Source organism: Rhinatrema bivittatum, chromosome 4 (genome assembly GCF_901001135.1).
Source record: "Rhinatrema bivittatum chromosome 4, aRhiBiv1.1, whole genome shotgun sequence".
NCBI classification, from domain to species: Eukaryota; Metazoa; Chordata; class Amphibia; order Gymnophiona; family Rhinatrematidae; genus Rhinatrema; species Rhinatrema bivittatum.
In genome coordinates this window covers 190403146-190633380 of record NC_042618.1, presented here as the reverse complement: position 1 = coordinate 190633380, position 230235 = coordinate 190403146, and the positions used below count along the sequence as shown (strand labels likewise).

The following is a 230235-nucleotide window of genomic DNA, read 5'->3' as shown; positions in this document are numbered from 1 at the left end:
TGTAAATAAGTTATAATGTATAACCCTTTCTAATTTACCACGCCTCTGCAGTCCTTCTGCGGTAAATACCTCCTCCTGTAATCTCCTCCACTATAATTATGGTTACGCTCCTCTACTTTCTCAGCTGCTATCCCTTCCTCCTCTATCTATACCCCTCACTCCCGCCCCCTTTTTTCTCGCCTGCTCCCTCCCCCTCGCCCTGTTTTTTGTAACTTTCCTCCTTTCGCAAGTTTATTGTAAACCGGCGTGATGTGCCCGCACGAACACCGGTATATTAAAAGCTGTTAAATAAATAAATAAATAAATAAATAATATGTCTAGTTACTTCCAAGTTTAACTGTGATATGAGAGTACATTTTTAAAGTCTATCCCTGTGAGAGGTGTCCCTCAGTGTTGGGTCTTGAGACGATAAGTGTCCCAAAGTGGCTGGGATGTTCCAGTTGTGGATTAGGTCTCCTCTCCACAGTACCTGAGATCCAAGGGTACTCCCAATCATCGCAACCTGGTCGTGTCCTGTATCCCCTGAGTGGAAAGTCCTCTCCCTTAAACTCCTCTTCAAAAAATAGATGAATGTAGGCTTTCCTTGAAGAAAGGCCTCTCACTGGAAAACAGTTCTTTTAAAGAGGTGACATAAAATTGTTCAGAATAGTTAAATAACAAGCAGATTGTGATAAATTGCAGGAGGACTTTGTGAGACTGGAAGATTGGGTGTCCAAATGGCAGATGAAGTTTAATTTGGACAAGTGCAAAATGATGCATATAGAGAAAAATAACCCATGCTGTAGTTACACTGTAAGAAGCAGCATGAGCATGAGCCCATAGTGCTGCGGCGTAGTTGATGCTGCTTTAAGGGAGAGTCCACTAGGCCTACGATGACAGCTGGAGAATGCGCTTCGAAGCAGGCCAGGCTGGAGCTTCACCTGTACTAGCTGCCTCCCCCACAAGTTGAGCCCTTGAGTTCTGGCAGCCAGTAGGACTTAGTTCTGAGGTCGATCTATGACAGAGTCCAGAAACAGGCCTAGAGTCAGGGCAGGCAGCAGACCAGGTGTAATCAGGATTCAAGGCAAGGTCAGATCCAGGCAGCTAACAAGTGATGGTTGAGTCCAAAGCTGAGGTCAGAACCAGAGAGGGAGGCCAAGACAGATAAGATACAAAGTAATATGATGGACAAGGCAAGACAAGACTATAAGAGCAAGGACAAGGCAGAGAGACAGGGCAGAAGCAAGAACTGGATGAGACTGGTCAAGGCAAGACTGGATGAGACTGGATAAGGTAAGGCTAGCCGAGGCAAGGTGGAAGAAGGCTGGATGAGGATGGATAAGACAAGGCTGGACAAGGTAAGTGTGGGAAATTATTTTAAGCAGCTAGCTAGCTTACGTGAAGAATATTGTACCGCGATAGAAAGTATTGAAGCAGAGAATCACTGATATTATTAGTGCAATTATTTGATATAAGGCCTATAAGTTCTGAGAATAAATATGCCATTTTTCTTAGCCAGCTTGTAAAATAAGTCATGAGATCAAATATATTAAAAGAGCAGTTATTCAGGAGGCTAACTGTGCAGCTATCAGAGGAAAACAGGACAATAGAAACTTGGCCACACCTAAGTGCTAGCTGATGTGATAAGAACAGACAGTTGGGGCCTCAAGAACATATATGGGAGTAATCCAGAGAAAAACCTGAAACTAGGATAAAGGTCAGCAAAATCAACATAAAACACCCACTTCAAGCAGAGAAAGGACAGCTCAAAAGTAAAGCTTTTGGACATTACCAGTGGTTAATGAAGTGCCTGATGTTATGGAGTCTCAATTTAGTGGACCCTTGGACTGACCTGCAAGAGACTGGGAAAGGTATTCAAAGTCTCTGGTACACCGCAGGCCAGGAGGCAGATGTTCAGGCAGGACATGGAGGTGCTCTTCACCCTGGAAGCTGGTGCTCCCCCGGGAGGAGCCCGTAAGAGCCCAGCCGCTGGGACTTAGGTGAGGCTTCACCCTTGGAAGCCGAAGCCCCCCCGGGAGGAGCCCGGAGGAGCCCGGCCGCTGGGACTTAGGCGGGTTGATGATCTTGAGACTGGAGCGGGCAGGCTGATGAGCAGGACTGGGAACTGGAACCAGACTAGAACAGCAGACAGGAACTGTAGCAAGACTCGGGTACTGGAACTGGGCAGGAACTGTAGCAGGCAAGCAGGAACCAAGCAGGTACTGTAGCTGGCAAGCAGGAACCAAGCAGGTACTGTAGCAGGCAAGCAGGAATGGAGCGAGTTCCAAAGGCCGCTCACTCCGGGGCACAGAGCAACAGGGAACCGGTTGGTAAGCCCGTTGCAAGGCCAAGACTGAGTGTCTGCGGCTGGCTTATCAAGGCCGCGGCGTCTGACGTCAGGAACTGGGCGGAGTCACCACTGGCTGGAAACGACCTAGAAAAGCGCCCAAGTGGCGCGTGCGCGTGCCTAGAGGCAGGGTGTCCATGGGAGGCTTCCCGGCAGCGCGGCCCTCGCAGGGACGCAGCCGAACAGGCCGCGAACTAGGCCAACAGAAGTGGGAACAGGTCCAGGAACACGGAAGTAAGGGTCTGGTCGTGGCGCTCGCAGCCAGAACCGTAACAGTACTTCCCCTCTTACACCCCCTCTTAGCAGGTCCAGGTTTACTTGGGTGATCCAGATGGAACTGCCGTAATAAGTCCTTGTCGAGGATGTTACGGGCAGGTTCCCACGAATTATCCTCAGGTCCGCAACCCTCCCAGGCAAGCAAGTACTCCCAGCGTCGTTGATGGAACCGTACATCCAAGATCTCACATACTTGATACGTAATATCATCCGGTAATGAAGGATCCGATGGTTCAGGAGCCCGGGAGTGGTATCTAGACAAAACAAGAGGCTTCAGCAATGACACGTGGAACACGTCATGTATGCGCATGGAGAAGGGTAGGTGTAGTAGGTACGAGACTGCTCCCACTCGTTCGGCGACTCGGAAAGGCCCACAGAATCTCGGGGCTAGTCTTCGAGACAGCATTCATAGCTGTAGGTTTTTAGTACTAAGCCAGATGCGGTCTCCTGGAAGGAAGATAGGCGCTGGCTGACGATGCCTATCCGCCCATTTCTTGGCGGACTGGGCGGCTTTATGGAGCTTTCCCTGGATAGAAGTCCATAAGGAAAGAAGCTGGCAGGCTGAAAGTTGCACTGCCGGGAGTGCACTAGGTTCAGGCGAAGGCAAGGGCGGTCGAAGTTGCTTCCCATAGACAACGAGGAAAGGTGAACTTCCAGTAGCGGCGTGCGTATGATTATTATACGAGAACTCCGCCCACGGGAGTAACTTGGCCCAATTATCTTGTCGTTCATTCACAAACGAACGGAGAAAGGTCTTTAATGTTCGGTTAGTCCGTTCCGTTTGCCCATTACTCTGGGGATGGAACGCAGATGAAAGACTAAGTTGCACACTGAAGCGTTTGCAAAGTGCTTTCCAATATCGAGCAGGAAACTGTGGTCCTCGATCTGAGACTATATCCTGTGGAAGACCGTGAAGTCTAAAGATATGTTGAGCGAAGAGATTGGCTAAGTCAGGTGCAGAAGGCAACTTTGGCAAGGAGACAAAGTGCGCCATCTTGGAGAATCATCTACGGTCACCCAAATGACCGAATTACCTCCTGAGACGGGAAGGTCCACGACAAAGTCGGTGGAAATGTGTGTCCAAAGCTCCACCGGGATGGGTAATGGTTGTAACAAGCCCCTGGGCCTCCCGATGAGCAGCTTCTGTATGGAGCAGGTAGGGCAAGAGCCCACAAAGGTTTGGACGTCCTGTCTCACTGTTGGCCACCAGTAGAATAGGTTCAACAGGTCTAAGGTCCCTTTACAGCCAGAATGACCCCCAGTGAGGGAGTCATGGGCCCAAGTGAGGACTGCTTTCCAGGAGCGACATGGAACAACGGTCTTTCCTTGGGAGGACACCAAGTTTGCTGTGAGGCTCACTTTCATGGGATCCAAGATGTACTGGGGAGTGTCAGAAGTTTCTTCAACCTCAGAGGAGCGCGAGAGCGCATCGGCTCGAACGTTCTTAGAGCCGGGTCGGTAGCGTAGGGTAAAGTTAAACCGATCAAAAAACAGCGACCACCGGGCTTGCCTTGGGTTCAGGCGCTGGGCTTGCTTCAAGAATGCTAAGTTTTTGTGGTCGGTGTAAATCGTAACTGAATGGTTGGCCCCCTCCAACCACTGTCTCCATTCCTCCAGGGCAAGTTTCACGGCTAGCAACTCTTTATCGCCACTACAGTAGTTGCTTTCTGCCGGCAAGAATTTCTTCGAGAAATATGAACAGGGTAGCAATTGTCCAGAATCGGAATACAGGCTCAGCACGGCCCCCACGGCCACATTGGAGGCATCGACTTCCACCACAAAGGGCCGGCTAGGGTCAGGATGATGAAGGCAGGTGTTCAACAAGAACGCTTCCTTGAGGACCTCGAAGGCTTGGCAAGCGGAAACAGGCTAATCCACCGCGTTGGCTCCCTTTCAGGTGATGGCAGTCAATGGGGCCACAATACGGGAGTAGTTAGGAATAAAGTGACGGTAGAAATTGGAAAAGCCGAGGAAGCATTGCAACGCTTTGAGACCCCTCGGCTGAAGCCAATTCTTAATTGCCGCCACTTTCTCAGGATCCATTTGGAAGCCTGTTGCAGAGATTATGTAGCCCAGGAACGGCAGGGACGTCTTCTCGAAACTACATTTTTCAAGTTTCGCGTACAGACTATGCTCCCTAAGTATTTGGAGCATTTGACGGACATGCTGACAGTGTGAAGGCAGGTCCTGGGAGTAGACTAGCACATCGTCGAGATAGACAATTACACAGGTGTTCAAAAGGTCCCGTAACACCTCATTCATAAGGTGCTGGAACTCCGCCAGAGCATTATATAAGCCGAAAGGCATCACAAGATATTCGTAATGCCCGTCTCTGGTATTAAAAGCGGTTTTCCACTCATCTCCAGGACGAATTCTGACTAAGTTGTAAGCACCTCGTAGGTCCAACTTTGTAAAAATCTTCACTCCCTGGAGCCTATCGAGGAGCTCCGGGATTAGAGGGAGCGGGTAACGATCCCGCTTGGTAATAGAATTTAGCCCTTGATAGTCTATACACGGTCTCAGCGAGCCGTCCTTCTTGCTGACAAAGAAGAAGCCTGCCCCTGCAGGCGACTTGGACGGGTTTATCTGAAATATACTCAGACATGGCCCGGGTTTTAGGTAATGACAAGGGGTATACCCTTCCTCGGGGAGGCATAGTTCCAGATAGCAGGTCTATAGCGCAGTCATACAGGCAATGCTGCGGAAGGATCTCCGCCTTGGTCTTGGAAAAAACAACTGTGACGTCCTGATAAGGTGCAGGAGGACCTAGGGCAGAGTGCATCAACTGAAGTCCGGGAGCCTTAGGCACTTTCATACAGTTGGCTAGACAGAAAGGGCTCCACTTGACAAAACAAATTAATTTGGAGACACTACTGAGTGAAGTCAGCCAGCACCAATATGCATGGCGGAGCAGGCAGGGTCAGGAGGGAGGACTGCTCTCTCCTGCCCCCTCCACTCATTACAGAGCCATAGCTAGATCATTTGGTACCTATGACCAGGTGAAAACGTGTGCTCTCACCTTGAACACAATGAACTGGGAGACTGTTAAAGGTAGGGGGCTTTAATCTTTATTTTTATTTTCCCGCAGCAATTTCTTCCTTCTCTTTGGGTTTCCAGCTCAACTGGAACCAGTACAGAGATCCTGGCACCATGAGCCATTTGAAAACTGAACTGGAAAACCTGAGAAGCCAGATGTTGCATGTTATGCAACACTAGAGAAATTTATTTATGAAATGCATTTTTATGTCTAAGAAATAGAAACAGAAATGTATTTCCTCCTACATTGTGCAAAATAAAGAATTGTGAATCGTAAATTCCCAAAGTTGGCATATTCCATTCACTAAACTGAAAACAAAATGATTTTTCTACCTTTGCTGGCTGAAAATTTTATTTTCTAATCATGTTGGTCCTAGTTGAAAACAAAATATTAAATAATAGGTACACCTGTTTGTCTATTTTAAATTAATTGAAGATTAGCTACTATATATTTTTGTGGGACCTCTCCTCACAGGGTCATGGTATTTTTACCAGACTCTTACTTGTGGTCTTTGGTCCATTTTACTTTATATTTTTTTGGATATTTTTATCATTTATATCACCACACTTTCACCATTAAAAACTGTTATCAAACTTTTGCTGAATTTTTATCAAGAAACTGATGAAACCTTCAAACCACAGTCCAATATGAAAATTGTCACTTTAACTTAGTTTCAGAAAACGCTGTATTCTGCAAGAGTACTTATCTGCATCACCCAACGCGATCGCGTTTCGGACCCCCTCTCTTGAGGTCCTGCTTCAGGGGATAAACATTTCCATCTTTTTTCTGTGACAAAAAATCGGTAAGAAGAGTTCAATAGCTACATTCAATCCTTCTGCTGTTGTAGCCGCGATCCCAACGTAGACCGCCGTTGTTTGAAACATGGCTCGCACTGGACAACATTTAAAGAGCTGAATACGGAAGTACCTCCCTCGCATTAATTCCTGATAGGTCAATGCACTAATGCCAATCAAGTCAAACCTCACCACAGGCTCTCTTCAACATAGTTTTCTATTACGTCGTCTCATACCTATTTTTTCATATCCATTTTTTCTAACAACACACAGTTTATTTTAAAGGCACACACTTCTCCAAATTATCCTAATTGTCAACCAAGTGTCAACCAAGTCGCCGGCATATCTCAAAGTAGTTTGATCCGACAATTTCATCACATGTATTTTATTCAAAACCCGTAGATCGCAGCTCATAGCGTAGTTTTCAACCAGGTCGGAGCACTCAACTCCTAGTTGAAAACCAGAACAAGCCAGGCTACTATGGAGCCCTACACAGAAACTTCATGCAGAATATTTCACCTGTCTGTTGAACAGACAGACCCTTACCAAATACAGAATAAAGAGACCATAAAGTATAAATAGAAATGTGCAGACAAAAACTGAACTGGAAACCACAGTACAACTATGGAAAAACAGAAACATCCACTCCACATAAAACATCAAATAATAAAATTAAGAAATATAAAACATCAATCATAATAATAAAACCATATTAATAAAAGAATAAGTATTTCAAAACAACTGCCAAATAGAACATTCAATAATTAAAAACTCATCTAAAAATATTCCAAATGGCAATAAAATATTTCAAATCATTAGATACCATCAAATAACACCCATAATTAAAATTAATTAATGAAGATATTAAAAAATCCCCCACTTTCCATACCTGGTAACTTTTCTTTTTCAGATGCCCTGAGATTGTCATGGATTTGCAGGTGGGTGGAGGTTGTTGCACATAAACTTTCTCCTCTCACATGCTTAATCATACACACACACACACACTCTCTCTCACATGCTCAGTCATATACACACACACACCCATGCTCTGTTTCACATGCTGAATCATATATACAAATCACAAGCTTTCTCATATTCTCAATCGTACGCACGCATGTCCTGACTCTCCTGCTCAGTCAGTCATACACACACACATGCACAGTCTCTCATGCTCAATCATGCACACACACAGTCAGTCTCATGTTTTTTCACTTGTTGTTTCCCCCTCTGGAAGAACAAGGGGAAGCAACAGCAGCCCGGACAGTCACTAGACTCTTCCTTTTGTTTCTAGTCTCTGAGCTCTGCTGTTCCTGCTCATGACTAGGGGGAGGGGGAGGCCGATGTTGCTTTCTGCCCCGTGGGTAACACTCCTTCTAACTGCCAGGGAGAAGGTGGGGAGGCTGGGGACGATTCTTTCAGTTATGCAGGCCGCGCTCCTCCTGACTGCTGATGCAGGAACGGGGGTTGGGAGGCCAGTGCTGCTTCTTGTGGCTCCATGGCCACATTTCTTTTGACTCCCGGAGCTGGGGAGAGAGAGCTGTGGAAGGCTGATGCTGTTTCTTTCAGCCTTGCGCTCCTCTTCACTGCTGGGGTGAGCTGAGAGTGCTGCTTGTTTTGGCACCGCCAAAGAGACTTTTCTGACTGCTGGGGTGGGGGGTTGGGTGGGAAGTAGGCCGATGTTTCTTTTTTCAGCCCAAACGAGCTGGCTCTTTATCTGACAGTGGACAGAGGGAAAAGCAACAAAGCGGCAGCATTGGCAATTATTTTTCTCCCTGTTAGGGACACACACACTTATTTTCAAGGACAGCTGTGATGGTAGGCAGGACACCAGAAGCAGGCACAGCAGTTTTTCCCAAAAAATTGTATCAGGTGGAGGGGAGGCAGCTCTTCAGCCACATTGTGAGAGAGATGGCGCCCTCTGGTAGACAGCGCCTATGACTGAGACCATATCGGCCATAGGCTAGCTATGGCTCTGACTCACTAGAAACCATTGGATGGGGTAGATAGAGGGTGACCCTCTCAGGAGTGATGATCGGGACCTGAGGAATTCCTTTAGATATCTTGTTTGGGAGCCACCGCAGTGGGGCTGTGCCTTCACTTGATAGCAGGCTTCCTTCTATCTCATGGGGGACTTGGGGTGAGGGTGGGATTCAGCCTAGGGAGCCCTCACTTTTCCTTGGGAGGGTTTTTTTTTTCCCCGATGGGTGAGGGTACAGGGTGTCCAGCCTCCAGTGAGCCTTTCATTATCAGTGGGGTAACCCCAGTGCATTATTGGCAACCATACTATATCAACGTTAGCTGCTGCAAAACACCAGGTTTTAATGTCCTTTCTGCTGGCAGGCCAATGCAGAAAGGTACGTTCAGCCAAACGCACCTCTCTGCCTGCACTTCAATACACATTTTCTGCGCCCAAGTCTTAACTGCTGATGCAGCAAGGATTTTTGCGCACAGAAAATGTGCATTGCAAAATGGAAGTTCTGCTTCGCGCTCTTGCATGGAAATCCCATGCAAATGAGGACATTCAATGGTACTCCCTAATGCAGAAAGGGGCGCTGCCCAAATGTGGTCTTTTCCTTTTTTTTTTTAGTTTAATATGTTTTATTGAAGAACCAATAAAAGTATAAAGTAACAAATAAAAAAATGGAACCACGATATACATGAAGCATAATATATAGAACAGTCAGGGTGATCCAGTACCGAGCGGTAGGAAGAGCTGCGTTAGTGCCTACGGCACCCGCGGTTACCGCCCGCACAGTGCAGCTCACCTACCGCTCGATCCTGAAGCCTAATTATATGTAAATGTAAGCCGCGTCCGAAAAGCCTTAGGCCCGCGCAACCCAGGATACTGGATAGAGCGCCTATACAGGATCCTGGGTGCGCGGGCCTAAGGCTTCACGCCACGCTGGTATCTGTCATTTCAAATGTCATTTGAAATGACAGATACCAGGAAGCAACGGCGGCGACAGCGCAGAAACAACGGCGAAACGACTTGTCAGTGTCCCCCCTCCTCTCGGAGCAGGGCGCGAAAAGCCGCCTTGCTCCGGGAGGAGGAGGGACACTGACAGCGGCGAAGACAGCGGCGAAGCAACGGCGAAGCAACGGCGAAGACAGCGGCGAAACGACTTTTCAGTGTCCCCCCTCCTCTCGGAGCAGGGCGGAAAAGTCGCCTTGCTCCGGGAGGAGGGGGGACACTGACAGCGGCGAAGCAACGGCGAAGACAGCGGCGAAACGACTTTTCAGTGTCCCCCCTCCTCTCGGAGCAGGGCGGAAAAGCCGCCTTGCTCCGGGAGGAGGGGGGACACTAGCAACGGTGAAGCTTTCCCCCAGCCCGGACGCCGGCAAAAAACTTACTTTTTTGCAGCCAGCCATGAGCAGGAACACGATCTGGCCTGCCTTAGCTCCTCCCGACAAGATGGCCGCCTGCACGGGGAAAGCGTGCAATTGGCCGCTCAAGACGTGATGTCGTGACGTCACGTCTTCAGCGGCCAGAAGGAGGTCCAGCTCAAACAATGTTTGAGCTGGACCTCCTTCTTCCTCATCAGCTTTCCCAGTGGCAGGCTTCTAGTATGACCCCCTTATGGTTTAATCCCCAAAATCTGCATTGCTAAACAACTTCTAAATTGGAAAATTTGACAATATTGTAAAATGGGATTTTTGCATCAAATAGTCAAACAAGGGACTATGATTCTCTTTGAAGACCTTATGCAACACCACTCACTTCCTCCATCCCAGAGGTTCAGGTGGCTTCAATTAAGCAATGTTTTATGCGCTAGTGGTTCTAATTCTTACCTCTTCCACAGAACTAGATGTCCTCACCTATTACAAAGTACTGACTTTGCAAGGTGATTTAGCCTCTGCTTTCTACAAACTCTTCAGGCAGATCAAATTCTGGAGAAATGTTGGAAATCTGATTTACAATTGGCTCCTTCAGACTCCCTTTGGAAAGTTACTGGTTGTCCATGGTCAGAGTGTATTTGTCATCAGCCATTACACAATCTATGGGGCAGATTTTAAAAAAGTACACCCGCGCGTACTTTTGTTCGCACGACCGGCGCAAACAAAAGTACACCGGATTTTAATAGATACGTGCATAGCCGTGCATATCTTTCAAAATCCGGGGTCGGCGCGTGCAAGGCTGCGCAAAATTGGCAGCCTGTGCGCGCCACGCCGAGCCGCGCAGCCTGCCTCGGAGGGAACTTTCCTTCCGCCTCCCCCCACCTTCCCCTTCCTAACCCACCCCCCGGCTCTAACTAATTCCCCCCTCCTACCTTTATTCACGTCTTCAGCGGCCAATTGCACGCTTTCCCCGTGCAGGCGGCCATCTTGTCGGGAGGAGCTAAGGCAGGCCAGATCGTGTTCCTGCTCATGGCTGGCTGCAAAAAAGTAAGTTTTTTGCCGGCATCCGGGCTGGGGGAAAGCTTCACCGTTGCTAGTGTCCCCCCTCCTCCCGGAGCAAGGCGGCTTTTCCGCCCTGCTCCGAGAGGAGGGGGGACACTGAAAAGTCGTTTCGCCGCTGTCTTCGCCGTTGCTTGGCCGCTGTCAGTGTCCCTCCTCCTCCCGGAGCAAGGCGGCTTTTCGCGCCCTGCTCCGAGAGGAGTGGGGACACTGAAAAGTCGTTTCGCTGTTGTTTCTGCGCTGTCGCCGCCGTTGCTTCCTGGTATCTGTCATTTCAAATGACATTTGAAATGACAGATACCAGCGTGGCGTGAAGCCTTAGGCCCGCGCACCCAGGATCCTGTATAGGCGCTCTATCCAGTATCCTGGGTTGCGCGGGACTAAGGCTTTTCGGACGCGGCTTACATTTACATATAATTAGGCTTCAGGATCGAGCGGTAGGTGAGCTGCACTGTGCGGGCGGTAACCGCGGGTGCCGTAGGCACTAACGCAGCTCTTCCTACCGCTCGGTACTGGATAGGCCTGTTTGACTGGTGGACATTCGTAAAGCATATGGGAAAGTGTTAGTGTTGCCCTTTCATGCTGTCAAGACTAGCATTTACGCGACTCTAAGAGACCTGCCTTGTATAACTTCATTGGAGTCCAAACTGCTTGATGGGATACAAAATATATAGGGGCAGATTTTCAAAGGGGTACGCGTGTAAGATACGTGCGTACCCCCTGAAAACCTGCCCCAGGCTCCCCCTGCACGCACCGAGCCTATGTTGCATAGGCTACCGGCATGCGCAAAACCCTGGGATGCGCGTAAGTCCTGGGGCTTTCCTGGGGGGACGTGTCGGGGGGCATGTCGTGGCCAGCGCGTCATCGGGGGAGTTCCGGGGTTGGAGCCGCAGCCTCCAGACCAGCCCACAGACCGGAACATGGCGTGCCGGCAGCCGGCCCGGCGCATGCAAGTTACGCCTGCCTTGGGCAGGCGTAATTTTTGGAATAAAGGTAGGAGGGGGGAATTAGTTAGAGCCGGGGGGTGGGTTAGGAAGGGGAAGGTGGGGGGAGGCGGAAGGAAAGTTCCCTCCGAGGCAGGCTGCGCGGCTCGGCGCGGCGCGCACAGGCTGCCAATTTTGCGCAGCCTTGCACGCGCCGACCCCGGATTTTGAAAGATATGCACGGCTATGCACGTATCTATTAAAATCCGGTGTACTTTTGTTTGCGCCGGTCGTGCGAACAAAAGTACGCGCGGGTGTACTTTTTTAAAATCTGCCCCATAGATTGTGTAATGGCTGATGACAAATACACTCTGACCATGGACAACCAGTAACTTTCCAAAGGGAGTCTGAAGGAGCCAATTGTAAATCAGATTTCCAACATTTCTCCAGAATTTGATCTGCCTGAAGAGTTTGTAGAAAGCAGAGGCTAAATCACCTTGCAAAGTCAGTACTTTGTAATAGGTGAGGACATCTAGTTCTGTGGAAGAGGTAAGAATTAGAACCACTAGCGCATAAAACATTGCTTAATTGAAGCCACCTGAACCTCTGGGATGGAGGAAGTGAGTGGTGTTGCATAAGGTCTTCAAAGAGAATCATAGTCCCTTGTTTGACTATTTGATGCAAAAATCCCATTTTACAATATTGTCAAATTTTCCAATTTAGAAGTTGTTTAGCAATGCAGATTTTGGGGATTAAACCATAAGGGGGTCATACTAGAAGCCTGCCACTGGGAAAGCTGATGAGGAAGAAGGAGGTCCAGCTCAAACATTGTTTGAGAAGTGGAGAAGATTATCTGGGTTGAATAAAAGGACTTTGGGGAGTTTTATCCCCTGGGAAGCAATCAAGTGAAAGGGATAAACCAGAGCCTGCTCTAAATCAAGCCAGTGGGGATAGTCATTTGAAATAAGTAGTCTTTGAGCCAGAATTACCCTTGCTGTATTATATATGCCTGGTGATAACTGAAAAAGTCTGGAAAGTGAATTTTTCTGCACTCCTTCAGGGCCTTAAGATTTTTGAGTGCAATTTTTTCAGGTTTGTTCCGCTAGAGGAAAGGGATCAGAATTTTGTCTGTTTTATATAGGGATAGGGGAAATAGGGCTGGTATCATACTGAAAATGTAATTAATGCAAGGAGTGAGGACCATCTTAATTGTATCCAAACCTGATTTTTCTTAGTGCTGGAAACTTAACTCCTGGTCAGAGATGGAGTTAAATTTCCAGCACTACTGCACTGGCACGTAAAACCTTCAAAAATGAAAAAAAAAATATAGAAATTGGGCTTACCATCTCCACTTAGCCAGATAAGTATAACTTTTTCCAGATAAGTGGTGGCAGCAGTGGCTAACAGGAATACATTGGCCTGTCAGGGACACTCTCCCCCCCCCCCCCCTCCTTTCCTGAGTTAAAATGTGCATTCGTCCTGTGCTGAATACACATTTTATACTCAATGTGCTTTATTAAACTTCTGATGCATTTGCAGAGCATTAGCTTACTGCATCAGGAGTTAAAAAAAAAAGTTTAATCTGAATGTAAAAAATGTATGCTGAAATCCAGCGCACGGTGTTTTAACACGCAGATTACTGCAGCTGCCTGTGGGTGTTTAACAGTGTTTTGCAGCAGAAAATACGGTAAAATAGACTATTAATTGCTGAGTTAAAACAGCTTAGTACATAAACCTCAAAGTCTGATTTTTATCAAATTTTTTTTGGGGGGAGAGGCAGATTTATTGGTTTAGATATCTAATGTTTAAGCTGGCCTTTCCTCTGGTTATTTATTAACATAGTGTAAATGGGATGCTGTTAAAACTGCAGCATCTAAGCGACATCTTTCACTATTCCATTATGGATCGTCTCCTGCTGTTTTCTGTTTTATTGGCGAGCTTCTCTGCTTTTGCAACATCTGATTTTTTGATCAGAAAATCCAGGAATGTCAGGGTAAGTAATCTTTGAAATGCTTCTTCAGAATGTGTGCAAGCAGGCCAACATCTGTCTCCATAGGACATTTCGCAAATAATAACCACAGCTAACCCTTCTCAGCCAGCCAGGTGGACTCAGCAATAGCGGGTTTGATTTTGTGTCAGATCCTCTGGTCTCTGGGCCAGCCTTGGCTGTGGATGCTCTGGAAGCAGTTTCACACAGTCCCTGGCAGGGAGAAGGAGTCAGTCATCACACAATGACAACAAAACGGGTCCATATTAGCCAGGTTTCAGAAGAAGCTACAGTGTGGCCTTCAACTGAGAACTGTTGCTGAAAATGCTAGGATGGGTTTGGAGGTATATAGAATAGGGGAAAAAAATAATGGATGGTTGTGAATAAAAGCTCATGGTGCTGTAGCTCAATAGAGGCTGGTTCTAATTGAGATGGAAGCCCAAAGAAGCAGGAGAAAACTGCTGGGTCCAACAGTAACATAAGAAATGCCATCCTAGGTCAGCAAAAGTTCCATCAAGCCCAGCATTCGGTATTCAGCAGTGGACAATCCAGGTCACATGCAGCCAGCAACAGGTGCGTCGTTGGCACCAGGCACACAGAACCTGTGCCCCGAGTCCAAACATTAGTGCCTTCTCAGCCATGGCTCCAGCTAAGGAGGAAACTGCTGAGTCAGCAAGGCCGTGCAGCCCAAGGAGACTGCAACTGTGTCAATAGGACCTGCATGGGAAAAGGTGGAGGCTGCAGTTGTATCAGATGAGCCTGCACAGCCTAAGGAGGAGACTGCTGCATCAGCAGGCTGCATGGCTGAAGAAAGAAGGCTGCTGCTACTTGCTCCTTGTACGTTCTGGAAAGAGAGAGAGAGACAGACAGCATGTGTATGTCTGTGAAAAAGAGCATTATGGGTGTGTGTGAGAGCGAGAGAGACAGTGTGTGAGAGAGAGACACCCCCCAACATGTGTGTATGTGTGAGACAGAGAGCATGGATTTGTATATAAGTATGTGTGAGAGACAAAGCATGTATGTGTGTGTGAAACAGCATGTGTGTTTGAGAGAGAGATTGTATGGGAGAGAGACAGAAAGCATATGTGTATGTGTGTGAGAAGAGACAGCATGGTGTGTGCATGCTTGTGTGAGAGTATGGGCCAGATTTTTTAACATGCAGGCATAGATTTGTTCGCGCAACCCGGCGCGAACAAATCTATGCCCGATTATATAACTTGCTCACGCAGCTGCGCGCATGTTATAAAATCCAGGGTCGGCGCGGGCAAGGGGGTGCACAATTGTGCAACTTGCACGTGCCGAGCAGCCTTCCTCCGTTCCCTCTGAGGCCGCTCCGAGCCTATGCAAGATAGGCTCAGCGTGCGTAGGGGGAGGCAGGGATAGGTTTTCAGGGGTTGTGTGCGTATCTTACGCTCTTGACTACCTCCATGATCAGACCTCTGCCTTGCCTGACTACGCTCTTGACTACCTCCATGATCAGACCTCAGCCTTGCTTGCCACTGCCTTCGGATTTCTGCCAGCCCTGACTCAAGCCTGCCCTTGGAAGCCTCTTCATCTTACTCCCTGGACATGGTTTCTTCAGGCTTCGGCCTGCTTTTGCTCGAGCGCCCTCTGTCTGCCTCCGTTCCATTGGCGCCCAAGTTTCCAGCACATTATCCAGTCCAAAGTAAGACTGTACCCAGTGAGAGATGTACTGCAGGTGAGAAATGGTACAGTCTTACTTTGGACTGGGTAATGTCCCGGAAACTCGGGTGCCAATGGAACGGAGGCAGACAGAGGGCGCTCGAGCAAAAACAGGCCGAAGCCTGAAGAAAACATGTCCAGGGAGTAAGCTGAAGAGGCGTCGAAGGGCAGGTTTGAGTCAGGGCTGGCGGCAATCTGAAGGCAGTGGCAAGCAAGGCAGAGGTCTGATCACGGAGATAGTCAAAAGTGTAGTCAGGCAAAGCAGAGGTCTGGGTCTGGAGATAGGCAATAACGAAATCGGACGAAACAGAGACCCACCTAAGTCCTGCCGGCCCTGGCTCAACCTGTGGGGAGTGAGGGCTGGTATAGGAGAAGTTCTAGCGGCCTCTGATTATCAGCCCACTCCGCCTGCCGATGGTGGGGACCCATAGGTCCTTACCTACGGGTTGCGTCAACCCCACCTTGGCCCAAGGGTCCACCTATGATGCAACAGTTGGTTTCCTATTTTTTGTCATTTATTGGAGTGCTAGATGTTTTCTGTTTTTAATTTGATCACCCCAATATTTTATTTTACATTGGCCATCCTTTTTTCAAAATAAGATAATTGGAAACTGTTTCTGATAATGTATGACTGCCCACTGTCTTTTTACCTTTTCATAAGATGACAGACTTAGACTCCATTTTGCAAAATTGCAAATGAACTCTATGCATATTCCAAAAGTTCAGTATTGCCAATATTCAGGGTCATTTATCAAATAGTGTTGTGGCATGCATTAAGCATCTTTAATGCATGCGATAGCACCATAACGTATGGTGTGATGCAAATCAGAAAAAGAGGAGAAGTTAGGGGTAGAAGCTGTATTGCATGGCTTTAATGCAGGTTTTAGCTACACTGTTTAGTTTTGAAGCTCTTGGAGGGGAGGGAGGGAGAGAGTGCCTAGCCATAATGGCCTCACACAAGATAGGTATTTATAGCTCTATAGGAGGCCCACCTAGTAACTCGAGGTGAGGTTTAGGTATTAGTGTAGGGGGTTAGGGGCCACTTTGACATTCAAAATGAGACGTTCGAACAGAACAGTGTTCTCTTGTGAAGATTTGATGACCTTCGGAGTGAGGAAACTCACCCAAAGATGAGATTTGTGCAGTGTTCTCTCAACCTAGCTTGATGGACACTCTACCTGGGCAGTGGGTAACATCAAGCTAGCTCTCTCTCTCTCTCTCTCTCTCATAAGAAACATAGTCCCCCCAGCGGTTGTATGTAGGAAATACCACAATTCTGGCACTTATCTCAAAGTGCAAAAAAGTTATCGCAATTTGCGGTAACTTAGCGCTTCGCAAAGGTATTAGCGCAAATTCGATAAACTGCCTATTACCGGGTAGAGTGCCGTTCGCTTCTCCTGGTGGTTGCAGCGCGGGTTGAGCTGTGAGGAAGGCCGCTTTCCTTTGTGTTCGTTCTCACAGCCAGCCGGGACAGAGGGCAGATAACCTGATGCCCAGCAAAATAAAGCAGCAGAGGCAGCGGGCTCGATTGTCCTTCGCTCCTTGCTCTCTGTAGAAGGGGTAAATATGTGATGGCCGAATAATGGAGCTCCCTGTCCATTCATTGAGCTCTTCTCTTGGATACTGTAACTATTCTTGCAGGGATGCCTCCTCCTCACTGCATCCCTCTCTTGATCAATTATTTTAACCCTGGTTTTTTTTTTTATTATTTTTCAAGACGTGTAATAGGAATGATTTAAAACTCCTTTTTATGTTTTTCCCCTAACTATTAATCATGTCAGATGTATGGTAAACTTTGGATAGAGCTCTCTTTCTGTGACTGATGCTGCCAAGGTTTACAGTCATTTCCTACCAAATTCTGTAGTTTTCTGGTAATTTTATGACCTGTTGGGTTTGCCATTATTTTATCCAACTAATCATCTGTACATTTAAACAAAAAACTTATTTTTTTTTGTGCATTATTTCTACCTTTGAGGTATTTGAATGTCTATAATTTCCCCTTCTCTGTGGCCCCTTAGATTCAGCTAAGTGTTGTTAAAATGAGACTTAGAAAGTAGGAGCCACTGTTTGCTTCATATGTAATATGTTGGGGTTTTTTTAATATATATAAACTGTTTAGTGAGTTATGTGTTATTCAGAGATGATGAGCTGAGATTCTTGAGTGTTCCAAATAGGTCTGGTTTTCAGGTTATCCTTATGAATGAGCTGGAGAGGAGGAGGAGGAGCTGGGGAGGAGGAGTAGACTAGTGGTTAGAGCAAAAGGCTACAAACCAGGAGAAAGATAGAGAAATACCTACAGTACCTGAATATAAACCAATGTGATATTTCAGATCAAATGTTGGTATATAAAAAAAATAAATAAATAAAAATAAAATTACCATAAAACATGCCCCTCTTTCTATCACATGCAATATTTAGTGCATTTTGATAAATCCAGGCCATTGTTTGATAATATTGAACAGAAGCTGTCTAACACTGGTACCACAGTGACCACTGCAATGAATATGAAATATAGACTTCACTGACCAAAGTGGAAGGGTGAACTAAACCAATAAAACTAATTGACTTAGACTGATTAAAAGCCATAAAAGAAACTGGGTTACTCTTCCCAGAAGTACTGCTGGCAGCCATGCTAAATATTAGAGATATAGCAGTTAGAAATATAAATCTGCACCCATTTGAAGAAATTAGTAGAGTTAGTATGCAGGGATAAAAAATGTGCTAGGGGTGACCCTGATGGTTTTCCTAACTCAGCCACCTGTGGGTTAGGAAAACCCGTGCCAGGGGTTTAGGAAACTGATGCTTGTCAGTTGAGTGTCCGTTTCCTGCACCAGACTGTGAAGTTTTGTTTTTTTTTAAACTTGTTTCATTTAATTAGTTTCTTTAAGCCTTTAAAACAAGTACAGAAAAGCATTTTTTTCTGCTTTTCTGTATTGTTTTAAATGCGCTCAACTATTAACACCTGCTCCAGGCAGGCGTTAAAAGCTGATCGCTAAATGTGCGTCCGAGACGCACATTTTTTTTTTCCATCGGAGTGAATGCCTAATAGCCTCATTCACATGCATTTGTATGTGATGAGCGCTATTACATTCACTCCGCATTGGACATGCGTTGAATAGGCGCTAATCCCCTTATTGCATTAGGGGATTGATTAACGCCTATTCAACCCACGTCCAACTGTGGGTTATACAGTCCGCTCAGCTTGGCTGAGCACAATATATTGCATCGGCCTCTATTTTTGTATCTGAGGCAAAGGACAGTAAAGTGACTTACCCAAGGTCATAAGAAGCAGGCATATTTTAGTGCAGGATCTTCTACTGCTGAAACCTTCTCTACAAACTTCAGTGTTTTGGGAGTAACTTAAAAGATGTCCTATTTTCATTGCTCTCTCCATCCTGCTTTAAGACAGGGGTACAAACTTTTAGGAGAATTGGATTTTGCAGCGCTTAAATGTAACACAACGGTCTTTTTGTTGAGCACCGTTTACAATTACATATTACCTGATTTTTTGGTATCTATCTATATATATATATATATACATACATACTATACATTAAAGAAAAAAATAGCAGATCAAACCATGTGATCATATATAGATATATCAAGAGCAGCAAAAGAACACTAATGTCAATATACTTATACACCGGTGAATATAATAATATTAAAATACCATATTTATTCCAATAATAAAACACAATACAACTTTCTTTGAATGTCTCATCAGCAAATAAAATTACAATTTTTCATTTTTACAGACATTTATCAACTTACAATGAAAGAATCTATAACACATTAAAAAATGGTAACATGTTTATCACTGTCACACTCTGTACATTTAATGACTGTTTTACAGTCTCTAGAGAGGTGATTTATGAAAGAGTAACATCTGAAGCAAATTCCATACATTTTTTTAAGCAAGTTTTTATGTTTTTCTATCTAGAGGTTTCTGTCAAAAGCCATGATTCTTCTTTAGAGGGTGACACTTCTTCTGTAAAGAACATTGGTGCCGATGCAAAAAAAAAAAAAAAAAGCGTTGAAAGTGGGTGCTGAGTCTTCAGTGCCCGCTTTCCTAATGCACCCCAGGCACCTCTCCTGGGTGTGCCATGCATTATTTTAATTAGGGGTCATGCTGTCAAGGAGGTGCTAGTCAATTGTGCGCACCTAGCACCTCCTTGATAATTGGCACCCTTGAGTGGTTGGCTGTCCGCGGTTGTCCGCTGCTTTAGAAAACAGATGCTGAATTTATCGGCGTCCATTTTCTTAATTGGCACACAGCCATGGGTTCAGAAAACGGATGCTGGCTAACTGAGTGTGCATTTCCCAAACCTGACTCCTGGCACTTAAAAAAAATTTTTTTTAAATCTTTTGTTCCTCCAACTTAATATCACCAGGATGTACAGGAAAGCAGTATTTACTGCTTTTCTGTACAACGTTTTGGGGTGCTCGGAAATTAACACCTGCTCTGGGTAGGCGTTAATTTCTGAGTGCAAAAATGTGCTTATTGGATGCACATTTTTTTTTTGTTGGTGTATTCAGTGTGAATAACAGCTTCATTCACATGCACTTGCATGTGATGATTGCTATTAGTTTCCTGGTTCGAACGCGCATTGTGGAGGTGCTAATCCCCTTACAGCATGAGAGGATTAGGAAGCGCCTATACAACCCGCGTCCAACTGCGGGTTAAACAATGTGCTCAGCTGAGCGAACTATATTGCATCGGCCCCATTGTCTGGGTGTTCTAGCTTCCTGCTTTACCAAAACAGCACTAGAAAAGATTTGATTCTGGTAAACTTGAACACTGATTTGTGATGTAAACAGGTTTTATTGATTGTTCAGGAAACCTTGAACCAATGTTCTTCAGACGCATATCCACCTACACAGTTTTTAGCTGTATTTGTTGACATTGCTGTGCTTTATCATTTTTTATTTGCAGGAATAAGTTAAAATAAGTTAAAGGTTTAGCAATAGGGTCAGCTATAACACTGGACACTGCAAATCTTTATATTGAAATAATGGTAACTAAGATCATTTCAACAACATGTCTGGGCTTGTACATTGATAAATGTAAGAGAAAACACATCAGTTTAGTGAAAATCAGACATTCATCTAACGAGCAAGTCCTCTAAGGGTAAGGCACTTCCTGAATATAGTGGGTATTGCAAATCATCAGCCCTGGAAAAAACACTGTGCGAGCGAGATGTACTAAAAGAAATTATGTATCAAAAACAACTGACAAACATCACACAGTAATAAGAGAACTCACCACTCACCTGAGTTTTCGGTTTAGATATGTATGTGTGTGTGTGTGCGTGCAATTTTATTGACATATAGGGCCTCATTTTCAAATATCGCATTAGGGGGCGTTACCAATGCAAATGAGGCTTCTTTCGTGCAGTGGGGAAACATCTCGTGCGACGATGTTTCCGCCATTCGCGAAAACATTAGCACCGCACGCGATGTTTTTCCAGTGTGTGATGATTCTTTGAGAGAGAGAGAGAGAGAGAGAGAGAGAGAGAGAGAGAGAGAGAGAGAGAGAGAGAGAGAGAGAGAGAGAGAGAGAGAGAGAGAGAGAGAGAGAGAGAGAGAGAGAGCGCCTTACTATAGTGCCTATGCCCTAGACAGGTATTTGAATTCCTATGGGAGGGCCACCTATTAACTCGGGGTGGGGATTAGGCATGAGTGTCGGGGGTTGGGGGCCACTTTCGCATTCCACATGAGACTTACGGACAGAACAGTGGTCTCTAGTGCAGATTTGTTGGCCGTCGGAGTGAGGACGCTCACTCCAAGAAGTGGTTTGGGCAACGTTCTCTCCACCTACCTTGATGGACACTCTACCTGGGCAACAACAAGCTAGGTGGAGAGAATGTTGCCCAAATCTCTTCTTGGAGTGAGTTTCCTCACTCCGACGGCCAGCAAATCTGCACTAGAGACCACTGTTCTGTCCGTACGTCTCATGTGGAATGCGAAAGTGGCCCCCAACCCCCGACACTCATGCCTAATCCCCACCCCGAGTTAATAGGTGGCCCTCCCATAGGAATTCAAATACCTGTCTAGGGCATAGGCACTATAGTAAGGCGCTCTCTCTCTCTCTCTCTCTCTCTCTCTCTCTCTCTCTCTCTCTCTCTCTCTCTCTCTCTCTCTCTCTCTCTCTCTCTCTCTCTCTCTCTCTCTCTCTCTCTCTCTCTCTCTCTCTCTCTCTCTCTCGGACCGCGATAACCCTTTAGCGGCCCCGTAACGCTAATCTCTGGGTTGTAGATAGCAGCCGTGCTAACACTGCGGCTGTTTCGCTGCACACGATAGCTTTGCAAATGCTCCGCCCCCTGACGAATTTATCGCGTGCGGTAAACTCCTTTGAAAATGAGGCCCATAATCACAATTAATAAAATAATAGAACACCTTTATCTCCTCACCAACAATTATTTGTATGCATCTATGGTTATGACAATAAAGTGCTGGGTCCTCCCTAATACAATATCAGAATATCGAGACAACTATACACATAACAACATTGCATATCTCGACAATTTAGTTACAATGTAAACAACTCAAAATGTTATACATAAGCATCAAGTAGTTCTAATGCGATGTAATCAACCAAAGGTTTCACAAGGAGAGGAGATAAAGGTATTCTATTATTTTATTAATTGTGATTATATGTCAATAAATTGTACTTTTCAGTTGATTCTATTTTCATTCATAGCAGTGCTTTTTTCCCCACTCATTTTACGGTCTTTTTGTTGAGCACCGTTTACAATTACATATTACCTGATTTTTTGGTATCTATCTATCTATATATACATACATACTATACATTAAAGAAAAAAAAAAGCAGATCAAACCATGTGATCATATATAGCTATATCAAGAGCAGCAAAAGAACACTAATGTCAATATACTTATACACCGGTGAATATAATAATATTAAAATACCATCTTTATTCCAATAATAAAACACAATACAGCTTTCTTTGAATGTCTCATCAGCAAATAAAATTACAATTTTTCATTTTTACAGACATTTATCAACTTACAATGAAAGAATCTATAACACATTAAAAAATGAACTTCTAATAACATTTCAGTAATTGTGATATAAAAATTATAATTTCATGTCCATGGTGGTAACAATTGATAGAATTTTTATGATACAGATACAGCTTGAGAATAAGCTCAATATTGGAGCACCACTGTCTCAGGAGATTTTAAATTGTTTGTTTTGTATTTTATTAATGCAGCTGCTACATTTTCACATGGTCTAGGTAACATGCCCATCTCTCCATCCTTTCTTCTCCCTAGAGAGAGTGACAAGGTGCTGTTTACTTTCAGCCTCAAAATAAATTGTGATGATGGGAGTACAAAAAAATGGGTTTGGCTAGGATGCACCAGCATGAGAAATCTTAACTTTCTTAGGTGTGGAACCAGGTACAGTTATTACCCTAGGACTGAAAGTAATTAGTGTCTGAGCAAATCAGGAGCAAGGTAATTCACCAACCAATCAGGAAAGAAAAAGTAGAGCTGGCTTGAAGAGAGAGAGAAAGGAGCTAGAAGCTGCAGGTAGAGAGGTGAGGCAATCTGCAGAAGTGTGAGTTGGTTAGGAGGTCACTAATCTAGTGATGTCTTTCCTCCTCAGTGCAGCCTTGCTGCAAGCTAAACTCTTAAACTTCGAAAATTCCCCTGGTATTGCTGACTGCTTTTGTTCCCAAGCCAGGATTAGGATTATAAATTTATGTATGGAAAAGTGAATGGACATCAAGCCTGCCAATAAGCTCATTCAGCAATTTGTCCCTTATAGCATGTTTGGATCCTAAGTAACTGATTCACTAAGGGGTAGATTTTCAAAACTTACGTGCATGCGTCCATGTGCATGCGCTACCCGGTGCGCACACATGGAGGCGTGATTTTACAACATGCGCGTGCATTTTATAAAATGCCAGGTCAGCGTGTGCAGGGTGGAGTAGAGATAAACAATTATATGCAGCAACGTATCGGGGCCTTCCCCAGTTCCCTCCAAGTCCGCTCCAATTAAGGAGCAGACTGGGAGAGAACTTCCCAACCCCCTACCCTAACCTCCCTTCCCTTTCCCCTATCCTGCCCTCCTCCTTTCCCTATCCTAACTAGCCCACTTTTTATATTTCACCTTTTGCTCCTGAGCAGGAGCAAGTTGTGCGGGCCGGCACAGCAGCAAATGCCCCCTGTGCCGGGCACCTCTATCCCCACCCCCGAACCATCCCTTTTTTAAGCCCCTAGACTTACACGTCTCGGGGGTTTACATGTGTGGCCGGGCCATTTGAAAATTGGCCTGGCTCATGTAATGCCCGGCCAGGTGCGTAAACCCCAGGCTTTGAAAATCAACCCCATGAGTTTTTCCCATAGAGAGAAAGGAGTTGATTTTAAAAGCAGCACATGGCTGTCCGGTGCACGCATGTTATAAAATCTGATGGCTGTGCATGTGTGGGCGGTGCACGCAATGGGGGGAATTTTTGGTAAATGTGCATGGCAACGCAATTGGGCTTCCTCCAGTTCCCTCCCAGTCTGTTCCAACTAAGGAGCGGATTGGGAGGGTACTTCTTTACCCCCCCCTACCTAACCTTTCCCGCACCCCTAAACCTAACCTAACTAACCCCAAATTCTTTATTTCAATACTTATGGCTGCCCCCCACACACAGATCCTGCCCCCCGGTCATCCCCTTTGGAGACGCCTGGCACTTGTGCGCATACTGGGGTTACGCATGTGGCCAGGCCCACATAAACCCTGGTATTTGTGCACGTAGGCCTTTGAAAGTTGACTTGAAAATGGGAGAACAGCCTTAATGAATCTAGCCCTAAGAAACTGTGATTGTTACTATAAAGCAGAAATTGTAAACTCCATGTTGGATTCGTGGACCCTTGAGCCGGCTGTGATGGATGCTGCTGCACCATGAGGCGGCACAGGAGAGAGGACTCGAAGAATCTTCACCATTGGAAGTCCGAGGTCCCCCCAGGAGGAGCCCGTGAGGACCCAGGCCTCTTGGAATTAGGTGCGGTCCTCTGCGACTGAGGATCCAAAGAGGAGTCCTGGAGAGAGACGAGTGAAGAAGCCGGGGCCAGGAGGTCAACAGGAACGTCACCCCTGGAAGCACGCGGTCCCCTCGGGAGGAGCCCGCGGTCCCCCCGGGAGGAGCCCATGAGGACCCGAGCCGCTGGGACTTAGGCGAGACCTCCTGAAAGGTGCAGAACGAAGTACCTATGGATGATGAGAAGTCAGAAGTCAGTGGACGAAGCCGAAGTCAAAGCCAAAGGACGGAAGCTGAAGTCAGTAGTCAGTGGACGAAGCCAAAGTCGAAAGTCAAAACCAGAAGTCAGGAACCAGGAACAGCAACTAGTAACTCAGAGCAGACCTCTTTGCAAGGCCCGGAGAAGCTCTAGTTGCAGGGTTATATACCCTGATAGTGTCTGATGTCATCCCAGGATAGGGCTGTGTTTCCTGCACTGGCCCCTTTAAGAGACAGCCCCTGCACGCGTACGCACCTAGGAGACAGGGCCAGCCGTGGAGCATCGACGGCGGCTCCCTCAAGGAGGGAGCGCCACGGCAGGAGTCAGCCAGGCCCGAGTGTCGCAGCGGCCCAGACCATCCCCAAGGTAGGTGGAGGGACCAGGGCACGGCCCAGGACCGTAACAGTACCCCCTCTCCTACGCCCCCTTCCCAGAGGCTTGGGCTTTGCAGGATGGTCCAAATGGAAGTGGCGAAGAAGGGTCTTGTCCAGGATGTGCAAGACCGGCTCCCAGGAATTCTCCTCGGGACCGTAACCCTCCCAGGAGAGGAGGTACTCCCATCTGCGATGGTGGAACTGTACATCCAGTACATCCTTCACCTGATAGATGACATCTTGATCAGCAGTAGTGTTGGTGGGTTCAGGGGGCTTATCGTGGAAAGTGGATATGACCACAGGCTTGAGGAGAGACACGTGGAAGACATTGTGGATCCTCAGGGTGGACGGTAGTCGTAACCGGTAGGACTCTGCACCCACTCGCTCCACCACAGCAAACGGACCAATATACCTGGGGGCCAGGCCCATGGAGGGAGTCCTCAATCGGATGTTTCTGGTGCTCAACCACACCTTATCCCCCTGGAGGAAGGCAGGCGCCGGTCGCCATAGCCTGTTGGCATACTTCTTTGCCTTAGCCGCCATCAGTCGGAGCTTCTCTTGGGTGGAACTCCAGAGGTCACGCAACTGTCGTGCCGTATGTTGCACTGCAGGGGATGGTACCATCAGAGGCAAGGGCAAGAGAGGTCTAAGAGTTTACCCATAGACCACCTGGAAGGGAAACAAGTTAGTAGCTGAATGCTAATGGCGGTTGTATGAAAACTCTGCCCATGGTAATAAAGCTACCCAGTCATCCTGGAGATCCCCCACAAAGGCACGGAGGAAGGCTTTTGACGTCCAATTAGTTCGCTCGGCTTGGCCATTGCCTTGGGGGTGAAAAGCCGTCGTAAGGTCTAGTTGGACCCCGAATTTCCTGCAGAGAGCTCTCCAATACTTTGCTGTGAACTGGGGGCCTCGGTCCAAGGCAATGTGCTAAGGGAGCCCATGCAAGCGGAAGATATGTTGAGTGAATAGATCTGCAAGTTCTGGTGCTATAGGTAACTTAGAGAGGGGCACGAAATGAGCCATCTTGGAGAATCTATCGACCATGACCGAGATCACGGTCTTCCCGTCTGAGGTAGGTAGATCCACAATGAAGTCTGTGGCAGATGGATCCAGGGCTCAGTTGGGATGGGTAGCGGCTGGAGAAGTCCCCAGAGGTTGCCAGACAAAGTTTTCTGTCTGGCACAGGTAGGGCAGGAACTAACACAGAGACGGACTCCCTCTTGACTTGAGGCCACCAGTAGAAATCGGTCAGTAAGTCCAAGGTCCGGGTAACTCACGGATGGCCTGCGGTAAGTGAGTCGTGGGCCCACGACAACTCCTTCTTATGCAGGCGAGTGGGTATCACCGTCTTGCCTACAGGAACCACCTCGGAAGCCGACCTTGGCCAGGTCGAGGATATATTGAGGCAGATTAGGGGTATCCTCCGTCTCTGCCATGCGAAAGAGAGCATCCGCCCGAATGTTCTTGGAAGCTGGCCTATAGCGGAGGAGGAAGTTGAAGTGGCTAAAAAAGAGGGACCACCAAGCTTGTTGGGGGTTGAGGCGTTGGGCTAGACACAAGGATTCTAGATTCTTGTGATCCGTATAAATGATCACGGGATGTTGGGCACCCTCCAGCCATTGGCACCATTCCTCAAAGTCCAGTTTGATGGCCACGAGTTCCTTGTCCCCTATGCCGTAATTCCTTTCTGTGGGCGAGAATTTCCGGGAAAAGTAATAACATGGCAAGGACTTGCCGTTGCTGGATACTTGGCTCAGGATGGCCCCGACCACAAGGTCGGAGGTGTCACCTTCCACAACAAATTGACGCTGGGGGTCCGGATGGTGGAGACAGGTGTCTTGAAGGAAGGCAGACTTCAGTTCCTGGAAGGCTTTTAGTGCTGCCAAGGACCAATTCTTAGCAACGGCCCCCTTCTTGGTGAGGGCTGTTAGCGGGGCCACCATCCGGGAGTAATGGGGTATGAACTGGCAGTAAAAATTGGCAAAGCCAAGGAAATGCTGAAGCGCCTTCACCTCCACTGATTGGGGCCAATCTTGGATGGCCGTTACTTTCCTAGAGTCCATGTGGAAACCCGTGGAGGATACAATATACCCAAGAAAGGGTAGGAAAATTTGCTCGAATTGACACTTCTCCATCTTGGCAAAGAGTCGGTTGTCCCGGAGCTTCTGCAGTACACTGCGAACTTGTCTGCGGTGCGAGGCCAGTTCCTTCGAGTATATCAATACATCATCAAGATATACTATGGCTGAGGTGTGCAGCATATCCCTCAGCACCTCGTTCATTAGGTTATGAAAAACCACAGGGGTATTGCAGAGACCAAAGGGCATGACCAGGTATTCGTAATGCCCGTCCCTCATGTTGAACGCGGTCTTCCACTCGTCGCCTGGTCATATCCATACCAGGTTGTACGCCCCCCGGAGGTCCAACTTAGTGAAGACCTTGGCTCCTTGTAGTCGGTCTAGTAGCTCCAGAATCAGTGGTAATGGGTATCTGTCGCGTCATGTAATTTTATTCAGACCACGATAGTCTATACAGGGTCAGAGGGACCCGTCCTTCTTCGCAACAAAGAAGAATCCGGCTCCGGCTGGTGAGGTGGAGGGCTGAATGAAACCTCTGTCCAAATTCTCCCGGATAAGAACAAATGAACATAAGAACATAAGAAAATGCCATACTGGGTCAGACCAAGGGTCCATCAAGCCCAGCATCCTGTTTCCAACAGTGGCCAATCCAGGCCATAAGAACCTGGCAAGTACCCAAAAACTAAGTCTATTCCATGTTACCATTGCTAATGGCAGTGGCTAATCTCTAAGTGAACTTAATAGCAGGTAATGGACTTCTCCTCCAAGAACTTATCCAATCCTTTTTTAAACACAGCTATACTAACTACACTAACCACATCCTCTGGCAACAAATTCCAGAGTTTAATTGTGCGTTGAGTGAAAAAGAATTTTCTCCGATTAGTTTTAAATGTGCCCCATGCTAACTTCATGGAGTGCCCCCTAGTCTTTCTATTATCCGAAAGAGTAAATAACCGATTCACATCTACCCATTCTAGACCGCTCATAATTTTAAACATCTCTATCATATCCCCCCTCAGCCATCTCTTCTCCAAGACTTGGCCGGATTTCCGAGAGTGACAAGGGGAAAACCCGCCCTCTAGGTGGCGTGGTACCCGCGATAAGATTGATGGCACAATCAAAGGGCCGGTGTTCCGGGAGGAGTTTGGCCTTTTCTTTCGATAAGACATCCACATAATCTTGATATTGCGGTGGCAGTGCCAAAGGCGTGGTCAGTACTGGTACCGAAGGTCGGGGAATAGCTGCCAGGCAGGAGTCAAAACAGGAAGGGCTCCAGGATGCAATCTGGAGGGTATCCCAGCGGATAGCCGGGGAGTGTTTCTGGAGCCAGGGTAAGCCCAAGATAACCGGGTGCATGGACCTCTTCAAGATGAGGAATGAGATCTCTTCTACGTGCAGAAGACCCATGCGTAGAATTATGGGCTTGGTACAGGTAGAGATGGTCACCGGGAGGGGAGTCCCGTGAATGGAGGACACTCGGATGGGGGGCTCTTGGAGTTGGACCCCGATTTGTAGTTGCTGGCGAGATCCAAGAGGATGAAATTCCCTCCTGCTCCAGAGTCAACCAGAGCCAGCGCATCAAAGGTACCTCCGGGAAGAACAATGGTAACCAGGACGGTGCATGGGGATGCAGAAGTGGTATTACCTAGGGTCAGCTCCCAGACGATCCCTAGGTTCTGGCGTTTCCCAGCCGCTCGCCACATTGAGCTAGGAAAAGCCCCTTGTTGCCACAGTTAGAGGCATAGGCCCTGGATACGGCGACATTTCCTCTTCTCCGGAGAGATTGGGCCTCATCCCAATTGCATGGGTTCTACCCCCTGGGTTCTGGTAGCGGCCGCAGAGGACGGCACTGGTCGGGAAAAGGTAGGGCCCGAATTATTAGGCCTACGACCGGACTTCCCTTCATGAAACCGGCATTGGATATGGCGGTCGACCTGCCCTGCCAGGTCAATCAAACTATCCAGGTCATCTGGAAGGTCTTTTGTGGCTAGTTCATCCTGGAGGTGTGGAGATATCCCCTCCAAGAATATTCCGTGAAGGCTGTCATCTCTCCAGTCTAGTTCAACCACCAATGTGTGGAATTCAACTGCAAACTCGGTAAGGGGCCGGGTAACTTGGCGCAGCTGGAGCACCTCTGAGGCAGCTGTGGATCGGCGAGCAGGTTCGTTGAAGAGTTATCGGAAGGCAGAGACGAAGCTTTCCAGGTTCCCAAGGATGGGATCCTTACGCTCCCATACTGAGGAGGCCCAGGCCAGAGGCCTCTCCCTTGAGTATCTCGAAGGTACCAACAGCTGAGTGGGTGCGGCCGGTACGGGATCAGCCGTGGAAAGCGGCGCTGGAGTTGTGAGTGCAGGGGCCGCGTCGATCCGGTTGGCTAGTCTCTCAATAGTAGCCATCAAGGCAGATCTGCTGCTGCTGCTGCTGTTGCTGCTGGGCAATCCCTGGTATGGCCTTCAGGCCTGCCACGTCCGCCTGGTCCATGGCCTTGCAAATTGTTGGATTCGTGGACCCTTGACCCGGCTGCGACGGATGATGCTGCACCGTGGGAAGGCCCACAGTGGACGTCGAAGCCAGGAGGCGGCACAGGAGAGAGGACTCGAAGAATCTTCACCACTGGAAGCCTGAGGTCCCCCCAGGAGAAGCCCGTGAGGACCCAGGTCTCTTGGACTTAGGTGCGGTCCTCTGCGACCGAGGATCCGAAGAGGAGTCCTGGAGAGAGACGAGTGAAGAAGCTGGAGCCAGGAGGCAAAAGGAACTTCACCCCTGGAAGCCCACGGTCCCCCCCGGGAGGAGCCCATGAGGACCCGAGCCGCTGGGACTTAGGCGAGACCTCCTGGAAGGTGGGGAACAGAGTACCTGTGGATGATGAGAAGTGAGAAGTCAGTGGATGAAGCTGAAGTCAAATCCAGGAGTCAGAAGTCGAAGTCAAAGCCAAAGGACGGAAGCTGAAGTCAGTAGTCAGTGGATGAAGCCGAAGTCGAAAGCCAAAACCAGAAGTCAGGAACCAGGAACAGAAACTAGTAACTCAGCAGAGCGAACCTTGTTGCAAGGCCCGGAGAAGCTCTAGTTGCAGGGTTATATACCCCTAAGGCCTGGGTTTTGGGAAGGGGATATTACCCTGCAAGGGTGTGGGCTCCCTCAGAGTCACCATAAGAACATAAGAACATGCCATACTGGGTCAGACTAAGGGTCCATCAAGCCCAGCATCCTGTTTCCAACAGTGGCCAATCCAGGCCATAAGAACCTGGCAAGTACCCAAAAACTAAGTCTATTCCATGTTACCGTTGCTAGTAATAGCGGTGGTTATTATCTAAGTCAACTTAATTAATATCAGGTAATGGACTTCTTCTCCAAGAACTTATCCAATCCTTTTTTAAACACAGCTATACTAACTGCACTAACCACATCTTCTGGCAACAAATTCCAGAGTTTAATTGTGCGTTGAGTGAAAAAGAACTTTCTCCGATTAGTTTTAAATGTGCCACATGCTAACTTCATGGAGTGCCCCCTTGTCTTTCTATTTTCCGAAAGAGTAAAAAAATCGATTCACATCTACCTGTTCTAGACCTCTCATGATTTTAAACACTTCTTATCATATCCCCCCTCAGCTGTCTCTTCTCCAAGCTGAAAAGTCCTAACCTCTTTAGCCTTTCCTTATAGGGGAGCTGTTCCATTCCCTTCATCATCTTGGTCGCCCTGTTCTGTACCTTCTCCATCGCAATTATATCTTTTTTGAGATGCAGCGACCAGAATTGTACACAGTATTCAAGGTGTGGTCTCACTATGGAGCGATACAGAGGCATTATGACATTTTCCGTTTTATTCACCATTCCCTTTCTAATAATTCCCAACATTCTGTTTGCTTTTTTGACTGCCGCAGCACACTGAACCGACGATTTCAATGTGTTCTCCACTATGACACCTAGATCTCTTTCTTGGGTAGAGAAGGCGGCAGCTGTGGCTGTCTCCCAAGGTTTCAGTGGAAAGGGGAGGAGCTGGGCAGAGATACTCCACAGGTGTCTTAGAAAGCCTGAGTAAAGAGAAAAGACAACTGAAGGATTTAATATTAGAGTTACAGAGTGAAGAAAGGAACTATTAGGAGGGCCTTCAGGACCAGAAAGGAATTGTGCCTGATTGGAGTCTTTGAGCAGAGTTGGGGAACTGCATTCCATCTACAGAAGAGGGAATGAATTGCCTTGCAACCATCCTAAAAGGTGTAACAAATCGGATTTAAACTGTTGTGAATGCTAAGGTAGTTGGGCCTAGTCTAAGGCTGAAGAAATATTTGTACATTGATTTGACTTTGAACTCTTTGAAAAGGATTAAGAGGGAAACTACTGATTCTTTCTGGACGTGTGATTGCTTCAACTTATGGACTGATTGAACAGTTTATTTAAATCAACTGCCTTTTGTGGAGAGGTTTGTGTGAATTTCCTCTGCTCAGTTTGGCCCTGCAGTTTATCTGCCCCCAGCCCACGACTCAGCTGAGACTGATTTCTTCACTTTGGGTGAATAACCTCAGATTCCCCGAAGCTGAGAAGGTGACCTCAGATGGACAGATGGTTACACTTGAATGTAAATATGATCATTTACATGTTCACAGAAAATTGATAAAAAGAGAAAAGGAGTGAAGTTTGCATTTAGGGCTTTACACTCAGTAGCTCGCAGATAAATTTAAAGTACTAGTATACCTGTGCATCCTGATTGAAGGAACAGAGGCTTTTGAAAATAATTAATTGCCCCCTATTGGTGAAGCACCCAGGGTAAAGCATACAGAATGAACCTCTTCCACTTTAGGGTAAAGCACCTGACTACATGCTGTTTAGTGGAGCCGTGGCATGCCTTTGGCCAATATGGCTTTAACCATAGACTCTACTAGCTCTGTATCTCTGACCAGCTGCATGCTGTTATCTATGGTGGGCTCATGGTGCAGGTGGAAGGATGCTCAGTTTGCTGTCTCCTGCACTCCTGTCCCCCTCTTTAGGCAGTGCTGCTGTACACCCAAGGAACAGGAGCCTGTCTGCCATTGCCGTTCTGTGCTGTGCCAGCAGCGCCATTAGCAGAGTTGAAGCTGGTTGGGTGGGACAAGGGCAGCTGGCACTTCCTGATGATGATCTCACAATGCATGAGATCAGCACCAGGAAGTACCTGCTCCCCAGCTGTGACTGCTAATGCAAGGGTGTGAAACTGGTGTCTCGCAAGCCTCATGCGGCTCTTTGATTTGTAAATTGTGGCATTTTGCTCAGGAAACTTCTTGTCAGTTGCAACAAGCTTACAGATTGATACAGTAAGGCCGCGTTACAAAGAGTGCGGCAGTGCCTGACGCATCCTCGTTTGCCCCACGCACTGTTCTGATCACATACCGCTCGATACTCTATTTAAATTGCTTGCAAATGCAAGCCGCGTCTGTGAAGCATTAGGCGAAGCGTTAGGCCCGCGCAACCCACTTTACTGTATAGGCGCTTAATACAGCGCCTATACAGTATCCTGGGTGCGCTGGTACCTGTCATTTCAAATGTCATTTCAAATGACATTTGAAATGACAGGCACCAGGAAGTGGATCCCAACTTTAACCCATTAAAACCTAAAAACCGAACATCCCCTCCTCCCGAAGCGGCTCGACATGTGGCAACTTACCTTTTGTTGCTTTTCAGCCCCTTCCCTTCTCTGCCGCCCTCCGGAGAGGGCAGCCGGCGGCGAAAGCGGCTCGCAGCGGCCCCCCCCGCGCAGGTCCCGGTTCTCCTGGCTCGGCAACAGCTAGGGCTCCATCGGCCCGTCGATTTGGGCGCTCCAGCCTAACCTCTGCACAGCTCCCAGACTTTGCCAAAAGATGGCACCCAACTTGCCTCCCCTCCCCTTACAGCGTCCATAAAATTTATGTAGCACGAGTCTGGAAACCCACCTTACTAGCCCTCCCCCCCTACACAGCACCTAGACACAGCACCTAGAAATCTGCCCAGTGTACCCCAATCTAACAATTCTCACTGTCCCCATTATCCAAAGTACGCCGAACACTACCATCACCTGCGATTCAACCTCCATCATCCAAACGTACTTCAGACCCGCAGTTCATTTCCTCCCCTACACATACCCTCCAAACGCACATAGACGGGCGTGCTTTCATTGGCCGGAGCGCCCGTCAATTTGGGCACACCGGCCAATGAAAGCGCATTGATGGGCGCGCGTGACGTCACGGCATGCGTCACGCGAGGCTGTCTATGCGCTTTCATTACAAACCCCCTCCTCCCACAAGAAAAACTAAGGGAGCTTGGCAGGAGGATGTGGGTGTTTGGTGGGGGGCAGCAAAGTAGCACAAGAGATAGGGCTGGATAGAGGAAGAGACTGGTGAATGAGAGAGAGTGGGAGAGAGATGGGTCGAGGGATTGAGAAAGAAAACGAAATTGATAGAGCCAGGCTGGGAGAGAAAGACACTGATAGGGCCAGAGAGAAAGAGAAAGACTAGTGGGGATGAGGAGACCAAGAAAGTTGGTCCTTTCTTTGGGAGTAGGGGAGGAAGGCTAAGGGAAGACTTTCCTCTACCTCCCCCTCCTCCCTAAAAAAAGGTGAGACTGTTACAATACATTCTGGTTTTATGGGTCTTGGTGAAAGTTTGGCCAGCCCTTATGCAGCATGGGTCCCCAGTCTGCAGTGTGGTCGGGGAATTGCCACATAAATTAGTGGAGGTATATGACTGGAAACAGGAAGGGGCAGATGCTAGGGAAGGGGAGAGACAGGGGAAAGTCACTGTTGAAGAGTAGAGGCAATAAGGCAGTTGATAGAGATGAGGAGAAGCAAGGGATAGATGCAAAGGGGGGAGAAGAATTGGCCATATGTTGGGGAAGAGGGTAGTGAGGGCAGAGCCAGGGAAAGAGGCAGGGAACAGATGGGGAAGAAGGAAAGATTGTTGGAGGCTGGATGGAGTTGCATCTGAGAAGGGGAAAATTTCTGCTGGAGTCCAGTAAGTAGGGAGGCAGAGAAGTGGGAGTAGAGTCCTGGGTCCTGCCTCTGGAGGGACAGGAGAAGGGAAAGCGTGCTGAGGGTTCAGCCTGAGGAAGGTGTTGTAGGAATGTGGAAAATGTTGGACTCCATCCAGGGGAAGGTGGGGAGGGAAGGAGAAAAGTGCTGGGGTCTGTCCAGGGGAGGGAAGAAGGGATGAGGAGAACATTGGACATCAATCCTAGGAAAGAGGAGGATGCTGTGGTTTGCCCTGGGATGGAGGAGGGAGCGGGAAGAATGTTGAGGTCTTCCCTGTGACTTGCTCACCCTCACCTCCACCCCCCACCAAAAAAGTAAATTCACAGCAATTTCAGAGTGACCAGAACTAAAAGTTCCAACCTCTGCTTCTTGGGCTTTCTATTTCTAATTTGGGGTTCTTTCTTTCTTTCTTTCTTTGTTTATTTGATTTATATTCTTTGTGTGCAAAAAGAGGTGAAGGATTTTGCTGGTGTTTAGTTTCTGTGCAGGGCAATGTATAGGTGTTCTAGGGCCCCTTACTATATTTGCATTGCTGCCTTTTTCAGAAGGGTTGTTGCTGAATGAGTCGTGGATGCTAGTGTCAGAGCCGTAGCCAGCCCGTGGCTGATGTGGCCTCGGCCATATGCGCCATCTACCAGAAGCGCCATTGCATGAGAAGCAAAAGCTTCTTCTCCCCCCATGCATCAGCAATAAGGTGCACAGCGGCCTGCGGGGCTGCAAAAAAAAACTTTGACGTCCTCCTCCCTTTTCCTGCCCCAGCAGTGAAGGAAAGTGCAGCCTGTGGGGCTGCAAAAAGCACTGGCCTTGGGCTCCTCCTCCCTCCTCCTGCACCTGCATAAGGGCCCCCGAGGAGCGGGTACCCAGGTTAGCGACGAAAGACCCCGAAGGGCAGAGAGAGCTTCCAGCGGCAGCAAGGAAGCGGCAGAGCAGCTTAGACCGGAGGCCTTCCAATCCAGTCACGATCCTTGCTAACTCAGTTTGTTAGCAAACGAAGGGCAGGCTAAATACTCGGCTGGCTTGACGTCACTCGGAGGGGAGGCCCCCGAGGTTCCCGCCGTGACGTGGATAAAGACGTGGGTGGTGTGCGCGCACGCAAGCGCACCCTAGGAGGCTCTCAGAAGAAACATGGCGAACACCGTCGCTGTTGCTGTTCCAGGGACGCCGGAGAGAGCGGTATGAAGACGCGGCAGCAGCCATCTTCCCAAGGCTTGAGGAGAAAGAAGAAAAGTGAGGCACAGAGGTCAAAGCCGTCTGAGACTGACGGACGCAACAGGTTTTAATGTTATGATTGTTTTATATTTCTTGATTTTATTGTTTAATGTTTTATGAGGAATTGTAATGTTTCAGTTTTTCCATTGTTGCACTACATACAGTGTCTGTCTTGCTGCAGTTTTCTTTCCAGTTTTCTATTTATGCTTCATGGTCTCTTTTTATTCTGTATTTGGTGAAGATCTGTCTGCGTTCTGCAGGTGACTGAGGTGAAGAATTCTACTAGTGTGTAGGAATCTATAGCAATTTGGCTTGTTCCGTTTCCTAATAGCAGGTGTATTGGTGTTTTAGGGCCTGGTGTAATATTTGCAATATTGCCATTTTCATAGGAAGGCAACACTGTTACTGTTTTGAAGGCTGACAATTAGCGCTGTTTTGGTATAGGAGGTTTACTATATTGTAATTCAATTTACTTGTGGCTATCTAAGGGTCAAGCCCACACCCAAAATGTATTACAATAGGCCTAATACCATATGAATTCCAAGTGTCTTTTTTTTTTTAAAGCATTTTTTTTGGCTGGTACCTAAGTAGTTTTTGTAACTATATACATTGTTTGTTTGTTTTTGAAAGTGACTGTTTTCCTCAGAAGACTGTATTTTGATGTCCTTTTTCATGTAAGCTCTGTTATTAATGCATCATTTTTAATTATATGTGGGAAGGGCTGGGAAGAGGGAACAAGGCTGTAAGGATCACCTAGGGCAGCGGTTCTCAACCTGTGGGTCGCGACCCCAGCGGGGGTCGAACGCCCAAAACACAGGGGTCGCCTAAAGCAGGGGTCCCCAATCACCGGTCCGCGGACCGGGACCGGGCCGTGGGAGTTTTTTGCCGGTCCGCGGCGCCGCCAAGCACCGGCAGGTGTGTCGCGCGCTCCCGGTCTCTCCCGCTGCCGTTGCCGCCGGGCTGTCAGCACGTTCAAGCCCAGCGGGAACGGCAGCGGCGCTAGAAGAAGCTCTGCACCCGCGGCTGGGCCTTTTCTTCTTCCTGCGCCTGCCCCCCCCTCCCGTGACCCGGAACAGGAAGTGAATCGCGGTGCGCGGGAAGGAGAGAGAGCTGCGCCGCGCGAAAAAGTAGCAGCAGTGGCTGCAGCATCGGTCCCCGAGCAATAGAAGCAGCCGGTAATGGAGAAAGGAGACAGCAGCATGAGCCTCCCGCGGCCGATGGGATTCTTCTTTCTTGGCCTGCGGGGGCTGGAGGAGGAGGCTGCTGGAGCTCCCATTTGTGCTCAGGGGAGAAGAGGAAGTGAGTGAGAGAAAGAGAGAGAAGCAGCCAGCCAGCCTGTGTGTGATTGACTGGTCAGAGAGCTGATGTGTGTGTGTGTATGTGAGAGACAATGAAAGTGATTGCTCAGGGAGATGACTGATGTGTATGTGAGAGTGTGAGACATTAGTCAGGGAGGTGACTGATGTGTGTGTGTGTGAGAGAGAAAAAGCATGGAAGTGAGAAGTCTGGGTATGTGAGAAAGCATGAGCGTAAGAAGCCTGGTGTTGTGGGAGTGAGAAACCTGGGTGAGTGTGCGTGCATGAGAGAGAGAGACTGCTTGGTAAGGTGATGGTGTGTGTGAGAGAAAAAGACTGGTGTGTGTGTGTGAATATGAGAGAATGTGATTCAGGGAATGAGAAGCCTGTGCACGTGGAGAGTGAGCATGGAAATGAGAGAGACTGGTGTGTGTGTAACAGAGAGAAAGTGATTATGGGAATGAGAAGCCTGTGCATGTGGAGAGAACAAGCATGGGAGTGAGAGACTGGTGAGTGAGTGAGTGAGTGTGTGTGTGAGAGAGAGAGAGACAGAGAAAGTGATTATGAGAATGAGAAGCCCATATATGTAAGTAGAACACGGGAGTGGGAAGCCTGTGTGTGTGTGTGTGTATGGCATGAGAAAAACTGTTCAGGAAGGTGACTGGTGTGTGTGTGTGTGTGAGAAAGTGATTATGAGAGTGAGAAGCCCGTATATGTAAGTAGAACACGGGAGTGGGAAGCGTGTGTGTGTGTGTATGGCATGAGAGAAACTGTTCAGGAAGGTGACTGGTGTGTGTGTGCCAAAGACTGTTTGGGAGATGATTGGTGTGTGAGAGACAGAAACTGGTCATGGGGGCATGACTGGTTTGGTGTGTGTGTGTGAGAGACATGGGCACTAAGGAAGAGGACCATAAGTATAGAGCTTAGCTTCTACTGCTGCTTCTGGTGAGTGCCACGGCCTGCAGGGAAGGGGAGTAGGAGAGCTGCTGGAGGGGGTAAGTAAAGGTGGCTTTTTAAGTTTATTTTTCTTGACTGCCATTTTAATTGTGTGATGTCTGCTTTTTGAAATATTTTATTGGTGTTTGGAGAATGTTTAATAGTTTTTATGAGTTTTTAATTGTTGGATGTTCATAGCTGTTTTGAAACATTTATTATGCTTATTAGTATAGTTTTACAATTATTTCTGTGTGGGGATCTATAGCTGCTTGCTAGTTCTGTTTTCCTAATAAGAGGTGTATTGGTTTTTAGGACCTGATTTAATATTTGTAGTGTTGCCTTTTCATAGATAGGGTTGCTCCTGTTTGAGTGTATTCCATAATACAGGTGTAACTGTGTGCGGATTAGTTTATGTGCATTACTACAGATCCTGGGAGTATGTTAGGTCGGTTCTGTGTCTGTTACCGAGATGAGATATTTTGCTAGCATGTAAGCGTTTGTATCGGTCTTATTTGTTGTGTTTTCTCAGAGGACATGCATTGGTGGTAAACTGCTGTCTTTTCATAAGTAGGGCTATTGAGCCTGGAAATAGAAGGAGTTTGAGTTGCTGTTACTGAGATGTCACTAGAACCAGAATATCTTTTTTGTAGGGTGAGTTGTATGGGGAATGTCATAATTCTGCTTTACATCCATTATTGTGGGTCAGGGGGGTTCCTGTGGATACAAACTGTACTTTTACATCTAGCCCCGTGACGATCATGGGTCAGTGTGCCATGCATGTGAGAACCTATGGTGAGTTGAGTTACATTCACATTATAAATGTCATAATTAAATGATAAGTGTGCACTAAAATCCAACCCCATCCATAACCCCACCCCCATATGACCAAAGCCCCGCCCTCACCCCACCCTCACGGGGCGAGGGCGGGGCGAGGGGTCACCGCAACATGAGGAACTGTATTGCGGGGTCACGGCATTAGAAAGGTTGAGAACCACTGACCTAGGGCACCACATACCCACATATCCCCCACCATTCACCCATCTCCCACTTCCCCGGTGCAAAGATGCTGGGGAAACATGGGAACAAAACTACTCAAAATTCACACAAAAAGGCAAGCTGTAAAATTTCAATGAATTTCAAAAAGACAGCACACAGGCCTTATATACAAAGGTTATAAATACAATTCCTCAAACCTTACACCTCAAAAGCCAGAACACGCTGTGGGGAAACACTGCCATCATAGGAATAGTGTTAAACAGTCCAATACTTTTAAAATATATTTTGTTGCAAATAAAACTAGATTATTTTGAGTAGTTTTGTTCCCATGTTTCCCCAGCATCTTTGCACCGGGGAAGTGGGAGATGCACAGCGTGTTCAGGTGTAAGGTTTGAGGTATTGTGTTTATAATCTTTGTATATAAGGCCCGTGTGCTGTCTTGTTGAAATTCGGGGAAACATGGGAGACAGGTGGTATAGGGTTCCTGAGAGTGTGGCTGGGTTGCCAGATTCCTGGAAATATTATCACTGACATTATCTGCCACTCCTAGGAATGTGGATGTTTGAGGGTTGAGGGAGCTGACCAGATGGGGACACATTTTGCTGGTGCTGCCTTACAATTTTGTTCCATGCCTGGCCTCAGGCCCTACCTAATTGTAGAATTGCACGGTTCACAGGTGTGACTGGGAAATTTATTTATGCTTATTACTTTCAAGGTGTGTGTGCATATATATGTAAATTATATTGCGTGTGTAATTGGGTACCCATGGGCCAGTATGGAGAAAAAGTATATAAGCATTTTTAAGTAAATAAACTACCAGATTGTTCATGCTTACTATGAAGAAGTCATATGTCCTGCCACCATTGATGCAAGACAGAACTGAACTGACTAACTTGAGATAAACCTTTTTTTTTTGTCAATCCACTCAAACTTCTAGTCCATATTGTTCATTTTTTATATCTGTGTATTCCCGCAATACGCCCCTGATTGTCTGAGAAAACTTTGACTGCTTTCCCCCTTACTAGCAGGAGGAAGCGTTGCAGAGCCAGCCTGATGGTTCTTGTTTGTAACTCATTGAATATTTCCTCTCCTGACCCTTGGGCTAACTGACCCCTGGTAAAGTGCACCGCACCCCTTTAGGATGGCATCCGTGGTGACCACTGCCCAGTCGGAGAGCTCTAGGATCATCCATATCTGGAGGTTTGAAGGTTGAGCTCAACAGTTCAGGCTGCTCCTTGATGTAGCCCAAAGCTACATTCTTCTCTGTACTATGTCATTTTATTTTGCTGTTATTGTTTTATATGTGTTTTCTTTTATTTTTAAACCATTTCATACATTTCTTTGGTAACACATGCACAAACTATTATGCCAGTAATGTTTCCAGAAACTGGGACTACCTTCAAGAACCTTTGAGATCACTTAGATCACATCTCCAGGTGACACCTATCTGTTACCAAAAGCTCAGATGGTTCATTTTGGGGTAATTTGTGTGTTGGCCCAATAAAAAGTATTGAAATTGGTAGACAATTCAATATTTGATGAAAAACTATTTTTTTAGATTTAGTTGACTCTTGATAAAATGTAGTTACTTTTATTTTGCTTTGGATTTATTTCTGTTACTAGATTCTAGCATTTTTGAAACAGGATTTCTCTTTTCAGCTCTGGACCCAGTCACAGAGAGGATATATAGTATGTACATTCATTATCTGCTACTTTTGTTTGCTCAAATGTTTTACAAAATCTGTCCTTGTAATGTTTTTGAAACAGTTAAAGGTTGATTGATTAAAACAATCAAATCCAGGTCATTCTATGTCAATAAAGATTAGGCCTATCAATCTTTAGTACAATATAGTAGCCAAAATAAATACAACTTAAATAAGAACATAAGAAATTGCCATGCTAGGTCAGACCAAGTGTTGTAACCGTCCCTTCCCGACGGCTTCACTCCGCCTACCTTTCTTTCTTTGCACTTCCTCTCACTATGGAAGGATGCCTGGCTGCCGCAGCGTCTGCCTGCAGTCCTCTCCGGCATCCCCGGACTGGCTTTGGTGCTGCCTCCCTCCATGCTCCTCTGGTACCTTAGGGCGCGCGCGCCGTGCAGCCATCACTCTTATTTCCTACTTGGCGCGAACCTCAGGGATGTCCCCCTGTGATGTCGTCACGCTGCCCGGATATTTAAAGCCTACGATGCTTGCTAGCCTTTGAGTTAGCAAGGGGAATCTTATAGATGGGATTCGCCCTTCGTACCCAGCTACTCTGCCTCCAATTTCCATTGGACTCTTAACGCTAACGGGGTATCCGCTCCTCGGGGGCCTCACTTGCTTTTCAGGTCGCTCCTCGAGGGCCCATGTTCCCTGACTCGCTGCCTGCTCCTACCTTCTCTTCTGCCTGGAAGGATTCGCTGTCTTCAACACCATTGAGTACTACCATTTTCACCTCAGAGCTGTTCCCTGAAACCAGGTACTCGCTCTTCGAGGGCCTGCCTCTGTTCCAGCCCTAGTGCCATCTCCTACGTGGAACCGCTGTGTGAGTACATTACCTTCAAGTCTCTCAGCTCTCAGGGATCAGATACTCGCTCCTCGAGGGCCTGCTCTCCCTATCCTGGGGTTCTCCATACTGGGGCTTTGTGCATATTCCACTGTACTCATTATTCTCAGTTCTTTCCACTACAGCACTGCTACCGGAGGAGTCGCTGTTCCAGCGCCTGAGGGACACTAGCCCAGCCGGGCTACTTCTACCTCCACCTCTGGTGGCTTCATCACATTGTCTAATAAAAGATCAATCTCTGTGTTTGTGTGTCCTATGCTGAGCCTGATCTGTGGCCCGTTATGGGACTTCCTCCCATGGGCGTGGTCAGCTGCCACAGTGTCCAAGGGTCCACCCAAACCTCACTAATTATAACACCAAGGGTCCATCAAGCCCAGCATCCTGCTTCCAACAGAGGCCAAACCAGGCCACAAGAACCTGGCAATTACCCAAACACCAAGCAGATCCCATGCTACTGATGCAATTAATAGCTGTGACTATTCCCTAAGTAAACTTGATTAACCCTTTGAACCCGTTGTACCTGAATTCCAGGACGGCCTAATATCAATATCACCCGTTATCCCGGTAAACCGGTATAATATACAAAACTGCATGAATAACCAATACTAATATTAAAAATAGCACATTGACAAAAATTATTGGTTTTCCCGAGGAGCTTAGGGTTGACGAGTTTATCGCCATAAGAACCTAGAGTTCAAAGGGTTAATAGCAGTTAATGGATTTCTCCTCCAAGAACTTATCCAAACCTTTTTTGAACCCAGCTACACTAACCACATCATCTGGCAACAAATTCCAGAGCTTAATTGTGCGTTGAGTGAAAAATAAGTTTCTCAGATTAGTCTTAAATGTGCTACTTGCTAATTTCATGGAATGCCCCCTACTCCTTCTATTATCCGAAAGTGTAAATAACCGATTCACATCTACTCATTCAAGACCTCTCATGATCTTAAAGACCTCTATCATATCCCCCTTCAGCCGTCTCTTCTCCAAGCTGAACAACCCTAACCTATTTAGCCTTTCCTCATAGGGGAGCTGTTCCATCCCCTTTAATATTTTGGTTGCCCTTCTCTGTGCCTTCTCCATCGCAACCATATCTTTTTTTGAGATGCCCAGAATTGTACACAGTATTCAAGGTGCGGTCTCACCATGGTGCGATACAGAGGCATTATGACATTTTTCATTTTATTAACCATTCCCTTCCTAATAATTCCTAACAATCTTCCAGTCTTGCAAGGTCCTTCTGTAATGTATCACAATCTGCTTGTGATTTAACTACTCCGAATAATTTTGTATCGTCCGCAAATTTGATAATCTCACTCGTATTCCTTTCCAGATCATTTACATATATATATATATATATATATATATATTGAAAAGCACCAGTCCAAGTACAGATCCCTGAGGCACTCCACTGTTTACCCTTTTCCACTGAGAAAATTGACCATTTAATCCTACTCTCTGTTTCCTGTCTTTTAACCAGTTTGTAATCCATGAAAGGATATCGCCTCCTATCCCATGATTTTTTAGTTTTCTTAGAAGCCTCTCAGGAAAGGTGCAGAATGCATAGCTATAAAAAATGAACAATATGAAATGTTTTGGGATGCGAGGGTCAGGATTCCCAGAGGAGTGGCAGATATAGTGCTAGAAATATTTCAGGAAAAATCCCGCAATAAAGAAAGATACTTCCAACCCATTTAGTATTAGCTCTATTGTAAAAGTGTATTAGGTATGAGCGTGTAGGGATGTGAATCGTTTTTTGACAATTTAAAATATCGTCCGATATTTTTTAAATCGTCAAAAATCGTTAAAGAGTGCGATGCAATAGAAATTTCCCCGATTTATCGTGAAAAATCGTTACTCGGGTTTGTGTCCACTAACGGGAGTTATTTGGGGGGAGGGCGGGAAAACCGGCACACCAAAACAACCCCTAAACCCACCCCGACCCTTTAAAATGAATCCCTTACCTTCCCCCACCCTCCCAAACCCCCCCAAAACGTTTTAAAATCACCTGGTGGTCCAGTGGAAGCCCCGGGACCGATCGCCCGCTCTCGGGCCGTCAGCTGCCACTAATAAAAATGGCACCGATGGCCCGATAAAAAAAACAAAATAACCCACCCTGACCCTTTAAACCTGACCCCTTAGCCTCCCCCACCCTCCCAAAGCCCCCAAAACGTTCTAAAATCACCTGGTGGTCCAGTGGAAGCCCCGGGACCGATTGCCCGCTCTCGGGCCGTTGGCTGCCACTAATAAAAATGGCACCGATGGCCCGATAAAAAAAAACACCCCACTCCGACCCTTTAAACCTGACCCCTTAGCCTCCCCCACCCTCCCAAACCCCCCCAAAACATTTTAAAATCACCTGGTGGTCCAGTGGAAGCCCCGGGACCGATTGCCCACTCTCGGGCCGTCGGCTGCCACTAATAAAAATGGCGCCGATGGCCCTTTGCCCTTACCATGTGACAGGGTATCCGTGCCATTGGCCGGCCCCTGTCACATGGTAGGAGCACTGGCGGCCCTTTCTGGGGTATATTATCTCTAAGCAGGGTTTTCAAATGGACCCCTCCAAGTTGAAATGCATCAAAGAATGGCCCCAGCCTAATGGATTATGCGCGCTTCAACGCTTTCTTGGATTTGCGAATTATTATCATAGTTTTATTCAGAATTTCTCTAAATTAGCGGCACCTCTCACGGCTCTGACTCGTAAGGGAGCAAACATCAAGGCTTGGCCCATAGAGACTGAAGAAGCTTTTCAGGCACTTAAGAACTCTTTTCCAATCAAGATGGCCGCCGAACTGTGAGGGTGTGCAGATCGCAGCTCCTGACCCGGTGAATTTTTTCCTTGCCAACTCTTAGAAAAAACTTTTTTTCCTGAAACCGCAGCTTTTGTGGAAATCTATTTCGAATATGCCTCACACTAAGAGGAAGGCTCGGGTAAGAGAAATTACCTCTACCCCTGACTCTATGAGACAGATGAGGATCGAAGCTGCTTTCGCGCAAACACCAACTTTAGACCCGGATGTAGCGGTCGCTGGGGCTGGGTTGGAGCAGCAGCCTAGCCCCCAGACCTTTGAAACATCTCTAAGCCCGGGATATCCAGCGATTCCGGACCCACCAAGGAGAACAACCGACATAGAGGACGGTACCCCGAGAGGAGATGGGAACCTCTCCTCGGAGAGCCCGAAGGAAGCGGGCTCCAGGGACCGCGAGAAGGAGGCCCAACAACAGGGCCTAGAAGAGCATAAGTCGAGTGGCGAAGGACTTTCGGAGGTAGGAGTTGCTATGAGCAACTTTTCTCTTCTCAATACAACTTCAGTCCTAGCTCCCTCGTTGGAGGAAATAAAAAACATCTTAATTGTAATGCAAAAATCTATAAATACATTAACACTAACTGTGAGAGAAGCTATGAATAAAACTATCAAAGTGGAAGAAAAGGTGACTTTGGCTGAAAAAAAAGTAGCAACATTGGAAGACAAAGTGAAAGGAATAGAGAAAATACAAGGAAATCTTATAAGATCAGAGAAAATGATTCAGAATAAATTGGAGTTTCAGGAAAATATGTCTAAAAGAGCAAATTTGCGTTTTCTAAACTTTCCTAAAACTAAATTACAGTCACCTTTGGATTTGCTGAGGAGTTATTTCGTGAATATTCTAAAGTTCCCGGTGGAAAATATTCCAGTAATAGCAACAGTTTACTATCAAGTGCTACGTGCTCATGAGAGTGAAAAATCTAAGCAGAGAGAAAATCAAGAACCGCAAGGGGAAGATACTTTGGATATCACCAATTTATTGGAAAAGTCTTTTGAAATGGATATTGCTCTATGAGCAACATTAATAGTTCAGTTTTCCCTCAAGGATAGAGAGAGACAATGTGTTAAAACAGTAGTTTAGATCTCAAAATGTGAAATTTTTTGGTCAGCCAATACGCATTTTTCCTGACATAGCAAGGTCGACACAAACTAAGCGGAAAACATTTTTAGAATTGAGGAAGGAAGTGGTGGAGAGAGGAGAACGTTTTTTATTGCGTTTTCCTTGTCAATGCCTAATAACTCGTGGAGATGTAAAGTATATTTTTACAGATCCGGAGCAATTATGTATACATCTTGATTCCCTTGTGCAATCCTAGAGAGAATCCCAAAGTAGCTGGAATTAAGTATATATGGTTGGCGAAACTCACAGATAATCTGCATATAATACTTGTTTTGTAATTTTCCTATTATTATCTGCTATAGTCACCCTTGATCTCTCCATATTTCTTAAATTAATAATGGATCAATGTACATATATCCAGGCGACAAATGTAAAAATTACTTATGTATTATTCATTCTAGAGTGAATTGATAAAGAATGTTGATTCTTTTCTTTATTGTAACCTGGGTGGAATATGTTGTGATCCTGCCCGCAAGGAGCGTGGGCAGGCTCTTACCTTCTCACAGCCACAGCCAGTCGGGCTGCTGACGCTGCTTGCTTTCTCCCTGAATCAGCTGGGGCTGCCCCGCAGCTGTTCCCATGCGGTCGGCTCCTCTGTTCCTGCCTTCTCCCGACGTGCTGCTGCGATCCCGGGCCCTTCAGTCAGCAGGCCGTCTCTGCTGGTGCCTGCTACAGCCCGGGTCCTTGCCTGGCTGGGAAGCTGTCCCTACCAGTGCCTGCAGCCTGCTACAGCTCTCTGTTCTCTCTGCCGGTGCCTGCAGCCAGCCTTACCTCTCTCTGCTTCTTCCTGCTTCTGTCCATGTGGCTGGGAGCTGCTCCAGTGACCTGCCTTCACCCAGCTCCAGCCCAGGGCTGCTCCACTGCTTCCCTGGCCTTCCACGTGGCTGAGGACGCCACCAGCTTCCAGCTCTTCTCTCCAGCTCCCTAGGGCGTGGGCGCGCGTCTCTCTGCTCCTCTTCAAGGGCCAGCCAGGTGTGGCCCCCTGCTGACCCCTCCCTGGGCGTTGTCCACCTCAGCCCTACTAAAGGGCTCAGCTTTCAGTCTGTCTTTGCCTTCGCAAGGAGTTGGTCACTCCTGAGATCCTTCGCTCCAGGAAGTCGTCCGTGTTCCAGCACTTCTGCAAGGTCCCGTGTTTCATGTTCTCTGTCGGAGCTCCTTGTCCAGTTGTTCCAGTCCTGATGTTCCTCTCCTGATGTTTCCAGCCCAGATGATGCAAACCTTGTTCCTGTATTCGCCTGAAAGCTAAGTACCTTGTTCTTGAATCTCCTGTAAGCTAGCACCTTGTTCCTGCATTGGTTAATGTCCTGGTACCTCGCGGCCAGCCATGTTGTGGTCCGTGACCAGCCCTCGGGGCGGGCTGAGTAGGGCGCTTCATGATGCAAGCCTTGTACCTCGTTTCTGAATCTCTGAGAAGTATTTACCTTGTTCCTGAATCTCCTGAAAGCTAGCACTTCGTTCCTGTATCTTCAAAATGTCCTGGTGCCTCGCGGCAAGCCATGTCGTGGTCCGTGACCAGCCCCATGGGCGGGGCTGAGTAGGGCGCTTCGTGATGCAAGCCATGCACCTCGTTTCTAAGTCCGTGAGAAAGCCTTACCTTGTTCCTGAATCTCCTGAAGCCTGGTATCCAGCGGCAACCCCTGTCGTGGTCCGGGACCAGCCCCACGGGCGGGCTGTGTAGGGCGCTTCATGTTGCCAGTCTCGTACCTCGCCCTTGAGTCTCCTGTATGCATCATACCTCGTTCCTGACTCCACGTCTCTTCCTCCAGTACCATGTTCCTGAGTCTACATCTGCACTTCCAGTACCGTGTTCCTGAGTCTACGTCAGCATGTCCAGTACCCTGTCTCTGAGTCTACGTTTGCACCTTCAGTACCTTGTTCCTGAGTCTACGTCAGCACGTCCAGTACCTTGTCTCTGAGTCTACGTCTGCACGTCCAGTACCACGTTCCTGAGTCTCGTCTGAATCTATGTTCCAGTCATCACTGTCCTGGCCTCCATCCGGCCTGCCGCTTCGTGCCGTACCCTGCGGCAGGTCCGAAAGGGCTGGGAACGGTCGGAGGACTGTTCACAAGACCAACATTGCGTTGTTGGGTCTCCCGAAGCGTGCAGGTCCGGAGGAGGGCCTGTCTCCGGTCATCACTCCAGCCTAGCTCCCGTCCAGCCCATGCTCGGGCATGCCACGTCTCCCGCGGCACCTCTTCAGAGTTCCTCTGGGGTCGAGCCGCGGCCCAAGGGCACACACATCTCCCAGGAGTGGGATCGCTCTCCTAGCGCTCCACAACAGAATATGTGTAACATTGAAATATTTCTTTGTTATGAAACTGAAAATCAATAAAGATTAAATTATAAAAAAAAAAAAAGAACTCTTTTCCACAACAACCATGTCTCCGACATCCCGATCCCAGACTTCCATTTATTGTTGAAGTGGATGCATCGGCAGAGGGAGTTGGAGCAGTCCTAAGTCAGACCAATACTTCGGGAACATCTCATCCTTGCTGGTACTTCTCCAAGAAGTTTTCTCCGGCAGAATGCAATTACTCCATCGAGGATAAGGAGCTTCTCGCCATTAAGTTGGCATTGGAGGAGTGGCGGCAGTGGTTGGAAGGAGCGCAACACCGCATAACCATCTTCACCGACCATAAAAATTTGACATATCTTCAACAAGCTCAACGTTTGAACCCCCGTCAGGCTTGTTGGGCTCTTTTTTATTTACACGTTTTAATTTTGAACTACGCTACCGACCAGCCAATAAGAACATTAAGGCTGATGCCTTATCCTGATCATTCTCCATGGATGATACTGAGGAGCCGGTACAGCATATCATTGACCCGCATTATTCTCTCTGCTACATTCACAGTTCCACTGGGTAAAACAGTGGTGCCTAAAAGACTCTGTAATAAAGTATTGGCTTGGGGTCACGATTCTCAGTTAGCTGGTCATTCCAGACAAGTACGAACTCAAACACTCCTCCAATAGTACTATTGGTGGCCCGAGATGCGTAAGGATATATGAGCTTATGTAGACTCATGCCCAACTTGTGCGCAACATAAGGTTCCTACAGGGAAAACTTGGGGCCTTTTACAACCATTACCAATTCCCACTAAACCATGGACACATATCTCCACAGACTTTATAGTAGAACTTCCACCATCTGAAGGCAACACTGTGATATGGGTAGTGGTAGAGCGCTTTTCAAAAATGGCTCATTTCATCCCACTCCCCTCCCTCCCGTCTGCTCCATGGCTGGCTCAATTATTCATGCTTCACATTTTCCGCCTTCACGGACTACCTCAGCATATCACTCTGACCATGGTCCCCAGTTCACGGCTCGATACTGGCTCAACCTCTGCAAGAAATTCCGTATTTCTCTGGACTTCACCATGGCATTCCATCCTCAGGCTAATGGTCAGGCGGAACGTACAAATCGTACGTTGAAACAGTTTCTACGGCTTTACGTCAACTCACGAAAGGATGATTGGGCGTCACTTATTTCCTGGGCTGAATTCTCCCACAATTCGCATGCTGGCACCTCTACGGGGGCATCCCCTTTTCAGATTGTCTTTGGTCATCAGCCCAGGCCACCCTTGCCAGTACCATTACCTGTTCCATCACCGGCAGCTCAGCTAACAGCTACACAACTGAAACAGCTTTGGGTCCATACTCAACAGATGTTACGTAAAGCTGCTCACTCCGCAAAGAGATTTGCTGACCAACATCGACGACGGGCTCCCCAGTTCCATCCAGGGGAAAAGGTGTGGTTCAGCACCCGGCACCTCCAATTGAGATTTCCTTCTATGAGATTGGCTCCTCGCTACATTGGACCATTCTCGGTGCTGCAACAATTAGGTCCTGTGACCTACCAACTTCGATTACCTGCCACATTGAGAATTCACAACTCATTCCATGTGTCCCTTCTGAAGCCGTTGGTTCTCAAGTGGTCTACGCGAAAACCTCCCGAAGTGGTACACCATAGAGCAGTGGACGAAACGATATATCAAGTACGGGATGTTCTGGATGTCTGGAGATGGGGCACCACTTGGGAATACCTCCTAGCTTGGGAGGGATTTGGACCTGAGGAGAATTCATGGGAGCCGGCGAAGAATATATTGGACAAGTCTCTTCTCAAGGACTTTCACTCCAAACACCCTGGTAAACCCAAGCCTTCTAGGGGGAGGCCTAAAGGAGGGGGTACTGTTAGCACCGCCGGGTGTCATGGCTGCCGGCCGCGGCCGGCCGCAATCAGGTCCGGGCCGGCGGTCGCACAAAATATAATTACCCGCGGCGTCGGGCATCGTCGAGGGCTCCTGCGGGTGCAGGCAGCCCTCTTCCTCTTCCTCCAGCAGCCGCTGCCGCGGCCAGGATTGGCAGCGTGGTCCTGCGACGATTCGGCTCCTCCCCCTCTGCTTCTCTAGGAGCTGCACGTGCGGCTGATGAGTACTCTTAAAGGAGCCATGACAGGAAATAGTCATAGCTCCTCCTGAGACTCCTCCCCTGGCTTCCTGTACTTAAGGCAAGGTCTGAGCCTCAGACCTTGCCTTGGTATTAAGGTTCCTGGCTGACTGTGCTCCTGAGCTCCCTGTTCATGGTTCTTCATCCCGCTCTGCTTCCCTGCTCCGTGGATTGATTCTTGGCTTCTGACTTCTGGACCGGCGTTTCCCTGGCGTGATCCTGGACTGGCTTCGGACCCTTCTCCTGCTTGGATCTTGGACTGGACTTTGACCCCTCTTGTGTACCGAACCCTCGGACCGGCTTGGACTATTCTGCGACTCTGTCTTCAGACTACTATGACCTGCTGGAGGCACCAGCTGTCTGGAACCCATGACCTGCAGGAGGCGCCTGCATCTAGACCTCTCGTCAGTCTTCAAAGGAGTCTCCTAAAGTCCCAGCAGCTGGATCCCTATGGGCTTCTCCTGGGGGGACCTCGAGCTTCCAGGGTGAAGTCTTCATGCAACAACCACAGCCTACAGCCTTGCCCTTCGACGGTAGAGACCTAAGGGGATCACTTCCCTTTCAGGTGGTGCTTACTCTACCTCAGAACAGGGGTTCACCTTCAGGTTCATAACAGAATAATTTTGTGTCATCTGCAAATTTGATCATTTCACTCATTCCCCTTTTTAGGTTATTTATAAATATATAGATCCCTACGCAGAAAGTACATGCTAGCAGAATACGTCACCTCAGTCACACATGCAGAACATAGACAGATCCTCACCAAATACAGAATAGGAGGTCAAACTATAAATAGAAAATGCAAACAAAAACTGAACTGGAAACTGCAACAAAGCCAGACAAGCAATACAACAATAGAAAAAGAAAAACATCACCATTCCTTATGAAACATAGAACAATAAAAACACAAAATATGAGATCACGTGATGCAGTGAAGGGAGCGGATGTAATCTCCCCTTCTCGGATCCCTATTCCGACATCTAACCTCATCCATGGCCACAAACCCCCCCATTTTCAATCCCTGTGGCGCCCTCCGGATTGTTGGATCTCCCTGCTCCCTGAGGTATTTACCATGTCCTCTCGTGCAACAAAGAAAGATAAAGAAAAAAAGAAAGAGGCCTCGGCCTCTAGACACATCACTGGATGATGATGCAGGCGCTGCAGAACCGACCTCCCCCACCGCCTGGGCCGACATGAAAGTGGTCGTTGTGGAAGCTTTAGAGCCTGAATTTAAGAAAATTTGACCCAGCTAACTGAGCTTACTGCCTCCATTGCGGGCTACGAGCGACATTTTGCCAACATAGAACAATGGGTGTCGGACGTCCAAGATGGCCTCCACTCCTCACAGTCCGAGATTGCTGCATTAAAAAGCACCTTTGCCTAACACGCAGAATGCCTGGAAGATCTGGAGAACTGCTCACGATGATCAAACCTTCGATTCATGGGCCTACCTGAATCTTTGGATGACAAGGATCTCCCTAGAGTCCTGGAGTTGTGGCTCACACAGGAACTCAGCCTATCACACGCTCATGGCCCCATGCAAGTCAAGTGCGCCCATCGGTTAGGCCCCCAAATGAGCCCAGCAGGAGAAGCCACGAGTTTTGAGCGCAAAAATCCTTAACTTTGCGCATAAGACTGAAATTTTACAGGTGCTGCGCACTGGGAAGTCGCTCACTTACAATAATAAGAAAATCCTTGCTTTTTGAGAGTTCTCTGCCACCTTCTTGGCACAGCGACGTACCCTTTCCCCTTTTTGCGCCAAATTGCATGCGTTGGGAATGCGAGCAGTGGTGGTCTATCCTGCCCGAAACCGCGTGATAGCATCTGGAGGCCTGTGCTGGTTTACAGACGTGGCAGAGATCCAGCAATATATCAATACCTTGGATGGGTCCTCTGTGGCTTCTCTCGAGACTCCCGGGGACCGAGGCAAGTGATAGCGGGCGGATCTGACGGTTTTTATCTACCAGGGAATACATCCTACATCCTGCGACTATGATACCTATATTTTTGAACTGTTGGCAATTTCAAGATATCCTTTGCTTTATTGACTTTACCAATAGACATTGTTTTGCCATTGGGGAGCTGCCATTCATTTTCCTACTGGGGCCCTAGTGCCTTAACTTTGACTCGAGGTTTAGCTCCCCTTGAATTCGTGGATGGACATTTTTGCAGCTATGGGCATGCTTAGCCATGTTTTAGTAGGCCAATACTTTATCCCCTCTAATATTTACTGCTCTTCCCCATGGATGGGGTTGGACTGATGAAGTGGGAACTGTTTGCAAAATAGTGATCTCACCTTAAATGGGGTTTTCAGGAGGGGGTGTGATGGGTTAAGGGAGGGCTGGAATATGTATGGTTGTTTGTTTGTGTGTTGTGTGTTCTCTCTACATTTGTAGTCATGCTGTAATACGCCGTACAATTTGGTTCGGGGGGGGGGGGCGGAGTCTATGTTGGGAGGGCTCCACCCCTGTATTGTATCTGCGAATCCCCTTAGCCTATACCTTCAGATCTTTATTGATGGCTAGTCAAGGGACTTGCCTATTTTCCTGGAACATCTGTGGAATTAATTCTCCTATTAAAAGATCCAAAATTCTCCATACTTAAAAAAAAAAATCTGTAGACCTGGCTTTTTTGCAAGAAAATCCAAACAACAAACAGGATAACTGAGCATAAATCTAGTATTTTGAATCTTCGCGAAATGCCCCTTTAGTCCCTCATTGGATCGAAAAGTCACATAAAATTTCTGATCTCCGCTTTTGTGTGATTGATGTGATTACCCCTCCTTACTGTGGAAGGAACTTTTCTGAGATTCTCACCAGTAGAGAGCAAAGATGGATTTTTAACCTGCACAGTTTAACACCCTTTGGGTTAAATAGGGAAATTGAATGGCGTTATTTCATCTGATTCCTTCTTAGAATCGTTTGAAAGTTCGGGTCATTTCATTTAATTTATATGTCGGTCCTGTATGTAATGTTTTATTATACACCATCCCCTGATCTTGTTATATCGCTGAGAATTTTTTTGCTTTTAGTTTTTGTATACATGTATAAGTTTTCTTTTTCTTTTTCTTTCTATATGTAAGCAATTATGAACTTTGCATGGTTCTTTACTGTTATAATTGTTTTCAGTTTTACTTTACATCTGTTTTTCTCTTTTGAAAATACCTTGTCAGTTTTCTGTCACTTCCGGTTCATAGTACTTTTCTCTGATTGGTTACTGAACTTTTCGCGTCAAATTTACTGACGTTAAATGGGCCACCATTTTCACACTCGCGTTGCACTCCCAATGATGCCATAATTTGAACTGTACAAAGGTATGTCTGTATAATTTATTAAAATTTCTGTTTGTTATCATGTTGACCCTTTTAATTTTGTACGGGCTAAATAAGAGAAAAATACTTTAATTTACTCGGTCCGGTCTCTTACTGCCTTGTTTATTATCTATTTGCCTTGTCTGTCTAAATACCTCGGTAAACATTTTATTCCTTTTTGTGCCCTACCTCATTTTATTTAATTTTACATATAATTTTTACCATTTATTTTCTTTATTTTTCTTTTCCTTGAGCTTAATTATTTATGTATTATTTCTGCACCCCGCATGACTTTCTCTGATCTTTTCTGTTTCTATTTCAGTTTAATTTGACGTCTACTTTAACACAATATCATCTTTCTAGTTTTTGGTTATGTTTGGTCTATAGCTTCTTTGGTTAATCATTGAATTTTTATGCCCAATATCTTTGGGCATAAAGATACATGGCTACAATTTATATGCTGATGTTGCAACACTTTGAATTGCTCATAGTTTTGTTGAAAATTGTAAAATTGTCTTTTTGAATTTGACGTTGCTGCTTCCATCTTGTTTGTTGTCCACCATGTCTCTAACATAATTTGTTTTAGTTTCTAGAACAACTAAAATTCTGTCTGTCCCTCCTGATGCAGCCTCGCGGCGAAACACAGGTCCGTGTTGGGGGACCCGCTTTGCACCTTTAAATGCTGTAATATACACTATGGAGTTGCCGTCTAAAATGAAAACATTATATCACTGAATTTTGTGTGGACATTGAATTCTTTCATGCACATTTCCTGTGGTCTGCTGAGATTTATTACAAGAAACCCATCTTAATGATATAGAAAACGCAAAGTTGCGTCAAAACTGGGTGGGATCAGTACATTATGCGTCGGCCACAGGTGTTTGCGTCTTGATCCGCAAACACCTGCCTATCACAGTCAAAACTGAAATTAAAGTGTTATGATAACATGTGTTTTGTGGATCCTTGGGTGCTGTGGGGATGACCACGCCCACGGGGAGGAGCCCCGTGAGGAGCCACACCACTAGGCTAGACTCGTACACACAAAACACAGGAAGGCTCTTTATTATACAGCTTGATCTCCACCAGAAGTGGCAGTAGTGAGGCAGTCTGTGGTTGTAGTCTCAGGGACCTCAGAAGAGGGAGCCCTTCTCTCCTTTGATGATGTCAGGAGGGTCCGCAGCAGGTCTCCCAGTGAGGAGATACTGTGGATGAGATAGACTGAGAGTTAGAGAATTCACTAGGTGTTAGCTGTTGGTATGCGATTCCACCAGGTATGTTGTAGATGGTACAGGCACCGAGGCTGGGAGAGCAGGCCCTCAAGGAGCGAGTACCTATTCCCTGTAAGGCACCTGAAATAAAGCAGAGAACCCTGAGGAGCGGGTACCCAGGTTAGCGATTACCCTGAAGGGCAGAGAGAGCTTCCTGCGGCAGCATGGAAGCAGCAGTGTAGCGTAGACAGGAACGGATTCGAGTCCTTGCTAACTGGGGGAGCTAGCAAATGAGTGAAGGTAATATACCCGGATGGCATGATGTCAGCATGAGGGAACGCCCTCGAGGTTCGCACCAAGGGTGGTATAAAGATGTGGGTTGCGCGCACACACGCACCCTAGTAGGTACCTGGGAGGAGCAATGGTGGGAGGCTGCACCAGAGCCATTCTGGGGACGCCAGAGAGGTCGGCTCATCGATGCTGCAGTAGCCATCTTTCCCAGGTAAGTGGGAGGAGCCATGAATAAGGTGAGGCAAGTGGGGCGAAGCCGTCGAAGACCAATGGATGCAACATAAAGATCCCCAGAGCCACTATATCATTCTAGTTGTGGATTTCAACAACTCCACTCTGGTCCTTTATGCCCCGAATGTTTACAGTTCGACCTTTTTTAAGGACATCTATCAGATTCTTCTCCCTTATATAGACCAGGAGATTGTTGTAGGAGAGGACTTTAATGCAGTTCATGATCCCCCAGTTGGATGTCTCACTTTAACCAGCGGGATGGTGCATATAGTAAAGGGATCTCATTTCTGGAACATACTTTACATTTGGTAGATGCCTGGAGAACACTGCACCCCTAGATAGAGATTTTACTCACTTATCCAGGGCCCACGCCATGTACTCTAGGTGGTATGTAGTCACCTTTTTTCTAAAGTCATAGACATGGCGATAGATGATATTATTCTCTCCGACCATGTTCCAGTATGGATTGAATTATTGCAATCCTTTTCAGCCTCTTCCTTCTTTGTCTGGCGTTTTCCTAGCAGATGATTTACTTTTTCAGGACTATCTCCGTGAAAAGTGAGCAGATTACTCCAATCTGAACTCTCAGCATAGAGATGACCCAATATTGTTCTGGTATACTGCAAAGTCTGTGCTTCGAAGAGACATCATCTCCTATTTGGCCTATCGGAGGAATATGCTTGACAAACATTTACTTTCTCTTAGTACTCAACTCCAAGGAGCTCAACATGCCCTTATTCATTCCAATACAAGTGCTAATCAGGAATCCTATCTCTCAGTGCAAGTAGCAATTAACTCACTACTTCATCAAAGAGCCAAAAAAAGTCTCCTATATTACCAGTTTAAACTATATCACTTTGGTAACAAATTGGGGAGACTACTGGCTAATTTGATAAAATCTTCCCGAGAGCCTTGATATATACCTGTGATCCAATCCCCCAATGGTTGGATTGTCAACGATACCACCTCAATTTTAAAATGCTTTCAAAAATATTATTCAGATCTTTACACCTCTGAGGGTTGGGATCAGGAGCATTGTGATCGGTTCTGTGAAAAATTTAACCTTCCCTGTCTTACTTCAGAACAATGTGGGAGATTGAATAAGCCGATTACCGAGGATGAAGTAAAGGTGGCCATTCGTCAGCCAAACGGCTCAAGGCCCCAGGCCCGAATGGGTATAATGCAGTGTTTTATAAATGCCTAATAGACACATTTGGGGCAATCCTCCCGAAGGTATTTAACACCCTGGTCTAAGTGGTACTTCCCTCGAGCATGGGAACGTCACTCACATAACTCTCATTCCCAAATCTGGTAAAGATCCTCTCCTCCCTGCCTCTTACCGTCCAATCTCCTTATTGAATTTTGATTAAAAATTATTGGGAAAAATACTGGCGGAACGCTTAGCTGATATCTTGCCCACCCTTATCAAATCGGGCCAGGTAGGTTTTGTGAGGAAAGGCTACGCCCTTACTAATATTAGGCTGGTGTTAACGGCTATGGAGTTCTGCAACTGAATGGAAACCCTTTATTTAGTTGTCAGCTTTGATGCCAAAAAAGCATTCAACAGAGTTGAATAGGGTTATTTATTTCACCTTTTTACAATCTATGGAAATAGGGGTTTTTTTTTACAAAGCAATCCAACTGCTCTATTGTTGCAGTGGGTTAGAGATTCCACTCGATATCTTGGTGTCTGTATATCTACTGACCTTCAAAGCAGGAGGATAGGCTATCTAAGAAATCCGTGTAGGCAACAAAGTAGGTTTAGATGCCAAAAGATGTCAGATTAGAATTATTTTTATTGGAGACGTATTCTTAAAAAGAGCCCGACTCAGGCCGAGTTTCGCCCCCACACTGGGGCTGCCTCAGGGGCTAAAATACATAAATAACAAATATAACTCAACAAACAGGACATACAAAAAATTGAAATCATAATACATATATAATGGTAACGTATAAAATAAACAGGCGCTATTACAAACAAAATAATGACAAAAATCAAGAGAATTTTAAAGGCAGCGGAGGAGAGAATAAAATAAATTTAAGTACATGACTTTACCTGTATAAGATAAATCTTATGTATATGAGTTGAAGCTCATATCAATGGTTCCTTGATATTCTGTAAAGGTGTGCAAAAAATCAAACAACATCAAATGGGTGTATGTTGTACTCCAAAAAATAGAAAACGCAGCAGAAAACTAACAAATGTAATCAGCATTGCATATATATAAATATGCACACCTTTACAAAACCCCTCTTTTTGGGTTTGGCGCAATCATTTACACCATATGATGCAGATGGACAATTTGGCTTCCCGTGATACACCCCAACACCGACGAGGCTTTTTGTTGACCTGGGACCCTATCTTCAAGCACTGCCACACTGTTCCAGAAGTTTGGTTCTCATCGACTGACCTATAAGACTCTGTGAATGATCCTTTGGATTCGCAGCCTTAGCACACCCCATACATGCGAACTTTGTGGGGGGCGAAATAAATGTATGTTTTGCTATTCTCTGTGACCTGGGGATGCATAAGGAGCCCTGCACCCCAGGTCCGGTTCCTTTTTTCTGTGTAATTCAATAAAACATTTTGTACTAAAACACAAAATACAAATTATAATACTAAAATCTTACTAATAAAAAGAATATTTCAAAACAGCTGATGAATAGAGCATCCAGCAATCAAAAATTGAAAAAGTTTAAAAAATTTTAGAGGACTCGTGAACTGCAGTGGTGGAATCGGTTTTCCTATTGAGGAATAGGCCTGTATTGCAGGCACTACTAGAGTCGCCCGTTTGCGGGGCCTCTGGAATTTTTCCACCGACTCCTGTGGAGGTGAGTACACCGGTGCTAGAGAACTCTGACCGGAACATTGGCCATGACTCAGGGACAAACCTTAGAACTCAGGTCGGTAAAACAGTTATTATAAAACTGCCTATAATTATCTTGGACACACTTTGGAATCTTATTGTAAGATTGGAGTCATCTATTTCTTCTCTGACTGAAGCGGTGGTGGAAACAAATAATGTTTTGAAATTAAATACCAAAACCTTAAAGAACCAGGAAGAAAAAATTGTTAATTTGGACACTTGTGTTAACTTAATAGAAAAGATTCAACAACATCAAATGCAGAATGAGGGGGAAGACACACACACACACACACACACACACACACACTTTCTCTGTACCTCTCTCACATTCACACTTCCTCTATGTCTCTCTCACACACAGACATACTTCTTTCATCTCTCACACGCTAACACACAAACCACACGCTTCCTCTCTCTCTCTCACTCTCGCATGCAGACAAAAACTGAACTGGAAACCACAAGCCAGATTCTGTATGCAGTGCAACAATGGAAAAGCAGAAAATCACTATTCCTCAAAACAATAGAGTGGGAGATTTTTAAAATCCTTATTAGTTTTAATTATTGGGTGGTGTTTGATGTGTCTACTGTTTTGAAATATTTTATTGATGTTTAGGACATTTTAAAATTATATGTTGGGGTGGGGGGGGGGGGGGGGGGAGGTGTCAAAGAAGTATCCGCCCCAGGTGCCAAATACTCTAGATAGACCTCCTGTGTACCAGACTTAGTATTCAACAGAGCAGGAAGAGGAATGAGACTCTTCTCCTCCAGCTCTGCTTTGGGAACCGTTTCGGGGTGGAGGGTTGGGGATTTTTGGCCACAGTATTTCAAAGGTACGGGATGGGAGGGGCTATCAGTACCAATTAGCTGCTACAATGTTTTAAGATATTGGGTGGTGGGAAGTGGGAGGTATCAACTGCTCCAATTTTTTTAATTATTGAGGATAAGTGAGTGCTATTTTTTAAAATACTCAGTAAACTGCTGAGTGGAAAAGTTACCTTTAGCAGAGTATATTCAGTGGAATACTTATCTGGTTAAGTTCCACTGAACATTTGGCTAAAGTTATCCAGATAACTTTATCTGGATAACTTCTCCACATATTGACTTATTGAATATTAATTTCATAGTGCAGGGGTGGCCAACTCCATACCTTGAGTACCACCAACAGACTTGGTTTTCAGGATATCCACAATGAATATGCATGAGATAGATTTGCATGCACTGCTTCCATTGTATGCAAATCTATCTCATGCATATTCATTGTGACTACCCTGAAAACCAGGCTTGTTTGTGGCACTGGAAGACCAGAGTTGCATGCCCATGTCTTACAGGGTCATTCATCAAAATGCGTTATGGCGGTAACACATGCATTAATGCCAGCGATAATAATGCTAGCGCATAGCGTGAATGCAAAATTTGGGAAAATGCAGGATTATGCAGGAGTTTGGGTGGGATTTATGAAAATGAGAGGCAATATTGCATGGTTTTAACGCCAGAAATAACTACACCTCTTTTCCAGGTGTTAAGCTTTGTGATATGACCGAAATGGCCGTAATGCAATTCATGATAAATGTTTTGAATTGCATTTCAGCCGAGAGAGAGAAAGCCTCTGGGGAGGCCCTCACAGTGTTCAACTATTTATATGCTTATAGGAGGGCCATCTAATAGCTCGAGGTGAGGTGTTGGTGGTTTAGGGTTTAGAGGCCAGTTTTTCATGCAATGTGAGATTTGACATCATGAGGAAAGTCTCCCAAAGATGACATTTTGTACTATGTTATCTCGCCCTAGCTTGATGGCACCCTGTTAATAGAGTCCATCGCAGATGGAGTACACAGATGTACCCACAGCATGTTTCAAAGCAATTGGTGCATTCGGTAGGCAAAATGTACTAATGGATCTTGACCCAATGTGGACAGGTTGACAATTGCACCCTATATATGTTGCATTCCTGTCAGGGGCTAAGGGGCTGTTCATTAGGTTTGGTAGGAATAAATTGTGATATTTTCTAGAGCAGAGCTGGGCAGTGTGGGGAGGGCTCGAAGCACTGAGTAAAGTTGTTAGGGGGAGCTTGATTGAAAATCACACAAAACCGAAAACCCAAGTCCTCAAAGGGAATGTCAATCAAATGTTAATTTAATCCTCTAATGTCCAAAATTCCTGAATCATGTACATATAGTGCTATTTATGGATACAGAAAGAATATCTAGCAGTGTTCTGTGAAGACCAATCCCTGGGCTTGATTTTTTGCACGTCTGAATTTTGTCAAACAGAAGCCTTTAGCACTAATGTTTTTGTTCACCAGATAGCTTGTGACAGCAGGCACACCCCAGGCCCCTGCCCCCCAGTCTCTGTCCTTGGATTCCATAAATAATTCTGACAAATTTGACACTTATGTTTTGTTTTTCTTTACAGAAACGAAGCACCAGCAATACGGTAAGCATTTCCCATTTGTAGTGCCCTTGTTTAGATGTAAATTGTTCCTCACATATCATTGAGTCCCAGGGATGGATATCATTCCTTAACCACTAAGGATGAAGTTGGCCAGCTTTGCAGGTAAAGCCAAGACCCAAATGCCTCAAGGAAATTCTGGCACACAAAATCCCTCCCCCTTCCCAAAAAACCCCCAAAATTTAGCTCAGCCCCAAATAATCTTGTATTTCAAATTTTTCAATCAGAACTGCTAGACCTAGGTGCCTCTATATATTAATAATAATAATTATTCTTCTTCTAGTAATCATATTAGTAATAAATGATAGAGTACCTGGGCAGCTCATGTATCAACACCTTCTTTCTTGTAACATTTTTCTCCATCTCTCCAGTCTGTATACCATGAATAGCTGTTGTGCACCATAGGCAATGTTGTCTACTCTAGAGAACCTGCAGACCCCAGCTCAGTTGTATCAACTTTTTAAAATAAGGTTTGTAAGTTTGTTCGAGTAGCCTGCAGTAATTTCACCAATTTGACAAATTAGTTCAGTTAGTTAATTTGACAAAGTTCCGGGTTTGACAAAGTTCAGTAAACTTTGTTTTGGATTAGTCTGATGCAAATTCCCCCAAATTGGTGACTCAGTAGTAGATTCAATGATCCTTGGAGCTCTGTTCCAGGCATATTTCATGCAAATTCTTATGAATCAGTGGAGGCTACTTTGAATCCCTTTCCAATTTTCCCATATTTGATGGGGAACATTTGACAAATTCCATCAATTTCTAATCAAGCTGAAATTAATTAAAATTCAAATTTTTCATGCAATTCTCCTCACTAAAACATACTATCATGATAATTTAGAAACGAGCATAGGACTTTGTCGGTTTTAACGCAAGTAAGTAAGCGGATTTTAAAACATGCTCGTAAGAGAGACATTCCCAGTTTTTCCAATTAGTCCACCAGTTTGCCCAGTCAATATCGAGGTCTTCTTCATCCTGCATGTCTCCCAGTTGATCCAGACCCCTCACCTTGTCCCATAAGCCCTAAAATGCAAGATCTATAGACTTGTTCCTCATCAGGAGCAGCAGTAAAGTTATACGGCTAACAAGCTGATGCACGATGTGGCCTCTGGTTTTAAAATACAGAGTAATGCATGCAAATATTGGCCCCCGCCCTGGAACACCCATGTCCTCTTATTTGTGGCACGCACACGGATACATATGTGTGTATATTGCGGCTTTTTAAAATCTGTGTTGCTTGCATGTAGCCCACATACGCACGTATGCATGCATTTTCGTGTGAGCAACGCTTTGAAAATCGACCTCTATATTCTAATTTTTGATTAAAACTGAAACACCACGATACACCTGATTGAAAAATCCAATATCCCAACTGAAAAAAATCCAACAATAGGCCTACCTGATGTTGTTCTGATGATGTCATCTGTCTGCTGAAAGCAGCAGCCAGATGACATTATTGGAGCTAGCCAATGGAAGCACAAGCCCCGTAAAAGAGTGGGCAGTGAAAGCAGCAGCCTTGCAGGGAGCCCACGCCCTGCCAGCCCAAGTAAAGGATCAGGAAAGGGAGGAGGGAATAAACAGAGAAGGGGACTGCCTGCTACCAGTCTTCCAGCTACACACATACAGCCTGCCATTCCCTCCAGCCACACACTCATAGCCCCAACCACAAACAGTGCAATGGGGAGGGGAAGGGAGAGTCACATATATACACCATGCCACATCCTCCAGCCACACACACATACACCCTCCCACCCTCTCCAGCCATACACACACTCACCACCCTGCCACTCTTTCCAGCCATTCACACACACACACACACACACACACATACCCTCCCACCCTCTCCAACCACACACACACTCACCACCCTGCCATTCTTTCCAGCCATTCACACACACACACACACACACACCCTCCCACCCTCTCCAACCACACACACACATGCATACACCCCCTGTCCCCCTCCAGTCACATACATACACAAACATCCTGCCATCTCTTCCAGCTACAGACACACACACACTCTGTCACCCCCTCCAACCATATAAACACACAAATTATGGGCAGGGTTGGGGAGAGAAGAGTCTCATATACATATCCTCCTACCACCTTCAATCATACACACACACACATAACTTATCACCCTCTCCACACACACACACACCATTACATACACCCACCCTGCTACCTCTTCAGTCACACACACCCCCGATCATCCCTCCAGCCACACACACACCCTACCACCCCCTCCAGTGCTACCTACACATATACACACGCTGCCAACCCCTCCAGCCATGCACACACACCCACCCTGCCACTCCCTCCAACCACATATACAGCCTGCCACCCTCTCCAGCCACACACACCCACCCTGCCAACCCCTGCAGTAACACACACACACACACACATATACACATGCATCCTACCATCCCCTCCAATGACATATATACAAACACATTGCCACTCCCTACTAATCCTCACCCTTACCTTCATTCCCCTTCAGCCACATGCACATACACTACTACCCTCACACTAGTCACACACACCACACCGCACCATGCAGCATGTAAAACTGATTTACACTTTATTAAACAGAATCCACCTAAAAAAACACCAAAAATTTCAATTTGCAACGTGAAACAGATAAACACCTATTTTTGGCCTCCCAACAAAATTCCCTAATTGCATGAAAAATAACCCCCTAAATTTACATTGTATAAACCTCTAGAATCAGAAGCCTTGTATATGAGCTACATTTTGTCACTCAGGGCCTGATTTACTAAGGTTTCCTCATCCCCAGACACAGAAAAAAAGCTTTAATAAATCACGCACTTAAAGAGCAATTTTCAGATATATGTAGCTGCCAACTAAAGAGTTAGTTGGCTGGATCCATCAGGATGATGTCCACTGCAGAGTGGCTAAACTTAGGCATTCTTGGCAGTATTGTTAGGCTGAGGGAGGGAAGAATATATACATATGTACTGGATAAAGATAGAAAATTTGTAAATACACCTGCATTCTTCATTGCATAAATCATCCACTGATGATTTATGCAATTTTTAGTGAATTTATTTTGCAGCTGTTATGGTTTTGAGGTGTTGGAGTGGATTCTTGGGTACTGCGGTGATGGCCACTCCCACGGGGAGGAGCCCCGTGAGGAACTGCAGTTCTAGGCTAGACTCTATACACGCAAACACAAAGAAGTAGGATTTTATTATACAGCTTGATGGCACTGCCCGGGGAGCGGGCAGCAGTGAAGATAACCCAGTGAAGCAGTCAGGGATCCTCAGCAGAGGAGACAGTCTCTCACTTGAACAGATGGTAAGCAGCGCGGCATAGCGGGAACAGATCCCGGATGTAGAGTGGAGCGCTGAAGCTGAAGACAGACTGAAGGTTAGTACTCACTGAAGCTGAAGCTGTAAATGAAGGTCCAGTCAGGCAGAAGTTGATCCATGGCAGGCACCAGATTAGGGATAGCAGGCCCTCAAGGAGCGAGTACCCAGTTTCCCAGGATAGGTACCTGAAATAGAGCAAAAGGGCCCCCGAGGAGCGGGTACCCAGGTTAGAGAAAATACTCTGAAGGGCAGAGAGAGCTTCCTGTGGCAGCTGGAGGCGGCAGAGCAGCTTAGACTGGAGGCAGTCCAAACCTTGCTAACTCAGTTTGTTAGCAAATGAAGGGCAGGCTAAATACTAGGATGTGATGACGTCACTCGGAGGGGACGTAGGTGGCATGCGCGAGCGCACCCTAGGAGGCCCTCAGGAAATTATGGCGAACACCGTCGCTGTTGCCGATCCAGGGACGCCAGAAAGAGCGACATGATGACGCGGCAGCAGCCATCTTCCCAAGGCTTGTGGAGCGAGAAGGAAGAAAGGTGAGGCACAGAGGTCGCTGCTCGACGTCTTCACTCCGCCCTCTTTACCTCTGTGGTGACTCCCTCCAAGGTTGAAGGACGGCTGGCTGCCGCAGCGTCTTCCTGCCAAATTCCTCCGATGTCCCCGGACCGGCTCGACGCTGCAATTCCGCCATGTTGCCTGAAGCCTAGTGTGTGCACGCTCTGATTGAAGTGCCAGCAAGGACGCGAACCTCAGGGGCGTCCCCCTGAGATGACGTAATCCGCTTCCGATATTTAAAGGTCTCTGATATCGCTAACAAACTGAGGGGCAGATTTTAAATACTTGCGCGAGCACGTACTTTTGTTCGCGCAGCAGGCGCGAACAAAAGTACGCTGGATTTTATAAGATACGCGCGTAGCCGCGCGTATCTTATAAAATCCGGGGTCGGCGTGTGCAAGGCTGCGCAATATCGGCAGCCTGCACGCGCCAAGTCGCGCAGCCTGCCTCCGTTCCCTCCGAGGCTGCTCCGATTTCGGAGCGGCCTCGGAGGGAACTTTCCTTCGCCCTTCCCCTACCTAACCCACCCCCCCAGCCCTATCTAAAACCCCCCCCCATAACTTTGCGTGCGTCGACCGGCAGCCCCGCTCCATCCTCCGGTCCCGGGGGCTGGTCCGGAGGCCTCGACCACGCCCCCGGGCCAGCGCCACGCCCCCGGGCCCGCCCCCAAAACATCGCGTCGTTTCGGGAATGCCCCCGGACACGCCCCCTTCCTCCCCTTTTCGAAAGCCCCGGGACTTACGCGCATCCTGGGGCTTTACGCGCACCGGCAGCCTATGCAAAATAGGCGCGCGATGGCCCTGCGCGCGTAAATCCGGAAGGATTTACGCACACGGGCCTTTTAAAATCCACCCGAGTTAGCAAGGATTCGTCCAAGCTACTCTGCCTCCTCGGACTTACCAGAGATACCCGCTCCTCGGGGGCCTCGCTCTCTCTTTGCCTTTCAGGTTACTGTCAGGAACTGGTACTCGCTCCTTGAGGGCCCTCGTTCCTGACTCTTTGCTGATTCTCTTCTGCCTGGAAATTATCGCTGCCTACATCATTGTGAGTTGCCATTGCTCTCTCAGAGCTTTCCCTGGAACCAGGTACTCGCTCCTCGAGGGCCTACCCTTTCTAGCTGCTGAGCTTCTCCGAGACCATTATTGTGAATGTTGTCATCTAGTTCTGTTCATGAACTCTGCATACCCTGCCTACTCACTGTCTACAGTTTCTCAACAGCTCAGCCATCCTGAGATCGCTGTTCCAGTATCTGAGGGACTTCAGCCCTGCCGGGCACTTCAGTGCACCACTGCCACCTCTGGTGGTTTCAAAAACCTGTTTAATAAAAGAACTAGTGTGTGTCTGTCTCCATACTCTAAGCCTAGCCAGTGGTCCCTCTCGGGATCTTCCCCCGGGGGCGTGGTCATCTGCCACCGGCCCAAGGATCCACCCACAACTAACACCAGAATTATTACAGAAATAACTCCCCTATCTGATTGCTCCTCCCATCAGCATAGCGGATTATTACACCGTCTGAGACCGGACGCAACAGCAGCTAGATGAATCAATGAAAATTGCTCCGTAATGATTTGCTCAAAAATGTTGTTATAAGCTCTGATAGGGAAGGGACTGTACACTACTATATGAGTCATCTTGAAGCATTGTGTTTGCTGATGATGCTGTTGACTAAGTATAGCTATTACAGCAATATACATGAATTTACTTTGGACATCTCAATTCTCTTTAATTTGATTTTCTCTGTCATCACAAAATATGGACTATCAACTTGTTTAGTTTGGGGAGACATTGCTTGATTGTCAGGATAGGTGCGTGCAGGGCTTTTAAAATTCTCTTGTATGCATTTTAAACTGTGAAAATGAAACTAGCTGATAGAGGAGTCATCTGCAATATGAAACACTACTTCCTGCTGGCCGAGGAGGTTGGAGGACTGGGGATAGGTCCAGAGATTGGGAAGGGTAAATGCATGGATGGGAATAGGAGTGTTTGTCGAGGGTGGGGGAAATGCATTAGGTGGGGATGGGGGAATTGCATGAGAGCTTCAGGGGGTGTGGTGGGGATGAGTGCATTGGGCGTGATTGGGGGTTGAGTGAGTGCCTCAGGGAAGGAAGCAGGGTGAGTGAAATAGGGAATACAGTGTAGGGGAAGTCCATGTGAATATGGATGGCCATCAAGGATGGGGAGTGGCTTCAAAAGTGATTGGGGAGTGAATCCATTGGAGGTCAGGGATAAAGCTTGTCAATAGAGGGTCAAAGAGTACATGGAGAAATTGAAGGTATATAAGTGAATGGTGAGTATATTTGGAGGGATCAGCAAATGAGCAAGTGCCTCAGGTGGATGAGGGTGTATTAGTGTATTAGGGGTCAGAAGGCTGAATATTGGTATCCATCCTAGCACCTATATTTTGAGGTGCCTCCTAGATCTGTACCAAATTTGTTCAGTCCTGCTCAGATGTATGGTGAATCATCAGGGCTAATTATAACTTCACCCACCATATGCATATTGTAGAATGTAAGTAAGATGATTAGCTAAGCTTCCATCAGGCAGAAGCCAGAATGTATTTCTCTGCTTGCTTATTCTTCAGGTTGTTAATGGAATAGAAATCTACAGTCTGAAAATTGACAGCAAAGTCACTTCCCGATTTGCCCACACTGTTATAAACAGTCGAGCTGTCAATCGAGCTGATGTCTCCCAGGAAGCCTTCTTTGATGTGGATCTTCCAAAGACAGCATTCATCACCAATTTCACAATGTGAGTAGTTAACAGCTGAATTAAAGAAGTTATAAAATTAGAGAATACTCTCGGATATACAAATTATGTACTCTTGTCTTATACTCTGTAAGATTATAGCACACTTTCATATTACCAAAATTAGAAGTTCAATACAGAACTAAAGGAGCCTACTTTCCAGTATGTGCACACCTGTGCTTGCTTCTGCTCATGCCCACATCTATCCATAAAGAGGTACCTTTGTCCAACTCCTCTTGGCACCCTTGATATCTCCTGAAAATTTGATATGGATCAGATGCAAAACCTAAAGGTTATCTGGAGACATAATTGCTTGTGCATATTCATGGAATTTGTGGAGACTTCCCCCAAAATACATCTGTCATGATCCTCATAGATCCCCTGAAAATTTGGTTTGAATCGGATGCAAAACTAAATAATGATTAGGTGGCGTAATTACATGCAGGTCTTCATGGAATACATGAACCAAAAAACATCCATGTCAGGATCCTCATGTTCCCTCTATGTCCTAAAAATTTTGTATGAAGTGGATAGAAAACCAAAAGCTATTAGTTGTCATAATTGCAAGAAAATAATTAGATTGTGTAATTACAAGCATATATTGTGGAATATGTGGACTCCACCACAAAAATATCTATTGTCATGATCCTCATGCACCCTATGACATGTGGTAACAATTTAGTGTGGATCAGATGTAGAATGGATGCAAAATTGAAAAGTATTAAGGAGTAACAGTTGTACATGTGTATTTTTGGAATAAATATATCTAGAAAAAACACCTGTATCCAACTCCTCTTGGCCCCGACATACTCTGCAAATTTGGTATCAATAGGACATCGAATAGGAAAGTTATTAAAGGAGGTTAGACACACACACAAGGTGATTGCATACACTTCCATCCCTTTGGAAAGTTGACATATCCCCATAAAAATAGTGTAAAAATATATAAAAAAATATTCATTTCCTCAGCATTTGCTGTATGGGTAAAGGTCCCTAATCCCAGTTAGTGAATTTCTAGTTGACATCTCATATATTTCACTGTTGTAACACTTTGGGAAGAATCCTGGGTCTTTATGGTGATTTTGGCCCAGTATAAACTAGCTGTCAGATTATCATTCCAATTTATCCTTTAAATCAGACATACAGGGCATAAATGTAGAAATAAAGATGATACCTTTTTATTTGACTAACTGAATACATTTGTGACTAGCTTTCAAGACAAATGCTTCCTTCATCAGGTCAGTGCAGAATGAGCCAATGATGATGTTACCTGAATATACAAGTACATTGCACTTTGGATTATAATGATGCACTAGTGGTGTTTATTTTTAAAGCTGTAAAATAAAATGATGGAGAGGAGGGTTCATGTGGGTGTGGTACAGTGAGAAAGCTGAAAGAAAGGAATGATAACATTTACAGCTATAGGAAAGCTATGCCTCCTTTTGGGTTTGTTTCAAAGTGTTCCATCATTTTAATTTCTAATGCCTTACATTCTTGGGTGGTTTTGAAGCTTCCTTTTAATACCTAGAGCATAAGGGTCACTGATACAGTGGCCTGATCTGAAAAAATGTTTCCCGCACAAGTGCCACCTTGATCTTCTGTGATGTCTTGTCATGTGTCTGTAAAGGTTTATTCATGTCTTTAATTTCTGATTCAGTTCACTTATTTAGCATCCCTCTTCAGGTTTCTGCATCAGATAATGGAGGTAATTTTCAAAAGGTTTTACACTTGTAAATGGACTTTTGCTAACTGATATGATATATGCTATTTTTATGCGCGTAGCGCCTTTGGATATTACCTCCAAAATGTACTACATTAATAGAAGAGCGTGAGTGTCTTCTCTTTATTTTCCATGTCAGTAATTGTAGGATGCTACATCAGTGAAACATTATCCAGTACAGAGCTAAAAATTGATATGCTTTGCTTAGTACAATTTCTTTGTTCTGTGTCTTTAGGACAATTGATGGTGTTACCTATCCTGGCACTATAAAGGAAAAAGAAGTTGCCAAACAGCAGTATCAAAAGGCAGTTTCTCGTGGTCAGACTGCAGGGCTAGTCAAGTAAGACTACTTAATTGTTATGATGTTGTGGTAAACTTGAGTTAGCACCCTGAAGGTTTCTGATGACACACATACTCCTCAATGTGCTTTTTGCAATAGCAAACCCTTTGAAGAATGTACTATCCCAGTGTGCAATACACTGAATAACTGGTATCATGCAAAACATAATATTCACTTTAAACTCATTTTAAGTTTTATGATAATTCTCAAGAGATCTTCATATGTGGAAAACCCACTGACAACATTTAGTCAGTGAAAAGACACTGTTTTAATCATAGTCCTATCTTTTATATTTATTATTTTTTTTATATACCAATATTTGATCTCAATTGAGATATCATACCAGTTTACATTCAGGTACTGTAGGTATTTCCCTATCCCCAGAGGGCTTACAATCTAAGGCCTGGATTTATCAAAATGTGGTAAGTACTGCATGTGATAGCAAAAGGGGTGTGTTTTATGCTAATGTAGCATTTATCACAATGTGCACTTATTACCTGTGTGAAGAGCTAAGTTAGTGCAAATTGTGATACCATTTCAGATTCTGTGATAAGTGCCAGACCTGTTGCATTCAACCACTGGGGGACTGGTTTTTAATGATCCCAGACACATGGGGAGAGAGAGAGAGAGAGAGAGAGAGAGAGAGAGAGAGAGAGAGAGAGAGAGAGAGAGAGAGAGAGAGCACACCTGGCCATAATAGCATGTCCCATAGGCAGGTATTTGTATCCCTATGATAGGCCCACCTAGTAACTCGAGGTGGGGATTAGGTAAGAGTGTAGGGGGTTAGGGGCCACTTTGACATTCTATGTGACACCTACGAACAGAACAGTGGTCTCTTGTGAAGATTTGCTGGCCTTCGGAGAGAGGAAACTCACTCCAAGATGAGATTTGGGCAAGGTTCTCTCAACCTAGCTTGATGTCCATCTCTGTGCCCTACCCTCTCACATATGTTATAACATGTATTATAGTATTGTTTTTAACTATGTATGTCTCATTGTAAACCGCCTTGATGGCCAGATCCTGCCCATAATGTGGTATATAAAAACTTTTTAAATAAAATAAATAAATATGCACAATCTCTTGCTCTGTCCTGGTAGTCCCTGATTGGGCTGGAGGAAATGCTGATTGGCTGATTCTTCTGGCCAGAACAAATCAGAGGCAGGGGATTAAGAGTAGCCGCAGCAGAAAGCTGAGAGTTTTCTTCCACCGCATGCTTCAATCTTCATCTCAGTACCCGCCTGTTCTCAATCTATACTAAAGAAAGAGGCAGGAAGGCTGGGTGATGAGGTGAATTTTAGGACATGGAGATCTTGGCTTTGGGAAGGCTTAGCCTCCCCCAAGCCTCTTATCCTAGGGGTCCATGTTTGGGACATTGATTGAGGGGAAAATGTTGTGAACATATACCCATCCCAGAAATATTCTTTAATGGTAATGATACTGAACAACTAAAGCAAATCTCTATGACAATGGAATATGTAATAGATCAAAACTGACAACTAAAGAGTAATAGATTACCAGGACCAGATTGCATTCACCTCACAGTTCTCAAAACTCTCAAACATGAAACTGCAAACCTTTTATTAGTAATCTATAAGCTATCATTGTCTTTTTGTTTTTAAAGACATTCAGAGTCTTCGACCAATGATTAAAAATAACCCGTAGCAGCTGAAAATACAGGCATAAAATGCTTGCAGACCGCGGGTGTTATGATGGTCCTAAATATATTTACATGAAAATTTAACACACTGAAAGTTTAAGACTATTATACAACGTGTTCAATTGCAGATTTCAATTACCCCAATATTGACTGGGTAAATGTATCATCGGGACATGCTAGAGAGATAAAGTTCATGGATGGAATAAATGACAGCTTTATGGAGCAATTGGTTCAGGAACCGACAAGAGAGGGAGCAATTTTAGATCTTGAATACTGTGTACAATTCTGGTTGCCGCATGTCAAAAAAGATATAGTTGCAATGGAGAAGGTATAGAGAAGGGCATCCAAAATAATAAAGGGGATGGAACAGCTCCCCTATGAGGAAAGACTAAAGAGGTTAGGACTTTTCAGCTTGAAGAAGAGACGGCTGAGGGGGGATATGATAGAGGTGTTTAAAATTATGAGAGATCTAGAACTGGTTAATGTGAATCAGTTATTTACTCTTTCAGATAATAGAAAGGCTAGGGGGCACTCCCTTACCATGTGGCATACTTAAATCTAAACGTGATTTCTACGCTGCAAAAAATACATAAATTTCAATTTAATCCGAAGATGCTTTTTTCATATGTTTCAGAACTGACTAATACTCAGAGACAGTTTAATCGGCCTGGTAATGACAATAATAAAGCAAATGAGTTTGCCAACCATTTTAGTGAGAATTCAAAAGCTAATTAGCAAATTAGCTAATCCAAACCCTCAGTTAATTTCACTACCTACTAATTTGTATTCAAAATGGTCTGTCTTTGACACAGTTTTAGCATCTGAAAGGAGGAATAGCCTAGTGGTTAGAGCAGTGAGCTATGACCCAGGAGACCAGCATTTGAGTCCTGCTGTCACTCCTTGTGACCTTGGGCAAGTCACTTTACCCTCCATTGCCTCAGGTACAAACTTAGACCGTAAGCCCTCTGGGGATAGGGAAATACCTACAGTACCTGAATGTAAACTGATGCGATATCTCAGATCGAATGTCGGTATATAAAAATAATAAATAAATAAAAAAGATCCGATACTTATAAAATTGCTCTAATCAGTTCCAGATATGTTATCTGGCCCTTTGGCCAATATCATTAATTCATCATTGGAAGAAGGGATATTTCCTGATCATCTAAAATGTGCGGTGGTTAAACCAATATTAAAAAACCCACAACTAGATATGCATATGCTATCCAATTTCCGACCCATTTCCACCCTTCATTTTCTATCTAAATTAATCGAGAAAGTGGTGAATCAACAGTTAATGGACCACTTAGAAATCAACCATCTTTGTTATCTCGCCCGATTTGGCTTTCTAAATACTGCAATACTGAAATACTACTGACTTCCCTCACTGATATAGTATTGAGGGGCTTAGATAATGGATGATCTTGTTGGATATTTCCTCCGCGTTTGACACGTTCAATCATGAAACAATGATAAAAAGATTAGAAGAAATTGGGATTGCTGATACCACTTTGGATTGGTTTAGATCCTATCTTTCAAATAGAACTTATAAAGTGAGATTAGGTTGTACGGAACCTGAAACAGTCCCCCTTCGCTCTGGAGTTCCTCAAGGTTCATCACTGTCTCCTACTCTTTTTAATATTTATATGGCTCCACTTTGTAAATTTCTTTCAGGCCTAGGTCTTGTACACTTCATATTCACTGATGAAGTACAAATTTTACTTCCAATAGAAGGTTCTTTTGACTCCACATTAAAACTTTGGAATATTTATTTTAAATCTATTCAGCAATTACTGAATCATATGTTTTTATCATTAAACCAATCCAAAACTGAAATTTTATTGATTTCTAATAAATTAAATGAGAGGGTCATTGCAGAAACCAAAGCATTAAATAATTCACATAGTATTATTTATGATGTTAGAGATTTGGGTTTCATTTTAGATACGGAATTTAATTTTAAGAAGTTCATAAGCAAAACAGTGAAGGATGGATTTTATAAATTACAAATTAAAAAAAAAAATTAAAGCCTTTATTACATATGAATGATTTTAGGACCATCCTTCAGGCTTTGTTATTTTTGAAGCTAGACTAGCAATGCCCTATTATTGGGCCTTCCGGTCTCTACAATCCGTCCTTTGCAGCTTATGCAAAATGCAGCCACCCACCTGTTAACTGGAGGCAAGAAACACGACCATATTACTCCAATTCTGAAAGAACTCCACTGTCTCCCAATTTTTTATAGAATTCAGTTCAAATGCTTATCCATAATCCATAAATAATTGTACGGTGAAAAAATAGAATGGTTAAATGCGGTTTTGCACATCCAGGCACCCCAACGTAATTTACGGTCTGCTGGCAAAGCTTTACTATTCATACTATCTCCCAAACTGGCACACTTAAATACAGTTTATTTATTTTATTTATTTATGAGTTTTTTATATACCGAGGTATAGCAAAAAATGCCTTCACTCCGGTTTACATTTACAACAACCTGTTACATCGAAGGTATTTAAAACAATTACAACAACCTGTTATAACTAAAGCATTTAAACAGTAATTGGAGCTGCTACTGAACCATAACATAGTGCAATAAATAAAAACCAAAAACAAATGAAATAAATCATATTACGAGGTATATATCTGTGCTTAAATTATGTCTGGGGAAGAGATGTTAGAGGGAGAAGATTGAAGAGGTTTCTGTGAGTTAGTGAAATTGTCATTGGAATGATATTGTATATCCGAAGAGTGGATGCGGTAGGTGTGGTCTGTTGTGTTATCCTATGCCGTCTTTGAGTGTTTGGCTGAATAGCCATGTTTTGAGTTCTTTTTCGAAGGTTTTAAGGTTTTCTTGTGAACTCAGGTGTTGCGGTAAGGTGTTCCATAGGTTCAGGCCCGCAATGGAAATGGCTCTATTTCTTGTGGAGGACAGTTTGGCTAACGGTAAAGGTGGCACTTCTAGATGTAAGTTACTTGTTGACCTGGTCGTACGTAGTGACCTGTGTACATGTATGACATTGTCCAGAGCTGTGTTGTCGGCTCTATAAATTGTATTGTGTAGAAGTGTTAGAACTTTGAATTCTATTCTTTTGTCTATCGGAAGCCAGTGTAGATTATTGAGTACGGGGGTTATGTGGTCGGATCTCTTTTAACCAGTTAGGACTCTGGCTGCGGCATTCTGTAATAACTGTAGTGGTTTTAATGATGTTTTAGGTAGACCTATTAAGAGCGAGTTGCAGTAATCTAGGCTGGTGAAGATGAGGGCTTGTAGGACGGTTCTGAATTCTTGGTGGTGAAGCAATGGTTTTAGGTGTTTGAGTATTTGGAGTTTATGGAAGCCTTCTTTTGTTTTAATTGCAATGTGTTTTTTGTAGTTTAGATCGCTGTCAATCCAAAAGCCAAGGTCTTTTACGTTATCTTTGAGTTGTATGCGGAGGTTGTCAATTTGGAGGGGTGGTGTGGTTATTGATCCTGAGTTTTGAATTGTTTTGAATTGTATCGAGGTGTGTGGCTGCAGTCGACAATGCGTCTTCTAAGGTGAAAGTGATTGGAATGAGGAGTTGAATGTCGCCCGCATACATGTAGAAAGTTATTCCTAGGCTTGATAGGAGTTGGCAAAGGGGTAGTAGGTAAATATTGAAGAGTATGGCCGATAGAGCTGATCTTTGTGGTACTCCTGTTTCAAGGGGGATGGCTTCGACAGACAGTTTGCGACAGTTTGCAACAGAGTTCGACAGACAGTTTGCGACAGAGCATTATCACTGGTAGGTCCAAAAATTTGGAATGCTCTACCAGCTGACTTAAGGCTTGAATCCCAGTCAAACACTTAAAAAAAACCAACTAAAGACATGGCCTTTTCAGCAGGCCTTCGCAAATTGAACTCAATCCCTTTTCCCTTACCTTCCTTTCCTGCTAAGCTATTGACTATGCCAATTTAAATTTTAGATATTGTAGTAATGGACTGTTAGAATTTTAGTTATTTTATGGATTGTATTATTTATAATTGTTTTTAGGTTTTTTAGGACTCTGTTTTATGTTAATAATGTTTTATATGTGGGTTTCGAGTATTTTAAAATATAAACCAATATGAAATTTTATGAATACCGGTATAAAAAAGTGTGTAAATAAATAATCGGAGAAAGTTCTTTTTCACTCAATGCACAATTAAAAACTCTGGAATTTGTTGCCAGAGGATGTGGTTAGTGCAGTTAGTATAGCTGTGTTTAAAAAAGGATTGGATAAGTTCTTGGAGGAGAAGTCTATTACCTGCTATTAATTACCGGTAAGTTTACTTAGAAAATAGCCACTGCTATAACTAGCAACAGTAACATGGAATAGATTTAGTTTTTGGGTACTTGCCAGGTTCTTATGGCCTGGATTGGCCACTGTTGGAAACAGGATGCTGGGCTTGATGGACCCTTGGTCTGACCCAGTATGGCATGTTCTTATGTTCTTAAGCATTGTAGGCAAAGCTAAATATACAAAAAGAATGAGACATTTTATTAACCCTTTTATATTCTGCATACATGTAAACCAACTCCTAAATAGTATTTTCTGCATATTCCTATTAATTATGACAGTTTTTCCAATTGGAATGATAGATTTCTGTTTGTCTTTTAATTTTCTATTCCTCCCTTGATTCCTGAAGAATAAGGCTACATATGAGCTTTAGACTATACTCAAATGAGGGAGCATGCTGATTGAAGTGTAAGCAAGCATTTTTGACTTGTAGCTCTTAATTCAAGTTGATATCGTAGAAGGAGCATGCTAATTTCCTTCCTATGCCCAAATGCACTTGTTTGTAACATCAGGAGACAAACTCATATTTGAAAAGGAATAATGAGGCTCATACATTTTAAAATGAACCTGATTATATATTACACAAACTTGAGTTAGTCTAAAGCTCAAGTATCAAGGTTTACATATTTTTTTCTGAGACATGCAGTGCATCTGCATTCTGTTTTTTTTAGATTGTGAATACTTTTATTTGCCAAAATTCACAAGCAACTTTTGATTGTAAATTTGTATTTGTCTTGATATTTTTGCTGGTTTGATTATTTTTTCAATACCATTTTATGGAACTATAGACTGTTCATATTTCGAATTCATTTGCTTAATATTTTCAGGGCATCTGGAAGGAAAACTGAGAAATTCACCATTTCAGTGAATATTGCAGCAGGAAGCAAAGTCACCTTTGAGCTGACCTATGAGGAGCTTTTGCAACGGCAAAGAACATTATATGAAATGTTCATTAAAGTAAAACCAAAACAACTGGTCGATCTTTTTCAGGTAATGTGGCAGGATTTCAGCAATAGAGCTATATTTTAACAATCCAGAGAGCTGATTAAGAGGCCTATGCAATAAATTGTAACATGCATTTTAAGGTGGTTTTGCATGCGCTTCAAATAGTATGTCATGCAGTAAAACCTAATGTGCACATTAAAATGCTTCCACATCATTTTTATGTAAGATGAGGTCCTGGACTGGAAGAGTAGCTAAGCAAGCTAAGCCACGATTCAAATCCCACTGATGCTCCTTGATCAAATCACATCATTTTCAGGTATAAACTTAGGGGATCATTTACTAAACCACATTAGAATTTTAAGATGCAGAAAAATCTTACTGTGCATTTCAAATACTGCACATTATGGGCCGGATTTTAATACCTACGCGTGGGTGTACATTTGTGCGCGCAAACTTGTGCGCACAAATGTATGCCCGATTTTATAACATGCGCGCGCAGCCGCGCACATGTTATAAAATTCGGGGTCAGCGCGTGCAAGGGGGCGCACAATAGTATACCTTCTGCGCGCCGAGCTTTTCCCATTCCCTCCAAGGCCTCCAAGGCCGCTCCAAAATCGGAGCGGCCTCAGAGAGAACTTTCCTTCTGCCCCCCCCATCTTCCCCACCCCCAGCCCTACCTAAATCCTCCCCTAACCTTTATTTTATAAGTTGCACCTGCCTCTGGGCAGACGTAGGTTGCGCGCGCAGGCCGATGGCCGACCTGTGATCATAGGCACAGTGGCAAATGGCCGCTGTGCCTGGAGGCTCCGTCCTCGCCCCCGCCCCCTCCCCCAGACTGCCCCGTCCCTTTTTTCAAGCCCCGGGACTTACATGCGTCCCGGGGCTTTACGCATGCCGCCGGGCCTTTTGAAAATAGGCCCGGCACACGTAGGGCTTTGAAAATCTGCCCCTATCTCTCCCCAGAAAAATCTGGCATTTTGTGGGAATAAATCTAATGCAAATAAAATAACACAACTTGCATGAAAATTTGCAAGCTATGTTACTTTGAGGAAAGATAGCTACAACTCAAGAGCCATAGCTAACTTTTTCTGGGAGTATTGGGATGCTAATGCACATCCTGATGTTCCAAGGGCTCACCTTAAAAGGCTTGAATGGTCAAAATATTTTCCTTCCCTCATCACCCGTTGAGTAGTAAAAAGGCCCCAGTAGTAAAAAGGTTTAAAAAAGTCAATGAGCTGTCCTGTCCTCTCTGTTGCCTCACCCTTCCTCACCACGCTCACACCATTTTAGCAAAAAATTACTCCCCTTACGGAACTTTTAATCTGACCCCCTTTCTTGCATAATCTTAACATTCCTGGTAACACTGATAAACAAATTTCTGGGAACATTTTGTTTCCTCTGAAACAAGTAGATTTTAACAAGCTGAACACAAATATGCATTTATGTCTGTCTGAATCACATATCCTTTGTCAGAAAAGTGCAATATATATTAAGCATTGTTACGTGCCTGTAGTGGCATAAGCTATAATGGCAATGTTGGCACCAGAAAACAAAACAAACAATTTGTTGCCGTAGATTTTCGTTTGTAATCACTGTTCGACGCTTCGCGGATGAGAGTCCAACAATAATCACCCAGCATGGAGGGGTTCTACTTACCTTGATACCGTTTCTCCATTTTGACAATGTCTTGATGAAACCTTTCACCATGTTCGTCACTCACAGCGCCAAGGTTGTCTAGGAAGAAGTCCAAGTGGGAATGAAGAAAATGTATCTTCAATGACATGTTGCACTTCATCAATTTGTATGCCTGAAACTGATTTTCAACTTGTTCGACATAGTCTGCTGCCTTATAGTTGCCTAGAAAGTTACAAATGATGTTCTGTACCTTGCAGAAGACCATCAAAGTGGCTGTCCTTCATCACAGCTCGGATTTGTGAGCCAACGAAAACACCTTCTTTTATCTTGGCATCACTTATGGGTGGAAACATTTGCCACAAATAATCAAAGCCTTTACTTTGCTTGTTCATTGCCTTAACGAAGTTTTTCATCAGCCCAAATTTGATGTACAAAGGTGGAAGAAATATCTTACTTGGATCCACCAATGGGTCGTGCACAACATTCTTCTGCCCTGGACCCAACTTCTTGCGGAGAGGCCAGACTTTTCTGATGTAATGCAAATCTCTTGATCGACTGTCCCACTCACAAAGGAAGCAACAATACTTGGTGTAACCAAGCTGCAGGCCCAGTAGAATTGCAACTACCTTGAGATCACCACACAAATTCCACTTGTACCTCGAGTACTCAATGTGGTTCAGCAGTAGCTGCATGTTCTCATACATTTCTTTCATATAAACGGCATGTCCGACAGGTATTGATGGGTAGATATTGCTGTTGTGCAGCAAAACAGCCTTCAAACTTAAGACTGATGAATCAATAAACAGTCATCATTCTGTTGGGTTGTGGTCACATCCGAGAGCACAAAACAATCCATTGATGTCCCAGCAAAAAGTCAGACTGTCTACTTGGTTGAAATATTTTGTCAAATCTTCATAACGGCTGCGAAATATTGAAATTTTCATATCAGATGACCAAAAGATTCCATCCTTGCAGCCTTGACCCAAGCAGCTTTGCCTGACTCTTCGATAAAGCCAAATCTCTAACCAGATCTTTCAGCTCTGACTGAGATATTAAATGAGGATCTCTGAATGTTGATGGCACAAAGTCAGGATCAGCCGCAGCTTCCATCTGTGATGGCTCACCATCATCGCCTACCTCCTCATCCTCGTCATCAAATGTCTATACCTCTGGCGGTTTTGGAACAGGAAGACTGCCGTCATGCGGCACTAGTCTCATTGCTGATGCAAGGTTAGGGTACTCAATAAACTTCCTGTTCTTTGAGTATCCTGACACATTCGTCATGCAGAAGTAACAGTCAGTTATATGATCTTTCTGTTCCCTCCATATCATTGGGTTGGCAAACAGCATGGATGGTCGCACACCTTTCAGCCAAGCTTGCAGACTACTGGCGCAAGATGCGCAACATATATGAGGAGCCCATGCTCTGTCCTGGTCACCAATTTTGCACCCGAAGTATAACTCGTATGCCTTCTTAATGAGTGCAGTCATACTCCTTAATTCTCTCCTCGTCCAGACCTCAGCCTTGTTTGCCACCGCTTCCAGATTGCCGCCAGCCTTGAACCCAGCTTGCTCAATGACGCCTCTTCAGTCCTTGTCCTGGACGTGGCTTATTCAGACTTCGGCCTGCTCTTGCTCGGGTGCCCCCTGTCAGACTGTGTTCCTATTGGCGCCCGGGTCTCTGGGACTCCGTCTCATCCAGTACAGACTGATACTTATCCCTGTTGCTGCCTCTGGGCTGACCCATCCATCGATGACCACCGACGGAGGCCACCTAAGTCCAGCCGGCACGGCACCCAAAGGCTCAACCCGCGGGGAACGAGGGCTGGTATTGGTGAAGCGCCAGCCAGCCTCTGTCCATCAGCCCTCTCTTCCTGCCAACGGTGGGGAACCGTAGGATCCCTCCTACGGGTAGCGTCAACCCCACCTTGGACCAAGGGTCCACCTCCGGTGCATCACTGAGAAAGCTAAACAAACTGCTGGTCAGGAGAGGTTCAAGATGAACTCACTGCATACAATTCTCCCTTTCATTCAAATGAGGGGTTGGCAGTGCACTGGATCTGATAGATAATTATGCACATGTTCCCATTAATCCTGCCCATCATAGGTCCCTTAGGTTTGTGGTGAAGGATGTGCATGACAAGTTCAACGTGCTCCCCTTAGTCTTCTCAGTGGCCCCTGGTTGTTCACAAAACTCCTTGCAGTCATGGAGGCACAGATTCATGTTGCGCCCGTCGGTCGCAGACGGCTGCGACTTCTGATGCTCACCTCTCTTTTCCCTGCACCGGCGATTCTCAGAGTCATTGCGGCCTCAGCCTGCAAACACCACCTTCCCCGGCATCACTAACTCACCGAAACCTCTTCAATCTTCACGCTACAACCAACTTACTTCTCTAATGTACTAGCCAAGACTATGTATATCCTGTCTCTTTTTTTTTTTTTTTAATTCTTTATTTTCATAATTTTTACAGACAATATAGTCAAACCACATTGACATAATGGAAATTTAGAACTAAGTGAGGAAATAACAACATAATATACATCTTAATAATTAGAGTACACATTTGTTCAATATGAGACCACAAATGGGGACTGTATTATAGGTATTTAGAAATTAGGAAATGACCAGCTTAATAATTAATATCCGCTAATTTCTTATTCCAATGAGACACTTGTGATAAATTTATGAAGAAATATTTGTAGGGGTTGTTCTATTCTGTAAAAAACCTTCCAATTGATCAGGATTAAAGAAAGTATATTTTATGGAAGCTAATTTTATCGAGCATTTGCAAGGATATTGTAACATAAAGGTAGCACCAAGGGCTAATACCCGTTGTTTTTTCATTAAAAAAGCTTTCCGTCTCAATTGAGTTGGCTTAGCAAGATCAGGAAAAATAGTTATCTGTTGACCAAGAAACTTTTTCTCTACAATACGAAAAAACAATTTCATAGTCCATATTTTATCAGGTTCTAGCGCAAACACTACTAATAATGTAGCACGACTCTCAACAGTAATTTGAGAGTCTTGTAGAAAATCTGTTAAATTTTCTAATACATTTGATGTTTGAGGCAAATTATTTTGATTCTCAATATTTCTTACTGGTATATAGAACGCTTTTGTTATTGGGGGAATTGTTTCTTGAGGCACTTTAAGTATTTCTACATAAAATTTCCTTAACATGTCTATAGGAGACATTGTTGATGATTTAGGGAAATTTAATATTCTCAAATTTAACCTTCTAGAATAATTCTCTAGACTTTCCAATCTACGAGAATTGAATTATTGACCTTTTATCAGAGCCACATCTGTTTTACCCAAAGTATCACATTGCTTCTCAATCTCAATTAAACGCTCAACATTTTTCTTAATAGCAGTATCATGGGTCTGTACCTGAAAATGAATCATGTCAACAGATTTATTTACTTTCTCAATTTTAACCCCTAATGAGGATTCTAGTCCTTTTATCGCAGTCCACAGTGTTTCCAGGGTAATTATCGATGGTTTCTCAGGCAAACCAACGTTTGCCTGGACATCTAGTTTCGCAGTGTCCTCCTCTCTTGGAGGGGCTGATGCCGCTCCCATTAGGTGCAATAGACCCTCCTGCGACTCTGCCAAACGCAAAAAGTCCTGATTTGGTAGCAAGCGGAATTCAGGAGTCAGGGAGATGGAATTCCCAGAGGATACAGGCTTAGATGAATCTAGGCCAATTCCCAACATACCTGACGGAGTGCTGGTACTAATTGGTTGCATGAAACCCTCAATAGTTGGTTGGGAACTTAGGGGGGGTACTGCAGAGTTGGGAGGAAAAACTCTTACAGTTCCTTTCCTCTTTTTCCCCATACGTTCTTGAGGGTTACTCTATGAAATAAAGGGGAGACGAGAGAGTTGCACTTACTTGGGCACTTAGATGTTATGTTCCAAGAAGGGTTGATGTTTTAAAACCAGGAATCCGCGTTTTAAGGAGAGACAGTCCAGAAGATAAAACTAAGCCGCGCGCCCCTTTGGCGCGCGCGGCTTTGGCATGCGCCGGCGGCGGCCACGCGCCGCGGTGGGGGAGTTTTTAAACCCCTCGATGGTCTCCGGATGATGACGTCACTCGTCGGGACGTCCTCCAATCAGCCCCGTCGGGGACCAGAAAACAACTCGGGTCTCCCGGTAAGGCCTCAACGGTTCCTCAAACCCCTCTCTCTCCTTTCAGTCCCGCTTGTACACCGCGGTGGGGGAGTTTTTAAACCCCTCGATGGTCTCCGGATGATGACGTCACTCGTCGGGACGTCCTCCAATCAGCCCCGTCGGGGACCAGAAAACAACTCGGGTCTCCCGGTAAGGCCTCAGCGGTTCCTCAAACCCCTCTCTCTCCTTTCAGTCCCGCTTGTACACCGCGGTGGGGGAGTTTTTTAAACCCCTCGATGGTCTCCGGATGATGACGTCACTCGTCGGGACGTCCTCCAATCAGCCCTGTCGGGGACCAGAAAACAACTCGGGTCTCCCGGTAAGGCCTCAGCGGTTCCTCAAACCCCTCTCTCTCCTTTCAGTCCCACTTGTACACCGCGGTGGGGGAGTTTTTAAACCCCTCGATGGTCTCCGGATGATGACGTCACTCGTCGGGACGTCCTCCAATCAGCCCCGTCGGGGACCAGAAAACAACTCGGGTCTCCCGGTAAGGCCTCAGCGGTTCCTCAAACCCCTCTCTCTCCTTTCAGTCCCGCTTGTACACCGCGGTGGGGGAGTTTTTAAACCCCTCGATGGTCTCCGGATGATGACGTCACTCGTCGGGACGTCCTCCAATCAGCCCCGTCGGGGACCAGAAAACAACTCGGGTCTCCCGGTAAGGCCTCAGCGGTTCCTCAAACCCCTCTCTCTCCTTTCAGTCCCCTATCCTGTCTCTTTTAGACGGGAAAGCCCTGGCCTGGGCTTCACCTCTCTGGAAATGCAATGACCCAATCCTCAGTGACTTGGCAGGTTTTCTTGCTCTCTTCAAGTTAGTATTTGACGATCCAGCTTGCAAGACTGTCGCTGGATCTGCTTTTTTACACCTCCAACAAGGAGCTAAGCCACTTCCGGACTATGTTATTGAATTTAAGACCCTGTCTTCAGAACTTCATTGGGACCTGGGGTGCTTAAGTGCAATTTTCCTTCACTCCCGCATCAAGGATGAATTGGCAGCACGTGAATTGCCTAGCACCTTGGACTCACTTATTGACCTTGCAGGCAAAATTGATCGCCATCTGCGTGAACGTTCATCACAGTTAAAGAGTCCTAAGAAACATCCATCAGGGAGTATGCGCTCACGACCAACGCCTGCAACCCAGCCTCAGCCTGCTCCTATTACTGAAGAAGATGAACCCATGCAATTAGGCCGCAGCCACTTAAGTCCTAAAGAGAGATGCTACCGTAAGAGATCAGGTCTCTGTATGTACTGTGGACAACCTGGCTATGCAGTTCAATCCTGTCCCATCTGTCTGGGAAACATGCAGACCCAGGATCCACGGGAGAACTCTTCCAAGGTCTTACTGCACCATCTCCTCCACTGACTCTTCCAGTCTCAATCATTTTTGGGACTCTTGAATTCCAGACTCTTGCACTTGTTGATTCTGGAGCAGGTGGCAATTTTATACTTAGAAGGCTGTTGGAGCACCTTCTGATTCCTATCGTTCCGACACCAACACGCTGCTTCTCTCCTCTATACACGGTGAGCCACTACCAGGAGAAGTTTCCTATTCCACGCAACCAATATGCCTGTGCACTGGCTCTCTTCATACCGAGACCATCTCATTTTTGGTCCTTGACAAAGCCATTCACTCAGTAGTACTTGGCCTACCATGGATGCAAGACCATACACCCCAGTTTGACTGGGGCACCCTGAAAATATCACAGTGGGGAGCGGCTTGTCATGACAGATGCTTGAAGAAAGTAACACCTATGCCCTGCGTGTCAACCTCTACTTCTCTCTCTGGTTTGCTGCCACAATACTCATCATTTCAAGACGTGTTCTCAAAAAAAGCAGCAGATGTATTACCACCACACCGGTCCTTCAACTGTGCTATTAATTGAAAGCCTGACTCAGAGCCCCCTAGAGGAAGAGTAAACTCACTTTCTCTCTCAGATACTGAGGCCATGTCGGCCTATATTCAAGAAAATTTGCAAAAAGGATTTATCCGGCCTTCCAAGTCATCTTCTGGAGCCGGATTCTTTTTCATTGGCAAGAAGGATGGATCCCTTTGTCCATGTATAGACTACAGAGGACTTAATGAAATCACTATAAAGGTGATTTCAGAGTTATTCGACAGACTCCAGGGAGCCAAGATTTTCACCAAACTAGACCTAAAAAGGGCATACAACCTGGTCCGCATTCATCAAGGGGATGAGTGGAAGACGGCCTTTAATACTCGTGATGGCCATTTTGAGTACTTGGTCATGTCCTTTGGTCTATGTAACACTCCGGCCGTATTCCAAAATATGATGAATGAAATACTGCGAGATATGCTTTACCAATGCGTGGTTGTATATTTAGATGACATACTAATTTTTTCCCAAGATCTACAAAGTCATCAGGTGGATGTTGCCAGAGTCTTGCAAAGACTACAGGATAACCATCTTTACACTAAGCTTGAAAAGAGTGCCTTGCATCAGGAGTCTGTTCCCTTTTTGGGCTACATGGTGTCCAGTAGAGGGTTCCAGATGGATCCACAAAAGACCAGAAGCATACAGGACTGGCCTCAACCCACTGGTCTCAAAGCACTCCACCGTTTCCTTGGTTTCACCAATTATTATCGCACATTCATCCACCACTACTCCACCCTGACTGCACCACTTAATGCCATGACAAAGAAGGGAGCCAACCCTTCGCAGTATTCTCCAGAAGTTGTCACTGCCTTTCAAACCCTCAAGGAGGCTTTTCTCAAAAAACATTGCCTTTGCCATCTTGATCCTTGACGACCATTTATAGTCAAGGTTGATGCCTCCGATTTCGGTGTAGGAGCTGTTCTTAGCCAGAACAGTAATACCCATACACTGCACCCTTGCTCTTTTTTTTTCCCTGCGTTTTTCTCCAGCCAAGAGAAATTATGGCATAGGAGATAAAGACCTGTTGGCTATCAAGCTAGCATTCGAAGAGTGGTGCCCATGGCTTGAGGGGGCACAACATCAGATAACTGTATATACAGACCACAAAAATTTTGAATATCTGCGTCATGCGCAGTGACTTAATCTTAGACAAGCCCGACGGTCTTCGTTTTTTAATCGGTTTGACTTTCTACTCAAGTACTGCCCTGCTGACAAGAATACACGTGCAGATGCTCTCTCACGTTCCTTCACGTCAGAAGATGTTCCGGATGCACCTCGCCATATAATCAACCCTGATAAAGTGATTCTGGCCGCTACCCATTCCATTCCAGCTGGGAAAATGGTGGTACCTCGGACCCTGAGAAAGAAACTTCTTAAATGGGCTCACGATTCCCGATTAGCTGGTCACCCTGGGCAAGCCCGTACGCTATCCACCTTAGAAAGATACTATTGGTGGCCTTCAATGAAGGAGGATGTACGAGCGTACGTAGAAATTTGCGCCACCTGTGCAAGACAGAAGCCTTCGGCTGGCCGCCCTTGGGGCCTTCTCCAGTCTTTACCAGCTCCAGAGGAACCTTGGTCGCACATCGCGATGGACTTCGTCGTTGACCTGCCAGTGTCCAGCAGAAACAACACCAAATGGGTCACTGTAGACTGCTTCTTGGAAATGGCACACTTCGTGGCATTACCTGGACTACCATCTGCCCCAGAATTGGCAAAACTGTTTATATGGCATATCTTTCGCCTGCACGGCATGCCGAAGCATATCCTCTCGGATAGAGGTGTACAGTTCACGGCTAAGTTCTGGAGAGCTCTTTACAAGAAATTTGATATTTCTTTAGATCTGGCATCTACAATCAAATATTCAAACGGAAAGAATGAACCGTACACTTAAACAGTTCCTCCGCTCCTACATCAACTCCAGACAAAGCAACTGGGCAGAGTTGCTCCCCTGGGCCACATTCGCCCTAAATTCACACCCATCAGCCGCTACTGGACCAAAACCATTTCAGATAGTGTATGGCCGTCAGCCATTACCTTTGCTACCAATATCCTTGTCAGTTCCATCTCCAGCAGCCCAGGCTTCGGCTGAAGAACTCCATCATTTCTGGGAACAAACCAAAGGCCTTTTCAGAAGGCAGGACAACGGGCCAAGAAATGTTATGTGCTCATCACAGAGCAGCACCTCAATTCCAACCAAGAGACAAGGTATGGCTCAGTACCAAGTTCATCCATCTCAAGCTGCCATCTGTTTGATTCGCTCCATGCTACATTGGGCTTTTCTCCATTCTTTGCCGCCTGGGACCTGTAACTTACAGCTTGCAACTACCCACTTCCATGAAGATACACAGCGCCTTCCACATGTCTCTTTTGAAACCGCTCATCCTCTCTGAGTTTTCAAAAAAGACTCCGGACCCGCAATCTCTTACTGCTGAAGAGGATATCACGTACCAAGTAGATTACATTTTCGATGTATGCAAACATGGAAAGCAATGGGAATACCTCATATCCTGGGAAGGATATGGGCCATAAGAAAATAGTTGGGAGCCTGCTAATAACATCCTTGACAAGGATCTCATCTGACAATTTCATCTAACTCATCCAAGGAAGCCGAAACCCCCTGGGAGGGGCTCTAAGAAGGGGGGTACTGTTGCACCCGTTAGTCACAGATGGCTGTGACTTCTGATGCTCACCTCTCTCTTTTCCCTGCACCAGCAATTCTCAGAGTCATGGCGGCCTCAGCCTGCAAATGCCACCTTCCCCGGCATCCCCGGGACGGCGTGGGCAATCCCACCCACCATCTTGAATTGGGGATTACCTAGGGCACGCGCACGTGCGCCAGTCCCTCTCTTATTCATGTACTGGTGGGAATCTCGGAGGCATCCCCTCTGCATGACGTCACCCACCAGTGTATTTAGTCCCTCCAGCCTATAATTCCTACGTGTTAGCAAGGACTTCCTTCCTGCTTATTCCACTCCTCTTGGAGATGCTTTTGCTTCACTACTCTGAACTCATTCCTGAATTCCTGGACTTAGAACGCTTTAGGTACCCGCTCCTCGGGGGCCTTGTCACGTTCTGGCTATCTGCTTCTTGGAGGGCTTTCCTGCCTGGAGAATCCATCTATCTGTGATTGGGATACTGCCTTGTTCAGCCTTGTGAGTACAATTCTCATTTCTACCATCTTGCTGACGGAACAATCTGTGTACCCTGTGCCTCGGGCCACTCCGTGCTCATCCCTGCTGACCTTCTTCTACACTTCGGAGTGAGTACTATCATCTACCTTGCTCTGCTGACCTCCTGCACCTCTCTGATCTACTTTCTGATTCTTGGCATACCCTGCGCTGCGGGCCACTACCGAATCTACCCTGAGAGATGTGTCATCGGGATAGGAGTTCTCTGGCGTACCCTGCTCTGTGGGCCACTACCAAGGATATCATCATTGAGCAGCCTTACTACTGGACTGTGTCTTCATTCCACTCGGTGGGTATTACCCACATTCCAGTCTAATAGTCTCATTACTTCTGTATCCATCTCTGAGACCACGCTTATTGTAGTGAGTCCCCACAGGGCTCCTCCCTGTAGGTGGAGTCAGCTCTTACTACGATCCAGGGTCCACAACCATACCAGATTATAACAATTCATTGACAGGGAGTCAATGTATTCCTATACCTGAATGACTGGTTAGTGATAGCTCCATCTCCATCAGCAGTGCTGGAATCCTTTGAAAAGTCCATGCGGATCTGTTTGTCCTTGGGCTTCCTAATCAACTTTTTGAAGTCAAATCTCATTCTGGTTCAAATAACTCAGTTCATAGGAGTCTGGAAAGATTTGCTTCAGGAGAAAGTATTTCCCCCCAGTGGAAGAGCCACGCTGCTTATGGGCCTAGCGAGGGCCTTCCTTCAACAGGACTGAGCATCAGCAAGAGCAGTCTAGTCCTCTATTCGTTGGTAGCCACTGTGCATGTGGTTCCCTTTACTCATCTTCACATGCAGGGCCTCTAATTGGGGTTCTGAAACCAATAGGATCAGCTCCATCAACTTTATCCCACTAAATCTGTGACCTTTAGGATGAGGGTATCCCTTCAATGATAGATGAATATGGATGGTTCTAAAAGTGAGTCTCTCACTGAGAGTCCTGCCATATCAAGTGACTGTCTACCAAAGAGGGGCACACACTGGTGCATTGTGGACCCAAGGATTGTGATCTCTAGCATAGAGTCATTTGCAAATCAACCATCTGGAACTAAAATCCATTCATTATGCTTTGAAAGCTTTCTCTCACCTCCTCTCAAGAAAGAGAATCTTAATCTAGACAGACAACCAGGTGGCCATAGTCTATATAAACAAGCAAGTCCTACCTTCTGGGGATCTAGAATACATTGGTGGACTGCAGAGTGTTACAACCTCACAAATGGTCCTTTGATTATAGAGCTGTTGACAACTTGTGCATTTATCAGGAAAAATTGCTGCTTGAGCTGTTCACATCAGAAGTCAACAGGAAGGTAAAAAAGTTCTGCTTCATGCATCCAAGCAGTTACAGATCAATTCCTGAAACTTTTCTGCTAAACTGGAATGTTGGTTCTAATGCATACCCTCTGATTCCTCTAATCACTAGTACCATCCAGAAGATCCTTTGGGTTTATATGAAGAAAATCTTAATTGCATAATTGCATCAGCCTGGCCATGGCAAGCGTGGTTTCCATATGTCTTCCATCTGTAAATTCAGCATATGATTCCATTGAGGATATCTTTGACTCTCATTACACAGAAGGCAGCTGATTTTCCGATCCCAAACTTCCATCCCTGGTCCTCATCCCAGTAAACATCCCTGGATGCTGAACGCTCAGTATTCTCATTTTTGCTTCTTCTGAAGGCAGTAGAGAATGTGATGATTTTGGCTAGAAAGCCTTCAGCCAGATTCTCCTACATTTTCAAGTGGAAAAGATTCTTGTCTTGGTATAAGACTAGGCTCATGGATCCCTTCTCCGAGAGACTTGCTTCAGTGCCTTTTCTTCTTCTTGTCCTCAAGCCTTTGCTCTTGTTCAGTCTAGGTTCATTTCAGCTCCCTTGTAGCATATCACCAACAGATGGAAGGGGCTCTGATCTCTTTCCACCCTTTCATATCCAAACTCTTGAAGGGAGTGTGGCACTCCAGGATTCAGATCAGTAAACTGCCAGTGCCTTAGGACCTCATTGTAGTCCTCCCTCAACTTATGAAGCCTCAAGCCAGTGGACTTGAAGTTTCTCATCTGGAAAGTGTTTTTTCTCATGGCCATCACTTCAGCATGAAGCATAAGTGAACTGCAGGCTCTGGTTTCATATTCACCATACCTACAATTTTTCCACAACATAGTGGTTCTACAAACTCATCTCAAGTTTCATGCGTTTCACATTAACCAAGCTATTCTTCTGCATACTTTCTTTTCAAGACCTCATATTCACAGAGGACAGCAGACTCTTCACTCCTTGGACTGTAAAAAAAAGTCCTTCTGTATTATCTAAGAGGATTTATCCTCACCATCAAACTTCTCAGCTGTTTGTGATCTTTGATTTCAGTAGAATGTGTTACATTCACCGGTCGCAGGAGGATCCTGCAACTGGCATCTCTCACTCCAGGTTCCGACTTAGCCTATTTATTTATTTATTTGAAGCTTTTTTTATACCGGTATTAGTAGTTACATCATACCGGTTTACATCAGAACTGCAGGTAGAAAATACATCAAACAGGTACTGGGGATGGGACTACAGAGAAAAAGGGAGAGAAGTAGCCAAAAACTGGCAAACAAGAGCAGCAAACTGTAAAGGATAACAGGTAAACAGTGGAATATCTTTGTACATAGGTTCAGGTCAGGTACTGATGCAGGAAAGGGTCAAAGGAGGTGCAGGGGATCTAATCTGGGTAAGCCTGCTTGAAGAGCCAGGTCTTTAATTTATTTTTGAATTTGATGGTGCAAAGCTCAAGTCGGAGGTATGTGGGAAGTGAATTCCAGCGGGTAGGACCAGCAATGGAGAAGGCTCAATCCCTTGTGGAGGTGAGGTGTGCCTTCTTGAGGGATGGCACATGGAGGGTTCCTTTGTAGGTTGCTCTGGTGGGACGGTTAGAGAGTATGAGGCAGAACAGTTCATCAAGCCAGTTGGCGTTGTGTCTGTAGATGGATTTATGAATAATAGTAAGGGTTTTGTAGAGGATGCGTGAGGGGATCGGGAGCCAATGGAGGTCTTTAAGGATGGGGGTTATATGGTCAGATTTACGAGCATTTGTGATGATCCTCGCTACTGCATTCTGGAGCATTTGAAGCGGTTTTATGGTGGAATAGGGGAGACCTAGGAGAAGGGAGTTGCAGTAGTCCATTTTAGAAGAGAGGATGGCCTGAATGACAGTGCAGAAATCATGGGTATAAAGTAAGGGTTTTAGTTTTTTTAGGACATTGAGCTTAGAGAAACCTGCCTTGAGGATTGTGTTGATGTATTTCTTTAGGTTCAGTTGCTGGTCAATCAGGACACCGAGGTCTCATACAAAGGGCTGAGCGGAGATGGAACTAAATGCTGGGTCATTTGCAAGGGAGGGTTTGGGGATTTGGGATATGAAGAGCAGTTCAGTTTTGGTGGTGTTTAAGGCAAGTTGGAGATTTGTGAGTAGGGTATTAATGGAAGTAAGGCATTTCTCCCAGAGTTTTAGAGATTCGGAGATAGAGTCATGAATTGGTATGATGATTTGGACGTCATCGGCATATAGGTAGAATTTGAGGCCAAGGTCAGATAGAAGCTGGCATAGAGGTATGAGGTAAATATTGAATAGGGTGGATGAAAGGGAGGAACCTTGTGGAACTCCTTAGGAGAGGGAGTAATGAGTGGATTCAGCGTTGCCTATTTTGACTGAGAATTGTCTATTAGACAGGTAGGATTTAAACCACAGGAGGGCTGAACCTGAGATGCCTATGTCAGATAGGCGGGCGAGGAGGTGGTTGTGGCTTATTGTGTCGAACGCAGAGTTGATGTCGAGAAGGGCAAAAAAGTAGCAATGACCTTGATCCATGCCTCTGATGAGGTGGTCAGAAAGGGTGAGTAAGAGGGTTTCAGTATTGAAATGCTTGCGAAAACCGAATTGTGAAGGGTGAAGGATATTGTTGTTCTCAAGGTAGTCCATGAGTTGGGAGTTGACTACCTTTTCCATGATTTGAGAAATGAGTGGGAGGTTTGAGATAGGATGGAAATTAGATGGGTCGTTGTGGTCTAACGAAGGTTTTTTGAGCAGGGGTTTGACCACTGCATGCTTGAGTGTGTCTGGGACTATGAAAGAGGAGAGGGAGCAATTAATGATGTCAGCTAGAGGTTTAGCGATGGTGTTGGGAATGGTTAGGAGTGCTTTAGTGGGGATGGTGTCTGTGGGGTGGGATGCCACCAGTCTCCTCTGTGGTGTCTGTGGGGTGGGAGGCCACCAGTCTCCTCTTCCATGGAGGTAATGCCGCCCCAATGCCACCATCCCATGGGTCTTCTTAGGTGTGCAAGCAGCACAAGGCCACTTAAAGGCACCATGGTGAGACCTTGACTGCCAGCACTCTTGGATGATGTCATGTAGCTGGGTATATAAGTATCAGCCGCGGACCCTAGCAACACCTCAGCAATGGGCCTTCTACCTTGCAGTACATGTTGCCTAGCACTCCAGTTTCTGTGTTCCTGATTGCCTTATCCAGCCTTGCCTTCCAGCCTTGTCTTCTCCAGCCTTGCCTTCCTCCTTTCCATTTTGTCCAGTGTCTTCAGTGTGTCTTTAGCCACCCTTGGCCTGACTCTCCAGATCTTGACCCTGAACATGATTGCCTGCTGCTTGGACTTGTTCCTTTGCTTGGACCTGACTATAAATGCCTCCCATCTGGACCTGACCCCTTGCCTGGACCTGACCACTCTTGCTATCTACCTGCCCTGACCTTAGCCTGTCTTTAACTATTAGTCTGCTGCCTGCCCTGACCCGGGCATGCCTTTGGACTCTAGTTCTCTTTACTGCCCTAGGGAGCTGCTTGCTGGCTGTTAGAACCGAAGGGCTCAACCTGTGGGGGAGGTGGCTGATATAGGTGAAGCTCAAGACTGTCCCCACTACAAGGCACATTCGTCAACTGCTGGCATAGGCCTCATGGGTTCTCCCTTTAGGCTGTGTCAATTGTACCACAGCACAAAGAGCTCACACCCCTGCTACCCTTCACAGAATGGAAAACATGGCTGCCAAATGAACTCTGTCCAGTTGGCTAGTGTACAGTATATTGCATTAGAATGTGCTGGCCGGATTACAGATTACATATTCTGTCAACGCCAATCAAATTAGAGCTATGGTGACTTCAGTTGCTCATCTCAGGGCCACTTCCAGTGAAGACATTTGCAAAGCTGCTGCTTGGTCGTCTGTACACTTTTTCACATTCCAGTACTGGTTGGACAACATGTCCTGAGGAGACAGTAACTTTGGACAAACAGTTCTGTGCAGCCTGTTTATCTAGTAGTCCACTCTCCACCTGCTGGGGCCAGGTTGTCTTAAGTAAGTGCTTTGGACCCTCCACACATAATGGCTAATTCACATCTGCCTGTCAATGGAGAAAGCAAGTTTGCTTATCTGTAAACAGGTTTTCCATAGATGGCAGGATGAATTACTTATTCTCATTACCTACCCTTTTCTTGGGAGAGTTGACGACCTGACTAAAGCTTAAGCTTTGAAGAAGCTAAAGTGCTCACAAGGCAGCAAGCATGCGCCAGACTTCTCTTCCATGCTCAGTAAAACCATTACTGAGCTTTGAGAACTGTGTTGGCGCCATCGGATGAGATCAATCACTTGTAATGGCTGACTCATTCTGCCATCTGTGGAGAACCCTATTTACAGGTAAGGAAACTTGCTGCATTTAGCCACATATAAATGAGGGAGCATCACTTGTAAGTTAGGCTATACCAGGCCCACAGGAAGTGGCATAATGTGCAACCTCCTCTAACCATTTCTTGTGAGCCAGCTAAAGGCAAAACGTTAATGGCCACCTTGGACTAGGTGATAAATTTTTAGAGGATAGTTATAAACAGTGTGCATAACTCAGCACATACACATACAAGTAGATGTGTCTAAGGGTTTGCCTATGTTTTATAAATTGTGCAGCAGGAGCTGCCCAGTTTATAAAATACCACGTATCTCCACTCTGAAAGTATGCATATATGTATCAGTATGTGCACATGTTTTTTAATGCAGAGCTCGAAGTATTTTATACACCTATTTTATAAAACTGCATGTATATATTTTATGTGCAAAATAACTGTACCTTGTGCGTACAATAACCCTCAGTTTATGTACAGGCAATTATTTTTATAAAGTTGACTGAAATATGCGCTTATGAAAATAACTTGTGTGTGTGTATGTATGAATCCTCCACCACGTGCTTCAGAGCTCCCAACCAAAAACTGCAGACAAAAGTGAAGTCAGATTTAATTTCCATGAGTAGATCAGCAGGTGTAAAAGCATGCATGCACATTTGATGACCTATGCACATGCTCTGCTTGTAAAATATGTGAGTGTCCTAGTGATTTCCGACCTCAGTCTGGCATGCTTTTACAGCGCCCTCAAAATACCTTCTTCATCCATACTTTTTCATGCAGCAGCAAAAGCACGAGCACCCATGAGGCCTTCTGGAAATTGACTTGACCCACAAGAAGGCTACTTGTACCCATTATATGCCAATTTTACATGTATAAAGCCCGGATACATTTTTGAAACTTCACCCCTTACTATGCATACTGTGATCCAAAATCTCCTGTGCTAACTGGCCATTTCTTTGTTAGCTTGTTAGCTTCTCTACCTGGGAACACAGAAAGTGCCCCTCCCCCTGACAGAGCTGGACCCACCCAGACAGGCAGCCCTCCCAAAGGCCTCATCTGGCCTCACCAAGAGGCATTCCTGCAGCACATAGCAGGAACACTCCCGCACCTCTTCCATCTAAGAGGCTTTGGGCATGCTGGTATTGAAGCAGCTCTTAGCAGCAGCATTTGCTGGCAGCTGTGGTATGCGGTGAGGGCAGGAGGGATGTGATATCCCTCTTATCTGTGAAGATACTGCCCAGGACCTATTTCAGGAGGGGTGGGTTAGGCTTCTGATGGGGAAAGACCCTCCGTAGGGATGGTGTGGGGGGTGGATGGGAGGGGGTTCTTGCTGTATGCTGCAGGGATGCCTGTGGAGTTCAGTTATTCCTGATGTGTGCCATGGAAGGGCTGCCACTCAGGAACTCCTGTTATGCCAAGGGTAAAACGGTGCTGTACGGGGGGGGGGAGGACGATGGTCAGAAGGGGGCCACTTTCTGTTGATGGTTCAAGGAGAGAGAATTCCCCAAGCTAATTGGACCAAAGTGAAAGTGGGATTTTGTGATGGGTGAAAGTGTTCCTAGTGGTGTCATGTGCTGTCAGCAGTGGTGTGGGGAAGAGGGCTCTGACATGTCACCTGTCCATGAAGCTCCTGCTTCTCCAAATTGGTTAGACTTGTTTGTGGAGGGGTGGGCGAGAGGTGGCGGTCCTGCCAGGTGTGGGGAAACCTCTCTGGGGCGTGTGTTCCTGATATGCACCATGGAAATGTGCCTTGGGATGGGGACTGTACCACTTGAGTGAGTGGTGGTGGTGGTGGTGGTGGTGGGGATTATTTGATATGTGCCGTGGGATGGGGAGGCTGTCGCTCATGGGGATTTTGCTGTGTCAAGTGAAGGTTGATGCTCGGTGGGGAGCTACTTTATTTTCACCAGGTTTGGCTGAGGAAAAGGGAATCCCTTGAACTAACTGGCCCAAAGTGAATGGGCAGGTTAGTACATGAAATTTCTAGTAGCAGCTAAGGTGGATATAAAACTTTTTTCTGTTAATGTCTATGTTAGTAGCATGGCCACAATATTAGATGTAAATTTTACCATGCTCTCGGTAAATAGTTTTTTTTATAGCTCATAAGGACCATTTTAATATGAACATAAAAAAGTTACCAAGTTGAAATGTAAAATTATTTTTGTGTGATTTTTATTGCATAGGCCTCTCTATAATTTAGCCAAATCCATGCAACTGTCGGACCAAAATTACAGTAGAATGGGTATAGCATAATAAGACACTTTTTTTTTTTAAGATACTGTATCTGTGAACTGAACCATTTTCCAAAATCCATTTGGAAGCTAAGTAGTTCATATATATCTTGTACAGACCAAATAATTATGAGGTCAAGATTGAGTGGGTTGATGAGCAGCAAGTTACACAGGTGAAGTTATCTCGGCTAAAGTTACCTAGGTTATTAAGCAAAGCATGTTTCAGGCTGAATATACCTGGTTAAGTTTAACATTATCTGGGTAAGTTCACCTGGATATCTAGACCTGCTCTCCACCCTGACCAGACTTACCTGGCTAAACTTAGCTGGGCTGCACGGAATATCGGCACTACCTACCTAAGTTTAAGCCCCACAACCCTCTTTTTTTTATTTTGGTAATTTCTAACCAGTTAATGACTTATCTGGCTGAAACTTACTCTTTTGGTAGGGAAGGAAATTCAAAACTTCAGGTTTAGCTGGCTAAGTCCAAGCTTAGCTTGACAAATCCCTTTGAATATGAAACTCCAAGAGAGCAATTTTCAAAAGCTATTTATGGGGGGAAATGGCTATCTGCCCCCGTAAATCTGCTGTCTGAAAATTGCTCTCCCTACTTGCAGGTACGAGCATTACTCACATTGAGCCGAGATGTTCCTGGGATTGGGGATTAGGGAGAGGAATGCAAGAGTGCACAACATAGATTTGTATTTTCAAAAATATGCACATTGTTTGGAAGGGGAAAGGTATCCGTTGAAAAAGCAGGTGCAGATCTCTCCGGGCACTTTTCCCCTAGGCATTTCTCAAAGGGGAAAGCACATATGTACTTTCCCCTTGAGAACTGGTGCAGAGCTCATGGGTTAAAGCAGGGGTGCTCAAACCGGTCCTTGGGGCCTCCTCGGCCAGTCGGATTTTCAGGATCTCTCAAATGAATATGCATGAGAATTATTTGCATGCCTTACCTCTGAGCACCAGTTTGACCACTCGTGGGTTAAAGTACCTATGGACTTTGCAAGTACCTGTGTTGTTTAGAAAATTGCCCCTTATTGGGGTACTTGCAAAATGAATGGGTATTTCAACCGGTGAACTTTGCAACAGTTCTTGAAGGGAAAGTATGCACGTACTTTCTCTATGAGAATAGTTTAGGGAAAAAGAATCCACAAAGATTTGCATCTGCTTATTCTGTGACTACTTTTTCTTTTCCAAATTTCTCTTCCTGCACATATACAATATCCAATAATATGCTTTTCTCTTCATTGCATATTTCAGATTGAAGTAGATATTTATGAGCCACAAGGTCTCAGCTCCCTAGAGGCCCATGGGACTTTCATCACTAATGATTTATCTCCAGTTATTCAGAAGTCTATCGCTGGAAACAAGGTACAATAATTGCTGCAGTTTCTCTGTGACTTATACTAAGTTCAGTGATCCTATAAGGATTTTAAATAGCCCTGGTGCAGTATAAGTAGGTACTCCAAAATAATCTGTGTCCCTGTCTAGTAAAAATATTTCTGTACCTTTAAGCCCCTGAGATGGTGGTCAGATGCCTCTAGGGGTCCCTTTTTCTAACTTCCTGTAGGAGGGAACCCAAGAACCAATATTTCCTTGTGGGAGCTTCTGTAACATCATGGAAGTTGCCAATTGCCCAGCTATCTTTTAGGCTCGCCTTTGCTGAGGCTTCTACGAGAAAGATGCATAACAGCTGTCCTTTTCCTATCAAGTTCTTTCTATCTTCAGGCATCTACTAATTGAGAGTAATTTTTTTAACCCAGGGTTCTGAGAGGTTCAGATCTTGAAAGCTGGAATCTCCATCCTGTCTAAGTTTCCTGTGCTACCAGTCTTCTTAACTAAGCAGGGACGCTGCAACAAGCTGTAGTGACCCACAGAGTGCTTTTAAGTTTCTAACTTATTCTAGTTCTATTTTCCAAAATCGACTATTGCAATTCCATTTTGCAAGGACTCCCGGCCTCTCCGATTCTAAAAGATCTCCCCTGGCTCCCAGTACAATTCAGGATACTTCATAAATCTCTTACAATCATCCATAAATATATTCACCATCAGGCCCCCCTTGATTTGCTACACTCCCTCAAACTGCACTCAGCGGCTAGACCTTTAAGGGATGCCTACAAGGGATCCTTACATGTACCTCCTATTAAAGCTGTACAACACTCGAATATCAGAGACCGTACATTCTCCATCACAGGTCCCACCATCTGGAACGCCATGCCTCCGGACCTCAGGCAGGAATCTTGTCTACCAATTTTTAAAAAGAAATTAAAGACATGGCTGTTCTGCCGAGCCTTCCCAGACTCTAACCCAACAGTCTGATTTTAATCTGTTCTAGCAATTATGCTCTAAACCACATATACAAATTACTACTATAAGGACGTTTAAAAGTTATTATGAGGACGGTTCCTCGCATCCCTCTTATACTCCATTGTATATTTTCCTTCTCTTCGTGCCCTCTCTTTTTTCCTACTCCAAGTTAACATATCCTTGTTATAATGTAACTTTATACTCCTTTCAATTTGTCTCTTGTTATTGGTTGTTTATAGTTACTGCTTGTTCGATGTAAACCGAGTTGATTTGATTTGTATCAAGAAAGTCGGTATATAAAAGTCTTAAATAATAATAATAATAGTTAAACAAGATGCAATAAGGGGTGCTAAACCTATTGCGGGTGTTTACTCAAGTTTTAGCACAGGTTTTTTGGTGCTAATGTAGCCCTCATATGTTAAAAGGGCTTTAGTGCCAAAAAACCCCACACTAAAATACCAGTGGCAGGCTTAGTGCATGGTGCATGCAAATTGGAGGGTAATAGCCTAATTAGCTATTACTCTACATGCAAGGAGCTGCGCTAAGCAAGAGACTGCCTACGGTAGCGGTTCTTCTACTACCATGAGAAATTTAACCTTGCTCAGAGTTAGGCATTAAATGTCACGAGGCTAGCCCGACCAAAACTCCGCTCCTTCCCCAAGGTCTTCCCAATGGGCCAAGTGGTCCGGGTTGGACCCAGGAGTCCTCTACCTGAAATGGTGCATTCTGAGGTCCATGTCTGAAAATAGCCTTTACGAGACCCCAAATCCCCCCTCCAGGCCAGGAACCCCTGCCGGAGACCCTCCTCTGGCAGGGCTGTTCCAAATTGGTCCTTTTCACTGACACTTGTCAACGAAAGGACTGTTCTTTTCACTGACATGTGACAGTGAATAGACCAATTGACAGTAAGGAAAGGAGTGAATAAATTAATATTAAATGTCAGGCAGGGTCTCCAGCAGCGGTTCCTGGCCTGGAGGGGGGATTTGGGGGTCTGGCAAGCCCTGTTTTAAGACACTGACTTCGGAATACACCATTTCAGGTAGTGGATCCCCAGGTTTGACCTGGACCACTTGGCCTATCAGGCCAGACCTTGGGGGTGGGGAGGGAGCTTTGGTCATGTCAGCCACTGGTGCTGGTTGTGGGCACGCATAGCCACATTTCCTGGGCTCCCAATACTTTTGAGCCCTAGGCACACACAATTTATCCTTAGCGCTTCCTTTTTACAGCACTAGTTCATTTTAATATAATATCGGGCGCCCAGGAGAGGTGCCTGTGCACGTTAGGAAAATAGGCACTGAAAGTAGAGCCTTAAAGTGTGTAAGGTGTTTGATGCTATTAGGCTGTAGCTTGTGGTTGTCTGTGAATGGGATTGTTGTAATTAATTAGTTCACTTTCTTGTAAATAAATTTATCGTCCTTTCGAACCACATTATCCAGAATGGTTTGAACTCATTGTATCTGCCCTGAGCCAGCTTGAGTGAATATGGAAATGGAATCTTTAATACACCCAAAAGAGATTTCGCCATCAACAAATGTGTCTGGTCAACCCTCCAGCAGACTGAGTCACCTCAGGTAGTCTACAGCAACATCATTTATTTAGTTGTTATGAATTCGCTGCCCGCGGGTCCCCCTGCAAACAGGCTCACTCACCCCATGCTGCTTTCCACCTGACGCGGCCGGATGCCGCCGTCGGGCCTACCGCCCAGCCGGAGCCGCGGACTTTGCAGTCCCCTGCAGCCCGGAGGCCGCCCATCGGGTCTCCATCGCGGCTGGAGCTGCGGGCCTTTTGCCCTCTTCAGTGCGGCTGGGAATGCCGCCGACGTCTTGCTCATCTTCGCGGCGCGAAGGCCGCATCCCCGGGCCAGAGTGGCAGCTGGAGCCGCCCCCGGGGCCTCCTGCAGTGGCTGGAGCCGCTGCCGTCATCAGACCTGCTCCTCAGGCCCAGCCCTGCGTCTGTATGTGATGACGCTGTGCAGGCCGCTGTCCACGGTCCTGCACAGCCCTGCTTCCTGCTCCTTAGGTGCCGGCGCGTGCCTCTCTGCAGGATTTAAAGGGCCAGGCACAGGAAGTGTGCTGGCCCCACCTAGGGAGTGGACTTCCTGCTTCAGCCCTAAAAAAGGGCTGCTCCGTCAGTCAGTCTTGGCCTTGCATCGGAGTTGCTTCACTCTGGAGGCTCCTGCCTGCCAGAGCTCTGTCAGGTCTTCTTCGTCTTCTCCATGGAGTTCTTGTTGTTTCATCTCATCATGCCAAGTCATGTTCATGCCTGAGGTTCCCGTCCAGGTGTCCTGGTGTCTCGTCTTGGTCTTCTGTTTCCTGATGTTCCAGGTTCCTTGATGTCCTGCTCCTGTGTCTTCGTCTTCAGCGCTCTTGAGCCTTCTGGTACCTGTTAGGCCGGGGGTCCCTCGGATGATGTCTTGCCCGAGCGTGGGCTAGCCTACAGGTGGACTGGTGTCCTGAGCTCCTGAGCCGTCATGTCCTGCCAGCCGTTGGTGGAGCTTCGGATGACATTGGATCCGTCGTTGGAGTTCTGCTTCGACTGGATCCTTCCCTGCGCTTGTCCCGCTCCCAGCTTGGTCCGTGACCAGCTTCCTCGGGCTGTGTAGGGTGCGCAGTGGGACAGGGTGGTCCGCGACTCAGTCCCGCGGGTGGGCTGAGTAGGGCGCCCTGAGAGACAGTGCCAATGTCCTTCCGCCCAGCTTCTCATCTCGTCTGGACTTCATCAGTTCCTCGTCTCATCCTGGATACCGTTGCATCACTCTTGGTATCATGTCTCGTTCCTGATGTCGTCGCATCGACCCTGGTCCGGGATGCCGTCGCATCAACCACTGGTCCGTGATGTCTTCGCATCAGCTTTGGTGTCAAGTCTTCGTCTGCGATGCCATTGCATCGATCCTGGTGTCATGTCTTCGTCCACGATGCCGTTGCATCGATCCTGCTGTCATGTCTTCGTGTCAAGGCCCGTCTGCCCTCGACCTCAGGCCAGGCGTGCTGCTCCATGCCGATCCAAGCGGCAGGTCCGAAAGGGCTCGGAATGGTCGGAGGACCATTCACATTCCAACATCATCTGTTGTTGGCTATGGGAGCTTGCCGGCCTGGCAGAGGGTAAGACCGTCAGCCATGGTGGAACACGCCGTCAACCCTTGGTTCGGTCCTGGATCCATCTGGGGTCGGGCTGAGGCCCATGGGCACACTAAAACACCACTTCTCAACATTAGTTAGTTAGTTATTATTTAGATTTATTACCTGTGACCAGTAAGGATCCCTAAGAGCCACTGTTTAGATTTACCCCAAACAAGGGTTATAATAGTATTTTCACATAAAACACACAATGCAGTCAGGAGGGAAGACATTCAGCTGATTGGCCATTTAGGGATCTATTTACTAAGCAGCATTAATATGCACTGAATGCAGTGCTTAATGTGTGTCAAAAATATGTTAACATGCGTTCTCTGTAATGCTCACTTAAGTGTTACCAATAATGCAATCTTATGTGCACACTGAAAATATTAATGAGCTATGTCACATGCAAATGCAAGCAAATTAGCTCATTAATATTAAACATTTCTTTCCCTGTCAGTAAAGGGAACAATCACCATTCAGAACTCACTGACAAGGAAGAAGCCAATTCCCATTCAGTATTGAGTTCTAAATGGGGATTGGTCTGTTCACCCTGTTATGCAGTGAATACATAAATATTAAGTTTTGGGAGCTGTCATCTCTATCTCTACCAGAGCTTAATATTCAGCCTAGAAGGAGAAGGTAAGTTGCTTTCCTCCTCTCAGTGGGCTTTTATGGGGATTCGGAACAGGGGTATTCGGCATGTTCCACATCACTTTTTTTAAGGTAGGGAATGGGGGAGGGAAATGGTGCCACTTGGTCCACTACAGTTTTTTAAATCTATGGGGGCAATAGGGGAGAATAGATTGTTGCTCGATCAGTTACATTTTCTTTTACCATGGGGGTAGGCAGGAAGCAGGGCAATGTGGCACTGCTCAACCCTAGGTTGATATTCAAAAGCCCAGAAAGTGGCAAAGTTACCTGGGTACCTTTATCTGACTATATTCAGTGGCACTTTTACCTGCATATATGCCACTGAATATCTAGTTAAACATACTTGAATAAGATTATCTGGTAACTTTGCCAATCACCTGGCTCGTTAAATTTCATCTTCAATGAAAATCATCTTCAGTAAGACTACATTCATCCAGCAGTGATAAAGATCCAACTCACTGACTATTGTTTTGTTTTAAAAAGTATGGCTCACCCTCCTATGACTCCATCATCTCAAAAGGATGCCTCCTCCACCAACACCTCCAGCTCTTCAGAGGAAGATTACCCCCTAGATGACATAGGTGCGGACATCCCCTCTGCTAATATGAGGATGGTCTTATCGTGTACCCCAACTGAAGATGAGAGGCACACCAGTGCTGCCAGACCTTTATTCTCTAGCCTCCCAAACATCAGCTCTTGGGAGCCCATCAGCTCTCTGGAGGCCTCTTGCAGCTATCACCCCTTGCCATTGTCTTCAGTGTTTAGTTCCTTTGAAGGACCTGTGAATAGTGACTGCACATTGCTGCACAGAAGCACCAGATTTGGGCAGTCCAAGGGACCAGAGCCACCCCTTAAAAGGAGAGGAATGCCCAGGAAAAACTACATTGTTAGCTAAGCACATATCATCTTTGTCTTGTAAATAAATGCACCTTCACCTTTGAAATTTCTTTGTATAAGAGTGTTCCTTTCCTCTACAGCCTGCTGGTGAGTCTGGTGATGTATCTCTTGCAATACATCCTCACCCAAGTCATATACCGCCTTCTCCTCATCATCTCTAGACCCTGTATGATGATCATCTTGACCCTCTGGAGAAGGCAGGCCTCGTCTTTTGGCCAAGTTATGAAGCATGCAGCAGACTAGAAAGATCTCACAGATCTTTTTTGGGTTGTAGAGAAATTCTGTGCAGGCAGTAGAAATGTGTTTTGAGTAGGTCAAAGATTCTTTCAATGACTGACCTGATCTGTCTGTGAACCCTGTTGAGGCAGACATCTGCTGCAGTCTGTGGGTATGCCAATGGGATCATGAGCCCAGCTTTCAGTGGATATCCTCTATCTCTTGTAGGAGAGAAAGCATAGAAGAGCATAGTGTATGATGTCCCAAGCTAGTTGGCAGCAAGGCTTTTCCCTGGTAGAAGCTGGAATAGGTCTCCTGGGCTAAAGTGGTAAGACCACCTGGAGATAGAAGAAAAGGGCAGATATTAGTTGTTGTGTGCTTGTAGCAGCATACATACCTAAAAGCCAATTCCAGAGATGAGACCTTCCTAGAAGCTGACTGTGAGACCATATAGACATTCTGACAGGATCCCGGAAATCTGGACACAATGTCCATAATGATCCCTTTGGCTTCGCAGATTGCTTATATGTCGAGGGAGTGGAAGCCCCTGCAGTTGCAGAAGGTAGTCTCATTGCCTGCAGGTGCTCTTATAGGGATTTGAGTGCGATCAATAGCCCCCAGGATAGAGAGGAACCGTGCAATATGGTAGAAATCAGTCATAATTTGTTGTTGCCTTCTCTGAGGGAAAGATAAATATTGATGTGTTTTCCTGAGAAATGCAGCCAGAAAATGATCAATACATATGGAAGTGACCCATTGGCTTATTCCAGCTGTGACCCCTAGAGGTGTCTGGAAGGTGACAGGGAAGAAAAGACCAGGACCATAGTAACCTTGAGGTATACTGGCAAGGCATGGCCTCTCTGGGTGAAAGGGTGCAGGTCCAGTTCTAACTGCTGGCATAGGTATAGTATGGTTTCCTTGCTGAACTTGAATCTGTACATGACTTGCTCCTCAGACAGATGTAAAAACAATGTTCAGGTCCTGTATATTCTCTGTAAGGCGTGCTTTCTCTTCCTCCTCTATTCTCTCTCCCTCCTCAAATGTCGCGCCATGAGTATCCGTAAGTTTTCAATATTCATGTTCAACTTCAGTTCACTCCTACTCCAACCATTAGCAACAATCAGCCCTTGTGAATGTCACCCCCCAGTTAATCCCAGTCAGCTTCAGTAACATAAACACATACTCACCCAGTTAGCTCCAGTCAGCCCCAGTGACACACCCTAGTTAGCCTTAGTCAGTCTTAATGACACACAGCCTCCCCAGTCAGCCCCAGTTGCAAACACACACCCACCCATCCCCAGTTGGCCCCACTCACCCCACACACACACACACACACACACACACACACACACGCAAACCTAGTATCAGACAAAAGGTCAATCCTGAGAAAAAGAAACATTACAGCCAAACACACTTCTGGGCAAGAACAATAATTTCCCAGTTAGACCTTCAACCCTTTCTCAGTCTCCCTTGCCTCCTAGTTAGCAGCCCTGTCTATTCACTGAGAGAAGCCAGCAGCCCAAACTGTTGTGCCGCCGACCCACAGACCCCCGCGGCCGGCACCCTACTTACCGCGGGTTGCCTCGTGGCAGCAGCGACATCAGTGAGGCCTGCTCGGGCCTGGCCGGCTTCTCTTCGTGGCGCTCCCTCCGCGAGGGAGACGCCGCCGACGTCCTCTGGCTCCGCCCTTCTAGGCGCGCGCTGGAGCACAACTTTTAAAGGGACCAGCGCGGAAACCGGCGACTCCACCCCTGAAGGACGTCAGACAACGGCAGGGATTTAACCCCTGCAGTCAGCCCTGTTCCTCACCTTGCAACGAGGTTCTCTCTGTTCAGAGGTTGCTAGTTGCTGTTCCTGGTTCCTGATCTTGGCTTCTGACTTTGGCTCATCCACTTGCTTCTGACTTCGGCTTTGTCCTCTGGCTTCTGACTTCGGCTCGTCCACTGGCTTTCGACTTCGGCTTCGGTTCCTGGTCTGTGACTTCTACTTGCTCTCTGTGTCCTGTTTCGCTTCATCCAGGAGGTCTCGCCTAAGTCTAAGCGGCTTGGGTCCTCACGGGCTCCTCCTGGGGGGACCTCGGGCTTCCAGTGGTGAAATTCCAATTGGCCTCCTGGCTTCAGCTTCAGTACTCCTCAGGATTCCTGGATTCCTCTTCAAGACTCACCCACAGGAGACCGTACATAAGTCCAAGCGGCCTGGGTCCTCAGGGGCTCCTCCCGGGGGGACCTTGGCTTCCAGTGGTGAAGATTTAATCGGTCTCCTGCCCTGTACCGCCTCCCGGCTTTGACCTCCACTGTGGGTCCTCACACAGTGCGCCACCATCTGTCTGAGCCAGCTCAAGGGTCCATGAAGTCCAATTTCAACAGTTTGCAAGACCATGGACCCGGCTGGTGTGGCTGGCCTAAAGGCCATCCCCGGAATTGCCCAGCATCTACAGCAGCAGCAGCTCTGCCTAGATGCCCTGACAGCAACAGTAGAGAGACTGGCCAACGCCTGCATGCCACACCTGTGGCAGCCCCTCCTGCACTGGTTTCCTTGCCCGATTCCGGACCAGTGAACCCCACACAACTACAGGTACCGACCAGGTACTTGGGGGAAGCGAAACAGTGTCGCGGATTCCTCAACCAGTGCTACATACGCTTCACCCTGCTGCTTTCTCAGTTTCCGACTGATCTAGTAAAGACCAGTTACATAGTGTCCTTGCTTGACGGGAAGCCCCTGGCCTGGCCCTCCCCATTGTGGGAACGTAAGATTCCCATTCTTGTAAACCTGGAACAGTTCGTTTCCACCTTTCGACACATTTTGATGAGCCTGCCCACCGACCTACAGCGGTTGCCGAGTTACATCAGTTACGTCAAGGTACTCGTTCCCTCGCAGAGTACATGGTTGAATTCCGTACGCTGGCCGCCAAACTGGACTGGAGGGACGATAGTTTACATGGTATATTCCTGGAAAGAATGTCCTCACGTCTCAAGGACGAATTAGCAGCAAGGGACCTTCCAGATGATCTGGATAGCTTGATTGACCTGGCAGGACGTGTTGACCGCCGAATCCAACATCGGTTCCGAGAAGGGAAGTCTGGCCGTAGAACCGGTAATTCCGAGTCCACATTTCCTCAACCTGTACCCACTCTGCCTGCTTCCACCAGCACCCAAGGGATCGAACCCTTGCAATTGGGAACAGACCCGATCTCGCAAGAGGAAAGAAGACATCGCCGCACTCAGGATTTGTGCTTATACTGCGGCAACAAGGGGCACTTCCTAGCCCAGTGTCAGGAGTGGCCGGGAAACACCAGAACCCAGGTGTCATCGGGAGCTGACCCTAGGTAATACTGCTTCCGCCTCCCCATGTACCGTACCGGTTACCCTCAATTATCCCGGAGGTACCTTCGATACCTGGCCTTGGTAGACTCCGGAGCAGGAGGGAATTTCATTCTCTCTGATCTTGTTCGGTAGTTACAGCTTACGGTCCAACCCCATCTTCCTCCACTCCAAGTTTCCTCGATCTACGGCACTCCCCTCCCGGGGAGCATCTCCACTTGCACCAAACCCTTGATTCTACGTACTGGTCTCTTACACTCTGAAGAGATTTCATTTCTTGTGCTGGAGAGATCCATTCACCCCCATCATCTTGGGCTTAACCTGGCTCCGGAAGCACTCCCCCATCATCCACTGGGACACTCTCCAGATCGCATCTTGTTTTACCTCCTGCCTGGCGGCAATCCCTCGACCCAGTGTGCCACTTCTGACCACGCCTATATCGCTTCCGCCGCAATATCAAGATTACTGGGATGTCTTCTCAAAGGAGAAGGCTGAACTGCTCCCCGAACATCGGCCCTTTGATTGTGCCATAAACCTGGTTCCTGGTACTACGCCTCCCAAGGGGCGGGTTTACCCCTTGTCACTCCCGGAGCCCTGAGCTATGTCTTCTTATATCCAGGAGAACTTGGAGAGGGGCTTCATTCAGCCTTCCAACTCCCCCGCTGGAGCCGGGTTCTTCTTTGTCAAGAAGGATGGATCACTCCGACCCTGTATAGACTACCGTGGCCTCAACGCCATCACACGATGGGACAGATATCCTTTGCCTCTGATTCTCGAATTGCTAGACCGGCTACAAGGAGCTAAAGTCTTTACCAAGCTGGACCTCCAGGGTGCATATAAACTGGTAAGGATACAACCCGGCGACGAATGGAAGACCACGTTCAATACCAGAGACGGGCATTACGAGTCTCTGGTCATGCCCTTCGGCTTATGCAACGCTCCTGCAGTTTTCCAGAACCTTATGAACGAGGTATTACGGGAAATGTTGCATACCTCCGTCATAGTGTACCTCGACGCTGTATTGATTTATTCTAAGGACCTGTCCATGCACCGCACATATGTGCGACAAGTGTTACAGAAGCTTTGGGATAACTGTCTCTTCGCCAAGATAGAGAAGTGTGAGTCCAAACAAGAGTTGTTACCTTTCCTCGGATATATTGTCTCTTCCACGGGCTTCGATATGGACCCAGATAAGGTAGCGGCCATCAAGGATTGGCCAGAAATAGTAGGGGTCAAAGCGCTACAACGCTTCCTTGGCTTCACCAATTTCTACCTCCAGTTCATACCCCATTACACCTGAATGGTGGCTCTGCACACGGCCCTTACCAAGAAGGTTGCCGACGCCAAGAACTGGTCTCCGGCAGCGTTAAAGGCCTTTCAGGAGCTGAAGGAAGCTTTCCTTCTAGATGTCTGCCTTCATCACCCTGATCCTCAGCGTCAGTTCATTGTAGAGGTAGATGCATCTGACCTCGTGATGGGAGCGGTCCTGAGCCAGATATCCATGAGGGGTAAACCCCTTACCTTGCTCCTATTTCTCTCGGAAGTTCTCACCCGCTGAGAGGAATCACAGTATAGGAGACAAGGAGTTATTGGCAATTAAGCTTGCCTTGGAGGAGTGGCGCCAGTGGCTGCAAGGGGCCCAGCACCCCATGATTGTTTATACAGACCACAAGAACCTGGAATTCCTGTGCCGAGCCCAGCGGCTCAACCCTAGACAAGCCTGATGGTCACTCTTCTTTAGCCGGTTCAACTTTCTCCTCCGTTACAGACCTGCTATTAAGAACGTCTGGGCAGACACCCTCTCCCACACTGCGGAGACAGAGAATGACCCCAATCCGCCTCGATATATCCTCGACCCTGCTAAGGTCCTGCTAGCTGCCTCGGAGGTGGTCCCTGCGGGTAAGACGGTGGTACCGGTCTGTCTGCGCAAGAAGATTTTGTCATGGGCCCACGATTCTTTAACCGTAGGTCATTCAGGGATTGCTCGGACTTTGGACCTGTTGTCAGAATACTACTGGTGGCCTCAAGTCAAAAAAGATGTCTGTCTTTATATTGGTTCCTGTCCAACCTGTGCCCGACAGAAGCCTTTGCCTGACCATCCCTGGGGGCTTCTCCAACCTTTACCCATTCCCACCGAGCCCTGGACCTATTATCTACCGACTTCATAGTGGATTTTCCACCCTCGGAAGAGAAGACTGTGATATGGGTCACGGTTGATAGATTTTCAAAGATGGCCCATTTCGTGCCCTCACTAAATTATCAACGGCGCCCGAGCTTGCAAGTCTCTTCACCCAGCACATTTTTCACCTGCACGGACTTCCTCTCCATATTGCCTCCAACCGGGGCTCGTAATTCACGGCTAAATACTGGAGAGCACTCTGCAAGAAATTTGAAGTCCAGTTAGACTTTACCACAGTTTTTCACCCTCAAAGCAATGGCCAAGCGGAGCGCACAAACAGGACCTTGAAAGCTTTCCTCCTAGCCTTTGTGGGAGACCTACAAGATGACTGGGTGACTTTATTGCCGTGGGCAGAATTCTCCTACAGTCATCATAGGCATTCTGCTACCAACATGTCTCCCTTCCAGATCATCTATGGGAAACGACTCAGACCTCCTTTGCCCCTGCCTCTGGTGGTGTCATCGCCAGCCATACAACTCACTGCCCAACAGTTACAGAATCTGTGGGGTTCCACTTGGGAGAAACTACAACTCATGGCAGCCACTGCAAAGAAATACGCTGATCGTTTATGACGCCCAGCTCCTGCATTTCTCCTTGGGGATAAGGTATGGCTAAGTACCAGACACCTCCACCTGCGGGTTCCGTCTATGCGCCTAGCTCCAAGGTACATTGGTCCGTTTGCAGTATCAGAACGGGTGGGCACCGTCTCCTACAGCCTCTGCCTTCCATCCATGCTAAGGATTCATAACGTCTTCCACGTATCCCTGTTCAAGCCTTTGGTCTTGTCAGTCTTCCACAACAAGTCCCCTGAACCTACCAGCCCTGTGGCTCAGGAAGGCACCATTTATCAAGTAAAAGAGGTATTGGATGTGCGGTTTCATCATAGACGTTGGGAATACCTCCTTTCTTGGGAAGGCTATGGTCCTGAAGAAAATACTTGGGAGCCTGACTCCAATATTTTGGATAAGTCTCTCCTCCACCAGTTTCATCTACGCCACCCTGCTAGCCGAAACCTCCAGGAAGGGGGCGTAGAAGGGGGGGGTACTGTTGTGCCGCCGACCCGAGACCCCCGCAGGCTGCCTCCCTACTTACCGTGGGTTGCATCGCGGCAGCAGCGGCATCGGTGAGGCCTGCTCAGGCCTAGCCGGCTTCTCTTTGCAGTGCTCCCTCCGCAAGGGAGACGCCGCCGACGTCCTCTGGCTCTGCCCCTCTAGAGGCGCGCGAGCTGGAGCATAACCTTTAAAGGGACCAGCGCGAGAACTGCCAGCTCCATCCCCGAAGGACGTCAGACGCCAGCAGGGATTTAAACCCTGCAGTCAGTCCTGTTCCTTGCCTTGCAACAAGGTTCTCTCTGTTCTTATGTTGCTAGTTGCTGTTCCTAGTTCCTGATCTTGGCTTCTGACTTCGGCTCGTCCACTGGCTTCTGACTTCGGCTTCATCCTCTGGCTTCTGACTTCTGCTTCATCCTCTGGCTTCTGACTTCTGCTTCGTCCTCTGGCCTCTGACTTCAGCTTCAGTTCCTGGTCCGTGACTTCTACTTGCTCTCGGTGTCCTGTTCCGCTTCATCCAGGAGGTCTCGCCTAAATCCAAGCGGCTCGGGTCCTCACGGGCTCCTCCTGGGGGGACCTCAGGCTTCCAGTGGTGAAGTTCCAGTTGGCCTCCTGGCTTCAACTTCGGTACTCCTCAGGATTCCTCTTCAAGACTCACCCACAGGAGACTGTACATAAGTCCAAGCGGCCTGGGTCCTCATGGGCTCCTCCCGGGGGGACCTTGGCTTCCAGTGGTGAAGATTTAACTGGTCTCCTGCCCCATACCGCCTCCCGGCTTCGACCTCCACTGTGGGTCCTCACACAGTGCGCCACCATCTGTCTGAGCAAGCTCAAGGGTCCACGAAGTCCAATTTCAACACAAACAACAGGTCCAAAAAGAGAATGAAAGTTTGAAACTGGCATATTAAATAGCAGATATAAAAGTATTCACACATACTTGATAACATTCATATCTGCGTTCTTTATAAAATAGCAAAACACATGCCAACATCCAAACCATGCACCAAACGTGCCCACTTTGTTCACACGTACTTTCCTGCGTGAGTATGTGCTTACTGTTATGTTCTGTGTGTTAGAACTAGATAGTGGGCCCTTAGGCCATGGCAAGAGCTGACTACACCCACAGGGAGGAGCCTTGTGGGGACTCAGCACAACAGGCGGGGTCTCAGCAGTGATGGACACCAGAGCAAGCAAAGATAACCTGAGGAGCGGATTAATAGACTCAGTCCAGAGTAGATGACCTGCAAGCTGGTCTCTCCAGTAGTGGCCCACAGTGTGGGGTAACCCGGGGAATACTTCCTCTTGATGGAGCTTGCGCAGGTTGTCTCTGGTAGTGGTCCTCAGTGCAGGGAAGGCCGGAGGCCGGTGCTGGAAGTTGCACAAGACAGTATGGATCCGGTAGTGGTCCGCTGCATGGGGTAACCCGGGGAGGACTTTCTCTTGATGGAACTTGTGCAGGCTGTCTCCGGTGGTGGTCCGCAGTGTGGGGTAGGCAGAGGCTGGTGGTAGACGTTTGCACAAGACAGTGTGGATCTGGTAGTGGTCCACAGAGTGGGATAACCCGAGAATCCACACAGCAAAGGAAGAGGAAGGTGTAGAGAAGATCCAGTACTCACTCCAAACTGAAGCAGCAAGCTGTAGTGGTAGGCACTGTGGAGACCCGAGGTACAGGAGCACTGAAGGGTCATCCGTGGAATCAGTGTAGAGACTCACTGGGAAGGAGAGGTGAGGTAAGTAGAAATGGATCTCCGAGGAGCGGATAGCCCTGAGTGCAACAAGGCCTCTGAGGCGTGGGTACTAAGATCACTCAGACAGGAACGCAGGAAAAGCGAAGTCCCAGAATGGCAGAATTGAGCAGGACAGGAATCCTTGCTAACTCGTAGGTAGGATGGCCCGATAGGATTATATACACGTAGGTAGTGATGTCAGGCGGTGAGGACGCCCCTGAGGTTCCCACCCTGACGTGGTTAAGAAGGGGGCAGGCACACACGCACATGTGCCCTAGGTCACTCCAGAAGTAAGATGGCTGCCAGGAGGGCCAACGCTGTCCCAGGAACGCCATGGAGGTCGGCGTGCAGAAGCAGAGGTGTCCATCCTCCCCAGACTCAGAGCTGCAGGGCAAAAAGAGGTGAGCAGCAAAGGTCGCAGCTATCTGCGACCGATGGGCGCAACACTTACTTAGCATGTTTAAAAAATTGTATGTCGAACATACACGCTTACAAAGCATTTTCTTTTTTTTTTTCATGTCGAAATGTCTTTGAAAATTTACTCATTGGAGCAGATTTCCATTAGAAACCAGGCAATGTCGAGATTATATATGATTATTTCAAAATATGTTAAAGCTTTCTAAAAAAAGATGAATCAGAGTTCATCACAGTGCTATAGCAGCATATCATGAAAATTTCAAGGGCCTCCCTATTTCTCATCAGTATACAATTGCCAGATTCATGAAATCATCTTATATGATCATAAACCTCCAGTTAAAGGTCCTCCTATACCCGGGGATCTAAATGTTTTCTTAGATGTTATGGCAGCATATTACATGAGCAACCATCGGACTTTGATAGAACAACTAAGGAGGTTGGTTATTGGGTGGGAGGTAGTCCTCCAATGGTTTACATTGTTTTTGGAGGAGAGGCAACAAGAGCAAGTCTACTTCAAGGATGAACAGGCTGACTGGTTTTTCCCTAAAGCAGTGGTTTCAATCTTTTTTCGGCCAGGACAAACTTGACAGATGGTTCTCACATGTGTGACATACTGATCATGTGATTGTCATGGGGCTAAATGTAAACATACCCTCTGCATCCACAGGAACCCTCTTGACCCCCAACAATGGATGCTGAGCAGAACTAGGGCATTATCCATACAACTCAGCATATGAAAAAGATATTCTGGTTCTGGTGACATCTCAGTAAAAGCAAATCAAACTCCCTCCCACAATAGCCCTTCTTATGAAAAGACAGAAATGTATCCCTAATGCATGTCTTATCGAGAAAACACAACAAATAAGATTGATACAAATGCCTACATGCTAGTAAAATACCTCACCTCAGTCACACACACAGAACTGACTTTCACCAAGTATAGAAAGACCACAAATTATAAATATGGAGACAGAAACTGGAAAGGAAAACCAAAACAGCCACTCTGCATGCAGTGCAAACCTGGAGAAATGGAAAAAGAAATATAACACCTAACATAATAAAACACACAAATTAACCCGCACAAAGTAACACCTGCATTATGGAACACACTCGAACAGTAACAACCCAACCTATGAAATGGCAATACTACAAATATTAAACCAGGCTCTAAACACTAATACACTTCCTATTAGGAAAACAGAATAAGCCAAGCTGCTATAGATCCCCACACAGAAATAATTGTAAAGCTATAATAATAAATGTTACAAAACAGCTGAAGAACATAATAACATACAAGAATTAAAAACTCATAAAAATTATTAAAAATTGTCCAGATACCAATAAAATATTCCAAATAAACAGACATCTCATAATAACCAATAATTAAAATGGCAGTCAAGAAAAATACATTTAAAAAGCTACCTTTACTTGCCCTCTCCAGCAACACCTACTCCTTTCCCTTGCAGGCCAAAAGTACACACCAGAAGCAGCTGTGGCTGCTGAAGCTCTGTCCTCATGGTCCTCTTCCTTAGGGCCCATAACCACTCTCCCTGACCAATCTCTCTCTCAGTCACACACATGCTCTTTCATTTACATACAAGCTCTCAATCACACAAAATGCTCTCTCTCTCTCTCTGGCTCACTGTCACTCATGACTTCCCCCCCCCCCCCTCCTGCCCAGCACAAATGGCAGCTGCAGTAGCCTTCTTCTTCAGCCCTTGCAACCCAAGAACAAAGAATCCCATCAGCTGTGGGGGCTAACTCTATTCTTTCTCTCATTGCTGATCACTGGATGTGCTTCATTTTGGTCCAGGCCAACGCTGCTTCCAGTGCTTTATGCACATACTTGGGAACCTTTGATACACAATCGACCTGAGATTTCATCCACTGGCTCAGGCTCCAAGTTATGCGCACAAGCTTTCTCCTCTCATGGACACTCTTAACACACTCACATATTCACTTTCATGCTCATTTTCACAGACCTGCCTGCTCACATTCCTCACATTCTCCTACATATATAATATACTCCCTCTCCCTACCAACGGCAGCAGTCTTCTTCTTTGGGCAACCCAAGCAGCCATGAAACTCCTCCTCCATCTTCTTCAGGCCATGCCTTCTTCGTCCTCTACATTTGCTGTGGGCTATAGGATGCCTCCTTCTTCCTGCCCCATGGGCCAATCAGAGGCTTCCTTCCTTCTTCCTACTCCCACTAGCAGGAAGAAGGGAGGAGGCTTCTCATTGGCCTGTGGGGACAGGAAAAAGGGAGGAGGCTTCCGATTGGCCCATGGGGCAGGAAGAAGAGAGGAAGTTTCCCATTGGCCCATGGGGAAAGGAAAAAAGGAGGAAGGAAGCCCAACCAGTGCAGTAAGACACCAGGAGTCGTGACACACCTGCCAGTGCTTGGCAGCACACTGATGTGTCACGACACACCGGTTGAGAATCGCTGCCCTACAGCATGGGGTTCCTCAGGGTCCAGCATTGACATCTGCTTTATTCATCATTTACTTAAGACCTTTTTTGCTGCTTATTATATGAATTAAAAATTGACCTTAAGGTATTTGCAGATGACATATAATTATATTTCCCTGTGAGGAACTCTTTGGCATTTGAACTTTCTTATGTTACAAGCTGTTTAACTTTGATTAATTCCTGGATGTGGTCTCTTTACTGTTGAATTTCTCAAAAAGTAAAGTTCTTTACTTCACTCAAAAACCTAAACTGGAATTTTCTTCTGTCTGTAGATGGTGATGTGATTCAGGTCAAAGATACTATTAGAAATTAGGATTCTAGTTTGACTCTTAATTGATATTTAAAGCCCAAAGTCAGTCAATTTTATGATCAAGCTATTTTAAGTTATAGCTGTTGTGTCATCTAAAGTACATTTTAAATCAAAGTGACTTTTGCACCATTGTTCAGGCCTTTGTACTTCCAACACTAGATTACTGTAATTCTTTATATGCAAGACTTCCTTTGTCTAGTTTGAAAGCATGCAAGTTCTTCAGAACTTGGCCACCCAGCTTGTGTTAAGGGGCAGGCCCTGGGAACATGTATCACCTCTGCTTCAGCAATCAGATTGGCCTCTGGTACAGCAAGTAAAGTTTAAAGTACTCGTGCTGTCATTAAAGGCCCTGAAAATGGACTGTCCTTATTTGTCTGAACTACTTACAGTTCATAATCCTTCTCTGGTCCTTCGCTCTTAGGGGAAAGGATTGTTAGCTATTCCTTCAGTTAAATTTAGTCATTTAAAAGAAACTGGGAGTCATGCTTATTCCATTTTAGGACTCTCACTATGGGATAAATAACCAGAGTCTGGGAGGGGCTTGATAAATAGCCACAATTCTGTAAACAATTTAAATCATTACTATTTCAAGAGGCATTCAGGATAGGTTAACTGCAGGTAGATGTTTTAGTTTATATACAAAGGGCTTATTTTTGTAATTTGTCTGTCAAATGGTGATTTCATGAGTTGGGTTAGAACTATTTATTTATCTATTTATTTGTTTAAAATACTAATTTTCTACCTATAGCGGTCCAGCCACTATAGGTAGAAAATAAGTATATTAAATAAATAAAGAGTTCTAGTTCAACTCATGAAACTGTCTTTTGAATTTTTGGTGAGGGCAGAACTGAAGTTCCTTTTTTTGAAAAGTTTTTTTGGGTTTTTTTTCAGAGCAGTTACAACTCCCCAGAGAGTAAGCAAGGTACTCTCCCTATACTAAAATTTTCCGTAACAGAATAGTTAAAACTCTTTATTTTCAAGACACATAGCACACTACAATACAAACTAGGCAACATTTCCAGAGAAAGCTCCAAGCTTAGTAAAACCAGTTCAAATACAGCAAACTTAAAAGGTTAACAAGCACTTCCACCCTGAAACTCAGAGAGTCAAGCATTACATAAAGTCCTATGCCAAATCCAGAAAGGTCCTCAAACCTGTTCATATTTCTCTGATCTGTCCTTATGAAAAAATAAAATCTTTTATATCGAGGCTATTTTCGCCGCAACTTATTTCCAGTGTTTCCAAATGTGGAATGGTCTTCCAAAAAATGCAACAATTATCCTTGCTGCATGAACCAAATAGGAAATCATCCTTTTAACCTTTGAAGTTATCTGCAAGGTTAAAAGGACTCTCATTTACTCAGCAAACACAGTTGTGCAGTTATAAAAAAAATTATGACCCACAATCGATTGAACGGTTCCTGGCATGTCAGAACAAAATTTTCCCACCACCTTCCAAAACAAAACAAAACAATCAACAAAATACCTAGAAGTACAGAACACAAACAAATTAAATGTTACAAAAAATTACAAAGGCAGATGCCAAACAATAGGTAAAGCAGCATAAAAACCCACCACAAATGACAATTAAACCCTTCTTCTCCATACCTCATAGGAAAATAGAACAAGCCAATCTACTATAGATCCCTACACAAACTTCACACTAGTAGGATATATCACCTCAGTCATGCATTTATTTATTTATTTGAAAACTTTGTAGTCCAATAACCCGAAAATGTTAGCAGATAACAAATGCACATAATAAAATCAGCAGAATGCAAAACAAAACAATCAACAAAATACCTAGAAGTACAGAACACAAACAAATTAAATGTTACAAAAAATTACAAAGGCAGATGCCAAACAATAGGTAAAGCAGCATAAAAGCCCACCACAAATGACAATTAAACCCTTCTTCTCCATACCCTCTCTGGCATAAGGGGCATGTATTACTTAATTTAGAGAAATATAAAATATATCTATATATTATAACAGTAATTTTGAAAACTAATCCAAAATTTCTCTCAAAAGTCCTTGTGAGACTGGAAAATTGGGCATCGAAATGGCAGATGAAATTTAATGTGGATAAGTGCAAGGCGATGCATATAGGGAAAAATAACCCATGCTATAGTTACATAATGTTAGGTTCCATATTAGGTGCTACCACCCAAGAAAGAGATCTAGGCGTCATAGTGGATAACACATTGAAATCGTCGGTTCAGTGTGCTGCGGCAGTCAAAAAAGCAAACAGAATGTTGGGAATTATTAGGAAGGGAATGGTGAATAAAATGGAAAATGTCATAATGCCTCTGTGTACAATTTTGATCGCCGCATCTCAAAAAATATATAATTACGATGGAGAAGGTACACAGAAGGGCGACCAAAATGATAAGGGGAATGGAACAACTCCCCTATGAGGAAAGACTAAAGAGGTTAGGACTTTTCAGCTTGGAGAAGAGACAGCTGAGGGGGGATATGATAGAGGTGTTTAAAATCGTGAGAGGTCTATAACAGGTAGATGTGAATCAGTTATTTAATCTTTCAGATAATAGAAAGACTAGGGGGCACTCCATGAAGTTAGCATGTGGCACATTTAAAACTAAATCGGAGAAAGTTCTTCTTCACTCAGTGCACAATTAAACTCTGGAATTTGTTGCCAGAGGATGTGGTTAGTGCAGTTAGTATAGCTGTGTTTAAAAAAGGATTGGATAAGTTTTTGGAGGAGAAGTCCATTACCTGCAATTAATTAAGTTGACTTAGAAAATAGCCACTGCTATTGCCAGCAACAGTAACATGAAATAAACTTAGTTTTTGGGTACTTGCCAGGTTCTTATGGCCTGATTTGGCCACTGTTGGAAATAGGATGCTGGGCTTGATGGACCCTTGGTCTGACCCAGTATGGCATGTTCTTATGTTCTTATTACAGCAGGCCCTAAACACCAATACACCTCCTATTAGGAAAATAGAACAAGCCAATCTACTATAGATCCCTACACAAACTTCACACTAGTAGGATATATCACCTCAGTCATGCATTTATTTATTTATTTGAAAACTTTGTAGTCCAATAACCCGAAAATGTTAGCAGATAACAAATGCACATAATAAAATCAGCAGAATGCAAAACAAAACAATCAACAAAATACCTAGAAGTACAGAACACAAACAAATTAAATGTTACAAAAAATTACAAAGGCAGATGCCAAACAATAGGTAAAGCAGCATAAAAACCCACAATAAATCTGTAATGAATTTACTAAACACATAAATGCAGAACACAGACAGACCCTCACCCAATACAGAATAAAGAGATCATAATGCATAAATCATCATGTAGACAAAAATTGAACTGGAAAGCATAAGCCAGACTATATGCAGTGTAACAATGGAAAAATAGAAATACCATTCCTCATAAAATAATCAACTAAAACTATATTAATAAAACTATATTAATAAAAACAATAAATGTTTCAAAACAGCTGATGTATAGAACATCCAGTAATTAAATCTCATATAAAAATTATAAAAAAAATTTCACAAACACCAATAAAATATTTCAAACTAGCAAACACATTAAATAGCACCCAATAATTAGAACTAGTAATAATAAAAAAATAAATCCCTGTTTTCCATAACTGGGAACTTTTGATTTCTGGTCACCCTGAGATTTCTGTGGGGGAGAAGGGGAACTTTTTCCTTCTTCTCTCTCATACAAGTTCTTTCATGCTCATACACACGCTCACTTACACATAGATGCTCTCATACATGCTCTCTCATACATATACATGTTCTTACACACACACCCGCTCTCACACTTGCTCTTGACCACAGCAAAATGGCTGGAGTAACACTGTTCATCCTTCCAGTGCAGCTCCTGCAGCCAGTGACAGAATACCCCCATGCTACCTAAGCCAGGCTGATCCTGTCCTGACTTTTCCTCTTTACTGCATGCAGTCCCTTGTGCTTGCAGTGTGTGAAAGCCAGGACTGGATCAGCCTGTCCCTTCTGACATGGAGCTCTATGGTCCCCCTATCTGAGAACTCTACCCCAACAAACATTCTCCCCCTCACCCATGCTGGATCTGAGCTGCACTATCCCCCACCCATGGAGTCGCACAACACTTCCTGCGGACCTGTTTTTCCTCTACCATGCAGCATTGGCATTTCACAACCTCCAGCAGAAGACACTGGCCTGGGCATTTGTGCGTCTCTGCCCCAAGAACTATCAATTTATACAGAGACACTCACAGTGTCTGATCCTGGCATTTCACACATGCACATTCACACCTTAAATTTAAAGGTCCTTTAACCACCAGCACAACATTTAGCATTTTAGAAGTGGGCATGCAGCCGTTTCTGGGGTGAAGAGTGCTGCTGCACCCATTGAACAGCAGTGGAAGGATGGGTGGGGATGGGGTACAGCGCTCCGACGTGCCCATCCAAGCCCCTCCAGGGGGAAGGGAAAGCTTGTGGCTCCTGCATCATCTGCCCAGACCTGGGCCCCAGCCTGGGTACTGAGGACAGCATTTCTGGGGCAGGAAAAGGTGGAGCTGGCGGAGAGGGGGGATTTTGGTAACTCTTAGCTACTCAAAAAAACGTTCCCAGCATTGGAGTTTAGCACCTTCGCAAGTGGGGAACTTCTCTCTCACTAGCAATCGCGGGGCTAGCTCTTCCTTTATGCTGATCTCGCAATGCATGAGATCAGCAGGAAGGAAGTGCTAGCTCCACAAATTTTGAATACCAGAAGGGGCCCAGCACAGAAGGAGCAGTAGTTGAATGGGCTCCCCTCCTCTTCCTCCTGCTGCTGGCAGCGAGTGGGTCTTCTGCTATTTCATTCGCAGGCAGTGGGAGCACTGAGAGGAGAGGATCACCTTGCTGGTGACTGTAAAGAATCAGTAAGTGGTGCTCGGAGACATTTTTAAAACTTAAAAGTACTGGTGAGAAGTAAATTATTGGGGTATATTATTTAGCGTGTTCGTGTGTTTTTGTTTTAAATAGGTAGTCAGAAAGGCAGGCAACAAACAGAAGTTTGGGTGTTTGTATTTCCCACCCACCCCTAGCTCATCAAATCTTTATGGATAGAAATCCCTTATGTGTTGGGGAAGAGTATAGTGATAGGAGTATACTACTGTCCACCGGGCCAAAACGGTGAGACGGACAGTGAAATGCTAAGAGAAATTAGGGAAGTTAACCAAACTAGTAGTGCAGTAATAATGGGAGATCTCTAGTACCCCAATATTGACTGGGTAAGTGAAACATCAGGGCATGCTAGAGAGATCAAGAACCTGAATGGAATAAAATACAGTTTTGTGGAACAATTGGTACTGGAACCAATGAAAGAGGGAACAATTTTAGATCTAATTCTTAGTGGAATGCAGGATTTGGTGAGAGAGGTAACGGTGGTGGGGCCGCTTGCAATAGTGATCATAATATGATCAAATTTGAATTAATGACTGGAAGTGTTATAAGCGCGCGCTGGCGCGGTCGTCTCGAGCTGGTGGTGAGCCCTTGGGCCACGGCGAAAGCTAGGGAGGAGCCCCAGCCACACCGTGGGAGGTGAGCTGGGCAGGCATGGTGAGCCAGGCGGGAACAGAAGCAGGCACAGAGTCTGACCCTCAGCCGGACCTGCACGCCCATGGTAGCCAACACTGGGAAGTTGACTGATGAACGGTCCTCCGACTGTTCCCGGCCCTTTCGGACCTGCCGCTGGGAACGGCAATGGGCAGCAGGCCGGACAGAGGCGAGGGCAGACAGAGTCCTTTACACTGAAGACGTCAGACGGGGGCTGAAGCAGACATCCAAGACAGGCTGAAGCAAGACGTTGGAGACATCGTAGACAAGGCAGGTGCAGACATCGTAGACAAGGCTGGAAGGAAACATGGCACTGTCCATCAGGGCGCCCTACTCAGCCCACCCGTGGGACTGAGTCGCGGACCACCCCGTCCCAGACGCGCCCTACACAGCCCAGGAAGGCTGGTCGCGGACCACGCTGAGGAAAGGAGGGTGCAGGGAAGACAAAGCGGAAGATCCAGGCGAACAGGAACTCCAATGCTGGGATACTGACATCTGAAGCACCTTCGGCTGGCAGGCAGGGAAGCTCAAGAGCCCGGGGGACGAATCCCTCCTGTTGGCCACTCCAGGGCCCAACAGGACAGAAGGCTCAGGAACCAGACGAGGACATAGGGCGGAACACCCGGAACTGGAACAGGAACGGAATCAGGCAGCTTCAGGAACAGACATCAAAGCAAGGTCAGGAACAGACATCCGGACAGAGACAGGACAAGGAGCCATCAATACATGGAGGACCTGGATCGGCAAGGTTACAGGCGACTGTAATGCACAATCCGAAGGCCAGTTGCAAATGACAAGGAAGTCCTTATATACTGGAGGTAGAAGGCAACTCCCTAGGAGGAGCTTGCCAGGACCGCCCCTCACTGGTCCTATAAATAAGGTGGAGAGCTGCGGGCCGGCCCCTAGGAGAAGGGCGTCGCCAAACAGGAAGTCCAAACGCTGGCATGCAAGCCACAGGCACAGCTAGGTCTCTCAGGCCCTGGAGCAAGTCCCGGATGGAACACAGGCGAGGCCCTGGCTTCGGAGCGGCCTCCGGTGGAAGGTGAGAGACCACCTGTAGCGCAGCAACAGGGGGGATCGTAACAGGAAGGGGGATAGTAAGTAAATCCCTGGCTCTAGTGCTAAACTTTCAAAAGGGAAACTTTTATAAAATGAGAAAAATAGTTAGAAAAAAATTGAAAGGTACAACTACAAAGGTAAAAAGTGTGCAACAGGTGTGGACATTGTTAAAAAAAAAATACCATCCTAGAAACACAGACCAGATGTATTCCACGCATTAAGAAAGGTGAAAGGAAGGCAAAACAATTACCAACATGGTTAAAAGGTGAGGTGAAAGAGGCTATTTCAGCCAAAAGATCTTCATTCAAAAATTGGAAGAAGGATCCATCAGAAGAAAATAGGATAAAAGTGTTAAGCATTGGCAAGTTAAATGTAAGACATTGATAACATAGAAACATAGCAACGATGGCAGAAGAAGACCAAACGGCCCATCCAGTCTGCCTAGCAAGCTTTCACAGTTAAGACAGGCTAAGAGAGAATTTGAAAAGAAGTTGGCCATAGAGGCAAAAATTCACAATAAAAACTTTAAAAAATATATCCGAAGCAGAAAGCCTGCGAGGGAGTTGGTTGGACCATTGGATGATCAAGGGGTTAAAGGAGCACTTAAAGAAAATAAGGCCATTGTGGAAAGATTAAAGAATTTCTTTGCTTCGGTGTTTACTAAAGAGGATGTTGGGGAGATACCTGTTATGGAGAAGTTTTTCATGGGTGATGATTCATATCAACTGAACCAAATCACGGTGAACCTGGAAGTTGTGGTACTCTTGATTGACAAACTGAAGAGTAGTAAATCACCTGGACCAGATGGTATACACCCCACGGTTCTGAAAGAGCTAAAAAATGAAATTTCAGACCTATTTTAATTAATTTGTAACCTATCATTAAAATCATCCAATGTACCTGAAGACTGAAAGATGGCCAATATAACCCCTATATTTAAAAAGGGATCTAGGGGTGATCTGTGAAACTATAGACTGGTGAGCCTGACTTCAGTGCTGGGAAAAATCATGGAAAAACTGTTATAAAGAATAAAATCACAAAACATTTAGATGGTTTGATGGGACACCGCCATCATGGATTTACCCAAGGGAAGTCTTGCCTCACAAATCTCCTACATTTTTTTGAAGGGGTGAATAAACATGTGGACAAAGGTGAACCAGTAAATGTGGTGTATTTGGATTTTCAGAAGGCATTTGACAAAGTTCCGCATGAGAGGTTTCTAAGAAAACTAAAAAGTTATGGGATAGGAGGTGATGTCCTTTTGTGGATTACAAGATGGTTAAAAGACAGGAAACAGAGAGTAGGGTTAAATGGTCAGTTTTCACACTGGAAAAAGGTAAACAGTGGAAGGCCTCAGGGATCTGTACTTTGACCAGTGCTTTTAAATATATTTATTAATGATCTGGAAAGGGGTACGACAAGTGAGGTGATCAAATTTGCAGATGACACTAAATTATGCAGAGTAGTTAAATCTCAAGTGGATTGTGTTGAATTGCAGGAGGACCTTGCGAGACTGGAAGATTGGGCTTCTAAATGGCAGATGAAATATAACAAGTGCAATGTGATGCATATAGAGTGCTAGTGCAAAGTGATGCATATAGAGAAAAATAACCTTTGCTGTAGTTACACAGTGTTAGGTTCTATCTTAAGAGTTACCAGCCAGGAAAGAGATCTAAGTGTCATAGTGGATAATGCATTGAAATAGTCAGCTCACTGTGCTGTGGTGATAAAGAAGCAAACAGAATGTTAGGGATTATTAGGAAGGGAATGGCAAATAAAACAGAGGATGTCATAATACCTCTGTGTCGCTCCAAGGTGAGTCTGCACCTTGAATACTGTGTGCAATTCTGGTCACCACATCTCAAAAAGGATATAGCTACACTGGAGAAAGTGCAGAAAAGGGTGACCAAAATAAGGGGCTTGGAACAGCTGCCTTATGAGGAAAGGCTAAAGATGTTAGAGCTGTTCAGTTTGGAGAAGAGATGACTGGGGGGGGGGGGGGGGGGGATATGATAGGTCAACAAAATCATGAAAGGACTTAAACAAGCTAAGGTAAATCTGTTATTTATTCTCTCAGATAATAGAAGGACCAGGGGGCACTCCATGAAGTTAGCAAGTAGCTCATTTAAAACAAATCGAAGAAAATTCTTTTTCACTTAGGGGTAGATTTTCAAAGGGGTACGCACGTACCCCCCGAAAACCTACCCCAAACCCCCCCTGCACGCGTTGAGCCTATTTTGCATAGGCTCGGCGGCGCGCGCAAGTCCCGGGGCTTGCATGGAGGGGCGTGTCGGGGGTGTGCCGCGAGTGATGCGGTGTTTCGGGGGCAGGCCCGGGGGCGTGGCGCCAGCCCGGGGGCGTGGTCGAGGCCTCCGGACCAGCCCCCGGGTCGGGTGATGGTGCGCCAGCAGCCTGCTGGCGCGCGCAGATTTAAGCCTGCTTTCCGCAGGCGTAAATCTGGCAACAAAGGTAGGGGGGGTTTAGATAGGGCCGGGGGGGTGGGTTAGGTAGGGGAAGTGAGGGGAAGGGAGGGGAAGGTGGGGGGAGGGCAAAGGAAAGTTCCCTCCGAGGCCGCTCCGATTTCGGAGCGGCCTCGGAGGGAACAGGCAACGCGCGCTGGGCTCGGCGCGCGCAGGTTGCACAAATGTGCACCCCCTTGCGCGCGCCGACCCCGGATTTTATAAGATACGCGTGGCTACGCCTGGTGCGCGAACAAAAGTACGCGCTTGCGCAATTTTATAAAATCCGGCCCTTAGCGCATAGTTAAGCTCTGGAATTCATTGCCAGAGGATATGGTTACAGCAGTTAGTGTAACTGGGTTTAAAAAAGGCTTGAATAGTTTCCAAGAGGAAAAATCCATAAACTCTTATTATGGTAATTAATAAGCAACAGTAGCTTGTGATTTATCTAATGTTTAGGAACTTTCCAGGTACTTGTGACTTGGATTGGCCACTGTTGGAAACAGGATACTGGGTTTGATGGACCCTTGGTCTGACCCAGTATGGCATATCTGATGTTCTTATGACATTTAGCTAAATGTGTATAAGGAGGGAGGAGGAGGCAGCCACTCAAAGTTTTGGAGGGCACTTGTTGCCACCTGAAGTGGCCACCTCACTCTGCCTCATTATAGAACCACTCCTGGCTGCATGGGAAGGTCCGCAGGTGCTCAGAAAAACCATCTTGGTCTAGCTGAGTTTTGAGAGTGTTATCCATTTTGGTGCCATCGGATAATGTCACCCCTGCTTTTGTGGCTTATTTGTCCTGCTGTTCATGGAGGACACTATTGCAGGTGAGCAACTTAGCTTTATTTATTCTGTTGACTGCTGTTCTCTGAAAGCAGTCTACCTCTCTACAACTCATGACAGAGCTTTTACTAGCTTTGCTCTAGTAGCTTAGAATAATTTTTCAGGGATGTCAAGATTATGTACTATTCTGTAAACACATAAAAATACAATGGAAGAGCCTGGTTTTTAAAACAGATCTGTTTGCTCTATAGACTTTCTATTGCCTGAAGCTGCTTTTTAAATAGTTAGTCTTACACATCACCTCCTTGTATATTTTATTGTATTGCTTGTTTTATATGGGTTCTGTTTTAGGAAGTTATCATTTAGGTAGGATCGTTGAATACTACGAGTGACATATTTTTGTAAAGATATTGTGACTTGTTGGTTACAGCAGGTCCATGCATGTAAATGTTTTATTATATTTTATTTCTCTGTTTTTTGTATAATTATGTTATTGAATTTCAGTGTTAAAGGTAATTCGTCATTCTTACTTGTACCATGCTGAAAGCATTCTTTGAATGATCTGGCAGGTGATAATTTCAAATAAATATATAAATTAATTAATTAAAGTTTGATTTCATGGGAACTCTTTTTCCAGGGTCATGTATCTTTCAAGCCAACAATTGATCAACAGCGAACATGTGAAAACTGCTCAACTTCTCTGCTGGATGGGGATTTTGTCATAAAATATGATGTGAATCGAGAATCTCCAGGGAATGTACAGGTAAAACCTATTGTATAGGGCAATTTTCAAACTGTCCACATTGGTGCAAAGTCTGTGAGGACAACCTGAGGTCTTTGTACCAATTTTCAAAGTGAAAATATGCAAGGACTTTCACTTTGAACATTGTAGTGTGTACAAATTTACCTAGAGATATTTGCATCTGCTTTTTCTGCAGGTGCTTTTTTCATAGCAATGACACATATAGATTTGAAAATGCAATCTCTGTCCATTATTTTCCTCCCTTGACCTAACAGGGCATTCCCGGAACACCATATTCTAATGTGGCTAAAAGTACATTCATCGTGGAATACCGCATGTACTTTTAACTGGACGAAGAGTTTGCAATTTTCAGTTAGCCCTTTTACCCAAGTAAGGAGGTAATTTTCAAAAGCATTGCTGCAGGTAAAACGGTGTTTTTCCTATGGAAATGGCTGGAATAAAATTGCCAGTGGAAAAATATAATTAGTGGCATGCCCAGGGATCTGTATTGGGACCAGTGTTTAACTTATTCATGAATAATTTGGAAAAAGGAGCAAGACGTGATGTGATAGGATTGCAAAAAAAATATTCAGAGGAACTAAAACACAAACAAACTGTGAGGAACTGCAGAAGGACTTTGCAAACCCTGGCCTGAGCATCTAAATTTATTATGGACAAATGCAAAAGGATGTAAAAATAATCCTAGCTAGTGGTACACAATGCTGGGATCTGCATTAGAAATAACCACCCCTGGAAAGGATCTTGGAGTCAATGTGGACAATACATTGAAATCCTTGGCTCAGTGTGCGGTGGTAGCCAAAAAAGCAAACAGAATGTTAGGAATTATTCAAAATGAAATTGAGTATAAAACTGAATCTCTTTTGTAGAGATCTATGATGTAACTGCATTTTGGGTACTGCGGGCAGTGCTGGTTGCCCCATCTCAAGATATTGAGGAGCTAGGAAAGGTACAGGGAAGGGCAACCAAAAATGATAAAGGGGATGAAATGGCTCCCTTATGAAGAAAAGTTAAACAGGTTAGGGCTCTTTAGCTTAAAGAAGAGATGACTGAGAGAGAATATGATAGCAGTTTATAAAATCAGGCTAATAGGAAACGGTTATTTACCCTTTGAAATAATACTAAGATTAGGGGTCACGCTATGAAACTATCAGGTAGCAGCTTTAAAAAAATTGGTGAAAGTATTTTTTTCACTCAATGAACAATAAAACTGTGGAATTTGTTACCAGAAGATGTGGTCAAAGCATTTAGCATAGCTCGATTTAAAAAGTATTTGGATTAATTCCTGGAGGAAAACGCCATAAACAATAATTAACCTGGTGGAATTGGGGGGGGGGGGCAGGGGGAAGACACCGCTTAACATTGGGAGTGAGTAACATGGAATGGTATCTGCTCTTTGGGATCTGCCAAGTACTTCCTAATGACTTGGAATGGCCACTGTTGGAACAGGATGCAGGGCTCGGACCTTAGGTCTGACCCAGCATGGCACTTCTTATATTGGGCTTGGGATTCGTGTGGGTAAACCTACATGTATATGACATATTAGTTCACTTAGACTTACCCAAGAAATTTGTATGTAGAAGAATAGTTTTGGTGGGATAACTTTCAAGGTGGATTAATGCACATACATCAATTTTCAAAATGGACTTAACTTCGTGCAGCTGCCACATAACTCACCCTCGATGTTACAACATTACTCTTCTTATTGGTATTACTATTTACCTGAGTAATTGGCTTTTGAAAATTGTTCTCTTAGAGGGAAACTTTGAAAGAGTCTTCTATGGGTAAAACAATGCTTTACATGCAGAAATGGCACCTGATATGCAGGCAAACTTACAAGCGTATGTCATGTTCACATGTGAGTTTACTTGGATTGAGGGGAGATATTACCAGGGAAGGGTTTTGGGACAGGATTACTCTTATGTCCATATTTTTTACATTTTCAAAAGCATGAATGTAAAATTTCCAGAAAACTTTCTGTGCACAACAATGCTGGAGCGCTGTGAAGTAAGGGGCACCCTGGGTGCCACTGACATCACCCACTATCACTGACGTAAATGAGTTGGCAGGGAGCCAATTTTCACCTAGGTTGCCATTTGTCCTAGAACCAGCCTGGTGCACAATTTAGTATGTGCAACTCTATGTGGGTAGTTTCAGTATGATAATTGTCAAAAAGAAAAATAGACACATACATGCATATGTTCCCTTTTTGTTGGTATAACTTGTGGGCGTGTTTGCCATCTAATTTATGTGGGCTGATACAAAATGATCTCTTTAATGCCCCAAAAGATATAAACAAATGTTCTATAAAGTTGGTGGTGGTAAAATATGTTCTATAGTGATACCTACCTAGATATGGAAATTTTCTTCTCTCTTACTCCTTGGGGTGGAGGATTTTAAGCATATTGCAGAAATAATGTCTCTTAGCCCAGAAAAATTGGAAAGGCCATAAGTCAAATGTTAATAGACAGGACCTTATTTGGGAGAGGGTGGAACAGGTTTCAGTCGCTCCCAAATTTTGATGTCCAAATTGGCACCAACATTTGGGATATCCCCCTTCACCGTTACCCAGACATCCACCACCATTGTTACCCTCTGACTTTCTGTGTATGGTGCCAGCAGCAGTAAAATCACGCCCACCCTACACACGGGGGACTCTGGATGCAGATTTTAACGGGAAGTCTGTGCAAGAGGAGGCGCTGCATCACTATTCCTGTGGAGAGAGCTGCTCCCTCCACTGCTGCGCATGGATAGCAAATGGGGCCCAGGATAACTCTTGCCTCTTTGGAAGAAAGAAGAGGCATGGGGTGGTGGCAGATACTTGGAGAGAACGAGAAGTGTCAGCAGCTGTAGAAACCTGTAAGGATTCCCCCCCCCCCCCCCCCCCCCCCCCCGTAGAGTTTGCTACCATAACCAACAGTACACATATACTTCCTAATTCATCATGGTACCTGCGAGTTCAGCCTTGAAGATGGTATATGATCTGCCTATTAGTAGCTGAAATACTAACACCATCTTTTTAGGTAGTAAAGGCCTTTTGCAAAGGCACATTGAGAGTATGTGAGCAGCTGTGAGCAATACTATAAACTGGAATCCAGAAAATATGGGGAGAGTCCTGAATCATACTGTGAGATTAGATTTTTTTTTTACCAGGCTTAGGAGGGAAATGGATAAAGGCCCTATGTAATTTTTCCCTGTGCGTTCAGTTTTGGGTCACCATGTAACAACCAGCTTTAAATGTCTGAATGCTTGGTTTTCTGTCAAGAGTCTTGTTAGCTACATAGAATTCATATGTTATTAATGGACAAAACTAGTGCTCAGCAACAAAGAAAAAATGGACTGGAATTGCCCTCAGGAACCTCACCCACAACCGCTGCTCACACAACAGATGGATCAATTAAAAAAGAAAACTTTCACATTTGTATGCCTTGTTTTTGTGTTTTTCAGATTGTAAATGGATATTTTGTCCATTTTTTTGCACCTTCAAATCTTCCAAGCATACCCAAGAATATCATTTTTGTAATAGACAAAAGTGGATCTATGTCTGGGCGCAAAATAATTCAGGTACTGTGATCGATCCTTCTTAAGCTAAAAAAAAGATGTTTACCAAACCTACTTGCAGAAAGTTTCTGTGAATTATGAATTTCAGAGGCAGGCTGCTCCAGTGGATCAGTGGCAGCACTGCATACTAATATGTGAAGGTTAGGGTCTTCCATCCTGTTCCCCAGCTCACTCAGGGCTGGGGATGCTGCAAAGGTGGCACTCACAGCCCTTGGGAAAATTGGTCCCAGTCACCGTGCAATGGCAACACCTAGGTTGACGGCTTTCAGTAGCCCACATTATTTGCAATGTACAAAGGCACTTTCAGAGAGAAAATTAGCAGCCACAAAGTACACATCTGCCCCTGCTCTGTGTACATGCAGCCAAGAGAGGGTAAAATAGGGCTCCTACTTTTGAAAATGTCAAGTACACTCACTGTTATTCCCCCCAAGCTAAACACACACATAGGTATATGTTTTTAACATGGATAAACGTGAAAGCCCACATTTTTAAACACAGATAAAAGTAAAAGCCCACGTATTTAACATAGATAAAAGTGAAATCCCACATGTAGTTTTTGCGTGGCAAAGGAGGGCAATTTTCCACCAAGTCATTTTACCTGGGTAAATGGCTTTGAAAATTGCCCACTTGGAGTTCTGGAGGAAGTTCTGATGGCTGAGGATTGTCACTGAAATAAATGACTGGGCTACGAGTAGGAAGTAGGCAGGATATAAAATAAAAAAAGTTATGAATGAATACTTATGGCACTGCAAACCCACAGAGGCTTGTTCTGATTGAACTGGAAGCCCAAAGAAACAGTCAGGACACACATATATATATATATATATAGATATATATATATATGTGTCTATATATATATATATATATATATACACACATATATATATATATACACACACTCATACACACATATATATATATATATATATGTGTGTGTATGAGTGTGTGTATATATATATATATATATATATATATATATATATACACACTCACACACAGATATCGATAATGATAGAGATAGAGATATCGCTATCAATAGCGATATCTCTATATCTTGATGGCTAGCATTTCGACTTACATATTTTTAGGAAGGTGCCTGAAGTGTTCCTAGTTCAGTCATTTATCTTTTGTACTACTTAGGGCTGCTGAGGAAAACTATGGATGGGAGGGCTGAGTAAAGTATAGCTCAGGTCCTTGTTAGAGAAAGAAGAGATATACTAAAAAAGAGGATTTCAGGAAACAATTGTAGATAATTGCTTATACATATTTATCTTAAAGCCCATGATGCTTTGTTGTTAGTGACATTTCAAGAATTTCTACTGTTCCATGGAATACTGTGGAATTCAGTTGCATCCTGCAGTAAATCACTGTTAATCCTGTGTACTGTGTTGTATCTTCCAGGATTTCTCTAGCGTGAATTATGGGGCTCAAAACACTAAATAGTGTTGATTGGTGAAACTAATGAGAGGCAGAGCATGCACACGGTAAAAGACTTGGTCTTCAGTAAAGGGAGACTAGGCCTTTTAATGTGTATAAGCTCTGTATCTCCAAAGCCCCACTTTTAGCCCATCCAGAGTAGAAGGGCCGTTTAGCTCAGACAAGGACACCACCCATCCCCAAGCAACACAAGAAAAGCCTCCTCCCACCGGCCCTCAATCTCCCAACATAAGAGATGCCCCTTGACCTCCAATCCCCATAACTGCCTCCTCAAGCAGGTTTGATGTATAGTGACGTGCTACTAGCCATCACTATTTTAAAGCATCCCTCCTGCCAGCAAATACTTGGGAGGAAGGTCTCTGGTGAAATGGTGAGTTGGGATTCTGAGGAAGGGGGGCCTTAGATATTGGGGGCTGGAGGATAGGTTCCTTTTCTTGGTGTATTGGTAGCTTTGGGTATCGGAGGCTGGGGAACTTCTCTTGTGGTGTTTAGTGGAGTGAGAGGGGGAAATCAGTCACTGGAATCTTGAGTTAAATATTAGCATGATAGCCTTGCCAGCACAATAATATTTAAAAGCTAATCCTATGCTGGTGCTAAATTTGCCAGACCCAAATACAAACCAACATCCACAAACACTGTGATACATAATATATTTACATATTAAAACACGGCACATATGATCCTATTCCTGCTGGAACACCATGATGTTCCAGCAGGAATAGGATCATATGTGCCGTGTTTTAATATGTAAATATATTATGTATCACAGTGTTTGTGGATGTTGGTTTGTATTTGGGTCTGGCAAATTTAGCACCAGCATAGGATTAGCTTTTAAATATTATTGTGCTGGCAAGGCTATCATGCTAATATTTAACTCAAGATTCCAGTGACTGATTTCCCCCTCTCACTCCACTAAACACCACAAGAGAAGTTCCCCTTTTTCCTAAAAGTCATGTAATCAATATCATCGTACAAATCTTTTTCCAAAGCGTTTCATAAAATCAGAGCTATAAAGGAAAATGTGCAATTATGTGTCTCCTTTCGCTTTAAAACTTTAAATGAGGGAACAGAAACCCAGTTTTGTGATGCAGATCGCAACTGTCTAGCGGTTATATATGGTGATATCACAGCAGGGTGATGATCGCTAATGAGTTCATTATCACCCTATTTGAATATTTTGTATGCCACTTTTTAGCATAAGCATGTCTTATTTTGCACAGGTTTTTTTTTACCTATGCTAAATCATTAGTGATTAGAATGCAATTTAGCAAATTAAGAATTCTGCAAATTTTGCAGAACTTGTGAAATTTCTCGCAATCTTAATTCCAAAGGTTTCGCTTATCAACCTCACTACATTAACATCTTTGATTTCTATGGACCCTCCTCCCAAAAAAGACCCCTGGTTTCTTACAACATATAATAGCAAAAAAATACATCAACATAATATAGTGGCATAAAAATACAGAAAACATAATACAGCAGAATATGAAGACTATGACATATATGCTATAAGTATTCCCTTATCCTTATCCTTTTCTTACGAGGAGTCAGGACAATTACCAAGCTCGCTACCAGGGCCGGTGGAAGCACTAGGCGAACTAGGCCTGGGCCTAGGGCACCGAGTATTAGGGGGCGCCATGAGCAGTGGTATCCCGAGGCTCATGCAGCCGCCGGTGGACCTCATCCCACTGGCGGAGGAGCAGCAACACATAGCAGGCAGATCAGCAGGGCTGTGGTGGAGCTCACATCATCACGGCCCGAAGAAAAAAGTCGCGTTTAAACGTTCAGGTGCTCCTCCTCCTTCCTGCCTGCACAGCCCCAGAAGAAAAGTTGCCGGAACCGCGCGGGCAGGAAGGAGGAGGAGCATCAGCTGCGTGCTGTGCTGTGTGCCGGATACACACAGCAAGAAGATCGGCAGGGCCATGGTGGAGCACGGCCCCAAGAAAAAGGTTGTGTCTAAACATGCAGGTGCTCCTCCTCCTTCCTGCCTGCGTGGCCCCGGAAGAAAATGTAGCCGGGGCTGCGCGGGCGGGAAGGAGGAGGAGCATCAGCGCGTGCAGAAGAGGAGCAGCGCTTACGGGCCGCTGTGAATCCAAAGTCGCAGCGGCCCGAGAAGAGGAAGAGGCCCGGTTGCAGGGCCACCGCGGATCCCACATTGCGGCAGGCGGCCCGAGAAGATCAGGGCCACTGCAGAGCCCATCCTGCGGCGACCCGTGAAGAGGAGGCCCAGAGGTGAGAGAGAGGCTGAGGGTCTGTAGAGTGTGTATGTGTGTGTGTATGAGATGAGTTGAGAGATTGTATGTGAGAGTGAGTTGAGAGACTGTGTGTGGGAGTGAGGATCTGAATGTTTGCAGAGACAGCATGTGAGAAGCCTCTGTGTGTGTGAGAGAGACAGCATGTGACAGTGAGAGCCAGTGTTTGAGCAAGACAGCATGTGGGAGTGAGAGAGAGCCTGTGTGTGTGAGACTCAGACTGCATGTGCCAGTGAGAGACTGTGTGTATGAATGATTGTATGAGAGAGAGCATGTGACAGTGAGAGCCTGTGCTTGAGCAAGACAGCAGGTGGGAGTGAGAGAAAGCCTGTGTGTGTGAGTCAGACAGCATGTGCCAGTGAGAGACTGTGTGTATGAATGATTGTATGAGAGAGAGCATGTGACAATGAGAGCCTCTGTGTGTGTGTGAGAGAGAAATGCATGTGAGAATGAGAACCTGACTGTGTGTTTGAGGGAAGAAGATGGAGAGAAAATAAATAGAAAAAAAGACAATATAAAAGGAATTGGCAAAAAAATAAGAAAGGGAAGGTGGAAAAAAAAAGCCTGGGACCAACCGATTAGAAAACTAAGATCAGACAGCAAAGGTAAAAAAAAAATTACTTTTTAGTGATTGGCACATGTAATCTTTGGGAATGTTCAAGAGTAGCACTTTTTCTATGCGGATCTGACAATGTACGAGATCAGCATGGAGGAAATGGAAGCCCACGGGGCCTGCACAGAGGAGGCAGCAGAATGGGCTTCAGTGCCAGTAGCAGCAATCGGCGCCTCCCCAATAGCCATGCGCTGGAGTTTCACAATGTTCCTTGGGACATGTTCATGGGGTCTCCCTGCCACTCCTTGCAGAAGAAACAGGTGGTGGACTGTACATTTTCAAGGCTCCTCAGTCTGAGGGCTGTGGTTCTGGTGCCCATTTCTCAAGAAAATATGGGTAGATAATCCATCTATTTCATTGTGCTCAAGAAGGAGGATTCCTTTCATCCCATTCTGGATCTCAAGGGAGTCAACTGTCATTTGCAAGTGACTCCTTTTCGCATGGAAACATTATGCTTAGCGATAATGGCTACAGTCAGGGGATTTTTTGACCTCTCTGGATCTATCTGAGGGTTATCTACATATTCCCATCCGACTAAAGCACTGTTTTCTAAGATTTGCGGTTTTGAGAAGGCATTATTAGTTTTGGGCACTGCCTTTTGGTCCCAGAACCTTCTCTAAAGTCCTGGTGGTGTGGTGGCAGAGTTGTGAAAGGATGGGATCCTAGTATACCCATATCTAGACGACTGGCTGATTCATTCTAAGTCTCTGGAAGAGAGCTGTTTGGTGACCAGGAAGGTGATCTCCCTGTAGCAGGAGCTCGGCTGGGTGGTGAATCTAGCTAAGAGCAAACGTCAGCCTTTTCAGTCACTGGAATATCTTGGAGTTCGATTCGACATGAAGCAGGGCAAGATTTTCCTGCCAGAAGTTCGTATTCAGAAGTTGATGGTGCAGCTACATTTTTTGATGGATGCTATTCGCCTGACCGTTGGTTGTATCTGCAAGTGCTTGGTTTAATGGCAGCAACTCTGGACGTGGTGCCGTAGGCAAGGTCACATATGCATTCCCTTCAGCATTCCTTGCTGTCTCAGTGGAATCCACTAGAGATGTGCATTCGTTTATGACAAATGTTTGCAGACAAATGTTTGCAGAGAATTAGGCAATTTCATTGAAATTGCCTAATTCGTCATGGTTCGGGGGCCCTGGCCCCCGAAACAGATTTTCACCAAACTACGAGAAAAATTTGTTTTTCGGGTTTGTACTGGAGGAGGGGCACATTTTATTTTTTTAAATAAAAAACCACCCCAAGCCATCGGCGCCATCTTGTGCTCCTATCATGTGACAGGAGCTGACCAATGGCACCGGTAGCCCCTGTGACATAGTAGGTCAGAGGCTATTGGCGCCATTTTGAGCGAGGCAGGCCAAACCGCACGGAGGGACAAATCGCTCGCGGGACCCCGCTGGACCACCAGGGATGTTGGTAAGTCTTGGGGAGGGATTGAGATGGTCGGGGGGGGGGGGGGGGGATTTGTATTTAATGTTTTATAGTAAATTTTAATGCTTGGGGTGTTTTTTTTTTTAGCTTCATTTTCCTGCATCGTTTTTTGGGCCGGTTTCGTTTTTCCCGCTTAGTTTTTTGTTCGTTTTTCCAAAAAGCTAACCAAGGAAAAACGAACTTTACCCCGAAGCGTCCAACTCAAAAAATGACCCATTAGTAAAAAATGAAGCTTATCTCTAGAATCCACAGTCTCAGGATTACTCAGTCTGGCTCCATCTACTGATGGAAGTCTCCTCCCAGCTACAGTGGTGGCTTCAAATGGAAAATCTCAGAAGAGGGGTTTCCCTAATTTCTCTGGACTGGTTAGTACCCTTGACAGATGCGAGCCTCCACGGTTGGTGATCTCACTGTCAAGAACTGAAAGCGCAAGGGCACTGGAGTCCAGCAGAGTCTCTCTGGAACATCAATCAACTAGAGGCCAGGGCAGTCCAGTTGGCATGTTTGCAGTTTGAAGGCAGACTGCAGGGTCGAGCTGTCCAGATAATGTCAGACAATGCGAGGACAGTGGCAGGGAAGAACCAAGAGCCAGCAAGTATCGCAGGAGATAGACCAACTAATGGAATGGGTGGAAACCATTCTCCAGGAGATTTCAGCCTTGCACATTTCAGGAAGGGAAAATATAAGAGCAGACTTTTTCAGCAAGGAGAGCCTGGACCCAGGAGAATGGAAATTGTTGAAAGAGGTGTTTCAACTGATAATGAATCACTGTGGCCTTCTGTTTCTAGACTTGCTGGCGACTTTTTGTAATGCGAATGTTCTTCAATTCTTCAGTCTCAGGAGAGATCCAAAATCCTTGGGTATTTATGCACTCCTGCATGTCTGGCTGGAGGAAAAGCTGCTGTATGCCTTTCCCCCATGGCTCTTGTTGGGCAAAATAATTTGGAGGGACAAAGGCCAAAGGGGGATGGTGCTTTTGGTGGCACCGGTTTGGCCCAAGAGACTATGGTATGCAGATCTGTGAAGACTCCTGGTAGACTCCCCCCTCCATCTTCCGGCGCACAGGAATCTGTTGCAGCAGGGATCTGTCCTTCACGAAGATTCGACTTGGTTTTGTCTTACTGTATGGCCATTGAGAGGGCTTGCTTGTTGAAGTGTGGATATTCTTCTGCGGTGATTTTCACTTTGCTACGAGCATGAAAGTTCTACACTTTCTTATCCTATGTGTGGGTTTGGCGAGTATTTGAGGTTTGATATGAAGATCAAGGAGTGCTTCCTCATTCAGTTAGGATCCCGCTTATTTTGGAGTTTTTGCAGGATGGGTTGAATAAAGGGTTGGCCCTTAATTCCTTGAAGGTACAGGTAGCGGTTCTTGCCTGTTTCAGGGGCCAAGTGAATGGTGAATCCTTGTCATCTCATCCTGATGTGGCCTGTTTCTTGAGGGGAGTGAAACATCTTCATCCTCCCTTGCAGTTACTGGTTCCTTTGTGGAGCTTTAATATGGTGTTGGATTTCTTGGCAGGTCTTACATTTTGATCACTGCGTAGCCTTTCATTGTGATTACTGACCTTAAAAACAGTGTAAGGAAGAACCCACAAAGCAGTATGGTAAACGGTCTAGAATAGACACGGATGTGAAAAAACAAAGCAAGACCGGAGCCTTGGAAAGAGAATTTATTGATTGATTATAACCAGCTCGACTCTGGCCAAAGTTTTGCCTTTTATGACTGCATCAGGGGCTCTGGGAATAAAAAGATTTTTATCAAAAATAAATAATAATAATAAATTGTAAAACAATCCCAATAGGAAATAATAATAAAAGATTAAGTAAGAAATAATTTTAATGAGAGTAAGATAAAGTAAAGTAAAATACAATTAAAATTAATGAGCAAAGAGGACAACAGGTTACATGTTAAAATCAAGAACAGAGAAAAAAACTCTTTTATAAAAATTACCTTAGTTTTTAAATAAAATATAGAGTATATGTCCGGGCACCATATATGATTATGGGATGTATTCACTAAAAATGAAAATTCAAAGTTAAAAGATACAATGAGGAAATAATAACAATAATAAAAATTGAAAAATAAAAAAATAAAAATAAAAAGTTTTTTTTACCTTGTTTAATCACTTGTGGTATGACTTGGTGGCTAGTCCTACAAAAATGGGCAACAAGGATTTTTTTAGTTCCATAAGAATCTTCACTGAAACTGAATGATTCTTATGTGCTATCTGTTGAATGAAATGGATTTATTCATACATGATGTGTAGCAAATATTTAAACAATCTTTAAATGATATATTTTAGAAGAAAACAAAAATGAAACTAAAGATATTAAAAGCCAAACTTTAAAAAGCAAAATTTAAAAATATAAAAAATAATGGACAGTTAAAAACGGAATATAAAAATAAGAGGTGATGAGTTAAATATTAAAAGATGTTAGAATATCTGTAAAATTGTAGGATAATTAATTAAACTACCGTAGTCACTTAAAAAATGAAACTGAAAGGTATTAAAAATTGAACTTAAAAGGCAACTTTAAAAATAATGTATTGTTGAAAACGGACTTTAAAAAATATTGGACTTTAAAAAAATAAACTGTTAAAAAGGTATTAAGAAATAAATAGAAAATATATGGTGGTGAGCTAAAGTATCTGTAAAAATGCAGGGTAATTGAACTACCGCAGTCGCTCTCTATGGGGGTCATTTTCCAAGTGGCTCGCACGCGATAAGGGACGTTTCATATGCGAAAAGTCCCTTATCGCGTGCGATACCAGGATGGGGGCGGAGTCGGCCCCGGAAGAGGAGGAGTCGGGGCATCACCGGGGCCGACTCCACGAAGACGCTGCGGACGACGAAAAGGTAAGGGCCTTTTTGCGTCCTACTTTGCGCCCAATAGCTACACCTTCTATGGTGGTGCTATTGGGTGCGAAACCGGCAGCGATCACACCGCCGCGGTGTGATCGATGGCGGCTAGTGCAGGACCGCCCCCCCCGGGTCGCCCCCCAGTAGTGCAATTTTCTAAAGTATCGCAAATGAGGCCCTATATCTGTATTGAACGGTGCTTCATGCAAATTACAAGGCTTCAAAAGAGAGGTTAAGTTCTTGAAGGAGAAGTCCATTAATGGCTATTAATCAAATTTACTTATGGAATAGCCACTGCTATTAATTGCATCAGTGGCATGGGATCTTCTTAGTGTTTGGGTAATTGCCAGCTTCTTGTGGCCTGGTTTGGTCTCTGTTGGAAACAGGATGCTGGGCTTGATGGACCCTTGGTCTGACCCAGCATGACAATTTCTTATGTTCGTATGTTCTTATCTAGATGTCCATCGAGGTTGATTTCAAGAGAAAAAGTGTCAGAAACCTACTAAAGCTCTATACGGGATCAGAGTAGGTCATTTTAGACTTTTTCCTCCCATTATCGTGGCAACATTCGAGTTATGACTTCGGCTTACTATGCAGTAGTGAGGCAACATTCTATGCATGTTTGTAAAAATGGACATTACTATAGTGCGGACCGATTCATTCGATGTGTTGTATTCAACAATTTAATTCAGTGTATTGATATCTTAGAGCCAGCAATTATAAAAACGCTAAGCAGAATGTCATATTAAGATCTATTTGGATTACCCACATACCTTCAAAGTTCACTTGAAAGACTAACAGCGATATTCTCCAATCAATAATAGCAAAATAGAAAATGGCTGCGGTGAACACAGTTCTTCCTTTTATACTCAACATTTCAGCGTTTCAAAAAGCACATGAAAAATGTGACGTTATATCCTTCTTTACTGGTGTCAATCATTTTAGCGATATGTAGCTCCCGTAAGCAACCTTAAAACTGAAACTAGAAGTTAAAAGCAATACCAAAGCAACTAAAGACAAACATTGGAAAATATATTTAAAAGGATACTGAAAATGATATTGACCTGCTAATATGTACTTAAAATAGAAATAAAAAAAAAAAAATTAAAAAAATAAAACTTAAAATAATATAATAAAATAAAGACAAAGAAATAAAAATGCCAAATAAAATTGAAGTAAAAACCATAAAAAAAAAATTTTTAAATATATTTTTTGCCCATGAAACAAATAAATTCAAATTTAAAAACATAGCTGGTTCTTACTGGATTTTACAAAAAATACAGTGTAGTCAATATCTTGGTTCAAACCAGCTGGGGACATTGTATTAAATTTAAAAATTAGTCTTTGCTCTGTTCTTAAAAGTGACTTGTCCATGTAACCTTCTCTCCATGACAGTTTTGGTTTGCACAGTACACAAAGGACCTTATTTGCCAAGGCTATCGCAGGCTTGCACTGTTAGTGCAAGTCTGCGATAGCCTGCGAAGGTAGCGCACGCCTGCGCTACCTAAATCGGGGCGAAGTCGGTCCCGGAAGAGGAGGAGTCGGGGCATCACCGGGGCCGCGTCCTGGGGCTTGCGCGCGCCGCCGAGCCTATGCAAAATAGGCTCGGCGCGCAGGGGCAGATTTGCTCAGGTTACGCGCGTATGTTACACGAGTAGACTTTGAAAATCTGCCCCTAATTCTTTATCATTTCTTAAACTTTCTATAGCCAGTTTCTCTTCTTTATTGATGTTATATGTAATGTGATGGTTTCTGTTTTTGATTTTTTTTCTAATTCTTTCATTACAGAAACTTGGTATGTGTGAATAATTGGATTGGTTGGGCCTGTTGGCACCCATTTGCTTGGTTTTTTTTTTACAACAGATTGGGTGGAGTTATAAATTTTGAAATTCGAAAAAGTATCAATAATTTTTAATTTGCAAATGAATTTAAATAAATTTATTCGTGTCTGAAAGGCATTGTAACTAGGGGTAGGGACAAAAAATAGTCCTTTTTAAGACACTAATCTCCTCTTTCTTCAGTTTTCTCTCTGACAAATTTATAATCTTGTTGTCACATTCTATCATGTTGTTTGATGGTATTGGTTGTGATTGTTACTGAAAAGTGTGTTTTCCCATTTGTCTGTGCTTCATGGTTCGTCGAATCTCTTCTCCATAGTTTCCCTAATTGTATTACTCGTTCATTTTTTGAAAACATATTGGGTTGTTGTGTATTGTGTGGTGGTGATGTAAATAAGGGTAGTGATGGGTCAGGTGTGTGTCCTGATGCTTCTCTCATTCGTTTAATATTTATTTCTGTAACTGGCTTTTTTCTTCTTCCACATTGTCCCTTCTTTGTTTTGTGTCATGCTTGGTGTTATTTGTCAAATTGCTTCTCTGTTTTTTATAATTAAATGACTGTTTTAGTTGTTGATTCCAGGTGTACACATTATTTCTTTTATAGTCTAGTTCATCTCTTTTGAATTTTTCTAATTTCATACGTTTTAGATCTTTTGTGAATTTCTCCAAGTTATCTTTGTAATCATTGTAAATAAAATTCTTTTTTAAAAATTTTAATTCTAAATCCAGTTCATCTTTGAATTCCTCCTCCTTTTTCTTGGATGTTTTGATAATCTGGATCATGAGGTCCAAAGAACATTTGTTCAGAATTGCTTCCCATGATTACAGGAATGTTTGATCATCTTTAAACAGGTTCGGAGGTTTATTTATTCTTAAACCTCTTGGAATGTGTTTATGTCGGCAGTATTCAAGAAGGGTAGATGCATGGAGACTGCTTCTGATAAATCTTTTGCTGTTGTTAATTGTATTCTCCCATTTAGGGGATCATTTTCCAAGTGGATCGTACGCAATAAGGGATGTTTCGCACGAAAACAGAAACCATCACATTACATATAACATCAATAAAGAAGAGAAACTGGCTATAGAAAGTTTAAGAAATGATAAAGAGTTAGGGCCTGATTTACCAATTTCACATGGTTAACGCATGGCTAACGCATGCGTTAGTAAAAGGGGCGTTCCCATGCAAATGAAGCACTTTCCGCATAGCTGCAAATTTTTCACGATCTGCGAAGATTTCACGAATCGCAAATATGATTTTGCGATTCGCTCTGAAATCGCACTTTGTGAAATGAAAACACCTCGCTGTGCGATGTTTTCGCGGTCAGTGAAAAAAATTGTAAAGAAATACCATGTACTGCGATAATGTAACATGTCTAAAAGTTCACTTCCTGCCCCTCCTCCTTTGAGGGTTTGGAAGGAGTTTTGTAGTGGAGGTAGGTGGTTGGAGTTGGAGTAGGATTTGGAGATATTATATTGATTAATGAGTGCGGTGTCTAGTTTTCTTCTGTGTTTTCATCTGTTTCCCTTAACCTGTGTCTTTTGTCATATCTGTTGGAGTGAAAGCTGGTCTGTTACTTGTTTGTCCTTATCTGTGTGGAGGAGGAGGAGGAGTGCGGTGGTGGTGAGGAGGAGGAGTGCGGTGGTGGTGGTGAGGAGGAGTGTGGTGGAGGATGGAGCATGACAGGAGTGGGAGGAGAGGACAGAAGAGGGGAGTTGAGAGTAGAGGGAGGAGGAGGGAGAGGGGGAGGGAGGAAGAGGGACCCAGTGGTAGGGGTATGAGGAGTAGGAGCTGGGACAGGGGTAGCAGGAGGGGAGTGATAGGAGGGTGGGGTGGGGGAAAGGGTGAGGCAGGAAAGAATGGTGGAAGGAGGTAGGGCTAGCCAGCCAGGCCAGAGGGGAAGGGAGCTGGAAGCGCAGGGGTCAGGTGGGAGGGGAGGAAGGGAGTGGGGAATCAGGTGGGTCAGAGAGTGAAGGTAGGGAGGAGACCCCTCCAGAAGTGGCACCCCAATCAGGCAGCCAGGCAAGGGTGAGGCAGCATGCTATCCGCTTCAGCCAGGAGGACAACGATCGGCTCATTGAAGGTGTCCTCCGCCATTATGCCCATCTGTTTGGCAACCTCTCAGTGAAGACCTCTAAGGCAGCCAAGGCACAGCTATGGGCCAGCATTGCAGCGGACATCAGGCATCAGAGTGGGATACCTCACTCCGGGGAGCAAGTGGCCCACCGTTATCGGGACATCAAGGCCAAGCTGAAGGTCAAGATAGCCGAGAGAAATGAGTACCTGCATGAGACGGGAGGAACGGCCCCTTGCCCAATCCGCTACACTGACATGGAGAGGCGTCTAATGCAGTGGCTGGGACCAGACGTGTTTGAGGGGTTGGATCCACGTCTTGATACATCCTACCTCGAAGATGTCCTTTGCTGTCCTGTTCAAGGTTCATACACAATGCTTAGAACTGTTTTGTGTTTAGGTTCCCCATGTGCTCTCCTGACCAGTCTTGACCCTCCCCCCATCCCCCAGACCACAGACTGAGACTAGCAGTGTGAGGTGTAACTGAAATGTTTAGAACTGTTTACTTTTTCACTTCCCACATGTGCTCTCCAGAGCCCACATTTGAGCCCCCCCCCCCCCCCCCCCCAGGCCACAGGCCATTAGGTACAGAAAAACAACATTACTTTATAAGCAGCCTGACATGTTGGTCAATGAAAATGTGTTCCTGTTCCATGCTACTGTAATGCAACAAAATGCTGTGGTACTGATGCTGTGTATGATGATGGCCCGGCGGTGCCTGCTTTCCTGCCTTCATTCCGGTCTCCGGCTCCTCCTTGTCCTTCAGTTCCAGTATTCCTGTCCTCGGCTTGATCTCCTGGTTTGACCTCGGCTTGTCTTCTCGCCTCTGCTTGTCTGCTGCCCGTCTCGACTTCTGGCCCGGTTCTTCTTTCCGCCTGTCTGCTGCCTGCCCCGGATCTTCTGCCTGGACTCCGTTCTGCTCCTTTGCTGCCAGCCCAGACCTGGACCTCTGACCCTATCTTTGTCTTCTGTTTCACCAGTGTCCTTGAGGTACTCGCACCTAAGTCCTGCCGGCCCCAGCACCCAATGCGACAGGGCTCAACCTGCCGGGAACGCGGGCTGGAACAGGTGAAGGTCCTGCCGGGTTGTTCTCATCAGTGCCACCTCCCAGAGACGAGGCTCATTGGAGGCATCCCTCAGTGATTACCATCACTCCCTCCGGCCCAAGGGTCCACAACCGTAACAGAATCGGTCCATTTCCTTGCTGTCTCTGGATATGGAAGGAGATGCGGAGGAATATCACCTGTTGCATCCCTTGGATGTCAAGAGACATGTTGTGAGGTATTTGGAGGTTTCTAAACCTTTCTGAAAGTCGGATCGCTTGTTTGTCCTTTATAGCGGAGGTAAACAGGGCGAGCCGGCTTTGTGGGCTACAATAGCTCGCTGGATTAAGGAGGTAGTCACGACTGCGTATGTGACTGCTGAAAAGCTTTGCCTACTCAGGTTAGGGCTCATTCTACTAGGGCTCAGGAAGTATAATGGGCAGAGGTTAGATTATTGTCTCCTATTGGCATTTGCCAAGCTGCGACATAGTCCTCTTTACACACTTTTGCCAAGTATTATCACTTGGATGTGCAGGCCCAGGAGGACACAGCCTTTGCACGTGTGGTTTTGACTGGGCTGCGGGCCGCCTCCGACTCTATTCGGGAGTAGCTTGGCTACTTCCTACTGGTCCTGAATCCATCTGTCTACATGCTAGGAAAGGAGAAATTACTATTTACCTGGTAATTTTGTTTTCCTTAATGTAGACAGATGGATTCAGCTTCCTGCCTTTGGCTGCCGAATGATTGTGTTAATAGTCCTCATGTGTGGCTACGTGTTCCGGGGTATTACTGGTAAGTGTTCAACCAATCCCAAGATTGGGGGTCATACATTCCTTGCTCGAGTTCATTGTTACCTGTTGGATGAGTACAGTAATGGTTGCCTGTTTTTAATCAAGTTTTTTGCTAGTCTGTCCACAGTCGGCTTTTGAAGAGAATACTGGCAGGCTGATGTCACTGCAGGCTGTGACAGTTTGCATTGTATTCTTCTGCTGGTAGAGATGCATGACCTGAATCCATGGTCCTGAATCCATCTGTCTATATTAAGGAAATTATCACATAAGTAGTAATTTCTCTTTATGAGGATTATGCCATTAAAGTCACAGAACTGACTGCAACTGTAAACTTTATTTCACTGAGCAGTTTTAATATGGTAAAAATCATAAATCTACCAATTTCTCAAGTTTTCATAACTATATTTAAAAACATCATTAATAATCTACCATGTGAATTTTTCACTTCTAAATCTTCTAGTGGCATCCAAATATGGATTCACCTCACCCACAGCTTGAAGAACACTAAAACCATGTGACATTGTGCTCCATTCTGACAGTAGGATAGTTTGTCTTTATTTAGTAGCTGCGCTTGCTGTTGATTCATTCATTGTTGGTGCTTTATTGGGTGTTCATCTCTTTTTTTTTTTTTCAGTGCACCTATCACATGGTAATTTACTTCTTTCTTATCTCTCTTAGACAAAAGAAGCGCTCCTTAAGATATTAGACGACATGAAGGAGCATGATCATTTTAATTACATATTGTTTGCCTCCATCGAAGAGCCATGGCAGCAAACTTTAATCAAAGCTACGCCTGAAAATGTAGCTAATGCCAAGAAATTTATTGAGACTATTTACGCCTCTGGGGGTACGTACCATCAACAGTTACATATTTAATATTGTAGTATATTTGAATTCAATTTACTAAGCCACATAAGTTGCTTAGAGAAGGCAAATGGAGTGGGGGGGGGGGGGGGGGTTCAAGGGGTATCATGTGCTGGCTGTTTTGCTGACTTTAGAATTGGCAGTGCAATTGGAATGTCGATAAACTTCTGAGACACGTGAAGGCTTTTGTTATGCCATGGGGAATAAGGAGTCTCTGACTTACCCGTCCTCTGCTAGGTCCAGTAAAAAAACAAAACAAAGTATGAGAAGTACATATGGTCATGTGAATGTGAAATATTTTATCAAAATCGAATAATTACACAGAAAGCAACCGTGAGAGCCTAATTTCTGGTATTAATTGGACAAAAGAATGGATAGTTTTTATCAGTTTTAGGTTTTGTTATTGTATCTGTGTCTACCTCTGATTTATTTCTCTGGAGTGATGATAAATTGAATTTTATCTTTACTAAGAAGTTAACTTATTTTAAATATTTTGTGCACTAAGTTGAGTTTGAGAATTTTCTTTAAAAAATTCTCTTTCTATATATATATATATACTGTAAACTTTTTTAAATTCTTTAGGTTTTTGGCTTCTAATATGCCAACATATCTGATGCCCTGGCATTCTGGGATTTTTGGTTTTGCTTATTTCATGTTGAGATTTATTTAAATTGGTGTATTATGCTGTTGGTTTTTTTTTTCCAAATATATTAGCTTATGTTAGTCTGAATCAGTAACAGCTCTTTTCTGTTTTCTGTTAAGTTGTCTTTGATTTTAATATGATTAATGATGCACTTCAAAAATGGATAGGAAATGATATCTGGACTTTTGTTTATTTAGAAACTAGTTTGGCCTTCATAAAATATACTGCCAGATATTAGATTAACTCATATCTGAGTGATTTTCTTGTCCATTGCAGAATTCAGCCTGACACGTCTTGATTGTTTTACTTCTCTGCACTGTTATGTCTTGTTTCAATGTTTTTATTTTTTCTTCTCTTAACTCTTAAAGTACTAGAAGCTTTTCCTCTGGATGTCCTCAACATACACAATCAAGCCAATTCTGTAAGAATCACAGGAGAGCAGGCGCTCCGTGTTGAGCGCCCACTGTCACAATGCATGCCCAGCCACTCTCTTGGGCGTGCGATTCTTTATTTAAATGAGGGATGGTTCTAATAAGGAGGCGCTAGGGACAATAACGCGTCCCTAGTGCCTCCTTATTAGTGTAGAGGTGGCTGTCAGCAGGTTCTGACAATCGAGCGTCGATTTTACCGGCATCAGTTTCCAAACCCGCTGACAGCCCCGGGTTAGGAAAACGAACACCGGTAAAATTGAGTGGCCATTTTTCTAACCTGCTGACTGGCGAGCAGATTTTTTTTTTTTTTTTAATTTTTGATTCTTTTGACTTGGCAGTGCTTTTTAAACAAGCATTTTATAAAGATAAAGAAAAGGAGAAAAATAGTTGAGCGATAAGGATGCACCAAGCTAGAAGTTTTTAGTAACCTACATAAACATATTAATGTTAAAATCAAACTGCCTAATTTGTTCCTAACAATCAGGTTTAATTTACACACCTAGTTTATTATTTTAAATTGTTACCGTACTATGATGGCACATGAGTAATTTGTAGGGATGTGAATCGTTTTTTGACGATTTAAAATATCGTCTGATATATTTTAAATCGTCAAAAATCGTTAGAGCTGCGATACAATAACAATTCCCTCAATTTATCGTCAAAAAATCGTAAATCGGGGGAAGGGGGAGGGCGAAAAAACCGGCACACTAAAAAAACCCTAAAACCCACCCCGACCCTTTAAAATAAATCCCCCACCCTCCCAAACCCTCCCAAAATGCCTTAAATTACCTGGGGTCCAGAGGAAGGGTCCCGCTGTGATCTTCCACTCTCGGACCTCCGGTGCTTGTAGAAATGGCGCCGGCGCTACCTTTGGTTTTTCCGTACGGAAAAACGATTTGCATGCAGGAAGTCGTTCCCGGACCCCCGCTGGACCCCCAGGGACTTTTGGCCAGCTTGGGGGGGCCTCCTGACCCCCACAAGACTTGCCAAAAGTCCAGCGGGGTCCGGAACGACCTCCTGCAGTCGAATTGTGTTGTCTATGGCCGGCGCCATTTTGCGCCGCCATTTTGCACAAAATGGCACCGGCCGTAGACAACACGATTCGACTGCAGGAGGTCGTTCCGGACCCCCGCTGGACTTTTGGCAAGTCTTGTGGGGGTCAGGAGGCCCCCCAAGCTGGCCAAAAGTCCAGCGGGGGTCCGGGAGCGATCTCCTACGCTCCTGACCTCGGGGGACAAAAAACAAAATGGCGCCGGCGCTACCTTTGACCTGTCATATGACAAGGCAAAGGTAGCGCCGGCGGCATTTCTACAAGCACCGGAGGTCTGAGAGTAAAAGATCACACCGGGACCCTTCCTCTGGACCCAGGTAATTTAAGGCATTTTGGGGGGGTTCGGGAGGGTGGGGGATTTATTTTAAAGGGTCGGGGTGGGTTTTAGGGTTGTTTTAGTGTGCCGGTTTTCCCGCCCTCCTCCCCACTGGACCCCAGGTAATTTAAGGCATTTTGGGGGTGGGGGATTTATTTTAAAGGGTCGGGGTGGGTTTTAGGGATGTTTTAGTGTGCCGGTTTTCGATTTTCACGATTTTCACGATTTTTAAAAAACCCAAAAGGCAACGATCCGATTCCCTCCCCCTCGCAGCCGAAATCGATCGTTAAGACGATCGATCACACGATTCACATCTCTAGTAATTTGTAATCTATACCACCCATATTTCTCTTTATCGTGCCCTTTTGTAAACCGTTGTGATGGTATTTAACTTAACGACAGTATAGAAAAATGTTTAAATAAATAAATATTATTGCTAGGAGGATGTACAGAAAAGCAGTATTTTCTGCTTTTCTGTATACTTTTCCAGATTGCTCAGCTTGACCGCACATTTTACTTTCAGTATCCCAGGCGACAAACTAATAGCCTCATCAACATGCATTTGCATGTGATGAGCAGCTATTAGTTTTCGGGGGGGTTGGCCGCATATTTTCGACGGGCGTCTATTACCCCTTATACTAGTAGGGGTTTAGAGCATACTAAATGGTGCGCTCGGCCAAGCACACTGTACTGTATCGGCCTGAATATTTCTGTGTATACTAGTACACTGGCAAACATTGATTTGATCTGGGATCTCTTAATCTCTGTGCTGGTTCTGCTATTATTACTGCACACTCCACAGTTCAGATAAAGTCTGTTCCACTTTCTTCTCAGAGTTTGCAAGTTGTGGGCATTACAAACATTGCTGAAAACCTCCCTCTTGGCTGAACTATACCCAGTGACGTTAGACCACCCTGAGATTTCCCATTCTTTCCTACTCTTCTCTCCCTCCTATCACATAGGTTATATGCAGACAACATCCAATTTTTATTTCTCCTGACTTCATCCTGGTCAACTACCTCCCATTTCGTCTCTCTCTGACTGTCATCCATTACAGCCTGGCCCAGTCATAATAGATTATCCTTGATTCTGTCAAAAATTGAAATCATCACTCTAGGGAAATCCATACCACATGACTTGCCCAAAGATTTTCAATTTGATGGTCATGCTATACCAATTATACAAACTGGGGTAGCTTTTATAAATCTACGCCCCTCACGTACTTTTGTTTGCTCACCAGACGCAAACAAAAGTACGCAGGATTTTATAAGATACGCGCGGAGCCACGCGTATCTTATAAAATCCGGGGTCGGCGCGCACAAGGGGGTGCACATTTGTGCACCTTGCATGCGCCGAGCCCTGCTGTGTGCGCTGCCCGTACCCTCCGAGGCCGCTCCAAAATCGGAGCGGCCTCTGAGGGAACTTTCCTTCCACCCTCTCACACCTTGCCCTCCCTTCCCCTACCTAACCCACCCCCCAGGTCCTATCTAAACCCCCCCACCTGTGTTTTAAAAGTTACACCTGCCAGAAGCAGGACCCGGGACCCGTTTCGGAAGCCTTGGCTATGCCCCCGAAATGCCCCCGGGCTGGCACCATGCCCCTGACACGCCCCCGGAATGCCCCGAATGTCGTGTTGGCCGTGACACACCCTGACACGCCCCCCTAGCAAAGCCCCGGGACTTACACACGTCCCGGGGCTTGTGCGCGCCGCCGTGCCTATGGAAAATAGGCTCGGCACTCGCAGGGGGGTTTTTAAAAGAGTTATGTGCATAACTTATGTGCGTAACCCTTTTAAAATCCGGCCCACTGTGTGCAATCTAGGGATATTGCTAGAATCCACCCTCTCCTTGCACAAACACATAAAATCTGTAGTTCACTTATCCTTTTTAAACTCAGTGTTACCACTCATGGAGCGCTGTGTCACGCCCGACCACTGAATGCTGCAATTCCGCTGTAGAGACATGCTGCCGCAGGTTCCCCTAGGTGCGTGCGCAGCAGCCCATTTCTTAAAGGGCTGTGGCAGGAAACCTATTTAAACCTATTTAAAGGGCAGGAAACCTATTTAAAGGGGTCTCAGCTACAGGTCCCCTGTCTGAAGCATTTTCCTACTGTTGCCTGTTAACTCGTCAGACTGTGCCTGGATCATTCTTGCTTGCTGCCTGCCCTGACTCGTACTGTGCCTCGAACTCCTCTTGTGTTATGGTTTTGATGTGTTTGAGTGGATTCCTGAGTACTTTGGGAGATGACCACGCCGACGGGGAGGAGCCCAGTGGGGAACCACAGTACTGGGCTAGACTCAGGACGCACAAACACTGAATTGTCTTTATTATACAGCAGATGTAAGCCGCCAGAGGTGGCAGTAGTGAGCAGGTTCTGAAGTAGCAGTCCAGGGACCCTCACCAGAGGGACCCTTCTCACCAAATAGATATAGGGATATTCCAGTGTAGGGTTCCCAGCACGGCAAAGCTGTAGATGAGATAGACTGAGAGTTATATTACTCACTAGGTGGTAGCTGTATGTAGTAGGTTCCCACCAGTCAGAAGTAGATGGTTCCAGGCACTGGGGCAGGGAGAGCAGGCCCTCGAGGAGCGAGTACCTGATCCCAGTGAGGCACCTGTAAGAAGAGGAATGGGCCCCCGAGGAGCGGGTACCCAGGTTATTAGTTACCTCGAAGGGCAGAGAGAAAGCTTGCAGTGGGTGCATGGAAGCGGCAGAACAGCGCAGACTGGATGAATCCAGTCCGAAATCCAGTCTAATCCAATCTTTGTTAACTCAATTAGCCAGCAAGTAAGGGCAGCCTTAATACCTGGATGTTGTGATGTCACTCGAGGGGGATGCCCCCGAGGTTCACACCAAAGTCAGAATAAAGATGTGGGTAGTGCGCGCGCACCCTAGTAGGTCCTTGAGAGGAACATGCAGGAGGCAACGCCATAGCTGTTCCGGGGACGCCGGAGAGGGCGGCAAGCAGACGTGGCGGTATCAATTTTCCCAAGGTAAGCGGGAGAAGTCGAGAACAAAGTGAGGCATACAGGGCGAAGCCATCTGAGACTGACGGACGCAACAGTACCCCTCTTCAAAGGGCACCTTCCAGGCTTCCTACCTGGTCTTGGTTTCTGAAGATGCATTCTGTGGAATTGTTGAAGCATCTCTTTATCCATGATATTTGCGTGAGGTTCCCAAGAGTTATTTTCCGGTCCATAACCCTTCCATGACAGGAGGTTTTCCCATACTCTATCTCTTTTCCTGGCATCAAGGATAGTGTGTACCTTGATGTCTTCTTCTGCATCAATAGGTGTAGGTTCAGGTGTCTTAGTTGAAAACTCACTGAGAATTAATGGTTTCAATAGTGAGACATGGAATGCATTATGAATCTTCAATACTGGTGGTAGTTTTAGACTGTAGGTGAGATTACCAAGTCGTCGGAGAATGGGGAAGGGACCGACGAAGCGAGGAGCAAAACGAGCTGAAGTTAGCTTGAGTCTTAAGTGTTTAGTTGACGGCCAGACTTTGTCACCAGGCTGAAATTCTGGAGCCTTGACGTGATAAATATCATAGCTTTTCTTTGCTCTTTGTCCTGCTTTGAGAAGCATCTCTTGAGTTTTAGTCCAAAGTTTTTGAATATTTATGGCAGTAGATTGAGCTACCGGGGACGACAATGAAAGTGGAAGTGGTAAAGTTGGAGCTGGTAGTCATCCATAGACCACTTCAAATGGTGTTGATCCAGTGGATGTTGCTGGATGAGAGTTGATGGCGAATTCAGCCCAAGGCAACAGTTCAGCCCAATCATTTTGACGTGAGCCAACATAGGTGCGAATGACATGTTTGAGGGTCCTATTCATTCTCTCTGTTTGCCCGTTTGACTGAGGATGTATGCAGAAGTGAAGTCGAGAGAGATATCAAACTTCTTGCACAATGCCTTCCAGAACTTGGCTGTGAATTGAGTTCCTCTGTCAGAGACAATGAGCTTCGGGATGCCGTGAAGGTGAAAGATGTAAGTCTTGCAAGTTCTATAGCTGATGGCAAGCCGGGAGAGCCAAGTGAGCCATCTTTCAGAAACGAGATGGTGGTGTTTCTTCCTGAAAGCGGTAAGTCTACCACAAAGTCTGTAGCAATGTGAGTCCAGGGTTCGTCTGGCACTGGCAGCGGTTGGAGCAGGCCCCAAGGACGTCCGGGCGGCAGTTTCTGTCTAGTGCAGTTGGTACATGAAGCCACGTAAGAGAAGGTGTCTTCCTTCATGGTGGGCCACCAAGAGTACCTCTGTAAATTTGCTAGGGTTCTGCATTGACCAGGGTGTCCAACCAGTTTAGAGTAGTGGGACCATGCTAATAGCTTTTTCCTTTTGTTCTTGGGTACAATGGTCTTACTCGCAGGTACAGGGTGCATAGCGTGTTCTGTTGTTCAGAGATTCACTGGGCCAGGCCTGGAATGGCCTGCATTCCGGTGAGCTGAGCTGAATCCATGGAGTTAGCAATCTGTTATGATTTTGAGGTGTTTGAGTGGATTCCTGCGTACTGTGGGAAATGACCACGCCCACGGGGAGGAGCCCAATGGGGAACCACAGTACTGGGCTAGATTCAGGACGCACAAACACTGAATTGTCTTTATTATACAGCAGATGTAAGCCACCAGAGGTGACAGTAGTGAGCAGGTTCTGAAGTAGCAGTCCAGGGACCCTCGGCAGAGGGACCCTTCTCACCAAGTAGATATAGGGATAATCCAGTATAGGGTTCCCAGCACGGCAAAGCTGTAGATGAGATAGTCTGAGGTTATATTACTCACTAGGTGGTAGCTGTATGTAGAAGGTTCCCACCAGGCAGAAGTAGATGGTTCCAGGCATCGGGGCAGGGAGAGCAGGCCCTCGAGGAGCGAGTACCTGATCCCAGTGAGGCACCTGTAAGAAGAGGAATGGGCCCCCGAGGAGCGGGTACCCAGGTTAGTAGTTACCCCGAAGGGCAGAGAGAAAGCTTTCAGCGGGTGCATGGAAGCGGCAGAGCAGTGCAGACCGGACGAATCCAGTCCGAAATCCAGTCTAATCTGACCTTTGCTAACTCGATTAGATAGCAACTAGGGGCAGCCTAAATACCTGTATGTTGTGATGTCACTCGAGGGGGGTGCCCCCAAGGTTCGTGCCAAAATCAGAATAAAGATGTGGTTAGCACGCGCGCGCGCACCCTAGTAGGCCCTTGGGAGGAACATGGCGGGAGGTAACACCATAGCCATTCCGGGGACACCGGAGAGGGCGGCAAGCAGACGCGGTGGTAGCCATTTTCCCAATGTAAGCGGGAGGAGCCGAGAACAAAGTGAGGCATACGGGGTGAAGCCGTCTGAGACCAGACGCAACATCTTGCCTTCTGCCTGCCCCCGGATGTATTATACTCTGGACACCCCTTGCTAGCCATTGACCCACGCAGAGGACAACTGTCAGGCCCTGTGCCTAGACCCAGCCTTTGTCCGCCTGCTACAGCAGAGAGCCTGGGGACCCCTTCATGGGGCGTTCCACCCTGTCGCAGTCCAAGATTCCACGTAAGTAACAGATAGCTGAGGCCATGGACCCGTGGACCTATCCAGACTTCAAGCAATACCAGGATTAGCACAGAGAATCCAACAGCAGTAATACTGCTTAGAATTCCTGACCAATTCCTTGGATCGCCTCAGCGCTCGACTTGATGCCACCGCTACTCGGGCACCTACTCCTCCTCCTGAGACATCCAATATGGCTGCTTCTGCACCCTCCTTCTGCTTGTCAGTACCGACACAGTATACTGGAGATCCTGTGCTGTGTCGAGGATTTCTCGATTAGTGCTTTATGCACTTCGATTTTCAGCCAGGAGATTTTTCTACAGACTCCTTAAAGACCACCTTCATCTTATCCCTCCTTGAGGGGAAAGACCTGGCTTGGACCTCCCCTCTATGGGAGTGTGCAGATCCCTTCCTCCTTCAAAACCTGCAGGAATTTGTAAAGACTTTTAAGCAGGTCTTTGACGATCCAGGATGACTCACCATTGCAGGTTCTGATCTGCTTCATCTCCGCCAGGGAGCTCGCTCACTTATGGATTACGCCATAGAATTCAGAACTTTGGCTACTGAACTTAACTGGTGAGCATTGTATCTTCTTGGAAGGATTGTCTTCCAGGATAAAAGATGAATTGGTGGCTCACGATTTACCTGACTCCCTGGAGGAACTTATCAATCTTGCTGGATGGATCGACTGTCATCTTCAACAATGGTCTCGGGAATTGAGAGCTTGCTGACCGGTACTTCTCACCCTGACTTTTTCTCATCCTTGAATTGAACCTCGAGCAGCACCTCTCGGTCCTTCAAGCACTGCCGGAGTTGAGGAACCCATGCAATTAGGCAGAATACAACTCTCAACGGAGGAGAAACTCCAACGGCGGAACCTAGGGTTGTGCTTTTATTTTGGTGGAGATGGCCACATCCTAGCACAATGCCCACAGAAACCAGGAAATGAGAGGACCTAGGAGATGTCAGGGAGTTGTTCCTGGGTCTCACAACTCCCACTCCCCAACTCATCTTGCCCATTACATTGGAATTGGAGGGGCAAGCTCACTCCATGCAAGCTCTCATTGACTCTGGCTCTGGGGGAAATTTTATCACTGAGGCAGTAGTCCACCTCTTGGGAATACCGGTGGTTTCCCAGAACAGTCCCTTAATCATTTCCTCTATACATGGAGAACCGCTACTGGGCAGAATAACTTCCACCACATTTCCTATCCGACTTCGGAGTGGAGCTGTGCATCGGAGGATCTCCCTTTTCTCGGGATCAAGAAAGCCATTCATCCAGTGGTCCTAGGATTGCCCTGGCTAAGACATTATTCTCCACAGTTTGACTGGGAGACCTTGGAGCTAGTCAAATGAGGGCCGTGGTGCCAGGACGTATGCTCGGACAAGGTGAAACCTTTGTCTACCTACATAGTGACTATGGCCTCTCAGGGCTTCCTCCACCTTTTGTAGACTACGCTGATGTATTTTTCAAGGCCAAAGCAGAGGAACTCCCTCCTCATTGACCATATGATTGTGCCATCAACTTGCTACCAGGTACTACACCATCTCGCAGCTGGGTGTACCCTTTGTCAGCTACTGAGATGGAGGCCATGAACTTGTATAACAAGGAGAACTTGGATCGAGGATTTATCAGACCCTCTTCCTCCCCTGCAGGAGCGGGGTTCTTTTTTGTCTCCAAGAAAGACAGTTCTCTTAGGTCCTGCATAGATTATCGTGGACTAAGTGCCATAACTAAAAGAGACCATTATGCTCTAACCCTCATCACGGAGCTATTCGACTGACTCCAAGGTGTTCAAATTTTTACCAAGCTGGATCTCCGTGGAGCTTACAATCTAATACAAATATGAAAAGGAGATGAATGGAAGACAGCTTTTAACACTTGCAGTGGACTTTATGAGTATTTGGTGATGCCCTTTGGGCTATGCAACATCCCTGCAGTATTCCAAAATCTCATGAATGACTTCTTCCGAGATCTGTTATATCATTGTGTCATAATTTATTTGGACGACATCTTGGTCTTCTCCAAGATCTCCTCTCTCATCGTCATCATGTTCGATTGGTTCTTCAGCGACTCCAGGAAAATAGACTGTTCGCCAAACTGGAGAAATGCAGTTTTGAACAGGAGAGTCTTCCTTTTCTTGGATACATAGTTTCTAGCCAGGGGTTTAACATGGACCCCAAGAAGATCCGAAGTATTCTGGTTTGGCCACAACTCTCAGGTCTACGCGCCTTGCAGAGATTTCTGGGATTCACCAGTTATTACAGGAACTTCATTCCCAACTTCTCTCTGATCACTGCTCCTCTCACTGCTCTCACTTGTAAAGGAGCTAATACGAAGTATTGCCCTCCTGAAGCGGTCAAGGCATTCCAGGACATAAAAAAGGCCTTCCAAGAATCATACGTCTGCCATCCGGATCCCTCCCACCCCTTTATCTTGGAGGTAGACGCCTCTGATTATGGGGTGAGCACGGTGCTCAGTCAGCATTCTAGCACCAGAACTCTACACCCTTGTTCATTTTTTTCTCGGAGATTATCACTTTCTGAATGTAATTATAGCACTGGAGACAAATGTTTGGCCATAAAACTAGCACTCGAAAATGGCATCAGTGGCTAGAGGGTGCACAACACCTGATTACCATCTACACGTACCATAAGAATTTAGAGTACCTGCACCAGGCACAGCGTCTAAATGCTCGCCAGGCCCGATGGGCCTTCTTCTTTTCTCGTTTCCATTTTGAGATCCGATACCACCCTGCTTCAAAAACCTCTGGGCAGATGCATTATTCTGATCTTTGGAGCCCGAAGAACTGACAGAACCTCCTCGACACATAATTGATCCTGCCTGCATCCTCTTAGCATCTTTAGTAACTATTCCTCCTGGTAAGACAGTGGTGTCTCATTGTCTCCGACCTAAGGTCTTAAAATGTGCCCACAATTCGAGGATCGCTGGACATCCTGTACAAGGGCGAACTCTGAAGCTCCTTCGGCATTTCTACTGGTGGCCTCAAATGCAGACTGGTATGACGGTCTATGTGGAATCCTGGGGATTATTACAACCCACATCTCCTCCTAAGGAGCCCTGGACGCATATATCCATGGACGTTATCACAGATCTTCCCCTATCCGAAGGCAATACAGTAATTTGGGTTGTTATCGACAGGTTCTCTAAAATGGCTCACTTCACTCCTCTTCCAGATCTACCCTCAGCTCCAGAATTGGCTTGATTGTTCGTTGCACATCTATTTTGTCTACATGGACTCCCTAAACATATTTCTGATAGAGGCACGCAATTCACCGCCAAGTACTGGCACGCTCTGTGTCACAAATTCGACATTACCCAGATCATATGACTGCTTACATCACCCACAGGCCAATGGTCAGGCAGAGAGAACTAATAGAACATTAAAGACCTTTCTAAGAACCTATGACAACCAACGCTAGAATGACTGGTCTACCCTTTTACCATGGGTAAAGTTCTTGCATAATTCTCACTTTAGTCATGCTACCGGGACCTCTCCTTTCCAGATCATCTTTGGGAAACAGCCATTACTTCCATTGCCCCTACCTCTATCTGTACCCTCGCCTGCAGCTGAATCCACTGCACAAGAGTTGGGTGAGTTATGGATTTGCACGGAGGAGATGCTAAAACGTGCGGCTTGAAAGGCCAAGGCTTCTGCAGATCTACATCGCAGACCTGCTCCCCAATTTAAGCCTGGAGACAAGGTATGGCTAAGTACCCGACATCTTTGACTCCGCTTACCTTCCATGAGGTTGGCACCTCGATATGTAGGGCTGTTTCCTGTCCTCCGGCAAATTGGCGCTGTCACCTACCAGCTACGGCTACCCAGCTCTATGGACATACATAACATCTTTCATGTATCACTCCTTAAACCACTGGTTCTTACATAGCCTGCACCCACTACCATTGCATCTGAGGATCAAATCTACCAAATAAAAAGTCCTGGATGTTTGCTGGAGAAATTGCAAATGGGAATACCTACTTTCTTGGAAGGGTTTTGGCCCTGAGGAGAATTTGTGGGAACCCGCTTTGAACAGCCTAGACAAGAACCTTCTAAAGACTTTCCATGCTACCTACCCTAGGAAACCCAGACCTCGTGGGGGGGGGTCCTAAAGGAGGGGGTATTGTTACCACTCAGATTTCTGTGTCACGCCCAACCACCGAACTCCGCCATTCCACGGCAGAGACCTGCTGTCATGAGTCCCCCCAGGTGCGCGCATGCAGCAGCTTATTTCTTAAAGGGCCCGTGGCGGGAAACATCGGCAGCGCAGGTGATTGACGACATCAAGCTGCCCCTATTTAAAGGGAAGCTTGACTTGCCTTCAGGGCCTCAGCTACAGGTCCCCTGTCTGAAGAGTTTTCTGCTGTTGCCTGCCCTGACTCGGACTGTGCCTCAGACTCCTCTTGCCTGCTGCCTGCCCCCGGATTGGATTTTACTCTGAACACCTCTTGCTGGCCATTGACCCACTCAGAGGACAACTGTCAGGTCCCATGTGTAGATCCAGCCTTCGTTGAAGTAACCGCCTATTACGGCAGAGAGCCTGGGGAGCCCCTCATGCGGCCTTCTACCCTGTCGCAGTCCAAGAGCCAACGTAAGTAACACTCAAGCTTCTCCATCATCTCAAATCACTCCTTGATCCTCACAATTTCCACATTGTCTTGCAAGCACTCATACTTTCCTCCCTAGATTACTGCAACTCATTATACATTGAAATCTCTCCAACCACCTTCAGACCTTTACAGATAGTCCAGAATGTCAGCACATACTTTTCTTTGGGAACCAATATTCGAGAACACAACGCCTGTGCTACAGTCCCTTCATTGGCTCCTTGTTCAATTACACATTAAATATAAATTAGCCTCCACAATCCATGACCTCTTAAATAATGTCACTTCCTCATAGATTGGTACTACCCTCAGACTTTACATTCCCTCCAGAGCACTTCAGTCCGTGTTCTAGAGTCTCCTGGTAGTTCCTTTTCCCTGAGTAGCAAGGTTATCAGTCACATGCAAAAGAGCCCTGTTGATGGCTGGTCCCATGTTCTGGGACTTCCAGTGCACCTACGCTACCTAAAGGACTCAAAAGACTTCAAGCAAGCCTTAAAAACATACCTGTTTGCCATGGCTTTTTCCACAGACTCAGTCTCCACAGAGGCTAAATCCAGTATTACTTACGTGGACCCTTGGGCTGCGACAAGATGGAGGGGCCAATGGAGATGCCCCAAGATATATGCTGTCAGCAGACGGGCACCCTTTTGAGGACCAGGGGCTTGGTACGAGGCCTGAAAGGCGAAGTCTGAAGTAGGTCGGTAGCCGGCAAGCAGAGAAGAGTCCAAGGCATGCCCCAAATCCAGGGCAGGTGGCAAACATAGAAGAATCTAAGGTACAATCTGAATCAAGGCAGGTGGCAAGCAAGAAGAATCCAAGGAATGGCCCAAATCTAGAGGTAGGCGGAGAGCAAGAAGAGTCCAGGCACAGTCCAAACAAGGTAACAGGCAATCAGCAGGGAAACGCGTCAGACGGGGACCTGTAGCTGAGGCACCGATAGCAGGTCAAGCTGCCCTTTAACAGGGGCAGCTTGACCTGCTATCAACCCCAGTTCATTAGCCCCTGTTAATTGTAACTGCTTCTCTTCATCACATTTATTTATGTTCTTGGTTGTATTCTTCGCACCCCTGTTCTTTGTAAACCGACATGATGTGAACGATTTCATGAATGCCGGTATAAAAAAACCTTAAATAAATAAAGCAAATAAAACAAAAAAACATCTTGAGATAATGTTTTAGAGCCAGGAATCCTCAGTCAACAGCTCTCCTGTTCTCCAACTCATCCAGGCTAATATCAGAGTCGATGGCTATACCGGTACATAGGCGACACCATAACTCAATCACTGCACAGGAGGTTTTCAGCCCAGCCAGGAATTTCTGCATCGCATCCACAGAATCAAAAAGGACTGCCTTGTTTTTAGCCGTTATCTTGAGTGTATCAGGGTAAAGGAGTGCAGAGGGCAGGCCCTGTCCACGCATGGCCTTCTTAACATCTTAAAACCTCATCTGTTTTTCTTTTTTTTTGTAAGAAATTGGGAAAAGATCAGAAAGAAAAAAATCTGTTGCTTGTTGTAAAATATTTCTTTATTGGCTCTAGCTAACTCCATACCCACGTCTTGTCAGAAGTTATGAAACTTAATAATCACTGATCTCAGGTGGGTGCCGGAGGCTGGAAGTGAGGCAAGAGCAGAGTGAGCCTGCTTGTTCTTAACTAGGTCTGCTTTAGCCTCCAAGCCGGGCACTTCCGGCAGCCATCTTGAAAAGAAGCCCACTGTATTATGGCCCCCTGCAGCCTCCAGGAAACTCATGATCCTCACATTCTTCTATCTCCCATGGATTTCCATGTTGTCTAACTTCTCTGAGGTGTCCCAGACTCTCCTCTCCAGAGCATCAAGTTTTGTAATTGAAAGCTGAAGTTTCTTTACACGGACCAACGTATCAGAGATTTCAGTCACATTTTCTTGTACGGAGACCAATTTGGCAACTTTTTAAACACAATCCCTAACTTGTTGTTCATATCCCAAGATAGCTTCTCATATAAAATTGCAGGAAGACCTTGTGAGACTGGAAAATTGGGCATCAAAATGGCAGATGAAATTTAATGTGGATAAGTGCAAGGTGATGCATATAGGGAAAAATAACCCATGCTATAATTACACAATGTTAGGTTCCATAATAGGTGCTACAACCCAAGAAAGAGATCTAGGCATCATAGTGGAAAACACATTGAAATCGTCGGTTCAGTGTGCTGCGGCAGTCAAAAAAGCAAACAGAATGTTGGGAATTATTAGAAAGGGAATGGTGAATAAAACGGAAAATGTTATAATGCCTCTGTATCGCTCCATGGTGAGACCACACCTTGAATACTGTGTACAATTCTGGTCGCCAAATCTCAAAAAAGATATAATTGCGATGGAGAAGGTACAGAGAAGAGCTACCAAAATAAGGGAAATGGAACAGCTCTCCTATGAGGAAAGACTAAAGAGGTTAGGACTTTTCAGCTTGGAGAAGAGACGGCTAAGGGGGGATATGATAGAGATGTTTAAAATCATGAGAGGTCTAGAACGGGTGGATGTGAATCGGTTTTTTACTCTTTCGGATAATAGAAAGACTATGGGGCACTCCATGAAGTTAGCGTGTGGCACATTTAAATCTAATCGGAGAAAGTTCTTTTTCACTCAACGCACAATTAAACTCTGGAATTTGTTGCCAGAGGATGTGGTTAGTGCAGTTAGTATAGCTGTGTTTAAAAAAGGATTGGATAAGTTCTTGAAGGAGAAATCTATTACCTGCTATTAATTGAGTTGACTTAGAAAATAGCCACTGCTATTACTAGCAATGGTAACATGGAATAGACTTAGTTTTTGGGTACTGCCAGGTTCTTATGGCCTGGATTGGCCACTGTTGGAAACAGGATGCTGGGCTTGATGGACCCTTGGTCTGAACCAGTATGGCATGTTCTTATGTTCTTATGCAAACATTCTCTGCAGCTGCTTGGTAGAATCTTAAGTGCGTCCCTGATAAAGGTCGCTCTTCCTCCAAACTTAGAGTCTTCAGGCAGGCACACTTTGTCCACTCTGGTTTTCATAGTGGCATGCTGCGATTTACTTTAGTGGTCAGTCCACAATGCTGGGAGGGATTTTGTAGACAATGCCGACAATGAGCATGAGTAAGATCCTGACATAAAAAGGATATTTTATATGTATTTAGGCCTGGGCTGGCAAAGCTAGGTGTATCTGCATCTGCTCTTTAGCTGCTCATCACGTGACTCTCTGTTTTTTCACATTGTTTTTCATCATTTTTTTTATACAAATAAAATTTGTCTAAAAATATATACTTTCCAAATTTATATGGCCTGACACGGTCCCATGTTTCATCCTGCTTCATATGGATACATCAGTTGTCTTAATCCTCAGCTGTTGTAGCTCATGGTAAGCTCAGTGCTTCCAGTCACATAGTGCACTAAATGTGACTGGAAGCTTAAGTTTTCAATTAAGTATCTACTTCTTCTTAGCCTGTGCTTCACTGTCTGCCTTTTCATCCTGGCCACAGCTTTACTTTTCCCTAATCCACAGGAAATTTTTATCCATAGAGATTCCACATTGTATTTTGTTTCCTACAGGACTTTTACCCTGTTTATTCTATGCCGTCCTTAACATATAGCACCATCCCTCCACCAGTTTGGCCTATTGTTTCGATATAATTTGTACTCTGGTATCTCAGTTATCCTTCTTCCACCAAGTCTCTGAGATACCAATTATATCTGCATCTTTGTTCAGTCCATGCATTCTAACTCTCCAATCCTAATTTTTAGACTTCTGGCATTCACATACAGCCAATTCACAGTATGATTTCTAATTGTATTCACAGCCTGCCTAGTAGTTGAAATGGGTGGTTTGGAGTTTTTATTTCGCCATGTTCTTTATTTAAATGGTTCTGGGCTACTTCTGTCTTATCTCTATTGGATATTCTAACTTCCCCATTATGCCAGTATCCTTTGAAGATACTGGCATAATGACTGTTGGCTTTAAACCAATGATCTAGTTTAAAAGCTGCTCTATCTCCTTGTGCCATGCCATTCATCGGTACTTCAATTACACTGTTGCGTTCATGCCTGTTCTCGCCCTCGCTCCACCCTCTCCGCCTTGGTGGCGATTCCCTTCGGGTCTGACGGACAGATGCTGCCGCGGCTTCTCCTCGCTGCTTCCCCCTGGAATCCCCGGGCTGGCCTGATGCTGCGGATCTGCCATGTTCCTGATGATGTAAGGGCTCGCGCGCATGCGCGCGCTCCAGAGTTTGTACCAGCAAGGGCGTGAACCTTGGGGGCGTCCCCCCGTGGTGATGTCATCCGCTTCCACCTTAAAAGGTCTTTGCAACTATGAATCGAGTTAGCAAGGGGAATTCTTTCTCCGCTGCTCTGCCTCCACCAACTTACCTAGGGGTACCCACTCCTCGGGGGCCCCGCTCTCTCTTCTTGATTTCAGATAGCTAAGATGGGATCCAGTACTCGCTCCTCGAGGGCCTACGTCCCTGAATGCTAAGAAGACTCCTTACTACCTGGAAGCGATCGCAGATGTGAATGCTGTGAGTTCTATTACAGATAGGAATCGGTACTCGCTCCACGAGGGCCAATGTTCCTAAATCCCTTCTCAACTCTCTTCTATATCAGAAGCTATCATATACCTATATCTTGTGAATTACTATTATAGGCTGCAGATAGGAACCGGTACTTGCTCCACGAGGGCCTATGTTCCTAAAACCCTCCAAAGACTCTCTTGTATTCCAGAAGTCATCTCATACACATATATTGTGAGTTCTCATTCCAGACTGCATATAGGAACCAGTACTCACCTACGGCTTTGTTCCTGAATATACTGAAGACTCTCTGTTGCTTAGAATCCATTACAGATATCTACAATTGTGAGTGTATCATCTACTACTGGTTATGTATCCAGCATACCCTGTCTACTCACTACCTATAGTCTCTCTCTACAGCTCAGCAACCCAGAGACCGCAATTCCAGTATCTGAGGGACTTCAGCCCTGACGGGCATATCAGCTCACTGCTGCCACCTCTGGTGGTTCTACTTCCTGCCTAATAAATAACTATCCATGTTTGTCTCCATACTCCAGCCTAGCCGGTGGTCCTTCTCAGGATATCCTCCTGGGGGCGCTGTCATCTGCCATCAGCCCAGGGATTCACCAATTTACCTTAAGTGTTCATTCCTTACACTACTAGAGTGGTATTATATAACTGCCACTCTGTGGGAAACCAACCCACCAAGATCATTAACTCCGCCTACGGAGTATTACAATTGTTAGCTCTTCCCCTTGACAGGGTGATCCATAACAGATTGCTAACTCCCTGGCAGACTTATAACAGATTGCCAACTCCTCCCCTTGGCGGGATGATTTATTACAGATTCTAACTCCGCCCCTGGGGAGCAGTTTCTACAGATTGCTACTCCTAGCAGCAGGGATTGATAACAGATTGTTAACTCCTCCCTCTCCAGGAGGAGCTCGATAACAGATTGCTAACTCCGAGCAGCAGATTTATAACATAGACTTATCTGGGAGCTCAGTGAGTGTTAGAAATCTCCGTGCGGAGTTAGCAATCTGATGTGAATCTGCTATGCGGAGTTAGCATCTGTTGTCAAAGCTCTGCAGAGAAAGCTGAGAAGTAGCAATCTGTCAGAAAGCTCTGTTGTTAAAGCTGGTATTAGCAATCTGTAGTTATTTAAAATAGAGGGACCACTGGTCAGGCTTAGTGTAGGAGACAGACACACACTAGTTCTTTTATTAGACAATATGGTAAACCACCAGAGGTGGCAGTAGTGAGCTGGAAGCACCCGGGTAGGCGGTAGTCCCTCAGGTATTGGAACAGCGATCCCAAGGTGGCTGAGCTGTAGAGAAACTAAGACAGTGAGTAGGCAGTATATGCAGAGTTCTGGAACAAGTCCTTGATGGTAACACTCACACAATAGTCTCTTAAGGCAGCCCAGGAGTTGGTATGCATTAGGCCCTCGAGGAGCGAGTACCTGGTTCCAAGGAATGCTCTGAGAGATAGATACAGACACACTGATGTTAAGCAACAAAGACTTCTTAGCAGAAGTGGTATTCAGGAGCAAGTCCGGGACGTGGGCCCTCGAGGAGCGAGTACCGGTTCCGGACTGCGACCTGCAAAGAAAAAGAGAGAGCAAGGTCCCTGAGGAGCGAGTACCTCTAGTGAAGTCCGAGGAGGCAGAGTAGCCAGGGTCGTGGAGAGCGAATCCCATCCGCAGCGACCAGGAGGAAGCGAACCCCTTGCTAACTCGTCTTGTTAGCGAAAACTGAGACCTTAAATATCTGGAGCTGGTGATGTCATCTCAAGAGGATGCCCCTGAGGTTCGCACCAACACTGGTACATCAGTCGGGCCGCGCGTGTGCGCCCTTAGGCATCTGGTCAACATGGCGGCTTGCAGCGTCGAGCCGGTCCGGGAACGCCGGAGGAGGATGGCCTGGAGACGCCACAGCAGCTAGCCTTCCATCAACCCCAAAGGGAGTCGCCAACGAGGTAAGGTGGGCGGAGCAGAGACGTTGGACAGCGACGGACACAACAGTGAGTCAGTAAGGATGTTCCTGTCTAACCATGCTGAAATGCTATGGTCCAGACATCATGAATGCATGCTTTCCTCACCTGGATACTGAGTCACACCCCTTCTCACTGGCAGTACATTGACCATGCTAGGTATGTTATCATTGTCCTGTGCACTGACTGGCAAGGATGTTGCACAGCCAAGCTGGAGAAATCTACCAAAGGAGCTTGGGAATTTATAATTACAATTTCTTTCTCTGGTAGCAACATACTGCTGGAATAAAGATCTTGGCATTGTTAACACTGCTTTGGACATTATGCCATTCATGTTGAGTTCAATGAGGATTTTTTTTTTTAGCTTATTTTGTTTTCATCAACATTTTTGATTGAACACAACAGGGGTACAAGTATTCATCCAGTAAAATAGGTAGTTCAGGTTTTTTCAATGGTTCCAAACAATATTAAACTTTTTTGTTTCCAAATCAGAAATGGAGGGGTTTTTTTTGTTACAGGGACAAACATAAATGACCCTCTGCTGATGGCTGTTGAAATGCTGAATGAAGCTCAGGAGAAACATATGATACCTGAAAGAAGCAGTTCTATGATCATCCTGCTGACTGATGGTGATGCTAATTCAGGTAAGTGCTGTGATAGGTGACAAAGCTTTAATATGTCAATGAAAATATATTTATTTTATTTATTCATTTTTGTATACTGATATTCATGGGGACATCATATCGGTTTACATCTATACAATAAAACATGACATAATCAAATTAGAATACATTTATAAAGGTACATAAATCATTAAATTATTATGCATCTTTATAAAATTAACTTAACTAACTGTAAAATATTAATAAAAAAGGCAAATAAAAGTACAGTAAAATAGGTAAAAACTCATTAAACATGAATGGAATAAAAGTAAAATAAAATATGATGAAATAAAATCAGATAAGAGATATGAAATAAGAATCCAGGGGCTGAGTCTGTCTAAGCTGAAGCCTGCTCGAATGCTTGCTCAAATAGCCATGTCTTAAGTTTTTTTCTTGAATGTCTGTGCATGGGACTCCAGCCTTACATCTAATGGCAATGTGTTCCATATTTTTGGACCTGCTAGAGAAAGAGCTCTGTCTCGGACTGTATTTAAATGCGCTAATTTTGGTGATGGGATGGATAACGCCTTTCCAGAAGATCTTAAATTTCACTGTGGGGTGTGGATATGTAGGGCAGCATTTAGCCATTCAATTGTTTCACTCTCCTGGGGGATGCTGGGGCTCATCTGTTCCCAGCATCCCACGGGAGAGGACTCCAGAGGTCACAGCGAGTGTTCCAGGCTTCGAACTCCACAGCTCCAGCTTCCAGAGACCCTGCATCCTTTGCAGTAGAAGAGGAGAAGAGGACTGGTAATGGCATATGAATCTCAAACCTCTCAATCCTTTGAGTGAAGATCAACTTAATGGTGGTTGAAGAGGATTGGTAAGAATAGCTTTGGGAAATCTTAGGACTTAAAAAAGTTTGGAGAAAGGTGAAATAGTGGAATATATTCTTTGGAGTTTTTGTGTATCTGAGATAATAAGCAAGCCAATGGGAGTTAATTTTAGTGTCTCTTTCCCTCCCCTAGCTCAACCCACCCCTAGCTCAACCCTTGATTTTTAGGTAAGACACACTTTCTTATTAAAACTCAATCAGGCTCTTATCTAAATCATACTATTGCACTATCCCCTATTGAGAGTTTAATCATCCCCTTGTAGGTCACTAGCAGATTAATTAGTGAATACACCTATAAATTTAAAGTTCTCTAATTCCAACTCCCTTAGCAATCTAAACTTAACTAGGAACTCAACAAAATTAAGATGAAGGCATCAGTCCAGCAGCAAGGGGGGGGGGGGGTTTCCAGTCTTTTGCACTGAGTGTTACATGTATGATTTTCTTTTACCCACTGGTGAGAGATTGTATATGTGCATCTGGTGCAAAGAGCTCCTGGCTCTCAGAGAATGAGTCTGATCTCTGTAGGCTAGAGTGGCAAACCTGAGGCAGACAGATAGGTACATTGTTGAGACCTTCAGAGACATAGTAGCCAAGTCCCAAATCAAGTCTTGCAGCCCTGGTGCTGCCTTGGATCAAAGGCCTCCTGGTTGGAGAGCATCACCCTGATGTAGCAGGAAGTGATCCTGTAGCAAGGACCTGCTCTACAGATGATACATGGTCCTCTCACACTGAGGACAATTCTCCCAGAACTATGGCCCAGGATGGAAGGGTTAGGTTGACCATCATATTTGGTGATTCATTTATTAGAAATGAGGATAGCTGAGCAGCTGGTGAATTTGAGGACCGCCTGATAACTTGCCTACCTGGTGCAAAGGTGGCAGACCTCACATGTCACCTAGATATGATTATAGACAGTGCTGGAGAGGAGCTGGCTGTCATGATACATATGAGCACCAACGACATAGGAAAATGTGGGAGGGAGGTTCTGGAAGCAAAATTTAGGATTTGATGTAGAAAGCTGAAATCCACAACCTCCTGGATGGCATTCTCTGAAATGCTTCCTCTTCCACATGCAGGTCCCCAGATGCAGGCAAAACTCTTGAGTCTCAATGCATGGATGAGACGATGGTGCAGGGAAGAGGGATTCAGTTTTGTAAGGAACTAGACAACCTTTTGGGGAAGGACGGGCTCCACCTTAACCAGAGTGGAACCAGGCTGCTGGTGGTAACTTTTAAAAAGGAGATAGAACAGCTTTTAAACTAGAACAAAGGGGAAAGCCGACAGTCACTCAGCAGTACATGGTTTGGAGGAATGTATCTTTGAAGGATACTAATGAACAGGAGAGTTAGGGTATCCCAACACTAAATGCTCAGTAGAACGTATATGGGTAGAAATTCCATGTGTGTTAAGTAAGATTATAGTGATAGGAGTATACTACTAACCACCTGGCCAAAATGATCAGACAGATGGTGGAATGCTAAGAGACATCTGGGAAGCTAACCAATTTGGCAGTGCAGTAATAGTGTGAGATTTCAATTACCCCAATATTGACTGGGAAAATGTAACATCAGGACATGTTAGAGACATAAAATTCCTGGATGGAATAAATGACTGCTTCATGGAGCATTTGATTCAGGAACCAGCGAGAGAGGGAGCTATTTTAGATTTAATTCTTAGTGGAATACAGAATTTGGTGAGAGAGGTAACGGTGGTGGGGCCACTTGACAAAAGTGATCATAACATGATCAAATTTAAACTAATGACTGGAAGGGGAACAATAAGTAAATCTACAGCTCTAACACTAAATTTTCAAAAAGGAAACTTGATAAAATGAGGAAAATAGTTAGGAAAAAACTGAAAGGTGCAGCTGCAAAGGTTAAAAGTGTACAACAGGAGTGACATTGTTTAAAAATACAATCTTAGAAGCGCATTCCAGATGTATTCCATGCATTAAGAAAGGTGGAAGGAAGGCAAAACTATTACCAGCATGATTAAAAGATAAGGTGAAAGAGGCTATTTTAGCAAAAAAAAATCCTTCAAAATTGGAAGAATCCATCTGAAGAAAATAGGAAAAAGCATAAGCATTGTCAAGTATAAAACATTGATAAGGCAGGCTAAGATAATTTTAAATGAAGTTGGCTCTAGAGACAAAAACTCATAATAAAAACTTTTAAAAAATATATCTGAAGTAAGAAACCTGCGAGGTAGTCAGTTGGACAGTTAGATGATCAATGAATTAAAGGGGCTCTTAGAGAAGATAAGGCCATTGCAGAAAGACTAAATGAATTCTTTATTTCTGTGTTTACTAATGAGGATGTTGGGAGATACCAGTTCCGGAGATGAATTTTAAGGGTGATGAGTCAGGTGAACCTGGAAGATGTAGTAGGCCAGATTGACAAACTAAAGAGTAGCAAATTACCTGGACCAGATGGTATGTACCACAGGGCTCTGAAGGAACTAAAAAATGAAATTTCAGATCGATTAGTTAAAATTTGTAACCGATCATTAAAATCATCCATTGTACCTGAAGACTGGAGGGTGGCCAAATTAACCCCAATATTTAAAAAAGGCTCTGGGACGATCTGGGAAACTACAGACTGGTGAGCCTGACTTCAGTGCTGGAAAAATTAGTGGAAACTATTCTAAAGATCAAAATCACTGAGCATATAGAAAGATGTGGTTTAATGGAACACAACTTTGATTTACCCAAGGGAAGTCTTGCCTCACAAATCTGCTTCATTTTTTTGAATGGGTTAATAAACATGTGGATAAAGGTGAACTGGTAGATTTATTATATTTGGATTTTCAGAAAACATTGAACAAAGTCCCTCATGAGAAGCTTCTAAGAAACTGAAATCTCATGGATAGGAGACCATGTCCTTTTGTTGATTACAAACTGGTTAAAAAACAGGAAACAGAGAATAGGATTAAATGGTCAATGTTCTCAGTGGAAAAGGGTAAACAGTGGAGTGCCTCAGGGATCTGTACTTGGACCGGTGTTTTTCAATATATTTATAAATTATCTGGAAAGGAATACAAAGAGTGAGGTAAGCAAATTGGCAGATACAAAATTATTCAAAGTAGTTAAATCACAAGCAAATTATGATAAATTGCATGTGGACCTTGTGAGACTGGAAGATTGGGCATCCAAATGGCAGATGAAATTTAATCTGGATAAGTGCAAGGTGATGATTATAAGGAAAAATAACCCTTGCTGTAGTTTATAAAATACAGACTTAACTTTAGACTCACCGACTTACACACATTTATGCTGAATTATATACACTACTGAAATTACCCACATAAAGTTCATCCCTAATGTACCAATATATCAGTAAATAACAATTCATACATAGTATCATCATAATAATCTAATACAACTATAACAATAGCAAAATTTAAAAATACTTCCCCGACATATAAATACAACAGTAAATAACATTTATATATAACAATTTAGAACCCTGGCCTATGACACCCAACCCCCATTCCCACAGATTACTCCTCTGATGGCCTTGTCTTCAAAATCTGAGAAAAGCATCTCTTCTGCCTCAATGCTAAGGAATCGCAAAATGGTACCGACTGACCTCGCACTACCAAATGCCCCTTAGTGCAATATATTTACTTGTATAATATATTATAGCATATATATATATATAATGTGTGTGTGTATTAGGGATGTGAATCGTTTTTCAACGATTAAAATTATCGTCCGATAATTTTAATATCATCTTAAATCGTTATAGAACACAATACAATAGAAATTCTAACGATTTATCGTTAAAAATCGTTAAATCGTGTTAGTGCGCACTAACTCCCAGTTAGTGCGCACTAACTCCCGTTAGTGCGCACTAACGGAAAATGATACAAATTGACACTTTCCAGGTCAGTAAAGGTCAGTTAGGAATGAATATGTGTTCCTATTGGCTGGCTGCCCTCTTATCTATTGATGTTACCAAGGTTTCCACTGAGGTGATGGTTGGGGGGATGGGAAATGGAACTGGAAACTCACGAACACCAACAGAAAATGAAACAAAGTGTTGACACTTCCCAGGTCAGTAAAGGGTCACTTAGGAATGAATATGTATTCCTATTGGCTGGCTGTGCTCTTATCTATTGATGTTACCAAAGTTCCCACTGAGGTAATGGTTGGGGGGATGTGAAATGGAAACAGTTGGAAGCTTGACAAAAAAAGTAATGTGATGATCATCACTCATGTGACTTGAACTTGTTTGTTTATTATTTTTGTTAGCAGGCATGTGAAATGCTAGTGCATGTTGAATTTGCCAATCACTGTGCATTTTAGAAAGGTGGTCCTGGCTGGAACTATTATACACAGTTCAAATATATGTGGTAATTGATTGTTGGTAATTGTATTTTTTAAGTAGCCACACTGGCCACCAGTATGTTTACTTTTCCTCCTACTTAACTCACTAGCTCAACTTTATAAGAAGGGCTTCTCTGCTTGTGTGTTGCTTTTGTTTGGTGTGAGGAGAGCAGAAACATCAGATCTTTATTCAATCTACTACAGTCAGGCAGCTCCCCCCTGTCTGTGAAGCCAGCCTCTCACTAGTAATGCAGGCGGGATAGGGCACTGCATGCAGGAAGATCACAACACCCCTGGTGTCAGGGTTAGGGCACTGTGTGCAGGAAGATCACAACACTCCTGGTATTAATAGGGATAGGGCACTGTGTGTACATGAAGATCACAACACCCCTGGTATCAGGGTTAGGGCACAAGTTCTAGTCACATTGACTGATCACATTACTTTTTTTGTCAAGCTACCAACTGTTTCCATTTCCCATCCCCCATATACTGTCAGTGGGAACCTTGGTAACATGAATAAATAAGAGGGCAGCCAATAGGAATACATATTCATTCCTAAACTGACCTTAACTGACCTGGCTACCGGTCCATATCGTCTTAACGATTGAAATCGTGTGGCAGGAGAAGAAAATCATGTTTGGCACGATTATTTCGTTGATGCGCACTAATCAGAAAAAACGATTTTTAACGATTTTTCAACGAAATAATCGTGCCAAACACGATTTTCTTCTCCTGCCACACGATTTCAATCGTTAAGACGATGTGGCACACGATTCACATCCCTAGTGTGTATATGTGTTATTTTGTGGGGAAGGGTTAGGTGGGTAGAGGAGTAATATTAAATGTAGCAGCTACAGAACAAACTAAGACTCGTGAGAAAAGAGGGGAGAATGAGCAGAGCCTGGGCTTAGGGGGGGGGGGGGGCAGACAATTTTAGGGAGGGACAGAAGTTATTTCTTTTCTCTCGGAAGCCACGTGTGGGAAGGCAGGGAAGGAAAAATGAGTGTGCATCAAAGTGCTGTGGTTAGAGATGACAATTAGATTACAAGGGTCACATTCCAAAAAGTTGGAACGCAATCTAGATATTTCTTGAGGGGGAAAGCCCTTTAAACTGACTTTTCTGTTTGATTGTAGGGGAATCAAATCCTGTAAGAATTCAAGAGAATGTAAAAAACGCCATCAAAGGAAGATATCCCCTTTACTCTCTTGGTTTTGGTCATGATGTAGATTATAACTTTTTAGAAAAGCTGTCATTGGAAAACTTGGGTGTGGCTCGCCGGATATATGAGGATTCGGATTCTGACCTACAGTTGCAGGTAAAAATTTCACCCATTCCAAATAACACATTGTACTGATCTCAATACAGCTGGAATCAGATTGGGCAAATCCTCTTCATCAAGAAGTAATGGTTGGAGGGGTCAGAGGCTAGATCACTCCAAGATACCCTGCAGAGAGTTTTTTTGCATGAGTCCCAAGCCTCTGTTAAAACACAGTGGCTCCTATGCATTAAAACTTGCACTAAAAAAAAAAGTTTTACAGTGCGGTTTGGTAGCATTTGTATTTCCACATTGGAACTAGTCTCAATATGCTGTGCAAAAAGTAATTACTGAGAGGACAGTAAAACTTGCTGTCAGTAGTGTGGCTCAGGATGTTAACGCAAAAAAGTTTAAGGTCCAAAAATCCCCTGGGCTAACTGGTCCTCTCCCCCAAATCTGGTAAACAGAAAGTGACTCCCCCCCCCCCCCACACACATCGTCCTCAGCCAGCATAGCAGGAACCTTCCTGAGAGGCATCCCCTGGGTGCATTGCAAGGAATCTCTGCCCCCTCCCCCCAAGAGTCAATCTTCCAAGGCGCATCCCCCCCCCCCCCCCCCGGAGACATCCTCCTCTATGGTGTATTACAGGAATCTCCCCCAGGAGGCATCTCCCGGCACATTGCAGGATACCCCAAAGAATGGCATCCCCCCTTCTCCCCATGGTGCATTACTGGGAATCTCTGAGGGGGCAACCTTCCCATTAACAGGTTTTACCAGTTTAGAGCAACAGGATCTTCATAGGCAGGAGGAACATTAAAGCCATACTGCCTGCAGCAAAGCCTCTGGACGTTAACACCGCTAGGAGCAATTCAGCGCACCATTAGCCATAAAAGTTGAAGCGCTTCCTAGCGGCATTATTTGTCTGCAGCTATGCTGCAGGCTGGAGGGGGGCTGAGGTCGCTTCAGCTGATGAATATTCTGCCCACTCCAGACTGGTAAAATTATTTACTGGAGGTGTAGAGGAAGGGGATTCCTTAATATGCAACTGGGGCGGGGTGGGCGAGAGCCTTTTGGGGGGAGGGCTGTTTCTGCAGCGTGCTGAAGGAAGGAACATCTCTCCAGGGGTGGGGCTTCCTTGTATGCTGGAGGGGTTGGTGCTTGGGGGGGGGGGGTTCAGAAGGAGGCCACTTTTTGTTTACTCCAGTTCATGACAAGAGGGAATCCCCCGAGTAAATTGATTCAAAGTGAAAGGGCCTATTAGCTCAGGGAATTTCAGTCCACAGGTGGATGGTAGACATTTAACACCTGGTTTGAGGCAGGTGTTACATTTCTGCCTTTATCAGGCCTATGGAATGTAGCTGGAGGAGGCTGCCTACCAAACTATTTCCCGCAGGCCTGGTAAAGCCTTATTTGCATACCATGCTCCCTTATTCATGTATGAGTAAATGATCATTTTAGCATTTGCACATTAGTATGAGAGATTGTCTTAACATTCAGATTAAAGCCTTCCACCCTAGCATGCCATTTTTAGCATGTGCAGAATAGCCTTAATGTGCATGGTAACACTTCATTGCATAGGCATCCAAATGTCTGGAATGCTCTTTTAATCAAGATGGCAGCAGTTCAGGAATAGGGAGGTAAATTTTCAAAGCCACTTAGGCGGATAACTTACAAGCTATTCGTCTAAATGACAAGTTTTGGTATATTCTAGAGATGTGAATCGTGTCCTCGATCGTCTTAACGATCGATTTCGGCTGGGAGGGGGAGGGAATCGTATTGTTGCTGTTTGGGTGTGTAAACTATCGTGAAAAATCGTTAAAATCGTGAGCCGGCACACTAAACCCCCCTAAAACCCACCCCAACCCTTTAAATTAAATCCCCCACCCTCCCGAACCCCCCCCAAATGCTTTAAATTACCTGGGGATCCGGCGGTGGTCCAGAACGGCGGCGGTCCGGAACGGTCCCCTCAATAGAATCGTGTTGTCTTCAGCCGGCGCCATTTTTCAAAATGGCCGCCGCCATTTTGCGGTGCCATTTTCCGTACGAAAACGATTCGCGGCAAGAAATCGCTCCCAGAACCCCGCTGGACTCCCAGGAAACTTTTGGCCAGCTTGGGGGGGCCTCCTGACCCCCACAAGACTTGCCAAAAGTCCAGCGGGGGTCCGGAACGACCTCCTCCGTCGAATCGTTTTTGTCTATGGCCGCCGCCATTTTGCGGCGGCCATTTTGAAAAATGGTGCCGGCTGAAGACAACACGATTCTATTGAGGGGACCGTTCCGGACCGCCGCCGTTCTGGACCACCGCCGGATCCCCAGGTAATTTAAAGCATTTGGGGGGGGGTTCGGGAGGGTGGGGGATTTAATTTAAAGGGTCGGGGGTGGGTTTTAGGGGGGTTTAGTGTGCTGGTTTTCCTGCCCTCCCCCTTCCCCCGATTTACGATTTTTTAACGATAAATCGGGGGAATTGGTATTGTATCGTGGCCCTAACGATTTTTTGATGATTTAAAATATATCGGACGATATTTTAAATCGTCAAAAAACGATTCACATCCCTAGTATATTCAGTCCCTTAGCCGTCTAAATTATAGCTGGATAAGTCATTACCTATCTATAATTGAGGTGGATAAAAAAGGGGATGTTCCTGTGTGTGTCAAAGTTATTCAGCTAACTTAGCTGAATTTCACTTATATCTGGTTAGAGGGTAAGTAGCGGTGTCATAAAATAAAAAAAAGAAGTAGCAGTAAATGGTCTAGGGCCGAGTTTTTAGCCTTCCCCATAAACTTTTCATAATGCTGCACACCCCCTATCCCAATCACCTTTCAAATATAGTAAAAAATGTGGTTTGATCCGAGGGTGATTCTTCCACCAAACCCCTTCCCCGGATCTATCACAATTGTAAAGTACTGCTGCCGCCAGTCCCTCCCGCCTCCAAGTGGCAGAGTTGAGGTGGAGTTTGGATTTGAGCACACATTTTTGATATGAAAAGTATGAGCGTAAATTCAGATGCAATATTTAACGCATTGCAAAGAGCAGGTGTAAGTTTGTGCAGGTTGGTTTGTACATGTACTTAGTGTTGCGTATAGTGGCTCATGGGACTTTCCCTGTGAGCCACCGCACTCACCCCCACTGCTGACCCAGAGTCGTTACCAGGCAGTTTGGCACCTATGGCCAAGTTAAAAACTGTGCCCTCACCCATTACTCAACATGTGACACCACGAGTTAGGAGACTCTATTAAATGTTTGTACAGCAATGCCCATGGACAATGCAAGGGTATTAGGCACCCTAGGAAAACCTTACAGCCTTGCACCCCCTGCTCAATCACAGTTAGCCTTCTCTCATCATTCATTGTAATTTCCTTTCTCAGTTACCTGTAAACCGACATGATGTGTCCTACGAATGCCGGTATATAAAAGCGTTAAATAAATAAATAAATAAATAAAATAAAAATCCTTCTCATACACATTTAAAAATTATGCATTTTGCTGGCTAACTTTTGTGTGATGTCAAAAAATTACCCTCTCTATGTGTAGTGCAGCTCTTACATTTTATGATGTCTGAGTCCAGTTTAAGACTGCATCTTATGGTTTTAAGGAAAATAAAATGTAAAATATATCCAGTATGTTATCTTGAAAGTGTTGGTGCATATCTCAGGAGCCTCTCTTGACTAGATGGTTTTAGTGAATACAGCCAGTCAGAGAAATCTAATTCATTTTGAATAAGTTGGGGTCTCCAGCAACCAACAAGAATACCCCTTGCAAATTTTCAGAATTGCTTATTAAACAGAACATGCATTGTGGATGACATTAGATAACTCATAAGTTTTCATGAAGAGAAACAGCTGAGCAAATTTGTTCTGTTATTTCAGTACATTGGTTGGTTAAGTATATCACATGTGATGCTACTTATCCATTTCCTAATGAGATAGGTGCTGAGCTCAATAGAATGTTATGGGATTTTTTATTTTTATTATTTTGTAAATATATATTGAATTGTTTGATCTGTATTGTATTATATTTTATAAACTTAATTGTATCCCATGAATTGCATTGCATTTTATGATTTGTATTTTTATGAATTGTGTTGAAAACTGCTTTGACCAGTTTGTTGGAATTGAATCACTGGTCTATATGTGTAGAAACAGAATGGAAAAGAATGTAACCATCGGCAATCACTGCACTGTACATAGCTGCTACTGAAGGGGCAATTTTCAAACTGCCAACATTGCTGCACAGTCCGTGGATACTTTTTACCCACCTTTTTTTGCACCAGTTTTAAAAGTACAAGCATACTTTCACTTTGAAAATTACCCGTGGAAAACGTACCTGCAGAGATTTGTATCTGCTTTTTGTGTTGATAATTTTTCCAGCCAAAATTACTTGTATAGTTTTGAAAATCCAAAACGATGAGCATTAGTTTTCTCTTCGAACTCAATCCCGCTCTAGAAATGCCTCCCCTGCAAAGTGGGTAAAAGTATGCACCTAATAGAACTCTACGTGTAATTCCACCCACATACAGGGTGGGCAGTTTTTGGAAAGACAATTTCTACCTGTAAAATGCTTTTCACCCATGGAAATTTCTTTGAAAATTACCCTCTAAATGTTAGTCAATCATATTGCTTAGTTTCACAATTTCTTGTAACTATTCACTTTTAGTACATAATAGTGCATGAACAAATCAATTAATATTTATCATCGGGAAGCTGGCATGCCATGTGTTAAGCACTTCTGTTCTTGCGGGGTACTGACGCACTCTGCTCATGGGCATATACTGCTGCTGCTGGTTGGAAAATCTTTGGAGTTAAGCAGCCAAATTTTTCCGAGTGGAATAAAGTCAATAGAAGCCAACTGCTGGAGAAGGGCATTATTCATATTCAAAGTGTGTTCGTGGCTGCGGGATTTCTTTCTACTTGCAAGCCTACCGGGGATGTAACTTTGTGCATTTCATTTCTGCTGCCAAATACTTGCTATAATACCGCCGGTAAGCTGCACAGCTGAGAGTATTTCATCGGACTGCCTTCCGGGGTCTGACGTCAGTGGGAGGAGCCCAGTCAGACGCCTACAAGACCGGCGTCTGGAATCGAGTTATTTGCTGCGGGATTTCTTTCTACTTGCAAGCCTACTGGGGATGTAACTTTGTGCATTTCATTTCTGCTGCCAAATACTTGCTATAATACCGCCGGTAAGCTGCACAGCTGAGAGTATTTCATCGGACTGCCTTCCGGGGTCTGACGTCAGTGGGAGGAGCCCAGTCAGACGCCTACAAGACCGGCGTCTGGAATCGAGTTATTTGCTGCGGGATTTCTTTCTACTTGCAAGCCTACCGGGGATGTAACTTTGTGCATTTCATTTCTGCTGCCAAATACTTGCTATAATACCGCCGGTAAGCTGCACAGCTGAGAGTATTTCATCGGACTGCCTTCCGGGGTCTGACGTCAGTGGGAGGAGCCCAGTCAGACGCCTACAAGACCGGCGTCTGGAATCGAGTTATTTGCTGCGGGATTTCTTTCTACTTGCAAGCCTACCGGGGATGTAACTTTGTGCATTTCATTTCTGCTGCCAAATACTTGCTATAATACCGCCGGTAAGCTGCACAGCTGAGAGTATTTCATCGGACTGCCTTCCGGGGTCTGACGTCAGTGGGAGGAGCCCAGTCAGACGCCTACAAGATCGGCGTCTGAACGGCGCGATCGCCGTCGGCGCGTCGCCAAAGCCGCTCGCCTAAGGGGCGAGCGGCTTTGTTGGGCCTCGTTGGAGTTCGTTGGAGTGTTGTTGGATTAAATTGGTATATATTTTCTAGAAGTTTGAAACCTGCAGCCAACGGAATCTGGCTGTAAGGAGAAGTGTTTCCAGAAGATCTCATCCCTTCAGAGGTACATTTTCTTTTTTCCCGTTTTGTTGTTTGTATTTCTTATTAGGTTTTTCTCTCCTCTTGGTAATGCCACATACCAAGAGGAAGGGGAAAATAGTTACATCTACACCTGTTGTGGGCAATACTCAACAAAAGATTCCAGATCTTTTTGGACGATCCATAATACAGACACCAGGAGAGGAAGCCGCTGGAATTATAGTCCAGGAGCAGGGACTAAATTCCTTGACTTATGAGACATCTTTAAGTCCTGGTGCTCCCACAACACCAGATCCACCATCGGGAAAAATAGGAGGAGAATTTATATTCAAGGATCCCAACCTGAACTTGGTCTCTTTACCATCCTCTGAGAAAGGGGGAGTAGTGGGTGTGGAAAACCCACAACAGAACCCTGGGTCTCAGGGCCTAAATGACCAAAGGCAGGATTTTAGTACCGATTTGGTTTCTAGGGTAAAAGAGATGGAGGGAGGGCAAAGGGAAGTAGTAGCTGGAATACCAGTTATAGTGCCTAATAGGTTTACCTTGGAAGAAATAGGCGGCATGATTTTTTCTATGCAAAAATCAATCAATGATTTAGCAAAATTGGTTCAGGAAGGTTTGAATAATAATAAAATACTACAGTTAAGGACAGAAAAACTAGAAGGGGCAGTTAACAATATAGGAACTAAAACGGATGAGATTGAAAAAATACAATTGAATCTGATTAAATCAGAAAAAATGCAATTAACTAAATTGGAACAGTTGGAAAATCAAATCAGGAGGGTAAATTTAAGGATTTTAAATTTTCCTAGAACTCATCTTTTGTCCCCTAGGGAACTGTTTAAGAGTTACCTTTTAAAGGTTTTGAAATATACAGACACAACTTTACCAGTATTAACTAGAGTATATTATATTACTCAAGCCGCTGTAAGACGTGATTTATTAGAACAACAGCAGGGAGAACAAAATGATACAGATTTGTCAGAATTACTTGAGAAATCTTCCGATATGGAAATAAAATTACGTGCTACACTAATTGTGCAGTTTGCAGATGTTTCACAACGTGACACTATTCTTAAGTTATATTTTAAAAATCAAAAGTCTCTCTTCCATGGTTTTCCTATTAGAATTTTTCCGGATGTTTCTCTTAACACACAGTTAAGAAGGAAAGAATTTCTTCAAATGAGAGATAAGGTTATACAAAGGGGAGCAAAGTTTGTATTGCGTTTTCCCTGCAAATGTGTTCTGTTACATCAAAGTACAAGATACATATTTAATGATCCAGAGCAACTACGAATGTACCTAGATTCCTAACTCTATCTTAAACCTTAGTTTTTTTTTATTTTGGGAGAAGAGAATGTGTTATTATGGTTAAACACTAATAAGTTTAGAAATTTATTTCTATCATTTACTGCTCATATTTTTCTACAGCCACTTTCTGTAATTACTTTCGAGGTTGATTTCTGGGGTTTGTTTTTTTTTTCACAGATTGTATGTTTTATTATTTGAATGATATGTATTTACTTATTATTATTATTGTTCATACAATACTGTGTAATATCTACCTGAAAATGGAAATGTTTAATAAAAAAAAAAAAAAAAAAAAAAAAAAAAAAAAGTGTGTTCGTTGAGCCCCCTCACTCTGTTTTTTGGCTGTAGGTATCTCAACCCTATTGGAAGCCCTCCAGGCACCTGCCATTCACCTTCTCTTAGCCCACCACAGGACCAAAGGGAGCTACGTTATTCCATCATGGGGTACAATTTAATATGCATCTTTAATAAGAACAATGAAAATACCTTACTATATGCATATTTCTATTTTGTTTTCTTTTTAAAACTCTTACAGGGTTTCTATGATGAAGTTGCTAATCCCATGCTCCAAGACATTGAACTGCAGTACCCAGAAAATGCAGTTGATGATTTAACTCAGAAGAATTTTAAGAACTACTTCGATGGGTCTGAAATTGTGGTGGCAGGGCGTATCACAGACAACGATCTCAATTTTTTTACTGCTGATGTGAAAGCTCAAGGAGTAAGTATGCTATAGTATACTGAGGATGCTATAGTATACTGAGGATGCTATAGTATACTGAGGATTCTTATATCAAATGTTCAGGTCTAATATGAAATCAAGGCATCCATAGTGTTTTGGTTGATTTGAATTACTCTAGGTTTGAAAGTAAAATATGCAAAGTATTATGGTTGCTGTTTTAGTCAGCGTGAATGCACAGACATAAGGGTCAACAAGCAAGTTGTAGGCAATACCTTTCATTGGACTAAACACTCTTACAGCTTTTGAAAACTAAGCTGCGTTCATCAAATCCATGAGGAAACAGCACAGTTGCACTGGATTTAGGTAGTACAAAATCAATTAAGCATAAGATGCTTGCAAATATTAGGGAAATATAGATTGCATTACAATTACAGCTCAGGATAGGGATGGGGTAGGCTTTGGCAAAGGAGAGAGCGACAGTAGCACTTTACAATTTCAGGTGGCTTATGCCTGATAATGGATGAGAAAGTAAATGTCCTTATTAAGTAATTTGTGTTCCAAAGTATTTGACCATCTTAATGTCAAATGTTATGTGTAGTTGTGAAGTTCCCTTTAAGTACTCTATTTGTGAGATGGTTAAGGGAGTGATTTTCCCTTGAGATCTGTTCATCTGCTGAGGCGTCGCCTTGTCTTTCTCTGTAGACGAGTATGAGTGTGATCTCGTTGTCACAGTTTTACCTGTTACACTGACTCCCTGTGCCAAGGTTCAGCCTGCTGCACAGATTTCCCCCCACCAGAAGTCCTCAGTGAGCCTTGCCTATAGCATTGCCAAGGACATCCTCACTGGTTACACTATGCCTAAGCCTCAGCCCTATTTTACCCAGCCTTGTTCTTACCTTGTTATCTCTTCATAGAGTCACCCTTGGCTCTCTGACATGGCTTTCTTACCTTGCTCCATGCCTTGTGGCCTCCAGGCTTGCTCTTACCGTGCACCCTGTCTTGAGGCTTACTCAGCCCTTTCCATGCCTTGTGGCCTCCAGGCCTTATCCTTAGTGGCCTTGGACCTTCTGTATTGGTGCCTTTGGGCCTCAGTATTCTCTGTTCTATTGTCTTTGTCTGGTCCTGTTTTTGTCTGCCTTGTCTAGTCCTGCTCCCGTCTGGTCTTGTCATGCTTTGCCCAGTCCAGTATTCACTCCCTGCTCAGTATCCTGCCTGACTTGTCTGTACCCAGCTCCGGTTTCTGCTCTTTCTACTACCTAGTCTGTGTCTGCATCCAGTCCCAGTCCCCATGCAGTATACTGCCCAGTCTGCATTTGTGTCCAGTTCCAGCCCTTGCTCAGTATCCCGCTGCTCTCCTGCTCCAGTATCCAGTCCTCAGTTCCAGCCTGAGCCTGTCTAGCCTCATCCAGCCTGTCCCGCCTCATCCAGCCTGACTCAACTTTAACAATGATATTCTGCCAAAGAAGCCACTATCAAAGCAGTAGACCCCACCAGCGAAAGTTGTAAGCGGCCATGTTACTGGAGGAACCGTGGACTCTCCAGCAACCAATAGATCTGTCCTAGGCCTCCAGAAAAGGATAAACTGGTACTCATGACAGTGGAATTTGCCGAGCTGGATCAGGATGCTACGATAACTGGCATCTGGCCTTCCTCTGCCTGAGGCGGCAACCTGCCATCTCCCATCACAGGTTGAAAGGCACTTTTAGAATTGGCCAGTTGCTTTCCCATTGTAGATTGCTCCATCGGTTAGGGTTCATTAGTTCGATTTTCGCCATTTGCTCTACTGAGGCTTTTGGCTCGATTGATCTCAATGCCAATACCACTGCTATATGCACACGCTGCTCCTTGTGCTATACAGTTTGTCACCAGTGTGCCTCCATTTTTATATTCTGCTATTAGCTGTACATGGCAAATGTCTCTCACTTTGCACAACTCTCCCCTTTCTGGTGGGCTCTTTTTTTCCTGCTGCTTCCCCAGAATGGGAAACATAGCTATTTTAGCAATTTTCACGGTTTTACTTTATAACACTCACAGAAACAATACAGTTGCAAAAATGTACTTTATTCTTTTGCAACACACAGTTCCATATTTTCTCTGCCCTTGAGCATCAGATTGGGCACAATTTTGTGTAACCTTCTTTTTGACGGAGTCTACGGTAGTCCAAGGGCAAACAAAAGAATTTCTATTGGGGCTTTATTCTGCCACTTCCCCTTTTTTCCCAGGTCCCAAGGAACGTGTTCTTGCTATGGGGGAAAGACTTAAACTCTTAGGCCCAGGCAGTGAAGTGGAATCCATCCTGAAGTGGGTTATGGCCCTATCTAATCGTGGTAGTGCAACAGGAACAGGCAGGACATGGTGTGTGTTCAAAAGGAATTTTACGTTGATGTAGCAGAATTAAAATAATGTCAAATCAATGTGTTCCTTGTTATACTTCACATTTGTGTTCAATCTAGGTCATACATAGGGAACTCTCTCTTCTTTCCTCTGTGCAGGTGTCCTTTTCACTACTTTCTGGGAGCAGCTCACCCCCTTACTAGTCTGTGGAGCAAGGGTTCCAGCTGGGAAAGGATAGCTATTAAGGGGCTCCCATAAACCCTGAAAAATATAGTACCTGCCTGCAGTCCAACAGAGTCTCAGATGTTCCCAGCTTGCATCCTGCATTCCCCAGAGTAGAGATCCAATTGGGGTTCTCCAATCAAACTTGATTCTTCTACTCCAGACTCTTGCATCTGATGTCTTAGGGGAAAAGGTCCTTTCTTTGATACCAGCCAGGCTTCTCACAGCCAGCCTTCCAATGAAGAGGGGTGGTACAAACAATCTCCTCACCACAAACCGCTACTCTTTCAAAATCCCAAAACTTCACCACTGGGTGAGGAGTCACTCTAGACTTCTCACAGATGGGAAAGGTATTAAAAAAGTCTTCTCCCTCCTGTCCTTTGGTTACCAGCAGGAAGAGGATTTACCTGAGCACCAATAAAATTGGGAAAATCTTCTTGCTAAAGTCCTTTCTACTCCCAGGGAGGGATAACATTTACCAGGCAAGGAGTATACTAGAACTGAACAATTCGCCAAACAAAACATAGGAGCAAAAATCAGCTTCTTTCTTAACAAAACCAAACTTAACTGACCACACACACTAAGGCTCCAACCTTCCCTTTTGGACAAGGATTGAACCATTGCAGACATCCTCATGGGAAGGTGCTGCAGATAATGGTCCATCCCATCACTATCACCAACAAGGATAGGGATCTATGGCCATCTAGTGGGAGTCTAGGGGGTCCCCACAATCGTATGACCAAAACCATGCTGTGGAAGTATCTACTTACAGACACTACTGTTTTCTTCCATAACTGGAGTGAAATTCTAGGGAACAGAAGCTTGAAACATTTGGCCTTTCCCCATCCATTCTTCTATTTGGGGAAATCCATCAGTACATGGTTTCTCTACCTTTCACCTGATCCTTCAAGCATGCCTTGAAAAAAAAAAGCTGTGGTTCATAAAAAAGTAGAAAATAATAATAGAGTTTGAGGCACTTATCTTTGATTCAGATTATAATCCTATTATATTAAGAATAATGGAGCTTTAACCATAAGTGCATTCTTGAATTTTACAAATACTTTTTCTTTTAATTCTTAAAAGGCAGATAATGATTTGACTTTTGTGGATCGTATTAATGTGCAAGAAAGAGAAGATGCCATCAAACAGCTTGACTACATCTTTGGAGGCTTCACCGAGAGACTATGGGCATTTCTCACCATTCAACAGTTACTAAAAAAACGGTAGGTATATGTAATATTCATCATCCTTCATAATATACATCACCCTATTAGCCAAATCTTTGAATTATGGGGCCAATTTGGGTTGGAGTCTGTTGGTACTTTGAACACACGGACTTTGACCAAGTTTCAAAGCAAAAGTCCACTCTTAATTTAATTTTGAAACTTTCTGCAGATACAAAGTACCTGGTGACATTTGTACTTGCTTTTTGTGTGGATACTTTTAAAAGAAAAATAAAATATATACATTTGAAAATACAATCTATGAGGGTAATTTTCAAAGATCTACATATGTAAAAATTAGCATATTCATGCATAAGTAGTAGCCTGTACTTGTGTAATTGTTCTTTTATAAACATCAAAAGTATGCAGGTACTTTATGTTTTGCGTGCACATATTAGTGAAAATAAAAGGGGCAGTCCAGGGGCATTCTTGGGTGGGGCCAACAGTTACACGCAAAACTTTCTATTTTATCAGACACACGCATGCATTTGGCAACTTGCATAACTTTACAATTGCTAATTATCTTGCATTAATGCTATCAACCTTGTCTAGTGTGTACTGCTGGCTGGGTGGGAGGACTGGATGAAATGAGGGGAGTTCAGGCTAAAGAATCAGAAGGTTTCGATGAAAAAGGAAAGCAATAGGGCTCATCCTGGATCATCTTCTCCATCTTTGGAGGGTGGTTCCAGTTTCAGGTTTTAATGGAGGCAGGGGTGTTAAACCACATATTTCATTGTCCAAAATAGGTTGGTTCCTTTCAGCCCATTCTGGACTTACAGCAGGTCAACAGATTCCTCAGGGTGTCTCACTTCTTAATGGAGACCTTGAAGTCGGTCATAATGGCAGTCCGGTAGTGAGAATTCCTAACATCGCTAGACATTACAGAGGCTTATCTGCATATCCCTTGAGAGGAGCCCTAGAGGTACCGGAGGTTTGCAAAGTTAGGCAGTCATTATCAGTTTCAGGCTCTGCCTTTTGGATTAACTATGGTTCCATGAACCTTTTTGAACATTAGGGTTGTAGTGGCTGCAGCGCTCCAGAGAGAGGAGGTGTTGATACATCTCTATCTGAATGATTGGCTCATAAGGGCAAAGACAGAGCAAGAAAGTTTTTCAATCACAAGAAGGGTGGTCAAGATACTGCAGGGCCTGGGTTGGGTGGTGAACTTCTCCAAGTGCAGTCTGCTGTTTTTGTAAGAGTTGGAGTACCTGGGAGCTCTGTTCAATATGAAAAATTCAGTTGTGTACACTTGATGGATCAGCGAGTCTCCAAGCTTCAGCAGCAGGTGCAGGGCTTTCTGATGGATGACCCTCCAACAGTTTGGAGTTACTTCAGTTCTTGGGCTCTGTGTTGGCAGCATTAGACTTGATTCCATGGGCCAAGAGCACACATGCGGCCACTCCAGAGATCCACAATTTCAGGATTCTCAAAAGAGGTTGCCAGTGCTGGAAGGGGTCCAAGTGAGTTTGCACTCATGGCTGGATCACAGAAATCTGTTCTCCAGGGTGGACCTCAAGCCTTCTGCCTGGGTATTATTGATGATGAATGCCAGCCTAGGGAGCCCATTGCATGGGATGGGTCACTCAGAGCCTGTGTTCACTGGAGGAGGCAAAGTGGTCTATCAATCATTTGGAGACCAGGATGATCCGTCTGGCTCTGCAAAGTTTTGTATCCATCTTGCGGATTCAGGAAGTCAGGGTAATGTTGGACAATGCTACTGCAGTAGTATATGTGAATCATCAAGGGGGGACCAAGAGCCCTCAGGTCTCTGAGGTGTTAGATTTACTATTTGGGTGGAGCAGAATCTTATATATTGCAGGGGAGGAGAATGTGCAGGCAGACTTTCTAAGTCAACATGTGATTAATCCAGGGGAATAGACTTTGTCTCAGGAAGCTTTCAATTGATAGTCACCAGGTGGGGTCCTCCTTGGTGGATCTGATGGTGATGGACAAAAATGTGAAGGTTGGGAGATTTTTCAGTAAAAAAAACCCAGTTACATTTGGCTGGCAAAGATGCGTTGGTCCACATCTGGCCAGAAGAGGAGCTGCTGTACTATTTCCTCCAATACCATTAGTGGGATGAGTCATTTAAAAGATCACATCTCACTGGGGTCTGGTGATCCTGGTGGCCCTAGATTGGCCAAGGTGTTCTTGGTATGCAGAACTCATTCACTTGCTGAATGGAGAGCTGCTATGGCTTACACAGAACTGGAATCTATTGTGTCAAGGTCTCATTCTTTATGAGAATCCAGATCAATTTTGTCTTACAGCTTGGCCCTTGAGATGAACCATTTAATGAAAAAAAAAAAAAAGGCATTATTCTCCATATGTCATGGAGACTTTGCTTAAAGCCAGGAAAATATCTACATCTTTAGCCTATATTTGTGTTTGGAAAGCCTTTGAGCATCGGTGTTGGGAGTGGCAAGTAGGTCCTCAACAGGCGTTGGTGGAAGTTATTCTGAAGTTTCAACAAGACAGTTTGGATCTGAATTCTCTTAAGGTACTATTATGTTTTGGTATGGATGTGAACCCTGGGCTGAGATGAGAGGTGTCTCTGCCCACAGGGAGGAGCCCTGTGGGGTCTCATTAGGTGTGGCCTCAGCAGCGTAGGACACAGCTGTAGTAGACTTTTATTAGGCAGGAAGGAAAACAGAACCTGCAGAGCGGGTATATAAGTACAGTTCTGAGCAGTGGGGTAAACCCAGCTGTGATGATCCGGTAGTGACCCGCAGAGCGGGGTACACCAGGAAGTTCCTCCCGAAGAGTAGAGGTACCTCAGAGGTGCAGCTCCGGTAGTGGTGCACAGTGGGGAATGCCGAAGAGCCTGGGCTGAATGATAGTATATCTGAGGTTCTGGAGTCTGGAAGGAATCTTGCAGATGATGAGGCAAGGCCCTGTAGTGCAGGGTATGCTGGAACACTTCGTTGAAGAGAGAACTGTAGTGGCCAGAGGCACGGGGTACACCATGGGGTAGCTTCAGCAAGCTGGTATCATAGAGTCAGTAGTAAGGTACTCACAAAGGGAAGATCCAGGCAGAGTCCCAAGGCGTGAATCAGGTAGGTTTCCAGGCAGGAAGGCCCTCTGAGGAGCAGATAGCCAGGACATGGAAAGGCCCCCGAGGAGCGGGTACCTAGAGCGTCAGAACCCAAAGAGTAGCTGGAACGAAGTCCAATCGTAGAGTGGAAATTCAACAACAAAGAAACTCCTTGCTAACTCGTAGCATTAGAGGGCCAGTCGGCTTAAGTACAGCAGTGGGTTGACATCATCCAGAAGGGACGCCCCCGAGGTTCCCGCCATGATGTGTACAAAGGAGGCCCTTGTGCGCACGCGTGCGCACGCGCCTTAGATTCAAGATGGTGGTTGGCAGTGCCCATGCCGTCCTGAGGACGTAGGGTAGGTCGGCGTTTGCTAGCGGAGGCCGCCACTCTTCTGAGGATTGCTGGTGCAGGGAAAAAAGAGGTGAGCATGAGAGGTCGCACCCCTCTGCGACCGATGGGCGACCGATGGGCGTAACAGGTACAGGTTATGGCCATTGCATGTTACAGGGGTCGAGTGCTAGGTAGATCATTATCATCTCATCCAGACATGTTCTATTTTTTGAGAGAGGTTAAGCATATTAGACTCCCAGTGAGAAGTCAGGTTCCTTCTTGGGACCTGAATCTGACATTGTTGTTTCTGGCAGGGAGTCAGTTTAAACCTCTTTGCTCACTCTCCCTTAAATTGTTGACCTTGAGATGGTGTTTTGGGTGGCTATCTGTTCAGCCAGAAGAATTTCAGAACTTCAGACTCTGTCTTGTAGATCACCATTTTTGAAAATTTCCAGGGACATGGTTAGACTTCAGACAGTCACTTCCTTTCTTCCAAAGATAGTCTCTTTTTTTCATTTGAATGAGTCAATATATTTTTTCCAGACATGAAGGTTCTGATTATGGCAGACTACATTCCTTGGATGTCCAAAGGGCCCTTCTGCGATATTTGAAGGTTGTCAACACGTTTTGTATGTTAGATCAACTTTTTGTTTTCTTCAGTGGTGAGCGGAAAGGCTGTTTCAAAGGCTTCAATAGCGCACTGGATTAAAGAAGTTATCGTGGCAGTTTATGTTGACAAGAGTAAGTCTTTATCCAGGGAGGTCAGGATGTATTCCACTAGGGCACAGGCAGCATCCTAGGCAGATCTGCATTTGGTCTCTCTACAGGACTAATGAGTTTCCTCCCCTGCTTGAATTTCCAAACATTAGTGTTTGGATGTTTGAGGAGGGGAGGAGACTCTCTACTATGGAAGTGCTGAGAACATGGTTGCGGGATCTCGCCTAGTTCAGGAGTAGCTTGGGTACATATGTTTGGACTGGCCTGACGAGCACCTCTCTAGTTTATTTAAAGGGCCCGCGGCACCCTATGGCTGCTGGCCTTTTCCTGTAATGTCATCTGCCTGGGCCTATGTTAGGTGAACCCAGACAGTCAGGGCTCGCCTTAACTACAGGTGTCCACGTTTCTCATTGCTATTTCCTGATCCTGTCCTTGCTTCTGGCTCCTGTTCCTGTTTGGACTGTCCGACGCCTGCTCCCTGTCAAGACCTCTGCTTGTTCCTGACCCTCAAGAATATGCTGCCTGCCAAGACCTCTGAGATTCGTTGCCTGCCAAGACCTTTGCTCGTACCTTACCTCCGAGATACACTGCCTGCCAAGACCTCTGCTTACCCGACCTCTAGCCACGCCATCTGTCTTGCTTTGCCAGTTCCTGCCTTCAACTCACCCTTGCCAGCTAAGAGCTACACCTGCACCTAGACTCTGTCTCCTGGGACCCCATGTAAGTCCAGCCGGCCCCAGTACCCAAGGGCTCAACCTGAGGGGAACGTGGGCTGGTAGTGGTGAAGCGTCAGTGAGGTTCCAGGCTTCCCATTAGCCTCACCTGCCAATGGTGGAGACCTGTGGGGCTCCTCTCCACAGGTGGTACCAACTTCCCCTTGGCCAAATAATCCATGCTCCGTAATGCAGCCACCTCTAGCATACATGACCTAACTAATAAACAAATGTAAGCCGTGTCTCAGGCCTGTCGGCGGCAAGCAGGGACAGAAGAGGAGGGCGATGTTGGAGGTGCTCCCTCTTCATCCCAGGGAGGCCAGAGCCTGCCCCCAGCAGGGGGGGGGGGGGGGGCAGGCCGGATGAGGAAGGCCGGTCACGAGCTCTGCGGCTGCTGATGCAACAGCTATATGTAGACATAACAAGGTAATCATAGGGGATCGATCAAAGAAATATGAAATGTTGTAAGAGAAAAGATACATCCAGAGAGAATCCAAATTATTATTATTTTACAATAAATAAATAAAATGATCACTTTGCTTACAGGGCGTTTTCCTACAATATCTGTTAATACTGTTAATTCTGGATTTAGTGTTTCAGCTCAGGGAGATGAGAAAGAGAACCTGACAGCCCAGGCGCTTGACCTCTCGCTGAAATATAAATTTGTGACGCCTTTAACCTCCATGGTGGTGACAAAGCCTGAAGACGAGAAAAACAATGAGACTTTAATTGCAGACAAGCTAACAGAAGGTACAGTGATTTTATTTTATTCATTTGGACTTGATTCATTGTCTACCCATAGTTCAAGGCAATGTATATGATAAAACACTCAAACAAATCAGAACATTAGAGGGTTCTGTCTGTCTATCCATTATAAGGTCCATATTCAGACACAGTCCAGCTAAACCTATTTAGAGGTATATTCAATAGTGAAACAGCACTATTGAATATATCTGGCTAACTATAACCACCTAACTTTTGGACAGCTCTTTGGCCCAACCAGAGTTAGCTTCCTGGAACTTAGGCCCTGGAACTTAGGCCTAGATTTATCATTTTGCTTTGCAAGGTATTTATCACACCCACAATATTTCCAGTTTACAAGCTGAGAAGTGGCCAGACAGGCATTTCCATGTTTTGGGCTGCTAAGAGAGAGAAAGAGAAACTCTACATAAGGCTTGACTATTAGTCAACTATTTATAAGATTGTAGGAGAGGAGAGGTTTTGGTGGTGGTCTAGGGTTTGGGGGCCAGTTTTACATGCAGAGTCAGAGGTACGAACAGCACAGTACACATCAGTGAAGATTTGATGTGATTCGGAATGAGGAAAGGTACATAAAGATGAGATTTCTACAAGGAACTTTCGCCCTAGCTCGATGCATTCTCTACCTATCTTTCCTCATTCCGAATCACATCAAATCTTCACTGGTGTGTACTGTGCAGTTCGTACCTCTGACTGTGCATGTAAAACTGGCCCCCAAACCCTAGACCACCACCAAAACCTCACCTCGAGTTGCTAGTTGACCTTCCTCAGTGGTATAAATAGATAACAAATATGTATGCTACCTTAGAGGCTCTCTCTTCCTCCTCTTTAACTGGGATTTGCAATATTGTGAATCCCAGTTCAGGGTATATCATTATTTCTGGCGATAATGTGTGTTATGCTAATGCATGCAACATTAAATACTCCTCATTTTCATAAACCCCTCCCCTTTGACAAAATTTGCATATACCTAACAATGCGAAAAACAACACATGCATTATCGTGGGCGTTAGGGCCCTAACACCCATGATAATGCCCTAATATGATTTGAAAAATGACCCTGTTAGCTAGTTAAATTCTAGCATCCTAACTTATTAGGTGGCTGGAATTTAGCCGGATATGTCCCTAAATATTCTTTTAGTCAGCTAACTTCTGAGTTACCTGGCTAAATGCTTTGGAATATGGACCTCGGCTTTATGAAAGGCATTAATGGAAGAGGTATTAAAAAAAAAAAAAAAAAAAAAAAGGTCAAGACCTAGAGATGTCGCTGAAAGGTTTACGTTTATGGGTTTTAGTTAGCACGACAGACAGTGATGATTAACTTTCAGACCGTAGGTTCCATAAGTCAAATTCAGCATTTTATTTTCTAGTCAATGAAAACAACGGGATTTATTTTCATTAAACTTGCCTCTCCTTTTGTTTGCATGGGGCTTTTTTTTATGCTAGTAATTTTGCATCAAAATAAAGAATGAAATTGTGCCACCAAGTCAATCATCAAATCAGGAACAAACTAACACATGGAGGTCAATACTCAGCAGAGCCACGAACGGGCAGTTAACAGGGGAAAAGTTACATAGTTAATTTTCACTGGGGTTTGACGGAATTTAGCCAGTTAAATCTGCTGTTAGATATACACAGTTAAAGTTAGGCGGGTGAGTTTCAGACAGCCCTTGGCCACAAGCGGGTAGCACTCAGTATCACTGCTACCCAGTTAAAGTCCCTAAACCTGCTCTTCTTATGAACATACTGGGGCAGGGAGAAGGTGAAGGTACAAACATGATCCAAGACTCCAAAAACTGCTTAAAGCAGCCTTGCTAGGGATTGAAACAATTATAAAGACAGAAAGTTATCATGCTCTATAGAAAGTATTATATGATTTATAGAATTTTAGAGAAATTCTGTAAGGTTTCTAGCAGGGCCAGTGCAAGCATATTTGGTGCCCTATGCAAACCTTCGGTCATTCCTCCACCCCCCCTAACTTAACTACTTTTGGCAGTGGTTCTAGCACAGCGCTCCCTACTTTGGTGGTACTGGCTCTGGTACAGCAGCCCTCTGAAACTCAGGCTGGCAGAATTTTGCTGCCCCCAAAATCTTGGCACTCTGGACGAGCGCCTAGTTTGCCTAACGGAAGCACTGGCTCTGATTTCTAAATATCATACTCATCATGTAATCCTAAAAGATTTAATAATTTTCTTTAAACTCAGTTCTGCCCTCTTCATTTATGTTTCAGTGACAAATAAATTGATTTTTGCATGCACATCTTGGCCGTCCATCTCTCTGTCTGTGACCTATTATCCCTGGCCAAATGAGACACCCTAGGCTGGATTTCTATGTGTGATGTAGGTTTTTTGTCCCTGTAGGGCAGTGCTTCTCAACCCAGTCCTCAGGGCACTCCTAGTCAGTCAGGTTTTCCAGATATCACAATGAAGATGCATGAGGTACTTGCCAGGTTCTTATGGCCTGGATTGGCCACTGTTGGAAACAGGATGCTGGGCTTGATGGACCCTTGGTCTGACCCAGTATGGCATTTTCTTATGTTCTTATGTTCTTATGCATGCAATAGAAGCAGTGCATACAAATCTATCTCATGCATATTCATTGTGGATATCCTGAAAACCAGTGCTGAAAGGAGACATAATGGGGTTGGGCTGGACTTCAGTGCTGCATATTATGGAGAATCAGACCAAACAGCATAGCAATGGAGACAGTGCGGGGAATCTGGCAGAGTGGCTTTTGCTGAAGCGCTCATGCCCAGGAGGGGAGACATGGACTGAAGGTGAAATCTCCCCCTGGGAAGAATGCAACTCCCATCCCTGTGGACAACCTTTGGGCATGTACCTTTCCTATTTGTTATATATTGGGTAGGGATGCACAATCATTTACAATGACATTGAAAACACCAGTAGCAATTGCTGTTTCGTTTTATGACATTTCCAATCTGAAATAGCACAAAGAAACAAGTGTTTGTTTTGTTTTGTTTCTGAACGTTTTTCCTCTGTATACCCCTAATATTGGCTACCATGGAAGATGTTTTTTTTCCCCCAATTATAGCTGCATACATCTCTTTAGATTTTATTTTTTTTTTTTAATTTCCAGCACTTATTAGGGGTTTTCAACCATTTATCCCTAGCATTTATATCTTCTAGTCTGCAGGTGAGGTGATACTCCCATGAAGCCTTGCAATATTCCCTTTAGTAGTTATATCATTTTTTTTTGCTATACTTGAGACTTGAAAAGGTAATTATAATAATGCTGCATATTCCATGTTTGCCATGGATATTCTCAAGTTATTGCTTTTGTTTTTTTCTCTACTCCTCCTGTCTCCAACATGCCTGTTTCATACATCGTGTCGGATGTAAAGGTGAAGGTAAGCTTCCACAAATTTTGTTTTATCCAGTGTTTGAGTTCTGCTGCTCTGTGCATAAATGAAGCAGACAGAGCGACATATCAGACAGATATAAAGACTTCAGGAACCTGCTTATCCAGTTTTCTTCAATCATCAACCCATGAGATAAAACCTTTTTTAAATCAGATGGAGGTACTTTATTCAATCTTTAATGCAAGCACCTCATATCCATGTATTGTAGAGGGATTTTGTAGGGATGTGAATCGTTTTAGGACGATTAAAATTATCGTCCGATAATTTTAATATCGTCTTAAACCGTTATGGAACACAATACAATACAGATTCTAACGATTTATCGTTATAAATCGTTAGAATCGTGAGCCGGCCCATTAAAAACCCCCTAAAACCCACCCCCGACCCTTTAAATTAAATCCCCCACCCTCCCGAACCCCCCCCCCAAATAACTTAAATAACCTGCGGGTCCAGCGGCGGTCCGGAACGGCAGCGGTCCGGAACGGGCTCCTGCTCCTGCATCTTGTCGTCTTCAGCCGGCGCCATTTTCCAAAATGGCGCCGAAAAATGGCGGCGGCCATAGACGAAAAAGATTGGACGGCAGGAGGTCCTTCCGGACCCCCGCTGGACTTTTGGCAAGTCTCGTGGGGGTCAGGAGGCCCCCCACAAGCTGGCCAAAAGTTCCTGGAGGTCCAGCGGGGGTCAGGGAGCGATTTCCCGCCGCGAATCGTTTTCGTACGGAAAATGGCGCCGGCCATACGCGTATGGCCGGCGCCATTTTCCGTACGGAAAATGGCGCCGGCAGGAGATCAACTGCAGGAGGTCGTTCAGCGAGGCGCCGGAACCCTCGCTGAACGACCTCCTGCAGTCGATCTCCTGCCGGCGCCATTTTCCATACGGAAAATGGCGCCGGCCATACGCGTATGGCCGGCGCCATTTTTTGTACGAAAACGATTCGCGGCGGGAAATCGCTCCCTGACCCCCGCTGGACCTCCAGGAACTTTTGGCCAGCTTGTGGGGGGCCTCCTGACCCCCACGAGACTTTCCAAAAGTCCAGCGGGGGTCCGGAAGGACCTCCTGCCGTCCAATCTTTTTCGTCTATGGCCGCCGCCATTTTCGGCGCCATTTTGGAAAATGGCGCCGGCTGAAGACGACAAGATGCAGGAGCAGGAGCCCGTTCCGGACCGCTGCCGTTCCGGACCGCCGCTGGACCCGCAGGTTATTTAAGTTATTTGGGGGGGGTTCGGGAGGGTGGGGGATTTAATTTAAAGGGTCGGGGGTGGGTTTTAGGGGGTTTTAGTGTGCCGGTTTTTCGATTTTTCGATTTTTCGATTTTTAACGATTTTTCACGATATTTTACCCCCCCAAACGGCAACAATACGATTCCCTCCCCCTCCCAGCCGAAATCGATCGTTAAGACGATCGAGGACACGATTCACATCCCTAGGATTTTGTGCCATGGGAAAACCCAGGCTCTTTCAACATGGTACCCTTTTCTGCAGCAGGAATATCTGACTAAATGAATATATCTTATTTCAGTAAAAGCCCTTAAGCTCTTCAAACTAGCGTACCCTGACTAACCAAGTTTTCCAAAGATACACCCTCTTAGACTGACACGCCTCTATCCTTCTCAATAATTCCCCGACCCCCCCCACTCATCCCTGCCTCCTTATACATCCCTGTTCCCACTCCTCCCACCCTCCCCTCTTCCTCTACCTCTCACTCACCTTTTACATCCTGCCACCCTGTTAATAGTTAAAATTTCCCTTTTCCTATGCTCTCCTTTAGAGTTATTTATTTAACCATCTCTCCTCTCGAGTTATTTATTTAACCATTCATCTCAAGCTGATTTAGTTATCTGTCTCGTTACTATACTTTAAATTATTGTAAAGCTTGTTGCTATGTTACGTTACATTGTGAACCGAGGTGATGTTTCTAACGTGCCCCGGTATATAAAAAATCTTTAAATAAATAAATAAATAAATAAATAAATAACAGTGCCAATGCATCGTGTTGCTTCCTTTGAACTGAAGATACACTTCAGACAAGTGACAATGGTGCTCTTTAATCTATATTTCATGCAGCTTGAGCATTTTAGATAATATTTCATTTTGTTGTGCAGCCTCCCCCATCACTCATACAGTGCAATGTTCATGATGATGCTTTCTGTACAGCTCAATTTTTTTAAAAAGATCTAGGCAGCTTAAATGTGAATAAAAATAGGGATAAGCTTCCTAAGTCATCCATATGTGGGTAAGTGAATTTTTAGCCTCCCAACAGTAATTTTCATAATACATCTACTTTTGGCCACATAGAAAAGATATGTTCCAGCGGACATTCCACTTCCAGAGGACTCTTTCCAAACTATGCAGATACATGGGGAGAGTAATTTTCTAGAGGTAAAATCAGAGTTTACACTATGGGGCGGATTTTAAAAGGATTACGCGCATATTATACACGCGTAACCCTTTTAAAACCCTCCTGCGCGCGCCAAGCGTATTTTGCATAGGCTCGGTGACGCGCGCAAGCCCCAGGATGCGCGTATGTCCTGAGGCTTGAAAAAATGGGCGGGGAGTGGGTGGGCCAGGGGAGGGGCAGGGCGGGGGTGGGACCAAGGCCTCCAGCACAGCGGTTTTGCTGGGGGCTTGCGCGCCGACACTCAGCCGGCGCTCGCAACCTCCACCTGCCCAGAGGCAGGCGTAAATCAAGAAACAAAGGTAGGGCGGATTTAGATAGGGCTGGGGGACGGGTTAGATAGGGGAAGGGAGGGGAAGGTGGGGGGGGGGGCAGAAGGAAAGTTCCCTCCGAGGCCGCTCCAATTTCCGCTCCTCCTTCTATTATCCGATAGATTTTCACCCCACCATCTTCTCCTTCCTTCCATTCCCCCCCCCCCCATTGTTACTTTTTTGTAACTATGTATAATTTATCTGTTTTTGTTTGACTTTTAAACCGTTATGATGGCTGAACCAAATGACGGTATATAAAAATCAATTAATTAATTAATTAAATAACCGATTCACATTTACCCATTCTAGACCTTTCATGATTTTAAAAACCTCTATCATATCCCCCTTCAGCCGTCTCTTCTCCAAGCTGAAGAGTCCTAACCTCTTTAGTCTTTCCTCATAGGGGAGCTGTTCCATCCCCTTATCATTTTGGTCGCCCTTCTCTGTACCTTCTCCATCGCAACTATATCTTTTTTGAGATGCGGCGACCAGAATTGTACACAGTATTCAAGGTGCGGTCTCACCATGGAGCGATAGAGAGGCATTATGACATTTTCCGTTTTATTCACCATTCCCTTTCTAATAATTCCCAACATTCTGTTTGCTTTTTTGACTGCCGCAGCACACTGTACCGATGATTTCAATGTGTTATCCACTATGACACCTAGATCTCTTTCTTGGGTGGTAGCTCCTAATATGGAACCCAACATTGTGTAACTATAGCATGGGTTATTTTTCCCTATAAGCAACACCTTGCACTTATCCACATTAAATTTCATCTGCCATTTGGTTGCCCAATTTTCTAGTCTCACAAGGTCTCACAAGGTCTTCCTGCATGGAGATGGCTCCCGGACCCCCGGGTCCGGGAGCCATCTCCATGCAGCGCGCGCATGTTATAAAATCTGGTGTACATTTGTGCGCCGATTAGCACACACAAATGTACCCTGCGCGCGCAGATTATAAAATATGCCCCTTAGTGTAGCTGTGTTTAAAAAAGGATTGGATAAGTTCTTGGAGGAGAAGTCCATTACCTGCTATTAAGTTCACCTAGAGAATAGCCACTGCCATTAGCAATGGTAACATGGAATAGACTTAGTTTTTGGGTACTTGCCAGGTTCTTATGGCCTGGATTGGCCACTGTTGGAAACAGGATGCTGGGCTTGATGGACCCTTGGTCTGACCCAGTATGTTCTTATGTTCTTATGGGCTTTTAAAATCCATAAATGTGTATTAGAGACCACTGCATTAGTAAATAAGACCCATAAATATTTGTTGCTCTTCCTAGGGCTCCTTCTAGTTATTTTATTTATTGATAAACATTTGATGCTCTGCCTTTTCCCACGAGTAGACCCAAGGCAGATTACATAAAATAACAAGGCACTGATTACATAAGTAATGGATACAGACAGATATGATAACAGATATGAGGTAGATTTCTGGTAAATATACTGTAAAAGAAGTAGGTACATTAGGTAGGAATAAGGAGTTGTGTGCACTGGGTATAAATCTTTGAATTCCTGAATGAGGCTCTATCATGGTGGTGTTGATGTACAATGGTATGACGTAAAGAGAAAAAAAAGACTGGGGATGGGAGGGACTGGGAGAGAGGGACTGTGAGGATTGGGGGGAGAGAGGGACTGCTGGGGATGGGGGGAGGAACTACTGGATATGGTGAGAGGGACTGCTGGGGATAAATGTAGGGAGAGAGCGACTGCTGGGGGATGAGGAAAAGGGGGAGGAAGGGACTGCTGGAGACGAGGGGGGAGAGAGGGAATGCTAGAGAGAATGGGAGGGAATGGAATGGGATGAGCAGATTGAATGAGAGAGAATGACTGCTAGAGATTGGGGAGATGAAAGAGACAGAGAGAGAGTGTGTGCTGGGAATGAGGAGGATTGAGAGAGAGAGTTCTGGGGAGGAAGATACAATTTACTTGAATGTCCTGATTTATGACAATAGTTGGGGTCCAGAGGGTGGCTACTGAAATGATCAATGGTCTTTGTTCTAAAGCATATGGGCACAGTCTTAAAGATTTAAACATATATACCCTAGAGGGAAGGTGAGATAAGGGAGATATGATAGAGGCATTTAAATAACTCCTAGATCTCCATGCGCAGGAGGGGGCACTTTCGACAGAAGGAAGGCTCTTGAATGGAGTTGGGGTCATGGGATGAGAGGGAAAGAGGATAGACTCAGGAGTAATCTATGGAAACATTTCTTTGCCAGGAGAGTGGTGGATGCATGGAGCAGCTCCTCATGGAAGTGGTGGAGAGAAGGACAGTATCTAAATTCAAAAAAGCATGGAATAAACACAAGATCTCTGAAGGGGATGGTGTAGGGATTGTAAAGATGAATTGGTTAGTGTGGATGGGCAGACTAGATTGGTCATATGATCTTTTTCTTCCGTCAAGTTTTTATGTTGCTGTGTTTCTATGCATATATATAGTTAAGAAGTAAGTTAAACCTCAGTGGTGCGATAGATAGATATTAAAAATCATTTGGCTAGATGTAGCCTGGAAGTGGGCAAACTTTTTGAGATTCACTATCAGGAAGACTTCTTGTAGACTAAGATGAGTCTGTGTTGTGGAATCTGGGGGAAGGCTTGGTTAAAATGCCAAGGGTCCGATTCACTATGGCTTTTCTCCCTTATGTCTATTGCTGAAAAAAGCTTAGAGAATCAGGTCCCAAGATTCCAGTTTTCTTCAAGACCAATACAGCCACTAGAAATCTACATTATATATTTGAGCTTTTAAACAAATAATGTTTTAATATAATTCTGTTTTCAATTCACAGAAAAGAAGGCATCATGGGTCTCCCAAGGTATTGCATGTTTCAATCATTCTATAAAGTTACCATAGGTCTTGAAGTGTTAGCCACGGCTAAGAGTGACTTTATGAAAATGAAATGCTTAATTTCTATGTGTGTATTTCCTTTAGGGGCACAATTTAGAAATTGCCTGGGGAGCTTACAAGCCCATGGGTACTTTGTACTCATGGACTGCAAGCTAATTTTGAAGGCAAGACTTGCATGGAGTTTCTTTTTGAAAATTTGGGGACCTCATGGAGGACTTTGCACCTGGCTTCCCATAGGTGCAAAATATGTGCAGAAAAGCACATATGGGGATTTCAAAACGAAATACTCATATATTTTGCTTTCCCCACCCTAACTCTATTCTTATCTTTTTTTCATATGGTCAAAAATACCCACATCTGATTGAAAGAAAAATTTACCAAACTAATTTGAGGAGCCCTTGAACTTCTTGCATTTTTTCCAAACTAGTTCGTGAACTTTCTAAAACCAAAAACAACCATTCATCTGTAGTCATAGGCAGAGAGAGCGTGGCACTAGCTTTGCAATGACTTGGAATATAAGGAGTTATGAGTGACTCCCCTCCCGCACTCCTCTGGATAATTTTGTCATTGGCGCCAAAGGAGCAGAGAGGGCAGCACCCTAGAAGAAATAAAGTTCCCTAGTTTTCTGTATTGAATTTGGAGGAAAACAATTGAGGTCAGGTTCATGTGCCTGAAATGGAGAAGACTCTGTTGTCTGGTCCGCACTCCACACCTGGGTAAGTCCCAAAATGTTCATGCTGGTGGTTCTGCTTGGACCCTCTTACTTGAGGCAGAGGTATAGACAACTCACACACCAAAAGAATACATTACAATCTTTACTTTGGGAGTTACCGAATAGCACAAAATGTAGAAGGAAAACATTTGGTGAGTAATGATAACAGCTCCCTGGACCCTTAGGAACAGTTTTTCAGAATAAAATCCAAAACGTATTAGAAATAGCTATATGCAAGCTTAGCAATGATTGAAACCCACAATCCAGTCTCTCAGTTCAGAACGGTCTAATGTAAACTTTATCCCAACCGAGAGAGTAATTAGTGAATTTCAGGAGGACTTTAGTCCCCAACTGAGAAAACAAAACAATACATTTTTGTCCAACATAAGTGTTATGCATAGCAAAAAAAAACCTCAGTACTTGGATTGGGGTCCCTTTAGAGGTGGTTATCCTTATGAATAGGACTGGTGAAATGCACTGGATATTAAGTTCTTGCAAAGCTTTAGAGAGGTAGCAATGTCTGTGAGTCAGGCAGTAAGTAATCCCCTCACCAAGCTGGCCCTTGAATTGCTGGAACTGTTTCCTTTCTATCTATTAAAAAAAAAAACAGCAAGGGCTCAACTGACTAACAACTCAGCACTCCTGGGGTGAAAGACCCTGGGGAGGGCTTGTGCTCCCTCACATTTGACTCAAGCCACCCATCCCCACCCCACCGCCCAGCATCAAAGCCATATCCCATCTTGAGTTATCCCTTAAAGGTGCAGCAGTTAGAGGGTCTGGAGGCAATGGAATAACTGCCAGTCCATTATCCTCTGCTCCTTTAAGAGCAATACTGGCATGAGAAACATCATTACTCTTGGGCTAGTCATGTAAAAGTCTTTCTGTATACTTTTGGCAGCTAAGTATACCCACTCCTCTTAGACCCTTGAAAGTTCAAGAATGCCTGGGCTGGGTGGAAGGATATTTACATAATTGTTCTTCAGCATTCTGAGAGATTTACTATTGTATGAAGAAATGAAGTAGCAGCTTTTACCCGTGAGCAGGGCCAGATTTAGGCATAAGCATGTGCCTAGGATGCCAAGATCTGAAGCGGTCCAAAAACTAAGACTCACCATGCTGCTCTCTGATTTTGGAGGTGAAACCCCCTATCTCCAATCCTTTGCGTATGGGTGCCATAATCTTAAATCCAGCCTTGCCCAAGAGGGAGAGTGAAAAACAACAGAGATAGGGCAGGGAGATTGAAGAGACAGGAGACAGAGTGCTGCCTGAAATTAAAAGAGGCAGAGATGGGATAAGGGTTGGGGGTGGGGGTGTGGGTGGGTGGGGCAGAGAACTGGCCTACCATATTAAACTTGGGACTCCCATCTGCAAAAAATAAAAAATTTAGTTTTGGCTATGCCCCTGGAAGGAATTATTGTAACTTGTCATGTCTCCCTGGACTGAAATACAGAGTTTGCTTCCAATTGCTTGAATCTGGGCTCTGCACTCCCCTGGAAGCACATACTGGCTAGCCTGTCAGTCAGAGAAATCTTCCCCTGTGTTCTAACACTAACTCCTCTGTCTCCCCCTCTGCAAACTGTGCAGCTCATGTCCTCTTTTTCTTTTTGCAAAAATCCACAGAAGAAAGAAAAAACAGTGCAGAACAGGTCAGCAGGCATCCAGGAGGCTGAGCATTCTCACTGACCTTCAGTAGGTCATGCTCACCCTAAAGATTAACCCTGTAAAGGCAGGGCTGCAACAATCCAGGCCATAGCCCACTGATTTCAGCAAGCAAACGGTGGGTGGTACCATTTTTTTGACTAGAAGTTCCATATCTCAAGTCCAAAAACACCTTCCTCTTAATCACCTACATTGAAGCAAGTTTCTAATCAGATTTTAAGTCACTTGTAGAGGTTAAAGTCCTGGTAGAGGGGAATCAGAGTCCAACAATTTGCCATCTTCCTCAAATACGTAATAAATTTAACTAAGCAGATCTGAACTATAAGCCACAGAGCATATATATGTGTATTGTGACAAGCCAGGTCTCTTTATTTTATACAAGAAGCCTATACTATCATGTATAAATGTGCATAGGAAGGCTAATTTTCAGTGGTTCACTTAAGTCCACTTTGAAAATTAGTGGGTGTGTGCAGAACCCTGCCTGCCATATGCGCACGCATCTACTCTTGCTCGTTAGCAGGTGTAAATGTGTAAGTGTAGATTTACATGCCTACTTTCAAACAGTGAAAGTGTGTATCTCTGGTTTCCCTGCCCTAATTGTGACCCCAGAATACCTCTTTCTTGTGCTTCTACCCATACTTGCAGACGCACAACCCCCTGTGCAATTTTTATAAGCCCATTTACACTTATAAATCTATGTTTTATGTATATAAATCCATTTGAAAATTCACTCCTATATGTTGGGCTTTGTAAAGAGTTTTAATTTAACCACTTTGATTTATGATGGCGAGGTGGTCTCTTAAGAGAATAAACAAATTCATTTAATTTCTTTGTGCAGCTCCACCTTACCAGCCAACCTACACATCATACGCCCGCCCAGTATATAGTGGTAAGTTTGTGGGGGTTTTTTTAATCAGTGGCTCCCGCTTCTGTATACCTTTAGGACTTTAAAAACCAACATCTAAAAGTAGCCACGCAGCACAGCAGCTCATCAGGATAGAGGGGGTTGAATCTTTGGTCTTCAGCAGTAGCAGTACCCTGTGGCTACTGAAAGCTTTGAGGCAAGTTGTTTACCTTCACAAAATGTAGGTGTTTCAGTAGTGAATTCCGTTTTAGCCTTTACGCCAAGAATGTAAAAAATTCTTTACGTGCTGTATCTTTAAAGTACAATATTGCAGACTGTAAGCTGTTGTCCAGCAGCTGTTGTTTTGCACTTTCTTTTTCTTTCCTGCTAGGAGCAAAACATTCTCTATCCTCTCTCTCCCCTCTCACTACTGGACATTGCTGTGAAAGACTTTTATTGGCCAGTTGCTTTGAGACATTCTTCTGTTTTTGCAGTTGATTCAGATCCACACTTTATTCTACAAATACCAGAGAAGAAAGATGCTATTTGCTTCAATATAAATGAAGGAAAAGGAGTGGTGCTGAACCTAATAAATGACCCTGAGTCAGGTGCGTTATATTAATTTCACCGTTAACATAGTAACATATTGTAGTAGATGATGGAAGATAGAAGCCAAAAGGCCTACCTTGTCTGCCCAATTGCTCCCTATTACACTGCTCTAAGGATGTGTCCAAGCTGTCAGCTGTACAGGTTTGGCAGCCTGCAGAATAGTAAATGGCAGCAGATAAAGATCCAAATGGTCTATAAAGTCTGCTCAGCAGGTTGCTTGGGCAGTAACTGATGCTCCATGAAGGTTACCTCCCATGTCTTCCCTTAAGGTTAATAACTGTCAGGTTACCCCCTTGACCTTTCTGTTACGGGTAGTAACTGCTGCTCCGTAAAGGTTACTTCATTTCCATCCTCTAGCCAGTAGTGATCCTCTGTGTTTATCCCATGCCTAGCGGAATTCCATTACTGATCTTGTCTTCACCACCCGTTCCGGGAAGGCATTCCATGTATCCACCACCCTTTCTGTGAAGAAATATTTCCTGACATTGTTCCTGAGTCTACCCTTTATCCAAGTCTGTTTTGTTGTCTCCCCTCTTGGACCCTCTAGCATTCTGCGTAGTTGGTCATACAAGTTCCCATACTCATACCATCAAATAGATACCCGCCCGTGTCTTGTACTCAGCCTTTCAACCTTGTTGTTATTACTGCCTTCTATCCATCCCAAGCGTACTTAAATTCTGGCATAGTATTGGCTTCCCTCGCTGCTGCTTGTAGGTTTCTCCAAGCATCTACCACCCATCTCAGTAAAGAAATACTTCTTCATATTTCCTATGAGCCTTTCTCCCTTCAACTTCATTTTCTGATATCCTGTCCTTAAATTTGCTTTTGCTATGGAAAATTGCACTTTCCTGCACTTTATTGAAACTTGTCAAAAATGTGAGTGTTTCTGTCATTTTCTCCCTTTCCCTTCTTTTCTCCAGAGTTTATATTTCATTTGTAGTAATAAACAAAATAATTATTCAGGGAGTACTGTCACTGTATATTGCACTGACAGTTCTGTAATAGATAAAGCACTAGGTTCCCTATGCTCTAAATTAGAGTAGAGAAAAGTTGAATGATTTGTTCAAGGTCACGCAAAGGATGCTAAAAGTGTGAGATGGGATGGAGCCTCTGCACTTCACCTTCGGCGTTCTCTCTGTTCTATGTTTACTAGGAGTTCCATGAATCTCGCTACCCCATTTTCATACCCTTTCCTAGTGGCTTAAGTACTAATGGGCATTGGCACTAATAATGTGAGCATTAGATAGCAGCCATGCTAATATATACATGTGCTGGTGACATTAACATTTGCATGTTAATGTCACCAGCAAAACTCTGGAAGCTATGTTAATGGTCATGCAAATTACCTAAACTTAAGAACTAGAAACTGGCTTCACTGGATATTAAAAGTCAATGTATTATCTTGTGTTAGTTAATACCTGAGTTTTAATGCAACAGTCTAAAGCCCAACTAACTTTTGCAGCCTTAGTAAGTCATGTTAATTTGGGCCTCATGAGCTCAAACTCTCCTGCCCTGAAGCAAGCACGGCCCTCTACTCTTCCTGACCCTATCCTTCTCCCCACCCAAAACTCAAAGGTCCTCTTACCCATCATCCCTACACCCCAAAAGTTATTGGGCCTTTGAGCCTGCCTCTTCCCCCAGACACAACTCACATCAAAAACATGTCCTTAATCTTCACCAGCAGGAGAGAGCTGGGTTCCAAAACGTTGCCGCTGACACTGACCCCAGTGCCAAAGCCTAGGTGGAAGGGATGAGGGGCTGGGCTGCAGGCTGAATCTAATACTTTGATTCATAACAAATAAATCCCAGGTCTGGAACTGGAGCAAAGTGAGCTGTTGTAACATTATAAATTCTCAAAGCCAGCTTTCTCTGTTAATGCTTGTACAAATTATGCCATATTAGATTTCTGAAAAATTGTTGTTGTCATTTGTAACTAGCTCCTCATATCTGGTTGCATTAGGTGTTGTAGTTAACGGGCAGCTCATTGGAGATAAAGGTGTGAGCAGTGCGGCAAAGATGCCTAATACATACTTTGGAAAAATTGGCATTGTGTACAAAGGACTGGACTTAAGAATCGAGGCAACACCACAGACGATCGCTATTCTGAACGGCAGAGATAATTCTGTTTTTTCCTGGTTGGATACGCTCTCTCTGGATCAGGATGGGTAAAGTATTAAGAAACGCACAGACTCTTTTAGAAAGGCAATAAGCTCTGCAGATGGCAGAATGGTAGAATGGTATAGTACATTATAATACATGGTAGTGGCAGAATGGTATAGTACTTTATCTTTGTTCTCCCTCTCTTTTTTTCCTACTCCCAGTTAAGGCATCCTTGTTATAATGTAACTTTATGCTCCTTTTAAATTGTCTCGTTGAGTGGTTGGTTTATAGTTACTGCTTAGTTCTATGTAAACCAAGTTGATTTGATTTGTATCAAGAAAGTCGGTATATAAAAGCCTTTAATAAAATAAATAAAATAAAATCTATAGAGCTGAGCCGGAGTTTTCAAAACGTAATACACATTTCTCCTTTGTAAGAAATAACAATTAGAGCCCAAGGGGTTATGGGTATGAGACGTGACTATTCTAACCTCTGAATTTGTTATTTACAAGTATTTTGCCAGTGCCGTGACCTTAATGCCTTTTCTCACTTTTTTTCTTACCTAGTCTGACTCTGATAATTAACAGAAAAAAGAATCTGGTGGTGTCAATGGGAGATGGCGCAAAGTTTGTTGTTGTTTTGCATCAAGTGTGGAAGAAGCATCCTGAGCACCAGGACTTTCTAGGGTTTTACACTCTGGATACTCACATGTTCTCAGAGAGGACCCATGGATTGTTAGGTGAGAATTCACTTCATGCATTTGTTATAGCGTGACAGGTCAGCTCTTGTGATGTGGCCCAGGAGCCCGCCTGCAGTCTTCCTGGCCTCCAGATCTCCTGGTCAGGTAGCCCAAGCCTGCTTTTGACAAAACAGAAGTGGTTTATTTTGCTTTTACAATTGGGCAGTGTTTCTTTATAGGATAATTTTCAAACCCGACAGGGAGTTTGCATGCCCACTGGTAGTTTGTAATTTTTGAGAATTGCTCCCTTACAGCTTTTATCCACTTAAATTGCCCATCTGGAAATTACAGTTCCTCAAACTGGCTAAAAGTACAACAGATAATTTCTTTATTTATGCTCCTTTTGAGGGGAGCAGGTTTTGAACGGAATTGTAAAATAATGAGCTACGATTACACTTTCAAACATCTGCGTGTTCATTTCCAAGGAAAAACATAGCTATACAAAAAGCAGGTTCATGAGCACGTCACATGCACGTACTTTCTTTTGGAAATTTGCTGCAAATTCTATGGGCAAAAAGTACCCGTGGACTTTGCACAAAAGCAGACGGTTTGAAAATTGCCCTCATGAAACACAAGGAGGTCCCTCTTTAGCAGCGAGGGGAGTGGGTGAGTTATCCACAGCCAGTTGTGTGTTCTGCTGAATATACCTGGATAAAGTCCGGGTTATCTGAGTAACTTGAGGGCTGCTCTCCGGCACAATCAGATTTACCCAGAATACTTAGCCAGATAACTCTGAATACTGGCATCCTCTAGATAAGTTAAGTCCCCACCTGGGAGAGCCCATGAAGCACCTCTGATTTATCCAGGTAACTTTGTTTTTTGCTAAATTGTTACCTGAATAAATCAGCAGCGGGAAATTCAAATTCTGCTGTTTCTCTGGCTAAGTCCGAACTCAGCAGGACAAAGTACTTTGTGGACCTCAGTATTTACAGATACCATCTTCAGGCAGAGTCTTACTGTAGGGTGGCGATCAGGAAGTTACCTGGCTAATCTTTCTCTGGTCAGTGGGGCAGGAAATTTGAATCTTTGGATTTCGATTTTGACCTTACCATGTCCAGCTTCACACCGACCAGCCCAGCTACCTTGATTACTTGGCACTTTATTTTAAGGCTCAGCTAAGCTGAGTGCTTTAGAAAGAAATATAATTATCTGTTTGCTTCTCTGGCAACTATAGTAACCATTACAAATTCCAATTTCTAGTCATTAGCTTCTTCCAGGGCTCTCTCTCTCTCTCCCGAAGCACACGAGTCTGCCTCCTGCAGCCTGTGGACACGATCTCTGCTCCTTTAAATTTACTGTCAGGTTGAAGGCCCCTGCAGTTATAAACCAGTTCAGAGTTCAAGAACCCAACCTTATTCTAGTGTGCATCTTACAGGAAGCACACACAGATTCAGAACAAACTCACGGTTCATTCCAGCCTGGACTGGAATGTCCAGGTTTGTCTTTTATAGGCACTTCAGCAGGTTACTGGTCTCCACAGCATGGTTCCCAGCCATCAAGTCTAGGCTGGAGGCAAGCACATTCTGTTCATTTAGCTTCCCTTTAGCATTGACTCTTGGTGTTCAGAAATCAACCTTTAGTTCCCTGCCTCAGCACGCCACAGATTTAAGACCAGACCATGCCCTTTTGCCCTGACCCTTGCTGAACTAACATTTCTCATGTCTTTAAGCAACCTGTATTGGTAGCATTCAACTTGCCTTTCTCAGCTCATCTTACCAAAATGAGCATTCAAAATTCAGTGCAGGAGCTTCCTCCTGCCTCCAGGAGTGGGTTGTAGATGGACTAGAGGGAGGGGAGTTTAGAAAGGAGTGCGATCCTAGTGGGGGGCAGGTTCTTTGACACATTTGGTTCGGGCAGTGGGAAGGAGAATAGTCCGAGATGGGAAGGAGGCCCCTAAAACTACAAGCATACATTTGCACCACCTTGAAGGACGATTTAAATCTAGGCAGGTAAAATATGCACACACATTTTTAAAATCAAATGTGTGCACATTGTTGTCTCTCCCCAATCTAACCCCATTTAGACAGCTATCTTTAGATGCTCAGCAGAAGGCAATCTTTAGCCATGCTGATCTAGCCAGTGTTATGATGCTGCTTGCGGAGCCCATCCTGTGAGCAGCCTCTCACTCAATTCGGCCCGCGCCAGCCCAAAGCCTTTGTGCAGCCTAGGCCGCCCCTGCACCATCACTGCCACTCCTTGTGGCCCGACGCCGCTGTATGTGGCAGGAGGGGCTGCTGTAGCTCCTTCGTGGCAGGAACTCCTGCCCAGACACCTCTTTATGGTGGAGTGCCACCACCGTCCTTCATCTTTGCGACCCTGGAGCTGCTGCAAGGATCCTCTTTGTGGCAGGAGGAAGCCACCGACGACTGTTTCATCTTCACGGCCCTAGTGCTGCCACCGGGATGCCTCATCTTTGCAGCAGGAAGCTACCGCCAACGGTGTCTTCTTCGTGGCCTTGGTGCCGCTGCCGACTGCACCTATGAGACAGGGACGCCGCTGCCTGATCCTGCCTCCTTGGGCCTTGCATAGGTGCGCGCGTCTCAGCTCAATATTTAAAGAGCCAGCGGCAGGAAAAGCCCCGTGGCCCCAACGATGACATCATCAGTCTGCTCCTTCATCCAGCCCTATAAAAGGGCTCAGCTTTCATTCCTCAGGGCCTTCAAATTGGATCTTCATGGTTGTCCATGCTTCCTCCGGCCGGTCAAGGTCTTCCGTGGTCTGCCTTTTTCTAGATGGTTCTTTGTTTGATGTCCTAGATGTTCCTTGTCTCCTTCATCTGATGTTCCTGGTCCTGTTCCTCGTTGGAGCTCCTTTGTCATCTCTCTGCGTCCTGATGTTCCATGTCCAGAGGTACCTGATGTTCCAGTCCTGGTCCTGATGTCCTTGTCTCTGGCTGTTTGTCCTGCTTCCAGGTTCCCTGCTTGTCCACCTTTCTTGGTGTGCCACCGTCGTGGTCCGTGACACAAGGCCTGTCTTCATGTCTGCAGTGCAAGTCTTCGGAAGGCCCCTTGATTTTAATTCCAAGGTCTGTTTCTGAATCTGAGTTCCGAAGTCTTGAATCTTGTTCCAAGTCTTCAGAGTACCTTGTGCCTGCTTCCGTCTATGCCCAAGACTCAAGCCAGAACCTGCTCCGCTTCAGTGTGGTCTGCGACCAGCCATGGGCAGCTGTGTAGAGCATGCCTTGGTGCAGGCCTCTCCTGAGTCTTCTACATGTTTCCGGTTCCAAGACTTCACTTTCTTGCCTGAAGTCTGCTTCACTTTCGGCGTGGTCCGCGACCAGCCATGGGGGGCTATCTAGGGCTCGCTGTGGTGCAGAACTCACTCTGTACTAGTGCCTGAACCCTGAATTCTCGCCTGAGTCTTCCAAGTATCCTGAAACCTTGTGAGTCTTCCAAGTTCCTTGAGTCCTTGTCCGAGTCTTCCAAGTTTCTTGAGTCCTTGTTCGAGTCTTCCAAGTTCCATGTATCCTCATCTGAGTCTTCCAAGTTCCTGAGTTCCATGTCTTGTCTTGTTCCTGCCCTCAGCCTCCATCTGGCCTCAGACACTCGTCCTCAAGTGGTGGGTCTGGAATGGCTACCAAGTAGCCAGAGGGCTACTCTTGAGACCAGCACTGCATTGCTGGGTCTCACCGGTACGGTTAGGTCCAGTGGAGGGCTGAGCCTGCATTGTTCCAGTTCCTGATGTTCCATGTCTTGATCCTGGTCCAGCATTGTTCTAGCTCCAGTCCGTGCCTGAACACACTCATCTCCCACAGTGTGGGGCGGATAATCATACTCCGCGAATAGGCCTACTTTTGTTTGCGCCCCAAGAGCGCCGAGCCGCGCAGCCTACCCCCGTTCCCTCCGAGGCCGCTCCGAAATCGGAGCGGCCTCGGAGGGAACTTCCTTTTGCCCTCCCCTCACCGTCCCCTCCCTTCCCCTACCTAACCCACCCACCCGGCCCTGTCTAAGCCCCCCCTTACCTTTGTCGGGGGATTTACGCCTCCCAGAGGGAGGCGTAAATCCCCGCGCGTCAGCGGGCCTCCTGCGTGCCGGGACGCGACCTGGGGGCGGGTATGGAGGGCGCGGCCACGCCCCCGGACCGCCCCGGGCCGTAGCCACGCCCCGTACCCGCCCCAAAACGCTGCTGACACGCCCCCAAAACGCCGCGACGACCGGGTCCGCCCCCGACACGCCTCCGACACGCCCCCCTCGGAGAACCCCGGGACTTACGCGAGTCCCGGGGCTCTGCGCGCGCCGGTAGGCCTATGTAAAATAGGCTCACTGGCGAGCAGGGCTCTGAAAATCCACCCCTGTGTGTATTGGGGCTCCTCCCTGAGCCGTGCCGCGGCCCAAGGGCTCACAATCTCTCTGAGCAAGCGATCACACCTCCGCGTTCGCAACAGCCAGCTAGATCCTTCTGAAAACTGACTTCTGAAAATTGTGTAATAAGCAGTATTCTGTAGGCAGAAAATTAGCTTTTTATGGCATAGTCCTAGGGAGAAGGATGGAGGCGGTGGGCTCAGCTAAAGCATCATCCTTATTACATTTAGCTGGCAGGTGGTTTTATAATGTGTGCATTGGAATTCACAGATTTAGCAATGTGAAGTGTTTAACAAGTTGTTCATCTTTTTTCACTTTCATTTTCAGGGCAGTTCTTCCATGGGATTGACTTTGAAGTGTTTGATGTCCACCAGAGCTCTGAGCCAGGAAAACCAGATGCTACAATGATTGTTAAAAATAATACATTGACTGTAACTAGGTAAATAATATTACATTGTGTGCTATTTTATCTCTATGAACTAAGCTTCTCATGAAGCACATGAGGCAGAATAGATTCTAAATCATAGAATGCATTATTGGCCGCCTTATGCATAAACCTCATTGTTTCTTTTTGGACATGCATAGTTGCCTCTCTGATATCAGTCCCTTATAGAACAGAGTGTAGCAGGGTCATGGAGCTTACTCCATGAAAGATATTAGTGAAAACTAAAGACAAGAAGCCAAAAAATGCTTGCCCGTACTTCAGTCATCACGCTGCCCCATTCAAATATTCTCTGAAGCACTTATTAAGCTTGACTACACAGGAAACAATTAAGAAACTGTCCTACATATCTTACTGTAAGCTTATCATTGAACCATTTGTAACTCTTCATGCCCCCACAGACATATTTTCTCTTTCAGAATACCATTTAAACTATTTGCCTGGACCTCCCAAGTAGTTATTCATTGCAGCCTCCTTTTTGACCTCTAAATGGGTGAACAGTTTTACCAAAAGTGAGATCATGTCAAACATGAGATCTATGTTTCTATTTGGGTGATCAGAGAATTAATTTAGGGTGTGTGCTGGATGTGGTATACTTGTATTTCAACACAACTTTTGACACTATCCTGCATAGGAGACTCATAAATAAACTTAGCCTAGGTGTGGGCCCCACGATATTTGACTGGATTAGCAACTGGTTGGTGATAGACAAGAGAGGATAGCAGTAAACTGAGTTCACTCCAAGGAAAGAAGGATGATCAGTGGAGTGCCTCGGTCATGGTTAGAATTATGTTCAATATTTTCATGATATACCAATGTAAGGGTTTACTACTATCTTTGTCAGACCAACTACCACCACAATAAAAATGATGCCATAGGTAAATGATTAGTGGACCAGGTAAATGATTAGTGGATCATCATACTAAGCTCTACTGGTTATATAACCTTCTTTGCTTTTTCAATAATCATCGGTGCAAGATCAGTTCCAATATTTTAAAATTTTTTGATGTTTGCAAATAAAACCCTTATAATTTACTTATCTGTTTTATTTTCATTCTTCCCTGTAATTTCATAGTCCAGAGTCCATAATCCCGACATGGGCCATGTTTCGAATTCAAATCTGCATAAGAGGAATTGATCTTGGACCAATGATTATTGAAAAAGCAAAGAAGGTTGTAAAACCGGTACAGCTTAGTATGTCTGCAAAAAACAAATTTTTCCTAAGACCTGCAAAAGATTGGGCATCTCTGAGGAACTAGATAGAATGAAGTGTGATCTAAGAAAGTTCAAAGAGTGGTCAAATGCTTGACAGCTAAGTTGCAATGCAAAAAAAGGTAGAGTCATGAATATGGGGAATAGAAATCTAAGGCACTAATATGTGACAGAGGATGAGATACTAATAATGTGCACCAAACAGGAGATAGACCTCAGGATGATCATATTTGAAGATCTCGAAATAGCAATACAGTATGTAACAAGATGATAGTAGCCAGAGCCAGTGGAATGATGGGGTGTACATGAATAGGAGTAACCACTAAGCCACTTTGGTTCAGGACCCCAGATCTTCCCTGTCATGTGACAGGGGCAAGTTCAGGTCATTGCCATTTTGGAAAATGGCACTAACTAGGCCCAGGGCTAAGGAGCACCCTGGGCCCTCTACTTTTGCAGAATTGGAGAATTTAAGCTATAGGGGTGTGGGGGAATCTGGTGGGGACCAGGCTAGGGAGTCCACTAGGCCATCCATGATTTGTATCGACTGGTGAGGGAGCCCTACCGGCCTAAAATGGAATGAGGGGGGTGGAGTGGTGACTATTTGAGAGGGGCGGTCTGAGTACTTCAGGAGATGGGTGACATCATTGCGTGGCTGTGTTCTAAGTTTTGTGACTTTTTTTTTTTTGTGGGGCCACCTTGATTGGCAGCCCCAGGGTGGGAGAGGAGAATTTAAGAAGAACCCAGGTGACTTTTTCAATATCTTTTAGGGGGGAGCCTTGTTGAGCCACATGGCCCTTTAAAGCCATGATGGCCCCATGCTTTGGGGGCCACCATCATGCTTTGCCATGGCCCCAGCTGTGTTGTTTAATCTCGCAGACTTTTTGCATGAGATAAAACAACGCAGTGATACTGCCACAATATTTTGTCGGGAAAGGGCTAAATATCATGGAATTGATATAGCTGCTTAGTGAATCTAGGAAAATGAATAGCAGGCATAAATTTAGGAACCCTAAGTTTTAGGGACCTAAATATATGTGAATTTTCTGCTGAAAATTTAGAATTCTAACTTAGCAAACTACATTTAGGAGCTCAGCTATTATGGAATATTGGCCCTGAACGTTGCAAACTTTTAACTGCGAAATGTCACGTTTGTTTTGAATTGAAATAATGCAACCATCCTTTTTATATTTGCTTGAGAAAGTCCCTACTTCTTGAAGTATATAAGATTATGTATGCTCAAAATGCCCCCAACATGAGTAGTATGTCATAATGTCATGCTGATAATTACTAGGGATACACTTTCGTTTCAAATGAATGGGCAAAACATAATGAATTAGACCATATTTGTTTCATTTGTGGCCCCCTGAAATGAATAGAGGGGTCCCATAATTGAAATAAATGTTCTTCATCTCATTTGTTTTTTTCCCCCCATTATTTCTGTGGCCATTTGAAGTCTGTCTGTACTGCTGAGGAAAAGTAACAACTGGCAACTATAGGAACCAGCTCTTTCCTGTATGATCTTACCACCTTGTCAGATCCTTTTTGAAGTCAAGGCAGGACAAGTTGGCAAGGAGACTAACCAAAGGAAAAATCACAGTGTAGCATCTTTTTAAATAGCCTATAGCTTTTTGTGGATTAAGTGACGCTGATCCATTCCCACTGTAAAGTCTAAGCATGTGTAAGAAGCAATCTGTATTTCCTCTCTAGCTATTCACAGAGAAAGATGTGCTTTTAAAACTCTCACAGAAAAAGCTTTATTTTTGGTACTGGTAGAAGGCTGCTTCTAATCTTCTCTGTGCTGCAGTGGTCTCACTCACTGTGTCAGAAAGAGAGGCAGTACACTGCTGATGATTTTAAATTTTCTCTTCACTGGGGGATGATCACAGTGGGAGATAGTATGGAGATTCCAGTTGCAGCAGTGCTAGTGATTTTTATGTCTGTCTTTCTGGATGAGATGAGCAGTGTACACTCAGAGACTGAAGACAAAAAGCTGCCAGTCTTTTTTTTCTCTGTTCAGATTTAACAGTTTTTTTCAGTGTGGAGTCAGTTAGCATTAGTGCACTCAGCACAGCATGCATACAGAGTATGTGTGTGTGTGAGAGAGAGACACACACACAGTTCTCTATAGAGTGAATGGTAATATGAGTGATGGTACAGTTACAATATCAAATTAATTTGTAATACCCAAACTCCCAGTAGTCAGTACACTTAAACAACATCCATCATGTCAGGAAAAGAGAGAGGAGAGGATGTTGGCAGGGTTGGAATCTTTGGCAGGGGCAGCAATAAAAAAGGTAGTCCTGCACCAAAATTGAAGTAGGACTTTTTTAGGCCCAGAATGGCAGGAGAAGAAGGCAGCTCAATCCATAAGAAACTGAAATTTAGAGAGTGTGTACCACTGCTGCCTATTCCTCTCCCTCTTGTTTTGGCGCAGAGGGAAAAAGCAGGAGAGCCATCCAATGCTAGCCTTAGTAGGGCAAGAGAAGCAAATGTGCAATGTGTAAAACAATCAGCAAGCTACTCTTTGGTTCCTGGTTTTGAGGCAGTGAAGGCAGTATTTGCACCAACTGATTCAAAGGAATAATCTTGTTTTGGATTTTCTGAATCAGAAGCTATTGAAAAGCTAGTAGTTGAAAAGAATTTGGGATGTTTGGTCAGTAGCATCTCAGGTTCCAGTATAGTGATGGAGGAGAGAGATGATGCTGACAATGTTGAGATCAACCCTCAGGAAGAGAAGTTAGTACAGGTAGAGAGAATTACTGATGCCCTTGGCATTTTCCTCCAGTGCCAGCATCAACCTCCAAAAATATAGAGAAGGGATTGCAGAAGAAATCCCTGATCTGAAGACACTTTGGGCCTGTTATTCAGTGCTGGCCGGGTAAGTAACTTAGCCAGATATGACTTATCTGGCTAAGATACAAGGGATATTCAGCAGCATGGCTATGCTGGTGAATATCCATGGTCAAGGCACTACTTAGACGGTTAAGTTAAATCCAGCCAAGTTAGATCAGCTCTACTTAGCGTTATCCAGATCCGTCCACTGCCTGCCCACAAATTAGCTAGCTAAAAGGTAGCCGGATAAGTGACTTAGTGCTTAGTGTATTCACTGAAGGAAGGTTGTTAGGAAGGGAAGCAAGTGAGGCATCTCATAAAAGCTGGTATGCAGCATCACCTGTAGAAACAGCACCTGCTAGCACTGGACATCTTCTGCCACTCAAAGTAAAAGCCAGAGAAAAGAGGTTGAAAAGGGGGAGACTTTTTCCTGAATTGATCCCACAGTCCCTTCCAGCAGTCCAGTGGCAAGCCAGCAGTCCCCAGCCATGCATCTGACGCAGAGAAAATAGGCTGGTGTTCCATAGCACTGTCCCATGGCAAGAGGCAGGCAGCATCTAATATAGTAACAAGGAGCATTGGGAAAATGTTTGCATTTGATAACCAACCCATGCTGGTAGGGGAGAAAGTGGGCTTTAAGTGTCTGCTGCATGTGCTAGCTCTGAATTACAAAGTCCCCTCCAGGACTAAATTTAGTAGGAAGGTCATCCTTGCTCTATACAATCAGTGTCGTAGTCACATGCAGGTGCAGTTGGCTAAGGCAGAGGGGAGCAGCATGTATTTCACCAACGATATCTAGACGAACACAAAAGCTATGCATTGCATAGTTACCTCTCTCTCTGACAGCACACTGGTGGGACCTGGTTGAGGCAGGGGCTGGCAGCAGCTCTAATGGGGACAGAGCTTCAGGGTATAGATGAGCTTTGCTGCACACCTAGTTCATGCATAGCCCCCATACCTTGTGCAATATTCTGTCAACCATAAGAAAGATGCAGGAGTCTTCAGGCAGGTTTTTTTGTGACAGACTGTGGTACAAATAGACGATTGGGGCTTTCTGGATATCCATTGCTTTACACACTTGTTACACCTGGAAGTGAAGGATGCCCTGAGGCTGGGGCCCAAGGACAATGGGAATCTATTCCTGAAGAACCTGATAGAGAGGTGCAGGAAAATAGCAGGGCATTTCCATCAAAGTGTAAAGGTGGGAAGGTTTCTTCATAAGAGACAGGAAGAATTTGGGATACCTCAAAAGCATCTGGTTTGAGATATTAGTACCTGCTGGAATTCCACATATATGATGCTGCAGAGGTTAGTGGAGTAGCAGGCACCTCTTCATTATCGATCTCTGGAAACAGAGATAGGTGTACATTGCTCCTTGGGGCATCGTGATTGGATAATGAGGCAGCTAGAACAAATCCTGAAGCCCTTCAAGGACCTGATTTCCTGAAGCACCACCCTGAGTGGAGTCATCCCTATAGTAAATATTCCAGAAATAAAATTAGAGGGCTTCTGTGAGGAAGAGGGAATGAAAACAAAGGTATTGCTATTTGTGGATTCTTGCAGCAGCAGGTGCAAGAGACACTGAAACCTCTCACACAGAACAATACATACATGCTTAATACACTTTGTGATCCATGGCGGAAAGGAAATCTTGCTTTCCAGTCCCAGCATCTCACATTCATGAAGGAAATGCTGGTAGCTAATGTATGTAAAGAGGAGTGCCAGAGGCAAAAGCATAGTGGGGATTTAGCACAGAAAAAGAGCGGCCAACTCAGACAGGACTGCAAGCAGGCACAGCACCTTGTAAACAACCACTTCCTCTCCCATTTCAATACATCAAAGCGACATTGCCCAAAAGAACCATCTTTCCTGACACAGGCTATAGCTTAATCAGCTGACAAGAGAGACCCTTGGCCCACCCCAGCAAAGGAGACCCCAGTGCAAATTTCTATAACATGATATCTCATAGAGCCCATCAAAGACAGGGGCAAAGATGTGGTAACATATTGGGCACACAAGTCCACACTCTGCCAGACTTAGCCAAGGTGGCTTAGCACTACCTTTTCTACCCATCAACCACTATGCCTAGTGAATGAGTCTTCTCAATGATGTGACATCATGAACCCTCATCACTCAAGGCTGGCATCAGAGTTGATAGAAAAGCTATTTTTGAAAAATAATCTTCCTATGCCTGGGTTTCCAGAATTTCCATGTGAGTAGCAAGATGACTGAATGCACCTTGAAGGCCTTGCCGTTGTTCTGTTACCTGCCATACCAAGTATACTACCTTAGGAGTCTTGCTGCCACTGCTCTGCCTACCTGCTTTGCTCCTGATTTACTACCTTAGGGGTCTTGTTTCCACCACTCTGCCTACCTGCCATGCCCCAATGTACCACGTTAGGGGTCTTGCTGCTGCTGCTGCTCTGCTTACCTGCCATGCCCCTGATATATCACCTTAGGAGACTTGCTACCACTCTATCTGCCATGCTCCATATTTACCACCTTGGTCTTATTGCTACTCTGTTTAACTGCCATGTCTATGATGTACCAGCATGGGAGTCTTGGTGCTTTCTTGTTGCAGTTTGGAACTCAACCTAGGTGTCCAACTTTCTTTCTTTGTTGGTTACACTGGGGCATTTTTTCCCCAGGAAAAAAACCCAAAAAACCAAAACCTTTTTTTGGTTCTCTACTTTACTAATTTATTGTACATCTCTAGAATTCCAGCCTAATTTTTCCACCCTTCTTCTTTCTTGGTTATACTGGGGTGTGTTGTCCCCAAAAAACCCTCAGTCAAAAGGAAAAAGTGCAGGCACAACAGAAAAGATGCACAAGAGCGACCTGAATGTGGTAAAAAGTTTCACTAGGAAGAGAACTAATGCAACACCAGAAAATCAACAAAGGGAAACACTGTGTTCAGCGACAGAAAATGGGAAAAGCTGTCTTAATAAAGCAAACCTCACAAATTACCAGAAAAACAACACTGATGAAAGACAATTGTCATGTTCTGATTGTGACAAAAGTTTCATTTTAAAGCAAATTTCATAAAAAATCCAAAACTCCACCCAGCGGCAAGATCAGTTTCATGAAGGGAATATAATAAAAGTTTATATGGCAAAAGTAAAACTGATGATAGATCATTCTCTTGTATTAAATCTAACATGTGGCAAGTGCTTCAACAGGAAGACAGATACTTCCCATGGAGTTCTGCCTTACTGCTGTACCCCATATCCTATGCCTTTCTTCCACTCAACATTGCTCCCATACCCAGACTTTGCACCTTGAAGGTCTTGCTGTCACACACTCCAGTCTCTACAATGTGGGGGGATGCTTTGCACCTTTCATGGGGGCCGATGTAATAAGACCTGCAGCACGGGTTTTGATCACCACACATGACTGAAGATGCCGCTTCTGTGGGATGTAAAAAAAAAAAAAAGAATCAAATAATTGGTGTGCAGAAATCTGCGCATGTACAGAAAAATGTGCGTACCTAAGTGTGGGAAGGGCCTATGTAATAAGCAGCTGCATCCACACTCAAAACCCGCGCAGATAATCCGCACATAAAAGCGAGCGAGTGAATGGGTCTTCCTATTAAGTGAAAGTATGACCCTGGAAATTTTGTTTAATATTTCAAATAACTGTGCTGCAGAAAACATGGCAAATATTTTCATGGATGCTAATTCACACTGGCATAGCAGTGAGATAGGTGCTCAGCTGGGCACCAATCTGGATGCTCGGGTGCCGACAAAGGCACTCAGCTGGGAGCGAATATGGACGCTCTGACGCCCAGAAAGGCACCTAGCTAATCTTGCTGCTCAGGCACTGAGCTAGGCGCTTACTTGGTCGCGAATCTATACAATCAGGTGCCCAGAAAGGTGCCTAGCTAATTTTGTCACTTAGTCGCTGAGCTAGGTGCTTACTTGGTCGTGAATCTATACGATCGGATGCCCAGAAAAGTACCTAGCTAAGCTAGCCACTCGGTCGCCGTGATAGGTGCTCAGCTAGGTGGTTTTCAGGATGCTCAGATACCGACATAGCCCCCCCCCCCTCCCCATGTCAGCGCTGACACTTAACTGGTGCCCTGACCATGGTGGTAAAAAACCTGCATTAAAAAACCCACGCTAGCATTAGCATGACTCCCTGCATTGCCTATGATTAGGTAATTGCCTACATTGTATGCTGTTGGCATGCATTCACTCAGGAAAAACCACGGGTCTGTAAGCGGATTCGTACATGCTTTTTTCCCGTGCACAAAACCCTTATTACGTCCCCGAAGATGACTTTGCATGGGAAAATACGCATACAAACGTGCACAAACCCGCAGCAGCTTCAGTCCAGCTTATTAAATCAGCCCCATGGTGTCTAAGTGTGTTGATGCCACTCTTTGTGCTGCTTTATCCCATTTTCGTGCCTTGGGGTTTTCCTGCCACCTTTTCTGCTTCATTCCCCCTGCATGGTACCTCAGGATGTTGATGCCAGTCTTGGAGCCACTTTGACTTTCGTGCTGCTTTTGAGGGTTCATGCTACTGTTTTTGATGCCCTCTTTTGAAGCCTTGGGTTGTTCTTCCTACTTCTGCTGCTGCTGCTTTACTCCTCTGAGAGTCCCTTGAGAACTACAAGCACTGCTGATACCACTTTGCCCCTTTATGGTGCCTTAGGGTATTCATGCCATTATTGGTGCCATGTTGCCACAGTCTTAATACACTGGGGTGCTTTGGCTATTATGATGATGTTGACTCACCAGTTTCATTAGAATTGATGAAAAAAAACAAAACAAGTTTTGAGCCCAAAATAGGCTACAGTACTTCCCCATTGACTTTAATGGTAAATGAATGAACTAAGAAAAACAAATAACCACTTTTTTTTTCATTTGCAACAAACCAGATAAAGGTATACAATCTACAAAATGAACGAATGAAACAAACCAAATATTTTTCCTCTGCATATCTCTATTAATTACACAGAACTGTATGCGTACGTATATTGGACACATGGTAACAGACACACAAAGGAGCTGAATTAACACAAGTTTGAAACTCGACAAAAGTAGTCAGTCATCAAGATTTCTATAATTGAAATTAATGCTCTCTTTGTCAGCTATGACACTCCAGCAGTTTCAGACTTCTAAAAACACATCTAGGTCTTTGTAGCTGGTATATGGTTCACAACATATGCAGGTGCAAGAACCTTTGTATAAAGCTAAAATTCTTCTAAAGGAACATCATTCCATCCAGGAATTTATATCAAAATAAGCTTTTGCTTATTTTAAGAAATCTTTGAGTGATCAAACATTCTGATTGTTTTACCTGTCCACTCCAACTTCAACCTTCCATGCCAGTTCCCTTCAGAAGAAGGGGGTGGAGGAAGGGAGGAACAACATGAGGAGAGGGGGGCTGAATTAGGGAGAAGAACAGAGAGGTGATTCGGCCAAACCTTTTGGTTCGGCCTTCGTTACTGGCCCACCGCAGGAAATTTTGTTTCCTGCGGTTCGGGCCGATTTTTTTATTTCAGCTGTCCCGAACTTAAAAACCTCCCCCACCCTCCTGACCCCCCCCCCCCAAACTTGCTGAAAGTCCCTGGTGGTCCAGCGGGGGTCCTGGGAACGATCTCCCACTCTCGGGCCATCAGCTGCCAGTAAACAAAATGGTGCCGGTGGCCCTTTGCCCTTACCATGTGACAGGGCTATCAGTGCCATTGGCCAGCTTCTGTGATATGGAGCAATGGATGGCCGGCGCCATCTTAAAAAATGGTGCGGGCCATCCATTGCTCCTACCATGTGACAGGGGCCGACCAATGGCACAGATAGCCCCTGTCACATGGTAAGGGCAAAGGGCCATCGGCGCCTTTTTGATTAGTGGCAGCCGACAGCCCGAGGGGGAGAGATCGCTCCCGGGACCCCGCTGGACCACCAGAGACATTCGGTAAGTCTTGGGAGGAGGGTCGGGCAAGTCTTAGGGGGTCGGGAGGGTTGGGGGTTGTAATTAATTAAATTTGAAGGGTTGGGGTGGGTTTGGGTTTTTGGGTTTTTTTATATGCCCTTTCTCCCCCCCCAAAACAATAAGAAAACCACACGAATTTCGCGGGTTTTCCTATCGTTTCGTCGACCCCTCCCCCTAAATGCGACGAAATAGGAAATATTGTCTATATTTCCTATTTCGTGGCAAACGAATGCACATCCCTAGAGAAGAATGCTTTTTTTTCATCTGCTCTAACTTCAGCTGTATCCCTACTCCAATTGTCTGCAGGCTGACAGAGAAGCAGAGAGAGCTGAGAGTGCAGGCAAGCACCCTGTTGCTTTCTTTAAATGATTAAATTAGGGAATGGAGAGATTTCAGTCAGGAAAGTTGATTGTGTGGCAGATTGTCAATTATGTGACTGCAGCCAATTATGTGGTTTTTCCCATGGTCACACAATTGTGGGATTCAAAGGATTTTTGTCCCATCATGCAGGTCTAATTATTTAAATACAGCAACCAGGCACACCATTTTAAAGTCCCTCAGGGAGCTAACATGTAGGATTATGATTTATTAAAAGGGATTTTCCTAAGTATTACACTAGATGTTGCTAGCTTGGTATTCTGAAGAACTATTTCAGGAGTAGATCTTTAAAAGGAACTTAAAATCCACTTTTTCACACAAAAGGTAGTTACTATTTTGGAAAATGTATTTGCTGAAGATCAATATACGGCTATAGAAGGGGACTCAATAAATTCTTACAAGCTGATGGGTAGGATATCAGTATGGGATTGTTAATGACGGACATGATGGGTTATAACTATGCCACCTTCCAAGGATGTTGTCTGCCTTTTAGAAATCGATTCACTTCTGGATAAAACACAAAGTCATTCATTTCAGTTAGAAATTTGATCTGTTCTAGAAGAAAGCTTCTTTTAGCAATGAATGGTTAACAAGATCCTCTGGCAATAGAAATCGTTGTATAAAAATGCCATTTTCAGATTGCCTATGCTCGACTATAGCACATCACTTGTGCTCATTAACTGGTTAAAAATCACCTTTCATGCACATCCAATTATTTCACAGTGAAAACAGTGTAAAAAGCAGCATTTAGAGCTGACATTTACAAGGTCATACTTAGCAGTGAATGAGATTATTAAAATGTAGCACATATATGTATAGGTTAAAGGTATTATGCTGTATGAGGAGAGGCTAATGATGTTCCATTTGATAGGTGTTGATATCGAAGGCTTACCCTAGTCACCCATTTTAAGAATTGAGAAGGGAATTTTTTTTCCTTAGGAAACACTATTGGCTAAAGCTTTCCCCTAGTTCATCACAAAAAAAAAAAATCAACTAATATCAGATATCAAGAAGGTTCAGTCCATTAGATTTCAGGTCTCCTTTGTACCAAACACACTGCAGTATTTACTGGTTCTCTCTTCTTTCTCCTTTCAGAGGCTGGCAGAAAGATTACAGAAAAGATCCAAAGACTGGCACTAATGTCGCCTGCTGGTTTGTTCATAACAATGGAAAAGGCTTAATTGATGGAGTCCACACCGATTATATTGTTCCCAATATACTTAGCACAGCATAAAGCAGTCACCATCCTTGTTGTTTAAAAATATAGTTAATGAATCTTTTTGTAAGTCAACAAGCAGAAGAAAGAAGAGATCCTAACTTCTGCACATGTGAATTTAATTGTTAAAATTAAAAGGAATTTCTGAGTCTTTATAATTGCTTCCGTGTGCAGTTTGTCATCATACTTTATCATCCTTTCTCATCTCTGTCCTTCCAGAGAACTCCTCCTACATTCTTTATCCAGTTTCAAGTTCTTGAGCTATAGCTATACAGTGTGGAGAATGGAGATAGACTTCCCACATCGACATCCATTTGCAAATGAAAATACTTTTGTGTTCATATTATCGGATAATTTTATAAAGGAAGGTGCATACACCCATAAATGCACAGGCAAAAATATGCCTCATAGCATGTAAAAATACTGTTGCTTTGCATACTTCTACAGTCTTTGCATGAGAAAGAGAGAGAATGAGAGAGAGAACAAGAACCTCTATACAGTCACTTTGCCACGCTCTCTATATATTTGCCACCCTAGAGGGGCACTTTGAATCGGGGTGGGCTTCGGAAGGTGGGTAGGGGGTTAGGGGAGGTGTTGTTACAGATACAGTCAGAGGTATTCATAGTAAAATTGACATCAGTAAAGAATTCTAGTCCTTATAAGTGATGAAAAGTTTAACAAGAGGAGTTGATTTGCAATACTGCAGTGCTAGCTGCATTGTACAAATCTACTACTTTTTATCACTTATAAGGGCTAGAATTCAATTTTACTACATGGCCAGGGCCAGCGGAAGCACTAGGTGAACTAGGCCTGGGTCTAGGGTGCCAACCATTAGAGGGCGCAAACCATGTGAAGCCACGAATGGCAGAGCCAAAGAGGAGTGAGGGACATGGGCATTCCAGGACTTTATCATGAAAAGCGTGTGTAAATATTTATGCGCCAGGGTCCCCTGCCACGTAACTTTATTACTGCTACGGATGGTGTGCAAGTAATAAAATAAAAAAATCTAGGCTAGTCAGCAGAGTTTTAAGGGTCAGGGCTAACAGAGCGAAAGGGAGACTATTAAACTAGAGGAGTTGGGAAGTCTTATCCCTTAATTGGGTGAACTGGGAACGAACTGGGAAAACTTCCTATGGCGTCAGCAGGCATCCCTTTTAAAATTCGAGGTAGAGGTGGCATTTGCATGCACATGCATGCATCCATATAAAAGTGTGCATGCATATACATGCGTATGTTATAAAATGCTCACATCCTTTGGCGCAAGCTGGCATATGTGCGTACATGCATGCTCGCATGCTGGTATCAAAGTTACTATCTATTAGTATTTGGTTAATTTAGTAGCAGAAAATTTTGGAAGATTTGTTGCAGTTTTATTTAGAAAGGAGGGAATATTTCTTTTTGTGAGAGTTTCCCCATGAGGCAAGTTGTTCACTGGATTGTCTGGAGTTCTGGAATAAAGTGTCCCCATGCATTAGGCAATGCATCATCACTCATCTGGACTACAGAGAAGTTTGTCTAAAGGATTCAAGAATTACATGAAATTTATGCTAATGTTCTGACCCAGATTTAGGTGGGAATTTTGAAATTTTTCTTGAACTGAACTGAGATATAGTGGTTAATGGGGTAGTGGTTTTCAGTTCTAACTTACAAAACACTAAGGGCCTGATTTTAAAACGCATTGACATGCTTAAAATTGGGTTTTACATGTAAAAATGACTTTACGTGTGTAAATGGCTTTTTAAAATTGCTACAATAGTATGTTACATTTTCATGTATAACTCCTTTTTAAATTACATCCTAATTGTCTTAATTTTCCTATGCTAATAAATTCTTCTTTTACTATAATGCTTTGTGTTTTGGTTTTCTATATAGTATAAGAATCTAAAGGCCTACGTGTGCCTATACCAGCCACATGCATATTTCCCGGTATACACAGAAGAAAGACCTGTCAAAAAAGGGGCGGGCCCTGGGTGGGCCGGGACAGCACCATTAAGGTATTGTCCCATTACCGGGAACGCCGGATCCACGCAACTTACTGCTGCTCCGGACCGTAGGATAGTTAGCGGGGTTTAAGGGGTCAGGGCGGATAGGAGAAAAAAGAGGCAGGTTAGTTAGGGGTTTCAGCAGAGTTGCTTACCTGTAACAGGTAAGCAACTCTGCTTACCTGTAACAGGTGTTCTCACAGGACAGCAGGATGTAACAGGTGTTCTCACAGGACAGCAGGATGTTAGTCCTCACATATGGGTGACATCATCAGGATGGAGCCCAATCTCGGAACACTTTTGTCAAAGTTTCTAGAACTTTGAATGGCACCTACTGGGCATGCCCAGCATAGCACCAACCCTGCATCCAGCGGGGGTCCCCCTTCAGTCTCGATTTATAGTAAAATGTACATGCGGAAAAATAAAATAAGAAAATGTAAATGAACCCAACAGCGCGGCGTGGTGGGCGGGTTTTGTGACGACTAACATCCTGCTGTCCTGTGAGAACACCTGTTACAGGTAATCTACTCTGCTTTCTCACAGGACAAGCAGGATGGTAATCCTCACATATGGGTGAGTACCGAGCTGAGGATGCCCGAGCAATGCACCAAATGCACCCAAAGACGTGCAATAGGCACAACAACAGGGGTGGCATTATGGTTAGAAGAGCATCCTGAACGGGTCGGTGGAAGGATGTTGGGTAATTAAACTGAAAATAAGTTGCGTAGAACAGACTCGCCAAAGATGGAATTTTGTCTGCTAGCCTTATCTAAGCAATAATGGGCTGTGAATGTATGGAGAGAACTCTAGGTCGCAGCCTTACAAATGTCAGCAAGCTGCCCCGAACGGAGATGTGCTACTGATGTCGCGATGGCCCTGATAGAGTGTGCTTTCACACGGTCTTGTAACGGAATGCCTGCTTGCTCGTACCAAAAAGAAATGCAGTCTGCCAACCAGGAGGAGAGGGTTTGCTTTCCCACAGGATTTCCAAGTTTGATGGCATCAAAAGAAACGAACAATTGAGTGGATTTCCTGTGGCTGACGTGCGGTCTAGATAAAAAGCTAGGGCACGCTTACAATCTAAGGAATGCAAAGCCTGTTCTCCTGGGTTTGTATGGGGCCTGGGAAAAAATGTAGGTAGGATAATAGATTGGTTAATATGAAATTCCAACACTACCTGCAGTAAAAATTTAGGGTGGGTGCGGAGCACTACCCTGTCATGCAGAATTTTAGTGTAAGGAAGGTAGGTAACTCACTAACTCTGCGAGCGGACGTGATCGCAAGAAGAAAGACTACCTTCCAGGTAAGATAGCGAGATCACAGGAGTGGACAGGCTCAAATGGAGATTTCATGAGCCATCCTAAAACCAGATTAAGGTCCCAAGCAGGGGCAGGAGGGCACAGTGGAGGTTTTAGATGGAGCAAGCCTCTCATGAAACGAGATACTAAGGGTTGTGTTGGAGGTAGGAGCCCATTCCCCCTTGTTTGTTGATGTACCCTTATGGTACGCAGACACAGCACTAACATGCACTCTGATAGAGGAAGTTTTTAGGCCTAACTCTGACAGATGCCAGATATAGTCTAGGAACCTCGCAGTGGAACAGTGAAGGGGGTCTATGGACATGGAAGTACACCTGACCGTAAACCTCTTCCATTTAGAGCGATAAGACTTTCTTGTTGAAGGCTTTCATGAAGCCACCAGGACTTGGGATATCGGCTCTGAAAGGTTAAAAGGTTGAAGTATTAACCTTTCAACATCCAGGCCATCAGAGATAGAGCCTGGAGGTTGGGGTGATGCAGGTACCCTTCGTTCTGAGTTATTAGAAGGGGATCCTTCCCCAGAGGAATGTTTCGGCGTATTGAAAGGTCCTGGAGGATTGGAAACCACACCTGGCGTGGCCAGTGGGGAGCTATCAAGATCATTAATCCCTTGTTCTGCTGGAGCTTCACAAGAGTCTTTGAAATGAGAGGAAGTTGAGGGTATGCATAAAGGAGACCGCTGGACCAGGAGAGGGCGAAGGCATCTCTTGATCAAGAGTGGTGACTGCGAACAAGGGAGCAGAAGTTGTCCACTTTGTGGTTGTGGACCGACGCAAAGAGGTCTATACAAGGGTAACCCCAGCATTGGAATATCGTGTCCTCTATCGAGGGGTTGAGAGACCACCCGTGCGGATGGAAAGTGTGACTCAGCTTGTCCGCCAAAAGAATGTCCACTCCCAGCAAGTAGGTTGCCCTGAGGTACATCGAGTGGGAACGGGCCCATGCCCATATCTGTGCAGCTTCTTGACACAGGAGGTAGGAGCCCATTCCCCCTTGTTTGTTGATGTACCACATCGCAAACTGATTGTCGGTTTGAATCAGGATGGCTTTGTTTGATAAGCAATCCTGAAAGGCCTTGAGGGCATATCTGATTTCCCGTAGCTCCAGGAAATGTATCTGGTGTTTGGCTTCCTCTGGAGACCAGGTTCCCTGAGTCTGCAGGTCGCCTATATGCGCTCCCCACCCGAGGTTGGATGAGTCTGTTGTTAAGGTAATTTGAGGATCTGGAGCCTGAAATGGAAGGCTTTGAATGAGATTGGAGTTGTGCATCCACCAGGCTAGTGACAGACGGAGCTGTTTGGTAACCTGGATAATGCTGGACATTGGCTGACAAGCTTGAATCCACTGGCATTTTAGGGTCCACTGCATCCACCTAGCCATGAGAGTGACATGCACCGAGGACACCATGTGACCCAGCAGTATGATGAAGTGATGAGCAGTTGAAGATACTCGAGTCTGTAGTTGATGCGCCAGTTATGCTATGGTGAAAGCGTGATTCTGGGGGAGGAAGGCTTTCACCTGTATAGTGTTTAGGTCGGCCCCTATAAAGGATAGGGTTTGGGATGGAACTATCTTGGATTTGGGATAGTTGATTAGAAACCCTAAGGAGATCAGGGTGTTGATAGTGAGACGCAGGGAGGTTAGTGCGCCCTGCTGAGTTGGAGCCTTATCAACTAATCGTCGAGATTAGTTGATAAGGCTCCAACTGCACACCCTGATTCCTGAGGAAGGCTGTGACCACCACCAGGCACTTGGTGAATACTCTTGGAGCAGACACCAGGCCGAATGATAGTACACGGTACTGGAAATGACGAGGGCCGACCAAGAATCGCAGGTACTTGCGATGAGATGGAGTAATTGAGATGTGTGTGTAAGCGTCTTTGAGATCTAGAGAGCATAGCCAATCTCCTCTTTGTAGAAGAGGAAGTAAAGAGCCCAAGGTTACCATTTTGAATTTTTCTCTGTAAAAATTTGTTTAGGGCGTGGAGGTCCAGTATCGGGCGTATGCCACCTGACTTCTTTGGTATTAGAAAATACTGGGAATAAAACCCCTGCCCCTGCTGGGAGAGGGGCACTGGTTCTATTGCTCAGGATTTGAGGAGGGTTGAGATCTCTTGTTCGAGCAAGAGAGAAAGGTCAGATGTCCCCCACATCAGCCGAGTTGGAGCGTCCACTGGAACAGTCAGGAAATTTAGGTGGTAACCCTGAGTGACTACTGCCTGTACCCACTGGTCTGTGGTGACTGTATGTCAAGCGCTGTTGAAGTGGCAGAGCCGACCGCTGACGGTATGGATGGAAGAGGAGGTTGGCTTCATTCTCTAGGAAGGAGTCAAAACCTTGATGATGGTCCAGGCTGAGAAGCTGGTTGAGACTTTTGAGGCTGAGTCTGCCTGGATTGACCTTTTTGGTAAGGTCTGGAAGAGCATCCTCTAGAAGCTGGAGGGTAAAATTTCCTTGGCTTACAAGCCGGCCACTTAGAGTCATGCGTGAAAGTTCTCTTAGGGGCAGAAGGGAACTCAGACGGCACAGAAGAAAGCTGGCGTAGCGTAACATGGTAGTCCTTCAACAGCGCCACTGTCTCTCTGATCTTTTCCCCGAAGAGATTATCACCTACACAGGGTAGATCTGCTAACCTGTCTTGGACTTCTGGTCTTAAGTCAGAGGATTTGAGCCAGGCCCATCTTCTTGCACTAATCTGCGCTGCAGACACTCTAGAGGCAGTGTCAAAGATATCATACGCAGCGCGGACTTCGTGCTTTCCAGCATCCAGATCTTTCTGGGCCAGAGTATGAAGTCGAGCCTGGAGTTGCTCTGGTAAAGAATCAGAGAAATCCTGGATCCTCTTAAAAAGGTCCCTGTTATACTGGGTCATGTATAACTGGTAAGAGGCAATATGAAATATGAGCATTGAGCCATGGAAGACACGCCTTACCAAAGGCATCCAGGGATTTTTGTTCCTTCCCTGGAGGTATGGAGGAATGAGGTTTGGAATGTCGTGCCTTCTTCTGAGCTGATTCAACAACCACAGAATGATGATCCAACTGTGATTTTTGGAAGCCAGGAGCTGACTGCAGAAGATAGGTGGCATCTGTCTTGCGGTTGACAGGTGGGACCCGAACATGGGTGCTCCCAGTTTCTCTTCAGATCTAGCAGGATTTCATGAATAGGGATAGACATGATTTCCTTTGGAGCATCAAGAAACTGGAGTACCTCTAGCATCTTGTGTCTAGAGTCCTCTTCTGTCTGAAGTTGAAAAGGAATGGTTTCAGACATTTCCTTGATGAAATTAATAAAAGACAGATCTTCTGGTGGAGAACGTCGTCTTTCATCCGGGGGAGAGGGCTCTGATGGTAGATCATCTGTATCCTGGGACTTATCATCTTTCCAAGGATCATAGGGTTGATCTCTAGCACCTAGCAGGTCTCCAGCAGGAAGAAAATGTGCTAATCCTGAAGGACCAGACCTAGGCATCGGTGGCATCGGAGGTGGCATCGATGGGGGCACCGACAGCATCGAAGGAGCCACTGACAACATTGATGGAAAAACCGACGGCATCGATGGAGGCACCGAAGGCTCTGGTGACATCGATGGACAAGTCGGCAGTAAAATCCCAGACAGTGGTATGGGTATTGGTGATTCCTCATCATCCGATGATAATGGAATCGGTGTAGAAGACACTGGAGCTACTGGTGCTCTTGGTTCCATCGATGGCAGGGCACCGATCAACGGATCCAGTCTTCCCAGTAGCGGTGCGAGGGCTATGGGTATCAGATCAGTGACCGGCTCAGGGACCGGTACCGGCGTCGATGGAGGCTGGAAGCCCTGAAGTGCTTTACTGATGGCCTCTTGGATCATCCGATCCAATTCCTCGCGGAAGCCTGGAGCGTGGAACCCCGGAACCGGAGTAGGAGCAGCACTGGAGTAGCCGGAGGGTCCACCAGTGAAGGTGGAATTGCGGATCCCGGCACCACTGAAGGTGGGGAATGCCTCGGTGACCCGGTCACAGAAGAGAATGGGGCTCTGCCGACGCCGATGCCAAGGACTTGCCTGGATTGGCGGACTGAGCCTTCCGATGATGGTGTCGACACTTTTCATGATGATCCCCTCGGTCCTTTTCTTGTGGAGGCAAGGAGGGAATTGACACCTTTGGAATCGTCGACGCTGATCGGGCATCAGCGGTGTCCTGGTGCTGGTGAGAGGTCGATGGTACCGGCTCGGACGAAGTCAAAGCTATCGATGGAGTTGGGGTTTTTGCCTGAAAGAGAAACTCCATTTTCCCTAAACGAGCCTTACGACCCTTCGGTGTCATTTGAGCACATTTGGTGCAAGTTAGGACATCGTGGTCGGACCCCAAACACATTACACAGACCCCGTGCGGTTCAGTGATGGACATTGTGCGAGAACAGTTGGGGCACTGACGAAAACTCAACGCCATGACTCCGACAAAAATTTAGCTGCAGTGCGGTCGATGGCCAGTAGGCCCCGAAGGGAAAACTCAATGGGAATCGACCGCAACAAGGGTAAAAGCTTACCTTTCAACCGCGGAGTATGGATATCGATAGGGGGACCCCTATGGGGTAAAATTATTTGAAGAAGTTCCGTGAAGAAAATTCCTGTCAGGAATCTCAAGAGAGCTTCTTAACCCGCGTGGCTAATGCTGCGCAGAAAAAAGAAGACTGAAGGGGGACCCCTGCTGGATGCAGGGTTGGTGCTATGCTGGGCATGCCCAGTAGGTGCCAGTCAAAGTTCTAGAAACTTTGACAAAAGTGTTCCGTGATTGGGCTCCATCCTGATGATGTCACCCATATGTGAGGACTACCATCCTGCTTGTCCTGCGAGAAAGGAAGTTCCCTTCTAGTGTGCTCCTTTATTGGAACGGACTGTAGAGATGTGAATCGTGTCATATATCGTCTTAACGATCGATTTCGGCTGGGAGGGGGAGGGAATCGGATCGTTGCCGTTTGGGGTTTTAAAATATCGTTAAAATCGTGAAAATCGTGTAAATCGAAAACCGGCACACTAAAACATCCCTAAAACCCACCCCGACCCTTTAAAATAAATCCCCCACCCTCCCGAACCCCCCCAAAATGCCTTAAATTACCTGGGGTCCAGTGGGGGGGGGGGCGCCATTTTCCGTATGGAAAAACGATTCGCGGCAGGAGATCGCTTCCGGACCCCGCTGGACCCCCAGGGACTTTTGGCCAGCTTGGGGGGGCCTCCTGACCCCCACAAGACTTGCCAAAAGTCCAGCGGGGGTCCGGACCTCCTGCGGTCGAATCGTGTTGTCTACGGCCGGCGCCATTTTGCCGGCGCCATTTTGCGCAGCCATTTTGCGCAGCCATTTTGCAAAATGGCGCCGGCCGTAGACAACACGATTCGACCGCAGGAGGTCGTTCTGGACCCCCGCTGGACCCCAGGTAATTTAAGGCATTTTTGGGGGGGGTTCAGGAGGGTGGGGGATTTATTTTAAAGGGTCGGGGTGGGTTTTAGGGTTGTTTTAGTGTGCCGGTTTTCCCGCCCTCCCCCTTCCCCTCCCCATTCCCCCGATTTACGATTTTTTGACGATAAATCGGGGGAATTGTTATTGTATCGTGGCTCTAATGATTTTTGATGATTTAAAATATATCGGACGATATTTTAAATCGTCAAAAAACGATTCACATCCCTAACGGACTGGGAGGGAACGGGGATTAGGGCCTATCATGTCGCCATGCGCATCTTGTAAAATTTCCCCCCCCTTATGCGCATGAGTTGGCATTTGCGCTCACATGCGCGTCAATATAAAATTGGGCACGCATGGGTTGCAGATTTTATAACGTGAGTATCGGCGTGCACATGTTATAAACTCTGTGCTTCCGTGCGCGTGTGCCGGGAACCACGCTCACATGGATGCCTGTGCGTGTCTTAAAATTTCCCTTTAAATGTGTTATGTAGATGTTCATGCACCACTTTTGTTTGCATTACTTGCATTATTAATACATTGTGGGGCCGATATTCAAAAACGTTTAGATGGATAACTGAAAAGATGTCTATCAAAATGGCAAAACCACAATATTAAAAGATTTAACTGGCTATATTCTAGCTGATTAATGAATTATTCTATTCTAGCTGATTAACGAAATATTCTGCTAAAATATAGCCGGTGATGTCAGGGGTGTTCTGGGGGGAGTAATGTTCCAAGGTGGAGTGGTGTTAACCAGTTTAACCTGCTAACTCTGTCACGCTGTAGGGCAGGTCTAAAGTTGGTTGGATATACCTATCCGGCTAACTTTAAGATAACCGGGTATAATCAGCAAATAGGTGTATTCGGCTAACTTACCTAGCCGCTCAGTGGCTGAATATCGGTCCCCTAGTGTTTATTTTATTTTATGTACGTTTTTATTTTCTACTCCCGCCTCTCCTCTTCATCACTGGGAGAATCTTTAGATGCGTAGGTGTGTTACACATGCCTATTCTAAACCACAGAAGCTGAAAATTGGTTTAATGTGGCCCCTCCCAAAGGTGGTGATGAGGTTTACACTTAAATAGAGGGTATCATAACATGTGCTTTATACTCTACAATATCAGCACTATTACATCTATAATAATCATATACCCAAAGAGATGTTATCAGAGGGCAAAGCTTTCACAGACATCACCTTTATAAAAGATTTGTTTTGTCGTTTTCTTCCTTGTTTGTGAAAATTAAAAGCTTCTGCAGACATCCCCTTTTCCTTCTCTGGCAATCTTCAGACTCAAATATAGGCCTGGATTTATCAAAATGCGGTAAGTACCGCATGCGATAGCAAAAAGGGTGTGTTTTATGCTAATATAGCATTTATCACATAAGAACATAAGAACATAAGAAAATGCCATACTGGGTCAAACCAAGGGTCCATCAAGCCCAGCATCCTGTTTCCAACAGTGGCCAATCCAGGCCATAAGAACCTGGCAAGTACCCAAAAACTAAGTCTATTCCATGTTACCATTGCTAATGGCAGTGGCTATTCTCTAAGGGGTAGATTTTAAAAGAAGCGCGATCAGCCTACTTTTGCTTGCGCATCAGACTCAAGCAAAAGTACGCTGGATTTTAGTAGATACGCGCGGAGCCGCGCGTATCCACTAAAATCCCTGGATCGGCGCGCGCAAGGCTATTGATTTTGTATAGCCGGCGCGCGCCGAGCCGCGCTGCCTAACCCGTTCCCTCCAAGGCCGCTCCGAAATCGGAGCGGCCTCGGAGGGAACTTTCCTTTGCCCTCCCCTCACCTTCCCCTCCCTTCCCCTACCTAACCCACCCGCCCCGGCCCTGTCTAAACCCCCCCCTTACCTTTGTCAGGGGATTTACGCCTCCCGGAGGGAGACGTAAATCCCCGCGTGCCAGCGGACCTCCTGCGCGCCGGGCCGCGACCTGGGGGCGGGTACGGAGGGCGCGGCCACGCCCCCCGGACCGCCCCGGGCCGTAGCCACGCCTCCGTACCCGCCCCCAAAACGCTCCCGACACGCCCCCGAAACGCCGCGACGACCGGGCCCGCCCCCCGACACGCCCCCAACACGCCCCCCTCCGAAAACCCCGGGACGTACGCGAGTCCCGGGGTCTGCGCGCGCCGGTAGGCCTATGTAAAATAGGCTTACCGGCGAGCAGGGCTCTTAAAATCCGCCCCTATGTGAACTTAATAGCAGGTAATGGACTTCTCTTCTAAGAACGTATCCAATCCTTTTTTAAACCCAGCTACACTAACTGCACTAACCACATCCTCTGGCAACAACTTCCAGAGTTTAATTGTGCTTTGAGTAAAAAAGAACTTTCTCTGATTAGTTTTAAATGTGCCCCATGCTAACTTCATGGAGTGCCCCCTAGTCTTTCTACTATCTGAAAGAGTAAATAACCAATTCACATCTACCTGTTCTAGACCTCTCATGATTTTAAACACCTCTATCATATCCCCCCTCAGTTGTCTCTTCTCCAAGCTGAAAAGTCCTAACCTCTTTAGTCTTTCCTCATAGGGGAGTTGTTCCATTCCCCTTATCATTTTGGTAGCCCTTCTCTGTACCTTCTCCATTGCAATTATATCTTTTTTGAGATGTGGTGACCAGAATTGTACACAGTATTCAAGGTGTGGTCTCACGATGGAGTGATACAGAGGCATTATGACATTTTCTGTTTTATTCACCATTCCCTTTCTAATAATTTCCAACATTCTGTTTGCTTGACTGCTGCAGCACACTGTACTGACGATTTCAACCTGTGTGAAGTGCTAAGTTAGTGATACCCTTTTCAGATTCTGTGATAAGTGCTGACCTGTTGTATTTCCTGCATTCAACCACTGGGGGACCATTGTTAATGGAGAGAGAGAGAGAGAGAGAGAAAGAGAGAGAGAGACTGGCCATAATGTCATCCCCATAGGTAGGTATTTGTATCCCTATGGTAGGCCCACCTAGTAACTCAAGGTGGGGATTAGGTAAGAGTGTAGGGGGTTAGGGGCCACTTTGACATTCTACGTGACACCTGCGAACAAAACAGTGGTCTCTTGTGAAGATTTGATGGCCTTCGGAGTGAGGAAACTCACTCCAAGATGAGATTTGGGCAAGGTTCTCTCAACCTAGGTTGATGTTACCCAGATAGAGAGTCCATCAAGCTAGGTTGAGAGAACCTTGCCCAAATCTCATCTTGGAGTGAGTTTCCTCACTCCATAGGTCATCAAATCTTCATGTTCGTAGGTGTCACGTAGAATGTCAAAGTGGCCCTTAACCCCCTATACTCTTACCTAATCCCCACCTCGAGTTACTAGGTGGGCCTACCATAGGGATACAAATACCTACCTATGGGGATGACATTATGGCCAGTCTCTTTCTCTCTCTCTCTCAGTGATGAAACCTTACCACACAACTCAAAGAGGTGTAGTTAAAATCAGCATTATGACTGTGCAATAGCTCTTCACAGACAGGCTAACTCCTCCTATTTTCTGAATTTGCATTGCACCATACGATATGGTGCAATCACATGCAAAAACACCTTATCACATTTTGATAAATGACCCCCATAGTTACTCCTATTCGATGCTGAAATGAGTTTGGACCAGAATGTTAACAAAGTTGGCCTGCAAGCTCATTTTTAAAGGGAAACTCCCTGTAGAGATTCTCTTTAAAAAAATTCAGGCCAGTTTGCACACCATGGGTACAAGGTAGAAGGTACCCATGTACTTTTTATCTGTACTGAAGCAGGAGCAAAGAAATTGCACAATTTCAATATGAAATTCCCACACATATTTTCCAGTGGCTGAATGAACCCTTTCAGCACAACTAAAAGTATGTATGCTGTTATCCAGTGCACATAGTTTTACCCGTGTTTGGATAGAGCAATTTTCAAACAGTGTTTGTACACAGCTAAACAGAGGTTTGCCTGTGAAAAAGCTTTTGAAAATTGCCCTCTCTGCTAGCCATATTTAA

The 230235-nt window shown here is 45.0% G+C and overlaps 1 protein-coding gene across 1 annotated transcript; it reads left to right on the top strand.

Annotated features, from left to right (window-relative positions):
* The first annotated feature begins 13632 nt into the window (after positions 1-13632).
* On the top strand, positions 13633-217663 carry LOC115090398 (inter-alpha-trypsin inhibitor heavy chain H3-like). Its single transcript, XM_029599438.1, has 22 exons — positions 13633-13744; positions 59777-59797; positions 66282-66448; positions 68401-68505; positions 75289-75451; positions 95442-95552; positions 123353-123478; positions 126923-127039; positions 142058-142226; positions 161859-161984; positions 168299-168480; positions 176112-176297; positions 179898-180037; positions 185428-185585; positions 187357-187362; positions 194470-194496; positions 197738-197788; positions 198238-198351; positions 200313-200517; positions 201019-201191; positions 205820-205931; positions 217388-217663. The coding sequence occupies exons 1-22, from the start codon at positions 13652-13654 to the stop codon at positions 217524-217526; spliced, it is 2691 nt and encodes an 896-aa protein (XP_029455298.1). The 5' UTR covers positions 13633-13651; the 3' UTR covers positions 217527-217663.
* The last annotated feature ends 12572 nt before the right edge of the window (positions 217664-230235 follow it).

Bases quoted from the DNA above. Each gene is read 5' to 3' on its own strand.
- LOC115090398 (XM_029599438.1), top strand. From the start codon at position 13,652: ATGGATCGTCTCCTGCTGTTTTCTGTTTTATTGGCGAGCTTCTCTGCT. The intron at 75,452-95,441 runs GTAATGTGGCAG...TGCATATTTCAG, and splicing joins AACTGGTCGATCTTTTTCAG to ATTGAAGTAGATATTTATGA. The intron at 123,479-126,922 runs GTAAAACCTATT...TGTGTTTTTCAG, and splicing joins AATCTCCAGGGAATGTACAG to ATTGTAAATGGATATTTTGT.